Here is a 283426-nt window from a genome sequence, read left to right as displayed (position 1 = left end):
TGCCCAAATTTTGACTGGTACTGTAAGCATTCAATAATAATTTAAGTCTATAACACAACAAAATGTGAGAAAGTGAAGGAATCCTTATAAAAAGCGCTCTATATACAGCATGTTCTATGCTGATATTATCTGTGGTGGTTTCACTGATGTGGGCACATGGTTACATATTCACACATAATCACTGTGTGAATTGGAGACCACAGTGTTTTTGTCTGTTTTAAATGCGAAGTTCGTAACAAACAGCTGTAACAAACAGCATCCGAAATTGTAGCTGACTAATGGCTGTTCAGCTGGTTATGGTGAGCTCTAGACCATCAGCCAGCCGTGCCTGTGGACTGACAAATCATCAGATTGTTTTCCTAAAACCCACACAATAAGATTGGGCATTTTAAATGCATCAAAGGGCTGATAACAAGTAACATATAAATTGGGTATAAACGCATTGATAAGAGGAAGTGATTATTAAAAATGCCAATTTAAAAGAATGTTGCTTGTGAATTAACAGGGTAAAGTCAGTGGGTGGAATTATACCATGCAGCTGGTTTTAAGGTCTATGTCTAAAATACCACTTCACCTCTCAAAGTAGAAGTTTCCTTATGTAAAACAAGTATATAGTGCTCTGTTGAAGAGTAGGACCTCACACATCTACTGAAGGTCTTTGAAGACAAGACAGTAACTCAGCTCAGATCATCAGTAACCACAGCGCCACAGAAGAGATGGCCCAGATGAGAGCTCCTGTGATAGCACTGCTCATGATCCTGGCTGTGGGGCTGTTTACTAATTCAGAAGCTCAACAAGGTAAATACAATTCTGAAAGCTCTTGCATTTCTATGTTTTTATATAGGTAAATACTGTATTCAATATATTTTAGTCTAAACTGTTAATAAATAAATAACAGGTAGCAGTGTATTTAACCATGTCAAGTGTCTGAGAAACCAAGAATATCTGAAATTTTTCTCTTGCATATGTTCTATAGGCTGTTGTATGAGTTACTCCACTGGTAGGATTCCCTTTAATCGCATTCGTGGATATTCAATACAGACAGTGATGGGAAGATGCAACATCAATGCCATTATGTGAGTGCTGTACTATATATCTGACATCAGGGGAATCAGAATCACACTGAGGCTTACATTATATAAATACTGCACTAACTTAAGCCAGTGTAAGTTCAGTCACTGCATTAGACATTTGGTGTAAAATAATATTATGAAATGTTATAACTATGCATAATTTTTTACATAAATGTTCTTTCATGGAAATTATGTCCAGAAATGACATTATATACATTTATAATACATATTTTATATATTATATTATTTGATATATTAATTGATTAAGGTGTATCCTAATAATGTTTTCTTATTATGATACACCTTGATATGTGCTTAGAGAATTGACTGTTAACTAATACTTTCTCTTCCAGTTTCCACTCAGTCCAAGAAAGAAATATATGTGTGGATCCCACCGAGGGATGGGTTATGGCAAATATTCGAAAGCTGAGGTAAGAATGTGTTCATGTTTATTCAAGGTAAAATAATTAAAGTTGAAATCAAATGGAATTATATGGACACACTGAAGTACCAACATAATTAAAGATACATTTGTAGGGTTAGTTAATTAAAGATGAAGTGTAAATGATGTCAATAAAGGACTTGGGCAATATAACTTTTCTTTTTCACTGCAGAGAGAAAGCAGAAAGATTGAACAAGAAGAAGTCACAAGGATAGTAGTAAGCACAAGAGACAACTGGAGGAATTGTCTAACTACATGTTCAACACGAAATTACATGCATGCTCATCATACATGTTCCTCATACATGTTCATCATACACGTTCATCATACATTTTTATGTAACCTTTTTGGAAATGTGTGTTATGAGCAGAATTAAAGTATTTTAATGATTTGAAATCTGTTTGTTTGAAATCTAAAATAAATATTTTTTTGTGCGGCCATCTTGTCTGGTATGCGTGGTGTAAAAAAGAGGACCACCTGATAAAGCAGATGGAGAGGTTATTGTGTAGTACTATGTTGAGTGTACAAATCCGTAGGGACAGCTGTGGATACATCCCTTTTGAAGATTTTCCTTCTCAAGAGGCCTTCTTAGGTATAATGCATTGAGTTTCATCGGTCATATTGAGTGCAGTCTATAAGGAATAGGACAGAGGTTTTGTTGTTATGTCTCTGTACTCCAGAACTTTGGATTTGAAATGATAAACTGACAATGGAGTTTACGTATAGACCATCAGCTTTAACACGAGGAGATTTTCCTCTATATCGAATTAACCTATTAAAAATAACAGCTCGTTTTGTACATAGTCTCCCATTTTTGAGTACCCAAAGTATTTGGACAATTGGCTTCACTGCTGTCTTTTATTGGGAAGGTGGGTTTGTCTACATCATTAGTGACACCACAAGGACCAATCACACGCCTTTCTTCCAACACCTCAAGAACATTGTGTTCTGTACATGGAACATTATCTTTTACTGTTGTGGCGCCAACACGCCCCCATCTGCAAGCTTAGTGTCGCTCCAATGCCCCCAAATGAAGGCTGGCAGGTTTAGGTTTGGTGAACCATCTGGACCTTGTCAACAGAGGGATAAAATGGCTCCCAAAGACCTGATAGGGAGGGAAGTTGGAAGAGTTAAAGAAGCTCCAGAGAATTCCCTGGGAGAAGGTATGGAGGCTGAAGAGGCAGCAACAGAGGGTAGAGAGCTGGAGACACCAGAGGCACCCAGGGGGCATTCCAGGGTGCCGTCTCCCTCTCACAGCAGTTTGTTTTCTGTTTTTTATTACTCCTTTACCTCCTCCCCTGCAACTTTTCTTATCACTAATAAAACACCCTCCAGGGCTCTAAATACTTGCTCAGTGTCCGTTCCATTTGTTTCTACATTTCTAATATACACTGGTATAAATGTACATTGATATACATACACATTATATACATTTCTAATATATGCAATTTCTGACTATTTCACAAAAACTTGTGATACTGTGCTGGTCATCTCTCAGAACTCAATCTGACCATTTCTCCTCTGTTATCATCTTCCTAGATCTGTCTAGATCTTTCCATTTCCCATGCTTGGGGAACACTCACACCCACCAAACATTCCGTTAGCCTTCCTCCTCCCAGGCACTCAGAATCACCAAACATTCACTTAGCCTTCATCCTCCCAGATACTCAGAATCACCAAACATTCACTTAGCCTTCATCCTCCCACAGACTCACACGCACCAAAGATTCAGTTAGCCTTCATCCTCCCAGACACTCACCCACCAAACATTCACTTAGCCTTCATCCTCCCAGACACTCACACCCACCAAACATTCAGTTAGCCTTCATCCTCGCAGACACTCACACCCACCAAACATTCAGTTAGCCTTCATCCTCCCAGACACTCAGAATCACCAAACATTCACTTAGCCTTCATGCTCCCAGACACTCAGAATCACCAAACATTCACTTAGTCTTCATCCTCCCAGATACTCAGAATCACCAAACACTCACTTAGCCTTCATCCTCCCACAGACTCACATGCACCAAAGATTCAGTTAGCCTTCATCCTCCCAGACACTCACCCACCAAACATTCCCTTAGCCTTCATCCTCCCATGCCACAATTGTACTAAGATGGGAGGTGTTAATGGCTCAGCATCTAGTCCTGAGGGGATCGAGGTCCACAGTTCCTCTTCCTCTCAATATATGGGGCCGGGTAGATTTCCTCGGTGCAGACAGTTTACGTATTCTTTGGCCAGCTGAGTCAGAGTTCTTTTTGTTTGTTCTATTTTTCTATAAAGTCATAATGTTCATAATTTTTCTTAACTTTAGTATATTATTTTAAATGAATTACTTGGTATTTTTTTCTATTTCCTTTCTCTGCACAGTTATTGTTGCTATACTCATTATGGTACTCTATGACCCATATTTGTCAGTAGGCTCATGTGCAATCGCTGTCTCCCCCACTTTTCTCACAGTTGCAAAACATGATTGCCGTACACAGGTGAATTTATATAGGGGGATTAGCAAGAGTCAGATTGACAAAATATTTACTAATCTACCACAAACACATAATTCTTCTGATGACAGAATGGGATGATGTCACAATCTGGTTTACAATGTGTTGTGCTTCCATATAGATCAACTGATTAAACTGATGATATGCAGTATATTCTATGTTGATATTATCTATAGTGGTTTCACTGATGTGGGTAAATGGTTACTCAAATGCACATCAAAGTAAAGTAGTAAATGAGAATGCTTATGTTTTAACAGCCTAGAACTGTCCAAAATGGGATTTTTCCAACAATACAATCTTTTCACATTCTGTCAGATTTGATTCTAATAGACATTAAGTCTGATTTGATTCTAATAGACAAATTCATATTTAGCAATTTTATATATATATATATATATATATATATATATATATATATATTTATATGTATACAGTGCCCACCAGAATTATTAACACCCTAGGTAAATATTTGTGAGAAAAATATAATTTTGGTTTATCAGCATGGTCTTATATTAATTGAATCTAACCATTAATTGAATTAATAAAATTATAATTGTAAAACTTGTCATCATAAATAATAATTTTACTGACAAACATATGTCAAATTATAGGCACCCCTGAATTTGGTACTTTGTGCAACCTACCTTAGCCAAGATAATTGCTTATAGATAGCTAATATAACGTTTCATGAGGTTGGAGAACACATCCATCACCATCCTTTATCCTCACTTGTGGGCTCTCCTTATCAGCTCAACCCATAGGTTTTCAATGGAATTTGGGTCAGGTGACTGTGACGGCCATTGCAAAAGCTCAATACTATAGTATGGGCTATGAGCCATTTCCATGGAGATTTGGAGAAATTATTTGGATCGTTGCCCTGCTGGAAGATCCAACAACCACCCAGTTTCAGCCTCATGGCAGAGGCAGACTGGTCTCCATGTACTCAATGGAGTCCATGTTACCATGGTTTCTAACATGGTTCCCAAGGCCTTTGGAAGTGAAACAGCACCACAATATTTCAGAACCCCTACCATACTTCCGAAATGGGGATTAGGTTATTTTCTGCATGAATATGGCTCTTTTTATGGCAAATCCACATCTGGTGTTATTGCCACAAAACCTGATTCTAATTTCATCAAACCACAGAAACTGGTTCCAATCAAAGTTCAAATCATGTGAAGCAAATTCAGGCGCACCTATGTTTGTGGTTTGGTGACTACTGAGGCTTTCTCCAACCCCTTCACTTTTTTAACCATTTGTTGCATTATAGCCTCATTCTAAAAGGAATTAAATATATTTATTTCCCTCATCAGTCTACCCACAATGTGCATCCTGTTTCCATTGATTGTCCTTGAGATATTTCTACTTGATAAGAATTAAGCTACGGTTAATGAAATTAATTGGACATGATTTAGAAAGGCACACACCTGTCTACATAAGGTGTCATACTTCAATGCGTGTCACAGCAAGTCAATGTGGTCAAAGATATTGTCCGTAGAGCTCCGAGACCGGATTGTGTTGATGTACAGATTTGGAGAAAGGTGCCAAAACATTTCTGCTGAATTAAGGTTCCCAAGAACGCTGTGGCCTCCATCATTCATAAAAAGAAAAAGTTTGGAACAACCAACACCTAGAGCTGGCCACCTTGTCAAAACTGAGCAATCAGGTGAGAAGGGCCTTGGTCAGGGAGTTGACTCTAGAGTTCCTGTGTGGAGACGGGAGAACTTTTCAGAAGGACAACCATCTCTCCAGAACTCCACCAATCAGGTCTTTATGGAAGTGTCCAAACGGAAGTCACTCCTCAGTTGAAGACACATGACAGCCCACTTGGAGTTTGCCAAAAGGCACCTAAACCACTCTCAGACCATGAGAAATAAGACTCTCTCTCTGATGAAACTAAGATTGAACTATTTCACGTCTGGAGTAAACCAAGCACTGCTCATCTAGTCAGTACCATCCCTGCGGTAATATTTGAATAATGATGAGGAAAACATATATTTGATCCATTTTACCATGAGGCTGTAAAAAGGGAAGGGGTCTAAATACTTGAATGCTCTGTACATATATAAAAAAAACGTGATCATCAAACACAGTGCTTAAATAGACAAAGTGATTATTTACAAATATACGTGGATATTCTTATTCAGAGAGAGTTTCTAGTATATAATATATTACTATATGTTGAACTCTCCTGTTGAGTATTTAGTTTTTTTGCTCACTGGAATAAACAGGGAAATTCTACAATGGAACAGGTATTTAGGGGGTAGGTTGGAAAGTCTCTGAAAGCAGAAGTTTCCGTCTGTATAATGGGTATATAGTGCTCTGGTGAGGAGTAGGACCTCACACATCTACTGAAGGTCTTTGAAGACAAGACAGTAACTCAGCTCAGATCATCAGTAACCACAGCGCCACAGAAGAGATGGCCCAGATGAGAGCTCCTGAGATAGCACTGCTCATGATCCTGGCTGTGGGGCTGTTTACTAATTCAGAAGCTCAACAAGGTAAATACAATTCTGAAAGCTCTTGCATTTCTATGTTTTAATATAGGTAAATACGGTATTCAATATCTTTTAGTCAAAACTGTTAATAGGGTAATTGAGCTTGAATAAATAACAGGTAGCAGTGTATTTAACCATGTCAAGTGTGACATTTTTCTCTTGCATATGTTCTATAGGCTGTTGTATGAGTTACTCCACTGGTAGGATTCCCTTTAATCGCATTCGTGGATATTCAATACAGACAGTGACGAGACAATGCAACATCAATGCCATTATGTGAGTACTGTATATCTGACATCAGGGGAATCTGAATCACACTGAGGCTTATAATACAAATACAGAGCAAAAAATGAATTAATGAGTTCATCCTCTATATATGTATATACACACACCATGTACTTCATATATGTATTATTATTACATTATATTATATTTATATATATTTATGGGTATTATAAACCTTGCAAAAAAACATGGAGTATTTGTTATTTACGTAATAACACAATGCTTTCTCTTCCAGTTTCCACATATTCAAAGGGAGAAATATATGTGTGGATCCCATCCAGGGTTGGGTTATGCAGAATATTCGCAAGCTGAAGTAAGAAAATGTTAATTCAATTAATTATTCAAAAACATATTGGGATTATTACTGCTGTGATTATTACACTATGCTTTACCAACTGAGCTACACAGGACCTATGATATTTTTTTTCATCAAATGGAATTATTTTGACGTACAATAATGAGTCTCCCATCATAATTTAATTCACATGTTGAATATGTTGTGGTAGATGATATAACTTAACATTTCTCTTTCTGCAGAGAGAAAGCCATCCAGCTGAACATGAAAAAATTGCAAGCAAATTAGTCATCCCAAATGAGTCTGGAGAAAGATTGTTTGAGTTTCTTTCTTCAAAAACGGAGGAAAACACAAACATCCTTGAACTCTGCTGTATTTAATTTCTGTGGTATACATTCTGTTGTACCATGGATATCATTATTCAGCGCTCAAACCACCTGGTTTATAATGTCTGTTATCCAACTGCTTCTATCTCAGGCATATTTCTGTACAGAAAAGCATAATGCACGTATTCCTATTTTTGGAATTAAATATAATTTTTTTATGAGCATCAGATGTATGTTGTTTTAAAACTTTAATTTTAAAGTTCTTATGATCAGATGATAGATCACATTTGTTTAGTTTTTTTTTTACTGTTACTAGTACTTGGTTAAAAATGTGATATCTTAAATAAAGATTTTAAAATGAAACGCTGACCTTGGCTCTAATGAAAGATTGAATCCGGGTTTGGGAGTATTTTTTGGTGACCCGGTAAGGTTATTTATTTACTGACTTGTTGGCATTAGAGTTACTAATGCATTAGATTAGATCAGATTCAACTGTACTGCCACTGAACAGTACGAGTACAGTACAACAGAAATGCAGTTAGCTTCTAACCAGATGTGCAAATAGAAGAGGGCAGGAAATTTACAAATGTACAAAGTATTAAGTATATGTACAAGTGGGAAATTAATAGTTGTGCGATGAGGCAAATGCAAATACAAATGGCAATTCTGACTGTGCAATTGAGCGAGTTGGTGGTGTAAGGTAGCATGTGCAATGGAAATGCAGGGATCGCAGCAATGAGGTTCCCGAGGCAGACAGGTGCATCTAACAATAGGAAATTGCAAGTGCAATGGCAATTCTGAATGTACAGTGCATGCAAATTGAATGAGCAAGGTGCATGTGCAACTGAAATGCAGAGGTAGCAGCAGAGAGGTTCCTGAGGTAGACACGTACTTGTGACAACTGAGAACTTACTTATCAGACTTTGCAAGGTAGTGTCAGAGTCCAGTAGTACAAGAGACTAATGCAACAAGGTCTCTGAGAGGCAGTACTAAGCGGTGGGCGGGTGGGTGTGGTTAGTGATGGGTCACAGAGTTCAGCAGGGTTACAGTGGATGGCAAGTAACTGTTCCTGAGCCTGCTGGTGTGAGAACTAAGAGACCTGTACCACCTGCCTGATGGAAGGAGGGCAAACAGTTTGTGGCATGAATGTGAAGGGTCCTTGATGATGTCGCGTGGCCTGGGCACACAGTGTTTGCTGGCCCCTAGTGCATGTTGATATGGGTTAGAAATGAATACATTTTGATGTGTCATAAACTTCAACAGCTTTTCAAAGATTGTGAAACAAGGAGTCACAATTATGCAATTAATTGGAACCTGCAACGAGCAAATCAAAAAGAGATTCTTGTGAAAGTCTTAACACGTAGTTTAGCCTTCACTTGATATTTGCCCAGAATGTTTCTTAAACAAATGTGTGAAAAGTGAAGGTTCCTGTATACTTCCAGAAGGCAATGTATATTTGGCAAAATTTTTGGCAAAATTATACTGAATGTTTTTTTTACCCATTCGCCCTTTAGAATGCAACACCACAGTGTTGAATGTTCCAAATAGGACAGGAGAAATTGTCAGATTTAGATATAACTTAAATATTGAATGTTCTCTAAATGTGGCACCTTGGTCTCTTCACTGAGCCATAGTTTACTAGATGGGACCTCTTTGCTTTTCCAAAAGAAAACCATTAAAGTGCACTGTGTAAGATCTAAACAGTAACATGACTTATCTCTTCCTCATCTTTCCTTACTGAACAAACCCCAGTATTAACATATCCAGGGTGGTTTAGGGTTGGAAGGATAGTACTGTGAGTGTCTAAAGCCAGTACAATGAGATGGCCAATCTCTCTGGAACTCAGATAAATTTAACAGAAACATATTATTTAAAACAATAATTAATTAACTAAAAACTTTTTTTTTTTATTGTGTGAATTTCCATTTTTTCAATCCATTGATTGTAACCTAAAATAAACTAATGGAAAAATACAGTAGTGAATGTTCTATGACATCAGAGGGAGGAAGTCAACAATCTTTTTGAAGAAGTAGTGATACTGGCCTTTCAACAATAATAGAATGCATTATGTCATTTATAGATGCTTCCTATATTGAAACACCCCCCCCCCCCCATCCAAAGGTGTGCCATCCATGAGTGAGAAATGTACAAGCTAAATATACACTCACCTAAAGGATTATTAGGAACACCATACTAATACTGTGTTTGACCCCCTTTCGCCTTCAGAACTGTCTTCATTCTACGTGGCATTGATTCAACAAGGTGCTGAAAGCATTCTTTAGAAATGTTGGCCCATATTGATAGGATAGCATCTTGCAGTTGATAGAGATTTGTGGGATGCACATCCAGGGCATGAAGCTCCCGTTCCACCCCATCCCAAAGATGCTCTATTGGGTTGAGATCTGGTGACTGTGGGGGCCATTTCAGTACAGTGAACTCATTGTCATGTTCAAGAAACCAATTTGAAATGATTCGAGCTTTGTGCATTATCCTGCTGGAAGTAGCCATCAGAGGATGGGTACATGGTGGTCATAAAGGGATGGACATGGTCAGAAACAATGCTCAGGTAGGCGGTGGCATTTAAAAGGGGTCTAAAGTGTGCCAAGAAAACATCCCCACACCATTACACCACCACCAGCAGCCTGCACAGTGGTAACAAGGCATGATGGATCCATGTTCTCATTCTGTTTACGCCAAATTCTGACTCTACCATCTGAATGTCTCAACAGAAATCGAGACTCATCAGACCAGGCAACATTCTTCCAGTCTTCAACTGTCCAATTTTGGTGAGCTCGTGCAAATTGTAACCTCTTTTTCCTATTTGATGTGGAGATGAGTGGTACCCGGTGGGGTCTTCTGCTGTTGTAGCCCATCCGCCTCAAGGTTGTGCGTGTTGTGGCTTCACAAATGCTTTGCTGCATACCTCGGTTGTAACGAGTGGTTATTTCAGTCAAAGTTGCTCTTCTATCAGCTTGAATCAGTCGGCCCATTCTCCTCTGACCTCTAGCATCAACAAGGCATTTTCGCCCACAGGACTGCCGCATACTGGATGTTTTTCCCTTTTCACACCATTCTTTGTATACCCTAGAAATGGTTGTGCGTGAAAATCCCAGTAACTGAGCAGATTGTGAAATACTTAGACCGGCCCGTCTGGCGCCAACAACCATGCCACGCTCAAAATTGCTTAAATCACCTTTCTTTCCCATTCTGACATTCAGTTTGGAGTTCAGGAGATTGTCTTGACCAGGACCACACCCCTAAATGCATTGAAGCAACTGCCATGTGATTGGTTGATTAGATAATTGCATTAATGAGGAATTGAACAGGTGTTCCTAATAATCCTTTAGGTGAGTGTAGATCATACTGTACTCTAAAGGAAAGAGAAGAAATACTGAACTATCTGGTTGGACTCCAGTCCTGCCTTTCTACAGATAATGGAAAATCTGTGTGTGGTATTTGCCCTGTAGTTTTCCTGAAAAGGGAAAGCCTACAAAAAAACGAATATAAATAATGAATCAATACCTGCAAAGTAACTACAGTAAATACATTTACAGTTTACTACAGGGAAGTCAGCAAAAAACAAACATATCAAATCATTCTCAGAAAACATTATCTTCAGAAAACATCTAAAACCCTACCCATTCAAAAAGTACTTTCCACAGCCACCTCCATGAAGCCTGTAGAAAAATTTGCTCTGTTTGTTTTTATTGACTTCCTTCCATCACTCACACATTGCTTCTTCATTAAGTCAAATGTATTTGCTACTATTAAGTTGAGTAGTTGTGCCACCTAGTTTTGTAAAGTGTATGCTCTCAATAAAAGCTTCTGCTATATGTAAAATGTAAATGTAATGAGTTCTGGTGTTTACAACAGCAAAAATACAACTGCGGAATGCTTATAGTATACAGTACAGTAGAAAGTATATCTGGGGGAAAGAACACTACACAGGTGCAGAACGTCAAAAATGCTAGTGAAGCATAGTGAATAATATAATATATCTTTATATAGCATTTTAATTAGGAAATAAAAAAGAACCTGAAGGTGGACACTGGGGGAAAAAAGAATGTTGAGGTGGACACTGTAAATTAACAGACAGTTTAAAACATTACAAACCTGATTCCCTATACTTCCCTATACTGATTGGACCTGTTCCGGGAATAGCTGCTATACATGTTGCCAACAGTAGATGGAGGTATAGTACCACTGTCGGAAGGCTGGCAGATTGGAGGCATTGGTTTTAGCACCATCTCTCAGAATTCTTTCAAATTGACTGTATTCTGTGAATGCCCTGGTTTCCTTCTAGCAGTCCCTAATGTTAGAAAGGGTATGGATGAACATGAGAAAATATCAAATTATCTGGTAAAGGTGCAAGAAGCTGTGCATTTGCTTCAAATCACTTGTTTTATCATCAAACTTGGACACATGGGTGCATTTAGAAGGCATTTATATACCATTAATTCGGTTATCAAATTTGACAAGAATGCTCCTTATATAAATGCATCACTGCACTCTTTATTCATATTTAAATTGGCCATCCCTTTATACAACATCCAAAATCCACAGCTTATTTTCATGTTCAAAACTCTTAGAGCTCACTCCCATTCTCTAAAATACTGGACCATTCTGTTAAATGTCCCTGAAGCACACAGTCCTACGTCGCTCCTAATTTCAGTTGGCTGCAGCTAACAAGTACAACGATCTCAGAAAAGGTCCCTCAAGCTGAAAAGCGTTGTCCCTTTCCCAGCTTTCCATGTGTCCGTATTGTAGTACAGTTGTAGTGGTTTGCAAATGAACAGCTTAACTGTTGCATGTATTGTGGTCTGCAATGCTTTTGCATTGTTCCTGTGTAGTGTTCCTCTTTTGGTGTATTGTGCTTTGCTTCTGCCTACTTTGGCCCCTGTACATTGTCTAATAATGCCTGCACCATGTTGTGTTCATAGAAATATGAATGAGCAGAACAGACATCCCCATTCAAGTCAGTTATCTGCATTCAAGTCAATTATGAATAATGTCTGGATTGGCAGCAGGTGTACCCATCTAGTTCAAAATCATAAAGCACTGTGGCTGCTAGGACTCTGTCATTGGGGTTAGGAGGACTCTGTCATTGGGGTTAGGAGGACTCTGTCATTGGGGTTAGGAAGACTCTGTCATTGGGGTTTGGAGGACTCAAATCTGAAATTATTCATTTATTGTAACACGCACCATCTGGGTTTGGGGGTTTAGGAATATAATATGGTTCCCTGGCCTGGCCTCGCTCTAGCAACCCTTTGTTGGGGCTTGGGCGCCTGTGAGCTCAGTCATGTTAGAAGAATGAAGAATGTGTTGCCTCTGGTGCGGAAGGATTACAGTCTAGACTTCCTGGTTGGACGAGCAGTTTAATGAAGACCAGGACAGCAGTGGATCGGCTTTGGATGATGCAAATCTCAACATCAACTGTCCTGAGTCTGCTTCCATCAGCTGCAATGATGCAGTACATTAATCACAAATAGGATGTCACAAAATTGAGAGGAAAACCCTTTTTAAAAAAAAACTTTAACAGTCACTTAAACAAGAGACTGCTAAATGCTACTGCTTATTCCTATACCCTTGCAGCATAGCTAGCACACAGAAACCGCTAGTTGTATTCAAATTCTTGCAATCTAGTGCAATAGTTAAGATGATGTGAACATACAGTTAGGGTTAAAATACATACAAGCATCATACTCAAATTTCTACCCCAAAAAGTGTAAATGAATGATAATTTAATGGGACACAAGAGAAGATGGATAATCTTTCCCCCAGGAATCATCCCCCATACAATTCAACAACATCTCCATTGTTTGAGCCGAGTTCCATTATCCTGTCTACCACATTTATTGCCCCAGATACATTCCATGGCATGAGTCACACCAGAAAGGATCATTTGAATTAGTATTTTATACTAATACCATAGAAATCATTGCATCACAATACCAGGCAGCCATTGTGAATATACCCATGAGTTTAATAGTCTGCCAGGGTTAGAGGATCCAAGCCCATTCTAGAAATTATATTTCTATGGTTGTGTTGTGAACCCTGGTCTTCTTTCATGCAGTGAGGTGGTGTCTCTTGTCTCACGGTCTGTCTGTTGATGTATGTGTTCTGTCTGTTGGTGTATGTGTTCTGTCTGTTGATGTATGTGTTCTGTCTGTTGATGTATGTGTCCTCTATGTTGATGTATGTGTTCTGTCTGTTGGTGTATGTGTTCTGTCTGTTGATGTGTGTCCTCTATGTTGATGTATGTGTTCTGTCTGTTGGTGTATGTGTTCTGTCTGTTGATGTATGTGTTCTGTCTGTTGATGTATGTGTCCTCTATGTTGATGTAAGTGTTCTGTCTGTTGGTGTATGTGTTCTGTCTGTTGATGTGTGTCCTCTATGTTGATGTATGTGTTCTGTCTGTTGATGTATGTGTTATTTCTGTTGGTGTATGTGTTCTGTCTGTTGATGTATGTGTTATTTCTGTTGATGTATGTGTTCTGTCTGTCGATGTATGTGTTCTTTCTGTTGGTGTATGTGTTCTGTCTGTTGATGTATGTGTTTGGTCTGTTGGTGTATGTGTTCTGTCTGTTGATGTATCTCTGCCGTTGCTGCGGATATTCTGTCTGTGTTGTCTGTATTGTCTAACACTTTCATTAAATCCCTGCCTCTCGCCAGGCTGTCACTGGAAATCCCATTTTCTTTCTTAACAGACCTGCCAGGTAAAATAATAGTAAAATAATATAAAACAGAAAGAAACGTATGACCACTGAAGTTTTCAACCATCTCAAACTAGATTGCATTTCTCAGTAAATGAACGTCAGTACGGAAATGGTGACTGTCCTGACTACAGTAGACAGCACCAGTAGAGGCCGGCCGGCTCGACATTTGACGGTACTCCCGACCACGTGAAGCTGTCCCAACTGACTCTCTCCTCCCACACACAACCATTATTACATCATCATTATCACTGCCATCCATTTCTGCAAGACTGAACTGAGTGGTTCTCTATGAATAATACAGGGGACCAGAGGAAACAGGGAAGAGAGGGGGCAGAAACACTGCCAGAGTTGAGAGTGAGGAAGGACGACTGAGAAAGAGAAATACTTCTCTGCTGGGACAAAGGACAGGCACATTCCTAAGTACCCATCATGCTGGGAGAAAAAAAGAAAAAAAAAGAAGCAGTGACCACTCTCTATGGCTGAAGTGTAGTCTCCAGTTTAGCACGCTTGTGTTGGAACCGTGTGCAAGTTCATAGAACCTGTTTTTTTCACGCACATATGTCGAGTCCCGCTAGGGAACACTACATGTGCTTGAAAAGAAAGAATTCAAAGTAGACACAGATGTTTGGATCTCATTCAGTTTTATTAAGCAGTTATTATAAAATATACACACACACACACACACACACTAAACCAAATGTCAAACGTACAATTGAAGTTAGAGCTGTGTCATCATCGTGTGTCATAAGGTTAACTCTCAGCATTTTACACCTGGGTACCTGTGTTTGCGTGTAGTCAGTCAATATGGAAGTCAATATGTCTGAGAATAAATGATGAAAAGGAGAGAAAAAAGCAATAGGAGTGCACACCTCAGACAGCCTGCCTGACTGAAGACACGGTTACAGGCTGAGACGCAGGCAATAACCTCACACACAGTCAGCCAGACAGTGACACACACACACACACACACACACACACACACACACACACACACACACACCAAGGCAGACAGTCCTCCAACGCTGCCCAAACATAGATAATGAGGCAGGGACCGAGGAAGCAGACTCAAGTCAAGTCACTGAGATGGCAATGATCACATTTCTGTATTTAGAAGTGACAGGAAAACTCAATCTTGGGTTGTGAGTGAGAACGCTGAGCTCATTATAGCTGAATATTTTTGCACACACCCCTTCCCCTATCGCACAAACACACACACAAACACACACACACACACACACACAAACACACACACACAGGAAGGGATCAGAACAGAACTCCAGCTGAGGATGCGGCAGTCGGCAGGGCACTTTGGGCCCCTTAGTCCATGGAGCTAACACAGCCGACTATAATTACACACACACACACGCACACACACACACACACACACACACAAACACACACAGTCCCCTGTATAATTACAGACACAAAAAGAGAGGGATGAAACAGCTAAAGGAGGAGAGACTCCAGATGATTACACATTCAGTGAGCTTCCTTCCCCCTCGCTGCTCACACAACCTCCAATTAGAGGAGAGGGAGATGAGGAAGCAGTCAGACGAACACTATTTACATCCCTCCCTCTCCCCGAAGACACCAGGGAGAGAGAGAGCGAGAGAGAGAGGAGATCAAATAAATGAAATCAGAATGCGGGATGATACGGCTGAGATATTCTACTCCAGTCTGGTGTAGAACTGGGCCACAGTTGCACTCATTGTTCAGTGAGCTTTTTTACAGAGTCCAACCCAGCGACAGCAATGAATGTTGATTGTGACCTTTGGACGGGAAGGGTCTTTGGAGGGGCCGGACGGGACAAGATGAGGGAGAGAAAGGAACTGTGTGTTTGTCTTGAGTGCTGATTATGAAAGAACGAAATAAACCCTCCTGGCATGTACATGGCCAAACACCCTGGTGTAGCACAACCTCTTCCCTCCAACAGGTTGACTGTGTTTCATCTTTCATCTGGTCGATGGGACAAGCCGCGGGGCACAGTCAACGGTCGATGGTTTTCATGTGATCCATACCAAACTCACCGACAGCGTTGAATGTTCACCGAGACAAGCAGGAGCGCAAGCGAGTCCAGCAGACAGGTTCAAGGACTAAGCCCAGTGGAGAGGACAGGAAGGGACATGAGGAGACGGATTCTACTGGGGTTGGTAGGTCACTGAGGACGCACATCACACTTGTGTAAAATCCTGGTGATCTATATTTGATACACAAACATTATGACCAATCAAAAATGTGTGACATAAGCTAAGAGGCAGGATCTATGGCTTCTATTGATCGACCGACATCCATAGTAGCACCTGGAATAAAGAAGAGAAGCCTATAAGTATATCTGAAACTGTGTAAGGAAATACAGAGGGAAGAAACACTAGAGCCCAAAACAGTAAAGATCCACATACAGATACAGTAACAACAGGGTTAGAATGGCCCACATTCATTTCAATACAATAGAGGATGTGTGAACTCTGAACTGGTGTGTGTTGTCTCTGGGAATTAAGAAGCTAAATGAGTAATTGTCCTTCTCTACAAGTGGACAATAGCAAGTGGACAATAGCATAGCATTGTAGGATTATCCTATTCTTCTGCCTGCAACCCTGGACACCCCATGCACACTGAACACTGGATTTAAAATGGTATTGTTGGACAACTTCTCGGGCAGTCTCACTTCTAATCGACGTGCCGCACGGGGAACAATAAGACACACACACACACACTGTGCTCTCCCTGCAGTGTGTGTGAGGGTTTGTCTCCCTCTCCCCTTGCGACTCAACGCCCCCATTGTCATTGGCAGGTCATCGCTCGATGGACAAATGACCCCCGCCAGCTTCCTGGCTGGCAAGACGGGCCCAGGCTGAGGTCATGACGCTACATGCAAACTTGCTTATTCACCAGTCTCTTTCATGGACTTCTAGTTGATGTCATGGCGGCTGCGAGCCGAGCGTGTCCGCGGCTACCAGGAAATTATTTGACTAGGAGTCTAACGGACAGACTATGCTAATTAGCCAGAACTCCTGTTTCCAGAACATACAAAATGAAATAGACGGCATGCTAGCACACAACCACTCTCAGCGCTTCGTGGACTGAGACCACAACTGTCACTGGGATAATGTGGTAATAGGTTATCATTCGGCCCCTGGATCGGTCTCTTTACACTAGAACATCCTTCTCCAAGAAGCTGAGTAAGGCCGCCGCTGAAACTTCTCTGTCATTGCCTGTGACTGACCTCTGCTGTTTAAAAGACACGAAAACCAACAAGCAAAGTTCTCTCTTAGATAACAGACCTGGATCATGGCTTTTTCATTAAACGTGGTGATCCAAATTGTCTCACCTCGCAGTTCATAAAATGGCATACCATACAGATGTATTTTCTATATTTAAAAAGGTTTTAACATTTTCGATACCCCAAAAAAAGTCTCAAATCCAATTAAATTATTGATTATGATCCCAATGACAATTCACATTCCAGGTTGCTTCCGGATAATATTCCTGCATGGAATAATCTCTCAATTAAAGATATAATATACATACACAACCAAACACACACACACCCACTTTCGCCCCCCCGAAGAAACCCGAAATGAGAATCAGTAGCAGGGCGGAGGGATGAGAAGGGAAAAATGGTTTCTCCATGGCAACCTAAGTGTCAGCCAGGCATTTGTTAATCCCCTCGTTCAATGACCCTCAGAGGTGGGTGGGGGCAGTGGAGAGGACCCCTGTTCAACAGCTGAATATTTTCATTGTGTTAGGTGAGTGAGTGCGTGTGAGCGTGTGTGTGAGCGTGTGTGTGCGTGCGTGCGTGCGAGAGGGGAGATCATAACTAACCCCTCCTGAATGAGGGGCCAGGTGGCAGGCCTATGAGTCTTCGCATTTTACAGGGGGCATCAAACACACACACAAACACACCTGTAAAACCATGCTAAGATAAACTCCCGAAGTAACTACATAATTACACCATTTGGCAAACTGCATGGTTTCTGCGAATTCTCATAAATACATATATATGATAGCGTCTTACTCGGCCTGTCTAAACAGGACTCTGTCTATCAGACAAAAGAGCTTTAGAGGAGGAGCTGAAAGAGGTGTCAGCCCCTAAACAAAATAAAACGTATATAATTGTACCACACAATAAGTGTTGGCCATCTTGGAACAACTTCCCAGCTGCCAGACCATTGTCTCTCAATTTTAATTTCATGCACTGCACGATGATCTAGTGCAACGGCTAAACAAGGGGATATGCGGGTGCTATTCAAACAAAAACACGTAGAAGCAGAGGAATGTCCCAGTGTGTCATGTGACTACTAAATAACGGCAGAGCCTAGTGTGTTCTACCAGCTAACAAATGTGACAGTATGTAACTGCATGTTCAAGCCTTTATTTTCAGAGGGCTGTTTCACTCACAAGGATTGACTGTAGTCCAGGAGTAAAAAGCATTGTCAAATATAGACAAAATTGTCTCAATATAGACAAAATTGTCTATATTTAGTGGAAGGACCTGAGTTTGAGATGTTCTTCTTGAATTCTCAGATGGCCGATTCTTCTAGAAACCTAGAGAGAGTAGCAAAGAAAAAGCAATGATTATATGAGGGTTTTGGATCAAATGGGATAGAAACAACCAGTTGTATTATGTGTAATCTTCTCCAACTATGTTAAAACCATCTGAGCAGGAAGTCATAAAAAACCTTCTCGGAGAGACAGGCAATGGAAACACAACAGGAAGTGCCACTAGTCTGTCTCTAGGGCGGTCTGCCGTGGGCGAAGCTTTAATGTAACTAGCTACAGTATACTGTAACTGATACACAGTACACATCCATCCGTAATGACTTACAGACTGATTGACCAACCATTTTCCTGGAAGGGCCTGACACAGAAAATACCTTCTATACACAGAGCGTGGAAAGCCAATAACTCAGACGACAAAAACAAGAATATTCTGCCTTTTGAATTAGGTATTTAAATAAGGACTTCCACAGTAATGGTCCCTGAAATACGTCCCATTATCCAAAACGCAATACGTCCCTCGAAACACATTGGCTAACCTTTTTTGTACCCTCATAAGAGTTAGTTATAGAGTACCTTGTTGCAACTTCATTGAACATTGAACACTAGACCCTGAACAGAAGCTTACATGGCGGGGTTGATTACTGCGCTCATCACAGGAGAGGGACACTTTTCGTACCAGCTTGATGGTTGATGACCAGAAGATGGCCTGGCCTATGTAAAATGTGGTAACGTTTTTGTCTATGGCATACAACACACACACACACATACACAAGACCACAGCCTTGTTAAAGGCCAGCAAGGATAGGTCATTTTCATCATCAGAACACCAGAATTGCCTGACACAGAGTTGCACTTAGTGAATATGTGCTGCCTGTAACAGACAATGTAAAAACACAACACAGACACAAAGTCAACCCAGGAAGCATTTTGAACTGAAACACAGTAAACATGTATCTCTGGAGGCTGAGGATACTCTTACAGCGCAGCTGCTGTTATTGCTAATGGCAAGGTACTGTTTTTGGCTGTGATTCAATACACTGGTGAGAGCCACATCACGGAGGAAATAGCTGTCATGGTCTTGGTCCTGATTGCCCCAAACCGTCTGAAGGCACCATCATAACAAAAGCTCTCCGTTTCTCTTGGCAGAGGAAGAACAAGTGGGCCCTGTTGCTCCTGGTTCCACGTAGCTACAACTACTTCCAACTTGGGCTGCAACTAATGATCATTTTGGTATTTGACTAATCAGTTGATTGATTAGTTCGATTAGTCAACTATTAATTGTGTCACGCCCTACATCTCTGCTTCCTGTGGGCGGGGCTCCTGTACCGGGCTCCAGTGCATGTTTTACTTAACCTGCTCAAGTCTGCATACCTGTCAATGTCACCTAGTTGTCCAGTCTCTGCCTTAACATAAGTTCCCATAGCAAATTAAAATAATGACCCATGAAGAATATAAATATGAAACGTAAGCTTGACAGCTTAATTAAATCTATTTGTAACATTAATATGTGATCACAATAAAAATAGAATAAATAATTAAATTAGGACGCTCTCTGTCAAGACCAGCCATTTGAGGGGTGCATGAGCCTCTCTTCAGGTCAAACTCATCCACACACCTTTACTTAGTACTACTAAAACAGAAAGAACAAAACAATAAGCTGCATTAATTAAAAACAAGTTGAAGGTTATGTATAACAGCATAGCCAGTACCCTATCTGTGATAAAGTGATTAAACCATTTAACTAATTAAATGTCTTACAACTGAATTACTGATATACTCCAATCCACAAACTAACAAAATACCGTTAAGTGGAGCAGGTTTACTATTCAGAATGAACAACAGTATCAACGTAAGGAAAGAACTTGGGAAGACAAGACTGGGTAGGCTACTCCTATAATTCACTGATTTAATATTGCACTTAACGCGTTAGCTAAGAACTGAAATAGCATTCTCTTAGCCAGCACCATCCATGAGACCTTGATTTCAGACAGGTAAACTAACAAACATTGCGATACTAATATTACAGCTAGTTGACTAAAGCACGAAATGGTCCCAAAACTTCCCCATCCGGAGCAGACATCACAGCTCCAGGGTGCTTGCGTTTAAGGTGTTCATGCATCACCGTAGTGCTGCCGTGAAATGTCAACTATGCTTTACGCTGTTTGCACTGAACTTGTTTTGCTGGTATGTTTTTGCTGAAATGCTCCTGTACTAATGAAAGTTTCGGTCTTTCTCGCCGCTGCTCCATCATTCATACTTCTTCATGAGTACTAGCATTGCATTCATGGCAGACAATGGAAGCGATACTGCCTCTAGAACTTCCTGTAGTGCATTGCAGTTACAAATGAACAACCAGAAATATCCTTAAGGGGAAAAGTGCCAAGATTGCCGTCTGCCCCCTCTTAAGAACATCTCTGGAACGACGCGTCGACACTGAAACTCTGAGTTCGACTAATGTTTATAATCGACGTTGTCGATTATGTCGACGAATCGTTGCAGCCCTACTTCCATCATCTGACTAAAGCAAAAACAATGATTTTGCAGGTCATTGTGTTACTTCTTGGTACTGACACTTTGCTCTCATCCTCTCTCATCTCTCTCTCTCTCCGAGTCCATCAACATTAGACCGCATGAAGGCGGACGTATTCTCGCCCGTTTTTAATTCGCAATCACCTCTCAACATCGCCGTGACTTGAGAAAGCTATTTTAGGCTCCGTTCGTCAAATCAAAGCTGTGAAAGGCAGATTTGCTAAGTCGCTTTAAGCGAGCAGTAAAATGAAACTATCAAAGCCAAAGCCTCAATGGTTGGCAGACATCAGAGGGAACAGAAAGAGGAAACTAGTCCATGTGGCTCTCCGTAATATCAGTGAACAGCAGGGCAGTAGGCAGTGTCAGACAGAAGGAGGTCTGGTTGTTCTAGCAACCGACCAACCGTTAAGTCTTCCAACTAGTCATCTATGAAACTCACAAGAACAAAGTGAATGTCTGTCCGACCGTCCATCTGCCTCTCTGTTAGGTTAGACTGAGTATTGTTACCAGTCTCGGCCTGTTACACGTCGACAGTCAGTCTATCTTTCTATCGTCAGTCTATAGGTCTGTAATGGGCCACTAGAATGGAGACAGAGGCTCATGGCTGCGTGGGACTGGCCCTCCATCTCGTTTTAACCCGGCGGCATGTGGCGTCGCGCTGGTGCCGGCATTCTTCCCGGTGCCTCTCCAAGCGAGGAGCGCCAGTTGAATGTAAACCTCCTCTTTCCTGAGCCTCCTCTCCCTAAATCCTCTTAATTATCCTAAGCAATCAATGACTCTTCGCTACACAACGATATCAACAACTTCCATAAATTGGCCTGTTTTCCGTCGTAGGCGGTAAGCTGTTGCTAAACATGTCTTATTCACTGACAGCGTGCAGAGGTATGGGATGCTGGGACCAAGGGGTTTATCGTTACATTAAAAATGTGGGTATCAGACTCCGGTTAAATAAAATGTCCTATATAGGGAAGAGGTTTTGCATCAGTGTAGCACTGTAAAACCCAGATCTGAAAGATCTCTAAATTACCATCTTCAGACATCTGTAGTGTCTGGCTCCAGAGGGGGGGCAAACAATCCGGTGGTGGTGATGTCTGAGAAGAGACCCAGACAGACAATTACTGTGCAGGTATGATGTTTATATCCACCTAGGGCCGGCCAGAGGAAATAGAGGAGTTTATGATGTCATAAAGAATGCCAGAGGAGAGGTCTCCAGGAACAGGTTGCCTCAGGACGGCAGGTTGTCTGTGACCATAAAAGACTCCTGTGGTTTCACCTCCCCCAGGCTACTGTAACTGCCTCTGCGCCGTGTGCAGCTCCTCCAACAACAGTGGTTAAGTCGTATGTGTGTCTGGCCGCTGAGACAGGGACTAGAAGACGCCTTTTCCAGCTGAACATGTGTATTTGTTACATATGAACGGAGCTGTACAGGCCCGAGTGATGATCTACTTCAGAAGTCCTTTGTGACATTCGGGATGCTAATATGCTAAAAACACAATGTTATGCAGCATTATGCCTTTGTTGTTTCTTCGTGTGATACGAAAGTGTTGCCCACGCATTGTCATTTTCCCACCCAAAAACAGGTGCTTTAGCCCTCCTCATTTTGAACCCACTCCTTACAGTTGCAACAACAAAAAAACACTAGGCCTTTGAGGAGAGAAACCTCTGGGGCAAGAACCAGAATAGGTGAAAGCAAAACCTGTTTCATACCCAACACCAAACTCCATTAAACACTGCAAAGGCTAAATGCCACATTCTTTTTTTCTCACAAACACACACACACACACACACACGCACACATGCACACCCTCTGTCTCTTTCTACCAATGACACAAAAAACACACATAGACACACAGTCACGGGGCTTGTTAAAAGAGGAAGAAAGAAAGGGGGCTATTTGTTCTACAAGCTCTGCTAGGAGGTTTCCCATTATAAAGAGGAGTGGCTGCACGGTCCCTGCTTCCTTTCATCCTTCTCCTCATGGCGCTCCCCTTTGTCTGGAGGAGGATGGAAGCAACGGTGGGCTGCCGCGCTACGCTGGTCAAAGACCTGGGAACAACTACTACTGCCGGCACAGTGGAGACAGACAACCAGAAAAGGAGAGGAACAAGGGCGTGTGTGTTCAGGAATAGCTGGAAGAGGGAAGAGCTGGTGAAATAAAAGCTTTCATTAAATCAAGAGAAATGGTAGCAGGAAGAGGAGAAGAGCTGGTAAAATGAAGAAGAGGAGAAATGGAAGGAGGAAGAGGTGGAGGAAGGATGGCTGAGAAAAACACTATATTGGGACAAGACAATGAACGGAAGAAATTATGGAGTTTCCCATTTAGCCCTATGGCCTGTGGTATTTTAAAGGCCTGGATTTCTTCTGTAAAGATATATATTTTGAGTCATTTATGAATAGCCAAATGTAACACAAATCATGTCATGATGATTGACCAACTGATGTATTTCTTTCTCGCTACACAGTGATTGTCTCTCTCTCAGCCGCCACCCACACTCGTTTTCTGACTCTCTCAGCCACACCCACACTCGTTTTCTGTCTCTCTCAGCCACACCCACACTCACACTTGTTTTTTCTCTCAGCCGCCACCCACACTCGTTTTCTGTCTCTCTCAGCCACACCCACACTCGTTTTCTGTCTCTCTCAGCCACACCCACACTTGTTTTCTGTCTCTCTCAGCCACACCCACACTCTTTTTCTGTTTCTCTCAGCCGCCACCCACACTCATTTTCTGTCTCTCTCAGCCACACCCACACTTGTTTTCTGTCTCTCTCAGCAACACCCACACTTGTTTTCTTTCTCTCAGCCACAACCCACACTCGTTTTCTGTCTCTCTCAGCCACACCCACACTAGTTTTGTCTCTCTCAGCCACACCCACACTCGTTTTCTTTCTCTCAGCCACAACCCACACTCGTTTTCTGTCTCTCTCAGCCACACCCACACTAGTTTTGTCTCTCTCAGCCACACCCACACTCGTTTTCTGTCTCTCTCAGCCACACCCACACAAGTTTGCTCTCTCTAGTTATGAGTGTTACATTGAGGGAACTTTTTTTCTGCTTTCGTTTCTGCCCTTCTCTGCCAGCTCAGCAGTACCAAAGGGGTTTGTGAAACTAGTAGGGCTGAAACTCCTCTCTTAACCATTAACTGAATGGCTGACTGAATGTAAAGTTTCACAGGGTGTGAGCTGTCTTAGCAACATGCTGCACAGTAACATGTCATAAAGTACCAGACAGACTCAGTACGTCAAAGACAATGACAGGATGCAAACAAGGAGAAATGACAGCACATGAGACAGTTCTTCAACTGGAATGAAAGATGCACAAATTCAGGATGCGCATTATCACACTTGGTAAAAGAGCACAGGTAAAAAGTGACCATTGAATTATTGAAATAAGGGACTCAAACTTGACTGAAAGGGTTTTTGAGTTCAACTCCCAGCAGAGAATGAACGGCTCCTGTCTCCCCTGTACTCCAGCAGGAAGCAAGGACCCAAGTTTATTTTTGAAACGTCTACAAAGAATGCCTGTCATTTCCTGGCATTCCTGCTTCCATATGTTTTTTTAGAACAATGGGAGAGATTGCCACAATTCCAAAGGGAGTTTTCTGCAATATTGACAGTATTGTATGGGCTTTGATTCCATCATCACACATTGTGATAGTGAATACCTACTGAGCCTGTTTGAAACCAGACATTTGTTCTGAGATGCTTGTCTTGTAACTTTGAAGAAAGAATAAGACTAAAGTTGTATTAACATAAAAGTTTTTACTGAAATTAAAGTACAATTAAATTGTCAAGTCATACAGGACGAGTCGCAAGGAACTTAATAAAAAAGGCTGAGATTTGCCTTGAATCTCCCTGACCTACCTGATCTAAGTACCTTTAGTAAGAATAGTGGCTCCAGGTTGCCTGAATCAGCTTTAGAGAGCAGATGTTTTCAGACATGACTTAGCAGCTCAGGTTTCTCCAGGTGAGAGGGGAGAGGGGTCAGTGAGTTTAGGGTTGGCGGGGTGAGGGGGCAATTGGATTGGGCCCAGGGACCCATGATCTAACCCCCTGATCGTGGGTCTCTGGGCCCTGAGTAATAGCCATTACTCAGGATCATTTATTACATGAAAATGTGGTGCTCTCTTTCTATCTTTCTTTCTAATTCTTTCCCCCTTAAACACACACAGACATTTAAAAGGGCTGACTTATTTCTGCAGTTATCTGAGATATTCTCAAGTATACTTTCATACTGAACCTGACAGCTTTACAATGAAGAGTCAAAGTGATTTAAGGTCAAAGGTTAAATGCCACTGATCTGTCCAATCAGCTTCTGGGAACTAGAGTGATGACACCAGAGGGACACCTGGCTAGCTGTAGGGCTAAACCTAAGAATGACCTCAGCCCCACTGGCTAGACGAGAGGTCATAGGTGACACAGTCATCTATACTCATGAGAAGGCTATAGCCCTCAGGGACAGCGAAGGGTTTATCCATGACCTCAAGTCATTAATTTAACCCTTAACCCCCCTCTAAACATTCCAACTACTATTAGCCATGTTATGCCTCAGAGAGAGAGGTTCATGTTTAGACAGATAGTTAAATTGGATAAATCATACTTTCCTGACTTGATATAGTATAGTATAGTCTGACTTGAGGAATCTTATTTTTACTTTGAATATAATGTAACGTCCTGTTTACCTTTGCAGAAATGGTGTGAATACACAAAGGAAGTATATATAAATAAATCAGCTCATTGTCTCTGACTCTCTCAGTCCTGGAGATAGACTCTATAGTGTTCTCCAAGGAGCTTCCTGTTGTTTTTCTGTCTTTTCGATGACTAGGTAATGGTGCACGAAAAATGTTTTCATATCTTTAAGTCATTTTCTGTACAATGGAAACCCAAACAAGGAAGTGTGAATTTGATATCCTTCCTCTTCCTATAAACTGAAGACACACAGGGGCACATGTGGTAATGAAGGGATTGTCTTCATTCATGTGATAGTTGAGCAATTAATGTCCAACCTTATCACATGTCAACAAACTGCACTAAAATACACACAGTGATAAGGAGGTGAATCATGGTGATTCTAACCAATAAATACATGACAGTGATCCAAATGAGGATATGACTTTCCTACAATAAAAGGGTTAAAATGTATTCTGTATTACACTTGGACTGTCCCCAGTGGTTCAGTATCCCAGCCCCTCTTCATGATTAGAGAATTCCCACTGGATGTTGTCAGGCATATTAGGCTTGTACAGTATATTACAGATAAATGTCCAGTGGGATGGACTTGGATCCATCATTTGTCAAAGGTGAAAAGGAGCTAAGACAAACAGTACATCCCCTTTCCACCTTCCCCTCCTACACCTCCTCTACTCCCCCTCCTCTACTTCAACTCCTCTACTTCTACTCCCCCTCCCCTCTACTTCTACTCCCCCTCATCTACTTCTACTCCCACTCCCCTTTACTTCTACTCCTTTACTTCTACTCCTTTACTTCTACTCCTTTACTTCTACTCCTTTACTTCTACTCCTCCTTTTTCATGTCCAGCAGGAACACAGGATCAGGTAATTTCAAACAAATATCAAATCTGACCATTTATATTTCTGGTTGGAAACATTTACCCCTCAAGTAAAATGTAATTCTCCACATGCTGGCCCACGCAGATGCAGGCTCACACACACTCACACACACAAACACACACACACACACTGCTCCTCTACATCTTGAAGGATGAGGATGTCCTGCTCTGTCATTACAGGGCAGATAATCATGCAGGCTAAACTGAATGATGTGCAACAGCCCAGAGAGGAGAAAGGAATTAAGGATATCTCAGACCATCATCATCGCACCACCAATCAATATCCTTCTCAACTGTGGCCTGCTCTGCCCAAGCTCAAACGGCCACAATATACCCTGACCAGTGCACACAAGAGAACCCATGTATACAAATATATACAGCACAAAATACAGCTTTGTTTTTATTATGTGCAGCAAAATTATATAAAAAGAGACTAGTTATATTTGCATACATTTGTTCATCAAAGTTTGCGCATTATATGGAAACACACATTAACTGGCTGCCACGAAACACATAACCAGATGGCAGAAGAATGTATGCAGATCGCTTCATTACCCTTAAGGCACTTCAGTGCTTGGCACTGCATGCAGGCAAAGTTTGTACGCGATTTCAAAGACGCATCTCAAGCTTTGCAGGCAGTATGGGATAGAGCGACAGGGTTTGCTGATAGCAAAATGCATGTAGACTAGGCTACTAGCTATTCACATGTCAGAGACTTAAATGTGTTGCAAAGAAGACCGTAGTTTATTTCGGCGTTTCGAAATGAGTAGGCAATAGAACAACGGGTAGCCCAAAAACCTGTGGTATTTTAGTTAAGATCCCGAAATGAATGCATAACACGGTTCTATTTCGCTTCCGTTCTCAAAAACGTCGGGATCCTCGAGGAACGCAAGAAGCTAAACTCCTTATGTGTGCGCAATTGGCAGTATCATACCCTAAGCAATGGTCCTCATTGACTGTATCCAACTCTCAACAAATCATTTGACGAAGCCATTACTTGGTCTGCGTAGGTGCACACGCCCGCGCTACGGGCTCCGCACCCTCTTCCACCCACCATGCATAGGCGATAGAGATCATCGCGTGCGGACCTGTGGCTGTGCGGTATGGGGGGGGGGGGTCTCCAAATAGACAGAGGGAGAGGTTCTGGAGGTCATTAGTCTGGGCTTCAGGTGTCTCTTTCATCTGCTTGGCTGGGCTGCAGCTGGCCGGGTAAAGTAGCCTATATGAAACTGTACAGTGTACATACACTGAAGATGGTGAGTCAACCCTATTGTCCACAGTCCACACCATGAGGCTCTAAAGGTTCGCCTTTATTATTGCCCTGATAAACTCTTGTTAGATGTTATATCTCATGTGTATACAATGCCCATTGTTACAGACGGGTTTAAAATGTAGGTAGCCAATTGCACCTCTGCACATCTGTATTCTGTCCAATGCTTTCAGAGATCACACCCTGATTAAAATGCTGCGCTTGCCTTCCCCCGACTCGTTTGCAAACCGCAATTTGAAACGCGAAAATAAAGGCCAGTACTACCTATTAAAAAAGTACATTAATTCAGTTTATTTCTTTAATCAGAATAAACACAAAACCAAGATAAGCAAGTTTTGAAGGCATGTAGTCAATTCCAGAACTTTCAGAAAAAGTTGCGTTAGTCGATATGCGCCGATGTGTTAGTCTATTGACTAATATATAGTGAGCAATTATTCTGACATAGACTAAGCAGCATAGGTTGAATATTTATCGAAAAACAGGTTTTCTTTAGGCGGGTTAAACGGATTCACGTGCACTGATGTAATTTCGAGACGTGATCACGAGTTGTCCCGGTTCTTTACAGCCACAAATAACTGGAGCTCAAGCGTACGAATCCCAGACCGGCGGAAGGATAAGCACTCCCAAAAGTCACCGAGTTTCGGGTTAAACCGTCTAGATATTGGTTAACTGAGTTTCATTGTATAGATGGGGCCCAATAATTTTCTCTCAACGAAAATGAGAACGTGCTTAAAACGTACGCAAACCGTAAGATAACTATTCTGCTTTCAGGAAAAAACAATAGCCTATATACATTTTCTGATGAAAAAAATTACAATATATCCTAAGTCATTTGGAATGTTTTTACTTTCGTTCTTTAAAAAAAATGCACATTCATTTATTTGAAAATATACGAAAAACAGAATAGTAGGAGAAGCAAATATATTTTGCTATACTTACGAATCAATTCCATGCTGCAAAGGAGCCGGATGAAAGCTCCTTCGAAAAAATCTATATACATGTTTGATAAGGAGCATCAATGTTCAACTGTATGAATTCCTTGAAGTCTGCCACAGTGGCACTCCGAATCCCATCGAGCTGTATCTCTTCTGCGCTTCCCACGTCAAAATCGAAGTACTCCGGTCTGTGTTGAGAGACAAGAGGGAGGGCATTCAGGTCACATGGCTAACCAGTGATGTAACTATTGGATGATACACTATAGTTTGATAAAAATATATATTTCCCATTGGACGAGTGGAGGGAGGGCGAGGTGCATTTCGTACGTAAATAATTCTGGGAGAGAAATCGGGTGGGGTGATGTGGATATATTGAGAGAACCTACAATGAACATTATATGAATGTAGCAATGACCCGCAATATTCTGCTATATCTCTTTTTTATATTTCCTGCTGAATATAATTACTCTATTTACATCAACACATTCAAAAGTCGGTCGGTTGGCCTAAAAAAAAACTGAAAGATTAGCCCGAAATATTTTTTAGTAGGCCACCATCAGGGGCTCTCCAGAAAAAATATAAACATAATGAGAAATAATGCAGAAGAAAGTACGAAATGTATTTAACAGTTGATGCAGTTCTTCAGTGTATTGCACCAGGGAACCCATGTGCAGTCCAGGGAAGGACAGAGTGACCGTGTCAGTAGTTGAGTGTGTGAGTGTGCAAAGATAACATGTGTGGCAGGAGTGGAGCAACATGGTGCACGGATAAATCCAAGTTCGAATCATCCAGGACTCTTAGTGCTCAGCCCAATCAATACTCCTCAAAGCTTTCTCATGTTACCTCTTGGCGCTGTTATGATGCATCACACTGTCGGGGTCATGGGTGAAGGAGCCATGAGTGAGCGCCACACGCCGTTTTGAGGTGAGAGCGGAGGAAAAACTAGTCATTTTACTGCAAAGGTACCATTCCAAATGTACTCTCTCTCTCATACACACACACACACACTACTGGTGGGGCACATAGCCTACTGGTGAATTCTGGGAAAAGAAACAGTTTTAACAGACAGGGATAATCGTAATACTGGTAGCCATGGTGATCCAACACATGTATCCATTCTCTGTAATGGCAGTTTGTCTGTGTTCCAGCAGACCTATAGTGGGTCCCATTCATTTTATACTACGGGGTTGATTTGCGCTTGATTGACACCATAGCATTTAGATTTTCACTGTTAGCTGATAATTAACTCTGTATATGCTAGGAAATGACATTCACTGCAATAAGATTAAAGCATCCACAGTAAACTGATGAAACACCATGCAAGGTAAAATAGTCATCTGAGGAAGGCATGAACCATAGAGAACATCTATCCCCTGCCATCCTGCCTCTCTGTTGGAGTTGTTGTAGAGGAAAAGTCTTCATTAATAATGGGAAGAAAGATGCTCTCTGAGGTAAAACCTTGATTTTTACTGTCTAATTTTAGATCAAGGTTAAGTATTGAAAGAAACAGCCTTAGTTATCTTTTCTCTAAGCCTCTAATCTCTCTTTCATTTCAGTTTCAAAAACTTCAGTATTTTTTCACATAGAGATCACGTGTGTGCCTGTGTGTGTGTGTGTGTGTGTGTGTGTGTGTGGGGGGGGGGGTTAACTGACAGTAGAGGAAAGATTGATGCACCTGTACTTTCATGAAGAAACATACTGAATTTGTTAACTGTTTCTCCCATCATCCTTTGTGACTCATTTGTACACACCAGGGTGTGTACTGTGTCTGTCCGATGTGCTGACAAACATTTCCATAGCAATGTATTAAACCTCATGAATATAACCATGTTGGTGCCATACCATTACTAAGTAAGAGCGATGTCTCCTACTGCTTTGATGATGAAATGCACTCTACGTCCTTATCAGTAGGAAAACAACTTAATGAAGGCTCCACTCAGCTTAAGCTGTTAGGGTAAAAACTATTTGGCACCTGTCATTTTCTGTAAAAAAATTGAACATGATGATGATGACGATGACGACAAAGATGATGATAATAATGAGAACGCCAACTAAGTATGATGGACTGAGCTGGTAGAAGAGGAAATCCTTCTAAGAAATATGCATGTTCAATTCTAAGATGAACATTCAAATTCTAAGATGTGTCGGAAGACATTGGTTCATTTTTCTGGAGGGACAGAATACGTTGCTGAAGGCTGAAGATGGGTCACTGTGCAGAAAAGCAAATTCATTGCTGAGATGTACTGAGATGGCAAAATGCCTCTGTTCCCTACAAGATGAGCGCTTCCTGTTTCATTCTATTGTAATGCAACAAGCAAAACTTCAATTAACCACTGAGATCGTAATGGAATGCCTTCCTTCAGGAGGAAGCCCCACGCCGGGCCAAAGGGGGGAGGGGGGGGGGGGGCTGTGTTGTACTGCTAGTAATACCGCCTGATTGCCTTCATCACACACACACACACACACACATGTTAATGCACACACATACACAACACTCATGCACACACACACACACACACACCGATGTGAGATGTGGATTCACTGCAGATGTCTTCTAATTGTGGTTATTATGTTGAACTGAGGGGGGTAGGAAATAGGAATATGTAATGACTTTCCTCTCGCTTTTCAATCTTAACATCCTTGGGTTATGTGCATCTGTGGTTCAACCACATCCAGAAGGCTTATAGACACAAGAGGGATGGTTGGGGATTGGAGAAAGCTCTTAAATGTGAGCTGGAATGGCAGTGTTTAACTCCGGTCCTGGAGAGTGGTAAAGTGCAGGCTTTTGTTCAGCCCAGCACCGACCCGAATGTTTCAAAGAGCTCTGGGGTAAATTGACGATCATTAGTTAATTACTGAATAATTGTACTCCATAAAAATGGATTGGTTTCAGATGGAGCAGTACCATTTGAATTTACTTTGGGAATTCAAACCTTTAGGGATCAAGAGAGAAAATTATGCGCGCAACCTCGATATCAGGTTCCGCGCAGAATGGCTTCTGATTGCCACGCCATTCTAAATAGACGCCCATAACGAATAGAATTTACACCCAGTGAAGTCTAATGAGAATCATTGTCACACTGCCTCTTCTTCAAATACAGACCGACTTAACAAAACAGGAAATAAACAACGATTGTTAAGGACGCAGGCCGTTTGGTTCATTATCAATTTATCATCAGGCTGAAGAGTGCTGGCCCATTCCTCCGGGTCTGGAGCCTGCCTGTCACCCTGATGTAACAGTGGATCCAGATATGAGCAGAAACACGGTTCCATGCGCCATCACCAAGTGTGTGTGTGTGTGTGTGTGTCCATGCCCTATCACCAGAGGGGGTGTTATGCATTGTTGTCGGCACGGCCTACATGCTCATCCAAGCATGGCATAGTGGGGTACAGAACGCACGTCTTCCCGTCCCGTCTCTCTGAAGTCACAGCCCCAGGCCTGCAGCAGTTGTGTTCACTGCCGATTTAATGTTAGTTTGCTGTCACATTGATTCATCATCTGTAGACCTTCTTGTCTACACAAGCTTTAGCAATTCACAGAGTTATTTCTAGTTCACTTATAAACATAGAAATAAATGGTATTAATTAAATGTTTGCGCATTATTTACCAGACTTAATGGAAAAATACAATCCCAGACAGCTGATTGATGCTTGCGTTACACACAGACACTATAGTCGCACACCCATTTTTGTAGTTACTAATGTAGCTAGGATACCAGTTTATTTCCAGATTTTTTTTAATGTTGTTACTTAATTTATGGTTGTATGTGTATACTTGTTATTAATGTATTAGTTGTTGTTTTATTTATTGTTTACCATTATTTTATTACTTTTAGGGGATTAGTATCTAGTCAGAAAGTGATGCAGGTGTTTTCTACAAAGACAAAACGTAGCCCAAACATACAGCCTTTCTAACCTACCAACTCCTGCAGATTTTCACTCTCTTACCTTAAAATGCTGACAGTAAAGTCACAAGCAGACCTGAGGCATACGTAGCAAAAAAAGCCTTAATTGCACAGTTATAAGCTGTGTACCAGAACAGAAACTTAGAAATCATTAGCATATGTTTTGTATTGAAGTAATTGCTGTAATGAAATGGTTGGCATGCCATATTCACTAGCTATCTTTTTCTTTGTTAATTTATTTATCTTTGGCACTGGCCATGACTGCAATGTTTTCGTTTGTGGTATTGTTGGCATGTGTCTCTCGGTATATATGCGCATGAATACGTACCTTGTATGTCTGGGTGTGTGTGTATGATGGTGTGTGTGCATGCTTGTGTGAGTATGTATGTATGTATTGTGTGTTGACCTGTCAAGAGTGAGTGTGTTAAATTCCCTTAGCATGTGTGACGAATTGAAGAGCTGGGAAAGAGCAGGCTCCCCTGTGCCCTCTCTCTCTCTCTCTCACTGCATTTTAAAAAGGCTAAATATCGATTGCACTAGGTCTCAACATTGCTGTCTCTTTCTCATTCTTTTCCCATCTATTTTTCTCACTCCCCCTTTCTGTCTAGATAATAACCCTTTCTATCATTCTTTCTACTTCTCTCTCTTTCTCTCTATGTTCGACTGTCTGTCTTTGTATCTTTCTTTCTCTATCTTGTTTTGAAGGGGGATGATGCCCAGACTCCGGGAGCGATGGAGAAAGCATTCCCCACTCATACCTCTTTCATCCCTTTTCAAGAGATGGGCCCCCTTTTCACACATCTCCCCCAAAGCCTCTTATATATGACCCCCCCCCCTCGTCTCTCCCACGCACAGAACATACCACATTACCATAATTGACGCTCTACGACCATTAAGGCTTTAAGAATTTTATAAAGATAATCAAGACGAACATGTAACCTGTTATCATATGATGAACGACAGTGGGAATCATGTACAGGTTTAACTAAGTGGTTATTGATTATTTACTGATTTTACATAATTTTCTATGAAGTCGGGGCATGTCATTTGGGTGAGTCTGTTTGTCAGCGTGTTTGTTTGCATGTGTGTTTGTGGTCTGGTAGTTAATGTAATTATGTGGTTATAATCCTAAAACATGATGTGCTAAGCTGTGATAACGTGCCATTTCCCTAAGCTATGATGACTGGGTGTAGGCCTAAACTGTGATGACCAGGTATAGACCTAAGCTATGATGACTGGGTATAGGCCTAAACTGTGATGACCAGGTATAGACCTAAGCTATGATGACTGGGTATAGGCCTAAACTGTGATGACCAGGTATAGACCTAAGCTATGATGACTGGGTATAGGCCTAAACTGTGATGACCAGGTATAGACCTAAGCTATGATGACTGGGTATAGGCCTAAACTGTGATGACCGGGTATAGACCTAAGCTATGATGACTGGGTATAGGCCTAAACTGTGATGACCAGGTATAGACCTAAGCTATGATGACTGGGTATAGGCCTAAACTGTGATGACCAGGTATAGACCTAAGCTATGATGACTGGGTATAGGCCTAAACTGTGATGACCGGGTATAGACCTAAGTTATGATGACTGGGTATAGGCCTAAACTGTGATGACCGGGTATAGACCTAAGTTATGATGACTGGGTATAGGCCTAAACTGTGATGACCAGGTATAGACCTAAGCTATGATGACTGGGTATAGGCCTAAACTGTGATGACCGGGTATAGACCTAAGCTATGATGACTGGGTATAGGCCTAAACTGTGATGACCAGGTATAGACCTAAGCTATGATGACTGGGTATAGGCCTAAACTGTGATGACCAGGTATAGACCTAAGCTATGATGACTGGGTATAGGCCTAAACTGTGATGACCGGGTATAGACCTAAGTTATGATGACTGGGTATAGGCCTAAACTGTGATGACCGGGTATAGACCTAAGTTATGATGACTGGGTATAGGCCTAAACTGTGATGACCGGGTATAGACCTAAGTTATGATGACTGGGTATAGGCCTAAACTGTGATGACCGGGTATAGTCCTAAGTTATGATGACTGGGTATAGGCCTAAGCTATGATGACTTTGTGTTGTCCTAAGTTTTAATAGCCTGGTGAATGACCTGGTATAGGTACATATTAATACAATGTTGACATGGCTGTAGGAAACACAATGTACCAGGTGAAGAGGCATTCTTTGCATGTTTATGCAGTAGATCCACAGAATTCAGCCTCGGGAAATGGCCATCTGACTGCATGGCTGAGTAATACATATGTTAGGAAAAACTGTCACTTTGTTAAGGACTGACCCCAATAAGAAATGACGAGTTGACAACTTATATAAGACTTGAAGGCCGTGAGGAGGTTCCTGATTCTGTATTCAGACTCTAAGCGTGGCTGTGTGTGTTTGTGTCGCGTGTGTGTGTCTGAAGTCTGTGTGTCTGTGTGTATGTACTCAATAGTGTAAACATGTCTATGATTTATCTTTGGGTTAAAGTAGCATACAGTTAAAAAGTACAAAGCCCATAGAGGAACACACACTGGAGCAGGTGCTAAACACATGTGCCAAGAGAATCAACTCTCCATTGAAGTGGTCAGAGCATGGTTCAACATGTCTGCCAGAGAGCTGTTGGTAGCTCTGTCCTCTGTCCTAAGTGACCCGGTAGACCCACCCCTGGTAAATACAGGCTTGGTGGTTCTCTCAATGTTTAAAAATACCCAGCTGCTGGGTTCTTCTACGACGGGTTATTATGGCTACTGTGAGGTTGTATTCCCCTACAATATCTCTCATTTTGTTTGGTTTGGCAGTTCTCTTCATCTGGCTCCATAGAAAGTCTATTCTATATTATTCCATCAATCTTTATCTACATTTAATTTGCTGTGCAAACCTCCCTCTCTCAAAATGCTCCACAATATAATGCTCCATGTTCAACAGAATCCGTCATTCTCTTTTATAAGCCATTCGATCAACGTTAGGCATTCAGGAATAGATGTGAAAACTGGGTTCGGGTCACAGGTTTGATAAGTAACAAAGGACTGCCACCTACTGGGTGAGGTACACAACAGTCCAGTCAAAAGGATGTGCTGAATGTACCAACATTGGCCACTGGGAGGCGATGGTGTAACATGTCGATGGGAGTATTGTGGAAAAGCACTGTAAACTGCATCATCATCCCGGTAACCGCCCTGTCTTCTGGAATACGTTGAATCAAAACAGATTTGACTTGCAAAAAGCTTATTTAATAACATCAGTTGTCGGCTAACAGTGAAATGTTACAGGGTTGTTCCCCCCGCAATAAATAGAATTTAAGCAAATAGGATGAAATAAATAGAAAATGAAGATAATTTAGAAAGGCATTCAATATCAGTAATGATGGAAGTGCAGGTTGGTGTGAAAGGGTACCTTCTGTTTGGGCTATGTAGCAGAGCTGCAGATAAATAGCAACAGTAGCAGCATATGTGATGTGTGTGGACTGTATGTGCGTGCTGTGTCGGTAGATGTGTGTTTTATATGAATGCGTGTCTGTGCGTCTGTGTGTGTATGTGTGTGTGCGTGGAGTGTGAGTAATTGTGAGCTTGGGATGTCTTGAGTGTAAAGTCTAAGGCTTGGGTGGCTGTTGTCTTTGACTAGGCTTACAGTCACATTTCTGTGAGTGTGTGTATCTGTGTAGGTGTGTGTGTTTTGTGTGTAAAGGAGCCTTATTGAGAAAGCAATGTAAATTACTTTAAATTACTTGCAATTTGGGTGCAATTGAAAGAGGGGTGCCAGAGATTGGAAATACAAAGAGAAAGACAGCGAGAGAGACAGATAGAAAGAAAACAACAAAGAGAAAGAGAGATAAGCCACGTGTAAGTCTCCTCTCGAATAAGAGGCGATGTGGCGAGTGTCAGTAAGAAGGATAGGGCCGTGAATTCGTTACCCAGGATGGGAGCCATTGGCGTAGATCCACCACAGCATGTGAGGCCGTCAGGCCCGCCCCTCACTGTCTGACACGGCTCTCTTTCCTAAACACAAACCACTGATTTAGGGTTAGAACAGCTCCTATATTTATTTATCTTAAACTTCCCATGTTCACTTTGCTCCAAGTACAACCGATGTGAGCACTAGGGATCTAGGGAGATGAGACAGAACATGGGAATAAATAGGCGTTTATGCCAATGTCCATGCATGTTGGTCATGTTTCCCCATGCCACTACAGAAATACAATGCATTTGAAGGTTGATTGTCATTGGCCTCAGATTGGGGGAGATTGCCACTGATTCCTAAGTCAGATGTGTAAGTGACAAATCAGGGATCAATTTACTGCCATCAGCTTTTCTCCTTAATATCTAATCTAACTGCTTTGTGCCCTTTATCAGGACAAACTACCAGAGATCAACTTTAACTGCTGACAGGACAGTTTATTTAATTTCTTTAGAGAAAAGCTTTTAGTTTAATTGTGGCAAAGAGTTATGTCAAAGCATTTGTAAGTGTCCTGTTTAAATAGGCTTCTCCAGTTCAATACATTATGGAGTCCCTAAACATCCCTATAAGTTGTCTGATCAAGGTCCTGATCAGGTTTCATCATTTTCCACAAGCCTTCCACACATTTTTAAATGAGGCTAAAAATACATTGTAAATAATGTAAACCTTTATTTCCAAAAATAGACATTAATGAGAGGGCATTTAGCAGTGTTTATAAGGAAACAAAACGGGGGGGGGGGGGGGGGGGGGGGGCACAGATTATATCAGGAGGGGCTATGTCCCCTTTTGGCCAGCCACCCCCCGTGGCGCTGGGCCTGAGTTTCATTCGAGTTAGCAAAACTGCATTAAATGTTGGTGGCAAATTCTTGGATGTTGGTATATTTATGGGAATATTGATAGGCGTGTTCGCCTGGAATTCCAAAAAAAGCGAGAACTGATCACTGGATACTTGATACGCTGTATCCAGCAACGTCTGTGGAACGTCTGGCGAGTACGGCGCAGGCGCACTTGGACCACTCGCCATTGAGGCCAGTGCGGCAGGAAAAGCGCAGGGAGACGCTGCTGAGATTGAAGGAGACGAGAGGAAAATAGATGAACTGTTATAAAGAAGAAAAATATGAAAATATGGACGAGGACAACATTGTACGTTTGATAACACTAGTGTCTCTAGATTCATTTAGCTATTCGTGAGAATAGAAGTCGGGATATTGGGCGAAACGATTCGTAGTTGCTTACTGTATGGGCTGTGCTTGGCAACCTGAAGATAATGTCAGGGAATGGATGAAAATCCTAAGAACTACTGCAGTTGCTTTGCTGGAATTCTCGTATCCTATTGAAAATATCGACACATGTATCAACGCTTATCCCAGGAAGGCAGGAGCCGCAACATATTTGGGTGTGAGGACTAATAACGGTGCCTGGTCTTCTATTCGTGGACGTATTCAAAGTTTGAACGGAAAGAGACATTATTCTGCATTGAATTCCTTTGGACGGGATGTCATTTGCCGGCAGTAGAATTCCAGGAGCTAACTGACCATCTGTCTCTCCATAACTGAGGCCGAGCAAGGCAGTCGTGAAGATGGACGGTGATGCGGCAGACACCAAGGCATTGAGGCGAACCTTTATCGTCCCCTCAATCAAGGCTTTTGATCATTATGATTTCACAAGGGCCAAAATATCGTGTAGCTTGACATGGCTTGTGGCCAAAGCCTTCGGTTCAGGTAGGCGGCGCGTTTCCTGTTTTGAATAATAGGGTGAAAGTATACATTTCATGCAAAATGTTGACAAAATGTGTCAGATCGTACATGTTCATATAGTAACAAATATACCTGCAATATCCCGGAGGGCCCAGAGAGCATTAGTTCTTGTTCAGAATTTGCTCAAGTCCTTGATCCATACGAGTGAGAAATAACATGATAATTAATAGTTATATTAGTTATAGGGGCTCTCTAATTGTTGTGCTGTGTCTAATGAGAAGCACAAGTGATGGGCAGACAAACTGTTACGCATTGTATTTATCCGAAAGCAGTATTTTCTGTTTAGAACGTGGTAGAGAACGTTGTTATTGTTGTAGTGGTTCTTCCATCTGCATGGATATGTTTGACTTAGATTCAATTGATCAGCAACTATACCTGGTTAGGTATATTCACAGACAGGCCCATTGTCCTACAGGTTGCTGGACGTTCTTAGCCATGTTATATCATTCCATGTGATTGTAGTTTAACATCTTCTTGGTAGGCTAGAACATCTTCTTGGTAGGCTAGTTTGCTACTACTGCTAGTTGACTTAGACAAATATTATTACAAAATGTTTTATTATGACTATTTGAACTCTCAATTTAATTATAAATTATATTTTTGGAAGATAATGATTGGATAATATCATACCAACAGAAAAATATTATTTACAATTACTTCCTAATTCAATCAAACATTTTCCCCCTCAATTTTAGAAAGTTGCTGCTTATCTAAATGTCATAGACAAATCAAATTTCTTCCCATGTACATCATGAGTCAGGTCTTCCACTAGTGTTTTTCCACTGATTTGTAGCCTAAATAATCACATATTTATGTGTTGTTATGGATCGGTGTAGGCAATCTCTGTTAAAAACAAATGTACGCTTCTAACAAGGAACCCCTTGTGCCCTCTCATTAAATTGGGGCGTCCAAATTTAGGGTATGTCCCCCTAGGTTGGGAAACCCTGAATGTAATCTATTCAGAACATTCCGAGGACCATTTCCAGTTGTTTCTGGATGACAGACAGCCCTTAGCCTATATAAGTAGCTGCAGCCAGGGCAGCCTAACCAAGGCCTGAGTGTGGTGGGGAAAAAGCTTTTGCCTTGGCCAGCAGGCAGTAGCAGCTCTGTAAAGTTACTCATTCCATTTGGCTCAGTGGCTCTGTGTTTGGAGGTCGACTGACTCCAGCTCCCTAATGAAGGTTTTTAATGGGGCCACGGTAAACTCTTCCCTATGATTCGCTCAGTCTGTGTACTTTTATAACGAATAGAAAAAGGAACAAGAAACAAGGATTATGCTGTTAGTTAGCCTCGGAGCTTAGGCATGTAGCTATGATGCTAGTAGGTCCTCCGTAGTTTTCAGCAAGACATCTGAAGGTTTGTTTTTCTGAAGTGGATAAAATAGTCAAAGCTCTTACTAGAAGCTCCCCTCGCGTCACTTTTCCCTTACAGGGCTTGGGGCTATTAGCATACCAGGACTGGGTTGTTTTTTCCTGTGCCTCCTGGTGACACATACTGCTCCCTTCCAGCATCATGAGAACTGTGGCCTAATTCATCAAGCAGCCATGTTTGGCCTAGTTACTATGCATCTGAGAGAGGTAGGAGCCTCTTAAAATTAACAACATAGCTGTCCCATCCAAATTGCGTCACTGGTGTAAGTGTAATGAAGTCTAGAAGCAGGGAAGCACTCTAAGTGTGCAGTAATCTCATGTACAGACACAATCACTGGATGACTTCCTCTGTTTTGACTTGTCTGGACCAAAAGGCATCCAGGTTTTTCTAGTTTGTGAATTTATGTTTTTATCTGTTTTGTTTAGGCTCGCACGTGTGTGTTGGTGTGCGTCTGTGTGTGTGTGTGTACATGCTCCTGTGTACATGTGTGCTTTTATAGTCTTTGCAAGGAGCTGTTATAGACTGTGTTCTACACATCAACAGTCGTTTTCTGTCTCTGTTGCATCTTTGGTGGGTAGTGGAGACCCAGCCTAGTGACAGCCCTGGTCTCAGTTACACCATGACATGGGGGCCTATCGGCTGCATACCTATGTCAAGGGTCAACAGAAGATGCTTCAGCTTTAAACATCGACTCTGGGCACTAAGACTAATTTAGGGTTATTTATGAAGTCATTAACCACAGTCAATGACGCTTCAGTGACAATTGCTAGTCTTTGGTTGGACTACATTGGTGTCCGTACTGCTTTAGTGAGAAATTCCACAAAAATATAACACTTGAAAGCCGCTGCGAATATACATCTGTAGTTAAATCTCATCAAAGCAGTCCAGAGCTTTGACAGACCTTATCAGCAGCTGATGTAGGCTACATAGGTTTCAAAAAATGTAATATCTGCATTGTAACAGAAAAAACTATCTGGCTGACTTGTCTACATTCTTTGGTGTTCCCTCTGCTTTGGTCCTATTGGATGACTTCTTGTGGTCAGCACAGTGGTTATTCCAGGTCCCGTGTTTGGACTTCCTGTGACAGCTACTTCCTGTCTATTTCCTGTTTCATGGCCAACACAAAGGAGATTGGTTTTCCTTGACGCTGCAGCTTTTGATTAATTTGTGGAAAAATAAAGCCTTCTCACTTTTTAAAGGGTAATCTGCACTCCACACTGTTAAGAATACATCTGCTGTGTTGGCCTAATACAACCATTTTTGAACCCTTTGAACCAATCTATAGAACAGACCATTTATTTTAGCAGCAATTGTGCAAGACTCTTTTTAATGTTGAAGCTTTAACGCTAATGCAACGTACATACTGACGTGTTGTGGATGGTCACTACTGTTTTTGGTATTCCTGCTGTTGTGGGAGGTTGTGTGAGATCAAGGGTGCTTTTGTCCACCTTTCCAGGGTTATGAGGAGGTGCTGTAATGGGAAATGAGGACAAATGGAGGACATAAAGGTGGACACAGTTGTTGTTGTGTCAGGCTACCGAAGGGACAAGGAGTCGACTTGGACAACAACAACTGTTGTCACAACATTTTAATTTAAATAACATTAACAAAGAAGGTGAATACAATTTAGTTAGCAGTGAGAGACTTTCTCTGAGCCATAATACACAACATGTGCGCGCAGTGCTTTGGCCGGACCACTGTCCTGAAAGGTGTATAAACTCACTGGCATTTATATTTACCCGATTACTAAGATGTCGCACTCTGCAGAACTACAGCTGTTGCTGTTAATCGTAGAATTGTTTTGGTGCCAATGTGAGGTTTTTAATTGTTTCCAAATGACAAAATGTATTTTTGAAGGACATACAGAACAAGACTTCCTGCGCCACTGCTCATTCCACTCACCTACATTCAATACACGTTGAGTGAGGCATTGTTACCTCAGAAATGGAGGTAAATTGACATTTTTAACCGCTTACACAATAACAAAATGTATCTTCTACGCAGATCTGGCAACCAGTATGATTTATCTAAATACGACTGTCATAGTGTAAAAAACACTCAAGGTGTGATTGTTGGATTGGTAAACACCTGTCTGAAATAGGCCCATTCATCTCTCTAGGTGGGAAAATACTAAACATTAGGCTTGGTTCTGACCCCCCTGAAAGAATGTGTATTTGCTGAATGGTAGTAAAAGTAGGAGAGGGGGAGTTCTCCTTTAGCTAGCCTCCTCCCGCTTATCTGTGCTATTGGATTGTATACAATGGGGTTACTTGACAACATTTACCTATTCCACTTAACATTTTACTAAATCACTAAATTACATGTTGAACAATATGTAATAATAAAACATATTTTAGTAATAAAGAGAATAATAACAAATAGATAAATAATACTCTTTAAAGATCACACTCAAAAAAGAATAATGCGGTCGCAAAGTTTGGTTACACAATGGCGGCAGAAACAGCACAACTCAGCCCACAAATCATTGTGTTTTCTTTGTCATCTGTTTTAAAGTGTTTTGCCATTTGTTGTATTACATCAGCACTATTGGATGGAGGGTTAAGCAGGGCTGTACCTTTAACATGTTTCCATCCTCCCCCTTTTCTCCTGTGATTCATCACAGCCGGAGAGAGGAAATGACCCCCAACACACACCAGGAATACAGATGCGCGTGCACACACACCACAAGCTCTGTGTCCCATATGTCTCCCCGACCCCCGCCGCCCCTCTCTTTGCCTCAAACAGCCCTGGGACCCCTGAATCATCATATAAGGACAGACACCAGGGAGCACAGACCATGGTTGATGCTCTTTAGTTTTGAGTGGTCGTGTGTGTGTGTGTGTGTGTATATACAATCGCATGAAAAAGTATACACCCCACCCAACTATATTTAGAAATATGGACACTTCAACATTGATAGATACAGGTAACCTCAATTAACATATGACACTGAAAGATTATACATTGCAATTATTTATTCATCAAAAATCTACTGAAATATAAACAAATGAGTACTTTCCTAGCTTCAGTAGCTGGTGTTGCACGCTTTGTCATTCAGTGGTTTCTTATAATTGTCTATCAGTCTCTTATGGACTAGGAGGAATGTTTGCCAACTTTTCTTCACAGTACTGCTTCAAATATGTCATGTTTCAGGATTTTATTGGATGCACAACCTGGATCCCACCTACTGCATTTCAATATGTTTGAGATCTTGGCTTTCACTCGGCCATTCCATAACCCTCCATTTCATCTTTTTGTCTTAGCTTTGCTTTTGTGTTGCAGGATCCATGTTGCAGAGGTTAACAGTTGGCCTGACATTGTCCTCAATCAATCAATCAATCAAATGTATTTATAAAGCCCTTTCTAAGAATTTTCTGTTACAATATGGAATTCATGGTTGAGTCAATGACAGCAGGTTGGCCAGGCCCTGAAGCAGCAAAGCAGCCCCAAACCATAATGCCACTGCATTCATGCTTTATGGTTGGTATTCTGTTCAACAGCAGTGGTTAATTTTTGCCAAACATGATGTCTGGCATTGCGGTCAAACAACTCCAACTTTGACTCATCTCTCCAGATCACATTGTTCCTGTGGTTTTGTCTTTACCCAGATGTTCTGTTGGCTAACATCAGACCGGTCTTCATTTTCTTTTTTAGAGTGCAGAGGGTTCATTCTTCTTTGACCTCCCATGAAGGCTAAGATTGTGCAGTCTCTTCCTTACGGTTGACTTGTGCACTTCGCCATAGACTGTGGCAGGAAAGGCCTGTAGATCCCTAGATGTTACCTTATGGTTCTTAGTTGCCACCTCGAGATATGAACCTAGGTCACCCATGTGAAAGGCTGTGTCATGAACCACTACACCACAGAGCTAACTGGAATAGTCATAAGAATTGTGAAATTGCTAGCGAGTCTGCCAAACCTATTTCATTTCATGGCATAAGAACATATTTTTTTCTTTAATGGCGAAACAACATACTTTTTTCTTTCATTCTTGAATGACATTTATACAGCAACGATAACTAACTTTTTCATCAAGTGAAAAGACAAGAGAATCGTGGAATCTACCAGAAATAATTAATAAACGTTGTAGCTCTCAATAGATTCGAACTTAGGTCTTCCACATGAAAGGCACTGTTTTTAACCACTACGCCACGGCATTACACGTTTCAGCAGTCGCTAGACTCCATTGAGGATTGTGTTAAACTGACTAAAGTTTCTTATTACGTTTACCTCCACCATAGCATCTGTGAACTGTATGGAGGTGCATTTGAGCACATGGCATGGGTGACTTGCACATCTGTGAAGGCACAATTAATGCTGAACAATATATACAGGTTTTGGAGCAACATATGCTGCCATCCAGACAACAATCTTTTTCAGGAAAGGCCTTGCTCATTTCAGCAAGACAATGCCAAACCACATTCTGCATGTATTACAACAGCATGGCTCTGTAGAAATGAATCCAGGTGCTGAACTGGCCTGCCTGCAGGCCAGACCTGTCAACCTTTGAAAGATTTGGCAAATAATAAAATAAAAAATATGACAAAGGAGACCCTGAACAGTTGACCATCTGAAATCCTATATCAAGCAAGAATGGGAAACATTTCACTTTCAATACTGCAGCAATCGGTCTCCTCAGTTCCCAAATGCTTACAGAGTGTTGGTAAAAGAAGAGGTGGTGCAACACAGTGGTAAACATGCCCCTTAAATGTGTTGCTACTCAAATTCAAAATGTGCATGCATTTTTTCCAAAAACAATAGAATTTCTCAGTTTCAACATTTGATATGTTGTCTTTGTACTATTTTCAATTAAATATAGAGACACATGACTTACACATCATTGCATTCTATTTTTATTTGCATTTCATGCCAGCGTCCCAATTGCTTGGAAATGGCTTTGTAACCCCACCCAGACTCATGGGCATCAATAATCTTCCTTCTGAGGACGTCAGATAGGTCTTTTGATTTTGGCATGTTGTGTTACCACACACCCATATGGATAAGACCACACCAGACAAAGTTTCTAATCTTTATAGAAGGCTGGACCTTCTCAAGTTTCCTAATCATTTGCACCTGTGTTGGTGCACCAGATTCTAATATTACATGTTTTTATGTAATGGTAAAGGTAGGGGTTTACTAACATTGTTGTGTGAGTTGTTAAATTGGTTTGCCTTCATCAATTAATGTGGTTGGAATTTAACTCAAATATCCATGTGTCCAAAAGTGTAAAACAAAGACAACTAGCCAAGGGAGTACTTCTTTACATGGACTACATGGCTATTTGGAAGGTGAAGTAGATATTTATCAAGAGAACATTTGAAGGAATAGGACTCAAACGTGCGTTTAAAGACGCCACCATCTGGGTGTGAGTGAAGCTAGTTGTGTGCTCAGTGAACACGCGGGAGTACACAGTAGAGTGGGCCAGGCGTGGCACGTGTTGCACTGACTGTAGCGTGTCAGTTACTGTGTCAGCAAACTGACCCGTTCCCCCCTTCTCCACAGACACGCCCCCAGTTCAGTTGACCGTCTGTAAGTGACGGAGCCCGGCTGCCCTCACACTGACCCCTCCCCTGTACCTCCGCAGACACGCCCCCAGTTCAGTTGACCGTCTGTAAGTGACTGAGCCCGGCTGCCCTCACACTGACCCCTCCTCTGTACCTCCACAGACGACGTCCCGGAAGAGCTGGCGGAGCCCTTCTACAGAGACCAGTACAACCAGGAGCACCTGAAGCCCCCGGTGGCCTGCCTGCTTCTGTCTGCAGAGCTCTACTGCCGGGCCGGGAGCCTCATCCTCCGCAGTGACGCTGTCAAACCTCTGCTGGGACACAATGCGGTCATCCAGGCCCTGGCACAGAAGGGCCTGTATGTGACTGACCAGGACCGACTGGTCACAGAGAGGGACCTGACCAGTACACCCATACACATGGTGAGGGGCGAGAGCTGTCTGGACACGCACACGCGCGCGCGCACGCACCCACCCACACACATTTATAAAATCTGAGATGTGGATAAAGCAGATGGAGTCCTAACATAAGAAATATTATGCAGAACATATCGTACTCTGACTCAAATGATGACATATTGGTAAAACTGTTGTGATACAACACAATTGCTGTGATCCAAGAGCTCGCCATCCTCTATCAGGTAGAAAATTAGATTTTCTTCTAGTGTGGTATGTTAAATTGCAATAGTTTTAGATCCATGCCAGACATATGTGGGATGTGTGAACGATATTATTAAAAAGATTATATGGAAATTATGCCTTCAAAAAACAGGTGTCCAGGGTGTGATTTTATCACATATCAAAGTGAATACTCTGCAGTCATTTTTTTTTGGGACCTGAATTCCCAGAGCTTGAAGAAGGGTGGCCGGGTCTGCCTTTGCATACAGCGATAGGTACGCGAGACAGAACTTTACCCACATCATAGCAGACATAAAGTGCCAGTGAATCACAGTGACATGCACCAGAAGGGATCATTTATCAGCCATGTGTTCCAGTGTAACCACTACAGTAGGTCAAAAAGGATTTGTTAAGTAATTGACTGATATGCAGTTATATTCAAGTCCTGACCCACATTGCTTTCCATATTTCTCAAAAAATTGCCTGTTTTATCTCTCTCCAATAGCTTTCTAGTGGGAACTTACAGAACAAATGTAGCTTTTCTTGCAATTAATCTTAATATTTATAGAATTCTTGCAAACAGTTTTTTTTTGTCTATTGTTTTTTTAGCCAGCCCTAGGTCACAATATTTTCATGTAAATCTAACAGAAATATTAAAACAGTGGCTTCAACCAGTCTTTTATTTAAATTGTATTGTATATATCATTTTATTGTTGAAATGGGCCCCCAAAAATGTGCCACCATATCCTTCATTATTACACCTGCTAGAGCTGCCACATTGTCAGACACACTACACTACACAACACACACTACACAACACACTACACAACACACACTACTTCAACATGCTGCTCTATTCTTCCACTGAAAACTACCAGTGGACTAGTCATGGGATTTAAAGCATATCGATTCAAGAAACACTTTCCTTCTGCAAATAACAACTGACACTAGAGCAATTTCAGTTGCACAGCACATATGATGTCCTGGGCAAAAGGAAGTAAATCTACTGGTGAAACTTATTTATTTGACAGATGTACTGTAGGGGTCCCCTCAAACCCTACTATTGACAGTGTCGGACGACGTTACCCGTTTTTGATGATTATGACCTTTGTGTTGAGAAGAAAATGCTTCCCCCTCCCTGGCAGCTGTTTTCCCCATGTGTGCAGAAAGCGTCTGGTTCATGTCCAGTACTGGAAACTAGATCACTGGAAACTAGATCACTGGCAACTAGATCACTGGCAACTAGATCACTGGCAACTAGATCACTGGCAACTGGATCACCACAGACTAGTACATGTCCATAGGTGTGGAAATTATTGACCTCTTTGTTCCTGAATGGAGAAACTACTGTATCTTTATAGAGGTATGGGGATATTGGAAGTACACAGGAGAAATAATTACTGTTTTGTTGAGACAGTTTGTATATTTCTTACTAACCAGATGTCAAATGTTCCAGTTTCGATTAATTAAATAGGGTGGGTTAGCTTAGATATTTATCAAGTTTACATAGCCCCTAAATCTCTTCCTTGTTTGGTAATTTGGTGTATAGGGCTATCAGATCTTTATAACCCAGAATGCAACAAGTGGGTCCATCTCAATACCATGTCTCTTCTAGATTTACAATGTATTTCCAATTCTAAAAGTATGCTTTTTATCCTAAATGCAGATGACCACAGATATTATACATTCCACAATGTGATAGTAATGGCTTTCATAGTGTCCAGTGTTTTTATCGTGCTTTTTCATAAAGCTTTGGACAATTAGCCGTAAGCAGAGCATTCTCTCTTTTATTTCTCTGTCCTTAACTCTGTCCTCAAATCTGTTGTCACATTTGTTTTTCTGTCTCTTGGTACCTTGCCTCAGTCTCTTCTATAGCACTCCCTCCCTCACGTGTAGAGGATAAGACTAAGGCCCAGTTTCACTATGTTGAAGACTTTGATAAATTGACGTAGTCGTTCAGGTGTGATGGGGGGGGGGTGTTGGAGTCTCGGGTGGGGAGCGGGTGAATTCTTAGTTTGACGCAGTACTTCAAGGACAGAGCTGGGCTGGCTGTGTCTTTATAGGTGGTGATCTGATTAAGCGGACGGTTTTAGTCCATATGTTTACGGACACAAATGAAGCAAATGTGTGATGAAGGTGTAAACAGATAATTGAACGACATTAGCAACAAAGGCCACGGATTGTTAATTAACTAGCTTGTAAATCCTCCCTGACACATGCCCAACACGTTTACACACAGAGATGAAGTACATCATATATACTCTCACCCCTTTTGTCTGTTACACAGGCTGTTCAGTAGATTGACATCCCTGTGGGAGTTGAGTGTCAGGGCCTCTCTGTCGGAGTGTGTGTGTGTGCGTGTGTTTGTGTGTGTGGACTCAGCAGTCTGCGAAGTTGTGTGCAGATACCTCGTCCCAGAGAGTTGCTGTTTTGGGGTTATGGCGCATAATGGAGAAATGATGAGCTCAGGGTTTTTCAGGCAGCGCTGCTTGGCCCAGGCCTGGGTTGGAGAGAGAGAGGGATGACAGTCAGCCAAAGAGGAGGAAAGCAGGAAGAGCAGCGAAGTGGCTGTCAGAGGACAGAACAGAGAGGGGCTGCCTCTTGGACAGGGCCCAGGGAGGTAGGAGGCTCAGACTGTTTAAGGAAAGGGGGAGTGTGCAGGTCTGTGAGGATGAATAGAGAGGTGGAGAGAGCGGGGGAGTAATGGCTACTACTTGGCTAGGCTCCAGGTAGAGGAGGGAGGGAGGGAGGGAGGGAGGGAGGGAGGGAGGGAGGGAGGGAGGGAGGGAGGGAGGGAGGGAGGGAGGGAGGGAGGGAGGGAGGGAGGGAGGGAGGGAGGGAGGGAGGGAGGGGGGAAGGAGGGGAGGCCAGGCTAGTGGAAAGAGGGAGGGAGGAAAATGGGAATATGTGCTGGTGTTTTACCGCAGTACCATAGAGGGTGGGGCCTCAGCACAAGTCTAGGCACGTATGAAGCTGCCTTTATGCACACACACACACACACACCTAAACACACACACACACACATGAACACACACCCACTCTACCCTTACTGAGCTGCCAGAGGGTGAGTGGAGCTATGAATCTCTCTCCTCTGTGTCTCTCTCTCTGTCTCTCTCTCTCTCTCTCTCTCTCTCTCTGTCAGTCAGAGACACTGTGTTCTATCGACACCTCTTTGTAAGTGCTAAAAGCCTGCTATGAGACTAGGGAGGAGGACTGTATCGTGTGTAGAGGAGAGGACATGTAATTGGATTTGTTTCCGGAGGGGTGTGTTCAGTATGTGTGTGTGAAAAGCCTACTCTGAAATTACCTTGGTGTTAAATAATGAAGTCACCAAGGGCATCCGTCTATCTGACCATCATCCATCTATCTGACCATCGTCTGTCTATCTGACCATCATCCGTCTATCTGACCATCATCCGTCTGTCTGACCATCATCCGTCTATCTGAACATCATCCATCTATCTGACCATCATCCGTCTTTTTTTTGTTTGTTTACTTTGTCCTTGTGAAATTAACAGTAAAATCCTAAACCTGAGACATATTTTGGTGGAGCTTCCATTGACATTAAGGTGGGAATGAGTTTACTGAAGGTTTAAGTCACTAATGTGAAGATTCAGGGCCAGTTTTGCAGACACTGATTAAAAAAAAAGTTCAATAGACAACTCCATTGAGCTTGTTTTTTTTGTCTTAGACTAGGCTTAATCTTTGTCTGCTAAACTGGCCCTCAGTGTACAGACAGGGATATCTTTTTCTACTGGCAACCTTGTGCTGTGTTTCTGTTGCGCTGTGTGTTTGGTGTGTTGTGTGTGTATCATGTCTCACAGTGTATCTTCGCTGTGCAGATGCCACTCCTATTATCTGTTTGTTCAGCTGTAGTACCCTTTCTTCTAGGTGTTTCTGACAGAGCGACCACACACGTGCACAAAAAATAAATAAAAAAACACAAAATCACACACAGTCTTGTAGTTCATTACTAGTGTGGACCTTTTGGGAAATAGCAATGGATTTATTTTTAAAAAAATCCTGTTTTCTCTAACCATTCATCTTTGCCTAATCTTGAAATTAAACAAAAACCTATACCGAAGTTTTACCTTAACTCCAAACCCAAAATCAAACCGCTAATCTGAACTATACCCATATTTCTCAATCAAATCCTAAATCCAAATAAGACAAAAAATAACCCTGCTTAGAAGTGAGGACAGAAAATAGATCATCCCTCTAAGGTATTCTCACTTTTCTATACTTGCATGGACTTCTGATCTTCACGAATGCACTTAAAGAAAACAGACACATAGACTTAGTTGTTTTTCAAATAACACACAATAAATGCAGATAATCTTTTTTTATATCACAAAAATACTTTGACAGCCATGCTTAATTACATTACATTCTCTGAGAAATATTGAAGATGACTCAACACTACATCATTTCTAGATATTGATAACCCAACACACCACCTTCCGAGGTAGCGCGCGCCACATCTTCGATAAAGTGGAGGTTTGCAAGAGTGAAGACAATTTTGTCAAAACTGTATCAGGTTTCTGTGCAGTGCGCACACATATCGCTCAATTTCCCCTCGACTGATGCACTCCATCCTGCGTGGTACATCCTGACCATGCTGCTGTAAATTCATTAGAAATTATTATACAATGATCTAAGTCTGTATCTAGTGTTTTATTCTTAGGTCAATCAGTGTAAACCTTTATTGTCCTTTCACTAGGAGCTTGTCCTTTCATATTACCTGAGCCTGTTAAAACCACAGCCTTTTAAGGTGCTGTCACCAGTCACTGGTTTAGTGGCATTAGGGCTGAATGAAGACACATGGCACATCTCTTTATGAGGGAATAAGAGACAGTTTGGGCATGACTTTTAAATCTATGCTTTACTGTCAACAGCAGCAGGGTTTGTATTCCAGAGGGGATCATGGCTAATGCAAGCAGGCTAATCCCCTCACCTCAGCCGTTTTATATGCCATGACCATTCCTAGCAGTCATGTAAACCCTTTTAAATTAGATTTTCTTTCAGTCACATTATATTGATTTGTAACGTATTTACTCCCATAAGCCCCACAACATTCCTTATTTAGCTTATTTATTCCGCTAGAATTGTTCTAAACCTAAATGAAGTCAGTGGGTTCAGACCCAAACTAGGACGAAACCTACCAGCTGCACATCCAGTCTGTATGAGTGGTGAAGTCCTGTGTACAGTAAGACTCTTGGTCTGTCATTCTGAATAGAAGAGCTTGCTGCTGTGTAGAAATAGGTGTGCATGAAATGGCAGGCCTTTAATGGCAAACCTGAAGATACTTGGGTCATCATTTAATAAACAGTACTTTGCAAAGGTATTCAAACCTCTGACTAATTTTCAAATTTTACTGAATTACAAAGGGTACATAACAATGTTGTTCTGTTTCACATTTTAGTTTGAAACACTGACACTGAAAGTGAATTATTGAGTGAAACCATATGTTGACATATGGTTTCATTTTGGGAAATATTTTCAAGAAAACAAATACATTTATATAGTTTAGTTTACTTGAGTCAATATTTAATGAGAGCTTTGGAAGCTCTCCGTTTACACAGATAAAAGAAATTGCCCTAATGAGGACACAGTTTCTTTACCATTTACCCCACTTGTGAACTGCTAAAGATACTGTCATATCTGGATACATCCCACTGTTGAAGGATCAATGGTCAGGCTGTCAGTCTGAATGTAAAAGGAAAACCGAAGAGCATTTAACAGAAGTCAGAGATTGAGTAAAATGCGTAGATTAGGAAAATATATTTAAAAAATAATAATATCCATAATTTTGGATATACCAGTGAGCACAGTTTACTACAATCAGAAAATAGTAGCTGCATCACACCTCAACCATATCAAGAGCTCTGCATTAAACTGGCCTGTGTAGAATATTGGCTAGAAAGAAAAGCACCATCTGATAGTATAAGTGTGACCAAGCCATAATGTGGGAAAAGGTTATGAACAAGATACATCTTTTGGTACAAACTCAAAGCAATATGTGTGGCGTAAACCTATCAATGCCAATGTCTCAAGTCACACCATCCCAACAGTGACTTGTGATGGTGGCAGCATCATGCTGTGGGGATGCTTCTTGTCAGCAGGAAATAGGCTTCCTGTTAAAATTGAAGGTAGAATGGATGGATTAAAATACAGGGAAATACTGCAAGAGAACCTGCTTCAGTCCCATAAAAAACTAAGGGGGTGAACATTATTCAACAGGATATTTGCCACAAGTACAAGGCGAAAACAACATTTAGAGGCTCAAGTTGCTGATCTTATTCCCATTGAGAATATGTTTGGAAATTGCGTTCCACAAGCATTGTCCAACCAACCAGAACAACCAGGAGAAAAATGAGCCTAAATCACCAAAACACTGTCTATGAACTAGTACACAAAAAGATGTGTGTAAACCTGTTATTGCCTCAAAAGAGGGCTCTACCAATTATTAATGTGAAAGGGTATTTTTTTAAATACTAAAATTAAACCAATGTCATCTTACAGCATTTGATTTTGAGTGTCAGTGTTTTAAAATAAAATATCAGACAGAACCACATTGCAATGTACAATTTGTAATTCAGTAAAATTACAGATTTGGTCAGGAGTTTGAATATTTCTAAACAGCATTGTATTTGGTTCACTCTATAGTATTGGATTATTTTGAGAATTTATATTCTCACTGAATTTTTACCACTTTTTTCCATGTGGACTGCAGTGGCTCTGCAGTTACACTGGGTTTACACTGTAGTTCCATGGTGGTAATACTATTAAAATAGACGTTTCTGGCACTGGAGTAGAAGAACTGGTGGAAATCACAGAACGCTTGATCAGTTTGTCTCCTCTATTGAAAATACAAGGTATAAGACACTGAGTATAAACAATCAATTATACAGCGGGGAGAACAAGTATTTGATACACTGCCGATTTTGCAGGATTTCCTACTTACAAAGCATGTAGAGGTCTGTAATTTTTATCATAGGTACACTTCAACTGTGAGAGATGGAATCTAAAACAAAACTCCAGAAAATCACATTGTATGATTTTTAAATAATTAATTAGCATTTTATTGCATGACATAAGTATTTGATACATCAGAAAAGCAGAACTTATAAATTAATCAAATGTATTTTATAATGCCCTTTTTACATCAGCAGTCACAAAGAGCTTTTACAAATACTAAGCCTGAAACACCAAAAAGCAAGCAACAATAGAGTGGCTGCACAGAGGCTAGGAAAAACTCCCAAGTATGGTCGCAATGTAGGAAGAAACCTAGAGAGGAACCAGACTCTGAGGGGTGGCCAGTCCTCTTCTGGCTGTTCTGATTGAAGATAATAAGATTACATTACCTTTTTGGTCACGTCCATGTTTTTGTGGGTTGACAAGCAGGTTAATAAATTAATGTGGGCTGTGACCAGAGTTTAAAAACAATCCAAGTCAGTTGTATGTCCTGGTGGACAAGGACTGGGACAATAAGGTGGGTTGTGGGCAGTGACAGCAGGAATCACCAGGCAGCAACCTGATCAGTAACACAACCAGGAGGACTTTGGACAGGGATAGCTACGATTCATTTGGGCCCACTTTGATACAACCTCATGTATGCCCTAGTTTATTACAGACCTATTACATACATTATGACTAGGGTATAACACTAATAAATGGTGTGTTTCTAATGTAACATACTGTAATTTCAGCTCTAATCAACTGACTGGAGATCAGCTCTTACCACAAGCAGTTGCCTGAAGGATCTAAATGTGAAGTGACCTATGTCACAGGCAGAAAGTAAACACGTGCTGGGTGATGCTAGACTGGAGTGGACTCATGCAGGGGCGGAAACAGGAAGGGGAGGGAGAGCTACTGGTTGTATTGACCACCAGGGAATGGGACTGGAAAGGCCAGGAGAATGCCATGCTTTTGTCCTGTTGTAATCAGACAAATACACACTCTAACACACCTTTAAACCATTCCCCATATACAGTTTAAGGGACACCCAAGAATGTTTTGGAAAACAATTTTGTACCAAATGTCCCCAGTGTTTTTATTTGACCTATATTTGAACTGAGATGTGTATCTTTGACCCTCAGGTTAACCAGCTTTTCGGTGACTAAAATTAGGGAATGGCATCTAATGTTGTCTGTGAATACTGATAATGGGATATATGGCCAAACAAAGACATCGCGATTACATTCCCACCCAAAACGGTTATGCAGTAGCACGATAACACACAGCATTCAGTCTTATATAGCTGTTGAATCTAACATATCCACACTGATGTGGTTTTATGGGCCAGCCCTACCTCTGAGAGGATCCTCTCTGTCTTCCCCAGAGTTCCCACCTGGCTCTGATGGACACACTGATGATGGCGTACACGGTGGAGATGGTGAGTGTGGAGCGGGTGATGGCCTGCGTTCACCGCTACACCCCCTCCCACCCCGACGGCCGGATCAGAGACCTGCCCTACGACACCGAGGATGCAGTCACTACTTGGATTAACAAGGTTGGTGAGGAAACTGGGTCATACGCGGACAGTGGCTTCGGGACATACTGTATTCCCACCTTTTCTTTTACCGTCATTCATCACAAAATACCCCGTAGTGACAAAGTGAAAACACATTTTTAAAATGCAAGAGTGTCTGATTTTGACTTGATTTAGAAAGACACAAATGTCTAAGTCAATGTCTATACAAGGTCCCACACATGATGAACATGATTCTGGAGAGTCCTGGCTCCTGTTTTTTGTTGGATCCCAGCTGAGCTTATTGACATGATTCCTTGGAGAAGCTCATGTGCTCCCCGCTCCCTCTGACAGGCCAAGTCCAGGCAGACATACACACACACACACACACACATATAACGAGCCATGCATGGATAGATGCCCACTCAGGCTGACATACAGTATGTGGATGGATGAACTCAACATTAACATCAATACACACACATACAGTACACAGAAAAGACATAGATACACACATAATTCCTCACTCCTGGTTGGGACACACACAGCACTGTTCTCCATGGCAGTCTAAGAGCAGTCTGTAGGAGTTATGGTCCATGGCAGTGACAGAGCAGTCTATAGGAGTTATGTTCCATGGCAGTGAGAGAGCAGTCTGTAGGAGTTATGGTCCATGGAAGTCTCAGAGCAGTCTGTGAGAGTTATGATCCATGGCGGTCTCAGAGCAGTCTGTAGGAGTTGTGTTCCATGGCAGTGACAGAGCAGTCTGTAGGAGTTATGGTCCATGGCAGTGACAGAGCAGTCTATAGGAGTTATGTTCCATGGCAGTGAGAGAGCAGTCTGTAGGAGTTATGGTCCATGGAAGTCTCAGAGCAGTCTGTGAGAGTTATGATCCATGGCGGTCTCAGAGCAGTCTGTAGGAGTTGTGTTCCATGGCAGTGACAGAGCAGTCTGTAGGAGTTATGTTCCATGGCAGTCTCAGAGCAGTCTGTAAGAGTTATGGTCCATGGCGGTCTCAGAGCAGTCTGTAGGAGTTGTGTTCCATGGCAGTCTCAGAGCAGTCTGTAGGTTTTATGTTCCATGGCAGTCTCAGAGCAGTCTGTAGGAGTTATGGTCCATGGCAGTGACAGAGCAGTCTGTAAGAGTTATGGTCCATGGCCGTCTCAGAGCAGTCTGTAAGAGTTATGTTCCATGCCAGTGACAGAGCAGTCTGGAGGAGTTATGTTCCATGCCAGTGACAGAGCAGTCTGTAGGAGTTATGTTCCATGCCAGTGACAGAGCAGTCTGTAGGATTTATGTTCCATGCCAGTGACAGAGCAGTCCGTAGGAGTTATGTTCCATGGCAGTGACAGAGCAGTCTGTAGGAGTTATGTTCCATGCCAGTGACAGAGCAGTCTGTAGGAGTTATGTTCCATGCCAGTGACAGAGCAGTCTGTAGGAGTTATGTTCCATGCCAGTGACAGAGCAGTCCGTAGGAGTTATGTTCCATGGCAGTGACAGAGCAGTCTGTAGGAGTTATGTTCCATGCCAGTGACAGAGCAGTCTGTAGGAGTTATGTTCCATGCCAGTGACAGAGCAGTCTGTAGGAGTTATGTTCCATGCCAGTGACAGAGCAGTCTGTAGGAGTTATGTTCCATGCCAGTGACAGAGCAGTCTGTAGGAGTTATGTTCCATGCCAGTGACAGAGCAGTCTGTAGGAGTTATGGTCCTGTGTTACATCACTGAAGCCCTTAGAAAGGCAGCCACCCTAGAATAACACAACAGGGTTATTTTGAGGAAACTTGTCAATGGACTTTTTTCCTCATAAACTTTTATTACGTCTGTTATACACTTTTCTAACTTCCCAGTGTCATTTATGACCTTATGAGACGTGGCAATGTGTTGATGTCCTGAATGATAAAGCGATATTATTGCTTTATTGTTGCTACATTGAGGTAAGGGCTGTCTAGCCACACATGCAGTTTAGTCAGTCACCAGACACTATTGTCCCTGAAAGTCACTGTTTCCGTTCTTTCTTTCTCTCTCTCTCTCTCTCTCTCTCTCTCTCTCTCTCTCTCTCTCTCTCTCTCTCTGTAATTGAAACACACACAGCCTCTCCATGTTTTTCCCATCATTCCACTCACTGCTTATTGCTAACGTGACCGTCAATAATAACGCTTCACTCTCTCCCGTCCCTCTCTTCCTCCCTCCTTCTCTGTCGCCTCCCCCTTTCTGTCCCCTCCCTCTCCCCCTCTTTCACTAGGTGAATGAGCACCTCAGGCAGATTGTGGTGGACGAGCAGCGGTTCAGAGAGAGCAGTGCTACTGCATCACAGAGGGTGAGTACTGACACATACAAATATAAAGCCATATACACATATACACTCACCTAAAGGATTATTTGGAACACCATACTAATACTGTGTTTGACCCCCTTTCGCCTTCAGAACTGCCTTAATTCTACGTGGCACTGATTCAACAAGGTGCTGAAAGCATTCTTTAGAAATGTTGGCCCATATTGATAGGATAGCATCTTGCAGTTGATGGAGATTTGTGGGATGCACATCCAGGGCACGAAGCTCCCGTTCCACCACATCCCAAAGATGCTCTATTGGGTTGAGATCTGGTGACTGTGGGGGCCATTTCAGTACAGTGAACTCATTGTCATGTTCAAGAAACGAATTTGAAATGATTCGAGCTTTGTGACATGGTGCATTATCCTGCTGGAAGTAGCCATCAGAGGATGGGTACATGGTGGTCATAAAGGGATGGACATGGTCAGAAACAATGCTCAGGTAGGCCGTGGCATTTAAACGAAGCCCAATTGGCACTAAGGGGCCTAAAGTGTGCCAAGAAAACATCCCCACACCATTACACCACCACCACCAGCCTGCACAGTGGTAACAAGGCATGATGGATCCATGTTCTCATTCTGTTTACGCCAAATTCTGACTCTGCCATCTGAATGACTCAACAGAAATCGAGACTCATCAGACCAGGCAACATTCTTCCAGTCTTCAATTGTCCAATTTTGGTGAGCTTGTGCAAATTGTAGCCTCTTTTTCCTATTTGTAGTGGAGATGAGTGGTACCCGGTGATGACTTCTGCTGTTGTAACCTCAAGGTTGTGCGTGTTGTGGCTTCACAAATGCTTTGCTGCATACCTCGGTTGTAACGAGTGGTTATTTCAGTCAAAGTTGCTCATCTATCAGCTTGAATCAGTCGGCCCATTCTCCTCTGATCTCTAGCATCAACAAGGCATTTTCGCCCACAGGACTGCCGCATACTGGATGTTTTCACACCATTCTTTGTAAACCCTAGAAATGGTTGTGCCTGAAAATCCCAGTAATTGAGCAGATTGTGTAATACTCAGACCGGCCCGTCTGGCACCAACAACCATGCCACGCTCAAAATTGCTTAAATCACCTTTCTTTCCCATTCTGACATTCAGTTTGAAGTTCAGGAGATTGTCTTGACCAGGACCACACCCCTAAATGCATTGAAGCAACTGCCATGTGATTGGTTGATTAGATAATTGCATTAATGAGAAATTGAACAGGTGTTCCTAATAATCCTTTAGGTGAGTGTACAGTACATACTTGTTTGTTTGTGTTTTTCTGCCCTTGTGGGGACCTGAAACTTAACCCTAATCCAGAATTATCCAGAATCCATTTTCCCTGACCCTAACCATAGCCTAAATAACCTACATTTTATGCCTCAATTTAACTTAGCCCTACTGCCTAAACCTAACCATTAATGCCAAAACGTAAAAGTAACCCCAATTCTAGGAGACCGGCCAAAAAAACCTTTTTCTAGTTTTAGCTTAGACTCTCTCTCTCTGACACACACACACACACACACACACATACACCCAGATACTCTAATTTCTCTCCATCATTAGCCTCGGTTGACATGGTCTGATGTAACAGTCTAGACAGGGTCTCCCAGGCCCAACAGCAAGGGCCCCTCAACAAATCTTTCAAACTCCAGTCACCATACAGAAGCACACAATTGTTTTCTTTCTTTCGGTCCCTCTTTCTCTCTGGCCACATTCACTCTTTTTTCACACCCCTCACTTTTTCTCTCTCTTTTTGACACACACACACACCCACAGATCTGCTCAGTGTCATGCCAGCTCTATTAGATTTTGGAAAGAGACACTTTACTGTTAGACAGAAAAGAGAGAGAGAAACACATATACACACACACAGAGCAAATCAAAGACACCGAGACAGACAGAGAGAGACAGAGTGACAGTTCTGTACTGTTGTTAAGTTTAGTCTATCCCTCTGTTTTATTACAATGCTGTCTGAAGATCAGCGATTTACAGTAAACAAACACTATAATCAAATCAGAAGATGCCCATCCTCATAACCTGTAAACATATCTAGACTTACCTGTATAAACAAAGGGTAAACAAAGAAGACATGTGACCAGAGCAAACAAGTCATGTGACCAGAGCTCAACTCCCTTATGCAGGGAATCTATTGAATAGATGCTCTTTAAAGAGCCATACAATTACATCAGTAAATAAATTACTGGACCAACTCAAAATATTTTCTCTGTGTCTCTGGTACATTAGAGGAGAAGGATCCTTATCTGAGCTGAAGATACACAGGCATATGCCGTAGCGCATTTGTGTGCTCTTGCGCATGCATACACACACACACACACACACACAGCTCTTGCCCTTCCCACACACAGTTTTTTTCTAAGTGTGAAATAAGGAGTTCCTGCTGAGTTGAAGGGAGATCTTGACGTGCCTATTAGCCTCAGCCAGAGGCAAACTGGATGCTCCCAATTAGCTGCTCTGGCACATGGTCTGTCAGAACCTTCCCTGTCCATCGCTGCCTTCATCAGGGTCAGCGCAGACACTGCAGAGGCCGCCATCACAAAGGGCTCCTTTCATAGGGCATTACTTATGACCAGAGCCTTGTGAGTCTTATTGGCCGTGGGTCAAAAGTAGTGCACTATAGAGTGGATATGGTGCTGTTTTGGAGACAGACAAGGTAGTTGGTTTATATTCACCGCTTGAAAACAGAGGGAAACGTCAAGCTCAGACTGCCTGTTTAAAACAGTTGATTGAGTGTGATTGGGAACAGTCCTTTAACAAGACCACTGTGTGTTATGATGAGATGGGATGGTTGCTTGTGTATGAGAACTTCCTCTCTGGAGGACTCTGAGGCAGTGGGTGAGTTGGATTCACAGTGAATGTATTGGCATCCTTCGTACCTCCACAGCGGATAAAACAGTCCCCGATTGTATCAGTTGACTCAGATGATGAATTACTGTCACTCCCTAATTACTGTCCCCTTTCCCCTTGCTGTCCTGTGCAATTTTAATTCAAGGATCCAGACAAATGGTATTGGCGACTGGTACCTGTGAGTCCATATATCAGACCCCGCTCCCCAAAAGTTCCTAATCCCTCCCGCCTCATACCCTATCCCACATGCAGCCCTGTGTACCCTAGCCCCGCCCACTCCTTCCCTGGTTACCACCCATTCCTTCCCCGGTTACCGCCCACTCCTTCCCCGGTTACTGCCCACTCCTTCCCTGGTTACCTCAGTAATTTAGCAGCCACAGGTAATCAACTCACTACATCACACACCAGACAGAACACCACTGCTTTCTGCTCTGAGGGAGAATCCGGCGTTTAGAGCTGTATTACTTTTATTGGTTACATACACATTATAGCAGAGGTTGTTCCAAGTCTAGGGAAATGTTTAGATCTTGGCCTGTAAATTATTTAGTCGGTGAAATAACACAACTCATAAAGCAAAGATACTGTCCGTCAAGTACAGTACAAAAATTGTCAGCTTATCCTACCCTAAGATATACCTTAATCAAAAATATAAGAATGTACCCAAGTCAGATAAGGGGATGTCTTTGTACCTCCATCCACTCAGCTCTCCTGGACTGCAGGGGGAGATTTATATATGTAAATCGATCTGATGGTTCATGTAGGACTGTGAGACTAGTGTTAATCAATGAAAGGCTCATTCACCCACAACTATGTGTAAATGTATTACACATGGTATTGTAAACCTGGTGGACGTGCCCTGGGGGCCTGGCTGTTTTTTCTTCAACAAAGACGCTGCGTAAAAATGCAAATAAAGACAGAATGCAATGATGTGCAATTCACTTATCCACGTATTTAATTGAAAATAGTAAAAAGACAACATATCAAGTGTTGAAACTGAGAAATGTTATGCCTGCAACATGTTTAAAAAGAAGTTGGGACAGGGGCATGTGTTGCATCTCCTCTTTTTTTAACAACACTCCTTAAGTGTTTGGGAACTGAGAACTGAGGTTGCTGTAGTTTTGAAAGTGGAATGTTGACCCATTCTTGCTTGATATAGGATTGGTAGCAGCTCAACAGTTCGGGGTCTCCTTTGCTGTATTTGTCATTTCATAATGACATAATGATTTGTCATTTCATAATTTATGCTGCCTTCACAGAAGCGCAAGTCACCCAGGCCATGTGCACTAATGCACCCCCATACCATCACGTTGGCTGGCTTTTGCACAGTGCCCTGATAACAAGCCTCTTCTCTTTAGCCTAGAGGATGCGGTGTCCATGATTCCTGAAAATAATCTCACATTTTGTCAGACCACAGGACAGTTTTCCACTTCGCCTCAGTCCATCCATCCAGTCCAGCCATCCAATATTGGTTTTCGCCCTAGTCCCTTGCATACAGAGATTAATGATATGGTCTACCATAGATTATGAGATCCTCAAACTTTGCTATTTTACATTGTGATACCTTATTCTTGAATTGTGGCACTATTTGCCCGCAGTCTTTCACAGAGTAGAAAGACTCCCCATCCTCACTTCTGATAGTCACATCCTCTCTGGAATGATCTTTTAATACCCAATCATGTTACTGACCTGTTGCCAGTTGACCTGATTAACTGTGTGATATTCCAGCAGGTTTTTTATTATTACACGTCTCCAGTCTTTTGCTGTCTTTGTCCCAGCTTTTTTGAAACGAGTCACAAGTATCAAATTCAAAGAGAGCATGAATTTTCCAAGAAACAATAAATCAGTTTCAACATTTGATATGTTACCATAGTACTATTTTCTATTGAATATAGGGTTTAGATGATTTGCACATCATTGCATTCTGCTTGTCTTCCCATTTAACACCACTTTTCTGGAAACGGGCTTGTCATTTCATTTCTATACAGAACAAAGTGCTCTAGTAAAGGTATGACTGGTCCAATCCACAGTCTCCACCTGTTGTCTTTGCATGCAGCGACGTCCTACCACCGACCACCCAGACTAAAATACTGTATGATCGCGCGTGTGCGTGCGTGCGTGCATGCGTGTGTGTGCGCATGAAACACAGAAAGAGAGAGAGAGAGAGAGAGAGGGTGTGACTAGGTATCTGTGCTTGACCCAAGACTGCTTGTGTTCTTCTGTCAGAGGAGCCATTCTGCACAAGGCCATCCGTCCTCCTCCTGGCTCTGAGTCTATAGATCAGCTCACTGACCCTAGTCTCTGTCGTTGCCATGGCTGCAGGCTCGCTACAGGAGGGAGCATGCTCAGCAGAGGTCAGCTCCAGTTGCCCCCCTTGTGGACAATCTGCTGAAGGACAACACGGACGGCTGTGCCCTGGCCGCACTCATTCACTTCTACTGCCCGACGTCTGTCAGACTGGAAGGTACTGTACAACAAGGTCACCACTGACCTCCGGTTGGGCCGACTTTATAGCGAGGAGCGTTTCTTTTTGCCCACATGACTGGATTTTTATGAATGTGCTTTTTTGGTGGCCCCAGTCAGTGCCGTGTTGTGTGTGAGAAGCCCAGTAGGGTGGCCTTCCTGAAATACTGGTGCCGGTATGCCCGGGTCTCTCATCATTTGAACCGTTAGACGTGGTCACTACAGAAGAGGGAATTGTATGACCTGAAATGACACTACCAGGAACATCCCTACCATCATGACCTGACAGAGATGAGGTTAGACTAGGTCCCAAAGAGACTAACTATCTTTCCCAGTATTATGATGTGGAAGGATCTTGTCTGGAGGGAAGATTACCCTCTAGTGGTGATGTTTAATTTGGCAATTCCAGTCTGTCATGTTCTGTTGAGGACTGTTTTTCAATGCTAATCATTTCAATAGGGGGCGCTAAGGGTCGATGGTTTGATTCACGCAGGGCCATGTAAAAATATATGCATGCGTGACTGTTATTTGCTTTTGAAAAAAACATCTGCTCAATAGTATATTATTATTAATAACAGTTCATAATTAAGGTGTTGTGTTGTGCTGTGCAAGTGTGTCATTTGGAAGCGTTTTGCACATCCCAGCCACCTTGATAGAGTTGTGTCACAGCTAGGGGATCAGCCATTATTGATCATGTTGAAATAATTCGCTCATGGGCAGAGCAACTGCTGGTGTGGGGCTCTAACTGCTGGTGTGGGGCTCTAACTGCTGGTGTGGGGCTCTAACTGCTGGTGTGGGGCTGTAACTGTTGGTGTGGGGCTCTAACTGCTGGTGTGGGGCTCTAACTGCTGGTGTGGGGCTCTAACTGCTGGTGTGGGGCTGTAACTGTTGGTGTGGGGCTCAACCAACTCCTGCACCTGAGTGATATATAACATGAAAGAAAGATGGGGATAGTGAGGGAGAGAAAGAAAGAGTGGCATGTTTCCTCCTGGAGCTTGTTGATACAGCAGCCTGTGAGCCAGCCTCCGCCCACTGAATGCCACAGGCCTGGCTCAGATATGATTCGTCAGGCGTTTGACTGCAGTACAGTCCGTTAGACTAGAGAGCCGTTGGTTGTTATTTTTTCAAAGATAAACATTTCCACTCCCCTCTGTGAGTGCCCAGTTATATATAGATAAATCTAGTGTGCTAGAATGGGATAGCGTAAAGATGTGCCATAACAGAAACCGTTACGACAGTACGTGACAATCCTTCCATTCACTTCCATTTCATAGAATTTTCCATTTGGCCTAGCGCAGAAATACAGTATTTCCTGAAGAATCCGGAGGCTGATGCCGTCACTGGCCAAACCTCCTTTAGCTCCTTCTGGTGCGGGCAGCCCCTTATGACATCATTGTCAGTGTCTGTGTGGTGTCCCTGCCCTGGGTCCTGTCTTCCAACACTGCTTCTCTGACTGGGATTCTGGCCAAATACTTATACTTACTTAAATACAAATACATGAACGTCTCTAAACCAAAGCTATTTTAATGCTTTTGCTTTTTTACAATTGTGCATGAATGCTGTGAATAAACTGAATGAAATGTAGATGTAGTGAATATACTGTATATTGACAACAACACAGTGATGCACTTTTCGAATGCCTTTGAAAACAAACCCTGAAAGGAGAACGGTCACAGTAACCCCGCCCCTGGTCTGTCTTTTCTCCCCGCCCTCTAGATATCTGTCTGAAAGACACCATGTCACTGGCTGACAGTCTGTACAACCTGCAGCTGGTGACAGATTTCTGCAGGGACAACCTGAACCACTGCTGCCACTTCTCCCTGGAGGACATGCTCTATGCCCACTCCTCCATCAAGGTACGGACAGCGAGGGGGGAAGGGAGGGGTACCATCTGGGTTGAGTAAAGGGACAAGGAGGATAGATGTTCAAAAATTACTTGTTGGCAAGAATGAATCTTCAATGACTTTCCAGTGTACAGTTGTATGTGGGTGGAGGGGCTTTGTTTGTGTGTGTGTGTGTCTGTGTAATGCATTTTGACACAATGACCTTTCCACTAGGTCATAAGCTTGGAAGTTGCTGTATCGCTATAGGAATTTTAGAACAGTTAGGGCTGTGGCCAAAGTCTTCCTGTAAACAGGCAAACTGACAGACAAACATTCAGACAGACAGACAGGCTGACAAAAATTCAGACAGACCGACCGACATACAGACAAACATTCAGACAGAAGACTGACATACCTACAGACAGACAAACAAACAAACAGGCAGACATACAGACAAACATTTAGACTGACTGACATACATACAGACAGACAAACAGGCAGACATACAGACAAACATTCAGACAGACAGACAGAGACAGACAGACAGGTCATGCTATCGCCTCTGTGCCTGCCCCTTCCTTTCCCTTTTGTTCTGTTGTTTGGTGCGTTTCTGTTAGAGGAAGACACAGTGATCGTTGAGCTGCTTGTTCTTTATTTGCTTCAATAAAGACATACTGCTAATACACATACAGTACATATTTTGTCTCTGACTCAACTAAGATGTTTTCAGTGTGAGGCAGGACATAGTGGACAACCATGTTATGTGCTTCTAAACCCCCAGAATGCATTGCAAGTAGCATAGGAGTATTCAGAACCAGTTTGGTCCTGTCCCTGATAGTTGGTACACTGTTTCCTTTTCTGAGACTGCCTGTGTGTATGTATGTGTGTGCATACACCGCTTAGTGTGTATTAGTGGAAAAAGTGAATGTGAAGACCATCAAAGAACATTTGAAAAGCAGCCAAAACCCCTGGTCCCAACTGACCACCTCCATGAACCCCTAAACAGACATCCACTGTGTGTGTGTGTTTGTGTGTGTGTGTGTGTGTGTGTGAGAAAATGAACACTGTTCATACCCATTGTTTGTGGAGAAGTGTGTTCTAGACAAAAAACTGTATTCGATTTCCAAGAGATTTACCAATATAAAGACAATATCCAAGAAACAGCATGCTAGAAACTAAATCGTTGTCTCAGTTTCATGGTCTTTCCCATAGAAGGGGAGGCCCATATGTTGTTTTAAAGGCTCTCTACAAATGAATAACATTTCTATGGAGGTTTCCAGAGCTACTTTGTTTCTGATATTACATCATGAAACCATGAAGTCATATTAAGGTTTCAGTTAATGTGGTGAGTGTGGCATACTAAAGAATATTCCAGATGGTGTTTCAACCGTTCTCCCAATGTACACAAGATTTATAACAATGGAAGGCTGTTTAATGCCGACACAACATGTTTTCTGACAGTTAAAAAATAACTTTTATATCTAACCCTAAACTTAAAATTCAATACCTAACCAATAAGCCTACAAAAGCATTTAGCAATGTCAGGACTTGCACGTGTCATGTTTTCCTGGGATGTCTTGAAACAGTAGGAAGACATGCACGCACACACACATACACACACATACATAAACACACACAGTTACCTAGCAACAGAGGTAGCTTACCTGCTATCCCTGACTGGATCATTGATCCACCAGTCCATATGGGTTGCCTCCTCTGTGACTTGTCTCAATAGAGACACCTAGTGGATAATTCTGCTATTTGGTTCTTTTAGCTTGTCCTTGCTCCTGCCTATGTCAGTGTTTTTCCCTGTTGCAGAGTAACTACCTGGTGTTTATGGCAGAGCTGTTCTGGTGGTTTGAAGTGGTGAAGCCTTCGTTTGTACAGCCCAGAGTCTTTGACCCAGAAGGTGAGGATATAGGTGTTGGGAGTAAAACATTTGGAAATTGATGATTTGGAGAATAAAGATAAACGACTGCATTTATATTTCACAGAGCATTTCAGTATTCACCGCAACCCACGTCACATTGCTTTATTGGATTTATATGGTGAAAGCTGGTTGGTTTTTGGTTTTCAGCAGCCTCTGATCCAGTCCAGTCATCAAGGACTATGGCTCCGGTCTGTAGCCCAGCCAAGCAGGACTTAGTGGACAGACCAGGCAGCCCAGAACACAAGAGGTAAAATGTTATATTAAATGGAAAAATCCAATGTTCCCTAATTCAACAAGTTTGTGAAAGTCCCAGTGTAGTTAATCTCAGCAGAGATGTGCTCTTGAGCTTAATCTTAATGCTCTCCTACTCAATGTCTCACTGCCTTTTTCAGGCTTCAACCAGACGCTGTGTCAGGTAAGAACATGGGAACCATCCTCGACTGACAGTCATAAGCACGTCGTTCTGAAGACTGCTAGTTCTCTTTGCTTTAGTCTCTGTGTGGAAGTAACCTCCCTCGTGTCTGACAGGGGTGATAAAGCGCTCGGCCTCCATGTCCTATGTGGATGGCTGTGTGGGGACATGGCCTCAGGAGAGACGCTCCAGGGGCATCTCCTTTGAGATCCCTCTGGACGGGGACCCTCATGTCACTCCCTGTGCCGGTCCCTCCCTCCGGGCCATGACCCGCTCCGCCAGCACAGAGGGCCTGGGGGCATTCAAAGTTCACCACGCGAGCCAGGGGGCCATGAGGCGGCACCTCTCCTTTCAGCCAGTCAATGTCAACGGCCAGAGCAGCGACGGCGGACACATACCTGAGGAGGACTACGTCCAGAAAACACCGGGTCGTAGCCAGACTCAGCCACGCAGGAACCAGAACAGGTACGTACGATGGCTGCGATGGTAAGGACTTCCCCGTCTTGGGCTTTATAACCTGGAAGGCGATAATAAGGGATCGGTCCCGCTGTCTAGATCTTCCAACGGCGTTCTTCTGGAAAATGGCAGTGGGGGCAGTGGGCCCGTCAGCCCGTCGACACCCCCGAGCATTGAGGAGGCCCTGAAGATCATTCACGACACCGAGAGACCCCACAGCAGCCTGGGGTCTGGGGCCAACGGCTTCTTCCTCCACGATGGAGCTGAACCACCCGAACCAGGAGAGCACCCGGACGACTCCCGAGGATCGGCTAAGGCCCGGGCGGACGAGGCCGACCCCAACTCGGCCTCTACGGAGGAGGTGGACACAGGGATTCACGTGAGGACAGAAGATATCCAGGAGAGTTTGGACGAGGACAACTCTTCTCTCAGGGATTACTCTGATATGGACCCGGATTTTGAGGCTATGACTCGATCCTGTCCTCTTCCCCAGGGGAATGGAGAGAGGGGCGTGAGGAATGGAGATGGGAATGGAGAGAGGGGAGAGAGGAGCAGCCCAGGTCTTAGCTCGGTGCCCCCAGCCCCTCTGTCCCATGTTCCCAGCCCCGCCTCGTCCTCAGGGGGTTCTGGGGGCGTGGTTCGCATGACCAGCTTCGCTGAGCAGAAGTTCCGCAAACTGGAGGGCCGGAGCAGTGGAGGGACCACCCCCGAAAGCTCTGAGCTCAACGTTCCCAACACACCGCCGACACGAACTGCCACGCCCGAGGTTAGTCGAGAAATGCTCTCTAATGTCGGTTTTGGTTACTCTTCTGCCCACCCTTTAAACTTATTCTGTCTTCCTTCTCAGATCTCCTGCCCCGCACAACCAGCCCTGACCCCACCCACACCCTCTCCCAGAGACCACACCCACCTTTTGTCATCAGAGATGGTACACCTGAAGATGAAGCTGGAGGAGAAACGCAGAGCCATTGAGGCCCAAAAGAAAAAGGTATATATTTAATCTAGCCTTTTTATTTTTATTTTTGGTTTAGGTGATGTCGAAATGTGTGTTGTTGTACAAAATAAACCAATCAGAGTATCAAAAAATACTCTGAATATTTTTTGCTTGACCCACGTGTGTTCCAGTTCTGGCACAACACTGGTTTCAGGGACCAGGATCCATGTGTTTCTCGGACCAATCAGATGATTTGTTCCTTTTTGCACCCTGAGAGGCTTCAGGAAAATTCCTTGCAGAGAGGAACCTTATGTCTGTGGGCAGCTGGTCGCATTTGGCTGCAGAGAGGAGTTTGAGTAGCCAGACAAGACTTATCCAGCCTCCAAAAGCAGCTTCTTTTTGGCTTCGGCTGAACTGGCCCATTCTCTAGGGATTTCTATTCCCTATTTCCAACAGGGTCTGGTCAAAAGTAGTGTACTGTGTCGGAGCTTGAGTCAGAGACACCCTCAACATACCACCCTGAACAATAAAAAAAATACAAGTAATCAAATTCTACTAACAGGGTTTATTTTGAGAGCCAGTCAACGGATTTGAGTTACTTATCAAACCTAATCATGTTGATGGCGTTGATAAGGTCCCGGTTAATTGGTTGGAAAGATAACGGTTTCGTCACTGTCCCAGGTGGAGGCAGCATTCACACGTCACCGTCAGAAGATGGGCCGGACAGCCTTCCTCAACGTTGTGAGGCGGAAAGGAGTCACGCCGTCGCCCACCAGCCCCAGCCCCATTCCCGGGGGGCCAGACCTGGACAAACCTGCCCAGGATCTCCTACCCTCAGGCAGCCTGGGCCCGGTAGAGAGGTGCAAGCCTGACGGAGCCGCTCCCAAGTCCCCCTGTGAGGAGGGTGTAGGTGCGTCACCCCAAACGCCCCTTTGTTATCCACATGTGTTGTCTGTGTTTTTGGAGAACTAAGCCTAGATCCAAATCTGTCAGTGCTGTGTTGACATCTTTGGTTTGACAATGACCATTGGCAGACTGTTCAAAATGACCGAGCCGGGCTAGGGAGTAGCCATGCTGTGGACCGTTTGATTCAGTCCCTGGTGTGTCCGCGGTTGGTAGGTGTGATGCCAGTCTTCTAAAGTGTGTCATGCATGTGTTGCTCCAGGCGTTGGGGTCGGAGAGGTGGACCTTGGAGAGTACACTCGCTCCATCGAGAGGCTGAACACATCCCTGGGGTTTCTGCAGACAGAGATGCAGCGACTGGCCCAGCAGCAGGAGAGGATCATGGCCATGAGGGAACAGCAACAGGCCTGGGTCATACCTCCTCCAGAACCCTCACCACACAGGTAGGATCAGGCGTGTAGGGTCGAGGAGGTGTGGTATTTGTCCCAGGGATATACTGAGGGCTGGATCCAGCAACAATGTTCCAATGCAGAGTGCAGCCTTTACTCTGTTATAAAGGATTCAGGATTCAAAAGACCGGGTTTATGAATGTCTGATATATCATGGCTTTTAGCCAATCAGCATCCAAGATCCAAACTGCCCGGTTTATAATCATCAGTATCACGTAAATTATGCATAAATCTGTCAGTTTCTGAATGTAAATATTGGTAAAATATTTTGTGCATGTATCTATTATTATGTTTACTGTATTGTGATTAAAGCAGTCATATCAATGTTATTATTGCTTATTTTGTTATTTTAGTAAAGATGTTTCAACTCTCTCTACAGGCAGCTCCGGGAGCTCCGTAGCAACAGTGTAGCCGGACGAGGATCTGTGGGTTCCCTCTCCCCCATCTTGTCCTCAGCTGGAGGGTCCCCTCGCGCCCCTCACCGCTCCCCGGGAGGCATCAAGCGCCGACCGGCCTCCTTCCACTCCAGCACACCCCGCACACCGCGCCCCACGGAGCTCAAGGTGACCCCTTTCAGACGGATGCTCAACACCCCCACATCCGTGGACAGTTTGCCCAGGCTGAGACGCTTCTCCCCGAGCCAGACCCAGGTCACCTCCTTTGCCTACCTGGGACACGATGAGGGTCCAGGGGCTACGGAGGAGGGCAAGGAGAGGGGGACAGGGGGAGCAGAGGAACCCTTAAACCAAACCAAACTCCCTGAGACCGAGGTAGCAGCAGCGGGGATAAGGAGTGCAGGCACTCGTCCCTACTCGTCCACTAAAGAGTCAACCAAAGAGAGAGGACAGGTGGAGGAGAGCGGAGAGGAACGGAGGAAGGAGCAGCTGGCGGAGGTGCTGTCTCAGCCGGTCAGGGACCTGGTGGAGGTGCCTCTATCGTTGCTGAAGCCTCTGGATGGACGGGGACTGGAGACCAGTGGAGAGGGGGAGAATGGAGGAGAGCTGTATGGAGAAGACCAGAAAATGTGCTGTGGGTTCTTCTACAAGGTAAGGATAGTGTCAACTATGGAGCATACAGCATACGGTACCTCTCACTGTGAACACTGAATGTGTTCCTCAATCGAATTTATTTTATAAAGCATCAAAGTGCTTTTACAAAACACCTAGCCAGAAAGTGCTTTTATAAAACATCCAGCCTACCTTCTCCCTAGTACAGTTTAAAGTTCATACTGTTCATCTGGCACAACATGAACTATGTACACTATGACTCTTAAACCATGACTTCATCTGGGACACTAATTGTGTGTACAGTATGTAGGCCAAGGCATGACAGCTCACATAATAATGTTAGAACAGGAGACAGACTAGTTAGCAATGTCAGGAGAATATAGCCAACAGAGCTAACTATATGCTGCTACAGAATGGATAGCTTACATTTGCCCAGTGTATTTGCTGAGCGAAAAATAAAGACATGGAAAAATTGCCCCCGCTGCACAACATGTTTTTTATTAGTTATGATAGACATCCTCTGATATGGAATTCCATCTGAGATACGTTTGAGAAATCAGAACGGACACTGAGTGAGAGGATGTGACGGTTCTGTCTGACCAAATTTTTTCTCTGGAGCTACAAAGAACCATAACTTCTGCATGGCAGCCAAAGCCTAGTTCTATAAATGTGACTCCATCTGCACTCCAGGACGATGGGAAAGGAGAGGAGGACATGGCGCTGAAGAGAGCTGCTCTTCTGGAGAAGAGGTTGAGAAGAGAGAAGGAGGCACTGGAGAAGAAACAGCAGCAGGATCTTGAGCAGGAGCTGAAGAAGGAGGAAGCACGGTCAGTCTGGACCTCCAGATTCCGATAACTATCATTAGAGGTTCTGATAACTACAATTTCAGTGGTTTTCCGACCCAATCAACTTTTAGACTTGGTTATTAGCATAACTTTAGAAACTGTTCATTCCTATTTTTCTGTTTCTTCTGCCATGAACTATGCTAATTTAAAAGTCAAGAGATTTGGAGTGGAAAAGTTGTTGACCTATTTTTGCTAGGTAACTTTTACGATAACTTCCTAGAGAGTTTGTGTCTATTTGTGTTCCTGTCCAGGCTAAAAGCAGAGGAGGAGCAGCAGAAGAAAGAGGACGATAAGCAGAGGAGGGATTACATAAAGAATGAGTACATGAGGAGGAAGCACTTGAAGCAGGTTGAGGATATGGATGTCAGGCCACGCCATGGAAGTCTGAAAAAAAAGCCCCGCCCCAAATCCATCCACAGGGACGTCATGGAGTCACCCAAACCCCCCGTCCGAGCCACAGGTAACACACCCACAAACATTCACATAGAATTAAATGAATATGTATTGGTCATGTACACCACTTAGTAGATGTTATAGCAGGTAAAGCAAAATGCTTAGTTTACCAGCACCAACACTGCTGTAGAATGTCAGGAAATACAATACCCAAATAATAATAAAATAGACAACAAGAACAGTTATAGAACAAACGTAAAAGAACAATTATAAATATAAAATTACATTTTTACATTACAAGTACATTTACTGAGGCTTGCTTTAATGCTTTTGTGGGTGGGAGTTGAAGAATGACTTAACAGTTGAATTGCAGACAAGTAGAGCCAGGAGGAATTTAAACGTTCTCTACCTAGAATGTTTAAAAAATACTGTTAGATTAAATAATGGTAAATAATGCAAATTATGCTTATGTACTCAAATTCATATGAAATACACATTTAAGAATTCTAAGTTGGGATGGCCTAAACATGTGAAATAAAGTTGCTTTGGTCGGTCAAGCTTTTTGTTATGGAATGTATGGAAATATATTTTTATAGTCAATTCCAGTTTCAGCATTTTAAGTTGGAATAGCCTATACATGGGAAACAAACTTGGTTTCGACTGTGTAGCTTAAATGGTTCAACAGAAATAGATACTGTTAGTAGCACATTATAGAAATCCCATTCAAGGCAATGGACGTTTTATATGTTTAATTACAGACCTTTTTCTACATGTAAACTATGACCGGCATGTTTAGCTTAAAAGTTGTGGGAGTAGTAGCAGTCCAAATATGCAAGCCCCAGTAATTAGAATAAGCAAAGCAAGAATCCCTAAAATAATTGGTAAGTTTAGAGAGTATATACCTTTAAACAGAGGAAGAAACTGGCATGCACAACAGTAAATCAGTTAGGAAGAGCAATGTCAAGGATACCGCATATATACCTATAATGGTTAAAGAACAGTATGTAAACAGTTTTCTTTCTCCATATTTGGGGCATCAGTCCAAAGTGCAGGGCAGAGTGCCAGACACATTCAAATATGTCTTCTTGGTTTACCTCATTCAGGTACTCGACCACGTGGCTTTTCAGTCTCCAGCATGTCCCTGGCCTCCCTCAACCTGGCAGACACCGACAGCAACGCGGGAGATAAGAGGACCCCCAGGTAAGGCCAGATGTTGCCTGATTACAACGACGATACGGGATCTGCACAAACAGAGAGGCTCCCAGGCTGGCTGTGTTTTCCCAATGGACGGAGGGCTTTAGAAGCATGAATACTCCTTAACGAATACATTAACGTGTGTCTTATAACCTGTCTGTATAAAGAAACCTAAAGGTTTTTTTGTTCTTAAACTCTGCGTCCTGATCTTGTCTGTTCCTCTTTCCCTCCTCGGTCTGTTTCCCCCTGTTTGCACGGACCCCCAGAGCCAGTAAACTAGGCTCTGTGAGAGGCCATATCTCTTTCTTTTTAAGCTCTCCTACAGAGATTAAGGGAAGGTTAGTAAGGCCCGTGCCTTCCTACTAAGGCCTAGGCTTTCATCAAGCTTTCATGTTTATACTACTGCATCAAACCCCAGATTGTTCAATCAGTACAGTTTTATTTGAGGTAAATATATCTGAGAAAAATGACCCATAATGGAGATAGGCATGCATAGGCTCACATATAAGTCATGATGAAGTTTGAGCAAGCTACATACAGCGCACCAACATTAACTCTGAAAAACAACTGAGACATTAAAAACACCTGTTTTATTAGCTCCTATATGACACGCATGTTGTACCATTTAGGTGCTGGCCAATTACCTCCTTTAAAACTGCCCGACCATTCTGCTCAGTGCCGCAGTTCCTTCTGCCTCATTTCACACATCTCCAGCCTCTAATCCTCCTGGCTCCACTCTGCTTTCTGACTCACTGACTCCTGCTCTGCTTCCTCTGCTGCGGCATTGCTGCTAGGCTCAGCCTGCCCTGCCCTGGCTAACCCTCTGCTTCATGCTAGCTGCTCCATGCTAGCAGCCATAATAACGGGACTGTTTTGTAGCTTGGCTGTGCTCCGCTGCACATTCCTCTGTGTTCTCATCCCAGCCACGTCGAGATCACTTGGCTGGATGTAATAGGAGGGAATGTGGAGGTCTGCCTGGGAAGAACTGTGTCACATTGTCTGACCCTGTTTCTCTCTGTGTGTGTGTGTGTGTGTGTGTCTGTATTTGTATTATCTATGTGGTGTATCCGTCTGGTTTTGTGTGTGTATCTGTCATTCTCTTTGTGTCTGCACATGTTTTGTTGTTCCTCTGTGTGTGTGTGTGTGTGTGTGTGTGTGTGTGTGTGTGTGTGTGCGCGCGTACATCCCCAGGCCTGACTCTGCAGAGGGCAATCTGTCGTCCTGCCCGTCTCGTAATGGAGATAAGGACTGGGAGAACGAGTCCACAACCTCCTCAACTCCATCCAACCAAGAGTATACAGGTATGGACCACTCCATTATGTAAACACAGCATCCTGCTTTGTAAAGGAGACTTGTAGGTGCATCCAACCAGAACCAGAGTGTTGTCCAGTGCTTTTCAACAGTAAGCTTTGAGGAACTTTCTGCTTTGCCACAGCATTTTTCTTAGTATGTATTTTTCCTAGTAATAGTTTTGATCTTTCAAGTGATGCATAAGAAATTAAAACACCTGTTTCTTGACTAGGCTACAACTATATTGTTGTTACAAGTCCATTGCACTCTGGCTGTTGTTTCATCAGGAGTTAAGTCATTTTTGTCATTTATTTTGCTTATGAGTGATTACCACAGGCAAGTATGATGAGGCTTAAGCAAAACCACCGCCTTTACCATACAAACAAACTCTATTTCAAATAATTAAAGATGTTTATCACAGAGAGGCAATGATATGCAGCATAAATCAGAAGAAATGGAAGGTCATTTGCTGTAAATATTTGGGACCTTTTGGTACAGCAGTGTGTAACATGCCATCGGGGAGTACCTTGGTTCAGACTAGGAACCAGTGCTGTGGTCCACATGTAGAGCAGACTGTGTTATGAATATGTGTTTTGTCAGTCCATATGATTCTTATTTTGGTGTTCACTTCTTCTCTCAGGGCCAAAGCTGTACAAGGAACCTAGCGCCAAGTCCAACAAGCATATCATACAGAACGCTCTGGCCCACTGCTGCCTGGCAGGCAAAGTCAATGAAGGACAGAAGAACAAGATAATAGATGTATGAAATATGATTGAATACGGTATGTCACTTTTTCTCTTATTTGACTTTCATGTGACCTGTACTCCCCTCTGTCTTTCAGGAAATGGAGAGATCAGGGGCCAACAACTTCCTGGTGTTGTTCCGAGACGCAGGTTGCCAGTTTCGCTCTGTGTACACTTACTGCCCTGAGACAGAGGAGATCACCAAGCTGGCGGGCATTGGGCCCAAGAGCATCACAGCCAAGATGATTGAAGGCCTATATAAGTACAACTCCGACAGGAAGCAGTTCAGCCACATTCCGGCCAAGACCATGTCGGCGAGTGTAGACGCCATCACCATTGCCCCTCACCTGTGGCAGACCAAGAAACAGGGCACTCCCAAGAAACTGGGGAGTCTGAAGTAGCCACAGCAACACGCCCTTTTCATACCAAACCCAGGACATTGTTCCTAGGTGTCCATGGTTGTAGAACTGAGGGGAGGCTTTGTGGGGTACTCAACCCAGAAACTGACCCAGGTGTGGGTATGACCTAGGATATTGCAGGGTCTGGTTTGGTATGAATGGTGCTTAAGATTCCAGATTTTCTGAAATTCTTTCCCATTAATATATCTCATGAACACGTACACCCAGGTTTCACCTGGATCGGATATCTAACGTACAGTTTGATTGGATGAATTTGTGGCAGGGTTTTTTCTTCTGAACAGGACGCTGCTGATTGTCTGCACAACTGGAATGCGGGCAGAAAAGACCACCTAGACAAGCCTCAAGGGACACTTGTTATGCAAGCCTGTGTGTGGGGGACCCAGTCATTCTAATGGAGCGTGTGTGTGTGTGTTCACATGCTTGGGTGTCCATGTTCTCGAGTGCCAAAAAAAGAGGCTTACAGGACCTAACTGACCACTAAAGCACTGAATGTCATTCCTCTGATATAGACAGAGTTTGAGTTCCCTGTGTTCATCATGTGTGGCCTTATGCTTGTTTTGTGCGTCATACAGTATGAAAGTGCGGTGATTGTTATTTAAATGTCAGGTGCAATGTTTTTGTGAGTACAGGACGTTATATGAGAGCTTGTTGAGAGTTTGGCAGTGCCTGAGGCTTGCTTTCCTCTCTGGTTGAAAGATACGGCTGAGCGGTTTGGTTTGTGTAATGTCAATAGTTAAAGTGCCAAGACTGAGTGATGAGAATACCCTGAGTGTAGGTCATTACTGGATAATTACTAGATGGTAAAATTGTTCAGTATCATCTACTGTAGTTCACAGGAATGTCAGCAACTGACTTTTAATTTATTTTCGGTATTTGTCATGCTTTGAAAATCTTTTAAAGGCTTTTAGAGTTTAATTGACATATGTGCGTAATATACTTTAAGACTGTCTGTAATTTAATTTAGTTTGTATATAATAGCTATTCTATTCAAAATGAATGAGTCAAACTAGCAATTATCAGTTAATATGGACGTGTCTAAACGTAATATATGGGGCCTTTTATTGTTTAAAAAATGCAACTGTGTGATCACTTTCAATGTCACTGGCAGGACTATTTCAAGCTTTAGAATAGCAGCTAATTCCTCAGATTGTGTCATGAGCCTGTGCAATTCTGATAACTATCCTTGTTGGCATATGTGTATGGACCTCACAGATATTGAAAAACATTTTGCTCTATTGTGGAAAGTATATAACTGTTGAATTCTGATTATTACACTTAATGTAGTCCACAATAAGTATATGTACATAATCAATAGAAAGTAATCATGAATAGCATTTCATGACACTTTCCCACTGTAGATTGCAGTATTTTAGTTGAAATGACTGCATACTAACACTAAGTAAAATACAGATCATAAAAACATTTTCTTTAGGAGTTTCAAAACATCTGTTAAATTATGCTTCAGTATGTTACATTGTTAACCTATTAAATGAAACATTTTCTTATTTTGGAGCAAAGCAGTGTTTACACTGTACATCTATATTTTGTCATATAAAGTATTTTTTGTAAACCATTTTCCATTTTGAGATTTCGTATGAGCATGGTATGTCACGAGAAGAAATCTGAAAAAGGATTATATGTTTTTTTTATGAGTGAAGGGCAGGAAACCGATAGAAACTGACTGCAAACTGATTCCCTCTGCACATAGTTTATTGTCAGTGGTGGGTCATCAGAAACTGTGTGTGAGATGCCATTATGTTTATCCCCATCTAAATTTGTTTTATTTGTATTTATGTTATTTTTCTATATACAGTATATTCCTTTGAACTATATTAAAATGCAAATCATTAAAACTTGTGATTTAATTTGTTAAAGACAGGCCAGCTCAGAAAGGAGTTTTTGTTCTGTTAAATGTTCACGTGTCCTCCGCAGCACATTATCCAGTTACAAATGAACAGAACAAATGTGTCATGAATATGCAATCTGCAGGTTGTATTCGATTGGAGAAGAAACCATTCTTAGTCATTTTGTAAGTATTCTTTAATTTCTTATGGAAAATTCGAGTCACTTGACTGCAACTTTATCAATACCACTAGGTGTCACCTAATGATTGAGAAATATTCTCGTCCTCTTATGCACTCAAGGGCAACTGAAGGCAATCAAGACGAGTAATAGTCAATACCAAACATATTTACATTAAGCCTTTTCATAGGTCCATAAATCGTTTAATCCCTTTTTACCCGATCTGTTGAACTTTTTACTTTGATTCTGCAAAGGATCACACCTTGTTTGGCCTCGAAGACATTGATTCTTTATTTGCAATCCTGTCCTCTTTTGGAAGTGACACAAACTGATAATTACTATCACACTGAAAGAGGCATTCATTGACTTTGATTACATTGCGTAATTGGCGCTCATTTTGCGTCGGTGGCATGACTTGTTAGCTATGTTTTGACTTAACCTAAAAGACAAGGTTTAGGGCGCTCCAGTGAAAACCCTGGGATCTGATTGGTAGACAAAGCGGTGCGCTTGACAACCGAAGGGGCTGGGTAGCAGCAGTAGACATTGATTCGAGACCAGAAGACAACAGAGACTGGGGGAAAGCAAGACACAAACACATAATAGATGTGCTTTGACAACTACACTTTCCAACCACATAGAATAACAAAAACTAAGGAGAGTGTTTTCAGCCCATGTATTTTTAGATCAAGGTAAGCTTTAAATCGCATTTGGGAGTGTGTTCATGCGTAGTGAATCCTTCTTCGGTACCCATCCTGCTAGTTGCAAGTAGCGGATGATGCACGTCTCGCTCTGGCCTGGCTAGCCATTCTCTTGTCATGATCTGAATCTGTTATAGCGGTTTTGGGTGTGCGCATTCCTGACAGTTTTCAAGTCGTGGTATGTTGCTACCTCCAAACAAACTTGGGCTCCTATGTAGCTAGTTATATGGCTTGCTTTTCGGAGGAATATGCTCTTATTTTTTCTTAACATTCGTTAGTGGACACGAACAGGCGTTCTGGAACAGACGTACTGTAGCTACGCTAGCCAGCAGTGTACTAACTAGGCAACTACTAACGTTAGCTACTGACTCTGTAGCAGCTAGCTAGGTAGCTAATTTGCCATGTTCGAACCCCACCCATAGCTGCCGTGCCTATAGCTACGTTGCCAGTTAGCTAGTAATACACTGTACATAAATGTGGATGTATTTGAACCCTCTATTTAATTAACTAGCTTGGTCATCCTTAATTTGAGCTTAATTAACAAAACATTAGCTAATGCGTTAATGTTCCCATAACGGTTGTGTGAGTCAGTGTCACTGTACTGTGACAGCGCATCTTGCATACGGCGTGTTATTTTCTCCATTCGAATAACCTGTTTTGTTCGCTGTCAGATTTTTAGCAATGATTTGACCACACATTTCTTGAACTAATGATATCGGTATATATCATATTACTGTAAGCATAATGATGTTGTTGGTCAGCATTTACTATAACATTTTCAGCGACCACTTCACATTGTCGATAATGGGAATTGACGTACGAGAACCAGATGGCAGGATTACTGAATTGACTTAACTAGCTGAATAATTAGAGAACATTGGCTTTCCCCCATGTGTACGTGTAGTCTTTTTTTTTTTTATAGATATGTTTTTGTCATTTATTGTACAGGAATCAAGTGACAGGCAGGTCGGATTCGAACCCATACTGCTGCAGCACGTATGCATTACAGGCAGCGGCATAGAACACTAAACTACCCCATGCTACAGTGTAGCAGAATCTATCAATGAAATCTATATAGAACTTGTAGGCTTGCTGGTGAAAGTCAACGATTAGAGCTCATATTCTAATTACCATGACAATAACTTCAGTCAATGTTGTTTTTCTCTAATCTCCTGGTGAATCATTGAACAACAGTGAAGTAAAATACGATGGCTACAGTCTATGGCTATTTGCTAAACCAGGCATTGGGTTTCCAGACGTTGTCAATTTGCAATACATGAATTCCACCCTTGTAGTCCTGCATGTTGTTAATACATAATTAATAGCACAGCTATGTGGATTATTGGATTAACTCTCAACTGCAGACTCTGTACTGGTGCAGACCTGCTGCTAATCTCCTAATCACAATAGTCAGAAAGTTGGGTCTTGATTCAATTAGGTACCCTTGAGAATGTAGTCATCTTTTCCACATTAAGGTTCCTATACTGACCCTGAGCCCCCTGTGTGTGTCAGCCCGTCGTCACCATGACAGCGGAGGAGATCATCAATGTGAAGGAGGTGGAGATCATCAAGGTGATCTTGGACTTTCTCCACTCCAGGAAGTTGCACATCAGCATGCTGGCCTTGGAGAAAGAGAGCGGAGTTATCAATGGACTCTACTCCGACGACATGCTCTTCCTCAGGTACACAAAGTCCTGCCTCATTAATTAGGCACTAAACATAAAAATCAGGGAAACACTTGCTGGACTGACCCAGTGTAGTTTGCCCATTTTACTTTTCAAGCGCCATCTGTCCTGTGTTTGCCTCGAGTGAACGTTTCACATTATAATTTATAATAAGAAGGCTGTTACTGTTCAATGAAGGCTAATTATTTTAGATTCAAATAAATAGGTTAATGGTTGCAGTCGGGGGTAAAACATCAACAATGTTCAGAAGACTTGCTTATTGTGTTAATGTCATAATGGAACAGAACACTTGTGCTGGATTCGAGTGCACCTTTAAATGTAAATGGACAGTGTACTGTTGGAACTTTCTGACATGCCAGCGTTTGAAATGCCTGATTGTAAATAGACTACCTTTCACACAGAGGCCCTACTGTGACTGGGTGGCCATTCACTGCCTGTCTTTTAGCTCACTTACGAAGACCATGTGTTTCCATTGGAGATAAAATAGCAGATAAACCAATTAAAAGAACACATTTTGTTAAATGTTTAGTTTCTTATTGTACTGTTGTTTTGTTTGTGTGTTCTGAACATTTTCTGGAAGTCATCTGACTATTATGAATAGCCTGAGCCCTTAACCGGGGCTACATAAGGTGTCACAAAGACCATCCACTTGTATTTTTCTTTTTACTACTAATTAGTATTAACTTGCTAGTTTTTTTTTGCAAATTTCTAAAGGCAACTGGTGTTGGATGGGCAATGGGATGAGGTGCTTCAGTTTATTCAGCCCCTCGAGTGCATGGAGAAGTTTGACCGGAAAAGGTGAGGCATCGTTCGTACTACAATATGTGATAAAAAAACAGTCTGACTGTACTTACTATTTGGCCATGCAAAACAACACATTACCAACCTGGCACCTAGAATGTTTAGGCAGGTACGGGGTTTGGATCACTTTTCCGTAACATAGATAAAATGAGGCAGCGTGGGTCTATGTTTTATTGTTGCGTGAACTGTGTTTTGTTATTGTGTGAAAGGTTCCGTTACATCGTCCTTAAGCAGAAGTTTCTAGAAGCCCTGTGTGTAAACAATGCCATGTCAGCTGAGGACGAGCCACACCATGTGAGTCAACAAACAAACAATAGCCTCCCTCTCTGCCTCCCTCCGTCTCTGCCTCCCTACCTCCGTGCCTCCCTCCCTCTCTGCCTCTTTGCCTCCCTCCTTTTCTCCCTCTCCCCCTCACTATCTGACTTTCGCCCTCTCTATCTCCCCTTCTCTCTCTCTCTCTCTCTCTCTCTCTGTCTGTCTCTCTGTCTGTCTCTGTGTGTCATCTTCTCCTGGATGTTGTTTTGGTTGGGTGTCTCTGCTGTATTCCATCTCTGTTGTTTTCTGTTTCTGTCCTCGGTTTACTTTTAAATAAGCCCATTCTTCCCAACACGTTTTTGCTATTTCTGTCACTGTTATCGTTCTTGTAGCGCACACAAACACACATTCATTGAGCCATGTCTGTATTAGCTTAGTCACATACCGAGTAGATCTGAATCCAGTTTGCCTCCTGACTGGATTAGTCTGGCCTCCTCAAGCCAGCTGTGACTGTGTGTCAGATTGGCAGCCCAGCTCTTCTTAATTTAGTGTCTTGAGACATGGGCCTGATTGAAGAAGTTTTATGATTTATTGTTGTAGATGTACTAGATTATGGTTTATTGTAATATATGTAATATAATTAGGTTTATTGTAATATATCCATTAGATCTTTCTTTAAAAATGTATTCAAAGCAACCCTGACATTGTCTTAAGTCTGAGGTTTTTCTTTGGACATGATAGAGATTCATGCCCTTACACTCTGACATTTAGAATATAGGTGTCAGACAGAGATAACGGTACATATGCGTGCATTCTGGGATTTGATACGTTGTGGGGCTACGTAAGAACCAAGTTTTTGTTTCATTGCAAACCTTCTACTTGTTTCCCTCTCTCCCTCAGCTGGAGTTCACCATGCAGGAAGCCGTGAAGTGTCTCCATGCCCTGGAGGACTTCTGTCCCTCTAAGGAAGACTACAGCAAGCTGTGCCTGCTCCTGACGCTGCCTCGCCTAACCAACCACGCCGAGTTCAAGGCATGGTGATGTGGTTCCATTCATTAGAATAATACCATACCTGATGGATCAGACTCTGTTGTTCTAGAGCAGTGATGGACGCTAATACTCACAGCTGGGTTAACAGTTCATTGAATTCTGGTATCAAAAGGCATTGGTACTTTGCATCTGATGCATATCAAAACGTATGTCCGTGCGATGACCCTGAGAAACGGGTCCGGTCAGGTGTGGTGACGTGGGTTGGAGCTGATTTAACTCTGTTTTCCCAGCAGGACTGGAACCCCAGCACAGCGCGGGTGCAGTGTTTTGAGGAGGCCTGCACCATGGTGGCAGAGTTCATCCCTGCTGACAGGAAGCTGAGTGAGGCAGGTTTCAAGGCCTCCGGGAACCGCCTCTTCCAGCTCCTCATTAAAGGAGTTCTGTATGAGTGCTGCGTCGAGTTCTGCCAGGTAATCACTAGCCGGATTGAACTTGTATTCAGCCCACGTTTTCTCATTTAGTTGTGTTTCAAAGTTTGACTGAAATCTATTTAATTGGCTTTATTTTTAGAAGATTTATTTTTTTATCATCAATACATCTGAATGCTTATTCAATCCTCTGTACCTATTTCATTCAACTTCATATTATGGTTTTAGTTTTATATGATGTTATGGTTTTATTGCTCGGGTTGAACGAATGAATGGGTGAATGAATAATTTATCACGTGAATTTACATATTGATTGACTGCCTCTGTCTCCCAGAGCAAGGCGACCGGCGAGGAGATCACAGAGGGAGAGGTGCTCCTGGGGGTTGACATGCTGTGTGGGAACGGCTGTGATGACCTGGACCTCTCCTTACTGTCCTGGATGCAGAACCTGTCCAACAGCGTCTTCTCCTGCGCCTTTGAGCAGAAGCTGCTCCAGATACACGTGGACCGTCTGGTGAAACCTGCCAAGACCAGTTACTCCGATCTCCTCACCCCGCTCATCAGCAAGCTGTCCCCCTACCCCTCCTCGCCCCTCCGCCGCCCCCAGTCCGCTGACACCTACATGTCCCGTTCCCTCAACCCGGCCCTGGACGGACTGGCCTACGGGCTCTCTGGCCAGGAGAAGCGGGGCCCAGGGGGCGACATGGCGGGGGGGAAGGGTGTGTCCCCCATGTCTCACTCCTTTGCTAACTTTCACAGCGGGGGCCAGAGCCTGAGCAGGAGTCTGATGATGGAGAGCTCAGACTGTCACAGCATCTTTGAGGAATCCCCTGAGAGGTGAGTGTAGGGCAGGTTGGATTCGCACAGCGCTGCTTCCTTTCAGTGTAGGGCAGGTTGGATTCACACAGCGCTGCTTCCTTTCAGTGTAGGGCAGGTTGGATTCGCACAGCGCTGCTTCCTTTCAGTGTAGGGCAGGTTGGATTCACACAGCGCTGCTTCCTTTCAGTGTAGGGCAGGTTGGATTCACACAGCGCTGCTTCCTTTCAGTGTAGGGCAGGTTGGATTCACACAGCGCTGCTTCCTTTCAGTGTAGGGCAGGTTGGATTCACACGGTGTTGCTTCATTTCAGTGGAGGATGGGTTGGATTCACACAGCGCTGCTTCCTTTCAGTGTAGGGCAGGTTGGATTCACACAGCGCTGCTTCCTTTCAGTGTAGGGCAGGTTGGATTCACACGGTGTTGCTTCCTTTCAGTGTAGGGCAGGTTGGATTCACACAGCGCTGCTTCCTTTCAGTGTAGGGCAGGTTGGATTCACACGGTGTTGCTTCATTTCAGTGGAGGATGGGTTGGATTCACACAGCGCTGCTTCCTTTCAGTGTAGGGCAGGTTGGATTCACACGGTGTTGCTTCATTTCAGTGTAGGGCAGGTTGGATTCACACAGTGTCGCTTCATTTCAGTGGAGGACGGGTTGAATTCACATGGCGCTGCTTCATTTCAGTGGAGGATGGGTTGAATTCAAACGGCGCTGCTTCATTTCAGTGGAGGATGGGTTGAATTCAAACGGCGCTGCTTCATTTCAGTGGAGGATGGGTTGAATTCAAACGGCGCTGCTTCATTTCAGTGGAGGACGGGTTGAATTCACATGGCGCTGCATCATTTCAGTGGAGGATGGGTTGAATTCAAACGGCGCTGCTTCATTTCAGTGGAGGACGGGTTGAATTCACATGGCGCTGCTTCATTTCAGTGGAGGATGGGTTGAATTCAAACGGCGCTGCTTCATTTCAGTGGAGGATGGGTTGAATTCACACGGCGCTGCTTCATTTCAGTGGAGGATGGGTTGAATTCACACGGCGCTGCTTCATTTTAGTGGAGGATGGGTTGAATGTTAGATGTCTCAGAAGTTGTTTACATTGGAAATATCTGTCATTTATGTAAGGTACTCCAGTCTGCCAGGTCATGTTGCTCTCTAGAATAATCCACAAAACATTGACTAAATGGGCCAATGTTCACATGGTTGACATAGCTTAGACACTGGAATACACTGTGGATTAGCAAGAGTGTCAGAACACACAATTAAGACTCAACTCTTGAACGAGAAGCTCAGTGATTGGCTTGGAATTTCCTATTGATTGAATGCATCCTCCTAGATTATGACCACTGTGGCAATAGTCATGTAGTTCTTTATGGCAGTCCTTAATGTAGTCCATTATAGTGGTTCTTTATGTTGTTCATTATGGCAGTCCTTAATGTAGTCCATTATAGTGGTTCTTTATGTTGTTCATTATGGCAGTCCTTAATGTAGTCCATTATAGTGGTTCTTTATGTTGTTCATTACGGCAGTCTTTAATGTAGTCCATTATAGTGGTTCTTTATGTTGTTCATTATGTTAGTCTTTAATGTAGTCCATTATAGGGGTTCTTTATGTTTTTCATTATGGCAGTCTTTAATGTAGTCCATTATAGTGGTTCTTTATGTTGTTCATTATGGCAGTCTTTAATGTAGTCCATTTTAGTGGTTCTTTATGTTGTTCATTATGGCAGTCTTTAATGTAGTCCATTATAGTGGTTCTTTATGTTGTTCATTATGGCAGTCTTTAATGTAGTCCATTATAGTGGTTCTTTATGTTGTTCATTATGGCAGTCTTTAATGTAGTCCATTATAGTGGTTCTTTATGTTGTTCATTATGGCAGTCTTTAATGTAGTCCATTATAGTGGTTCTTTATGTAGTTTATTACGGCAGTCTTTAATGTTGTCCATTATAGGGGTCTTAAATGTAGTTAATTCCAGGAATCTTTAATGTAGTTATGTACAAAAGTCTTTAAAATAGTCTTTCTGGTTCTTGTTCCCAGCTCCAGGACTGACACGCCTGTGGATAAAATGATGAGTTCAGGTACCCTGCGGCCCACCTCAGCCCCTGGAGAGGAGGCCCCGTCACCAGGCTCCTCAGAGAGAAACGAGGTAAAGAATCATGAGGGATGATCAGGGATGGACACCTGCAGAGACAATTACTTTCAGAGATGGTGGCCTTCTCACTCTGTTCTAATTATAGGCCAGCCTTGAAGATGAACATGTGGTTTTATCTGGTGTGATATACTGACCAAGTCTAGTCTTTACTGGTAGTGGAGAGACGCCAGTCCTTGCTGGTAGTGGAGAGACGCCAGTCCTTGCTGGTAGTGGAGAGACGCCAGTCCTTGCTGGTAGTGGAGAGACGCCAGTCCTTGCTGGTAGTGGAGAGACGCCAGTCCTTGCTGGTAGTGGAGAGACGCCAGTCCTTGCTGGTAGTGGAGAGACGCCAGTCCTTGCTGGTAGTGGAGAGACGCCAGTCCTTGCTGGTAGTGGAGAGACGCCAGTCCTTGCTGGTAGTGGAGAGACGCCAGTCTTTACTGGTAGTGGAGAGACGCCAGTCTTTACTGGTAGTGGAGAGACGCCAGTCTTTACTGGTAGTGGAGTGACAGTAGTCCATAGTGAAGAGTAGACTGCTCTCTGTTCCTCTCTGCCACTGTTGTCAGACTGAATTTACAGCCCTGCTCTGCCATCCCTTTTATCTGGAAGACAGATAAACAGACTGGGAGCAGGATGAGAATTCAGCCTGGGTGATTTGACATTTAGGTGTGTCTGTGTGTGTGTGTGTGTCTGTGTGTGAAATCACTACCTCAACAAGGTTTTTTGTCAGGTCCCAGCTAGGAACATTTAGATTTATGGCTCAGGGGTAATGTTTACAATACAATTTCCAATTGGACCTAGGGTTAGACATTACAGGTAGGTTTAGGGCTAGTAGATGGGGAACATGGATTTCTGTTGTCTTATTTGTTGAGACTTATTATATGTTGTCTTATTTGTCTTACCTGTTTCAACAAAGATTGCAAATGTGTCAGGGGCTGTAGAAAACCAAACGTGTCTGTGTCTGGGAACCAGGTCTAACACTACTTATGGGGACCAGAAGTCCAGACATAAGTAGACATCCTTTCCCTTGCCTGTCTCTCTCATCCTGCATGCGACATTTGAGTTAATGCCTGTCACATAGAACTGCAGGAGAACCAGAGGCACTGTAGGAGACCACTCCCTTTCCTCTCCTGAAATCACAGGGAAGGGTTGTGATCTGATGGCTGTCACTGCTGAATGGGATGGTAAATGGCACCAGGAATTAGGATTATGTAACGTGTCAGACACTGCTTGGGGGTTGGAATGGTTTTAGCAGCAGTGTATTGACAACTTTATTGTGTGTGTGTGTGTGGGTCTTTAGCTTCGGGACTCGACAGAGAAGTTTGAGGAGTTCTACCGGCAGCGTCTGAGGGTCCAGCAGCACCTGGAACAGAAGCAGCATCAGAGACAGTTGTACCAGCAGATGCTCCTGGAGGGAGGAGTCCAGCACAGTGAGCAGCCAGCCGCTGGGGCAGAATCCATGCAGCACAGCCTCACGGAGAAGTTCCTCAACAGGTTAGACAATGTGATGTAGACTGATGTACAACACAGGGCTCCAGTTCCTCAACAGGTTAGACAATGTGATGTAGACTGATGTACAACACAGGGCTTCAGTTCCTCAACAAGTTCGTTATTCACCCCTCACTGCACAGTACAAAGTCTGAAACCGACATGAAAAACATAATGCTTCGTTTAAATTTTAACCCAAAACTATCTCATCGACTTCTCCAATTCATGTGTGGCCGACCCCATTCTGTCAGCTGTTGTTTTACGTAATGTACCTTTTTCCACATGTACACACACACACACGTTGTATCTAACAATTTAGTTGAAATATGGGAACAATTTAAATCCAGTTAAAATCCCAGAGGAGGAATAGGGTGTTGGCTGCTGCATTAGCGGGATATTTCTGCAATGTGAGTTTGAATCTGACCTAATGCTGTCTCACCACTTTACTGTCCAAAAAAAGCATGAAATGCAAGAAAGAAATGACCTTTTACAAAAATCACAGAAAATAAGAAATCGGGGGCCCTAAAAAAGGTGACTACATTAATGATGTCAATATAACCTGATAAATAATGCAGGAAAGAATGGTGTGGTTGTGTGTGCACGTGGGTTCTATTAATGCACGCCGTTTAGAAGGGAGGGAGAACATGGCTGACCCACAGGGTCACCTGGATTCTGGACTGTTGGGCCAGACCTCACTGCTGACTAATGGTCAGAGAAACACCATATGAGTTGAGGGGAGAGCATCTTCTTTCAGTGAGCGGGTGTGAAATGGCAGGGTTTGGTGTGTGTGTTGGGGTGGGCGGGGCAGGGTTTGGTGTGTGTGTGTTGGGGTGGGCGGGGCAAGGTTTGGTGTGTGTGTTGGGGTGGGCGGGGCAGGGTTTGGTGTGTGTGTTGGGGTGGGCGGGGCAGGGTTTGGTGTGTGTGTTGGGGTGGGCAGGGCAGGGTTTGGTGTGTGTGTTGGGGTGGGCGGGGCAGGGTTTGGTGTGTGTGTCGGGGTGGACGGGGCAGGGCAGGGTTTGGTGTGTGTGTCGGGGTGGGCGGGGCAGGGTTTGGTGTGTGTGTTGGGGTGGGCGGGGCAGGGTTTGGTGTGTGTGTTGGGGTGGGCGGGGCAGGGTTTCCTTCTACGGTGTCTATAGTGACAGGGTTTCTATTGTGCTGTGTGGAGCCCAGATGGAGCACTCCGTGTACGGGGGTTGGACTGGGCAGGGAAGATGTGGGGGTGGGGTGGGTGAAGCCCCATGGGAATGCCCCCAAACACACTTTAACACTGCCACTCCTTTGTTCTTAATGAAGGGTGTCTAACACCCTGAGCACCAGCTGTTCCTCTGGCACCTGCTCTGTTGGTCTCTCATGACTAAACCACATCCATAGTTAATTATGTGTGTGTGTGTGTGTGTGTGTGCGTGCGTCCGTCCAGGTCTATTCAGAAGCTGGAGGAGTTGAACGTGGGGATGGAGAGTCTCGGTGATGAAGTCCAGTCTCTGGCCCAGCAGTGCAACGGCACAGGCCCAACCCTGGAAAAGAGCCACGTTGACCCTGCCATGACCCCTGAGCAGGGTCATCACCAAGGAGGAGGCGTGACCAGCAGCACACCACAGCGCGGCGGGGCGGGTCGAGGGGCCCCGGCCCTTAACGAGTCCCCTGTGGTCTCTCACAGGTGATCACCTGATACACGCCGGCTGGTTTCTCTGTGTGTATGTTCAGAGTGACGTACTAATGTGTGTATGTGTGTTGTAGTCCTCAGAAAGTAGCTGGACAACCCTCTGGATTAGACGATTCGCCAGGAGCCCTGACACGGAGTAAGGAGGTTGGTTTCTGCCCCCTCTCTCTGACACAAACAGTCTCCAACTGGCCTCCCACTGAGTATCAGACCACTGTTCTGGAGAGGAGCTCCGCCTCCACTTTGATGCCATGCCCAGTAATCCTGCATTATGCCCTGTGATAAATCCAGATGAAATCCATCAGATTACAATTAGAACAGCAGTGATGAAGGCTGTCCCATGTTGGCATGGGTTGGGGGCTCTGTTTCAGAATAATGCAGAACATAGGGCTTCCCCACCAAAACCAGATTATACTGGTCATTATGGTGAAACCACTGTATCTGGGGGTGTAGTCCTGTGTTGCATCGCCAGGGTTGTGGATTTAATTATCTTGGGGGTCAGTATGAAAACATCTTTACATGTGTCTACTCACTACAATCAGTGTCTGTGGGTGAGTGTGTCTGCTAGATGATGTCAATGTATGTCTGGGCAGGTCTGTGGGTGAGTGTGTCTGCTAGATGATGTAAATGTATGTCTGGGCAGGTCTGTGGGTGAGTGTGTCTGCTAGATGATGTAAATGTATGTCTGGGTAGGTCTGTGGGTGAGTGTGTCTGCTGGATGATGTAAATGTATGTCTGGGCAGGTCTGTGGGTGAGTGTGTCTGCTAGATGATGTAAATGTATGTCTGGGCAGGTCTGTGGGTGAGTGTGTCTGCTGGATGATGTAAATGTATGTCTGGGTAGGTCTGTGGGTGAGTGTATCTGCTGGATGATGTAAATGTATGTCTGGGCAGGTCTGTGGGTGAGTGTGTCTGCTAGATGATGTAAATGTATGTCTGGGCAGGTCTGTGGGTGAGTGTGTCTGCTAGATGATGTAAATGTATGTCTGGGCAGGTCTGTGGGTGAGTGTGTCTGCTGGATGATGTCAATGTATGTCTGGGCAGGTCTGTGGGTGAGTGTGTCTGCTAGATGATGTCAATGTATGTCTGGGCAGGTCTGTGGGTGAGTGTGTCTGCTGGATGATGTAAATGTATGTCTGGGCAGGTCTGTGGGTGAGTGTGTCTGCTAGATGATGTAAATGTATGTCTGGGTAGGTCTGTGGGTGAGTGTGTCTGCTAGATGATGTAAATGTATGTCTGGGCAGGTCTGTGGGTGAGTGTGTCTGCTAGATGATGTAAATGTATGTCTGGGCAGGTCTGTGGGTGAGGGACCGACACTAATTGTAATTGTTTTGTAAGTGTTTTTGGCTAATTGCCTCTTCTACAAACTACTTGCCTGAAGCTAGAGGGCTTTTTGAATGTATGAAATGAGTTGTAATGTGTTTGTGTGTTATAGAGGGACAAAGCTAAGGCCCTGTTCGTTGCTGTGAACACCCTGGAGGACACTCAGGCAGTCCGCGCTGTTGCCTTCCACCCCACGGGGGCGCTATACGCCGTCGGCTCCAACTCCAAGACTCTACGCGTGTGTGCCTACCCAGACACACCTCTGGACACCAGGTTAACACAGCCTAATCACTCTGGAAAATGTTGATGTCTTCTGCTCCTTTGTGGATGTATTGGCACTGAGCTTTTTCTGTCTCCTGTTGGTCTCTCACCTCAGTGGGGTGTGCGGTATGACCAAGCAGCCAGAGGTTCGTTTTAAGAGGAATAAGCACCATAAGGGCTCTATCTACTGTGTGGCCTGGAGTCACTGTGGAAAGCTGCTGGCCACCGGCTCCAATGACAAGTATGTCAAGGTCCTGCCCTTCAGCGCTGAAACCTGCAACGCCACAGGTGACGACAACATTTGGGAAGCTGCTCCACTACAAATCAGTTCCTTTTGAACCCATTCAACACACAGGTTGTTGTGATCAATTCAGTTGTAATTGTTTCTAAGTCTTCTGACTGTTTAGTATGAATGTATTGTTCCCCCGTGTGTCAGGTCCAGACCTGGAGTTCAGTATGCATGATGGGACCATCAGAGACCTGGCCTTCATGGAGGGACCAGAGAGTGGAGGGGCCATTCTGATCAGCGCCGGCGCGGGGGACTGTAACATCTACACCACAGACTGTCAGAGAGGACAGGGCCTCCACGCTCTGAGTGGGCACACAGGTAGTCCCTCGGTCTGGGTCTGGGTCTGGGTCAGGGTCAGGGTCTGGGTCTGGGTCAGGGTCTGGATCAGGGTCTGGGTCTGGGTCAGGGTCAGGGTCAGGGTCTGGGTCAGGGTCTGGGTCAGGGTCAGGGTCTGGGTCAGGGTCTGGATCAGGGTCTGGGTCTGGGTCAGGGTCAGGGTCAGGGTCTGGGTCAGGGTCTGGGTCAGGGTCAGGGTCTGGGTCAGGGTCTGGGTCAGGGTCTGGGTCTGGGTCAGGGTCAGGGTCTGGGTCAGGGTCTGGGTCTGGGTCAGGGTCTGGGTCAGGGTCTGGGTCTGGGTCTGGGTCAGGGTCAGGGTCAGGGTCTGGGTCAGGGTCAGGGTCTGGGTCAGGGTCAGGGTCAGGGTCTGGGTCAGGGTCTGGGTCTGGGTCAGGGTCTGGGTCTGGGTCAGGGTCGCGGATCAACAGTATTGGTCTACCAAGAGATGATTGCTTGGAGTTTTAAAACAAGACCCTGAAAACCTTAGACGGGAATGTTAAGAGTAGAGAATAAGTAATTGCTGAAAGAGCAGTGGGCCAGAATCTAATGAATTCTTTATCCATTCACCTGGGGACAAATGTTGGATTTAAATGGTCAATTTCTGACATTATGTAGGCTCCCGGGGAAACCTGTGTCCCAACTGCAGACAGAAAAACATGTGTGTCATTTAGAGGACGTGCTGGATGTTCCTACACGGCAGACAAGCTTCCTCTGCTTGAGGGGCTGTTGCTGACGGCCCGCCTGTCTGAAGGCCCTCTATGTTTGCACTTTATTCACCCACATGCTGACCAGCTGAGGACCAGCACCCGCCACTACACACAACCACACACTGCCTCACAGACAGACCGGTAAAGTGTGTGTGTGTGTGTTTCTGGTCAGGTCATATCCTGTCTCTGTTCACATGGGGAGGGTGGATGATAGCGTCAGGCTCCCAGGACAAGACTGTGCGTTTCTGGGACCTCCGTGTGCCCAGCTGTGTCCGCGTGGTGGGAACGGCCTTCCACGGATCAGGTGAGGACTGTTCCCTCACACACACTGTGTCCTCATGGGACTTCTTTTAAATTCCGTCTCCCGTCCATCCTTCTTGACCCCCCCCCCCCCCAGGCAGTCCTGTTGCCTCGGTTGCGGTGGACCCCAGCGGTCGTCTCCTAGCGACGGGCCAGGAGGACAGTGGCTGTATGCTGTATGACATCCGAGGGGGGCGTGTCGTGCAGACATACCGGCCTCACTCCAGCGACGTACGCTCGGTCAGGTTCTCGCCGGGGGCACACTATCTGCTCACTGGTTCCTATGACACCAAGGTCATGATCAGCAACCTGCAAGGTAAAGAACATCCAACACTGAGTAGACCCCAAAGGCTGAGCTGTGCCAGTGTGTCACGGTTCCGTGTGCGCACGTGACTTATCAATGCTAAACAGGCTGCTAACATTGGCTTATGTGCAAGAACAGGTGAAAGTTGAATGTGCTGTGTTTAGGGCCTGTTCACTCAGTGTTGTGTTTGTGTCGCTAGGTGACCTGACCAAGCCCCTCCCCCTGACCCTGGTGGGGGAACACGGGGACAAGGTGATCCAGTGCAGGTGGCACACACACGACCTCTCCTTCCTGTCCTCCTCCGCTGACCGCACCGTTACACTCTGGACACACAACCCCTAACACACACACTCCGTGCAACCTCTAATACGCACAACCCTCAAAAGTACACAGCTCTGAACACACAAAACCTGTGAACACACACACACACACACACACACACACACAACCCCAAGTGGATGTTCATAAGTCAAAATACACTTGACTGACAACAAACAGGCCTGTTTATCCCTCTGGAGTGACATCTGTACTCTGGCTGTTGGGATCTTTCTGCTGTTTAGGTTCTGCTCCCATGAACATCACGGCTTCTGTGAGAAATAGGCCCGTTGGTTAGTGTTTTTCAGTAGAAGTGTCTGTGTGAAGAAGTACACCATCGGACCATTCATTCCCTGTGCTTTTTCACACCATTCCTCCACGTATGACTCATTACCCATTTCCACAAACGACAGCCCTGTCCCTACATTCACCATCTACTCCTTTACATTTAGAATAGGATGGAGAATAAGACGTTTCGCTTCAGTGCATTGTTTCATATGGTGCCTTGAGTTATTCGGTTTCCACAAGAAAGCTTTATAAATACAGGAACCCACACAGGTCCTCTCCATTTCAGATCAGAAGATGAGCCGCAACATCATTCGAGAACAAATGTACATTCCTCATTCGTTTTGCACAGTGTTTTTGTTACACTCTGGTAACTATGCTGCTATTATTTGAGAAGAAACCAAGATGGTTGTTGTGACCTAAGACGCTAACAGCATGTCAGTGTGTGTTTCAGTATATCAGGTGCTCCTTGTGGGATATCTACTGTCGACTGGGATTGATTGATCAATAATCCATCAATTGATTATCTGTTGTCAATACCATTATTAAACCAATACAGTGGGACTGTCCGATGTCTTACGTTACTGTGCAAGTCTACTGCCTTTAGGCTTTGTAAATATTTGAGACAAATGTAAATTAGCTTTTATGTTTTTAATGTCGACTCAGTGTTTGGCCCAAGGCTTTCTTCAGGCAGTTGTTAAGGTGTTAATGGCTTGCAAATATAAATCAAAGACTTGTTTTATTTTGACATGGAAGGGAATCACAGATCTTCTTTTTGGCTTGGCCAGATTTAGCATACTGTTTTAAGTTGTAAGCAGCACCACTGTAGTAAAGATTTACTTGAATCAGTAATGTGGCTGATTGCTAATGTTAATTAGATAGCCGTCTCTGATAATTTTAATAAGGGAGTATCTTATGCACCATGATATCTTAGAAAAAGCATGGCATTGTTTGTCCTATGACATTATGGACCTGTAATAAGTTTTGTTGATTTCGTTACTTTCACTTTCAGTATTTTGCACTTGGTCACTAAACAATTAACTTTGTCCTATCAAGATGCCGGCTTGAGTTTTAGACTTTGCTCTTTGTGTACAGTGTTTTTGTTTTAAAGTAAGGCCAAACTAATAGCTGTATTTATTTATCATTTATATTTTATTGTAATATATAGTCATACTTTTCTGTTGGTTTGAATTTAGTGGTTCTGGTATGTAGTTTTTCTAAAAATTGTTTTTAAAAGAGAGAGCATATGGAAGTGTAATTGCTGCTGTGATATCTAAATAAAAGCCTCTTTGACACTTCAGTATGTATTATTCTAGAAATGACATCTGCCATTATTACTGCGATTACATTTTCTCACTTGGAACAGAGAACTGTAGAATTGTAGCAACCAGGAAATGTCAGGAATTCCGCTTGTGGAGCTGGAGGAGAGATCACATCTCTTAGTGACGCTGATGGAGGAGAGATCACATCTCTTAGTGACGCTGATGGAGGAGAAATCACATCTCTTAGTGACGCTGATGGAGGAGAAATCACATCTCTTAGTGACGCTGATGGAGGAGAAATCACATCTCTTAGTGACGCTGATGGAGGAGAGTGGGTGTAGCTTCTCCATTTAACAGGAGCCAGCTTGGCCTTGGCTGAACAATAAACCTTCTGCATTTCAGTATGCACATTCCTATGCACCCAAAATAATTTCAGTTGAATAAATGTTGTGAAACACCATCAGTCTACTATCATATATCATGGAAATTTCCTTATCACAATGCAAATAGTCACTAAGCATTGCATAACTACTGATGTAAGGTAGGTGCTTCAGATTTATGCTGTGTTCATGTGCTAGTCAGAACCAGGTAACTTAAAAAACTGACTAATTCACTAAAGATAGTACATTATTACTACAAAATGTAAGGAAATCAGACTTTTGTGAATTTCTTAGTTCCAAACCAGAATTTGAACAAGGCTATAGTTTTAAAAGTTACGTATGTTTCGGCAGATATTACAAGCAAGTAGAAAAAACACATTTGCTTTCCAACAGAAACATCAGTATTATGTTGGAGATATGACTGAGAATTGGCGGTATGGCCTCGCAAGACTTAACACCTCACCAGCAAACTCAGAATTCCAGGGGCAGTCATTTGTCTCTTCCATGTGCCATCTCCATATGGGACGCTATTCTGAATATAAAGAAAGCATTGGCTTCCTTCAGATGTAATCATTGGAATTAGTACACCAAACATTTTGATGGTATGTTAAGACAACACGGCAAAGTACATGATTTCTATACCAAATCAATGAGGCTTTATTCCTCTGATTTCATTTTTTTTAAAAAGCATCAGTGCCCCTACAGGTAAATTGATAACTGTATCACAGATGGTTTAGGCTGAAAAAGCAGTTATTTTACAATTTCTCTCCTAAATGAGGAATCCCCTCCCTCCCTTCATGACCATTAACAAACACAGACAAAAAAAAACAACTCCGAAAGACAGTGCTGTACCTGACAGTCCAATCTACATCAGAAACATCTGGTGCAAATCAAACCAACCACATCAAGCCAAGAGTAGAGCTGAAAACAGCAGTATGGAAGAGCTTTGTAAAACATTGTTTTCTTTACAATAAGTACAATAAATACACATCTGCCATCATCACTTATGTATCTAAAGATACATACTTGGGTAGTAGTGAAACTGTCATATATAAAATCATACAAAAATAAGAATTATTCATAAAAATGCTGGTCTAATGTTAGTTCATGTTCATCTGTGCAGATACATGTACTATACGTCCAGTTAAGGTCTAGAAAGAGTACAAGATTAAACCTTTCCCTTTAGGAAAGATGGAGAACAGTTGTCTGGATAGTGTCTAGAACCCTCAGCGGGTTCCTTTAGAATTCTTGTATGTTTCCACTGTACAAAAATGTTCCCTATATGGTACAACATTATATGCTAATAGTGCTTTCAACTGGGACCACACCATTGTGGTCTCTGGTAAAGACTTAAAAGACCAAGTGAAATGTAGTCTATATAAACGCCCTTTCCCCAGTTTGATAATTGCCATGTCTTCATCTTTACAAGTGCACATGCTCATACACTGGTTTCCTCCAGAGATGCCCAGTGCTCGAGGTTTTCCTCCCACTGTCAGGGCCCTCTCCCTGGGCAAGGCCTAGTGGGAGTCGGGCCATGCTGCGGAGCTTGCAGTAGAGGGCAGGGTGACCCGCTGCTCGTCCATGCGTTTGGCCTGGGACCTCATGATGAGGCTGAAGAAGTCCTCGTCTGGGACAGTGGGGCCTCGGGCCGGAGGAGGGGCACAACGCTGGTCGTCGAGACGGGAACCCTGAAAGGGGTAGGGGGTGGCGATATAGGTGAGAGAACAATGGAACTGTTACTTTATCTGAGAGACCTAGCTCAATGTGTGGCCCTAGGAGAAATCTGTTTACTACACACACCTGGCACTTGACAAGCATGTCGAAGAAGTTGTCGTCAGGCTCGGCGTTGTCTACGTTCGCTATTAGGTGGCTGAGGACACCTTGGCTTCTGTGCTGGTTCAGCCGAAGGCCGGGCAAACTACCCTCTGGGCCTTCACCGTCCTCTACCCGGCGACCCTGGACACCAGAGGCAGACCCCAGGCCAGCTACTGCTGCCGACTCGGACAGTGCTGGAGGAATGAGAGCTCATGGGGATCACAAACATGTATACTGGTGTGTGTGTGTTAGGGGTGTGCAAAGCAGCCAGTATTTGTATCTGTATTTGTATTTGTTAAGGGGGGAAAAGTATTTGTATTTGTATACGAGTAAAATTCAAATTCGTTTTTTTTTTGCGTTAGGGCTGGTTCACCCGATTGCAGCATAATGAAATAATATCCCGATCAAACTCTGCTTCCTGAAAGTTATAAATTGCCTTTGTAACCCAGTTAAGGTACAAAAATCTATTTAACAAAATTGTGACACAGTTAAGTTTTTTCGCTCAGCCGAGCGCTCTCTGTTGCTGTGTGGAGAATGGAGATGTGTGGAGCAGCCTGTGTCAGTTACCGCTTTTATTATTTTCCCCTCCCCAGACTGAACGTCACTCACTCATCTGGGCATGTACTGGGTCTCATGAGAAAACGCTGCTTTTCGATATAACGGTTTTCTTGTTCCCGAATACAATTTTTTTTTAAAGTATTTGTTTGAAATAAGTATTTGTAAAAACCACGTTATTTGTGCCTTTCCCAATACCATATTGGGCTCCACCCCTAGTGTGTGTGTGTGTGTGTGTCTTTACATTTCCTCAAGGCTCTGGGTGGAGCGTCAGATGAGCTGGTGCTGACTGATCTGGTTTTCTCATGTATGGAACAGCGCTGATCATCCATCCGGTTGCTTTGGAAACGGCTCAGCAGGTCAAAGAAGCCTTCGTCACCGAGCATATCTGGACTGGCTCTCTGACAGGATGAATACTTGGTGTCAGCAGCTGTCACTCTCTCCTTCACACACAAAACACATTCAGCAGGTGCATATCCGAAGTGCTAAACATCCAGGTTCCCACAAACCTTCTGTGGTCCATGGGCCGTGGTCTGGAGGGTGTTACTGGTGTCCTGTAGGACTTTACTGGAGCTTCCTGCCTTGTGCTTCTTGCTTCGTAGACGGTTGACAAAGAAAAGCTTGGAGGAGGTCTTAGCCAGGGAGGGTTTGGACTGCTTGGTCAGGATGTCACTGCTCCACTTTTGACCCTAGAGACAAGAGGACATGTGAAGCTTTACAACGATCACTAAACACAGGTATCTCAACAAAAAAATGTAAATCTAATTGGAAACTTGTTTAAATAAACCCCCATAAGAATATGCCAATATTGAGACCAGTTATGTGTTTCTTCTACACAAATGAAGCAGTGCGCTGGCAAAGTGTGCATTTGTTTATGTTGTCACATGTATAGTTTCCTCAACATTGACCAATACAACATGGGTTGAATGGGATGTAAACGTGTCCTCTGTGTTCCTGGCACCGATATTGTCGAAAACAACCTGTCAATTATGTAGGCTTCCCAAGGCTACATGACCACGTTAAGGATGCAGTTCATCATACCTGCTTTCATTAGTAGCGTAGTAAACTAGATGCTTAGAGTCATATTGAGAGGACAACACCTAATCACTGAGTGACTCCAGGTTTAGTTCCATCTAATGCTTATTCTCTCAACATTTACCCATTAATCCATTTTGAGACCCATGTTTTCTCAAATAATTTCACAGACAAAAAAAAGATTCCACCGTGTCAAACAAACAAGCAGTTTATCGATGCTGATAATATTTAACAGAACCTTTCGGTTTCCATCACACCCAGCGACCTACATTGATCTTGTCTGGGGTGAGCTTCATGAGCTCCAGGTTCTCCATGCTGTGTCTTCGTCCCATCCTTGGCCTGGCTCCGTGGAGGTTCTGGTCCAGGTCCCTGATGGGGTTCTCGGAGAAGGTGGAGGTGTTGGTGCTGTAGCTCAGCCCCAGCACCATCTGCAGGTCCGACACGTTCATACGGGCCGTCAGCTCTCCGCTGCGGTCACCAGTCTGAAACACACACCACTGGGATTGACCGCGCTGCACAGCACTGTCCAGTCTACGCCATGTTGACCGCTGCATACTGAACAACTGCAGGGAACAGGGGATGCGGTACCTCTTTGGAGATCTCCAGGTGTTTCTCAGCGAAGTGCATGGCCTGGTCGTGGTTCCCCAGGGCCGTGTGAGCGTTCCCTAAACTCCAGCAGGCCCGGCCCTCACCAATCCGGTCATTGAGCTCCTGTGCGATGATGAGGTGTTTGAGGTGGTAGTCGATGGCCCGCTCGTAGTCCTGCAGGAGGGTGTAGGTGTTGCCCAGGCTGTAGCAGGCCTGAGCTTCCACCGCCCGGTCCTTCAGCTGTCTAGCCAGCTGCAGAGTCCTCCTGACCACCACAGCACAACCACATCAGTCTCATTTGTCATGAAACACACATTCAAATGAAAGGCTATTTTGCCCTTGAAATTAAGTAAAACAGCCCATATGCAAGATTTGTACTGTACTATAAGCACAAGCATAAATGACCAGAAGACATCTGCAGTCAATGCTTTAAGATAATCTTTCAAATATTTGTTTCTACAAAATTGCACCCCCCCCCCCCCTTCTGAGCGAGACGACTACTGTCTCGCTCAGAAAGGAAAAAGGGAGGAGACAAGTTGTCATTGTTTAACATTCCGTCTTGTAAATATTTGTGGATGAATTCTACAGAGCCCCTTTAAAAGGCACCATGCAGACATACACAGATCTAAGACACACAAACTCACTAATATACGCTGGCCCTTTTAACATTGTGTTAAAATCTGTTTGCTGGCCCTTTTAACCATAGTGGCTACAATCAGTCCCCTGAAAAGTCTATGGTCTTAACTGTGTTTACTAAAAGCCAGCTGACATTCACACTGAAGCTCAAGATGGGTCCCATCTGTTCTGAAACTCTTGATTAGCTATCTGAACACTGTGGACAGGTACTCCTAAAGTCTTCAGCTGGCAGGCCGACCCCTCAGTCCTCTATAGTTTTCGTCCCGGGGAGGAGTAGGGAGCAGTTTCAGAATCTGCATCGCTTTCTCTTCTGTGATTAAGTTGAGTATCTGTATCAGCACATCTGATCTGGACTCAACGGCACAGGGAGTACACATCACTCACTTGTAATGCTCAGCTGCCACCTCAAACTCTCCCAGGAAGATAAATGCATTCCCTAGGTTGCAGTAGGCCCTTCTCTCTGCTGAGCGGTCACCAAATTCCTTTGCAATCTGAAGGCGCTGGGAAAGGAGAGGAAATGGACGTTTTTTCACAGTGGGGTCAATTCAGGGCTCAAACACACCCATATGATGGAAAGAGTGGATTTTCCATGCCACATCAGTGTAATTCTGATTGAATAAAACCCCAAATTCAAAACTACTATTTTACAAACTCATTTCATTACCTGTTCATGTGACGCTACTGCATTCCGAAAGTTTCCTAACAGGTACTGCGTGTTGCCAAGGTTACCATATGTTCTGCCCTGGGCAGCCCTGTCTCCGAGATCCTTCACTATGGATAAGTTGGCTCTGAAGAATACATGAAGTTACATAAATATATATACATACAGTCTTAAATATATCTCTACACGATTACACTACAGAACCGTTACATGTACCATGATATGTACTCTCCAGTAACTGCTTTATAAAGGGAAACACCCGCGCGCACACAGCCTAACTTACTGGTAGTATTCTGCTGCTTTCCTAAGTGCAGTCATGACCTCGTCAGGGAACTCCCCCGGCTCTGCACCGCTCCAGCAGATGCTCTTGCCTTTGGCATGATACACATTCCCAAAGTTATAGAGCGCCCTTGCCTGCCCCACCTAACAGGGAGACAGAAACACAGCTGCAACAGGTCAACACTGAAACAGAGGGAAAAGTCCAGTGGCATAAACATGCAGCGAGTCCCGATAACCATAATCCAATCATCAATGTCACCTTGTCAAACAGGTCCATGGCAATGTCCAAGTGTCTCTGACAGCAGACCACAGCCTCATCAAACCTCCCCAACACCTTCAAAGTGTTGGCTAGGTTACCACTGGCCTTGGCCTCTCCCAGCTGGTCCCCAACGGTCCTGACAGGGGGAGAGGACATGTCATTAACAACACGCAGGGGGGGGGGGGGGGCCGGGTTCTACACCGGGACAGTTCCTCGACACTCAAGCCCCAGGCGTACTGTAGGTGTGATCCTACCTGGTCAAGGTGAGGTCGTGGTGGTGAAACTCCAGTGCCTTGGCATAGTCGTGCAGGTGGAAGTAGGCATTGCCCAGCTGGCTGTAGATGGCACTCAGAACCTGCAGGTCCTCCGTACCGACCTGGATGGCTGCCTCAAAGAAGGACACCCCCGCGTGGTAGTCACCAATCTTACAGAGCCGCTCCCCCTCAAGGGCCAGTTCCAGGCAGGATGCCTCCATCCTACAGGGGTAGAGGCCTTTTAGACGGCAGTTTGGGAACAGAGATTTCCTCTGATTGGATCCGGTTCGCCACCGGATGCAAACCTGAGAAAATATTCTGGTCCAATTGAAGCTATAGTCCCTTACCGCAAAAACAGACTCGGAACTATACATCTAAATCAGTCTAAACGTTCTAAGCGTTTGATGGAAGTGTATTCTGCCCTGCCTGTAAACCCAGGACTAGCACCTCCTCATCCTACAGCAGACTGAATGTTGAGTTTGTTTGGAAATTTCCTTCCATGGCCTAAGAACAATAGCCTTGGTTTTTCAGGGTGTTTGTTATGGTAAGGCTGACTTCCTCTTCATGCTGTCCCCCTGCATGGCGTAAGGGATCTCGGGCTGTTCTGCGGAGGACTACTCAGGGAACCTACGCCTACAGAACGTTACGAAATTCATAAAAAGTTGTATTACAGGAAATAGGCCAGATGTAGACGATTACATTTCTACAATGTGGGCTCTTAATTTGTCTCAGTTTCTCACAACAACATAATCCTGCAGCAACAGGACATCCGATAGGTATGTGGATTAAATGATGGACCGCCTTCCTCGCATTGGCTTGATCAACTGTGCATTGAGGCAAACCAAGGCTGACAGGTAGAAGCTTTAAAAACCTTGACAGTGAAAAATGCTCACACCAGCACAATGATTCTATTTAAAACACAGCATCTGTAGGTGCAAAATTATAATCACATGAAAATAGAGCAATTTCTGTGTTCAGTTGGGTGAGATGTTTCATTCCACTAAACACAGCCTACTCCTGGTCACTTCAACCTCAAACGGGGACAGAGAGGAGAATCCACTTGGACTGGGTGATTAACATGTTAGTCATATTAATGCAGCCTTGCTTCCATTTCTATATTGTCCTTGCCATCAACATGTTCAACTGAAAAATGGCCACCGCTACGCTGAAAAAGAGATGTGATCACACACGTTTTCTACTTCAAGTTCTCCCATAAATCGAGTGCCCAACCAGTGCAGGGTCCATCAAATGACACTGACGTTAGATTTTCCCTCCTAAACAAGTTATGCATTATTAAACTTTGCAGACAGAATGGATTAGAGCTGAAGGAAACAATGACTGGTACTTTTTTGGTTAACTGTACAGAAATTTGACCTTTTCAGCATTACAGAGAATGGAAAACATTTGCATTAAGACAGTGTCTGTCATACCTTGAAATTACAATAAAATGATTTAACTGTAGTGCTGAATTCTTTACCCCGGTCATTCCAACACACTCTAGCCCTACCTGGGTGTCCTCCTCCTCCTACAACAGCACATGGTACATCTGAAAGACATCTAGAGTGGCTTCCACCGGCTTTTAAAGATGATTCATGTGTTACAGTCGAAGGTTAAATACATTCCAGACATGGGCTGAGGAAACCTATTTTTAATGTCTCACTAAGCTTTTTATTTTTTTACTAAAACCATGAAAACTTCCATTCACCAGCCACCAAATTACTGAATGCCTCTAAATATGGTTTAATACTCGGCTAACCTTGAGGACAAACAGGAACATCTACAGTCAGCATTACATTAAGTAATCTACTTGTCTCTGTCCTTGTCACCTGGGATTAAAAATGCTGCTGGACAGCATTAAACAGCTTTGTCTCCCCGTCTGTGATTCAGTTGGCCCGGGATGTAGAACATTTGAATGAAAGAGTTTTTATGAAAGAGTGAGTTGCCCTTTATGGCTTGATTCAACAGTAACAATGAAGCTTTGAGAACAGACGTGAAACAGTTTTCACTTCAATGCAATGGCCCACAGTCAACGGCTGGTTGTATAGGGAAGCGCTGCCAGTCAGTGATGAATATACAGTCATGAGGCCTTCTACAAATGGCAGTCCTTCACCTATGTCAAAGTAGGTGACAATAGACTAATGTGGAAACTAGAAAAACAAAGCAAATCATCCTGAATGATTCAGAGGCTTGTTAAATATTGATTGAGTAAGAGCAGTTGTCACCGTTTCCCGGGTCCCACCTGTTGGTGCTCTTTACATTGGGCCAGGTGCTGGGTGACGCCTATCAGTCACTGACCTGCCTAGAGGCGACATGGGAACAGGAACCCTTCAGACAGACAGCGGACAGTCCCACAATCACGTCTCAACTCCACTTACATGGGAAGTCAAACTACAGCTCGAGTTCTATCCTATTCCGTCCTCAAAGATATGGAAAATGTAATCTCATCACAAGCAACAGACAGACAAAATCTAGGCCACTTAGACTACTGTGTAAAATCCCACACACAATCAGCGGCGTTCATATGTTGTGCGTACTTGGGGGTTTTCACTACTGAGGAAGGTTTAGGCGGGACATTGACAGTATAATGCACAAGTTCACGAGCAGGTTAATGCCTACCTGTAGCGGACATGATAAGACTGCTCCTCATCTCCAATGCTAACCAAAGAGCCAATGGGATCCATTGAAGATCATAACAAGTGGGACGATCCCAGTTTTAAATCCAAAAAAGTGTGAGAATGAAAAAACTAAACATGGAAAAACATCCACCGGTCCAGAAGGAATAAATCTTCAGAAGAAACTCTTCTTTCAATAAAACGTTGCTTGCCTGACTGTCCTTCGGCCACTCTAAACCCAAGACAGAGGACCATAGCCCCAAGAATGGCCAGAATATCCTGAGACACTTGTGCCTGTCAGTCCCTGAGGTGACTTGGCTTAGCGTGTCAGAGCCAGCCGGGCTCTCCTCAGCAGCCCTCTGTGAAGAGAACACAAGATGCTGTGAGTTAAGCCTCATTTTGGCCACGCAATGACGCCATGGTAACACCCACTAAACAGAGTGCTAAAGCAGGGAAGGGAGCGAGAGGGGGGTGAGAGGGGAGTGGATAAGGGATCACGGATTGGTATAGTGGCAGCTACCACACACAAGCTGCCAATCAATCATTAGTGCGCCGGAGTGCGCTAGGACGTTCTAGACCGTGAGGGTGAGGATGCAGCTAGCGTAGGCAAATGGAAGCCACGAACAGCGTTTTCACCAAGAACACCATTATATTCACCACTGCGAGGTCAATTAGGACACTTTGATTACACCTTTTATTAGTCAGTGAAAAGCGGGGAAAGTAGCTTGGGTGGCTGGCTGCATAGCCAGTGTGGAAATCCCTTTGGAAGTACAGTGATAAGCAATTGTAGTAGATAAAAGTTGCAGCTCCAAAGCAAGACCAACCACCACCTTGTTCCAGCACAAGGTCAAGACAGAAGAGCCCCTCTTTCAGTACGCACATGTTGTAGTATTAAATAAAGCTATTCCAGAAAACAAATGAAGAAGACGACCACTAGATAATGTACAGGACAGACAATAAAAAACATTCAAATGTACACTGCAGACATGTTAAATTATGAATTTCATACAGCATTTATAACGGCATTAAAGACAATAATAAATAAATAGCAACGATTATTTAAAGACTAATCCCAGAGACATTTTAGACATATTCAACTACAACTAGAGTGTGGATACAGCCTAATAAAAACAATGCATCAATTATCCTGAAATCCAACAGAAGTGGTTTAATGATGATACAGTATGTGAGGTAGGTCAAAGAGCGGCAGGGAAGTCAGACCTGAAATCCAACAGAAGTGGTTTAATGATGATACAGTACGTGAGGTAGGTCAAAGAGCGGCAGGGAAGTCAGACCTGAAATCCAACAGAAGTGGTTTAATGACGATACAGTATGTGAGGTAGGTCAAAGAGCGGCAGGGAAGTCAGACCTGAAATCCAACAGAAGTGGTTTAATGATGATACAGTACGTGAGGTAGGTCAAAGAGCGGCAGGGAAGTCAGACCTGAAATCCAACAGAAGTGGTTTAATGACGATACAGTATGTGAGGTAGGTCAGAGAGCAGCAGGGCAGTCAGACCTGAAATCCAACAGAAGTGGTTTAATGACAATACAGTATGTGAGGTAGGTCAGAGAGCAGCAGGGCAGTCCGACCTAAAATCCAACAGAAGTGGTTTAATGACGATACAGTATGTGAGGTAGGTCAGAGAGCAGCAGGGCAGTCCGACCTAAAATCCAACAGAAGTGGTTTAATGACGATACAGTATGTGAGGTAGGTCAGAGAGCAGCAGGGAAGTCAGACCTGAAATCCAACAGAAGTGGTTTAATGACGATACAGTATGTGAGGTAGGTCAAAGAGCGGCAGGGAAGTCAGACCTGAAATCCAACATCCTCGGTTGAACCCTCACCATTAAAACCCTGGCAAGACAGGCGGCAGAGCAGACATGAGGAAGACTTTCATCACACAGCCAAGAAGGATAGGAGTTTGGAGCAACAGCCTGTGATCAGATGTTTTACTTTACACTACTTCGGGAAATAACTGTATGTTAATAAGTCTTTGGCACACAAAGCCCATGTAATTAGATGGAAATATATAGCGCCAATCCTTCCCTTTCATTATGGCTTGATGATTGTACAGATACATCTTGGCATATGCAGACCTTACACATAAGAAGTCAATATAGAGTATGGGTTTGGCAACTATTCTAAAGACCACTTTGATTGCAACTTATGGGGGAACTTCGAGCCGCTATCTTTCATAGTGACAGATCCAATGAAATGTTTGCAGTAAGGCCCTAGCTAATGGCAATATTTTTACTGGATCTCCCCTCCTAATGTCATGATGTCCAATCTGCGATTACGTCCTGGCCGCAGAGATGAAACTACACTGCAATGAAGCAACTCAGACCACTTAGTGACTTCAATGTTTTCTATCATTGACTTCACCAGGGTTCAGGTTTAAGGAAGCCTGTTTTTTGACTGGACTAAAGTATTGCTTACATAAAGTACAGAGGAGGGTCCATTTCTGAGTGCTCTTTGTAGGTAACTTATATTCAGGGACCGGCTGGAAGACATCAACCCATGCCACAGAGCAGAGTTAGAACTGAAGTGCTGATTATCGAACCAGGTGAGACTAATGTCTGACTGCCATGCCGAGATGAAGGACATTTCAGCAAGCTTGTTTGGGCAAGTTTATTAATACATTTGTATTTGGGGAAGTTACATTTGTAATTGCTCATAATAAAAACTGGGGTCGGCTTTTCTCTGTTCTTCAGCTGCCAGGTGAAAGTGAAATATTAGTGTGTTAAGTTTAACCCCATTCTGCATAGGTAGTCTGTTCCGTACTCTCAAAAAAATGGCAAACTACACATGTTTATAATTAGCAATCAACGTCTGCCAGTGGGTGCACAGCCTTTTCCAGTATTGTGTGCCAAATGGGTGTGTAATGTTCACGTTCATGTGTTAGAGTGACAAAGCTACACTGTATGAAGCAGTGGATAAAAAAAATATCCATTAATTCAGTGCAGCTGTGGCAACAAAAGCAGTCCTTTGAGAGGCCAGCTTCACAGGAGGTGACCGCTGGCACCCACATCACAGCATGAACGGTCACCATGACCTAATCCTTAATGTACTCACAGGGCAACATGTTCTTTTTGTGTCTACAGCCTCTTAATAGCCAAGCAAATGTGGAAACACCAAAAGCAGCATAATGCACAAGAGCAGGGATGCAGCCTGAAAATCACCACTGAAACAAACAGGACTAATCAAGAAAGAGAAGCACTCCTTACCTGATATGATTCACAGCAGGGATTGGGAATCTGAGAAGCCTGGTAAAATAAAAAGTATATAGATGGAAATGATATAGCCTAAAAAGGCTAAATTAATATCAATATCTAGTTACATTTTCATGTTTTCTTTATCATTTCGTTAACATATACATAGTGGCCTTATTTATTGCCCAGATGAGATGAAGTCATGATTTCCCAAATAAACATTTATATTGGTATGGGTACCAGCCTCCTTAGCTAACATTCCAGTCCCAGTACTCTGTTTTGGGAGTACTACTACAGTGGCATAGTAGCTAGAGACTGGTACATACAACATTAATATCCAATGATATATTGTAGACTGAATTACTGTTTTTGTAAATTGTCATATTGCACTTTGATAGTAACTAGAAACTGTTAGTTTACATTAGTATTTGCCCTGGTATACTGGTATAACGTACTATATATTTTGTACATTACAGTAGCAAATAAAATATATTTGTAAGAACACAGCTAAAGCGTTACAGTACTATTGTATGTACAGAAGGCGTTACCAACTCCGTGTGATTCATGTATTCTTGTCATCATCTAACACTGATATTAGCCAATCAAATTAAAATTAAAAGTGGCCAGTTCTAATAACCATTGCTATAATTTTATTTATTTGGGCTTGCTAGACTATGGAATTGGCACTAGTGAACAACCTGTTACATCTAGCTAATTAGCTAGCTAGCTGGGTAACGCTAGCTGGGTAGGTTGGCTACACCAAGTCCACTTACTTTAGGCGGTCCAGTTCGAACAATGGTTTTACTTCCCTTTACGATGCTTCGACTTAAAGGTAGAATTTGTCCAGTTTTAATCTACAACTCCATATTTACTGCAATAATTGCGTATACATTTGGCACTTTCCTAATGCCAACAAACAAACTTAGAAACTTTCGGGCAACGTCCATATGTGAAGAAAAAAACGTACGGCTACTCTGTGTTGTTAGACCAGTAGCCAATAAGAGAAGCAGATTCAAAGATAGCCACGCCTAAACATATTCCTTTCTGGGCCAATGAGATTTGAATAATGAATATCAACGGAAAGGATAATCGTGAATGTCATTATCTTGTAACTACTGCTGTGCGAAGTGTCAAATGGGTCAGCAAAAATGATGCTATCATCAGCAGACTAAAACAAAGACAAATGGGAAGAGTCTTTGTTGACAGCAACGGTATTTATATATGCATCTCAGTTTGGTGGTTGGGAAACAAAATAATGTAAAAAAAATTATGCCTGAAAAAAAATTATGCAAGCCTGTCAATAGGACTGTAAACGGCACTGCACTGAATACAATTAGGTTGTAGTACTGGCTTGATTGTTAGCCAGCTGACAATACTTTTGTAGGTATCTAGTTAGCCCCTAGCAAACTAAAAATATAAAACAGTATTGTTTATATTTCAAAAGCTCTGCGCTTGTCAACAGCGGGGAGGGATATGAGTGAGTCAAGTGATGTTTCCGAGTTACCGGAGCAACCAAACTCCTCCCATCGTGCCAGTCCAGACGTTTAGCGATACAATGTGCATAATTGATGAAGTCAAAGACATCTCCCTACCCAGAGCTTTAAACAGTGTCACAGACAGTACTGTAACTGGTGAGCTATGTCAGATCTTAAAAATCACATTAAAAGCAATGCACACATTTTAAACAAATTGCCAAAGATTGGCAAAGCTGACGTTGGACTGCTAAGGGTGTCTGGTCAGGTGAGTTTCGGTAAGTAAAGGTCTATGCTGATTGCTTAGCGGTAGAGGTAGACATTATACATTATAGTATGTTTCGGTACCACTGTGTTTGACACTTGTGTGAGAGTAGTTATTATCCTAATTAATTTTTACTGCATATGCCTTAGTCTGACATGCTTTTGAACTATAGAATTGTAGCGAACGTGTAATGTTGAAGAGCTGTCACACAATTTGTATACGGACGTACACTTGTTAAGGCTGATTTGGCTTCTCACATTATAACGCACACATTCTCTCACTCATGTTCAAACATAAACCTACCATCAAACACCCAGATCACTCACACCCACACCATTACAATGCATACATTTGATATATTGTTGTCAGATCACTGCCTGTGTTGCTAAGGAATAAACACAGCCGTGGTCCATTCGATTCCCTACTCCATCTCTGTATCTGCAGGCCTGACTGGAAGACCAGACTCAAGGCATTGACCCAGATAACCAGGTCCTTTTTTTAAGGACGGGTGGTTTTTGAGAGAGCAGGTCAACATTAGGGATATTTCTGACTGAGGACACATGGAAGGGGAAACTGAGGACCAGAAAGAGGACTCAGAAGCCTTTTCTCCACATGCATTTGTGTTGTGGGAGAAGTGTATCCAGCAGAGTATCTTTGTGGACCTGAGTGAGGACGAGAGCCTTCACTTCAGTGATCTGGAGGGCTCCTTCACTGTGCAACTCTCTCAGGCAGATTCAGCTGCCTCAGAAAATAGCATCCACCTCAGTGGTAAGGCATACCCTGTAAATATGCTGTATAAAAAAATTCACTCTTGCACATTTAAAAAATATTATCTAAGCAAATCTTCTTGAAAACACTGTTATGTGCTTTCTTTTGCCACAGCTAATTGACTTTTTGTAAACACAAGTTTTGATTTAGCAGAAGCAACCACTTAATTCCAGAAGAAAGTCCAAAATGCTTGTCACATTTGTATAAAGTATGTTTAGTAACTGTCATTAATTACGCTAGTACCAACACCATTGTTGTACTTTAGTCATTTCAAATCATTAATGTTTATACTTAAACTTACTGAATAAAATATAAAATGTTTCGTCCCATTTGTATCAATTCAGGATACAGCACATATCTTAATCTGTATAGAACAGATCAGCGAGCCATGATGTCACTGTGACACATCCTTCTGTTCTGATGGAAGTTTCCTGACACCGGTTTTTACTCTGTGTCATTCGTAGGGAATGTAGAGCTGTCCCTGTCTGACCAAGGCGACTCAACAGGTAAGAGCAGCTGTGTCAGTAGCCAGAGTGAGAGAGTGGTGGAAGGGGATCTCAAGACCAGGGGCAGCGTGATGCATGTGTCTGCCCAGAGACCCAACACTGAGCAGGAGCAAACCATCTTGGATGGTGAAAACCCAGCAGACACCTCCGATGAAGACCAGGAGGATCTTCCGTATGATGGAGAACTGGGAAGCCAGTATATTAACCCCAAAACTAAAGACAGCCGCAACTCTGTGGAGCATTCACAACGCAGTCTTTATGATTGTTCAGATTTTCCGGCAATGGTTAAACAGGTTAATATCATAAAGGATCCTGTGCAGATAGCAATCAACACTATGAGCCCTGCGTGTTTGACTCCCAAGGGTGAGAGTAAAGTAGCTTTGATTGACTCTACCAAAGCAGCAGAGTCTATTTCGACACACAGAAGCACCGTCGGTCAAGCCCCATACCCAGACATCACCCAGCTGCTTCTCCGTCACTTTTCCCAGGATGAGCTGCTCTGTTCAGGCAGGCTGATCGAGGCTGAGACCCTGCCGGAGGTGTCCCTTCTGGACAGCAGTGTGGATGAGTCAGTTCGGAGCAGGGCCCCATGGTGCAGCAGGACGTGTAGCCCCAATAGAGATATTGGCGCAAGCCCACAGCACAGCAGCACAGAGGGGCCCAGCAGCAAGAGTGGGAGTCAGAACCTACAGGATAAGGATGAAGAAAGGAGTGTTTTTAGAAATCCAATGAGAAACCTGAAGGACAAAAATACAGGGAGAAAAAGTCCAACTGCTTCAGAAGAAAATGACAGAGGGTGTGCTGATGAGTCTTACAATAGTGACATCAACTATCCTGAAAATAGTGACAGATCAAACAGCAAAAGTAGCAGTGGTTCAGACCTAACCAATGAGAAAGATCAGATTGATGAAGAGGATGAGGAAGACCAACTACAAATAGTACCTCTCATCAGAACCAGGTCTTTTAGTGAATTAAAATATGGACAGGGCCAGGTCCACTTCCCTCTCCCTGATTTCTCCAAGGTGGCTCCTAGAGTGAAAGTCCCAAAGAATAACTATGGTTCGGTGAAACCTGTCAGTCAGTCTCCCGCCTTCCTCAGAGCCAAGTCATCACCAAGCATGCTGGGTAGGTCCTCTGCTTTGGAGGTGATCAACAGAGCAATGGAAGACTCTATTCAGCCAGACAGAACTTATGCCTTCAGAGACCAGGACAAACAGACTAAACCGTCCTCAGGACTCGTGCATCATCTTCAGGTGGGTCATCCTGTCCAGTAGTAGAAACCACACATCACAATACAAATTAATCATACATCCTTTAAGCACAACACAATATCTGTCTTTTAGGCTGAATATGATAAGTTGCTGACTAAATATGCCGAAGCTGAGAACCTCATTGATCAGATGAGACTGGGAACAAAAGTTAGTGTTTAAAACAAATATTTAAACACTTCTTTCTCTACGCTATTTCTCTGTTTCTGTTCTTAAGAGACTTTAGATAGCCTTCCTAAAAAATAAAAGTTAAACCAATTCTTTCAACAGACAAAAGCCCCCTCTGACTTTAAACAGGAGTTCGACATTGGTGACCAACCCGAAACTTTGTGTCCTGGTGGAAGCCATTTTGTATCTAGACTCTTCTCCAAGACTCCATCAGGCAAGATGCAGTCTCTGACATATGATATTGTGACAGGTCCTCATTCAGTTACAAATGACTTGGCCAAGAGCCCCCGGTTTCCTTAGAGATGGATAGGGTCTTATGACATATACAGTTGTATAGGTTACACTTACAACCTAACCTGTCAAAAGAGCTGGATTCAAGAAAGTATTTTAGAAAAGAATATAACACAAGCTTATTACATAACCAGCTGAAATCCAATAATGAAACATTAGTCATTCCTTATTATATTACATTTCTTTATCACATGAGATCATCATGAATTAGAAATACCTTCCAATTTACAATGGGTCTGTATTGTCTCAGCTTCCGTTATGTTTGCAGGACAATTTACTGATGAGCCAAACCAACAAAATCACTCTAAGCTGCCCGATAATTCTACCCACTCTGGCTTGCATTATCTGACTGAAGGGGAAAGGATGACCTGTGAGTTCAGGGATATTATCAGTCAGTTCATGCAGAAGGTAACTTGGAAAACATATCAAAGCTATGATGTGTTATCACCCATACATGCAAATTGTACTGAATTTCTATGCATTTTTTATACAGGTGGTTGAATTCAAAACGTGTTTTACTACCAATTTAATTACTATTGAAGAGCAACAAATGGTAAATATTTCCCTTTTTGGTCAATATCAGGCTATCATGTAATTATATTACCATATCCAACCATGGCTGCTGTCCTGCGTCCAGGTGTTTAAGAGTATAATGGGTGCCCAGGACCAGCTGGAGAGGCGGTACATAAGTAAAAAGGAAGAGCACAGAGCTCTGGAGATGCAGAACTACATGGGCCTTGCTAGGAACATGGGCCAGTTTGACCCTGAAAGGTTAGAGGTCAACTAATGTTTTTCATTGTGGGTGAGAAGTTTGAGTTATACATTTACATTCTAAATAATTTCCAGAGCAACTTACCTTGCTCAATGGCACAGGGAGAGATTTATCTCACATTTTTTTCCCGCTTGCCCAATGCTCTAACCAATAATGCTCTAACCACTAATGCTCTAACCACTAATGCTCTAACCATTAGTGCTCTAACCACTAGCCTGATGCTAATCACTCATCAGCTGCCTGATGCAGTTTATCTGTAGGACACTGACTCACTGTGGAATCCAACCTGAATCAGACCACGCTGACTCAACTAGTTTCTCTTTTCAAATAGACTTTCCAGCACGATTCAAGCAACAATGGTACAGTTTGGCCTGGCATAGTTTGGCACCAGTGTGAATTAGACAGTTTTGTGCAAAAGTAGGAACAGACAGACAGCCTGGGTGGTGTTGTGTGTGTAGAATTCAGCATCATTTGAGAGTTATGTAATGCGTATGACTATTTCTTGGTGTACCAAGGCAGGTGGAGGGGGAGATATTCAGGATAGGGATGCAGCTGGAGGACATTAAAGACCTTATCGACAGAAACGTGTGTGAGCAGAAGCTCTCCCCTCCCCACTCACCCCTCACACTCCAGCCACTGTGTGAGGAGGTCAGTCCTGGTCCACCCGGCCCCTCACCTCCACCAGCCCTGCCCCTCAAGGTAACACATCCTCAGTCGCTCAGGGTTCTTGCTTAATGACCTCTGTGACTGTGTATTTCCAAGCCTACTACACAGTTATTTCACTGTCAGCCGTGTAATGTCAAAGAACTAATGCACTGCGTGTAAGCATGTCAAATATAGCATTTTCAAGAAGCAACACGACAGAAGAAAATAAAAAAAATTCGAAATACAATCGATGATTTGCAAAACATGTTAAAATTACGTCAACAGTAGATACCAATTTATTTTGTATTTTTTATAGTGGATTCTTTCTTTAGGTGTGATCAATGGCACCGTCTGTGCTCCCATCTGACCTGCATGCATGTTGGATGTGTTGTGTGAGCAACATGAGAACCTTTCCTGTACAGCAGTAGTCCTCATTAAAACAATACCGTGTTCATTCCTAGAGCTATTGCCTTAGTCACCATAGTCTTGAGAGGCGGGGGGGGGGGGGGGGGGGGGGGGCAACTTCATACTAAGAAACGCAGCACAGGTCCTTGTTTTGGCGGAGCCATGTCCGTCACCCACATCGACTGATTCCAATTTCCAACAGGGCTCGTGTTTTTGAAGCGGACACGTTAGTTACTCAGCGCGCGTGAGCTCTCCCCTCATCAACCTCTCTGTGGTCAGGTTCTCACGTTACAGGACCCTGGCCCTTGTGTGTCCACGGGGGGTTATGAGACAGATGAGGAGGACGCCACTGAGGTCCGTGGAAATGATGGCTTAGACGTGTCCGGTGATGTCACACCTGCCGAATCCCCGCTCACCAGCACTGGGCACAGCAGTGTTAGTCTACGGTACACAGCGCTACTCAACACTTACGCTGCACTACTCAACGTTACGCCGCACAACATTGTTTAACCCCACGCTACTTTACACTACAGTATGCACCTCTATAGGCCTCATCATGTTTTACTGTTTTCATTCCTGTATATGATCCCCAGTAGATATCCTGTTTATGGAATCAATCAGTGGCAAACGGAAAGTACCAGAAATTGACATTTTCCTCCGCTGACTGTTCATGGATTTTGCAAGTGGATAGTGTGTGTGTGTGTGTGTGTGTGTGTGTGTGCTGACATCAGGCCGGCACGCTCCAGGACCTCTCTTGGCGGATAAGGTCTCAGCCAGATACAGCGGTGGTGTAAGGTTCCACTGGTACAGAGAACAGTGTTTGTGATTCTGTGTTGCCCTCTTCCTCATGAGGCTCTCACAAAGCTCCTTTGAAAGGCTGGACATTACCAACATAGATGAGGATGAAGAGGAAAATACCTCTTTCCTGTCAGAAGGGGTCGCTCAGAAAAGGGGCCAAGAGTATTTTGCTCGGCAGAACTCGCCAGACAGACTGTGGACACCTGAAAGGTTAGTGTTTTGGTGTGTGTGTGTGTGTGTGTGGCCTGTGCAGTACAAAGACTGGCACATTCGTTTTCTCCCCCCTTAGAATGTACAAGCTACCACATTTGAATAATGTGTAGGTCAAACAACTGCTACTCACTCGACACTGCAATTCTTACTGTGTCTGTTGGATTTGTTGATTTAGTTTTAGGAATGTAAGTGATACTGCCAAACAGCAGTTCAAACCATTTGTGAAAGGTATATTTTTGTGGGTCAAACCCCGACCAACAATGAGTAAACATCATATTGTTGTTATTGATGAACCCAAGCCCAGACTTGGAGTGTTTGGCTGTAGAGGTCTCGTCGTCTGATGTGAACACCCAGAGCATCAAAGACCAGACCCCCAACTCCTCCCAGGTGACCTCTGTTAGCTGTCCCATGTTGAAGTGTGTCTTTGTTAACTCTACTACTGTAGATAACACCAGAGTGACTGCCACAGATGATTGTCATGCTGTATGGAAGAGGCACAGCTACATGGATTCTTCTTTTGCAGAGTATAGTGAGCCCAGAGACAGACAGTGGGTTTGGGAGCTCTGATTTGAGTCGTCCAGCTACAGGACTGTCTCAACCAAAACGTGATACTGAACGGTAAATGAACACACAAACACACTCATACAGATGTTAACTGGTCAAGGCCAAGCCCTGTGGAGACACTAACTCACTAACTGATTAGTTTAGGTCTGTGGTCTGTGCATGTGTAACGCAACTTTAATGTGTGTAACAGTATAACAACCGGCCATTTTGACCTTGCTCTAACTGAAACAGACAACATCTTAATGTGGGACTATTATGTTTCTATTACCCAGCTTCAGGCTTCAGTCGGATGGGAACTCCAGTCCTATGAGTCTGAGTAACAGTGAAGGTTCCTGCTCCAACCTGCAGACAACCATGCATCAGCCTCAGCACACAGGACAGAGAAGACCCAGCCTGCAGATCCCTGTCCATCTGAATGGGGATATTGGAGACCAGAGACCCAGCCTGAAGACCCCTGTCCATCTGAATGGGGATATTGGAGACCAGAGACCCAGCCTGAAGACCCCTGTCCATCTGAATGGGGATATTGCAGACCAGGGACCCAGCTTGCAGACCCCTGTCCATCTGAATGGGGATATTGGAGACCAGAGACCCAGCCTGCAGTCCCCTGTCCATCTGACTGGGGATATTGGAGACCAGAGACCCAGCCTGCTGACCCCTGTCCATCAGACTGGGGATATTGGAGACCAGAGACCTGCTCAGCTGCAGTTTTCCGGCACTGCAGTGGACTACTGGTTGACCAGTACCCAGCTCATACCTGCAGAACCAACTGGTAAGTGATGAGGATTCACATAGTGCCTTTCTGCTGTTGTAGTGGCTGTCTTTCTGCTGTTTTAGTGGCTGTCTTTCTGCTGTTGTAGTGGCTGTCTTTCTGCTGCTGTAGTGACTGTCAGCTGTTGTAGTGGCTGTCATTCTGCTGTTGTAGTGGCTGGCTGTCTTTCTGCTATTGTAGTGGCTGTCTTTCTACTGTTGTAGTGGCTGTCTTTCTACTGTTGTAGTAGCTGTCTTTCTACTGTTGTAGTTGCTGCCTTTCTGCTGTTGTAGTGGCTGTCTTTCTGCTGCAGTAGTGGATGTCTGTTTTCTGTTGTAGTGACTGTCGATGTTCTTCAGCAAAGACACTGACCTCTGTGCTCTATTGTACACAGACTCCCCCAGTGAACACAGCCCTGATCGCCTGTTAAACCCCCCCCATAGCGTCAACATGGACACCATAAAGAGAGACAGGCCCTCCCATAGCGTCAACATGGACACCATACAGAGAGACAGGCCCTCCCATAGCGTCAACATGGACACCATACAGAGAGACAGGCCCTCCCATAGCGTCAACATGGACACCATACAGAGAGACAGGCCCTCCCACTCCTGTTCATGTCACAGGTTGGTCTAAAAAAGTAGGAAATCAGTAGGAAATCAGGTCAGACTGTCAGGAAATACCTCAGAGCGGTCCAAAGGTCTCAAAAGTCTCTCTGCATGTCTCTAGCGAGGCCATCCAAGCCCTGCAGTCAGAGGTGTCCCAGCTGAAGAGAGACCTGGAAGAGGGCCTGGTCCAGCTGCCACACCTCTCCCAGAGGATCGACCAGCTGACCTACAGATGCAGAAGGCCCAAGCCCCGGTCCAGGACATCCCACCTCAACATAGCAGGGAGCAGACAGAGTCTAACCCACACCAGGTCCAAGATTCTAGACCTGATTTCCTCAGACATAGACTTCAGCAGCAGCAAAGGTACATTACTGTGGTGGACTAGTGCCTTTACTGTATCAAATACCAACCGGTAACATCAACTGGGTTAAGTTCTGTGTATGCCTAATGTAATATAGCTAGCAGCTAGTATTGCCAGATGTAATATTGATTATATTATGTATATACAGTGTGTCAATCATTGTATTGTATTGTATTGTGTGTTCATTGTTTTACTTCTACATATCTGCAGTACATTCACATGCTGCCCATGCTGGTTCTCTCTAGATGCAGACAGCATGAAGTCTGACCGGTCGGGGATCCCCCTGCCATTCCACAGCACACCACAAGGTGGCAGGAGAGGGGGCAGCAAGCCATACTCGTGCTTTGATAGACCATGGAAACCCCAGGGCAAAACACACTTCAATACAGGTTGGTGTTCCTGGTAGTGACTTTCTGCTTATGGGTGTACAACACAGATACACTGGAAAAGTGTCTTTGTTATATTACGGAAGTTATATTACGTTTCAGCTTGCATAATTATCCCTAATGATGTCTTCGATTGTCCTCAATGTAGTTGTGTATTCCTCAATTTCTTCTAGCATCTGAGGAGATCTGTGTTATGGAGACCTCATACTCTAGTCCACCTGCACTCCGGCTTTCACACAAGAACAGCAGGCTCAGATTCCCTTGTAAGGACCAGTAACCAGCCCAGAACTTCTTTAAGACCCCGTTGTTACTGGCTGTTACCATGACTACTCTCCCTGTTTCAGTGTGAGGTTTTTGCAGATTGGTTGTGGTTTTGATGTTGATCCTGTTTCTGTTCTGTGTTTGGTCCGCTGCAGCAGCCACTGGTGACTGGGATAATGTCTACTCTAAGGGCCGGCATCCTCTCTCCATTCTAGACAAGCCTCTATTGCAAGTCAACTATGGGTCTTCCTGTAGTTTACCTGCTGGGTAACATATGTTTTTGTAATTGATTGATAATCTATCTGCCTTATTTAAATTCATATCCTCCACCTTTTTCTTAATCTCAGTCAGCAAATTTTAAAGCGAAGAACAGCTCGGATGCTTCCAGGGTTTAACGGTCCTATCTGCTAAAGTACTTACAGACTCTGCTATCTTCGGTTTCAACAGTTTCAAGGCTCGGGAGCAGCAGTCTGTATCCCACCATCGGAGACGGTCTACCCAGTCAGACTCAGCCCTACTGCCCAGCAATGTGTACTTTCAGCGGATCCTTCCCCTAGCTGTCAGCCCCCTCAGGGCCGGAGGCAGAGCCGGCAGGCACAGGGCCAACCAGGTGAGGCAGGCCACATTGGACACCGTTCTTTCAAATCAATGGGTGCCACTGTAAGAATTGTAATCCTACAGGAAGAAGGGGTTTCCGGTAAGTTGTTCTAATTTTACACCACCAACGCTTCCCTGATGTAAGTAAATAAAAGTTGAGTATTGGGTTTTTGACAAAGTGTTGTTGTTATTTTTTATGTTAGGATGAGGACATCAACAGGACGTTGGACAGGGCTATCGAGGCAGCCAGGTGTATGAAGAGGACCACTGATAGGATGGCCAAGAGCCTGTCAGCTGACCTGGCCAAAGCCGCGTTGTCCAGGAAGTTATGTGCCCTTCACCCATTGACTGGCTCCTAACACTCTGGCTCAGCCCTGGGATACTGCTGCTCCTTTAGGGCCAATGGATTTATATTGAAACACAATGTTCATGACCTTTCTGTAAATATCATGCGTTTGAAAAGATACTGTTTGTTTGAGTCATTTCACATTTACTCATATCTTTTGGCAACCTTTTTCTCAAACCACTATCAGCATCTTCTTGCAAAATGGCAAACGTGTTAGAATTAACACCCAGCGCTGTTTCTGTTGGTCCACTGTAAATGGAAATTTAAAAAGTTACCTGCCTCTGTAATGATTAGCTCAGTACTACTACTATAACAACCAGTGTAATTCATCCGTTTCAGCCTGTGGAAACCTTACATTGTCAACCAGCCACCTATACACCCTTCCCCAAACACAGAGGGACAAAGGCTATTTTAATAAAACATTACATTAGAGAAAAGGCTTCTTTATGACAAAAAGAGGAGACGTATTGACCTTTCCCCTCAGCTGACTTACCGGACGCACTCCCTCAGAGCCCCATTTTTCCTCTGTCAGTCTCAGCCCGCTGGTGTCTGCCGTGGTGCCGGTGTCTGCCATGGTGCCGGTGTCTGCCGAGGTGCCGGTGTCTGCCATGGTGCCGGTGTCTGCCGCGGTGCCGGTGTCTGCCATGGTGCCGGTGTCTGCCGAGGTGCCGGTGTCTGCCATGGTGCCGGTGTCTGCCGTGGTGCCGGTGTCTGCCATGGTGCCGGTGTCTGCCGAGGTGCCGGTGTCTGCCATGGTGCCGGTGTCTGCCGCGGTGCCGGTGTCTGCCGCGGTGCCGGTGTCTGCCGCGGTGCCGGTGTCTGCCATGGTGCCCATGTCTGCCGTGGTGCCGGTGTCTGCCGCGGTGCCGGTGTCTGCCGCGGTGCCGGTGTCTGCCGTGGTGCCGTGTCTGCCATGGTGCCGGTGTCTGCCATGGTGCCGGTGTCTGCCGTGGTGCCGGTGTCTGCCATGGTGCCGGTGTCTGCCGCGGTGCCGGTGTCTGCCGCGGTGCCGGTGTCTGCCGTGGTGCCGGTGTCTGCCGCGGTGCCGGTACCTTTGTGGAATCATGCGTTTACATGTTGTTTTTGCTCTGGGTGCCTGAAGGGAGGTTTTCAGAGCAATATTCTTTATATTCAGTCCTTTCCACAGTTTCCAGGAACAAGTGATGGTACGTGAAGTTGTAGACACGCCATCCCTTAGGAATCCATCACATTCCCTTAGGAATCCATCACATTCCCTTAGGAATCCATCACATTCCCTTAGGAATCCATCAGTTAGGAATGTGTTAGAGGCCTGGGGGAAAGGGTTTACAGTAGTCTGGATTTTGGGATAATGCAAACACTGAGCGTAGGAACACTAATCGTTACCATTTCATAGACATCTGCCAATGACAGCATGAATCCAACCATTTGGACTCAATTTGGACTAAAGTCCCCATGTCTTTCGAAAACACTCCATATCATTGCATATGGTGGGAGTGCCCCACAGTGTCAAACCTGATCCTTTCACAGGACAACTGCTCAAGGTGAGTGCGTCCAACTCTATTCTGCCTCTAGTCTTTCTTAGTAAGACATTTTGTTTAATTCCCATAGGGCAGAAGGAGAACTCCACCTTGATACAGCAACACCCTTCATAGCAGCTATGGCACCAATCCAGTGTTGATAGCATGGAATTGCTCAGATTGGTAAATCAGATGCACTGTAATCCAGTCTTTTTGACTGATAACCTCCCATTCTGAGGCTAAAGTCTAGTAGTCCAATTTTACCCTGGTTAATCAAGAACCTGATAATGGTATTGAAGAGGAATACAGCACCAAACCCTTAGGGAAATGGAAAACGGGTAAAAAATATATCAAATAGTACTTTATTGATATCAAACTCTTTCAAGTGTAATTCAGCCAGAACATCAGGTAAGGCCCGGTGGCAGCGGGGGTATAATGCTACGCACAGTGACCCCCATGTAAAAGGCCTGATGGGGCGTTGCTTAGACCTATTATATCCATGTCTCACGTGTAGAGGTGGTTGGTTAGGGTTATGTATTACGGGAGCCTACTTGTATTTTATACGTTGATTCGTTTCATAATGACCTAGTAAGCATGACCAAATGGACCTAATCACCTAACTAGAGCAGTCTTTGTCACCCATTCAATATTTGATCCATTGTATATACTATGATTATTTGAATAGGATAATATGATAGGATTCACTGCTTTCCTGATAGAGGACACACATGTATCTTGCCTACACGCACAGTGAGGAAGAGGGTTTGTCAGGCAATGAAAAACCTGAGGACCACAATTGGAGAGTTAGAGATCTTTAGTTTTTGTGTAAAACCTGAAGGAGGGAACAAGGTATCATTCAAATACCAATGTAAGTTAAGTCTATATTAATTATGACTTCTGTTTAGAACCATATACATGTTTAGCTGTACAGTTCTGTGTGTGTGAGGCCTCATTCCTCAGACTGGGAAAGGTGCTCCGCGGGTCTCAGACAGTGTAATTCTGTATGAAGAGGCAGTCTAAGATCAGTTCCAATGTGGTCACCAACCTCACAAAACATTCTAAAAAAAGGCTCATCTCCAATATCATCGCAAGGGGAAAGTTTATAAAGAATACTTTTGTTAATCAAAATCTCTTTCTGTGAGCTGTTGAATTAGTACAAACAAATATAATTGATGGACGATAAAGTAAATCTTAAATCTATCCTGTTTTTATTTTATAATTGTAAATTTCAAATGTCTATCATTTATTTAACCAATTGAAGGTTTCAACATCATGACATGTTTTGGTTTCTGGGTGGATGTTTTTATTCCAGAACCCATGTTCCACCTAAAACCGAACAAAGTCTACCTAGAACCCCCCAAAAAACATATCCAGGGAAATAAAAAAAAACTTTTCTACAACCTTTTTTGTTTGTATGCCATTTATTAGGCTGCATTTACTTACTGCCATTGTTAAGTAATGATAATAGTCTGTTACTGGGTCACAAGTACGCAGTGTAATGTAACGGTGCACCTGTCTCTCCATACAGCCCTTCAGGTAAGTAGACAGTCCTACCTTCTCTGATAGGCTCGCTTGCGCGCGACCGGGGGAGGGCCCACGCGCTGCGCTCTTGGTATTCGCTGAAACAATAAAAGACTTTCGTTTCATGAATTAAAAAAAATGGCCTTTGACTTTACCACGCTGTAAAAGTCTGAAATAATATTAGTATACGTCTTAGCCTCAAGGCAGCAGCTCTGCAACTCCACATTTGAAATATGGGATCAATATATTTGAAAGTGTTAACGGTTGTGCTTTCATTCAGTTTATCTGAGGTAAGAACATATATATTTTACATTAGTTAGACATATAAAGATTGTGTTAAAAAAAGAAAGACTTTATTGTACTCTGCTATGTCCTTGAAATAATCTGAAAGCATTCCCATTTTATGATTCTATAAACGCTTAGAGACCAATGGAGAGACGTTTTCATTTCAGATTGTTTTCATAATTAAGAACAACTTCGTGTAAATTTGTTTTCAAAAAATGCATGCCCAACATCGACGCAATGGACAAATTAATTCTGAGCAGAGAATAAAATCCCTGCACTCACTTACTAACCATTCCAAAGATCTGTTGAGTGCGGAACAAATGTGCTGCTCCCATCTGCTCCCATGCAGGGAGAATATGATAGCATACATGGGTGTAATCTGCCTTAGGGGAAAAACGATGAAAACCACTTAACCTTGTAATGATTTGTGTGAGGGGCGTTCCTCCCAATGGCTGCTTTTTTATCACGCTATCCAACTAAATGTACATGTTTGTTTTGTTTTTCAGATATCTGCCATGCAAAACGGTAATTATAAAACAACACTCTATAAACAGAATCGTTTCTGTAATGCACAGATTATCCCGTATTACGGTTATTAAACCATTAGTATGTAAACCGTATGAAAATACTTTGCCTAAAATGTATTTCATGATTTATGTTGTTTTCACACTTTTGCAGACATAACAATATCGGTGTTCCAAGTAACCTCAAAAAGTATGACGGTGCGATGGAGTCATTACTCCGGCGCCAGCTCTTACAAAATCTCTGCTTCACCAATTAACTCCCTTGGACCGTCCGTCTTCGCCCAATTCAGCGGAAACACCGTAATGGGCTCCGTGAACACTCTCTCCCCCAACACGGTATACAGCCTACAGGTTGAGGCCATGGATACCTTGGGAAATGTCCTGAGCAGCGCAGCGTTGGAAAAGAGCTCAGGTATGTGATGTGCACGCGTAATGGACACGTGTGCGTGTTGGGCATCTTACGTTTTATGAAATTGCTTTATAGCTACATGCTTTGCATAAGATGATAATGTGCGTAACTGGTGTAGCCTATATGGCTTGTTTCCCTCACTTGCTCTGCGAACATGGAAGTAGCTGTTCCCTTCCCTCAGCAAAACCATTTTTATTTTATGGCTAACTTTATTTTTAACTATTGTGTGTAACTCATCTGAAGTGTCTGGGAAGAAAATTAAGCAAACTGTATGTGTGTATGTGTGTGTGCGTGCGTGCGTGCTTGTGTGACCTCTGACCACCAGCCCCTCCTGTACCAACCGTAAATCAGGCCTACTCCAAGCAGAGCAACAGCATGACGGTGGAGTTCAGTGAGGTGTCAGGGGCGAGCAGCTACATCGTGCGGGCCGAGTCCCCGGTGGGAGACTTCTTCTCGGAGACCCCAGTGCCGAGTTCCCCAGGGACAGTGCTGCAACTGAGCCCATACAGTGACTACAGGCTCAGTGTCATGTCGGTCAGCAGCCCAGGACGTAGTCAGCCCTCACCAGCCGTCCTGAGCAAGACAGGTGATTGCCTCTGATTACACCTTTTCATATATGCCTGCTTACTCATCGATACGTGTCAATCCACTCCTGTTCAGAACGGGTTGGGCATAATGGGTCGCGTACGTGACCCACCTTCCTGAGTTTGTGTGTCCCGTTCAGGTGTCTCATGTACAACCTTTGTTTCCGAACCACATTTCCATTGAAGTCATTTAGAGGATGCTCTTTTACTGAGAGACTGGTAGTCGCGAGAGGTGCATATTGTTCTGTATACAAACTAAGGGATACATTTCAGTTTTTAAAAGGCTGCTACATCCTACTTGAGCTATTATGGAGTGCAGTTTTACAGCTCCATTGTGATCAGGGCCTGGAGCTGTAACTGTGCTGCACTGGTAACTGTATCTCCCTATATTAGACTTAGACATATCAGGACATGAAAAGTGAAACCCTGAGAACTGGGTTGTCTCTTCTTCCTAAAGAAATCGGAACGTAACATAAGCACATGGAGATCAACTCTATTTTACACCCACTGTAACAAAGATGACTCAGTTGGGTCATATTTTCACATATTCATTTTTTTCAATGTTCTTTTCAAGCTTTGCCCGGAACCGATTTGTTTCCTTACCTGACAGTTCCTCTCGCTGTTTTTTCCCCTTATTCTCTCTCTCTTTCTCGCCCTCGCCCTCACCCTCGCCCTCGCCCTCCACCACAGTCTCATATCGGTTTAATAATCTTCCTTTCTCTTCCGTCCCCTCCCAGTGGTGGGGTCCCCGGGGCTCAAGTCCACCTCTCCCAGTAACGACACCATCGTGTTGACCTGGTCTCCAGTTCAACACGCCGTCCTCTACAGCCTCGGCGTGGTCAGACAGGGCTCCAGCTCTGTCCTTACGCTCAACACAACCGAGCCCTTCGTGACCTTTAACAACCTGGAACCCGGGACCACATACTGCATCAAGGGAGTGGCCTGGACTCTGGATGGTCGCTACGGAGATGACCTCACCGTGTGTCAGATCACACGTAAGCATGACAAAGTGTGTGTGGGGGGGGGGGGGGGGGGGGGTCTGGCAAGGGGCTGCTGCAACATCGTATCAGTGTCTGTTGTAGTGACAGACAGAGTAATTGACCACTAGCTGTTACAGTGTGTTGGTCGGTATGTTCATCTACATTAGTCGGGGTGTGTCTGTTTCTCTGTTGCAGGTCCACCCAGTCCCGAGTCCATCCAAGTGTCCGTGACCCAGGGCCGGTCCGTGGGCTTGACGGTCTACTGGCAGACAGTGCAAGGTGCTGATGACTACTTAGTTAGAGCCTCGTCGGGTCAGAACTGCTCTGCCTCAGCGTCCTACTGTATTATTAGCCCACTGCTTTGCGGACAGAACCACAGTGTGAACGTTACTGCCCAGAACAGCGCTGGACCGAGCAACCCCTCTGATCCTGAGGAGTTCATAACATGTATGTACGCCTCTGAACCCTGACCTCTAAATGTGATACTAACCCAATCTTAGGGGCACATGAAAATTATTGTGAGTTGTGAGAACAATTGTTTTAAAGGAGTAGGTATGTAATAACAGGGTATACACATATATTTGTAATAATATACTGTAGTGAAAGAGTATGAGTATTTTCAGTGTCATCACTATAGCAGCTTTGTTAGCTGCTCTCAGGGGAGAACTCAGTGTAGTTGCCCAATCTTCATTCTTATTAAAATAATATCAGGCATAGAGAAGAATGATTTGGAAAGCAGATAGAGAAGGAAACCAATCTGTAGTGTTTGACGTCAGACAAGTCAGAGCGTTTCTTGAGGAGAGCGGGTCTGGCCACCAGGAATTCTGAATGGGATTCCTGAATCGCAGCCAGTAGTCAGGGATGAGAAGATAAGGGAAGTGAGGAATGAGAGGAGGTCTTCAGAGATGATCAGGAGAAGGGAGGAATGAGAGGAGGTCTTCAGAGATGATCTGGAGAAGGGAGGAATGAGAGGAGGTGTTCAGAGATGATCTGGAGAAGGGAGGAATGAGAGGAGGTCTTCAGAGATAATCGGGAGAAGGGAGGAATGAGAGGAGGTCTTCAGAGATGATTGGGAGAAGGGAGGAATGAGAGGAGGTCTTCAGAGATGATTGGGAGAAGGGTGGAATGAGAGGAGGTCTTCAGAGATGATTGGGAGTAGGGAGGAATGAGAGGAGGTGTTCAGAGATGATCTGGAGAAGGGAGGAATGAGAGGAGGTCTTCAGAGATGATTGGGAGAAGGGTGGAATGAGAGGAGGTCTTCAGAGATAATCGGGAGAAGGGAGGAATGAGAGGAGGTCTTCAGGGATGATCAGGAGAAGGGAGGAATGAGAGGAGGTCTTCAGAGATGATTGGGAGAAGGGAGGAATGAGAGGAGGTCTTCAGAGATGATTGGGAGAAGGGTGGAATGAGAGGAGGTCTTCAGAGATGATTGGGAGTAGGGAGGAATGAGAGGAGGTCTTCAGAGATAATCGGGAGAAGGGAGGAATGAGAGGAGGTCTTCAGGGATGATCAGGAGAAGGGAGGAATGAGAGGAGGTCTTCAGAGATGATTGGGAGAAGGGAGGAATGAGAGGAGGTCTTCAGAGATGATCTGGAGAAAGAAGGAGGGGATGGGGTCAGTGGGGCAGAGTGTGGGGCCTAATCATGTTAAGTGATGCCTGGTCGTACAGTTCATACCTACTCTCTGACCCTCAGTCCCATGTCCTCCGGACCGTACCTGGATAGAGGAGCCTGAGGCTGGGAGCTGCGTGGTGAGGTGGGCCGAGACGTCCCTGGTGGAGTTCTACACCGCCTTCATCAAGAGAGACGATGGGGTGGAGGAGTTTTGTAACACCACCGACACCTCCTGTCACTTCCAGTGCCTGTGTGGCTACGCCTACCTCAGCACCGTGTTTGCCTACAACGAGGCTGGATCCAGTCCACCAGGAGACCTGTTGAACTACACGACCAGTATGTTTTTAAGAGACCACTTTTTCTTTCCTTTCCAAAAAAGTTGAAAAGGAAAGTTTTGAGTGAGGAACAGAAGCGTTCCATTGGCAGTGGTCTCGTCATTTTAACCCTTCTGTTCCACACTCACACTTACAAGCATATCTTGGTCAAGTCACTCACCTCTTCCTTCTTCCCAGTTCCCTGTTGCCCAGAGAACGTTACCATAGATCTGATCTCCACGGAGACCCTGGAGATTACGTGGTCATCGGTGCGAGGGGTGGACTTTTACGAGACCATGGCGGTGGAGACTGATAGCGTGGTCCAATGTAAGGACACGGCTCCGGTGTGTGTTCTGTCGGACCTGCGCTGTAACAGCCAGTACCGGACCGTGGTGACGCCATGCAGCGAGATGGGAGGCTGTAATCGTACCTGCACAGCCCTCACACACGAGACAGGTGACTAACAGACACACACGAGACAGGTGACTAACAGACACACACGAGACAGGTGACTAACAGACACACATGAGACAGGTGACTAACAGACACACATGAGACAGGTGACTAACAGACACACACGAGACAGGTGACTAACAGACACACACGAGACAGGTGACTAACAGACACACATGAGACAGGTGACTAAAAGACACACATGAGACAGGTGACTAACAGACACACATGAGACAGGTGACTAACAGACACACATGAGACTGGTGACTAACAGACACACTTGAGACAGATGACTAACAGACACACATGAGACAGGTGACTAACAGACACACACGAAACAGGTGACTAACAGACACACATGAGACAGGTGACTAACAGACACACACGAGACAGGTGACTAACAGACACACATGAGACAGGTGACTAACAGACACACACGAGACAGGTGACTAACAGACACACTTGAGACAGGTGACTAACAGAAACAATGACCAGTCCACCTTTTTACAAAGGTGTAAAAAGGAAAACAATGCTTTACAGACTGTCTACAGATTATCAACATATAAAAATAACATTTGACAATTGACACTCATGCTAACCTTAAACCTCAACCTATCCCTAACCCTTTCACTAACCCTTACTCTGACAATTCTAAACTTAACCCAATACTTAAACTTAACCCTATACTTAAACTTAAGCCTTTTCTTTGCTTTTTTATATTAGCTTGTTGGTAATATCTGTTGAATATCTGTTGGGCATCTTAAACATCCAAATAAATTGTAACCGCCTCAATCAATAAACCAATAAACCAACCCAATGAACCCTTGGTCTCTCCACTAGACCCCTGTTCTCCTGAGATCCTGAGTGTGTCTCAGACCAACTCGTCCACCAGTGTCAGCGTCCTGTACACGGCCCCCAACACCCCTAACACCACCTACACCGTCACAGCCGTGGGCCTCGCCGACACACACACCTGTCAGTCAAACACCACCTCCTGCCAGCTCACGCAGCTGCCCTGTGGAGCAACCTATGATGTCACAGCCTATGCCAGTACGGCTGTGGGGCGGAGCCTGCCCAGCTATAGCGTTCCCCTCGAAACAGGTAGGGGAAACCCTGTATGTTTACGATGTGGGCCACCCAAATGACATTTTAGTTGGTAACACAATATAAGCAGTAGGGTGTCATTTGAACCTTGTATTTGGTGTACATGTGGGTGTATTAAAACAGTGCCAACGGTGTATCTGGGTCAAGGTGTTTAATTGAGCTTGTTAAGGTGTGTGTGTCATGGTGTATGAATGTGTGTTAGAGTGTCTGTGTGTCAAGGTGTGTTTGCCAAGTGTCCATGTGTCAATGTGTGTATGTGTGTGAATGTCAAGTGTGTACTTGTTAGTGTGTGTGTGTGTGTGTGTGTCAAGGTGTGTCATGCTGTATTATTACTAGTTCCCTCACCTAGATACGTAGATTTACTGTAAACTGGGTCTCCCCCATCTGCCCCCAGGTCCGTGCTGTCCTACCTACCTGACAGTCAACCAGGTGACCCAGGCCATGACCAATGTCACCTGGTCCCCTGCTACAGGGGCAGGCTCCTACATCACATCGCTGATATCATCTCGGGGACACGCCCGGTGCCACACCATGGACACGCACTGCCTGATGGGATGCATCACCTGTGAGACCAGCTATAGCGTCAGTCTGGAGGCCATCAGCCGGACCGGCCACAAGTCTGAGTGCAGCTATCATGGATTCTCATCCAGTGAGGAGACATTCCAGTTCCCACCAGATCAGTGTCAAATTCATAAATGTCTAACATGCATCAAAATGTATTCTTCTTAAAAATCCTATATTTACTAATCCCTAACCTTGACAACCATAACCTTTACCACAAAAACCTAACCTTAACCCTAAACATAACCCTAGATCTTAAGCGTAAACCTAACCCATAATTCCTGACCCTAACCTAATTCTAACCCTATCCCAATCATAACTTCTATCCTTAAACGTAACTCTTTCAAAAATGGGACTGGGAAGTACTTCCAGAATTATTTTGATTGCATTGGTGTAGTAAAAGCTGTTCACACACACACACTCAGAGTACACAGGAGAATAGTTTTCATTCAAGCCAGTGTCTTTCTACTCTTTGCATCCTCTCTATATATTTCTTACTAGGTGCCTGCTGTCCGTCAAGTGTCAAGCTGTACAGGATGGCCAACAGCTCTGTGAGGATATACTGGCGCTCCTCCGGCCCCCAGAACTACACAGTGGACTTGATCGGGACAGGCTCCAACTACACCTGTGAGCCCACCCCCCTGAGCCGCTTCTGTGACATAGCTGATGTCATGTGTGGTGACATCTACACAGTGGTGGTGGCGCCTGTCGGTCAGGACGGGACCAAAGTCAACTTCTGTCACCAGAGGGTTTACTCCGGTATGTGTGCTACTTGTTTGCTAGCTTGTCAGACGGTTAAATACCTTCTGTAATAAACGGATGACGTCTACTGTGAGTCACTGATGGCTTTGTTCTTGTTCTTGCAGTGTCCTGCTCCGGAAACAACGTAGGACTGGGTAAGTGTCCGCGGGGGAACTTCACTGGGCAACTAAGCTAACATTCTTTACTGCTATTGTAAACCGTAGCCAATACGTTTAACACCGATCCGTTTTCTAGTGACCACTATCTCAAAAGGTTTTCAAATGTTACTGCCTTTAAATTCAATCTCAGGAGAGATTGCAGAGGACAGACACAATCAATGTATTTTGTAAAGCCGTTTTGTATCTCTGTTGTCACAAAGGGATTGTAGTGACACCCAGCCTAAAACCCCAAAATTCAAACAATCATTAATATAAACTTTCTCTATTGACATTACCTTTCTATATTGATACAACATTTCTCTGTTGATACAACATTTCTCTATTGATATAACATTGCTCCAGTGGCATAACATTTCTCTAGTGACATAACCTGTCTCTAGTGACATAACCTTTCTCTAGTGATATAACCTTTCTCTAGTGACATAACCTTTCTCTATTGATATAACCTTTCTCTAATGTGACGTTGATCTCCCCGATCCAAATTGAATGTACTCACAAACATCATGGTCTTGAATCTTTTTGCAAAGTCCTACCAGATTGACGCTTGTCAATCATACAAAATTAGTCATAAGAGTTCAGACTGTATTTATTATATTCTTGTCTTCTTTTCCAGTTGTCTATCGGGGAAAGAGAAGTGTTACTTAGAGGTGAGCTAATATATATATTTTTTTTTTTATCACTGTAAATGGACATAAACTTAAACAGAGTGACTGACATAACAGACAAGAGGTTTGAAATAAAGCATTATAACCTAACACATAGCCAATAATTATTGTGATAATCATCTGTTTTCATCTCTTATCATACCCCCTGTCTTGCATTGCAGGAAACCCAGCTTCTATCAAAGTCTGCCTGTCATCGTCTGCCTGTCAGAAAATGTTTCCTCTAATGTCAATGCTGTTTGTGACCAACATGTCAAACCATCCTAAGATTAAGATCGTAAAATGTATTATTAAAAGGGGGGCTTTATTTTCAATGCAAACCTCAAAACATACAAACTCCTAGAATTATACATAATAAATCATTGCAATCAAAAATACACATTCTGATGAAATACTAATAGACTGAACAACTATTTGCATCACATTTAAACTGCTGCATTTAAACATGAATGCTCTTCTCTGAATTAAATTGAATGAGAAACAAGATGCACTTTTTCAGTATATAAAAAAGAATATGAGTCCCTAAGTAGGAAGCCTCCATAGGCTTGTTTTGAAGTATGTTGTGTTACAGTGGTTGTGTATTTGTCTGTGGGTAACTGAGAAAGTAGAGCAGAGAACACACTCCACCAATACCATTGGTCATACAGTACTATGGATGACAGGTTAGATCTGGTAGCTTTGGATAGAATGTTTCCATTGCCTTCAATGCTGTCCCCTCTCTGTGTTAAAAACTAAATACAGCTCATCCTATTGTATTCCCAAACTGCGTGGTGTCAATCATTAATGATAAGATGGAATGTTTAGAGTATAGGTTTATCATTTGTCCTGAAAGTTGAATTGCACCAATTTTCATTGACAATGATTCAAAGCTACAGTAGACAATGTTGTAAAACTCTTGATGTAACCAATCACCTTTTATAATGATTTGTGATTGAATGTTTAAATAAAGCAAAAAGATTAACAAAATAATAGGTAATGGTTGGAGATAAATGCAACACAAATGCAACACAAATGGTTACATTTATGAAGCTCTCTTAATAAGTAATTAACAGAGCTTCACTCAGGGCGTTAAACCACATTAAATAAGAGTAGGCAGTATTTCTTTGTGACTGGTGAAAGCTGTGGGATGGGACCCTGAACAGAGATATTCTGTCTGAATTCAAATATCACTGGGAACCGTATTAGTCAATTCATTTAAATAAAGAGGTACAAAATAACTAGGTTCACTGAGCATGTATACATTAAATGTAAAACTTACAGAGGAGTATGTTAATGGTATTTACCCCACACACACATGGAACCTCAATAGAGATGAACAAGAAATCCTGATCCATTGGAACAAGGAAACAACAACCACACCAACAAAATACAGAAATGGGGGTGAGAAACTGTAAAAGAAAAAAAGAACAAAAACCTTGAGTATCTGTCTCAATAGTTAGAATTCCCATTCAACTATAAGAGAGCAACTTATAGTTTTGTGCCAGCTCTAAAAGTCAAACTCCTAAAGTAGTTATTTGATCTGGATATGTAAAGACGATTTACATGGCATGGAATTATTATATTCTTTCTTACTGTAGCCTGTACATGTTCTTCTGTTCTATGCTATCATGTGTCTTGTAGCATTTGTCACAACACATTAAGTTCCAGGAAATAAATGCTATTTGAATTGAATATGATCAGCTACTGGACACCCAGGACGGAGATATAGTTCCCACTGAAGAGATGCTCGGCATAGCACATATGTACTGTCACAATGGGACCGCTGAAATTCCTCATATAAGCTTAGGACAATCACAGGTACAGTGTGAGTGGTGGGGAAAGGGGATGGACCATTGTCAGCCAGCTTCTTTGTCCTTCACAAAACCGCTATATGCAACACTCTTATCACGTTCACAAACGCAACACCCACACCAAAACAGAAGACACATCAGCAGTACCCTCATCGTGATGTGTAGCTGCTTGTATAGCTGATTCTTTTCCTTTCCTTTGTCATGGATGTAGTCTTATTCCATGTCTATGGTGCCAGTAACATTTAGTGATGGTGAAAGGTATTATCTATGTGGTATTTCTCTTTCTATAAGCATATTACTTAATGCTTATCTCAAGTGCAACAACAATACACATAATAGACACATAAATAAATATCTTCTCATTATTGACTAAACCTGATGGATTAAACCAACATTATCACCTATTAGTATTGGCCACTGTACATTCAGAATGACAACTGGGTTTCAAGTCATCATTCTGTAATTCAATACGTCCCAGTGTGAAATCAATATCCCAGTAAGAAAAGGCATTTCAATAAAACGTGTAAAGGCATTATTGGAAATATATCTTCCCACAATGCACTTTCAATATCCCTTTAATCATAATTATGGCATTCAGACTTAGTTGTTTATATTGTCCGAAAGCACTGAAAATACATCACCTGTTCAGCTAAAATCTACGATTTTAAGAGATAAACAGTTGGTACTGAGGTTAAATAAAGGGGTTTCAAAACAGTGTTTTTTGTTACATCATAACTTTAGACATAATCAAGAGGTTCATACTTTTGCAATGTTTTTACAGATGAAAACCCATCTCAATTTTAGCTCACGTAGAGCAAATGTATGTACTTTTCTATTAATTGTTATTAATCACAGTATATTGCATGCATTAACTGGATCATGGTTTCTTATTTGTTTGACAGCCCTAATAATCATAATCCTAAATAGATATAATTCATTCTTCTCTATTACACACAGACACACTCCTGTAATCAATATGATACCTGTACTCTTAAGCCCAGAGGCATATGGAGGAATCCACCTGTCCTGATTTTGAGGCTCTCTCATTGGTCCCTACTGAGATGATCTACCTTTAACTTCCCAGTAATTATCTCAGAAGAGCTTCTGTAAGCAAGCTCCCTATGGATGTAACCTTTTGAAATGCACATCATGGAAAATCATAGACCTTTATGTTTACCTTTTATATTACTATTTTTGACTCAGGTAAGCATTTTAAATTATTTTGTATTATTTTATTTATGATGATTGGAGATAGATGCTCTGATTTGTTATATATATTTTTAAACAATTATCCTTACTGCTCTTTCAGATACAGCATGCATTGGCAGGTGAGCTACCTGGGCTTTTAGTTGGAAGTAAATGTTTAGTATTTAGTTTGGGTGGTAACAAATAAATATACAGTATTTCCTCAATATATTGTGCTACAGTAGTATTTCTGACTGAACACTACTGTAATCCAGTTTGGCCACTAATTAAATAAAAAATATTTATGTTAATCAATTATTGATTATAATAAATTTAGTTGGATACAAAACACTTAACACTTTAAAACAAACCATAATATAATGTTCTACTCTTCCAGCTGTTTATTTATAAAAATATATTTTTACTATGATAGACTTAGTCAAATATTTTTTTGTATGCTTTCTGTGTAGCCTAGAGGCCCTTACCATAGCAATCAATAGTTGGCTTCTGTTGATTCTTTGTACAGTTACATCATTCTACATTGTTTCTTTTGCAGCTTGTGCTGTCAGGTCAATAACGTCTCCTTCAGCCTCTAGTCTGAACGTGAAATGGGACAGTTACTCAGGAGCTACAAATTATCTTCTGGATTTGCGGGTCGTGAACTCAACGAATATTGCACCTGTTGTGGTGACACTGCCCACGTCAAGCACACAAAGGCTAGTCCAGGGGTTGAGGGCTGGGAGCATTTACCAAGTCCAGCTGAAAGTCTTTCAGTTTTATAATGTGATTTGCACTGACACTGAAATTGCGGGAACAGGTAAAGTTATTCTCTTCCATGTATTACTACACAGTCGAGTTCTCCTCTATTTGAATTGATTCCTTTGAGTGTCAGCCATCAACATTTTCATTACGTGCCTTGTTTTCAGTCCCGGACACGTCCCAAATCACCTACTCCAAAGCGCTATCGAGTACCTCCATCAGTCTGCAATGGTCCAGTGTCAGTGGGGCCGACCGTTATATCGTGTTTGTGAATGGAGTTAGTAACGGAGCAACGTACAACAGGACTTTCACCACACTGAGCACTCAGATAGTGGGCCTCACACCAGCAACCTCCTACAACTGCTATGTGTACTCTTCCAACAATGCTGGACTGGCAGCCAGCAGCAGAGTCAAGACCATCACCACACGTAAGTCTCCCAATGGTCATCACATAACAGGAAGCTGTGAAGACGTGAAAGGAAAAACTCTCTGCCCAGCATGTTTATAACTGGGCACTTTAAGGTGATTGTGTCTTGATTAATATAGAGTACTGTGGAAAAGTCTTAGGCACCTGAAGTTCAAACTGAAGCCATATATGCATGACTGGACAAACGTTTTAGAACATTGAAGCCATTTTCCATTTTTTTTTTTTATTTAAGTAGTTCAGTCCAGTGAATTATCTGAAAGGGTACAAAGGTATGCATTAAACTGGTAAAAATAAATGTAGGTTACCAAAAATTGTTATAGAAAAGGCTTTCTTCAGCAAACTAGTAATGGGTTAACAACTTACATCTGTTCTGCAGCAATGGAAGTCAATTAAGCCTGGAAAGTTTCTAACAATTCAAACAGGTGTCCCTACTTCTGTTGATTACTTACAAACCCTGTCTGTATAAAAGCAGTTTTGGAACAGATTGTGTTACTATACTCTCATAAGCATTATTTGGACAGTATTGTAATTTAGGAAGTAGTATATTGCTATCATAATGGTGAGAAAAGGGCAATTTTCTTTCGAGACGTTGCAAAGAAAGCCAAAGTGTCACACCATCAAAAGGCACCTGGAAACTAGAAAAAACTTGTATAGGAAGATTTCTGGCAGACCCAAAGCCACAAAAGAATCAGAAAAAAGTGTAAAGTGTGAAGAAAATACTTTGCAATGCAGGTTCGACAGGTCGAGTGATAGTAAGAAAGCCATTTTCTGAGCTGAGATGGCAAAACAGAAAAAAGAGGCTTTCCTGAGCCATGTATCACCACCAGTGGACTACTGAAGACTGGAAGGTCTTATGGACCGACAAATCCAATTCTGACATTTTTGGTTCATTACGCAGGGTTATTGTATTCCGTCGAGTCAGTGAAAGTGAAACGTGATGGTCTGGGCCTCTTTTGTTGGATCCAGACTTGACAACTTGCACAGAGTGAATTGCACCCTGAACTAAAATGGCTACAACCACATTTTTCAGTGCATTCAATATCCTCAGGTGTGTGACTATTTGGTCAGTGGTTCATCCTACAGCAAGGTAATGACCCAGAACATCCCTTTAGACAATGTCAGAACTACCTGACAGAAAAGAGACGGTAGGCTTCAAATCATAGAATGGCCAGCAAAGACTCCAGACTTTCAACCCCATCAAGTTGGTTTGGGATAAACTGGGCAAAAGGGGGAACACAAAGCAACATACAGTGCAAGACATTTGTGGGAACATCTGCAGCACTGTTGGGAAAAACCTTCCAAACAATATCTGATGTCCATTGTATAAAGAATGCCACGAGTGTGTTTGGCTGGCATGTCAGCAAAAGGTGGCTACTTTGACGTGTACAATCTTTTTTAATTCCATTTTGTTAAATGAAACTATTCCATTATTTACTTTTTGTCTTGAATTGTTTATTTGTTCTATTGCTTTCATTTCAGGGTATATTAAGACTGGAAAAATGGATGTGTCATAAAGCCCTTTATTTCTCCATGTTCCTCCAACATGTTCCTTCTTTCTCTCTCGCCAGTGATTCAACCGCCAGGTGGCCTTGCCGTAGTAGCAACAGACAGTAGCACCGCCCATGTATCCTGGCAGGCGGTCAGCAAAGTTCTGTTGTATCAGTTAAGCATTACTAACAGCAACAACCCCAGCCTTCTTGTCCTGAAGAACACCACTGCCACCTTCATGGACATCAGCAACCTAAAACCCTGCTCCACCTACACGTTCGGCGTCTCCTCGGTCAACGCCTTCCTGGAGGCCGGAGAGCCTGCCAGTGTCTCTTACAACACCTCCAGTGAGTGCAGTCTGGATTCACTGACTAACACGTACGCATGCCCGCCGCGCAGATGCTGAGTGTCAAAAACACCCAGACAGATGTAAATGTGATCCCTGCTGGTTCTTGCTTTCAGCCATGGACGTGGTGGCCTTTGTCTCAACGGACTACAGCTGTTCCAGCGGGATGGCGACGGTGACCTGGGGAGAGGTGTTGGGCGCCAGTTTCTACAGGTTGTTACACTGACCTCAGAGGGTTTCCCTCCACTGGTTCGGCTAGGCTATCTGGTGGCTTGATTTCTTTAAGTAGTCATTGAACGGGCTCCTCTCCTTAAGACATCAAAGAACTGCCGAAGCGCAGTTAAGTCATCACAGTAAAGGAATACTCCAAAAAATAAATACACTTCCCTACCAATCCGAAAACAAACGTTATTTCTGATCACAAATCTGGATCTGGGACTTTCCCAGTCTGGTCCAGTTATGTCTGGAGTTTTCACAGTGGGGTCACATGGTCAGGGCCGAGTGTCTGTCCCCTCGTACTGAAAGTGTTTCTGAATAACCAATGTTTGTTACGTCCATCTGCCGTCTAGTGCCAAGGTTATTGGGGGGAATGGGACGGCCCTGTTCTGCAACTCTACTTCAGACACATGCGACATCCCCATAACGACCTGTGGAGAGACATATCTGGTCCAGGTCACCGCCGTCTCAGGAGACTGCCAGAGCACCTCCAACATCCCCACATACTTTGATACAGGTGAAGTACACAGGCATCTGTTTTTTTCTCTTTCTATCGTTCGTTCGATCAAACTGTCACTTCGTTCATTTATCTCATCTGTCTCAGCCCCTTTCACATACACACACCCCTCTCTGTGACACACACACACCTTATCCCAGGCACACTTTAACCGTCACCATCAACAACTGATCCCCCTGTGTCAGTCCTTAGGGACTCTCTCCTCCATCCTCCTGTGATATCTGATGTTTGTTTCCCATTCTAATCACCGGTACACACCCATGTAGTGTCAATGTCTTAGAACAGGAGAAGATATAATGTTCTGTGGAAGAGGTTGTATGAAAGGTCAGGCAGTGATAGTGTCTCTCAGCGGGATAATTATCTTAATGTACACACACACTCACAAAGAGATATGCAGACATACAGGCACCTACACACACTGAGACACATGCATGCGCACAAACACAGATCAGAAAACGCATTACAACACGCCCTGTGATCTTGCTGTAAGACTGAGGCATGCACTGGTACTGATGTGTAAAGGTACTGAGAACACACAAAGGATAGTGAACTAGCTTCCATCATGTCAACAACAAGAGACAAAGACACATAGACCTTGGTCCATTCTGGTTGGGGTTCCACTGTTGTCCTGGTTAAAGACAGTATACAGAAAAAAGTAAACTTTTCTGTTGCTTTAAACCTACATGACTACTGACTGTAACTCATCAGGACTGTCACCAGTTTACTGTCTTCCCCTGGGTGCGCAAAAGGCCGCAACACAGAAAAAGAGCTGCAGTCCGGCATATACCACTCTAATACACTCTTATACCACTCCTACACCACTGCTATACCACTCCTACACCACTCCTATACCACTCCTATACCACTCCTACACCACTCCTATACCACTCCTATACCACTCCTACACCACTCCTACACCACTCCTATACACTCCTACACCACTACAACACCACTCCTATACCACTTCTACACCACTCGTATACCACTCCTATACCACTCCTACACCATTCCTACACCACTCCTATACCACTCCTACACCACTCTTACACCACTCCTATACCACTCCTACACCACACCTATATCACTCCTATACCACTACTACACCACTCCTACACCACTCCTATACCACTCCTACACCACTCGTATACCACTCCTATACCACTCCTGCACCACTCCTATACCACTCCTACACCATTCCTACACCACTCCTATACCACTCCTACACCACTCCTACACCACTCCTATACCACTCCTACACCACACCTATATCACTCCTATACCACTCCTACACCACTCCTACACCACTCCTATACCACTTCTACACCACTCGTATACCAATCCTATACCACTCCTGCACCACTCCTATACCACTCCTACACCATTCCTATACCACTCCTATACCACTCCTACACCACTCCTACACCACTCCTATACCACTCCTGCACCACTCCTATACCACTCCTACACCATTCCTATACCACTCCTATACCACTCCTACACCACTCCTACACCACTCCTATACCACTCCTACACCACTCCTATATCACTCCAATTCCACTCCTATACCACTCCTACACCACTCCTACACCACTCCTATACCACATATACATGTTTTACACAGTTTGTTCTGATCAAAACAAGTCTTCATTCAATCCTCAACAATGGCCTACTTAATACAATAAAACACATTTTGCCTATTTACAAAAAGTTTCATCTGTGGTGTAATGGGACAAATCTGACCCTGTAGTAAATATGGGGTGTTTATGCAGAGAAATACATTGTGAATGTTATAAAATCATATAAGAATAGTATAATAATATTGTGCAATAATATAAAAATTATGTTTCATGCCAAGAAAGTGTATTGACTTCAACTGTAGAGAGGCACGTAGCAAATATGATCTCACGCACACACCCGCACTCTCTCTTTCACTCACACACATACACACACGCGGACACACAGACACAAATACACATACACATCTCCTGTCCCCCTGCTGTATGACAGTATATTACATTATAGGCTGGAGCTTTCTCACTCTCTCTTTGAAGTTAGCCTTTACTGAAGACACCACCGTTGTCTCATACGGTCCCAAGAGGAACAAAAAGTGATGCTGATGAATGAGTGCACTCTGCAGTAATCCTGGATTACAATAAAAACAAAGGAGGAGTTGACAACTTGTACAAGGTCACTAGCAACTACACTTGCCAACGGATGACAGCAAGGTGGACATTGGTAATGTTTTACCACATCTTGGATGTTTTGGCCTACAGTGCATTTGTGGTGTGGACTGAAATTAATCCTTTGTGGAACTCTGCAAAGCCATACAAAAGAAGGCTCTTTCTGGAGGAGCTAGGAAGATGTCTTGTGAGTCCTCAAATTGAGCAACAGCCATGTCTTCCCCGGAAACCCTGCCTCTGCCAGCAGCTTCAAGCCAAGGATGCAACCGTACCAATCCATCCAGCTGGACCTCCTGGAAACAGGAGGAAGAGATGCCAGTGCCGCTCTAATATGCCGCTCTAACATCAAGACCAGCACCATCTGCTACAAATGTCAAAAATACATTTGCAAGGCACACACCCAAACATTCACATGATGCCCATCATGCATATTAACATGAACACATACATACATAAATGTGAGCGGACGCTCACTTCTACTTTCACAATTTACTTTTCTTCTCTATAAGGAAAAACTGATTTTATTTTGGGGATTATCTTGTTCATTATCAGCCTCTCATGGTCTTATAATATATTTGTACATTGTTAATACATATTGAAAGAATATATACTGTATCTTAATAAGTTATTTAGCAGAAAAAACATTTCATTGGATAATGATTAGTGTTTTTTGTAATGAATTCAAACATGGGTCAAATTTGACCCCAAAACACTAAGGTTTTAAACCCTTTTCGAACACAATATGAGGGATACACTCACTTTCCTCAGTCCCAGTGCTCTGAGCTCCCCCTCATCTCATAATGTACCATAAGTGTACTAGCCACTCTGTCAGTCATACATCACAGATCAAAGGATTTGTGTCACTTAGAAATGTCCCTGTTTTTGAAAGAAAAGCATTTTTCTGTCCATTAACAAGTTTCCAGTCCACAGCCGTTTTACTTGTGCCTGAACTCCTGAACCCGATCCTTGTACCACCCTAAACCCTGACCCTAACCTCTGAACTTAAACCCTGACCCTAACCCCTGAACGCCTCTGTCCCTGCCACCAGTGCCCTGCGCTCCCTCCCAGACTGCAGTGTACCGCGAGTGTTCCAGCAACGTGGTGATATTCTCCTGGGCTCCCACTAACAACACCTTCTACTACGTGGCCAGTTCCCAGGACTCAGAAGGCAGAGTGACGGAATGTGTCACCACGGACACCGCATGCTACTTCACGGACACCAACTGCGGACTCTCCTACCAGTTCACGGTCTACGCCGTCAGTAACTGCAACAGTGGAACCAGCTCCTTGAAGAGCGTCAACACCTGTGAGCCATTGGGAGTGGGGGTGTACTACGATAATTAAAGTGTGTGTACAGCTTTACCCTACTCTCTCTCTTCTCTCCAGCCCCTTGTTTGCCCCAGAACATAAAGACATCAGTGGACTGTGTTTCTGACTCCTTGATCACCTCCTGGGACCTGGCGGCTGGGGCTCTGTCCTACACTGTGGAGGCTAGTGGCACCAAAGGGGGCAGCTACAACTGTAGCTCCTACAGCAACAGCTGTGCCATTCCTGGTGTTGCCTGTGGGGACAGTCTGAGCATCTGGGTCACTGCCTCAGACCATGAATGCACCACAGAGAAGACCTTGGGACAGGCGGCTGAGACCGGTGAGTAGAGCAGGATGATGGATTCTGATGGAGGTTATTTTAGATGTAAACATTAGAAAACACTGTCACATCCGTATGTACTGGACTCAACTGGGATTCATTTAGATGTTCTTAACTAAAGCCAGTTATGACTTGATACCCAAACCAGTGATCAAGGTTCTAGCTGCACTCTGTTTCCATTGTTTCCATGGAATCTCATGTTGTCCTCACCTTGTATTGTTGGGCATAAATCTTAGCTGAAATATAATGTCATAATAGTCACTTTGTTACCCTAACTTGAAACCTGCGTCCATTCAGTTCATCACCCGGTAACTCACTCATTTATTCAACCTCTTCTCTCCTCCAGCTCCCTGTCCTCCAGAACAGATCATGGCCTACAGAGACTGTGCAGCCAGTCATGCCCTGATAGTGTGGCAGAACTACCAGGGCACTGGCTCCTACATAGCCACTATCCAGGACCAGGATGGAGGTCAGCTCAGCTGCAACACCACCAGCTCCAGCAGCTGTATCATCAGCCAGCTACGCTGTGGACAGACATACACCGTCACCGTCACCTATAGTGATAGAGGGTGTCCTAGCACCTCGGCTCCTATCACCATGGACGCAGGTACATGAGTGTGTGTTGTTCAGGTGTACCTGCATCTGCACTTGTAATAAAAACCCCACAAATACTGATACTGAACACACACACTGACCCTGCCTTCTGTCTGTCTCCAGTACCGTGTGTCCCCACTAACGTCACAGCCGTACATACCTGTGGACAGACTTCCATTGATGTCACCTGGGCAACCAGCCTGGGGGCTTCGCAATACACAGCGGTCGCTATGGATAACAGGGGTCATCAGTCCCAGTGCTCCTCCAATCAGACGAGCTGTAGCATCGCCAACCTCCAATGTGGGCAGGTGTACACTGTGGGCGTCATGGTGACGGATGACAACAACTGTACCAGCCTTCTGAGCCAGACTATCTCACTGCCCTCTGGTACATATGCTGTATGATTGATTCACTTACTGACTGACTCTCTTAACTCATACTGTATGAGCAATTCACTAACTGCCTGACTCTTGGTATGCATACCATATGACTGATTCCCCTTACTGACTGACTTTTTACACATATAATATGACTGATTCACTGAATTACTTGCTGAATACATACTGTATGACTGATTCACTTACAGACTGAGTATTTGCACACATACCGTAGGACTGATTCATTGACTGATTGGTCGTGTTAATTCGATAGTTGACATAACACCATCCCTGTCTCCTCCTCAGACCCCTGCCCTCCTACCAACCTCTCCAGTCTAATGGACTGTTCCAGTGGTTCTACCTTTCTGTCCTGGTCTCCAAGCCCCAACGCAGTTTCCTACTCTGGGAAGGCTGTGGGGCCGAATGGGGAAGCATTGTCCTGTAACACCTCCACCACCGGCTGTGTGCTGGGCAGGATGGCCTGTGCCCAGGTGTACACACTCACTGTGTCTGCCTCAGACGGCACCTGTGTCACTCCCTACAGCGCCCCCTTACTGCAAGAGTCAGGTACTGTATCTGAATCAAACAAGGAAATCATATTAAGATTAATCATAATTCTTATTGCAACATACTTTACATTGAAATGAAAATCACCTCCAGGATTATACAGGGTCATTTTTGTTTGGCTGATGAATAGTTTTTTCTGATTCCTTTCTCTTTTGTGCTTCAGCTCCCTGTACTCTTGTAAATGTGGTCAATCACCTCGACTGTGAAAACAACACTCTGGTGGTCAGCTGGGATGCTGGACACAAGCCCCTTAACTACAGTGCCACCGCTAGTGCTGGGGATGGAACTGCAATCTCCTGTAATGTACAGGACACAACCTGCAGCCTGACTGGTCTTCAATGTGGCCAGCAGTATAATGTCACTGTCATGGCATCCTATGGCAGCTGTAATGGACCAAACAGCACCCCACAGCATATTAAAACAGGTCATTTTACTTTGAAATTAGATTGCATCTCCAGATATGAAAAATGAAAATAGATTTTTTGCAATTTTTTTTCTTCTCCACAATCTGGTTTCAAGGAACATAATTGAATGAAAATAATGTTTTGCTTCTATTCCCCTTAGCGGCGTGTGTTCCTCAGAATGTCAAAGGGAATATGACCTGCGGAACACACAGTCTGATGGCTTCTTGGAGCTCCGCCCCCGGCGCCAACTCCTACGTAGCCATGGTGATGGGTCCTAACGGGTACTCAGGGTCCTGTAACACAACCAGCCTGTCCTGTCCCTTCTCCAAACTGCAGTGTGCCAGCCAGTATGACATCAGCGTGACATCACAAGGCAGCAGCTGTAACAGCTCGGCTAGCCAGACCTCCATGATAACAGGTATGGTAGAACAAGAAACGGAACCGGGCAAGCCTAATTCTGCTGGCCAGCCATTAGAAGGGATGAAGGCTGTTGCCCAAGCTGGATTCGATCCACGGTTTATTATATGACAGACTGTGACTGTAACCACTACGCTATTTAAACAGTGGGTGCATGTGATACGTGTGTATATATGTGGTGTCTGTTTACTTGCATTGTGAAACCAATTAGTCAAAACATCACGGTTCCCTACATTAGTTAACATCCAAACCAACAGCAAGTACAGTGGATATAAAAAGTCTACACAGCCTGTTAAAATGCCAGGTTCTTGCGATGTAAAAGAATGAGACAAAGATGTATAGAATGTTATATAGAAGTCATTGCACACCTGCCATCATTTAAAGTGAGTCTGATTAATACCAAGAACTGGACGTCTCTCCAAAATTGATGAAAAGACGATAGGAAAACTGGTCAGGGAGGCTTCCAAGAGGCCTACAGCAACATTAAAGGAATTGTCTGGCAAGTACTGGCTGTGTGCTACATGTTTCAAAAATCTCCCGTATTCTTCATATGAATGGGCTATGGGGTAGGGTGGCAAGACAGAAGCCCTTTCTTACAAAGAAAAACATCCAAGCCCGGCTGAAGTTTGCAAAAACAAACATCAAGTCTCCCAAAAGCATGTGGGAAAATATGCTATGGGCTTATGAAACAAAGGTTGAACTTTTTGGCCATAATTCCAAAAGGTATGTTTGCCGCAAAAACACTGCACATCACCCAAAGAGCACCATACCCACAGTGAAGCATGGTGGTGGCAGCATCATGCTTTGGGGCTGGTTTTCTTCAGCTGGAACCGGGGCCTTAGTCAGGGTGGAGAGAATTATGAACAGTGAATCCGGAACAAATCCTAATGCCTAATTTGTTTGGTCCATGGTGAGGATCATACCCCAGTCACCTCAGCTTTCCCAACTACTACACAATTTAACAATGGGTAGTCAGTCAGTCAGTCATTCAGTCAGGAAGACATTCGCTCTTCTTGGTCGGCTCCTGTAACGTGAGCTGGCAAAATGTGGAATAGACCGAAGCAGCCTTGTGGAAGAAGATCACTGTAAACTGTCTAATAGTTGAACATTGCTGCATAATGCATGACATCAATAACGAAACTACTATGCTTATTAAACAGAAGAAAAAATGAACATACAAATACCATCACTAATATTCAGTAATTTCCTATAAGAACTGTTCACTATAAATGTGTCTAAGATCTAGTTTTCCATTCTTGTTACCTCCTATGGTCACTGCCCATAGTAGTTGGCAAAACAGCACAACCGGATCTGGCACCAGGCTATATTCCCCTTTGAAGGTGCAGTAGGATTCTCTGATTGACCTCTTGTCATATTTGCCCTTATTTTCCACCAGCCCCCTGTGATCCTGTCAATGTGGCCTACTCTCTGAAATGTGGTACAGACTTAGTGACCATGTCTTGGGATGCAAGCTCTGGAGCAGTGGCTTACAGCGTGTTCGCTCAGGTGGACGGGTCACTGGATGTCACTTCCTGTACAAGCAGCATTACTTCCTGTCAGCTAAACACATTGGGTTGTGGACAAGTGTACAATGTGACAGTTCTGGCTGACAATGGGATATGCAATAGCACAGGAGAGAACAGCTCCATTCTGATTACAGGTAAAGAGAGAGGGTGAGATGGAGGGATTAGAGATAGAGGGATGAGAGATGACAAAAAATTATTTTTTTTAAACAAAGACAATTTGAGAAAAAAATGAAATAACATTATAATAATAAACCGTGGCATAGTGGTAAAAAATGAAAATGTAAACATACATAAAATGTTAGGTTTTAGTGCCAGGCTAAAATGGGCTGTAAAAGACAATAACCTTCTTCCTCCCTCTCTCAGCTCCTTGCCCACCCACAATCCTGTACAGCTCTGTACACTGTGGCACAGACTCTGCCTCTCTCTCCTGGACACCAGTGCCAAATGCTATAGGCTACGTAGCTAACGCTTCATCCACTAACGGCCGGCTAGCTTGGTGCAGCTCAGTTAACGACACTAGCTGTGAGCTAACAGGGCTAGACTGCGGTGAGGTTTACTCTGTCAATGTCATCGCCATGGGAAACCAATGTGCCAGTGCACCTAGCTCCTCCGTCAACATTAATACAGGTATGAAAGCCTCTGTATGTGTCCGTGTGTATGTGAACAGGTTTTACTATATACAGAGACAAATATTCACCAAACAAAACAAGCAGATTTTGTAAACTGACAATCCATATAAACTGACAATAAAGCGCATTGTGTTGTTGACCTACCATGAATACCTGATCCTCCCAAACCCCCAGCTCCCTGCGCCCCCACCATGGTTACCTCCCAGTACAACTGCAGCTCCAACGTAGCCGTGTTGAACTGGGCCGACTCAGTGGGACGCGTCTCCTTCATGGCTCGGCTGGATGGAACGGACCACCAGGACAACTGCACTTCAACAGGCACCAGCTGCTCCTTCACAGACCTGTACTGTGGTCACTCATACAAGGTTACGGTCCAGGCCCTGGGAACAGATTGTAACAGCAGCCTCAGCACACCTGCAGAGATCGACACAGGTAGACTGCACACAGGAAACATTTCTGAATGACGGCAAAGTAGAAAGTCCACAGGTTTCTTCATTTCAAACGGTGTCTTGTACTGATGGTTGAGTTGTTCACTATTCCTCTCTTTCTAAGTCCTCTCTCCCTGTTTGTCCTACTGTCTCTCACTGTTTCTCTCGTTCTTCGCAGTCCCTTGTGCCCCTCAGAATGTGAGTGCCGGTCTGCTGTGTGCCAACCACTCAGCCCTGATTACATGGGTAAGAAACCCCAGGTCTGTGTCGTACAACGTCATTGTCCTGGGTGAAGACGGGGACTCTAAAAACTGTCACACCAACGACACTAGTTGCCAGGTTCCAGACCTGCACTGTGGCACTATCTACAACATCACAGTCACACCCTTCTCCAGGACGTGCTCTGGAGTCGCTAGTACAGCCTACACCTTCAATGCTGGTACGGTGAAAAACCTTACTGGAGTATTTCAGGAGATTATTATTATAAAGGCCATAGATGATAGCTTTCACTATCACTGACACACATATCCTCTCTTTATCTCTCTGTGTCCCTGTGACACTCTCTTTCTGTCTCTCTTCCTCACCTTTTCTTTGTTATTTTGTCACTCTCTTTTTGTCACTTTCTCTCTGTCTCTATCTGTCTTTCTTTTTCTCCCTTTTTGTCTTTCTTTCTCCCGCTGTCTCTCTTTTTCTTTCTCTCTCATTGCAGGTTCTTGTGCCCCCACTGATGTCATAGTGTCTCCACAGTGTAATAGCAATATGAGCACTGTGTCCTGGACAGCGGTTGCCGGGGCAGATATGTATGTAGCGACCGCCACAGACAATAATGGACACAGTGACACCTGCAGCTCTAACTCTACAGGATGCTCCTTCACCGCCCTGCGCTGTGCCCAGACCTACAATGTCACCGTAGTTACCATCTACAGGGGTTGTGCTAGTGACCCCAGCCCTAACATTGAACTCAGAACAGGTGGGAAGAAGAGAGTTATGTTTCTATCTACATCCAACCTGTTGTAATGATCACCTTTTATTGAAATGCAATTAATATTCAAGAGCACCTGAATGTATTTTGTAGCATATTATCTAATTTGAATTTTTTTGTCTTCTAACTTCTTGTTCACTAACATCATGTCTCCTGTCTCCTCAGCCCTGTGTCCACCCAGCAATCTGAAGGGCTCAGTGTCCTGTCAGACCAACATCCTGTCCCTGATTTGGGACGCCAGCCCAGTGTATAGCGCTAACTACACATTACACTCCCAGAAGATAGGGGCCACTAACACCACCATCTCCTACCCCACGTCTGATACCTTCCTTTCCATCTCAGGCCTGCAGTGCGGGGAACTCTATGCATTCCAAGTGGTTGCTAGTGACAACACCTGTAACAGCAGCCTTAGCCTGCCGCTGTTGATACATACAGGTAGACCAGGCCTTGATGTTGGTTCAATGGTGCCCACATTTGAATATTATTTAGGTCCTGCTTGGGCGAAATACATGGACCATATTGACTCGTTATTCTCACCACCTATTGGCTGATGTCATCACATGACATCTGTCTCTCTGCCCCTCAGTTCCATGCCAGCCAACAAACCTGGTGGTGAATGTGGAATGTGGAACCAACCATGGCATTATGTCCTGGGACAAGAGCATCGGTGCCAGCTACTACATCGCAGCGGTGATGGGTGACGATGGGCATGAGGCTTCCTGTACTTCCAACGATACTTCCTGTGTGGTGACATTGCACTGCGGACAGATGTACTCGTCAACACTGGTGGCCTCCACAGACTTCTGTAATAGCACTCTGCACACTGACATTAAATTTTTCTCTGGTAAGAAACACAAACAAACAATGCACCGAAAATGTGTTCACAAAAGCCCACATGTCACCTAATGTAGGATAATAAGATATGTTCTCCCTCTGGCCTCCACTAGCCCCCTGCCTGCCTGATAATGTGGTGGCAGAGCTGGACTGTCAGTCCAACGTGTTAACTGTCCAGTGGCAGGATAGCCCTGGAGAGGACATCTACACAGCCTTGGCCATCAGGAGTGATGGCTACCAAGCCTCCTGTAACTCCTCCTTTAACTCCTGTAGTATTACCAACCTGCCGTGTGGTCAGACCTATGATGTTGCCGTCACTTCCTCCACCATCAACTGTTCCATCATAGCTGGATCAGACTACAAGGTCCAGTCTGGTAAGTAAGCTGTTGCAAATAGGAATCGTAGATGAGCTAAGGGCAACAGCAATCTATGAGAAAGCCTTTATAACAAAAGTACCTTTAGGAGCAACGGGTTTTCAACAATGTTAGCATTTTGTCATGAATGCCAGGGGCACCAGACAAGAAGTATTTTTGGATGTACAGAATGTCACGTTTGGCAATTTTTTTTTTGTGTAATATTGTAATTTATTATCCTCTGTGCGTTTGGGGAGCGTGTTTCCTTTCTCTACGACACCTAAATCCCGACCCCTCCTCCCCTCCAGCCCCCTGTGACCCCCAAAACTCCACAGTGGAACTGGAGTGCAGCACCAACGTTGCCACGGTGACCTGGGACCTGACCAGCACAGCCCAGAACTACACGGTTACAGCCACAGATGCGTTTGGCAACAACTCCAGCTGCAGCACCAGCAAAACAAGCTGTTCCTTCTCAGATCTGAACTGTGGACAGACCTACACCTTCAGTGTCATGGGACACACCAATGTGTGTATGAGTGAAGTCAGCTCTCCCATGCAGATGCTAACAGGTATTGGTGCAATGAAACTGTTCTTACATTTGAGAAACATAAGAAATATTAGCCTTTAGACCGTCATTTGTTTATGAATTACATAAAACCTTTTCGAAAGGAGTGGTGTAGTTCAAACACAATATACTTCTAACTAATGCCACACAATATCATTTAAACCAAATCCACACTGTTAAGAAGCCATCATCAGTAGCAAAATATGTCCTACCATCAAGCTGCTCACAAAACTATAACATCATAGAATTGCTATCAGCCTAACACTTTTCTACTGATACCAGGCTGAATAAACATGTTCTGGTGTTCACTTGGTTTTGCCTCTCTTTCCCCAGCTCCTTGCATGCCCACTAATGTTTCTTCCAGTCTGGACTGTGGTACAGGCATGGCCCTCATCACTTGGAACAGTGCAGTGGGAGCTACAGCCTACACTGTACAGGCAAAGGGTAACCATGGTCACAACTCCTCCTGCAGCAACACAGGAACCCAATGTTCCCTTAGCGACCTGGCATGTGGGCAGGAGTACACCGTTGTTGTTGTATCAATGCATGCTGGGTGTCTCGGTCAGGCCAGTCAGTCTGTACATTTCACTACAGGTAAACAGCCTAAATTCTTTAAGGTGTAAATAAACACTCAAATTATTTAACCTCTGCATCTAAACTTTCTGAAAGTCATAAATTCATATTTTGGTCTGTTCTTTCTAACACCTTCAGCTCCCTGTTCCCCTCAACCTGTGGAAACCCAACTGAACTGCTTGTCTGGAATGTTGAACATTGCCTGGCAACCGAGAGCAGGGGCAACCAGTTACCATGCAACTGTACAGGAAGGAAGTAATATAATGATGTGCGACACCAATACATCTTCCTGTGTCGTCCCCAACCTGAGCTGTGGCAACACCTACAATGTTACGGTGGTAGCACAGGGCCAATCCTGCAACAGCTCTCACTCTGAAGCCAAGGAGATTTCAACAGGTATGGATATAGAATTACATTTTTAATTGATTCATTCATTAAAATGACTGATGACTAGAGCACTGCCTCCCCTGACCTTCTGCCCTCTGTCCCACCAGCCCCCTGCCCACCCACCGCAGTCTCGGCCACCGTGAACTGCTCAACCAACATTGCTGAGGTCACCTGGCAATCCCAGAATGTACTGGGGGTGGCATACAGTGCCCAGGCTGTGGCAGCCCAGGAGAGTGCAGTGTACTGTAACACGGCTGACACTAATTGTATTCTCATTGGCCTGAAGTGTGGCAGTGTGTACAATGTTACTGTCATAGCCTCAAAGGACAACTGTTCCAGTCTCCCAAGCCTGGCATATACCTTTTTAACAGGTTAGTGATATGTATACCTTTATAACAGGTTAGTGTCATGCATACCTTTGTAACAAGTCAGTGACATGTATACAGTTATAAAAGGTTAGTGACATGTACACCTGTATAACAGATTAAGGACATGTATACCTTTATAACAGGTATGTGACATGCATACCTTCATAACAGGTTAGTGACATGTAAACCTTCATCACAGGTTAGTGACATGTATAACTTCATCACAGGTTAGTGACAAGTACCCATTTATAACAGGTTAGTGACATGCATACCTTCATAACAGGAAAGTGACATGTATACTGCCATAACAGGTTAGTGACATGTATACCTTTATAACAGGTAAGTGACATGTATACCTTTATAACAGGTTAGTGACATGCATACCTTCATAACAGGATAGTGATGTGTATACCTTTATAACAGGTTAGTGACATGCATAGCTTTGTAATGGGTCAGTGAGATGTATACCTTCACAACAAGTTGGTGACATGCATATCTATATAACAGGTTAGTGACATGTATACCTTCATAACAGGTTAGTGACATGCATACCTTTATAACAGGCTAGTGACTTGTATACCTTCATAACATGTTAGTGACATGTACAAATTTATAACAGGTAAGTGGCATATATCGCTAAATAACAGGTCAGTGACATGCATACCTTCATAACAGGTTGGTGACATGTATACCTTCATAACAGGTTAGTGACATGTATACCTTCATAACAGGTTAGTGACATGTACACCTTTAAAATAGGTTAGTGACATGTATACCTTTATAACAGGTCAGTGACATGTATACCTTTATAACAGGTTAGTGACATGTATACCTTCATAACAGGTTAGTGACGTGTATACCTTCATAATATTCTATTCATATGACCTATTAACTATGGAGCAGTAGAGTTTTATACCAGTAGAGCGTCAGGCCAGAACACCCTTCTATGTTTCTGAGGAAACATGTTAAAATCTACCTCACATTTCAGTGTTGCATTATGTGTAAATGACTACAATGTTTTTAACTTACAAAGATTATTTGAAAGTTTCTGTGAGGTTGTGACAACATTCTCCCCTTCCTCAGTTCCCTGTGTGCCCCTCATCTCTGAGGTTCAGCTGCTCTGCTCCTCTGACTCGGCCTATGTCACCTGGGCAACGGCTGCAGGGGCAGAACGTTATGAGGTCACAGCAGAAGACAACCATGGGGGGACCCTACAGTGTAATGCCACTGATGTCACTTCCTGCCTGGTGTCTGGCCTGCAGTGTGGGCAGCAGTATGGTTTCAGTTTGACTGCCTCAAACCGGCTGTGTACCAGTGCTCCAAGTGCTCTGATACAGTCTATAGCAGGTACTATTGTATGTGTGTATGTTTTTTGTGTGTGTGCGTGTGCGTGTGTGTGTGTGTGTGTGTGAACGAGAGAGGGAGAACAGTTTGCTTGTGTCTTTTCAGGACCTTCTGTAGCCCCAGATCCTATCATACCTAAGTCTACAAAACTTTTGAAACTGACAACCTGAAGGCATTGTAACCTGTCTCTGTGCCCCCCTACAGCCCCATGTCCTCCCCAGAATGTCATCACCTCAGTGGGCTGTGAGAACAACACCGCCTCCATCAACTGGAGCAACAGCCAAGGGGCGCTGTCCTATACAGCTAGACTACATGGGGCTGATGGAGAGGCAGCTTGCTGTTCCTCCAACACCTCCAGTTGTGACATCCCTCTGCTTCCATGTGGAGAGATCTACAACGTGACAGTGATTGCCAAGGGACACACCTGCAACAGCTCCCAAAGCTCAGGATCCCCCATTAAGACAGGTGTGCTGCTAAGACAACCAAGGAAACCATGACCCAAACCACCTATACAAACGATACATACAATAAATCATAGCAAAATAGTCACAAACCCCAGTTACTGGTTGTATCTAAAAACTCTCTCTCACAATAAATGTATCTCTACTGTGATAAGTGTGTGTTTGTGTGTGTGCACAACATGAGAAAATGATTTTACTCTCTCTCTTCTCTCTAGCCCCTTGTTTGCCCCGGAACATAAAGACATCAGTGGACTGTGTTTCTGACTCCTTGATCACCTCCTGGGACCTGGCGGCTGGGGCTCTGTCCTACACTGTGGAGGCTAGTGGCACCAAAGGGGGCAGCTACAACTGTAGCTCCTACAGCAACAGCTGTGCCATTCCTGGTGTTGCCTGTGGGGACAGTCTGAGCATCTGGGTCACTGCCTCAGACCATGAATGCACCACAGAGAAGACCTTGGGACAGGCGGCTGAGACCGGTGAGTAGAGCAGGATGATGGATTCTGATGGAGGTTATTTTAGATGTAAACATTAGAAAACACTGTCACATCCGTATGTACTGGACTCAACTGGGATTCATTTAGATGTTCTTAACTAAAGCCAGTTATGACTTGATACCCAAACCAGTGATCAAGGTTCTAGCTGCACTCTGTTTCCATTGTTTCCATGGAATCTCATGTTGTCCTCACCTTGTATTGTTGGGCATAAATCTTAGCTGAAATATAATGTCATAATAGTCACTTTGTTACCCTAACTTGAAACCTGCGTCCATTCAGTTCATCACCCGGTAACTCACTCATTTATTCAACCTCTTCTCTCCTCCAGCTCCCTGTCCTCCAGACCAGATCATGGCCTACAGAGACTGTGCAGCCAGTCATGCCCTGATAGTGTGGCAGAACTACCAGGGCACTGGCTCCTACATAGCCACTATCCAGGACCAGGATGGAGGTCAGCTCAGCTGCAACACCACCAGCTCCAGCAGCTGTATCATCAGCCATCTACGATGTGGACAGACATACACCGTCACCGTCACCTATAGTGATAGAGGGTGTCCTAGCACCTCGGCTCCTATCACCATGGACGCAGGTATATGAGTGTGTGTTGTTCAGGTGTACCTGCATCTGAACTTGTAATAAAAAACCCACAAATACTGATACTGAACACACACACTGACCCTGCCTTCTGTCTGTCTCCAGTACCGTGTGTCCCCACTAACGTCACAGCCGTACATACCTGTGGACAGACTTCCATTGATGTCACCTGGGCAACCAGCCTCGGGGCTTCGCAATACACAGCGGTCGCTATGGATAACAGGGGTCATCAGTCCCAGTGCTCCTCCAATCAGACGAGCTGTAGCATTGCCAACCTCCAATGTGGGCAGGTGTACACTGTGGGCGTCATGGTGACGGATGACAACAACTGTACCAGCCTTCTGAGCCAGACTATCTCACTGCCCTCTGGTACATATGCTGTATGATTGATTCACTTACTGACTGACTCTCTTAACTCATACTGTATGAGCAATTCACTAACTGCCTGACTCTTGGTATGCATACCATATGACTGATTCCCCTTACTGACTGACTTTTTACACATATAATATGACTGATTCACTGAATTACTTGCTGAATACATACTGTATGACTGATTCACTTACAGACTGAGTATTTGCACACATACTGTTGGACTGATTCATTGACTGATCGTGTGGTCGTGTTAATTCGATAGTTGACATAACACCATCCCTGTCTCCTCCTCAGACCCCTGCCCTCCTACCAACCTCTCCAGTCTAATGGACTGTTCCAGTGGTTCTACCTTTCTGTCCTGGTCTCCAAGCCCCAACGCAGTTTCCTACTCTGGGAAGGCTGTGGGGCCGAATGGGGAAGCATTGTCCTGTAACACCTCCACCACCGGCTGTGTGCTGGGCAGGATGGCCTGTGCCCAGGTGTACACACTCACTGTGTCTGCCTCAGACGGCACCTGTGTCACTCCCTACAGCGCCCCCTTACTGCAAGAGTCAGGTACTGTATCTGAATCAAACAAGGAAATCATATTAAGATTAATCATAATTCTTATTGCAACATACTTTACTTTGAAATGAAAATCACCTCCAGGATTATACAGGGTCATTTTTGTTTGGCTGATGAATAGTTTTTTCTGATTCCTTTCTCTTTTGTGCTTCAGCTCCCTGTACTCTTGTAAATGTGGTCAATCACCTCGACTGTGAAAACAACACTCTGGTGGTCAGCTGGGATGCTGGACACAAGCCCCTTAACTACAGTGCCACCGCTAGTGCTGGGGATGGAACTGCAATCTCCTGTAATGTACAGGACACAACCTGCAGCCTGACTGGTCTTCAATGTGGCCAGCAGTATAATGTCACTGTCATGGCATCCTATGGCAGCTGTAGTGGACCAAACAGCACCCCACAGCATATTCAAACAGGTCATTTTACTTTGAAATTAGATTGCATCTCCAGATATGAAAAATGAAAATAGATTTTTTGCAATTTTTTTTCTTCTCCACTATCTGGTTTCAAGGAACATAATTGAATGAAAATAATGTTTTGCTTCTATTCCCCTTAGCGGCGTGTGTTCCTCAGAATGTCAAAGGGAATATGACCTGCGGAACACACAGTCTGATGGCTTCTTGGAGCTCCGCCCCCGGCGCCAACTCTTACGTAGCCATGGTGATGGGTCCTAACGGGTACTCAAGGTCCTGTAACACAACCAGCCTGTCCTGTCCCTTCTCCAAACTGCAGTGTGCCAGCCAGTATGACATCAGCGTGACATCACAAGGCAGCAGCTGTAACAGCTCAGCTAGCCAGACCTCCATGATAACAGGTATGGTAGAACAAGAATCGGAACCGGGCAAGCCTAATTCTGCTGGCCAGCCATTAGAAGGGATGAATGCTGTTGCCCAAGCTGGATTCGATCCACGGTTTATTATATGACAGACTGTGTCTTTAACCACTACTCTATTTAAACAGTGGGTGCACGTGATACGTGTGTATATATGTGGTGTCTGTTTACTTGCATTGTGAAACCAATTAGTCAAAACATCACGGTTCCCTACATTAGTTAACATCCAAACCAACAGCAAGTACAGTGGATATAAAAAGTCTACACAGCCTGTTAAAATTCCAGGTTCTTGCGATGTAAAAGAATGAGACAAAGATGTATAGAATGTTATATAGAAGTCATTGCACACCTGCCATCATTTAAAGTGAGTCTGATTAATACCAAGAACTGGACGTCTCTCCAAAATTGATGAAAAGACGATAGGAAAACTGGTCAGGGAGGCTTCCAAGAGGCCTACAGCAACATTAAAGGAATTGTCTGGCAAGTACTGGCTGTGTGCTACATGTTTCAAAAATCTCCCGTATTCTTCATATGAATGGGCTATGGGGTAGGGTGGCAAGACAGAAGCCCTTTCTTACAAAGAAAAACATCCAAGCCCGGCTGAAGTTTGCAAAAACAAACATCAAGTCTCCCAAAAGCATGTGGGAAAATGTGCTATGGGCTTATGAAACAAAGGTTGAACTTTTTGGCCATAATTCCAAAAGGTATGTTTGGCGCAAAAACACTGCACATCACCCAAAGAGCACCATACCCACAGTGAAGCATGGTGGTGGCAGCATCATGCTTTGGGGCTGGTTTTCTTCAGCTGGAACCGGTGCCTTAGTCAGGGTGGAGAGAATTATGAACAGTGAATCCGGAACAAATCCTAATGCCTAATTTGTTTGGTCCATGGTGAGGATCATACCCCAGTCACCTCAGATTTCCCAACTACTACACAATTTAACAATGGGTAGTCAGTCAGTCAGTCATTCAGTCAGGAAGACATTCGCTCTTCTTGGTCGGCTCCTGTAACGTGAGCTGGCAAAATGTGGAATAGACCGAAGCAGCCTTGTGGAAGAAGATCACTGTAAACTGTCTAATAGTTGAACATTGCTGCATAATGCATGACATCAATAACGAAACTACTATGCTTATTAAACAGAAGAAAAAATGAACATACAAATACCATCACTAATATTCAGTAATTTCCTATATGAACTGTTCACTATAAATGTGTCTAAGATCTAGTTTTCCATTCTTGTTACCTCCTATGGTCACTGCCCATAGTAGTTGGCAAAACAGCACAACCGGATCTGGCACCAGGCTATATTCCCCTTTGAAGGTGCAGTAGGATTCTCTGATTGACCTCTTGTCATATTTGCCCTTATTTTCCACCAGCCCCCTGTGATCCTGTCAATGTGGCCTACTCTCTGAAATGTGGTACAGACTTAGTGACCATGTCTTGGGATGCAAGCTCTGGAGCAGTGGCTTACAGCGTGTTCGCTCAGGTGGACGGGTCACTGGATGTCACTTCCTGTACAAGCAGCATTACTTCCTGTCAGCTAAACACATTGGGTTGTGGACAAGTGTACAATGTGACAGTTCTGGCTGACAATGGGATATGCAATAGCACAGGAGAGAACAGCTCCATTCTGATTACAGGTAAAGAGAGAGGGTGAGATGGAGGGATTAGAGATAGAGGGATGAGAGATGACAAAAAAAATTTTTTTTTAAACAAAGACAATTTGAGAAAAAAATGAAATAACATTATAATAATAAACCGTGGCATAGTGGTAAAAAATGAAAATGTAAACATACATAAAATGTTAGGTTTTAGTGCCAGGCTAAAATGGGCTGTAAAAGACAATAACCTTCTTCCTCCCTCTCTCAGCTCCTTGCCCACCCACAATCCTGTACAGCTCTGTACACTGTGGCACAGACTCTGCCTCTCTCTCCTGGACACCAGTGCCAAATGCTATAGGCTACGTAGCTAACGCTTCATCCACTAACGGCCGGCTAGCTTGGTGCAGCTCAGTTAACGACACTAGCTGTGAGCTAACAGGGCTAGACTGCGGTGAGGTTTACTCTGTCAATGTCATCGCCATGGGAAACCAATGTGCCAGTGCACCTAGCTCCTCCGTCAACATTAATACAGGTATGAAAGCCTCTGTATGTGTCCGTGTGTATGTGAACAGGTTTTACTATATACAGAGCCAAATATTCACCAAACAAAACAAGCAGATTTTGTAAACTGACAATCCATATAAACTGACAATAAAGCTCGTTGTGTTGTTGACCTACCATGAATACCTGATCCTCCCAAACCCCCAGCTCCCTGCGCCCCCACCATGGTTACCTCCCAGTACAACTGCAGCTCCAACGTAGCCGTGTTGAACTGGGCCGACTCAGTGGGACGCGTCTCCTTCATGGCTCGGCTGGATGGAACGGACCACCAGGACAACTGCACTTCAACAGGCACCAGCTGCTCCTTCACAGACCTGTACTGTGGTCACTCATACAACTTTACGGTCCAGGCCCTGGGAACGGATTGTAACAGCAGCCTCAGCACACTTGCAGAGATCGATACAGGTAGACTGCACACAGGAAACATTTCTGAATGACGGCAAAGTAGAAAGTCCACAGGTTTCTTCATTTCAAACGGTGTCTTGTACTGATGGTTGAGTTGTTCACTATTCCTCTCTTTCTAAGTCCTCTCTCCCTGTTTGTCCTACTGTCTCTCACTGTTTCTCTCGTTCTTCGCAGTCCCTTGTGCCCCTCAGAATGTGAGTGCCGGTCTGCTGTGTGCCAACCACTCAGCCCTGATTACATGGGTAAGAAACCCCAGGTCTGTGTCGTACAACGTCATTGTCCTGGGTGAAGACGGGGACTCTAAAAACTGTCACACCAACGACACTAGTTGCCAGGTTCCAGACCTGCACTGTGGCACTATCTACAACATCACAGTCACACCCTTCTCCAGGACGTGCTCTGGAGTCGCTAGTACAGCCTACACCTTCAATGCTGGTACGGTGAAAAACATTACTGGAGTATTACAGGAGATTATTATTATAAAGGCCATAGATGATAGCTTTCACTATCACTGACACTCATATCCTCTCTTTATCTCTCTGTGTCCCTGTGACACTCTCTTTCTGTCTCTCTTCCTCACCTTTTCTTTGTTATTTTGTCACTCTCTTTTTGTCACTTTCTCTCTGTCTCTATCTGTCTTTCTTTTTCTCCCTTTTTGTCTTTCTTTCTCCCGCTGTCTCTCTTTTTCTTTCTCTCTCATTGCAGGTTCTTGTGCCCCCACTGATGTCATAGTGTCTCCACAGTGTAATAGCAATATGAGCACTGTGTCCTGGACAGCGGTTGCCGGGGCAGATATGTATGTAGCGACCGCCACAGACAATAATGGACACAGTGACACCTGCAGCACTAACTCTACAGGATGCTCCTTCACCGCCCTGCGCTGTGCCCAGACCTACAATGTCACCGTAGTTACCGTCTACAGGGGTTGTGCTAGTGATCCCAGCCCTAACGTTGAACTCAGAACAGGTGGGAAGAAGAGAGTTATGTTTCTATCTACATCCAACCTGTTGTAATGATCACCTTTTATTGAAATGCAATTAATATTCAAGAGCACCTGAATGTATTTTGTAGCATATTATCTAATTTGAATTTTTTTGTCTTCTAACTTCTTGTTCACTAACATCATGTCTCCTGTCTCCTCAGCCCTGTGTCCACCCAGCAATCTGAAGGGCTCAGTGTCCTGTCAGACCAACATCCTGTCCCTGATTTGGGACGCCAGCCCAGTGTATAGCGCTAACTACACATTACACTCCCAGAAGATAGGGGCCACTAACACCACCATCTCCTACCCCACGTCTGATACCTTCCTTTCCATCTCAGGCCTGCAGTGCGGGGAACTCTATGCATTCCAAGTGGTTGCTAGTGACAACACCTGTAACAGCAGCCTTAGCCTGCCGCTGTTGATACATACAGGTAGACCAGGCCTTGATGTTGGTTCAATGGTGCCCACATTTGAATATTATTTAGGTCCTGCTTGGGTGAAAAACATGGACCATATTGACTCGTTATTCTCACCACCTATTGGCTGATGTCATCACATGACCTCTGTCTCTCTGCCCCTCAGTTCCATGCCAGCCAACCAACCTGGTGGTGAATGTGGAATGTGGAACCAACCATGGCATTATCTCCTGGGACAAGAGCCTCGGTGCCAGCTACTACATCGCAGCGGTGATGGGTGACGATGGGCATGAGGCTTCCTGTACTTCCAACGATACTTCCTGTGTGGTGACATTGCACTGCGGACAGATGTACTCGTCAACACTGGTGGCCTCCACAGACTTCTGTAATAGCACTCTGCACACTGACATTACATTTTTCTCTGGTAAGAAACACAAACAAACAATGCACTGAAAATGTGTTCACAAAAGCCCACATGTCACCTAATGTAGGATAATAAGATATGTTCTCCCTCTGGCCTCCACTAGCCCCCTGCCTGCCTGATAATGTGGTGGCAGAGCTGGACTGTCAGTCCAACGTGTTAACTGTCCAATGGCAGGATAGCCCTGGAGAGGACATCTACACAGCCTTGGCCATCAGGAGTGATGGCTACCAAGTCTCCTGTAACTCCTCCTTTAACTCCTGTAGTATTACCAACCTGCCGTGTGGTCAGACCTATGATGTTGCCGTCACTTCCTCCACCATCAACTGTTCCATCATAGCTGGATCAGACTACAAGGTCCAGTCTGGTAAGTAAGCTGTTGCAAATAGGAATCGTAGATGAGCTAAGGGCAACAGCAATCTATGAAAAAGCCTTTACAAGTATTTTTGGATGTACAGAATGTCACGTTTGGCAATTTTTTTTTTGTGTAATATTGTAATTTATTATCCTCTGTGCGTTTGGGGAGCGTGTTGCCTTTTTCTACGACACCTAAATCCCGACCCCTCCTCCCCTCCAGCCCCCTGTGACCCCCAAAACTCCACAGTGGAACTGGAGTGCAGCACCAACGTTGCCACGGTGACCTGGGACCTGACCAGCACAGCCCAGAACTACACGGTTACAGCCACAGATGCGTTTGGCACCAACTCCAGCTGCAGCACCAGCAAAACAAGCTGTTCCTTCTCAGATCTAAACTGTGGACAGACCTACACCTTCAGTGTCATGGGACACACCAATGTGTGTATGAGTGAAGTCAGCTCTCCCATGCAGATGCTAACAGGTATTGGTGCAATGAAACTGTTCTTACATTTGAGAAACATAAGAAATATTAGCCTTTAGACCGTCATTTGTTTATAAATTACATAAAACCTTTTTGAAAGGAGTGGTGTAGTTCAAACACAATATACTTCTAACTAATGCCACACAATATCATTTAAACCAAATCCACACTGTTAAGAAGCCATCATCAGTAGCAAAATATGTCCTACCATCAAGCTGCTCACAAAACTATAACATCATAGAATTGTTATCAGTCTAACACTTTTCTACTGATACCAGGCTGAATAAATATGTTCTGGTGTTCACTTGGTTTTGCCTCTCTTTCCCCAGCCCCTTGCATGCCCATTAATGTTTCTTCCAGTCTGGACTGTGGTACAGGCATGGCCCTCATCACTTGGAACAGTGCAGTGGGAGCTACAGCCTACACTGTACAGGCAAAGGGTAACCATGGTCACAACTCCTCCTGCAGCAACACAGGAACCCAATGTTCCCTTAGCGACCTGGCATGTGGGCAGGAGTACACCGTTGTTGTTGTATCAATGCATGCTGGGTGTCTCGGTCAGGCCAGTCAGGCTGTACATTTCACTACAGGTAAACGGCCTAAATTCTTTAAGGTGTAAATAAACACTCAAATTATTTAACCTCTGCATCTAAACTTTCTGAAAGTCATAAATTCATATTTTGGTCTGTTCTTTCTAACACCTTCAGCTCCCTGTTCCCCTCAACCTGTGGAAACCCAACTGAACTGCTTGTCTGGAATGTTGAACATTGCCTGGCAACCGAGAGCAGGGGCAACCAGTTACCATGCAACTGTACAGGAAGGAAGAAATATAATGATGTGCGACACCAATACATCTTCCTGTGTCGTCCCCAACCTGAGCTGTGGCAACACCTACAATGTTACGGTGGTAGCACAGGGCCAATCCTGCAACAGCTCTCACTCTGAAGCCAAGGAGATTTCAACAGGTATGGATATAGAATTACATTTTTAATTGATTCATTCATTAAAATGACTGATGACTAGAGCACTGCCTCCCCTGACCTTCTGCCCTCTGTCCCACCAGCCCCCTGCCCACCCACCGCAGTCTCGGCCACCGTGAACTGCTCAACCAACATTGCTGAGGTCACGTGGCAATCCCAGAATGTACTGGGGGTAGCATACAGTGCCCAGGCTGTGGCAGCCCAGGAGAGTGCAGTGTACTGTAACACGGCTGACACTAATTGTGTTCTCATTGGCCTGAAGTGTGGCAGTGTGTACAATGTTACTGTCATAGCCTCAAAGGACAACTGTTCCAGTCTCCCAAGCCTGGCATATACCTTTTTAACAGGTTAGTGATATGTATACATTTAAAACAGGTTAGTGTCATGCATACCTTTGTAACAAGTCAGTGACATGTATACAGTTATAAAAGGTTAGTGACATGTACACCTGTATAACAGTTTAGGGACATGTATACCTTTATAACAGGTTAGTGACATGTATACCTTCATAACAGGTTAGTGACATGTAAACCTTCATCACAGGTTAGTGACATGTATACCTTCATCACAGGTTAGTAACAAGTACCCCTGTATAACAGGTTAGTGATATGTATACCTTAATAACAGGTTAGTGACATGTATACCTTTATAACAGGTATGTGACATGTATACCTTTATAACAGGTCAGTGACATGTATACCTTCATAACAGGTTAGTGACATGTATACCTTTATAACAATTCAGTGACATGTATACAGTTATAAAAGGTTAGTGACATGTACACCTGTATAACAGGTTGGTGACAAGTACCCCTTTATAACAGGTTAGTGACATGTATACCTTAATAACAGGTCAGTGACATGTATACCTTTATAACAGGTTAGTGACATGTATACCTTCATAACAGGTTAGTGACATGCATACCTTCATAACATGTTAGTGACATGTACAAATTTATATCAAGTTAGTGGCATGTATTGCTAAATAACAGGTCAGTGACATGCATACCTTCATAACAGGTTAGTGACATGTATACCTTTATAACAGGTCAGAGACATGTATACCTTCATAACTGGTTAGTGACATGTATACCTTTATAACAGGTTAGTGACATGTATACCTTTATAACAGGTTAGTGACATGCATACCTTCATAACAGGATAGTGACATGTATACTGTCATAACAGGTAATTGACATGTATACCTTTATAACAGGTCAGTGACATGTATACCTTCATAACAGGTTTGTGACATGTATACCTTTATAACAGGTCAGTGACATGTATACCTTTATAACAGGTCAGAGGCATGTATACCTTCAAAACTGGTTAGTGACATGTATACCTTTATAACAGGTTAGTGACATGTATACCTTTATAACAGGTTAGTGACATGCATACCTTCATAACTAGATTGTGACATGTATACCATCATAACAGGTTAGTGACATGTTTACCTTTATAACAGGTAAGTGACATGTATACCTTTATAACAGGTCAGTGACATGTATACAGTCATAACAGGTTAGTGACATGTATACCTTTATAACAGGTAAGTGACATGTATACCTTTATAACAGGTCAGTGACATGTATACCTAAATAACAGGTTGGTGACATGTATACCTTCATAACAGGTTAGTGACATGTAAACCTTCATAACAGGTTAGTGACATGTACACCTTTATAATAGGTTAGTGACCTGTATACCTTTATAGCATGTCAGTGACATGTTAGTGATATTGGTTAGGTTAGTTATCTGAAAGTTTATGTGAGGTTGTGACAACATTCTCCCCTTCCTCAGTACCCTGTGTGCCCCTCATCTCTGAGGTTCAGCTGCTCTGCTCCTCTGACTCGGCCTATGTCACCTGGGCAACGGCTGCAGGGGCAGACCGTTATGAGGTCACAGCAGAAGACAACCATGGGGGGACCCGGCAGTGTAATGCCACTGATGTCACTTCCTGCCTGGTGTCTGCCCTGCAGTGTGGGCAGCAGTATGGTTTCAGTTTGACTGCCTCAAACCGGCTGTGTACCAGTGCTCCAAGTGCTCTGATACAGTCTATAGCAGGTACTACTGTATGTGTGTATGTTTTGTGTGTGTGTGTGTGTGTTCATGTGCGTGTGTGTGTGTGTGTGAGAAAGGGAGAACAGTTTGCTTGTGTCTTTTCAGGACCTTCTGTAGCCCCAGATCCTATCATAGCTAAGTCTACAAAACTTTTGAAACTGACAAACTGCAGGCATTGTAACCTGTCTCTGTGCCCCCCTACAGCCCCATGTCCTCCCCAGAATGTCAACACCTCAGTGGGCTGTGAGAACAACACCACCTCCATCAGCTGGAGCAACAGCCAGGGGGCGCTGTCCTATACAGCTAGACTACATGGGGCTGATGGAGAGGCAGCTTGCTGTTCCTCCAACACCTCCAGTTGTGACATCCCTCTGCTTCCATGTGGAGAGATCTACAACGTGACAGTGATTGCCAAGGGACACACCTGCAACAGCTCCCAAAGCTCAGGATCCCCCATTAAGACAGGTGTGTTGCTAAGACAACCAAGGAAACCATGACCCAAACCAAGATATAAAATAATCCAAATGGTCATACATCACAGCTACTGATAATATCAATATATAATAATACCCAGTCTAAATATTAACAAACACTACTGATCACATCCGTATATACTGCATTACCACTCTGGACCTCAAAGCCAGTTCCAGTCCTCATGTTCATTTTAACCCTGCAATCAGGCAGTTACTTAGATCCGGGATACCCAGGTGAGTGCAATTTAATGATGTTATCAGAAACTACTGATTGTGGTTCAAATGTTGCTGCCCCATTCCTCACCAAGTGTTTTTTTAAAGGATTAGTCAACCTCAGTAGAGACATTAAGAAACATCTCTGAATCTCAGTTCCAGCCAATCGCCTGTGATTGTGGTGTGTCCTTTCAGCTCCCTGTGTGCCCTCTCCTCCCGTGGTCAACCTGAGCTGCAGCACGAACATTGCCACCATAGCCTGGAGCCGCAGCCTGGGGGCCCACCTCTACTCTGTGGTTGCCCATAGCAGTGTAGGTTACTCAGCTGGCTGCCAATCAGCAGGCCTGAGTTGCAACCTCATGTCTTTACAGTGTGGGCAGATGTACACGGTCAGCGTGACAGCTCAGGACAGCTCTTGCAGCATTGCTAGCCAGTCAGTACTGGTCAAGACAGGTGGGTTGTTGGGCAAAGACATCTAATGTCATCTAATGACATCTAATAACAAGGATCTCAGCAGTCATATGGTCACGTTGTATTTTTAATGTGGCCATGGTTACCTTCATATTCCTCACATTCCTTTTACTGTCCTTTCCAGTACCATGCATGCCTACGGGTGTCGCGGCTGGTTTTGACTGCCAGTCCAACGCTGTGGCTGTTTCCTGGCTGGCAAGTGGCGGTTCCGAGTACTACATGGCCATTGTGACGGACAGTACCGGTGTATCCAGTGGGTGTCAGACGGCGGGGACGCAGTGTAACGTCACAGGCGTCCAGTGTGGAGAGACCTATCATGTGACTGTAGTAGGGGCAGACACACTGTGCACCAGTCCAGCGGCCACCGACACCCACACACACTCCGGTACGATTTTACAATTCACACAAAAATTACACTTTGAATCTATTTATGCAATTAAAATGCATTCAATTTCTAATGAGAATTAAACTCGTGAAAATGTCCTATAAATAAAACAGGGGGAGAAATTCATTCACGAGTGACATGGAGACATAGAGTGACCTAAAGTTTAGAAATCTTTTTGGTTTGGTCACACATGAAAAATATCTTCTCTATATGAAACTGAGTAGAATAGCAGAGCATGCAACATCTAAGGGGGAAATCATTTAGGTAAGACCTACAACTTTTCTTCTCCTCTTTGTTAAGTTGTAAAGCTTGTGTTTTTCTCTGATGCCTGCAGCTCCGTGTGTCCCTGTGGACATTGCTGTGGAGGTAGATTGTTCTAACAATTCGGCGGTAGTATCATGGAGATCCAGCCATGGGGCCAGATGGTACAGTGTCTCTGCCCACAGCAACAGGGGCAACTCTACCTGTAGTAGCTCTGACCTGAACTGTACCCTGGTCAACCTCAGCTGTGGCACAGCCTACACTGTACAGGTGGTCGCCGTAGATGACCAATGCTCCAGCAACTCCAGCCTGGCTGTGCCGTTCCAATCTGGTAAGGAGACATACATCTGTAAAACAATCCGGTACGGAGACGTAAATCTGTAAATCAATCTGGTAAGGAGATATATATTTTATATTTTAGTTGACAAAGTGGACAACGTAAACAAAGTGGTCATTTAGTAGACTTTTACAGTTACCCAGCCCGAAACCCCAAAGAGCAAGCAACAACTGGGTTGATGCACAATGGCTAGGAAAAACTCCCTAATAGGTTAGAAACCTAGAGAGGAACCAGAATCTGAGGGGTGGTCAGTCCTCTTCTGGCTGTGCCGGGTCAAGATTATAAGAGTATTATTATAATATAATAATATAAGATTATAATAATCAAAAAATGCATGTATGCTGTGTCCAGAGTCTATAAACAGAATCCAAGTCAGCTGCATGACCAGGTGGACAAGGACAGAGACAATTAGGTGGGGTGAGAGCAGTCAGTTTGATCTGCCACACAACCAGAAGTACTTTGGACAGTGACATTTACGAGTCCTTTGGGCCTGGTTGTCCCATGGTGTGGTCCAAGGGCTCATGTCCTCCTAAGTTAAACAGAACAGGACACAAGGACATTTAGAGACCCAAGTTCCCTACTCCCAGGAGGGCTTCTTAAAGAAAAACTAACAGGTCTGTGAGAGGCGGAATTCTTACTGGTTGGTAGGTGATCATAAACTTATGTCATGCAATAAAATGCAAATTAATTATTTAAAAATCATACAATGTGATTTTCTGGATTCCGTCTCTCACAGTTGAAGTGTACCTATGATAAAAATTACAGACATCTACATGCTTAGTAAGTAGGAAAACCTGCAAAATCGGCAGTGTATCAAATACTTGTTCTCTCCACTGCATCTGTAAAATAGTTTAGTACAATCCTGTAAAAAACACGCCTGTGAATGAAGTACCTTTAAAAATGTATTGTATGACAACCACTAGCAGGGATGTGATTGCACTGCATTGCTTTAACCTTGAAATGATTACAGTGAGTTCATGCATGAGCTGTGGATCATTCCGAAAATGGTTGCTATTCAACACAAATTCAGCTTTTAGTCTGAGCCTCCTCCCATCAGTCCCCTGTCGTCCAGTGCCTGCTGAGAGTACACTGGATTGTTTCAGGAACTCATATCTGACATACTGGGATGATGCAGAGATATTTAGAATATAGCTATACATAAATGCCTGTGATGTGGGTGAAGTTTGTGTATCTTACAATCTAAGAAATGTCAGACTTCTAGATACATTATTCAGATCACAAAGTATGGCAAGGACCTCTGGGAGTGGTAGTCATTAACCAAGCAGCCATGTTTTCCTCCCAGGTCCATGTGTGCCCCAGGATGTAGTAGTCAGTCTGGACTGTAGCCTGAACACGATCTATCTGAACTGGAACACAAGTGAGGGGGCAGAGTCATACACGTTGGCAGTGTATGGCACAGACAATTCCTCCATGGAGATAGTTCTCAGCAACAACGTTTTCCAACTTCCTCTGCTTTCCTGTGGCCAGAACTACAGTGTGACGGTCGCTGCTGCCTACCAGGACTGCAGCAGTGCCCCAAGTGCCCCGGCTGACATACAGATATGTAAGAAACAGTCATATAGGTTCTACTGAACTAGGTTGTATTGAATGAGATTTACCTGAGCTAAAGGGCGTTTCATTCAATAAATAGCTGTCAACAATTGAACCGAGTGAATAGACATCAACTCCCCATGTCTCTCTCAGGGCCCTGCCCATCTACTGCCATCTCTGCCTCCTTGGACTGCCCCTCCAATATCGCCAAGGTTGCCTGGGAGGAGAGTAATGGTACAGTGTTATACACTGCTACCCTCCAGAGTCCCAGCGGCCAATCACAGACCTGCATGTCCAACACTGGTGGATGCAGTGTTCCTAGGCTCGATTGCGGCCAAAACTACACTGTGTCTGTGACAGCCTCCAACCTGCAGTGTAACTCTACACCCAGCATAGGCGCCAGTCTGCAGACAGGTGAGAGAAACCTTACTGTTCAAGAAAAGGAACTTCTCTTCATGAAACTTTAACAGCAAAGTATACAACTAATCTAAGAGCTAAATCATTTGTGTGAGAGAATGTCTATAACATTTAGGTTTTGAGTTGTCATTTTCTTTATCCTTCTCGATGCCTGCAGCTCCGTGTGTCCCTGTGGACATTGCTGTGGAGGTAGATTGTTCTAACAATTCGGCGGTAGTATCATGGAGATCCAGCCATGGGGCCAGATGGTACAGTGTCTCTGCCCACAGCAACAGGGGCAACTCTACCTGTAGTAGCTCTGACCTGAACTGTACCCTGGTCAACCTCAGCTGTGGCACAGCCTACACTGTACAGGTGGTCGCCGTAGATGACCAATGCGCCAGCACCGTCAGCCTGGCTGTGCCGTTCCAATCCGGTAAGGAGACATAAATCTGTAAAACAATCTGGTAAAGAGACGTAAATCTGTAAATCAATCTGGTAAGGAGACATAAATATGTAAAACATACACCTGTGAATGGAATACCTCTAAAAATGTCTTGTATGATTAGGGATGTGATATTATTATTGCATTGCTTTACAACTTCTAATTATTAAGGTTCATGCATGATAAGTGGAACTTCTCTTGTTATTTCAAATATTGGCAATTCGGCACACGTTCAAGCGTTCATCCGTGTCTCCTTCTCTCAGTCCCCTGTCCTGCAGAGCCTGCTGAGTCTACACTGGACTGTTTCAGGAACGTAGTTCTGATGGACTGGGCTGCCTTGGAGGGGGCTGTCTCCTACACTGTAATGACCAGCTACAACGGTCAGAAACACACAGTCTGCCACACCAACAATACAAACTGTGAGGTCAGTGGAATGACCTGCGGACAGGTGTACTCTGTTTCTATGGTGTCGTCAGACGGACAGTGCGACAGCCCCCCCAGTGTGAGCTGGGACATTTCAGCGGGTGAGGATGGTTGTGATTGGTGGATGAATAATGGTTTGATTTTGAATAGCAATGGCACATTTGTTTTGTGCTATATTTGATGAGATAGTGTTCTGGTTCATAGTGTCTCTCTCTCTCTCCCAGTACCCTGCCCTCCTCAGAACATCTTGACCCAGCTCGACTGCTCAGCTAACTCAGCCAACATACAGTGGGATCTGGCCCTGGGGGCGGAGTCTTACGTGGTGCAGGCTATAGACACCAACGGTTACATGACTGGATGTGACACGTGGGGGCGCAATTGTACCATACAGGGCCTGATGTGTAGCTCCACATATAACATCAGTGTGGTGGCCATCAACCAGCACTGTAACATCTCTAAGAGCATGGTCACACAGCTTCACACAGGTAAGACATACACTCTGTCACTACTTCTCTGCCTCTCTAGCCCAAACTCTCTAGCTAGATATCTCTCCCTACCTCTCTCACCCACACTCTCTCCCTACCTCTGGCACTCATAATCTCTCTCCCCCCTTCCCATCCAGATTCCCTCCCCCTCTCTCACACACTCCCTCTTCCGAGCTCCTCTTGAGTGACACCGAATGTGTTTCAGTTAATGAAACAATGTGTTGCCTAGCATTCTAGGTGATGACTCTCTCTTCCTCCATGTCTGCGCTTTCTCAGAGCCTTGTGTGCCGTCTGCGGTGCGGGGTAATGTTAACTGTGAGACCGGTGACATGACAGTGGAGTGGGAGCCTAGCTATGGAGCCCGCACCTACACCGCCGTGGCCCAGGGCAACGGGGGTTATGGGTCCTCTTGCAACACCAGTGAAACGGTGTGTGTGTTCAGAGATCTCCTCTGTGGACACACCTACAGCGTCAGTGTCAGCGCCGCCGACGACACTTGCTCCGGCGCTGACAGCAGCCCAGTCACCGTGGAGACAGGTTTGTCTTTGGGTGACATTTTCAATATAACAAACAGAGTGTTAACCTGGACCTTACAAACCCAGGCTTCTACCCCCTTCAGTGCCCTGTGAACCCCAGAATGTCAGCGCCCGCCTGCGCTGCCATAGCAACGAGGGCGTAGTCTCCTGGGAGATGAGTGACGGGGTGACGTCGCACCGAGTCTTTACCGTGGGTCCTGATGGTGAAAGTCTCACCTGCAACAGCACCGCCGCTTCCTGCACGCTACCCCCCCCTGCACTGTGGCCAGCAATACAACCTGACTGTCACCGCCCTGGGTGGCTCCTGCAATAGCAGCCATTCACACGTCACCGTGCAGTCAGGTGAGTGCACTGCAGCCAATCCCCACTGACCAAGCAGCATCGTTATAGCAATAATGCTAATACCAAAAACATATTCATCTACAAAATTGATGGAAAACAGTGGACTTTAAATTTGTATATCTTGGATCTTTTAGAGTAATGTCTTGATTGTTGTAACTATTAACTATGTTATTGCTTTATTTTCTATTTTTGGGTTGTTTGATAATGAACTGAGACAGAATGATCCCACTGTCCATGTTCTCCCCTCCAGGCCCCTGTGCTCCTGGGAACCTGCACACTAACCTCCAGTGCATCACCAACTCTACCTCCCTGATGTGGGACAAAAGCCCAGGGGCCCTGCAGTATTTGGCCACAGGACGTTCTGCGAGCGGCCACGTGACCTCCTGTAATTCTAGTGACACCTACTGTGATCTAACGGGACTGCAGTGTGGCCAGGTCTACAACGTGTCAGTCCACTCCGCGGACACGGTCTGCAGGAGCATCCAGACGGTCCGCTCAGATTTACAAACCGGTGAGACAAACACGCCAAGACAGTCGTTCGTTCACACACACTTTGGAACTGTCGAGCTGCTTACGTTTGCAGAGGTCACCGCACAGGTCATTCGTATCACTGAGTGTTAACGTGGAGGCATTGATTGGCTCCTTCAAAATGGCCTGGACCAGGTGTTGTCTAGGCCTCCACGTCTCCCCTTGTGATTGTAGATATTTTAGTTGGGCTGAACCTTTCAGATTTCCCCAATCTGATATAGGAGTGATCACTAGAAAAGCACACTAGTGGATGTAGTGGGCAACTGAAAAAAGAACCCATTGCTCCTGTTTTACAGCTCTGTGTCCACCCCAGAATGTGGACGCCCAGGTGCTCTGTGCCTCAGGCTCAATGCTGGTGACTTGGGACCCCGACACAGACGCCCAGTTCTTCCTGCTGGATGCCGTGACGGAGGCAGGGAGCAGCCACTCCTGTAACACCACAGCCAACCAGTGCTCCATAAGCAATCTGACCTGTGGAGAGAGCTTCTCTGTCCAGGTCACTGCTGTGAGAGGAGGATGCCACAGCTTGCCCAGTCAGGCTGTCAACGTCTCATCTGGTAAGAACGGGTCACTACAATGCACTGTTGAGTGGATGTCAGCAGGATACTTCCCTATGAAATGACGTCCCTGGTTGCAAATTCTGGGAACTTTCGGTAAATTTCGTTTCCCGGTATCAGGAGGGAATAAACAGGAAATCTGTTCTACCGCAGGATGTCTGGAAAACCACAGAATGTATAGAATGTCTCTAGAATGTTGCAACCAGCTTTCTGGCGGATCTAACGGTCCTCTTCTCTCTGTCTGCCCAGCCCCATGCATGCCCACTGGGGTGAACGGGAGCCAGAACTGCGTGGCCAACTCTGCTTGGGTGTCCTGGGTCCCGGCGCTGGGGGCGGACAGCTACACGGTGACCGCTGATGGTGCGGGCGGGTACAACTCCTCCTGCTCCACATCCGGCTCCACCTGTGAGGTGCCTGATCTGGCCTGCGGCGTGCGCTACACCTTCTACGTCACTGCTAGCAATGGACACTGTGAAGGTCCGCGCAGCGTGACGTTCAGCATCGAAACAGGTACTGAATGGGAATCTGCTTGGTCAATCTCGAATCGACGTAGGGGCTACTGGGCGTGGCTATATTGCTAGCCTGTAAGGTTTTGGTAGTTCGATTGGTTGGGAAAAATATGTAAAAGGAAAGGTCATTCATATCTACCTGTTTTACTACAATTTTCTGTCATTTGTTGCCTTGTCGTAAGAGTCGTGCGATAAGTTGTCTTTAAAATTGATAGCAAAACATACTGCATTTATCACCAGCTCCCTGCAACCTGTCCAGCATCATGGCCTACACCCAGTGTCACAGCTCCTCCATCCAGGTTCTGTGGGGGCCCGGCGGGAAGCTCTCGACGAACCATGGATACATTGTCATGGCGGAGGCCAGCGACCATAGCGTGCTGACCTGCAACAGCTCTGCCACAAGCTGTGACCTGGAGGGGGCCCGCTGCGACCTGCAGTACTCCGTCATCGTAGCAGTGTCGTCAGACACCTGCTCCAGCCTGCGAAGCCCTCCTTATAGAGTCACCATGGGTGGGTTGTTATGCTTCACTTAGCCTTTTGGGCAACGTCAGGCCCAGTATTATTGCTGTTTTTATAGTTAGATCAGGCCCAGTATTATTGCTGTTTTTATAGTTAGATCAGGCCCAGTATTATTGCTGTTTTTATAGTTAGATCAGGTCCAGTATTATTGCTGTTTTTATAGTTAGATCAGGCCCAGTATTATTGCTGTATTTATAGTTAGATCAGGCCCAGTATTATTGCTGTATTTACAGTTTGATCAGGCCCAGTATTATTGCTGTATTTGTTGTTAGATCAGGCCCAGTATTATTGCTTTATTTATAGTTTGACCAGGCCCAGTATTATTGCTGTATTTATTGTTTGATCAGGCCCAGTATTATTGCTGTATTTATAGTTCGATCAGGCCCAGTATTATTGCTTTATTTATAGTTTGACCAGGCCCAGTATTATTGCTGTATTTATTGTTAGATCAGGCCCAGTATTATTGCTGTATTTATAGTTTGACCAGGCCCAGTATTATTGCTGTACTTACAGTTTGATCAGGCCCAGTATTATTGCTGTATTTATAGTTCGATCAGGCCCGATGTTCACTGAGCGTCCCAGGACAGGATTGTTGATCTAGGACTCTGTCCATTTAATGACATTCATTCTTTTTTTATTGCAAATCCTGATCCAACATAAATCCTCATACTCTGCTTTGTGAATACATGCCATGGTACTGTATGTGCTAAAACCTTTCCACAACAGGGTTTATATCTTATATATAACAGTTATTATAACAGAGCTTATTATAATCAGCCCTCTAACCCCCCCCCCCCTTTCTCTGTATTTGTCAGAACCCTGCCCCCCCCAGGATGTGGTCATTAACTCCTCCCCTCTCTCTGTATCTGTCAGAACCCTGCCCCCCCAGGATGTGGTCATTAACTCCTCCCCTCTCTCTGTATCTGTCAGAACCCTGCCCCCCCAGGATGTGGTCATTAACTCCTCCCCTCTCTCTGTATCTGTCAGAACCCTGTCCCCCCCAGGATGTGGTCATTAAGTCCTCCTGCGAGTCCCGTGGAGTCCACGTGTCCTGGATCCCCTCCCCTGTAGCGGAGGCCTACGTCATGACTGCTGTAGGTGGAAACGGAGATGTGCTCTCCTGCAACTCATCCACAAATAACTGCTCCCTGTCTGGGCTGAGGTGCAGTCAGCAGTACAACATCTCTGTGTTTGCCAGCAACCAGAACTGCTCCAGCACGGCCAGTCAGAATGTCACATTTAATACCGGTATGCATTACCACACCACGGGACACTTAGCAACATGCCCTGTGGCCAACTGTCAAAATGCATTCTGACTAGACCAAAAAGGGTGACATCATCTGACATTTGACCTTTCTCTCCCACAGTGCCCTGCAAGCCAGATGGCGTGTCTGTGTCAGTCCAGTGTGCTAACCAGTCGGCGCAGCTTTCATGGAGGGTCAGAGCTGGCGCTGAGGGTTACTGGGGCAGTGCACAGGCGGAGGATGGTAGCAGGCTGTACTGTGAGAGCACAGGGACGTCCTGTACCATTGAAGGGTTGGAGTGCGGGGCCCAGTACAACTTCACTGTTCAGGCCTCAGATGGGACCTGCAACAGCTCCTTCAGTGAACCCCTGCCGGCTGGAGCAGGTGAAGTCCTCAGTGGTGCTAATTCAGTCGTAGTCATTGGTCTTGCTCTCTGAAGTATTGCTTAGAACAGAGGGTCGTTACGAAATGTGTTCAGACACAGGTTTATATCTTTGTACACTCACCTAAAGGATTATTAGGAACACCTGTTCAATTTCTCATTAATGCAATTATCTAATCAACCAATCACATGGCAGTTGCTTCAATGCATTTAGGGGTGTGGTCCTGGTCAAGACAATCTCCTGAACTTCAAACTGAATGTCAGAATGGGAAAGAAAGGTGATTTAAGCAATTTTGAGAGTGGCATGGTTGTTGGTGCCAGACAGGCCGGTCTGAGTATTTCACAATCTGCTCAGTTACTGGGATTTTCACGCACAATCATTTCTAGGGTTTACAAAGAATGGTGTGAAAAGGGAAAAACATCCAGTATGCGGCAGTCCTGTGGGCGAAAATGCCTTGTTGATGCTAGAGGTCAGAAGAGAATGGGCCGACTGATTCAAGCTGATAGAAGAGCAACTTTGACTGAAATAACCACTCATTACAACCGAGGTATGCAGCAAAGCATTTGTGAAGCCACAACACGCACAACCTTGAGGCGGATGGGCTAAAACAGCAGAAGACCCCACCGGGTACCACTCATCTCCACTACAAAGAGGAAAAAGAGGCTACAATTTGCACGAGCTCACCAAAATTGGACAGTTGAAGACTGGAAGAATGTTGCCTGGTCTGATGAGTCTCGATTTCTGTTGAGACATTCAGATGGTAGAGTCTAGTAGAATTTGGTGTAAGATGGTAGTATTTGGCGTAAACGGAATGAGAACATGGATCCATCATGCCTTGTTACCACTGTGCAGGCTGGTGATGTGGTGTAATGGTGTGGGGGATGTTTTCTTGGCACACTTTAGGCCCCTTAGTGCCAATCGGGCATCGTTTAAATGCCACAGCCTACCTGAGCATTGTTTCTGACCATGTCCATCCCTTTATGACCACCATGTACCCATCCTCTGATGGCTACTTCCAGCAGGATAATGCACCATGTCACAAAGCTCGAATCATTTCAAATTGGTTTCTTGAACATGACAATGAGTTTACTGTACTGAAATGTCCCCCACAGTCACCAGATCTCAACCCAATAGAGCATCTTTGGGATGTGGTGGAACGGGAGCTTCGTGCCCTGGATGTGCATCCCACAAATCTCCATCAACTGCAAGATGCTATCCTATCAATATGGGCCAACATTTCTAAGGAATGCTTTCAGCACCTTGTTGAATCAATGCCACATAGAATTAAGGCAGTTGTGAAGGCGAAAGGGGGTCAAACACAGTATTAGTATGGTGTTCCTAATAATCCTTTAGGTGAGTGTATATCTTTATGTGTATACTCTTGACAATATGTGACATACAGATGACATGACATGATATACATACTGTCAGAGTATACACACATTGATACTGTCAGAGTATACACACATTGATACTGTCAGAGTATACACATATTGATACTGTCAGACCATACACACACATTGATACTGTCAGACCATACACACACATATTAATACTGTCAGAGTATACACATGTATCTATGACAGTATCCAATCCCCTTCCTCTGACAGTATCCAATCCCCTTCCTCTGCAGCTCCCTGTCCTCCAGAGAACATGAGGGTGACCACACTACCCATGCAAAACCAGGCCCAGTATTTACGTGCCTCATGGACCAACGTGACCTGTCCTAATGTCCAATACCTGCTTGAGGTGACTGGATGCATCCTGGGAGACAGCCAATCCCAGTTCGAGCTGGCTTCCTATTGGACCGACACCAGTTTCTTCGAGCTTCTCCTCCCATGTGGCTCATCCTATAACGCGACAGTGAAGAGCAGTAACTCTGCAGGCGAGAGTGCCCCCTCTGTGGCCGTCAATGGAACTACAGGTACAGTGTGAGGTTTAACATTTTCACACAAATCTCACAAAGTCATGAAATTACATAACACTCCGGTGTGGTCAGCTGGGACCTGTCCCTAACCATAACATACCACAGGTAAACCGCCACCTTAACCGTCGCTTCTCTTCAGCCCCTTGCCCTCCACAGCAAGTGACCTTCACTGGGTCCATCTCCTCGGCCACCATCTCGTGGAACGCATCCGTCTACGCCACTGACTACACAGTGTATGACATCAGCAGCGGGGTGTGGACCCAGGTCTGCAGCACAGTTCAGTTGTCCTGTTCCCTGACCAACATCAGCTACAGTAACCTAGAGGTCACCGCTAGCAACGCCGCTGGAGAGAGCGAACCCACCAGGGCCATATCAGGTAAACAGACATGCCTGAAAGTGTGTAACCAGAGCCTTCTTCTGTATGAACGCCAGTCAGTGTTTTGTGTATTTTTTTTTCTGCAGTGCATCTCTCGAGGAGGAGGAGAGATCTCAGTGGAGGAGAGATTTCTTCAGTGACTGGTGAGTAAAAAGTGCTCTGCTCTGTTTCAGATGGGCACAATAATACCGGACAGAAACAATACAATAATTACATTCACAGACAACTCACACCGCTCTCCTTCAATCAACCACATCAATGTTATAAATATTTTTTTAGATCAGCAGTTAAGGTGAACCAGGTTGCATTTACTAGGGTGCCAAACCTAGAGAGGCAGAGTCAGACTCACTGGGGAAACTGAGCTGACTAAACTGACTATGATAGAGGTCTGACTGACTCACAGCTGACCAGACCCTGCACCATATACAAATCATATTTCAGCAGGCATTTGAGTGTGGAAGTCTGCTGTAGATCTCGTCAATTACCCTAACTGAGAGCGGCCCAGATACAATTACTTGATGCCAACATCTATCTAGCTACTTTATATGCTGAAGCTACTGACCTTGCTGACTTCTGACAGGTTCTGACAGACTTCATTACATTGTCAGTACCTGTATGGGTAATGTGGATCCTTGTCTCCAGGTCTGGCCCAGCCTGAGGTGCAGGTCACTGTGAAAACCCCCAACACCCTGCTGGTCGACTGGTCCCCTGTAGAAGGGGCAACGTACTACTCCCTAGTGGTCCAGGAGCAGAGGCCTCGACCTCGCCACGCCGGCCGGCCGGCCCCAGATACTAACCGTGTACGGCCAGAGCGTCGTCGTCACTGAGCTCAACCCCTCCTCCACATATTGCCTCTCAGTGTCTGCCCAGGCGGAGGCCAGCGAGGGGCCCTACTCCGAGCCTGTGTGTGTGGAGACAGTGGCTGGTGTGGTCAGCATGTGAAAATGGAATGACGAAAAGTGGTTCCGTGGGCAGAGACATTCATCTAAATAGTGTATTACATGACATCAGGGTTACAAGGCTGCCGGAAATGTGTATTGTTGTATTTGACATAACTGAATGCTAAAGGTTACTGTATGTTTTTCTTAAATGATTGAGGTACAGCTCCGTCTGCCAATTAGACATTGTTTTATCTAACTTCGCAGTATAACTCTGACTTCCTCAGTCCCTGATGAAATTGGTAAAGATGCGCAAATGTTTTTTATTTAGATTTTTGTTTGCCTATCATTTCCTTATGTTGTCCTTCTGTTTGCCTATCCTTTTCATCATGTATAGTACTGTGCAAAAGTCTTAAGTAGCCTTGGTAGAATTTTTTTATACACATTCATGTGACAAATTCTTCCACGCCACTTGAAGGATTTGCCATAGCTCTTCTTTTTACATATTTTGGTCAATTTCCCAGCCCAAGTGATCCTAGAGACTTAATTTTGTTGAGGTCGGGGCTCTGTGGTGACCATCTAACACTATGTTCAATCTTCAGACATCTGCTCCAAGTAGGTCCTAATTGTCTTTGCAGTGTTTGGAATCATTAATAATGTTTTGGCCTATTAGTCAAAGTTGGCCATTTCTTGTAAGACAATCAAAGTGTGTATTTTGGTGCCAGATGACTGCCAACTGCTTAGCAAACACCTCACATTTCCTTCGGTCCCCACAGAAGGTGTTCTGTTCTTCAGATGCAGACTACTTTTTGGGTCTTCCAATTGTCTTTGATGTTTCTTTCAGCCATCTCACAAAAATAAATTCCCTTGTGGACAACACAGGAAGTTCTTGCTACATTTCATTTGATCAATACTGATTTTCTTAAGTGGTTTTACTAACAAACTTTACTGCACAGTACTGAATGTATATCAGAAGAGTTAGAGGGGTAAAATATCAGGCATTGTTTTCAACTATAGCATAAGAGGAAGAAAGTGGAATATGCAAATATAGGTGACAATTAATCCCACTATTTATGTAGTTTGGCAATCAAAAATGGTCATTGTAACATGGAAAGGTTTCAAAACCATAGTAGATAATGACCTTGAAATTACTTTACTATTGTTGGACTAAGATTGTATACATTTTAAAAATAAAGAAATCGCACAACTTCTCCTTTCGTAAAAGTTGTTTTATTAGAAAACAAAAATGCAACAGAGCAATTAACCAAACACAGCACAATTTCAACACGGCTCAGTGCGTGGTACAAATTTATCTTTCGGAGGCTGCTCTGTAGGATTTAAAACATTCTCAGACCCATATGTACAAAGCAATTTGGAACTTTCCAGAAAAAAAAAAAAAAAAAGATTACCATATAAAAATTAAAATGCTTTTCTTCAAATACCACTGTCTCAAGTGAAGAATAACACTGGTCTAGAAAGGGATGAGAAAGGCAGAGATAGAAAGAGAAGGTACTACATAAAGCAACATTACGTTGGCCAAAGACGACAAGTCCAGGTGTTTTCTCGTGCTAATGTTTTTTCTCTTTTTAACATAAGTGACAGACTACACAATTAAAAAAAAAAAAAAGGAAGAGGGAGGCATGGTTGTGAGGACAGACAGACGCTAGGGGGACTCAGCCCTGCTGCTGTGCGTTGTCCTCTCTCCTCTCTCTGTGCTCTGGCTCTTCCTGCACTCCCCGTGTTTCCCATGGTCCTTCCCGTGGTCCTTCCCATGGTCCTTACCGTGGTCCTTCCCATTGCTTGGCTCTCGTGGCCGCTGGCTCCGCTCTTTGCTGCGACTACGTTTGTGTGAGCGCTGTTCCCCCTCCCTCCGCTCCTGGCTGCGTTCCCCCTTCCTGCTCTTCTCCTCCCCATCGGCCCTGCCCTTACTCCCGCTCTCTTCATGGACTTCTCTCTTCTTGGACTTCTCCTTGTGCCTCCTTTCCCTGCTCCCGCTCCGGCTGGAGCGCTTGGCCTTCCTGTCGTCCCTGTGAGCCCTCCTCTCCTCCCTATCTTCCTTGTACCTCCTGTCCTCACTCTCCCCCTTGCTCCTCTTGTCCCTAGACCTGTCTATCTCCCTGTCACTGCCCCGGTCTTTGTGGTGATCCCTGTCCTTCCTCCTGCTCCGGTCATTCTCCCCCCCTCCCCCCTCCTTGTCTTTCTCCCGTTCTTTCTCCTTGTCTTTACGTTCCCCCTTGTGTTCCCTGGTGCTGCTGCGACTCCTGCGACGATCCCGGGTACGGTCGGCGCTCCGGGACCGTCTCCTCTCCCTCTCTCCTCCCCTGTCCCTGTCCCCTCCCCTGTCCCTGTCACCTCCTCTCCTGTCTCCATCCTTACCCTCCCTCTCCTTCCTCTGACGGTCACGCTCCCTCTCCAGCTCACGGTCGAAGCTCGGACCGTGGCGCTCTCGTTCGCGGTGGTAGCTCCTACTCCTTGACCGTTTCGGGGACCTCCTGGGGCTCGGGGTCCGTCTGGGGCTCCTGACCAGAGGGAAATGGGTGCATTAGCATCTAAAACCCACTTGTTGACAGACATGACCAACATAACAGAACGGTATCCAACACGGCCCGTCACCATCACCTACCTTGAGCGTCTACGCCCCTCCTCCGGCGCTGGCTCCTCCAGCTCCTCCACCTTCTCCGGAACCTTCCGGGGCCGTGCCTTCATCTGCGTGTCGATCATCTTCTGCACGGGCACCGGGATTCGCGGAAAGAGTGTTGAGAACCACTCCAGCTTGGTAAGGAAGGAGCGGACCATCTCTCCGATGGTCATAACACAGCCCCCTCCGGCCTTCACATCCAGTTCCTGAGAACACAGGGGGCGGGGGCATTCAACATTTCGTTAAAACCCTCAGACAAACAAGTACTAAAGACATTGTATTCATGATCATTTATTCAGCATATCACCCTAGTCTCTGGTTTTTAACACTTGCCTCCAGCCCTCAATTAGAAAATAAATATAATTTGTGATGACCAAGAACTGAAACTTCACCTCTGTATTCATCTAGTTTAATATGCTCACATATTAATCATTATCATGTGTTTCCATTCCAAATCTGCTTAGTGCCTGAAACTAAATATAGGAAACAATAGCATGAAAACTGACAAATTGTCTCTCTTCTAATCTGGCTGTCTGTCCTCAAAAGTCTGTACTTACACTGTGAGCGCTATTAGACAAATATTTACATAGTCTGTTATTAAATGTAGGTAAAAACAACCTGGGGAGCACCTAAATAGTCAAAAGCAGAGGTGGGCAATTATTTTGTGCTGGTGCCACATGATTTTTTAATTCAAAGGGCTGCACAGATTGTCAGTGGGGTGGTGTAAATCAATTTACAGGCCAGAAAATGCTCTGGGGTCTGAAACATTGGTGCATTGTTATAATTGTTAGATACTCTCCATACAGTTTCAGACATTCAAGGTCTTAAAATATTTTTTTCAAAAAAACAAAAGGGGCTTGTAAACCAAATACTTTTATACGGCCCTGGTCAAAGTTTCCTCATCTCCTGAGAAATATAAAACATGGGTCCGAAACAAGGAAAGTGACCGCTAAAATGGACCAGTTGAGTCAATGAAGGCTTGGCTTCCTAGTTCCCCTGAGAGTCCCGGGAGACGTCAATCACAGTGCAAGTACAGAGTAGTGGGGGTCAGTGGGGGGGGGGCACACCGACTACATAGAGACCAGGGCTGAATGGGAAGAGAACTGAACAGCTGTTTTGCACTCACACACGCAAACCCAGTGCTGAGAGATACATTATCCAATTCACCTGCTGCGCAAGGGGCATCTAAAGAAGAGAACATGGGAGTTAGCCAGTTGAGTATGTTGTCAGAGGATGTCAGGTTCAGATATTGCATCATAACAAGACAGGAGGCCTGGTTGCACAGTCTGACAAATATTGTTTCAATCTAAGTTTTAAATGGCACAGAAGACAAATCTATAACACGGTTTTCCACAGAGAAATTACTCAAATTGTGTAATGTGTGTGTGTGTGTGTGCCAGAGAAGAAAACTAAACGATTTTGTTCAAGTGTAGGCCTGTGTTAGAAACATATCTTCAAGTTATTTGACCATGTTAAATCTGTGAGGAGGTGAGGACCAGTAGGAATCATGCTATGCATTTCAGTGTAGTTGTCAAGTTTAAAGTCTAAATAACATTCTTCAAATGGAGTTTTGTGCAACAAGTCCTGTTTACATGTGGGCATGCCTTTAGTAAACAGAATAGCACTGTATGGCTGAACTTCACGTCACATATACTTACCGCGACAACAACAGGCAGCACAGCAGACTGAACGACCTAGCTACTCAACTTTGCGCAGGGGGGGTACTGGGTGGGACAATTAAGCCAAATGAAGGCAAAGGTGAAAAATCAGCGCTGAGCATCACAATGAGGAGAGAACTGAGAGACAACAGTTTGGATCATGCCAGACTAGTTACTGAAAGGTAGAGAAACATGAAAGTATTACCCGTGTGGACATACCTCCTCATCATCCAGGAAACTATCATACCAGTCGACCAGGTCCCCAGGGGGCTGAGTATATCTGGATGAGGAGACACACACACACACGACACACTATGAGTATCCAACAAACACCCTAGCCGACAACGCACGTCTTCTGCCTGCAATTTGACACGCTGGTATGTGGTGGGGAAAAAAAGAATTAAACACCAAACGGTCAAACTATCCATCCCAGGAAAAGACAATGAACTCAATAACACAACAGTACCACAGAAACCAGAACAAATAGTATGACTTCGGCTCATGCTGACCACCTCCAGAACATAATACACAAGGACAGGGGGACTGAAATGGATTTGTAATTACACAAAAATCGGTGGAGAAATTCCAATCCTTTTGTGCAAACACTTCGGTTTTACTCAACACCAAAATGAAAAGAGGAAAAGTCGTACCGTATGTACATGAAGCCAAGCGCCCTGATGTAGGGGGAGTCGTTGTGAGTGATGAGACCCATCACCTGTTTGCGGGTCAGCTTGAGGGTGAACAGTTTATACAACAGGCAGAAGGCTGTAGACACAATGCCGCCAGTCCCAACTCCACGCACCTGAGGACAAACAAGGTTAATATGGAGAAACATTTTTTTTTAACCCAGGTTTCTGAACATGCTACCGTACAGGGACCAGTCAAAATAAAGAAACAACAGCATATTGTAACAGGGAATTAGACCACCAGCGCCGAGGCACCGCGACAGTTTTGACGAATGTCTGGAATTCTCCTGGAGGGAATGTGACACCATTCTTTGACATGAAAGCCAATAATTTGGTGTTTGGTAGACCAGTCCTTCTTTCAGTCAACAATCTCGTCATCTAGCCATTAGCTAGAATGATGACCAACTGGACCTTAGCTGGAAGGGATGCGGAGTCCACACCTGTATAGAAGCACCTGCTATCTATATACATATATCCCTGGTTTACTTTTGCTAATAAAGGCTTTCCTTCATTTAAACAAAACATATTTGTTTTGAACATGGTCTTACTACAAAGTGTTAAGTGTTTTTCTTCAATGGTCATTTATCCCCTATTGTCATTTGATGCTAGTAAGTAATGCACTTATGAACACGATTTGGAGGAAAATAGCTGGTAAGGATGTAATTTAAATGGTTTCTACTGACAACGGCAGGCAACAACAAACAAGGGAGCAGCCATTACCCCTATAATCTGGGACACATTAACACGGGAAGGCAAAAGGCACGTACTTTCTAACTTACCCCTCCGCACATTCCAGTCTGTCCAGCAGTCTTCCTGCTGCCTTTCTCCCATGGCTCAATATGAGTTACCTAAAAAGAGAGTAACATGGTAACCATACAAAACAATTATTGTGTTGTTGGCAGGCTCAAAACCTTAATTTGAAGCCACACAAGTATAAACAGTCCAGTAAGCACCGTTAGTACTAAAGAACATCACAACTTCAAGGGGTGTTTACTAACAGAACCGGGTGGTGCCAACACGCGGGCTAGTTACTAACTAACGTGGTAAGTAGTTATTACAACAAGATATTTAGTTAATGTAGCCAGTTATGAAGAACTGAGATGCTCCCTCACGAATACTATTACTAGCTCCCAAAAATGTAATTATGAGAAGTGTTCGGCAGACGTTACTCACTGCCTGCAGCTACTTAATTTAGCTAGCCAAATAGTATTTTTATCCAAATCCATTTGTTTAACGAAGACGTGATTACGTCGTTTGCTGAGTTACCTAGTTAGTGTTAGCAAGCAAGCAAACTAGATTACATCCGTTCAAACTAGCTTGTAACGTAAGCTAGCCTCGTCGTAGCATGGATCTCCGTACCTTGAAATAGATTTCGTCCACCACCTCATGGTAGGTTTTCAATTCATACAGCTGAACCTTGAAATAAGGAGATGATAGTACGTTGGTAAGAACCATAGGGTTCAAGTTCATAGTCTTTTCGTTGCCCCAGAGAGGCAAGTTGTTGCCATGTTTTCCAGCATTAGGGCCAATCTTGGTGACGGCCTGTGGTTGTTGCTGATTCCCGGCGACAGTGTTGTTAGCCATAATGTGTAAGCCCACGCTGTTGATTCACAAATGCGGGAAATTAGCCTTTAGCTAACTGATAAAGCTAGCTTACACAATCGATGTGTCTAACTATAACGCCATTAAACGTGATTTATAGATGTAAATAGTAGCGGTATATAACACAATCTTTGTTACAATAACCTATTAGCAGAATATTGCCCGCCAAATGCTATTTTCTATACACGGCTAGCTAGCTGAGCTTCTTCGACAACTGTAAAACAAGATGGCACACACGTAAGTGTCTACTGCCGGGAGAAGACCGGAAAAGGCAACACTTCGTCCAATGAATGAGTCGTGATGAATGGGACCAATTCTGCCGGAGTGCAGTAAATCAAGTACATCCACAGCAATTCAAAATCTTGGAATCAGTACGTCCGTTGACTGGTGACCATGCAATGTTATTTTTTGTTTAATTGATCAAAAGTGTATTTTATGTTTTTCTCCTGTCTATGAATATGCGTTTGGTAAGACTGCGTCTTTTATTTGTTTGGACATGATCAGTCAATGGTATAGAAACCTGTTCCCGAAACACACACACACACACACTCACACAAGTTTACCTAGCTATCTACTGTATATGGGAACTCCAAAGTTGATTTCACTTATTTTTTTAACTAACCTTTACCCTAACCTCAATCCCAATAACATAACATTTATGTATAGTTAATTTAACTGTAGCCCTAATGCTTAACCCTAATTATAACCCTAACCCAAATTGTAACCTTTGCCCCTAAACCTAACACTAAAAGCCAAAACATTTTCTTTCAGATTGGGACATGAAAAAAAAGTATAGACATTTTCATGCCAAACAAATTGGATAGTGTTCAAAAATATTAAGAATGTATTGTAGAGACTCTGTAAATTAAATAGGATTGTTCAAAGTGTGTTCTTTCCCTGCCAGTGATAGTGATGACATGACAGGCAGCCATCTGCCCTGTAGTACTTTAGAAGAATTTCACCCTGTGTTGCAAAGGCAAGGCTGCCAAAGACTGGCGTTGACAAGCAGATGAGGGCTTTCTCAACCTCCACACAACCCTGCACTGAGCAGCAGTTAAATAACACCTCCCTGAACCCACATTGATTTACTATATCAGTATATAGTTTTGAAGCATTAATAATGAGACTATATTAAGAATTTAATTTGATGTAAAATGAAAAAAATGTATTATAGCAACATGCATTTAACATTGTGGTTTTGTAGCCATCAGGATGTAGACTACTGTTCAGCAGACGGAAAAGTTAAAAAGAATAAAAGCTATTGACCAGGGGAAGCATTATTTCTTAAATAAATATTTTTTATTGTATAACAACACAGCATGTGTTTTTAATCAGGAAACAGTATTAAATAACAGTCTTCCAAAATGTCACATTAGTTATGTAGCACTTAGTTTTTTCTGTCAAATGATACTGCAAAAACAACAAGGTTACATTAAAAAAAGGGATTTACTGCAAAGGTCATTTTTGGAAGTGGACAAACAAGTAAAGCTCTGAACGTTTAACATTAGGAATATCAGGACAATACTTCTCTCATTTAAGAGTAAAAATAGACAAATGCAAAAAGTCAACATACAATAAAACTGGTCTGCTGATTGAATATAAGGTTGAAAAAGTTGCATAATATTTTGTCACGAATATAACAAACTCTACAAAATATTTCAAGGCACTGAACAATATAAACATGTACAGTAAGGTCATGTTTGGCCTTGTAGACAATGTTTGACAAAACACTGACATCCATGTTTGATCACTCTACTTGACTAACACAATCTTTCTTTAAGAGATTGTCTTTGTCTAAATTTCCACTCTAAAAATGTCAAATGTCCCTAAAATGAGTTCTCACCTACTTACTACTACAGTATCAAAATAAGCTTTAGAAAATAAATAAAATATATAATTTCTAGTCTTTGTAATAAGAAATATTATACAAATATCATTTTGTATATTAAAGAAACTGTGTGAACTGAATTGTTGTCAGTTCTGAGAATAGTAAAAATAAAATGTTACTGTTTTGCTGAGGATTCGAATCCTGAACCACAGCCTACTGGACTTGGTTGAAACAAATCCCCAACATATCAGACATCTTCACCTCCACCTGATGATGACACATAAGGAGCCAGGTAGCAACAACGGTACGATCCTTTTTTATAATTTCCCAGCTTATAGAATCTTCCAACATCCCTGCATCTTGAGTCAACATGTACTGTAGTCTATAACAAATATACTGCAAGGTCCTCTTGGTTTATTTAACAAAATCAGGCACCTGTAGGTCAGTGACATCCCACAATAACATCAGTCATTTATCAAGTCAGTTTCAAGTTAACTGTGAGAAAAGAAACCAGCTCCTCACCACAGTATGTCAGTTAAAAAACCTTTGTTACACACATGTATGTGTTTGTGTAAAACACTAAACATCACAGATGTAGTGGTAAAACAAAAAGAAACTGATCATAAATTGTACAAAATTGGTAGATTGTCTTTACCCACCTCTACTACCCTGCACATTTAATACAGTGAAAATATCAAGCAGCAACAAACTGAACAATCAAACAGTAAATGGCAACATGCCTCCTAGAGTAATAACCTGGGACCATTAGGAAGGGTTTATCTTACATCAAGCCCTTTGTAATGTGGGGGCACAGCATTCTCCTAGTTTTCTAAAAATGAGAATTCACTGAACATTAAGGCCTCCAGAATTGAAGTCAATGTATCCTTCTTCTCAAAGTTATTGAAAGACAAGTTGTCATCATGGCTTTCAGGTTACCTGCATCCTTTAACACTAGGGGGAGCAATCTTACACAGTTAGTTTCCGCTGATCAGAGAAATAACTCCCGTTGTGAGAAAGGTTTGTCTTGCAGAGAGGCGAGACAACTGCTGCCCCTCTGTCCTTCCCAGTCAGACCTTCTCAAACACCCCCCTGGCTTGGGCTAGCGTCTGATCACCACCTGCTCGTAGGGCCCAGCACCAACCCTAAAACAGAACCCCAGACACCAACATGTTGTTATCTAACAATTCAAATCTGACACTAAACACGTGGGAAGGGCATTACTGAAAAACAAACACATTATATGAATCAGTTTCCCTCAACTACCAATTAAACATTTAAAATGCGTTTCGAATGTAATGTTGACTAAATGGAAATGTGTTAGGTTATCAGCGAGCCGCTGAGAGAGATTGTTTTTGCGGCTGTGTGTCTCCCATAGTAGTTGTACACCTGTCAGTCACTCCAGGTGTAGTACGTGGTGATGTCACCTACCTGGTATGTTGACTCCCCAGCGCCGTGCTTCCACCAGGACCAACAAACAGCCGGAGTCCCTCCTCTGACACACAAATAACATGATATCATTCAAAGCAAGGCCACACCGCAGGAAAATCTCATTGCTGGTTGCATAGCGATGTGAAAACAATGAATTGTTACTGACAAGAGCATTCTGCAATGTGAGAAAGCTGGGGAGTGGCATTTGTTACCTACTGGTATCAATGGAAACAATATCCTCTGAACTGGCAAGTTAGAGATCAGCTGTTCTCTACATGGGGCCTTTTCCCTATTCTTGACAGTGTGATACACCTTAACACATGGGGCTACGACCACTCTCTCTGAACTACATCCTGGGATCGTACCCTCAGTACTGGAGTCCAACAGGCCCTGACTAAAGTCCTGGCTCTGCAGGATCTTTTCCACAATGTCGTCAGCATCCACCCGTGTAGCATCCACTCTCTTCAGCTGAGATTCCACCGAGCTCTGCTTCACTGCATGCCTAAATCACACACGCACACACACACACACACACACACGCACAAGTACACACACACACACACGCCCAGACGCATGAGAAAGATAAGCAGAAAACAATGAGATGGAGCAAACAGAGAGATTTCTGATGATTACAATGTGGTACTTGGTTGAGAGATCGTTTTGGGTGAATATTACCTGCTCAGTCTCTCTGAGGAGGAAGAGCTCTTTGCGGGGGTCTGGGGATGTTCGGGCACAGGGGAACAGGCACAGGTGACAGAGACAGACCCCGGGTCGTCACTGGGTTCAGGAATACTACAGATGCCCGTGGAAACAGAGCCGGCTGAGAGGTTCCTCTTGTGTGTGAGCTCGGATAGACTGGAAGAGCGCGAGTGACCACTACTGTAGCCTGTGAAAAACAAGTTGGCACTGTTATCCCCCAACACAACGGAGAAGGATGTAGATTTCACTGTAATAACTAAAGGCAAGCTCTTGCTTGGTCGTGGATCTGGTTCAGATGAGATACATGTAGCTACTAACTACCTGAGACTTTGGACTGTTGGCTGGCGTAGCTGGATGTTCTCGAATGTCCACCTGCTCGCAGCTCATCAGGAACAGACGCACACTTCCTTGGGGGCTCTAAGCAGGAGAAAACATCACACCAACATTATGACAGCGTCAATGCAACATTGCCACTAACACTGACGGATTAGCTGTGTTTTAAGGATTTTACCTGTGTATTAGCCCAAAATAAATAAAATACCGGGAAACACCGTTCTTCCACAATTATAGCAGATATATTATGGAGTATTCTGAATGTGGCTGGGTGTGTGTGTACCTGGTACAGGGAAGAATGTCTGGGTGTGTGTGTGTACCTGGTACAGGGAAGAATGTCTGGGTGTGTGTGTGTACCTGGTACAGGGAAGAATGTCTGGGTGTGTGTGTGTACCTGGTACAGGGAAGAATGTCTGGGTGTGTGTGTGTACCTGGTACAGGGAAGAATGTCTGGGTGTGTGTGTGTACCTGGTACAGGGAAGAATGTCTGGGTGTGTGTGTGTACCTGGTACAGGGAAGAATGTCTGTGTGTGTGTGTGTACCTGGTACAGGGAAGAATGTCTGGGTGTGTGTGTGTACCTGGTACAGGGAAGAATGTCTGGGTGTGTGTGTGTACCTGGTACAGGGAAGAATGTCTGGGTGTGTGTGTACCTGGTACAGGGAAGAATGTCTGGGTGTGTGTGTGTACCTGGTACAGGGAAGAATGTCTGGGTGTGTGTGTGTACCTGGTACAGGGAAGAATGTCTGGGTGTGTGTGTACCTGGTACAGGGAAGAATGTCTGTGTGTACCTGGTACAGGGAGGAATGGCTGGGTGTGCGTTTACCTGTTACAGGGAGGGAGTGGCTGGGTGTGTGTGTACCTGGTACAGGGAAGAATGTCTGGGTGTGTGTGTGTACCTGGTACAGGGAAGAATGTCTGGGTGTGTGTGTGCCTGGTACAGGGAAGAATGTCTGGGTGTGTGTGTACCTGGTACAGGGAGGAATGGCTGGGTGTGCGTTTACCTGTTACAGGGAGGGAGTGGCTGGGTGTGTGTGTACCTGGTACAGGGAAGAATGTCTGGGTATGTGTGTGTACCTGGTACAGGGAAGAATGTCTGGGTGTGTGTGTACCTGGTACAGGGAGGAATGGCTGGGTGTGTGTGTACCTGGTACAGGGAGGGAGTGGCTGGGTGTGTGTGTACCTGGTACAGGGAGGGAGTGGCTGGGTGTGTGTGTACCTGGTACAGGGAGTGGCTGGGTGTGTGTGTACCTGGTACAGGGAGGGAGTGGCTGGGTGTGTGTGTACCTGGTACAGGGAGTGGCTGGGTGTGTGTGTACCTGGTACAGGGAGTGGCTGGCTGTGTGTGTACCTGGTACAGGGAGGGAGTGGCTGGCTGTGTGTGTACCTGGTACAGGGAGGGAGTGGCTGGGTGTGTGTGTACCTGGTACAGGGAGGGAGTGGCTGGGTGTGTGTGTACCTGGTACAGGGAGGGAGTGGCTGGGTGTGTGTGTACCTGGTACAGGGAGGGAGTGGCTGGGTGTGTGTGTACCTGGTACAGGGAGGGAGTGGCTGGGTGTGTGTCCTCCCTTCCTATCTTCATGGAGACATTCTGCCTCGGCCTGCTGGAGACCCAGTTTCATGGCTGTGGATGGTGGCCTGAAAAGAGACACAGGGACATTGTTTGTCACATCACCTGCTTTGACAGACCCTCAGACCAGCTGCTTCACAAACATAAACCACACCTGTTCCTCCCTAACATGTATTGGTTGTGGTTTGAGTCTTTTATTTGTTTGTCCATGTGGTGGTTTGGAGGTCATATGTCATGATATCCCCTTATTTGTGAACGCAAAGTTTTAATGTGGAACTGAAACACAATCAGATCCTCTCAGAAGTGCTCATTTCTCATATGGTACATAAAAATCACAAGTTTTATGACCTTTGTATTTGGTTAGCAGAGGGTGCTTTCAGGATAAACACACTTTCACATAACAGGAAACCAGCTATTACTTAAATTCTTCTTAGATGAACAGGTCAAACTGAAGATGGGAGAAGGGTTGAAACTTAAATTATAAATTCGAGACAGAATGTGAAAGGGACAGAATAACAGCAAGGGACGGAGACAAAAATAGGGGACAGAGAGAGAAAAGTAAAAACATGACGGAGAACAGGGAGAAAGATAACATGGGAAGAGGTGAATGTGAGGAGCTCTGGTTTAGTCTCAGTGGCTCCGGCTCTTACGACAAAGCCTCGGCTTTCTTCACCCAAGGCTCTGACAATACGCCCAGTGGGTGAGTCACACTGTGTGGGAGATCAGCTCAGTAAAAGACACGCACACGTGCTGTGAGGGGGACACTGGAACACTCAGAGACACTCCATCACTTCGTGCACTGCATAGAAGCTTTCTCCCAGAATCTCTCCACTGTCATCAAATGCCTTAGCCTAATGCCTCAGCCAAGTCAGTACATGGGGAATGATTCTGAGACCTTTTTTAGTGGAATCACTTCAGCGGTGTATTCTTAGACATTATCACCCCCTTCCTCCTACATGGTGAAATGATACATGGAAACCGCTGAGTACAACGTCCTGAGTCAGTCTCTCTGGTACTCCTGTTTTGTGACCTCAGCCATGCACCTCAGGTTTTATGTGCACATGCCACGCTAAAATCAATTGGGAAGAACGAAGCAAAAAAACAGAGGCCACAAAGTGTAGTTATTTCTCATACGATGTGCATATTTAACCAATGTAAGTGTGGCTTTTCATTTTCACGACTGGGGTTTGATTGTATGATTTGATTCAGTGAAAAGGATGCCAAAACGCAAACTTTCTTAAATGAACAACAATATTCTAACCATGATCCCCTCAGTGTTTCTGACAGCCGCAGAGACAGCAGCATTGTTTGGGTTTCCCCAGGCTGAGACAGGATGCCAGTTTACATCAATGTAGGTTGTTTCCTCTGTGTTGTTGTGGTCAGGCCAGACACAGACAGTCAGTTTCATACAACTGTCCTACTTACCTTTGCTGAATATCAATGCTAATCTTTCAGTTGACTTAATAACGTTTTGATCTAGCGCACATAAAGGCTGGAATGGAAATGAAAGGAGGGGTACTTACGTTTTAAAACAGGGGTCCCCAGACCTGAGCTGTGTGCTGATGATAACCTGTGACAGGGGACATTAACTCCATGTCATTATGACTCATACACATGAGATGTCATGAAAGTCCACCCTTCACACTAAGTACAGTTTGGTGGTTTTCCCCTTCTCAATGGAGTATTTGGTAAGCTGGTTCTAGATCTACCTTAACCACAGTCAATAACCATTTTAATGGCAAAGGTGCTTCTCCAGTTGTACATGCAAATCTTCATGTGTGACAGAGAAGTTGCATCATTAGCATGTCACGTCTTGACACGCACCGACATAACTACCAAGTGACATCTACATCCTAGTTACAGATTGTTTGCCCATTCACACTAGTAAATACATGGTGACTATGGGCGTGAGAGGGTGACAGTCAACAACCCATCACCTCCCAGTGTGTGCCAATACTTGGTGCGTGGTTCCCTGTTTGTCCTTCTCTTTCTCTGCTCTTTAGTAAAAGGCTACACTCTAAAATGAAAAGGTTCCTCAAGATCTTTACCATTGAAAAATCGAGTTAGAACACCTATAAGTAATGTAAAGAAGGTATAAGGTATTTTACAGAACTAATATAAAGAATATAAAGAATGTACACCCTTCAAATAGACAGATTCTTCAAACCATTAAAAAGTGGTTTCTTATAAAGAATGAATAGAGTGTAGACAGTAGGTTTATGAACTAGTTGGTCTGGTCAGATCAGTGTTTCTAGTCTAGACAAGTTTCAATGTAAAGAACCCCACAAAGCTTTTCTTTTTAGAGTGCACTCCTAGATGTCCTGGATGAAGTACACTCTAAAAAGAAAGGGTTTGTGGAGGACTGTTTAGGTGTTCTTTACATTGAAACTGTGGGAGAACACTTGCAAATACATCTGGGAACAATGTAAAAAGATATTTTAAAGAACTATTTAATAGTTTCTAAAAGACACATTTTAAGAAGCTTCCAGGATCCCTTTTAAAGTCTTCCTTGAATAACTTACAAGGGTTCCTGTGTATTGTCAATCTAAAGAACATCTAGGAAAAAATCACCCGGGAACCTTTTTTTGTGTCAGTTTTTAATAATTTACGTCCATTTGTTAACTAATAATTTTGTTATGCAGGGATAAAAACATTTGTGGAATGTGTTTGTGTCAGACAAGGCTATCTTTGAAACTACAGCAACCTGTGAACTACATCTTGCTCCTAGCTAGCTTTGCAGGCCCCTTTAGTAAGAAGGCAGTCCTTTTCTAACTAGGTAGCTATCTAAAGCTAATTATGAAACCTACAAAACTACCTAATAGCGAGACAACCTACATTTTCTCACATTAAGAGCATACTTAAAAACAAATTAGCAAAGATTTTAGACATCAATCAATCTGTCGATCAACATATATGCTTTCGGTACTCAGTTTACAGCAACTAACAGCGTTATGAGTCTACCAGTGTTATGTTAATGTGGTAAGCATCGCAGCGACAACTGAGCTGGCTTCAACTCTGAATAATGTTAGCAAGCAGCTATTAACTAATAAACAGTAACTTGCTAGCTCTGTTGGAAGGTATTCTGATTTGTATTTGCTGCAACAGTTATCCCTATCCATTTAGTTTTATATTAGGTAGCTATGACTAAGTTCCAGGCTTAGCTAACATACCAGCGAGCTTGGCACATTATGCTATAGCTTTGTTCCAGTCCATAGTCATAGCCACCTCCCATACCGTTGCTCCCTAAGGGAAGTTGTGGAATGGTGTGTATATTCTGGAGGCATGTCTAAAAGTCCCACACCGGACCCTACCTTCAGGATGGAGTTGTCCTGCCTGGTGTGTTTGGTGTCATAACCCTCCAAGAGACATCGGCGGGTGGTGCTGCCGGAGCCAGCAAACTCAGACAGGTTCAGGTCAGCAAAACCCAGCTACGCAGAGGAGAACAGAGACTCGGGTCAACAGTTCCAATGCAGAGCACTCTGCTTTTTACAACCATAAATGTAAGAAGCTATTCTTGCTGGCACACACTTAGAGAAATATTCCCTTTACTCACAAGCATTTCCCTTTAAATATGAGTCATTCGTAGTCACGTTACATTTTAGTTACAGCATTTTGTCATATCCGTATTAATAAATGACTATCAAGTGTTGAAACAGCAATCAGTAAACAAAGATAGAAATTGGCAATAAAATACTTACTATCTCTAACCTCACCTTTACAGACATTATTTCAGAGGTGGTAAATGAGTAACTGTAATATACATGATGATACATAACAAATCTGTGTTCCAAGGGCATTGCAAAATGATGGTTCCTTTCCCATAAAATTAAAAGAAAATCCATCTAGAATCCTGATTGGAAGACCAAGGAATGTAATGAACGTTCCTGGATTTTCTCTACTTAACCTGAAGCTTTCAGTCACTGACTGAAAATCTAGAAACAAAAAGTATCTTACCTTTGCAAAGGTCTTTCCACCCTTCATTTCCTAAAAAAAAAAAAAAGATGAATGAAAGTACTTATCAACTGAATCAAATCTTGTGGAATAACGAAGCAGCTATACTTTTATCAAAGATAAACTATAAAGTAGATTTTGCACAGTTACTGCTGGTATAAGCTCTGGCATACAACTTTCTATACATTAATATGTGTTGGCCTATAAGGAGACTCTTTCAGACTCTACTGAACTAAAGGACTAGTTGGTAGTAGAGTCCTTTTCTTGGAGGCGGTTGAGCCTGACATTCATAGTGCTTTGACAGCTCCGCTCTGATGAGTCATGTACCTTGCGCACAGACACCCGGCACACACAGGGATCCAGCACTCCTGTCCCAGCGTTGGCATTCATCTTACACAGGAAGGAAAATCTCTTCCCCCAGCGTACACAGTTAGCCTGAACCTGCTCCCTGGAGCAGAAACACAGCGGTAAAACGTATAGCGATACAACCCAAAGACAATGTAGACAAACATACACAGTCCTATTTGTCCATTCCTTGGTACTACACATCCTCTCCAGATCAGATTTACGGCTTGGATAAATCTCCAACAAGAAATACACAACATGTAATGAGAGGATCCTGTTTCTGTGTTTTGATGTGGGTTTGGTAGATTAGACACAAAATGCCTAGGTGTAACATGAATGTTTCTCATGGTATTTCCCTTTGTATGGATTATGCTTACAAAAGCACAAGTATCCTTGCGAATAGTATATTTTGAAATTCACTGGCAGTGTTCTGAGCTTCTGGCTCATCATATTCACCGATTTTGTCTTAAGGGATAAAGAACAATGGATCGGCAAGAGACATAGAATATATCGACTTAAGTCGGGTTACCAAGCAGTTATATGCAAGCATTATTGTAAACTGCTTAGATTAAAAGTGTCTGATAAATTGCATATAGTACATTTTATATATTTTATCATTCACTATTAAATAGTCACGTCACTTATATATAGTACTGCCTTTTACATTATTTCGGCTCAGTCACACATGCAGTGACTAAGAAGAGGCTAATAGCCTGTGAGTGTGTGTAGGTGTGTGTGTTCAGATAAGCATGAGAAGATTCATAATACACAAAGTTTTATAAACCGTTGCAATGTGAAAATATATCATGGTTTGAGTAAAACGGTTAACTACAGAATTATACGCTTATGCACTGGAAAAATGCCGGCAGTTGCCATGGCAGTCACTTAAGGAACTCTAGCCAGGTTAACCAATAGGAGCTGGCGTGTTCCAGTTGTGTTTCACTACTTTCCAGCGTCTGACTCATTTAAGAACAGTCCTGCTTGGGCGATTGAGTGGGATGACATGGCGTAGGCCTACATATCCTAAAATACCACACCGAATCATAAGACCTGCTAGATTGTTCCTCTAAGGAATGACAATAGCCTGCAAATCTGGATTAAAATCCAACAAAGTCCTATCCAGAATACTGAGGAAGGGATGTTCAGGGTGGGTCCAAACAGGAAGAAATGATGAATGGATAACAAGAAAGATGATTAACAAGCTAGGAAGAATGTAGATGCTGTTAATGTGACTGATCCAATCTTCACAGCCTTCAGCTGATTGAAGAACCAGGTTTAAGCTGTCTGACCATCTCAGTGGCACTGGATTCTTAAAACGTTGTTTTAGTGAGATAATGAGATTTTAGCAAATGTATGGGACGCCATTTTTGAAGTATCACTTGAAAGGGCTCCTGAAATCATTAATCTTAAGCTAAACTGATTTTTGCAGCAATGTGTTAAATCTGCGTTTGTTATGTTTGGACCTCACTCAGCATAAGCCTATCTTCATGTAACCTACTTGACAACAGGTCTGGTTTCAATTGGGGATTAATGATTTGCAGGTTTTTTCAACTAGTCATGATCAATAAGTTCCTAGCCAGTCTAAAGTCAAGAGTTTTTGGAAAATGTGTTATAACAAAATAATAGAGACATTAATGATAAGCAAATAAATGACCTTTTTCTTGATATTTCAGATATACATTTTGCTAACGTTATAGCTAAACGTTTCCAGGCGTTTTGTTTATTGTTTTAACGTACACACAATTTTAAAAAGCTATAACAAGCAACCCTCACATGTCCAGCCATGCCCATAGTCATGGAATGTTTAAATTAAAAACTGAATTCTGCTGTCTGTCAGAAGGCAGTCAGAAGAATTTGGTAATGTAGCTACTACAACTATAGTATTCTCTGGAGAGGGCGATAATGTTAGGATTTATGAAAATATACATATTTATGTTCCACACCCAAAATCAACATCTTGTTGTCTTCATCTTAAAGGGGAGCAATTCACAGAACTGCTACGAAATAGCAAGCAAAAGTACAGTGACTAACAATACGGCCGGGAATCGCAGTCACCTCCGAGTTGCTTAAAATAGGAAAATCTGTTACTTACCGAGAAGATTCTTCAGAGAAACCGCCGTCTAGCAGCCGTACTTTGCAGAACAACACCCCGTTAACAAAGGGCACAGAAGACAGTTCGTCCAATTCGAAATCTACCTTAAATTTGAATTTCTTTTTCTTCATCATAATGAACGACATTATGTTGTTGCTAATCTGGCAAAAAATATGAAACTTTTAAATACTGTGCTAAATCTAGCGTTCGAGCGTCACAGTACTCTCCGCTCAACACTTGCCATGTTTTAAGAGTGGCTCGCCTGGTCCGCTTTCCCTGCGTTTGTCTCGAGTTCAAATACGTCACGCCCCCCACTTACAAGTCAACCGTTAGCTAGCTATAGCTGGCTATTACTTTCCTTACCATTGAATGAATATGCTGATTGAACAAAATCCTTATTTGCATGGAGGGTGTTGATGTACTATCATTGTTATCTCTTATGTTAATAATCCTCTTGGAAACTCTGTCCATGTTTTATCTTTTGTTCCTTCTGTTGTAACATAAAAGTAACAATAACTCGCTTTAATTACCGTAATTTTACCCTTTAAGTAATGCTAAGAACAGATTCTTAGACTGATTTAAATATGCAAAGCAGTGATGTTTCACCACTTTCGCCATTTCACTTATTCAAAACATGTTTGATAGGATATGGATTATATTTCGTATTGGTTGAATTATTATTTTTTGACTTCTATAGCATTTGAACATAATTTCGGATTTCCCATTCCTAGTTTCCTATTTCCAAGAGCACGTGAGGCGCAAAACGTACACCGAGCCAAACGCAATCTGCTGTAAATGCCACATCTTATTTAATTCCAACAATGACAACTGTGTGTGCTGAATTACTGTGTTCCTTTGAAACATTTTTGCAAACGTAGCAAGAATAGTAACAACAAATGAAGCGCACTTAAACAAAATATGGCCACCGAATTAAATATCTGAATTTAATTGAAAAATGTCCTATGATTAGATGTTATTACATTAAAACAATTTACTTTACACAATATATGTAGGCCCTGTCTATCTATAGGTTATAGCGATAGGCCTATTCCATTGACCATATGTGTACGTTAATTCGTTAAATCTGGTTATCATTACAGATGCATTTTATAATACATCTCTGCCATCTTACATCTCATTTAATAAATATCTGCCACCTTCCATCCCAGCCCCCTTCCCAGTTGTCGCTGCACAATGTAAAAAGCTTTATTATGGCAGATTTAACCACCTTCGATAGGCTTGTTATGCACATGAAGTAGTAACAACACTATGACGTTTCCTATCTATAAGGTAACATATAGTACTCCTGAATTATCTGAAATCCAGTCTTCATATTTCAATAATAAAAATTACCTTACAGAAATTAGTACAGGTTTCTTACCTGATCATGACTAAAATCACAAAATACCTATCGTGAACTCTAAAAGTCACACATGGACTTTTATTCCCTAAATGGATTAACCATTTAGAAATTACAAAACATTTTGAATGGTCTCTTCATTTGAGGGACAAACTCAACTTCATAGCAGTTACTTTTAGGCAGCTGTCTTTGTTTGCATTGTTAGAGAGCACTGACAAGAGAGCTTTCAACATTCAAGGCTTTTGTAGTCTGTTGCTGTTATCCGACAACATGGTGATCAAACAAGTGTAAATGTAAGTCAGGCTGGCTATCATGAGGCAGATGAATCATAATAAATCAATCAGAGATATATTCAAAACATTAGGTGTGCCAAAATGATGTTTGGCACATTAAGAATTAGAAAGCACTAGTGAGCTGTGTAATGTTAAATAACCTAGTTGAAGAAATGAAACATCTACAGTGGATGACAACCAAGAATGTTACCATAATATATACCATAATACAAATAAAAAAATAGTGAGAAAGATTAGGAACATTCTCCAGGAGGTAGTCGTAAAAGAAAAAGAATCTGGCATACCACTTCAACTGTAAATATGTTAGAGGGGATATCATGTTTTGGGATTATGGCACTGGAATAAGATTGATGACTAACTCGTTGAATGATGCTTCGTGATTCAGCAGGACAATGCCAAATCACGAAGCATAATTGAATGAGTTCAGAATCAATCCTATTCCACACTGCCATAGCTACCAAGGGATTTTCCAGGGCCAGAAATTGGGTAGTTCTTGACTGGGCCAGATCAGAATTTAATTGAGTAGGCCTTTCACATGCTAAAGACAAGTCTGAGGGCAAAAGGCCCACAAAACTAGAAATACCTAAAGACAGCTGAAGTACAGGCCTGGCAGAGTATCAATAGGGAATATACCCATTAGTTATTTAACAATCACATTGCACGTTCCATCTCCCAAGGAGACAATGTCGCCACCTGGTGACACAATGTCTAGAGTCAGACGTGCAGCTTTTTAGCACAAGAAATTTGACACCTTCATGTTTCTAAAGAAAATGTCTCCTCTGCTACAGACCTCCAGATCAACTACCCTCACAAAAACGAGTTTGCATTTTGGACAGTTATTGTCTACGAACTATTGTATATACCTAGTTAATAGGTAACCTTAGAAGACACGTTATTAACGATGGCATGGGTATTATACTTGACTGCACCGCGATTGGGATCTCCCTGCATAAAGCAGCGTGGTCAACCCCCCTTCCATTTGCTCGGCTTCCCTCTCCTTCCTTATTATGATGCTCCTCCCTCAAACTGAATGCAGTAATTTCGACGAGTAGATGTCAGGTTATTTACTGGATATGCACGAGTATTTTAGGAGATATCGAGGACTCATTATCTAATTTCGTGTACCGGTATTTTCTTTGTTGGAAACGAAGATAATTGCGACTGACGACGAATAACTGAAGACCACGTAGTTGCTTTTCCTCAGCGGTGGTTTTCGCATTGACAGCTATGCATTCAACTTTCTGTACATTATAGATCATTGACTATATTTAGACTATTTCACAACCGTGACAATGTATCAAGTTATAAAAGGACTTATTCTAACACACTCCCGATGCTGGGATCCCGACAGTGAAAGTTCATACCAGGACCTATTTGATAAATTGGACACCAATAAGGATGGAAAGGTGGATATTGCCGAATTGAGAGCGGGCCTAACCGCAATGGGCATATCGTTCCGCAAAGGTGCAGCACAGGTAAATGTGTAGTAAATATGTTCAACATACTTACAAAAATAAGTTCGCCATTCTTATTCACCACCTATTCATTCATTTCCCTTTTTTTATCAGCTAACATTTAACACATGTGACACACTGTTCTCATCCTGCAAGAGATGTGCACGTAATAACTGTACTAACCACAAATATGGGGGCTCAGTTCATGGACTGAGAAATAATATCCTGGAGAGATAAAGCAGTGTTAAAAAATAGACAAGAAAACGAGGGCCACCACCACTGTTTCACAATTAGGCTGGAGGGATCTGTCAAATTCATAGAGCTGGGTGCAGGTTTAATGTTTACTGTCTGCCCTAACTACCTAGGGTCAGCCTGTTAGGAGGTCAAAGATCCAGTTGTGCAGGGTTGGGTCCAGCCCCAGCTCTTCCAGCTGAGGGCTCGGTAGGTGTTGAAGGCTGAGCTGTAGTCGTTTAACAACATTCTGAAGTAATTGTTGCTTTTGTCCAGGTTGGATAAAGTGTTGCTCAGTACAGTGGCATTGGTGTTGTCTATGGCCCTTTTGGGGCGGTATGCAAATTGCTATGGATCCAGGGTGATGGGCATGTTGGCGAGCATGTAGTCCTTGACCAGCCTTAGTACTTAGTGAGGACTGAAGTGTGTGCTAGCGGGGCCTGGAATGTGAGCCCAGTCCTCTTTCCATGCGTAATATTGCACAACATACACAACACAGTAAATATATAACAATGGCCTACCATTTAATACCATTGAAAAACATTGTTCCCGTCTATGCGTATCTGCTGAATTTGCTGAAACTGTGTTAAATGATTCAACTTGCAACATTGAAGCACTTATACTATGTAATGTTTGTCTCCGCAGAAGATTGTGTCATCTGGAGACAAAAACAAAGACGGAGGCCTCGACTTCAATGAGTTCTCCAAATATCTGAAAGAACACGAGAAGAAGCTGCGCTTGACGTTCAAAAGCTTGGATAAAAACAACGATGGTACAGTAGGTCACCATACCAAACCTGACACCACAAAATATGCGGATTTCATTGTGAAATACGGGTTACAAAAAGTAAAAGAGAGTATATGAACTCGGGGGAGGGTTCTCCAAGAATAACAGATTTTCATAACAACGTTATATCATTATTAACAACAGGACATGACAGAACATGCATCATACATAGGAACATTTAACTAGAGCAGTGACTCCTAATCAGAAGTACCGGGGGACTCTTCAAAATTGAGTGCATGGGCTTACTGGTAAATTGCACATGTTTGAGTAATTCTGAGGTCTTAAACAAAACCTTGATATATCTCTCCTCCAGGCTGCATTGATGCTTCTGAGATCCAGCAGTCCCTTGAAGAGCTGGGAATGGAAATAACCCAGGAAGAGGCTCAGACGATTCTACAAAGGTCTGTCCTCAAAGCGAAGAGTCTCTCCATCAGCCATGTAATTTATTACAAACTATACAAATATTATCATCAAACCATTGATAGGTTAAACTAATGGGGCTGGTTAAAAAATGTGAAGTTGACAAAAGCAGAAGCAGAACGGCAACCAGGCTAGTACTATAACTTCCTCTCTGTGACCGCATGTCCTCTGTGCAGCATGGACATTGATGGCAGCATGATGGTGGACTGGAACGAGTGGAGGCAACACTTCCTGTTCAATCCTGCCCATAACCTAAATGAAATCATACGCTACTGGAAGCACACCTCTGTGAGTTTGTCGGTGACATTGTCCAGCCTCGTATCCCATTAAAGGAACTAAATAAGTAATATTTTGGAGAAACCCCTCCATAGCTCTCAAATTCAGCAAGGGGACCTATAGTAGTGGGAAAGGCCAGTGGTTGTAATCTGTGCTTTAGGACGTTGGAATGTGAATGCATTTTTCAGACACCCAACTCTAGTTCCAGCGGTCAAATAGCGTGATTAGAGATAACCTAAAACAGCCTAAAGCATGCAGTGCTTTGACTGTGTGCAAAGTAAACTAAAGATTGGGGATTATCTCTGTTTACTGTAGAGCCATTCACCTCTCAACCTATGTGGAGTAGAATGTTATTACCACCTAGACCTTTGCTTAGACACTACATGCCAGTGATTGTGAGTGGTGGTTGCTATAACTGCTAAAGCTTTTACAATTAGCTTTATAAGCAGTGTGAGAATAGGACTGTTGGTTGGGTACTATGTGCTTATCTACAGAAATACTTATTTCTCTGTAGAATTAAATATAATTTTCAAGACAAACTCTTGGGAAGTTTGAATCGTTGGGAAAAAAGACTGTAAAAAAGATTGATTGACATTTAGTTTGCATATAAATCTGGATTTATGTTTAGCTATTAAAGTTTTCCACCATTGGTTCCAAAGTTAAAATTATTGTCAACTGTTGTGACAAGATACTTAGACTTTTCCACCTTGATTCATTACGTGTTTAAATACAATAGCATGTGGCTTGTCTAATAGACCTAACAAATAAAAAACAAGTTGTAACAGTAAAGGCTGTAATGCAGAATGTAAAACAGTAGTAAGGATCATTGATTAACTATATGTGGCCTGTTGCAGTGAGGAAATTAGAACCCAGAGAACTTTTAAACAAAATCTGACTGCAATGAACATTAAAAAGTCTTGGTGGTAGTTGATTGGTGTAATTGCAATAAACCCTATTGCTCTTTCACTCACTAGGTGCTGGACATAGGAGAGAGCATTGCCATCCCTGATGAGTTCACAGAAGAGGAAAAGACCTCGGGAGGCTGGTGGAAACAGCTAGCTGCTGGGGCAATGGCAGGGGCGGTCTCTCGCACAGGCACCGCCCCCCTGGACAGGGTGAAGGTTTTCATGCAGGTACTGTACTGGAGGGGTTGTTACTAGAGCAAACAGAAATGTAAAGCTTTATGGCTACATACTCAACCACTATCGTATATATAATAAGATACTGTCCATTTGGTCATTTTCCGTTTTATTGGACAGGAATGTGGTGAAAAATAGTCTTTTTGATGAAAGAGAAGTAGGTCAGATTCAAAGTCATGCTGCAGCAGCACGTGCACCGAAGGCAGCAGACCAGAAAGCTGCACCGCTCCAGGCCACTATTCCTAACCTCAACCCTAGTCAAAAGCACCACGGTACTGTATATAACTGCAAAACTATCCATCAGCTCTGGATGGGGTTAAATTGGGTCGGACCCAATGGCTGAGCCAGCACCTAGCATCCAAACAAGAGCTGGGCGATGCTGAGCACCAGCCATTATAGTTATGTGACTTCCACTAACAACAGTTTTTGATGAAAATCCTTCCCTTTAACTAATAATATTTGGTACTGTTCAACCCATATCATTGTTTCAGGTCCACTCGTCTAAGACCAACCGCATCACCCTGTTGGGAGGACTCAAGCAGATGATTAAGGAAGGAGGTGTGACTTCTCTATGGCGAGGAAATGGAATCAACGTGATAAAGATTGCCCCCGAAACCGCCATCAAATTCATGGCCTACGAACAGGTTGGACACTCTTTCTATGGTTCATGTCATCACCTTGGACGGAGGTGATGGTTATATAAAGGTGGTCTAAACCTATTGAGGGAGAAATATTTTCAGGGATTTAAATGCTTTATTAGATGGAGACAGTGGGGGAAAATGAAGAGAGTTTATGTTGAAAGGGGGGAAGATTTGTTAACTGATGGGCCAGATTTGAACCCATGCTATAGCTGTACATGTGCACTTGAGGCAGTGTAAGGCAACAAGAGACAGCAAAATATGTGAGGAAACTATATTTTTCAAGAAAAGTAAAGTGATGGTGGAGGAGGGGGAGCTGGAAGATTTATCTTTATGTTGTAATAGTGTCTCTACTGTACATTTTTCCCTCGCGAAGATTTCAGTTTTTCTTTCAATTGAATTGTTCACATAATAGGTCACATTAAAAGTGGAAAAAGTTCTGACATGATTTCTCTTTTTTGTCTCATTCTTTTACATCACATGAGCCTGCCATTTTAACAGGGGCGTGTAGACTTTTTATATCCACTGTATGTCTCCTTATGGTGCGTCTCACCTCTCCCCCATCAGTTTAAGAAGCTACTGACACCGGAGGGAGAGAAAGTCCAGACTTACCAGAGGTTCATGGCTGGCTCCCTGGCAGGTGCCACTGCCCAAACATCCATCTACCCAATGGAGGTGGGCGGAAAATCTGCTATGTGTTTCAGACAAAGATTGCTATTTTAATGCTACGTTTTTTTCCCCACCAGTTTTACCGCAGAAGGCTCAGTGAAGGATGGATTAGTAGAATGAAACACTTAATAAAGCTGAAATACAAGTTTGTCTGAAGTTGGGCAAACTTTATGCTCCCGTCAAATAGAAGACATAACATGTTCAAACATGGTGATAGGTTTTCTTACATTTCACATTACTGTTCCTAATTTCAAGATACCGTACCTGTATTTCTAGGAAGGTCATAGCTTTCCCTCAGCTGATCAAAGGAGGTAAATATCATCTATGTATGTAAGTCCCTTGTGGTATAAATCCCCAGCTCTCCCCAGCATTCAAGATTTTAATCCAAATATCAACGTGAGAATTTGAAATCCCTCACTAGTGGGAGATTTGGGAGATTTCTTCCAGATACACACTGTACTATGTATAATGGGGTTATGACTATAGTGACTTAATACTGACTGGAGACAATATCACAGCATCAATAGAGATCCTCACACTCCATTTTCCTGCTCTGTAATGCAGAAGGGTTATCGAGTCAAAACGTAATATATCATATTTGGGAGAGATAATCCTGTTGCAAATTTGTCTTGTCTTTCTAGGTAATGAAGACCAGACTGACTCTCGGGAAAACCGGCCAGTATAATGGAATGTTGGACTGTGGCAAGAAGATTCTGAGGACAGAAGGCATGAAAGCCTTCTATAAAGGCTACACTCCCAACATGATAGGCATCATTCCCTATGCTGGCATTGACCTGGCTGTTTACGAGGTATGCAGACTCAGGATTAATATCACAGAATCAATGATTTTTCAAGTTCAGTGTTTTATGACAAAAATATGTGGCAATTCATGATCTTCAGCTTCATCTACACAACTTTTCTTGATGTAAAGTAGTCAGTGTGAATGGGACAATCACTAATTGGGACAAGGTGCTAATTGCCCTCGCATCTGAGCGCAAACCAAGTGCCTATATGTGCCCGAGCCTACAACAACAATGTGATCTCTGTCTGAGGGACTGTAACAGCTTAGAGCTGTAATGTGGTCACTGTCTGAGTCCAATAATTTAGGGGTGTGATGTGATCACTGTCGGAGGGTGTGTAATAATTTAGGGCTATGATCACAGTGACAGCCCTAAATGATGATAGTTCCCTGACCCCCACCTCTCTATGTGAACTCTAGAGCCTGAAGAATGCCTGGTTGTCCCACTATGCCAAAGACACAGCCAACCCTGGAATCCTAGTGCTCTTAGGTTGTGGCACCATCTCCAGCACCTGTGGTCAGCTGGCCAGCTACCCTCTTGCCTTGCTTCGCACACGCATGCAGGCACAAGGTAATACACAGGTCTGGACCTGGATTAGATATTCTTTGAAGCCAAAAAACATTGTACATTCAACAACAGCAATCCAGCAGCATAGAAATGACTAATGACTAATAAAACCACCTGCTACCTAATACTGTACACACATGTGCACACAGAAACGTGTACATTTTACGGTCCTTGGGGGGACCCCAACCATTTCCTATTTTCCCAAACCCTAACCTCCCCCAAAATGTATCCTTAAGCCTAAACCTAATGCTAATCGTTGAAACCAAAAATAGCCTTTTCATAGTGAAATGTCTCTGCAAGGTCAAATGTTTTGTTTTACTTTCCTTGCTAGTCCATTTTGTTCCCCGCCATGATTGTAAAACCTGTACCCACATTAACCTTTCCCTTTCTTTGTGCATCCTTTCTTTCATTTATCTTTTCTTCAGCAACTCTGGATGCATCAGACAAGTCCACAATGACTGGCCTGGCAAAGGGAATCATGGCTAAAGAGGGCTTCTTTGGACTCTATCGAGGCATCCTACCTAACTTCATGAAAGTGATCCCTGCTGTGAGCATCAGCTATGTGGTCTATGAGTACATGAAGACTGGCCTAGGAATCTCTAAGTGATGCAAGGACAGACAGGATGGTCTTCTACGGTCACACGCCGACAACCAAATGTTGCAATCGCTCTCTATGTACTGATCATTGCAAAGAGAAGTAATGAAATTAGGTCATCAGTAGACTTTGACAATGGCGTTCTACCATCTAACTCATTTTATGGTGCAATATACCTGCGAATGGCTGCATAATGGATCCTAAACAGGGATTCAATTGTGTGGGAGCCAGCAGGAGCTGAGCTCCTGCACATATGGTCTAAAGGAGACCTAGGAGGGATGAGCTACTTCCACTTCTACCGGCCAGCAGTTAAACATTTTAAATACAACTGGAAAGTAGAAGTTAGTGCTCCCCCACTTCCCAAATCCCAGTTTTAACACCTGATCCTAAAGTATAGAGGGTGAGAGGACAAGGTGTTGATATATTCAGGTGAACACGATGACCAAATTTTCAGAGAACATTTCTGAACTGATTGAGAAAAAGAAAAGCAGTACAAAATAATGGGGTTTGGCCAATATGTCTGAATGTTCTGACAGCACCACATATCATTGCTAAGTGATAACTCCGCTTCAGGATAGTTTTCAAAACTACATGGATGTCCATTGAAAGTAGATATCCGAGTTGTGGACACCACAACATAGTAGGCTATAGAGTAGAATATGCAATGTCCTGCATGGGAATATGTACAAATATTTCAGTGAGTGTTATTTTATTGAGAATCAATGGAAGCACTACCTTATTGTTTAATCAGCTACTGTCGATATGTGTTGTAAAACATGACCAAACTCTCAAAATGCATGGCTTTGGTTTGGGTGTACCCTAACATCAGGAATACAGTGTAGGCATAGTATAGTCATTCAAAATATTACTGTGAGTAAACCATCGACTGGCCAGGACATCTGTTTCCAGACGTGTAGTTCAGTTAGTAGAGCATGGTGCTTACAAAGCTTACAGCTGTAGTATCAACGCACAAATACCTGTGAAAGTATAAAAAGCCATTATGGAGGTGGAATGACAGAGGTAAAAACGCGCTGAGGCTCCCAGGCCTCCCTCAGGACGCACAATATACAACAGAGACAGATACACTTGATTGGACAAATGTTAAGGGCAGTTGACAATATAGACCAACCGAAAGAATTATCAACAACACAGAAAACAGTGAGTAATAGAATGAAAGAAATATAAAATAAAGAAACTAATACAAAAATTAAACAAGTGACTAAAGACGGCAAGACATTGGGCTGGAGAAACAAATGAATAATGCAACTGTTTCTGTTTTTTCAAATTAGTATGAAAAATGCCATGTCCAACATTATTCATACCCCTTGAATCTGTTGAATCTGAAAAGTTGTGAAAGTTTCTATACCATTCATAACGGTCTTGTCATTTACACCATGAGAGCTTTCTAATCACCTGTAAGTTGAGAACAGCTGAACAGCAGTAGTTGTCTAGTCAGTTACTAGTCAACTGCAAGTCATGGCTAAGAACAGAAATAGTTATGTTATCCATTTGTGTCTCCAGCACAATGTCTTACCATGTTTTGTCCCTTGTTTATGTTATTTCCAGCCTATTCAAACCTATTGGTCAAATAAAAATGCACAACGGCTCAAAACTTGGCATTGAAATTAATACTTTTGGGCTTAACTGTATATACCTGAGCATGTGTGCAGTTTTCCCCACTCCATATCAAATGATTTGGCAGATGGCCTTCATAGTGCCACTTATATTGCACACATTATGTCTTACAATTACTGTGAACACCAGGTTTTATTAAGATTTAAATATCTGTGTCTGATTTCTAGATATTTATACGTTATACTTTGCCCACATAAACATTAATTGGTCTGCAATGGCCAGGTTTAAAAAAAAAAGTTGTACTCTGGAAAATATAAGTAACAAAAACAAGTTTCATACAAATCCATCAGGGCAGATTTGGTGGGTCATCGAGTCAAATCTGTTCCTTTTGTGGAGGTGGACCTGTGTACCAAATGTTACAACTTTACTTCACACAGACTGAAGAATGTGAGCTTTTGAAAAGTCAGCGTAAGACATGTTATAGCTCCACAATAACTGTTACTGTTCAGATTCTTGTTGATGTTACTTCTGAGTGAGTCTGGTTGCCATAACCTGCTTATTGGTACTGGTTTGATTCAAACAGACCAGACCATTTATCAAACTATATGCATTTGCTACTGTACAGTAAGTCGCTCTAGAAAAGAGGGCTTGCTAAATTACTAAAATGAAGACTACTGATTGATCAGCTCAAACTTATGATGATCTAATGATTCTGAGCATTTTTAAATGGTCTATTTGTGAGTTTGAGGTGGGTTTTTTGTCAACAATATAATTTACAAGTTAAGAGAATATGACACTTTAAATTTATTTTTTACTGGACATTTACTTTAACTATTGTGTTATCACACAAGAATAACTAATTTATTTTTCTGTGGGAAATATACAATTATTTAAGAGTGCCTGTATAGTTAAAAGGGCTTCCATGCAAATACAGCTAATGAGTCATGACTAAGGCTAAGAGAAAATGTGAAATAATAACGTTGGATATTACATGCATGTCTGTGCACACTCAAAAACAAAGACACAAAAACCATTTGCATGCATTCTTACACACAGTGTACCCACGCACACACACACTCAGCCCCAAATTATTACACACACCTCTTCTTATGCATGCCATCCACACAGTAAATATTTGTACTTCTTGAGGCCAATGGTTGCTGTGTTGCCTCAGTGTCTTTGTCTCATTTAAGTTTGATAATGTATTAGGCTACTGAATTTATATCACAAAAATGTGTGAACGTTTCTTCAGAGCTGACAAGGCTGAAAGGAAAAACAATGCATGTGTTGTATGTAAAAACAAATGTTTACAGACCGTTGTCCATAAATAAATGTTGACAGTGGAATATTTTGAACTTTATTGACACAAATGAAGAGTGTGCCCAATGCAAAGCCAAAACCATTTTATGGATTTTATTTAAAATTTTGAAATATAAAAATGTATTTTTCAAATCTCTTCCGATCCCATCGTGTCCAAAAAAAATTAAAAATCTAAAGACTAACAACAACTAATATCTAATAATAATAATAATAATACAGTAATACATACAAACCATTAACAGCATTGAAGTGTTGTTGCAATTTACAACCACAAGTCTATAACTGAAAAAATTACAGCTACTGCAGAACGACTAAGACTGCTAATGAATAGAAGTGCCAATAATATATACATTGCCCCATGGTAAAATGAGCAAATATACAGTTAGGTCTGGAAATATTTGGACACTGACACAATTTTCATAATTTTGCCTCTGTATACCACCACTATGGATTTTGAAATGAAACAACTGAGATGCAATTGAAGTGCAGCTTTTCAGCTTTAATTCAAGTGGTGGATCAAAAATATTGTATGAAATGTCTAGGAATTGCAACCATTTTCATACACAGTCCCCTTATTTCAGGGGTTAAAATGTTAACACAATCATAAATAAAATGTTCATTTTTAAATCCTTTGCAGGCAATGATTGCTTGAAGTCTGGAATGCATGGACATCACCAAACACTGGGCTTCCTCCTTTGTGATGCTTTGCCAGGCCTTTACTGCTGCTGTCTTCAGTTGTTTGTTCGTGGGTCTTTCTGCCTTACGTTTTGTCTTCAACAAATTAAATGCAGCTTGATGGGGTTGAGATCAGGTGATTGACTCAGCCATTGCAGAATATTCCACTTCGTTGGGTCATTGTCCACCTGTAAAGTGAAGCGCCGTCCAATCAGCTTTGTGGAATTTGGCTGAATCTGAGCAGACAATATATCCCTATACACTTCAGAATTCATCCGGATGTTTCTGTTTTCTGTCACATCCTCAATAAACACTAGTGACCCAGTGTCCACGCCATCACACTGCCTCCACTGTGTTTTACAGATGATGTGGTATGCCGTTTCAAGCCGCCTCCTTACTTTTCCCTTCCCATCATTCTGGTGCAGGTTGATCTTAGTTTTTTCTGTCCAAAGAATGCTGTTCCAGAACTGGCCTGGCATTTTTAGATCTGGCCTTTCTATTCTTGAGGCCTATGAATGGTTTGCATGCATCTGTATTTAATCCCTTGAAAGTCTTCTCTTTATGGTAGTGGTGAAGGGGTTTTTCTACAATCATCCGTGTTGCAGAGCTCACCGGTTTGCTCTTTTTTTTCTCAGAATGTAGCAAACTGTAGATTTGGGCATCCCTATTGTTTCTCCTATCTCTCTGATGGATTTTGGTTTTTGCAGCTTAAGGATGGCCTGTTTCACTTGCACAGAGCTCCTTTGACCGCATGTTGTAGGTTCACAGCAACAGCTTCCAAATGTGAATGCCAGACCTGGAATCAATTCCAGACCTTTTACCTGCTTAATTGATGAAGAAACTATGAAGGAACAGTTCACACCTTTCCATGAAACAGCTTTTGAGTCAATTGTCCAATTTCTTTTGGACCCTTGAAAAAGAGCTGTAATTCCTAAACCCTTCCTCCAATTTGGTTGTGAATACTCTCACATTAAAGCTGAAAGGCTGCACTTTAAACCCATATTCATTATTTATGTTCATTAGCTAGATCAAACAATCTAGTGTTTAGGTATAAGGTTTTTACATCTTTATTAATAAGAGTGGCGACTCAGCATATTTCCTACCCATTCTCTAAGTACGTCTGTTTTTGGGGTAACATGATATGTTTAAGTGTTTAAGCATGTACTGCAAATGAATAAAGCATGGCAAAAATTAATAAGATAAAATAAATGCACGACTCGACTGCACATAATGTTCAGGAGGCGTTTATCATTTGCACATGCTGCGGGTTTGTGAGTTGTGTCTTAACCACGTGAGCATCTCCAACTAAAGATCTTACAACACATCCACAAGTTTGTAGCAGTTTTTGCTAATTGAAGTGTCAATCAGCTTTATATGCACATCCATTTAGCTACCTACATCCAAACATCACAAACAGCCCAAGAACGGTGAACCGAACTGCTGTTGACGTAATCAGTACAACGTGAATCACTGATCGATCTGTTTGTCATAAAACAAAATAGATTTAAAAAATGCTTTTCTGTGTATTGTTTGCTGTTGATCTACAACTATGGTAAGTTTAGGTGTTTATCGTGTTAATTGAGCTTTCAATAATATAAAAAAAGATACTGTCTCGTCTCGCTATTTGTATAGGACAAACCCCTGGTGAAAGAACTTAAATGGGTTATTGAAGATTTGGAGGAGGACACAGGAAAAGATGTCTATCGCCCAAACATCAGGAGAGTTAAGAAAATCGTAAGACTTTTCAATATGAATTACCCATATCAAGGCAAAAGTTATAGATGTGTACATTTAACAGTGGAAAGTAAAAATTAAGATCAATTTTATCTAAACATTATGCACATTATATTGTCAATGGATTCATTGTATTATACAACGCCTCCATTTAGTAGATTTATTAACCAGAGGTGCCACCATAAGCGCTGGGGGGAAATGTGTATGTATGTCATGGCTACCAGCCAGGATTGTTTTCCTACCCTTTTGACGATACGTAATTGTACCTATTCAGTGAGCTTAGCGTTTTTCTTGTCCAGTCAGCGTTGTCCAAAGTGTTAGCTTTGACAAGACCCAAATGGCGTTCTCTACGTAAAGTATAATATCCTGCCACATTCTATACATTACGTAATATGCCAATTCACGCACCTGCCTGCAGATAACAGACAGCCACTCGTTTTTTTGTCAGCCAGTTACTATATCTGACAGCAGTACTATATTGTCACAAGCGTATGGTAATGACGAAACCTCAAAAATAAAAGCGCCCATGTCCAAACATTGCTATGTGTGTAATGCGTTCTATCTAGTAAATTGTAACCGGTGGCTATTGTTATGTAGTGTTATAGCAAATTCGATGGACTTCGTTGAATTGGAAAATGTGAAGGTTTAAAGTAAACGCGTTTTTTAGAACAACATTAAAACATTCAATGTACAGACTGGTGAAAAAAAGTGAAGTGGTCCAGAATGCAAGTTAATTCGTGGGGCAATTTAGAGGGTATTGCTAGCAACACAATTTGAACCACCCACTTCATAGGCTCCAATGCAATACACTGTACCCAAAAGTGGCCAATGCAAACTGCCTTATAAGAGAGAAAATAAAGCGGAACATGGCATTCAATAAATAATCACTAGGGTGTTTAGAATCCATATTTAGGACAATACAGATGGTGTAGCTTGCAGTACAATTTAACCCAATTAATGCTTCTCTGCTTTTCAGATCTCAGCTTCAACTTATATTTAATGCTAAACCAAAACACGTTTAATAAAAGTACCAAAAGGAAGTTGTAACAAATTTTCTACGCTCCTCAGTCCCTTCCCCAGTCACCCAGAAGCAAGGTAGTGATGACCCCTGTAGTCCCTATAGCTCCTGGGGAACTGGGCTCCCCTGGGATCAGTGGTGATGAGGAGGCCACAGATGGGAAGGAGAAACCATCCAGTGTCAGGAATCGGCATGAGCAAGCCAGAGCAATGGCGGATGCATTCACTGAAGAGTTCCACTCTGTCGTAGAATATCTTGGAGAGATTAAGGTCCGCATCAGAAAACCCCCGTTGTCTCCAACCCTGGTCCTTAAAACTTAAAGATAATTTCTCAACCCAGTAGTAACTCATTCGTCCTGCCTTCTATTTCTGAAGACTGTTGATTGGCTGAACCTTGTAGGTCTCCAGCACCATGGTTAGCCACCATTTAGAAACCCCTGTTGAAATCTAGTTTGTCAGCATCGTTTTGTTTATGCAGGACATAATATGTTTTGTATCAGAATCTTACATGGGTTTTGAGCTACAGAACTTGATGTGTTACTTTACCCCTTGACTATACCTAGAATCTCAGAAGGAGCTTTATCCGACGACCGTCATTATTCTACCCCACTGCCAATGAAAATGGATCCCCCCTCGTCTCTGCACCATCAGAAAAGGCCCTGAGGCAGAGCTGCTTTTCACAACGTATAAGAACAACCAATGGTGACATCATACAGACATGTTCAGCATCATCAGCCCCTCCAAACATCCCCAATTTTGTCAAAAAGAGCCGTGAGTCCAAAGCTGAGTTATCCAGAGATGACGCCAAAAAGATGTCAAAGAGTAAAGTCAAGCAAGGCTTTCACCACCTCACCAAGTGTCTGACTGGACTGCTGGTTAGTAAGCTGTGGTTAGATGTTTGTATTGCTTGTGATTTTCTGTGTTTGTTCCCGAGACCTCGAATGTGTGTGTGGGTAATGGGTATTGTTAGAAGAAATAATCAGTTTTACTGTCTACATCAGAGCCATGCTGTAAAATATGTTATTGTACATACACTACTGTGATGTATTGATTCAGTCATTATAATTATTTAAAATATCTAGTTACAAGATTTATTAAATAATGACTTAATGTCTCTTTTACATTTCATGACATTTCTGAAGAACACAAAGAATGACCATGCTGGAGATCAACCAATTGCACAAATTGTGAGACCATCTGTTTATAAAATAAAGGATAACAAAAAATGAATAATACTTTTCTGTTTGTGGATTGTAGAGCACATACTGACTGCTAAGTAACAAACCTTACCCATTAAGTTTTCTCTGTGTATGTTAACTGGTCTATATATCCAAAAATGGGCACACGATACAATTACCTACTACCCTTACAACAAATGTATGAAAACATAAAATAATTCTGCAAAGAATAGGAATTATTATTATTTATTTTTTTTTGCCAGGAACACTCTTCAACTTGACAACATTTTGGTGTCACTGTTAACTATTTTTACCTGCATTGAATGTGGTATGTGTTTATCTACTTCAAATCCAAATTTAACTTCCAAAATGTAAATGTTAAAAATAAATGTTAAAACAAAGCCTGCTGGGTAATATTCTAATAAGCAGCACCCAAAGCAAGAACACATTTCTGTCAGCACTGGTTACAAGTATTTTGTGAAATACAAAATACATTTGATTGAAGTTCAAGCCAGTGAAATACAATTTGCAATCCAATATAACATAAGACACAAAATTACATCCTAATTTATGGACACATGGTGCTTAGGCATACCTGATATTCACAAACAGTGCCCTCGGAAAGTATTCAGATCCCTTCACTTCCTCCACATTTTATTAAAACATTAAAACAAATGTAAGCCATTCTCCATAGGCAACACTCTCTTGATTTTTTCCTGCAATATAAATTATTATTTGAAGTGTACTGTAATGTTTCACAAATACTGTAAACCATTCTAAAAGTATATTATCAACAGGCTTTAATTTAAAAATGAATATATTTTCTGTATAAAAGCAAACAGGAAATGTCTGTTGTTACAGAATGTAAGCCATATTTTTTACGAGTCATTCCATTTGCTGGAGAATGCTTTTGTGTTGACATACGACCTTTGTATAATTGATGCTTTTGGTAAGACAAGGTTATTGCCTGACAAGCTTCAAATTCTCCCGGGAGTGTGATGTCACTTAACATGAGCTGTATCCGGTATGCCATGACCCTCAGGTGGGCTGGACCATAGATAATAGAAAAGTAGATAAATCAGAATGTCCCATCAATGCTTTATATCTATGGGCTTGACTCCATTAAGTAGACAGTCCCTATGCACTTGCCCTGGCTACTTTCCCTAATGGAAATCCAGAACAAAACCGAATGCAGTTTGGACATTCAGAACAAAACCGAATGCAGTTTTGATGACATAAGACGTGCCGCTAAAATGTACATCTCACTTGCAGTGTTGAATCACTCATAATTGGGGCAAGTGCATTTAAAAGTTCATTTTTGAAGATGTAAAACACAAGTCTAGGGCTGAGGGTATAGGTCATGTTTATTTTGCGATTGGAGTTAAGCGAATGCTTTTTCCTCAAAACCTACACTTTCGCTTGTGGTTATGATATATATCATATTATATATTACTATATACATACATCGTTTGTATAAACGATATTAACATGGAGACCGCATCCAAGATGGCTGTCTGTTGTCAATACGCAACCATTGGTTGATGCATTCGAAGTCTGAGCAGGGGAACGCTACAATTTCAACCCTTTCAGCTGGTCCCCTTGATTTGAGCTTTTTCCCCGAGCGAAAGTGGTTGAAGCGATGGCTAGGTCGTAAAAATATCGTGGTTGGACAACCCCCTTTTATCGTCTGGTGAGGACAGTTTTTGTTTGTGTTAGGGCTCTCGTTCCGCCTCTTCCTCCCAGCTGATAAGCATTGTGAAGAATGTTTATGTTGTTGAAGAAGACATAGCTATTGTGGTAAACAAACTTCAGTTTTGTCATTTGGTGAGTAACTGTTATTTACAGAATCGATTTAATCTAAATGTCATGGCATGATGTTATCTTAATAACACTTGTTGGCATGTCATACTCAAGTTTAGGCCAGGTGTTGCGTCAGCTAAAAATATTTCCTGCTGCGAACAGGCGGGGAGAGACTTAGCTACAGTAGATTTAACTAGCTAACCTAACGCGAGTAACGGTAACGTCATTAGCTAGCTAACGCCGGTAACTAGTCACTATAAGCAAAAACGTTAGTTAGTTTTAGCCTGAGCGGTTTGTTCAATTCTCTAATCCGATTCACAGTAGACTACTGAATATAGTCAGTGCTAAACTGCTTGAGAGAGGTGTAATTGTAACTTGTTGATTTGTCCGACTTGGACTGCCACCACCAGCTGCCGGTCTTGGGACGTAGTACTTCCATTTCTGGTAACATTAGATTTAGCTACTGTCAATTGAACACCGCAGTAACTACTGTAGCTAACTTTACGTAGCTACAACAGGACTAGCCAACAAAGTCATTATTATTTTACTAATACCACTAACCGCACACTAATAGCAGATTTGCGGACTATTCTGAGAGTAGAAATTACAAGCCTTAACAATTTGATTCAACATCCAATCCCCTTGCTTAGGCCTCTTCCACCTCAATTCAAGGGCTCAAGCCTATATCATTGATATTCTTAAATATTTTTAAGTAATCCAACAAGTCTGCAACAAACAAAAATACTCCGAGGTGATTGTGGCGACCTATATGGTTTATAAGGTTGTGATGAAGACAGTTTTCTTTCAGCTTGTCCCGGCTAGAGACTGAGTGCAGGATCATGGGTAACACAGGTGACCGGATGTCCGGTGACCGCCATGGTACCAAGGCCCATCGTTCCGATAGCCGGGGCAGTGATAAAGATCACGAGCCAAGCAAGATGGTGGACAGCACCGATGACCCTAACATCTTCAACACGCATGGACTGGAGCCCTCCAAGGTACCACTGCAGTGCAATGGAACAAAGGAATTATTTCTGGGATGGCTGTGAAGAATCCTCCAAACTTTACCCTGACCAGTGGGTTCCCAAACCTTTTCACTCAGGCCCTTCTTTCATCATCACTGGAGCCTAGTTTTATAGCTAATTTCATAATATAGCAAGGGTTGTTTTTCAACAGTCAAAATGAATCCAGATTAAACTTTTTCCAATTATACGTATTTATTTTTGACATATTCTTAATTCTGAAAATCTTTTTATTTTTTTAACTTCTTATTTATACTTCTAAATGAACAATGTTAGCGGGTTTTCCCAGATGAAAGGGCTGCAATGTCAGTATTTTAAACTATAAGCATATGACCATTTATATCCATGTGTTTTGATGGATTGGATTAAAAAGTTATATTAAAAAAGTTTGATGAAATGTTTGTTTTAGAACTACAGCTACCCATTTAGATAGGGAGAGGAGGCCAATGTATTTCTGGCCCGTGGTGTTTGTATTAATAAACCAATTGATGAAAAATTAAGTGAAAATGACTTAAACCGGATCTAAGACCATATATGCCCTGTAATTCCAACACTCTGTTTGATTCTGATTCTCAATTTAGTTTCTTTTATCTCGTCAGGTGTCCGATAAGGAGGAGCCTGACCTGGATGATCTAGTGAAGACAGGGCCTCAGTCCAGACCCACAGTTATCCGCTGGGCTGGGGGAGGGAAAGAGGTCTACATCGCTGGCTCGTTCAACAACTGGGGCCACAAGATCCCTCTCAATAAGAGGTAGATTATACTTTTATGAGTTACAACATTTGGATTTGCTTAATATTGCATTTACAGTGCATTAATATAGATTTTTCTCTCTAGCCACAATGACTTTGTAGCGATCCTGGACTTGCCAGAAGGAGAGCATCAGTACAAGTTCTTTGTGGACGGACAGTGGGTCCATGACCCATCAGAGGTAAAACTTACGTGGAGATCTGTCTTTAAGTGAAATATGACCGCGATAGCAGAATATTGTCAGTGATGTTTTTGTGTGTGATGCAACTCAGGTCTCTCTTGTAAAAACTACAGTCCTTAGTTGCTGCATTTATTTTCAGATTTATAGATTGATGATATACACCCATGACCAGAACATATGCAGTTAATGTTTTAAGTTATAATCTTTTTCTACAAAATTGTTCCAAGTCCCTGAGATATTCCCAATTTAAACATTCTCCCTGGTCCGTCTGTCAGTTTGCATTGACGTGTAATCTCCTCATACTTGCTTTAGACACTTGTAGTATTTATTTTTTAATTTCTCAAGGCCTATCCCATGCAGGTCAGTTTTGAACTGACCTGCAATTAATATATATATTTTTAAGGTAACCTGAATGTATGATTTTTAATGATATATTTAACGTTTTCAAAATTGTTATTTGCAGCTATGGTTTTGGTTCTCTAGCCATACTGGATTTGTTATTAATTCTTTATAACCTCTGATGAACTCTGTTATAACACCCCTTCCTGCAGCCAGTGGTGACCAGCCAGTTGGGTACCATCAACAACCTGATTCAGGTGAAGCAGTCAGACTTTGAGGTGTTTGATGCTCTGCAAGTGGATTCCCTGGAGTCCACCGATACCTCGGGTTAGTAGATACTGCAGTCCTCTTTTTTTAATGAGTATAGCCCTGTACTAACCATGAGCTTCCACATCATTAAAAAACATTTCCTTCCTCACAGTAATCACTGATTTTCAGCAGTGTTTCCCTCTTACATAACCAGTCTTGTCATGTCGGCCATTGCTTTTCTGAAGAAAGGAGTTCCTATTTATTCATGACCCGGTGCTTAGGATAAGTTAGGGGAGTTGGTGAACACAAAAAACTGTCTTTTCTGTTAGAGTAAAAAGTGTATTTTCTATTAGAGTAAATGAATGACAAGGTGTATGGGTTTGCCTGTGCATAGATCTGTCCAGCTCTCCTCCAGGGCCCTATGGTCAGGACCAGTACATGTTCAGACCTGAGGAGCGCTTCAAATCCCCGCCCATCCTGCCGCCCCATCTCCTCCAAGTCATCCTCAACAAGGACACCAACATCTCCGTAAGAGTCCTTTCTCAGTCTCCCTCTGTCTTCCTCCCATTGCTGTGTCGTCATTATGAAATTGGACCCTTTTGGATTGTCACTCTCTCCCTGTTCCAGTGTGACCCAGCCTTGCTGCCTGAACCCAACCATGTGATGCTCAACCATCTTTATGCTCTCTCAATAAAGGTATGGTAGCCCGTGCTAAGTAAAGGAAAGTGCCATGAGTTGACATAGATAGAAAACTATCCAATCGGACTCGAGCGATCTCCTGGTTCTCCATCAGACCTCGTTCTAATTCCTACTGCTGAATTTATGGCTTGAGTAGCAACCCCCTCTGTGTCTGTCTTTTTTTGTCGTCATCATAATGTCTCTCCTACTCCCTCACCGTCTCACTCCCCTTTTCCCTGTTCCTCAGGATGGAGTGATGGTGCTCAGTGCGACTCACAGATATAAGAAGAAATATGTCACATCTCTGCTATACAAGCCCATCTAAACCGTGTGTACTGTAGAGGGCAGCATGTTAACACTCTACTTGGTACAACCATCACATGTAGCTGACATTGCACTAAACTAACAATGTACCGATGAGCTGGGTCCCCATTGGCTTAGACCGGAGGCGCATGTCAAGTCACAACCTTTTCTGTGTAATGATCTTCAGGGCTCCAGAAGGGCTGAAAGTAGTGCGCTATGTAGAGAATAGGGCCGTGTTTGTGACTCAGGCCTGTGGCCCCTTCTCAAGGAAGAAATACTGTACGTTTACTGTGGCAATTTACCATGATAAATCCACAGGTTGATAGCAATAAGGAAAGGAAGTAGTGAGGGGCTGTGTGTGTTTATGTTTGCTCCACTTATATTGTTTGCATGTGGGTGTGTAGAAAGAACAATTGGTGCCATTGAGAGTGTTAAGCTTTGGTCAAATGTCTGCTGATGGGACTAATTACAATCATGATGATATTTATTAAATCAGCTTTTAAAGAACATGGATATGGAAGGAGGGCCCTTGAATATTACTGTCTTTACACTGCTATTACTGTAGTTAGTAATAATAGGAACTCTACTCAATGGTTCTTGAAGGGTCTTCCTTCTTGATGCACAGTAATAAAAGCATGGTATGTAATTGGATAGGCTTTCCATTTTACTGAATTGGATTTCTGTTAAACTCTTAACAATATATGGGTATTGTATAGTATATCCCAAAGCCATATGTTGTAGATGTTTTTGTCGCAAATATACAGGTACATAAATGTGGTAAAAGGTCAATGGAATCCAAACAGTTAGGGATAACTGGAACCCTTACCCTAACCCCCTTTTTTTATCTGAAAATGTACATTTTCTCCTAGCTGGCAATCCTTGACATTCCTTGTGCAATCTCCCCATTCAGTATGCAGCTGGATTTCCATTTAGGTAACATTCCCCAGGCTAATGCGCACCGCTCATATCACCATGGAGCACCAACCTAATGACATTAGCCATTACCGAGCATTTGTCATCTTTTTATTTCACTGAATCAGAATACTGCGAGGTGTGGCATAAAATATCATACAAACGCTTGTGTGTGATCATACAGACAAACGCTTGTGTGTGATCATACAGACAAACGCTTGTGTGTGATCATACAGACAAACGCTTGTGTGTGATCATACAGACAAACGCTTGTGTGTGATCATACAGACAAACGCTTGTGTGTGATCATACAGACAAACGCTTGTGTGTGATCATACAGACAAACGCTTGTGTGTGATCATACAGACAAACGCTTGTGTGTGATCATACAGACAAACGCTTGTGTGTGATCATACAGACAAACGCTTGTGTGTGATCATACAGACAAACGCTTGTGTGTGATCATACAGACAAACGCTTGTGTGTGATCATACAGACAAACGCTTGTGTGTGATCATACAGACAAACGCTTGTGTGTGATCATACAGACAAACGCTTGCTTTGCATCCACTGTAGCACAATACGGCCAGCTTTCCCACATCAACGTTAGTGTCAAGACTGGTGTTTGCGTCACAAGACGTGTGGAAAAGGTGCTGTCTGTTTGGGAGGAAGTATCTGGGAATGAGCAGAGATAGTCATTGATTGTTGGAAATAAGGTTTTTCAATGACTATATGTGGAGCTTGGAAATAGACTGAAAACAAACATTTGGCTAGGTAAGTTGCATTTTGAGGTTAAGACATTTTGTGGTTGGAATTACAGTCTGTATTTTAGGAATTTAGACGGACTATCAACTTCTGACAGACTCATTTAGTCTGGAAAAATAAAACAGACACTTACCTGTTCTTGGGAAACTAAAAAGGATTTGCATAATTCTGGTTTGGGGGAGGTTGTCAGGGTTATCGAATCAAGGTCAAATCCTTTGTTTGCCATGTGCTTATTTAGGTATGAAAGTTCATATTTGAAAATTGGAGGCTAGACTTTGTCACATTGAGTACATGGAGTGGATTGTAAGCTTTAAAGACTTTCACAGACTTTGAGTATTCATCGGTCATGTTGTCATATTCATTATATTTATCCTAAAAGGCCCTCATTGTGATTACTCAAGTTAGATTTGATATATCTTTTGCGTTTCCACGGCATCTCCATACTGGTTTTATTCAAGGAAATCCATTGACCTCTATACCACATATAATATTAAGTAGGTGAGTGCGTATGTATTGGACTGACTCAACATCACCCATGTCATGTTAATGTGGCGCTAACCTGGCTGCCATAGAATGTTATTTTCATAACAATGCTTCATAATGCAGAAAGCGCATTTGCCAAACTCTAGATACATTGCTCTGGTATGGCCTATTCAAACCCATAGGATTCACTAATATCACAATAGCTTTAAACTAATGTAAAGCTTTCCCTTTAAAAAGGAGACATTAATGACAGAATATTAATTAGGGGTTGTAGTTGTGGAATGTTTGGTCGTGGCTGCTTGTTTCTGCTTTTGCCTTTATGACACAATGCTGTAAGCACTTTGGTTATCCATCCAGTTTGGGTACTAATTTGTTTCCGTCTAATGCTTTGAGTCAAACTCTTGAATGATAAAGAAGTGATCCAGGCTAATATTGTACTGTATCCATTGGGCCTCAGTGTCCATTGTTTTTGTTGCTGTTTTCTATTTATTCAGTAGGAATCTATTTATATGATACATCTGCAGTATTCATTGCCTACACCCCAAATAATAGTTTGTCTTGAATGTTGTGCATGAATGTAATGTTTTGTATGAACAGTTATGTCCTATTGGCACCATGCATAGGGTGTTTCCCTTTCAGGTTTTGCTTCCCGGTCCCACCATTCGCTACAATACCAAAAGGCAAAAACCTCTTGATGAGGTTGCTGAGTTTTCTACAAAGGTTATTTAGTATTATAACAATGGGTAAAACTTACATTTTTCATTATGATTAAAACAAAATTTCATTTCATTTCTGTGGCCTGAGCATTAGAACATGCTGGTGTTCTGATCAGTTATATATTTTAAAGCTGTCGTTTTTTGCATTTTTGCTCAGTCCTTTAATTGTGGAATATTTGGTATGGAAATGTTGTAAAGGATTTGTCTGTTTTATTAATAATATAATCATTTTGATTTAATAAGTGTAAATATGTGGGGAAAAAACTTTACGGCCGACATTTCAAGATTTTGTTTGGAGATCTTTTGCTTGTGTTACCAATAATCAATGTGTTTTACTGTGAGTAGGTAATATACTCCAAAGATGATATAAAGATCTATAAGATTTTATTTAAAGAAACGGAGAAAAGACACTGCTTTTTGTCAGAAGTATCTTACACTGTTTATTATACTATTGGATGTTGTAGTGCTGTATAAGTTTGAAAGCAAATATTTTCAGAATGCTTTGCAGCATCATGATGTTGGTAGTGTTGAAGCTCTTTCACCCAAATAAAAAGGGAGGGCAAGGTGACCCAGAAATATCAGTTGTACCTAGTGTTTTCCCTTCTGTTTAATCACTCACTGACTGTATTAAATCTGATTTGCTATATCTAGGCTATAGGAAACAGAACAGAAAAATCATATATCCGTATAGGTTGAGATGTTTCTATATTCACAGGCACACATCATCAAAGTGAAGAAATGCTTTTTAGGATTTTCTTTTAATTGTCATTTTAACGCAAAAGCCTTTTTTGTCATAGCACTGTGGTAACACAACGCAGGCCCAGGTACACACATTGGCCATCTTCAGAAACAGAGCCCATGGAGGAGCTCGTTAGCTTCTTAAAACACAGAACCTGACAAACCAAGCTGCTTTTCGAATATATAGCGTCATATATACAAATACTGCTAGACACAGCTACATACTGCTGTTTCATTCCTTTCCAAAGAACGCATAGTAAAATGGCATGGTTAAAACTTTCTGTCAATAAACTGTTCTACTCTTATCTTATCTGACAATCCTTTCTGCTTTGATATGAAATTCAATTTCAAAGTCTTCAAATACTTATTTTCCAAAAGAACCAGACATGAGGTTTTTACTTCTTAGAGTAGAGTTTGGCAATTTACATCAAGAGATTTTCAACTGAGTGAAGTGCAAATAAGACCATGTTGGAAAATCTACTTTGATATGTTTAACTTGTCTATCTAGTATTAACACCAAGCCCTAGTAACTGTTGGAAGCAAATTGCAGTGCCCAAGCTAATTCTAAAGGTAAGCAAAGCAACATTATCCAAAGCTTAATAATAGCTGGGTGTGTCAGTAATTATATTGTTTTTGGTTTCTCTAAGAAAAGGCATATACTTATAATTGATTTTATAATTGATATGTGACTAGCTTATTACATCTGGCATAATCTAAAAACACAACCAATAAACCATACAAAGCAGAAAATAATACACTCAAAGATGCAAAATATCTTAATACAGTGATGTTTAACATCAAAATAACTAGATACTGTGTACTCTATAGCTATTGCACAGCTACCCAGATAGTCAATGTTTGCATATAGAGCAATGGTCTGAGGTGATAATCTACTTACAAAAAGTTCAACAGAATACAATGAAAAAGCACATTCACAGCATGAAAATGGCTAAATGTACAGCAATAATACAGAAAACATTCAAAAGCAGCGTAGGAAGAAACACCTTTTAACATTGGTCCCACCAGTAGCCTGCCAAAGCTTGTATTAACTAAGAGAAGAAACATGTTGCCCAAAACCCCATGGGAATGCAGTGACGGTCTGAGTGTAGACAACTCAAAGTCAAATGGAAATTTATCAGAAAAATATTCGGTTATACTGGATAATCTCTCACAGGAGTAGTTCAGGCTTTTGTGATTCACAATGCAATAGAAGCCCAGTGCGAAATATTCTCTTTTTGAAAAGTTTGGTCCATTTATGACGAGATTATTTAACGGTTACCGTCTCACTTGTTCAAATGACTCTCAAAGAGCAGCCAATGAAATGATATCGCCATCATGATGTCATAGATGATGTCATATATTGGGCTGATGGTGATCTTATAGAATCACATCATGCCTACAGTGTGCCATTCGCATGGGAAAGACAAACAAGGACGTGAAAAGTTCAAAGTTCAAACTTTGGCAAGTATTGGTGATCCCCTGTTCCAGGAGCAAAGGCTTAGATAATTTCCTTTAAAATCCTTTCATGCATCAACACTGCATAAAAATACATTAAGTTTCAGTCAGTAGTATTCCTAAGTTAGTTTAGGATAGTAACTAGTGTAATATTGCACTGACGGTCTTTTCAACTTTTAAAGAGTGGCTCAATACTTAAGTTCCAGTGTCAGGCAAAAAACAAAAAAAGCTGGCGTGCCATGTTCATTCCATAAACAACGTCATTATTGCACATGCTCATCTGAGGACTCCTAAAGAGGAGCTTGAATACGCGTGTTCGGCATCTGTTCATTTCAGGTCATAGCCCCTCCTTTAGCCTACAGCCCTTCATTGCTGGATCACTGGAGAGCTAATTAGAACCATAGCCATATAGTGTTCACCTGTCCAGACTGTTAACAGTGATGGGTTAGGTGCTGGGGGAAGAGGCTATTGATTGAAATGGAACAGGGCCTTTGTTCTGCTATCCAGAACCCTTGGCAAATGGCAGACAATCCATCCAAAGGCATCATCCTCCACAGATAAATATAGGACACAAATACTTAGAAGTGTAAGAACTATACATTCCCCCACTGAGATCTAGCTAGATGGTGGATGCCATTGTATTTTTTGCACCGTATTTGTAAAATGTCCTCACTGATGAGATGCCACAATGAGAAAGCTTGCATTTCTGTGGCAGTCGAGGATTGAATGTTGGTTTTGAAAGAAACTGATTGAGCATATGTCTGTGAATTTATATATATACATATATATTGTATGTGCGTGTACTGTACTTCTTGTGTATACATTTGTATACATTTCCTTTCTTTAGCCGTGAATTCACATGCATTGACACTTATCCTGTCCAAAAGCTGCCAGGCAGAGGAGCACAATCTACCATGCTCCGGGTTGAAGTTTCCCTTAGCCACAAAGCCAGGATCACATCCCTTGGGCACATCCTGTGGCCTTAGGCGAGTGTCTAAGGGCAGCCTCATCCCACCCCTTCTACAGCAGCCAAGGACGCACATTACTGTTACCATCAGTGGCACCTTCCAAACCACTTTCTTCACGCTCAACCAGGCAAACAGCAAACCAGACCAACATTCTCTGAAACTTAAAGACACCAACAGAAGACCAGGTTGGTGTGTTGGGAGGGGAGAAACGATGAACATTAAAGGAGGAAGAGTTCAGGTAAGGCTCAAGGTGCAGGCAGGAGTCTGGGGCACAGGTTGCCCGGCAGGAGAGAGAGAGAGAACAAAGGAGTGCTCTTAAGGTGGACGTTTGATGCTAGGTGAATGTGGTGATAGGTAAGGCTGGAGGCAGAGGAAGGGGCGTTGCTATTCTGGTGCTGAGGTCAGAGGTGATGTTGGGCTGGCTGGTATCAGGTCAGCACCTGGAGAAGGCACTGGCTGCCGCGCTTCCTGGTTCCCGGTCGCTGAACAGACATTGCTGAGGTGTCACCGGGCTTCAGGAAGCTCCAATCAGTTGGCCGTTCATTGGCGGGGCTATAGTCTTCCGCTAGGAGTGAGAAAAGGGGCAAGACAGGGATAAGAAAGAGGACAGATATTCAGTGCTACACTCGTGACACATTCTCAAGTGAAGGACATAACAATCAATAGGGTGATGAAATGTGGAGAAAAAAGCACACTGCACACAAGCAGGGTCCAAAGGTTAGTTTTTCCAAATTTCCAAAGATCTAAGAGTTAAATATGAATGAAAGATGACAGCTTGAAACACAGTATGTTTAGCTTTGTTAGAAAGAAACTACAGCAATAGCTTAAGCGCTTGCAGAGATGAAGTGAAGCTGAAAATGCTAATGGCTTAATTATAGAGTATATTTTATATTGTTATTTCTAAATATATTGAGTAACTAAGATCTGTTGTCTTAAAAAAAAACTCTAAGTAACCTGTTTTAAATGTAAATACATAAGTCTGAAAAGCATCAGCCTGCTGTGGTTTGCAGTCAAACACACACACATGGTTCTTCAGCCATAGCTAACCTCACCTAAGTTTAGTCACTGCTAACTACGGGGATGTTAAAAAAAGGACCTCTAAATCTTAGGACAAGATTTGGCTCTAAAAATGTTAGAAATGGCTAATCTCAGCTGCATTTTATGAATTGCTTTTTATTACAGAAACCCGAACCAAATATTACATTAGTCTGGATTTTAGACTACCTTCATGGTTTAGTCTGGATTTGAAACTACTTTCATGATTTAGTCTGGATTTTTGACTACCTTCATGGTTTAGTCTGGATTTGAAACTACTTTCATGATTTAGTCTGGATTTTTGACCACCTTCATGGTTTAGTCTGGATTTTTGACTACCTTCATGGTTTAGTCTGGATTTGAAACTACTTTCATGATTTAGTCTGGATTTTAGACTACTTTCATGGTTGAGAAACACTTAGAGTCGCAAGGCCACACCTCCACCCCATCTGGTGACAAGCCAGGCCTGGTTTAAAAGGCTAGGGACCACAGTCTCGAGGCCACACCTCCAATCTCGTCTGGCCTTGTTGGAGATCTGGAAACTTACATATTAAAAAAGGTTGCCGCTGGAATTCCCCAGGCCGAGCAACAAGCCAGGCCTGGTTCAAAAGCCTAGGGACCACTTAACATAACAGTAAAATAACTTTTTAAATACAATACATTAAAACAGCTGCAGGTGTTTCAGACCCTGGTTTCTATGGATTGTATTGATCTGTTTGGATGGTAAAGCAGTGATGTCACAGCATGACAGGCACAACAGGCCAAGCCACAGCGTGCCAAACCCTTTACCAGCATAAGGACAGGAAGAGGAGGAGCTTAGAGAGGAAATCCTCCGCTCGTTCTTCTGGAGGTACTCAGGGGAAAGGAGGAGAGACAAACATATAGGATGAAGTAACACTTGAAACAGACTGGAAGTGTGCTTAACAGAAACAAATGTCCTACCTGACACAGGCACAGAATAACCAAATATTGAACACAGCGCAACATTTCATATGGTTTACAAGATGGATATTCTGGGCTAAACAACATAAGGGGAAATAATAATCTCTTACCTCCAAGTTAGTCCGCGCCTTTTTCAGCACATCGCGAGTCCTTGATACTGCAATGAAAGGGCAATATGTACAATGTGAAAAAGCATCTAAGACCTTTCACTGTGATAAACAAGCTTCTAGAAACACACACAGGCAATTGTCTTTCTATCCTTGTTGGGAACTGAGACCTAACCCTGACCCAGAAATCCATGTTCCCCATTTCCTATCCCTAAACCTAACCTTAATAATTTTCATCTCTAAGCTGAACCAGTAATACCTTATCCTGGTTCTAACACTGTATGACACTCACGCTGGTTCACGATGAAGTTCTCCATACTCTCCTTAGTGCGGCTGGTACTTCTCAGTCTCTGAATGGTTCCCTGAAGAACCTCCTCCTGCTCAGAGATACGTCCCCTTAGAGACAAGATCTCTGCCTGCATACACTCCTCCTGCAAAGATCATACCAATCAATCAATGTATGTCTGAATTACACCCAATCAATTCCTGATATACCAGTAACAAATCCTGTATTTATTACCTTCTGAAGGTTGTTTGTGGAGTGGTCGGTGTTGGGCAGGGCAGCCCTCCAGAACATCTTCAGCAGGGACACAGCCTCCTCTAGAATCTGTTTCAGGGTCTTGGTGTTAGACAGCAGACTCCTAACACAGCTGTAGTCCAGGAGGACCTGACACACACACACACACACAATTCAGTGCATTTCCCGAAAATACTGTAGTGAAGGTTTACATCCAGAAGATGTCTGACAAAAAGAGCTGTATTAACAGCTCACATCCAGAAGATGTCTGACAAAAAGAGCTGTATTAACAGCTCACATCCAGAAGATGTCTGACAAAAAGAGCTGTATTAACAGCCCACATCCAGAAGATGTCTGACAAAAGAGCTGTATTAACAGCTCACATCCAGAAGATGGCCGGCCCACAAGCAGTGACGCTGGGTCGATATTGAGGTAATCCCTAACACAGCTGTTGGCACAGAGCATTACGTAGGGCTTTCACTGAGACCTCCTCTTACCTGGCCCTGGTGGCCCTCAAGCACTGATTGGCTGAGGCAGGCCTGCAGGGCGGTCTCCATTCGCTGGACCAGACTCCTCCCCTCCAGGACCTGCTGCTGCAGGGCATTGTAGTCGTCCACGTGCCCAACAGTGTGTCGCCCATTCCGGTTGGAGAATGAGCCGTCTGGGGCATCACCCTCCAGCTCCGAGTGCGGATCCAGATCTAGAGCAGAAAGAAATGGGGACGGGTTTTAGAGTCAGATTAATTGGTAAAATAGATGACCGGGGAGTTTTGTTTGTTATTCTGAGGTACTAAGAGGTAGTAAGAGAGATGAACATAGAGAGAATCATCCTCTCTGAACCACCTTGACCGTACCATCAAACATGCGGTCACATTTGCCCTTTGTCGACGCATCGCACAGAAATTAGACAGCATGCAGTTTAGTTACAGGTAAAGCCACACACCATTAGCAATGAGCGGGGTCTCCTCCAGGTCTGTGTATGGAACGTGATACGGAGACCCACAGTTAAACAGCCCAGTGTCTCTGACTGGGGGAGAGGGAGCTGGGTCTGTAGATTAATCAAATCACAATGCTTCAAATCAAACATTTAATGCTCATTTTAGTCGGGATATTAGTTAATTAATCAAAGTCAGCTCAATGGGACAGTAAAATTACACAGTTGCCTGTCCCATTGATAGGACTTCCATCATTCATAGTTCATATTAAAAGGCATTTGCATACTTCACAAAGACAACAACACAGGCATCCAGGACCAGCCTACCATGCAGTAGCTGGCGCCTGTAGAGGCTGTCCCTCTGGGGGCTGGCCGTGAGGGACCTGAGAGACGGGGTACGAGCTGGCTCCATCCCCCCCACAGACATGCCTCCGTGGACCCCCACTCCCAGTTTCTGCTCCAGGTGCTTGTGGAGCTCCAGCTGTTTGAGGGCACTGTTTTCCTGGACACTGCTTTGGAGCTGGGCTCTGAGGCTCCGCACCTCCCCCAGCAGTTCCCTGAGCTCCACGGGCAGGGTCAGGGCAGGGACTCCTCCGTACTGCTCCCCACACAGGTACCCTGGACATCATAAACACATTCAATAAAACGGAGGGCATGTCATTGGCCAGCAAAAGTCCTTCAAACAACCTAAATCAAACCAGGAGTGTGGATAAAGATTCTGTGCAAACTATGTCTAATGCAGAAGTCCCAGTTGCGTATGTGCATTCATCTTAAGTGAATTGGTCAGCATTGGTCATTAAGCATTGGTCTGCATTGCTATAAAGGCAGACTGCTTAATTCCAGTGCTCCATGAACCTCAAGCCTGATAGGGTGGGTAATCTGACCTGGGCTGCCTTTGGCATTGGCACACACTCGGTCGTAGACCTGGAGCTCACTCTGCAGAGACTGGAGCAGCTCCCTGCTGTCACAGAGCTGCTGCTGCAACAGGGACACCTCATGCTGGAGCCTGGAGAGGAGGGAGGGAGTGGGGGAGGGAGGGAGGGAGGGGGGGAGGAGGTAAATACACACATTTAAAGTTTACTATCCTTGTGGAGATTATCTTTATTTAAAATCCTACTTTCTGTAACCCTTAACCCGACCTTAACCCTAACTATAACCCTAACTAATACCCCAACTATAACCAAAATATAATTATTGAGCCTAAAATACTGTTTCTGCTCATGAGGGCAAGTAAAATGTAAAACATCTTATTTCTACCATTCCTGCAGATTTTTTTTCTTCCTACCAGCATACAACCTGTTGTACAACCTGCACACACACACACCTGTTGTTAATGTCATGGATGTTCTGTCTCTCCTGTCTGAGTGTGTGTATCTGCTGTCCCTGCTCCTGGCTGTGTGTCTGAAGCCGACGTAGCTCTTCCTTCCACTGCTCCGCCTCTAGCTCCGCCTGTTTCAGACGGGCACGCCCTGTCCCAACGGCTTCACGCAGCTGCTCCGCCTCCTCACATGTGTCTAAGGGGGAATCCCATATGACAGGAAACTACATCAGATTCCCCTTGAAACAGATCAAATGATTATAAAGCATCTAACCATCTAACCCACAGGAAAAGCATGCAGAACGGGGTAGCATGTTGACCAGAGACGCAGTACCTGAGCTGGCCTGCAGGCGCGCCTGGAGAGACAGATTCTCTTCTTTCAGGACTCTGATCTCATTGGACAGCTTGCTGACAGAGTCCAGCCCCTGGATGTAAATGTTGGTGGGAGCTCCTCCTTCGCGGTCGGTGTTTGCCAGGCGTTCCTCCAGCTGCTGCCTGAGCCTCTCGTTCGTCCTAATGGACTCCTCCAAACGCTGACGTAGACATCGCACCTCCCTCAGATGCTCCTCGATCACGTCCACGCCTAGGAGCACGGCACCGACGGAGGAGTTAAGATTCTCACACACATCAGCATCCTTGTACATGTTTTAGACAGAAGAAAACTAATGTGCGATGTTAATGCACAAAGCACGAGAAACAAAGCTGACCAATGGGACAGGCTCCTCATACCAGTAAAGCTGTGCCCTGAGTTGTATCCTGATGAACCAACTCGCACTGGCTGAACCATGTTCTCCATATTCCACAATGCACCACTCTCCACCATGCCAGCGTCGGCTTTCAGAGCTTGGCCTTGGGGTCGGCCGTCTAGCTGGTCTGGGTAAAAGGCATGATGGGTAACCTGGCCATAAGGCGGGTGGTCTGGTTGGTGGTGGGCTGCTTGTGGGAGGCTGGACAGGGTCTTGGCGCGTGGAACCATATAGCCTGTAACCACGGATATGGGAGAGGCGATGTCAGACGCAGAGCCAAACAGAAGAATGGAGTCTGTATTTACAAGCAACACTCAGGTGCTGTTAAGGAGAAAGCATTATTGTAATGGTGCATTACAGCAGAACAGGCACTGTATCATCAGTTGGAAAAGTCCATGCAGGTCGTTGGTCGTGTAGGATCGGTCAACTCTAACATTGAAAATAGCCAGACACACCCCAGCAACGTTGTCCCTGTCAGTGTCACACAAACACATGCCACAGATCTACTGCGTTCCGTTTGTACACGCCCACTTTGCTCACAGTCATTCACAGTCATTGGTCTGCCCGGGCCATCCAACTCATGTTGCATCAGTTCCATAGAGAAGGTCCTGGTCTGGGGGTCAAAGGACATTTGCTGACCCCAGGGGTCACGGTAAGGGCCAAGACCAGGGAGGGACTGAGAGGTGGGTAGGGAGCAGGACACCAGAGCTTTGTGACTGGCCAACCGCATGTTAGGACAGCTGGCAGAGGACTTAAGAAAGGGTGGAGGGAAACTGGCCTGGTCTGGAGAGACATTGGAGAAAAGAGGCGGGAGACAGGATGGAGGTCCAGGTGTGCCATGTACAGTATATCTACATCACCACGTTTAACAAAATAGAATGTGCCTCGGTACCTGTGTTTCCTGGGTTATGTCCCACACCCGGTCCCTGCTCTTCCTGAGCATATTCGCTAGCAGCATCCACATCTGAGCACAAGTCCAGGTCATCATTGGTCCGGCACTCGTCTGATACAAAGGAGGTCCTATCTGATTGGTCAGTGGTCTCTGAGAGGGCGTGGCTGCTGGATGGGGTGTCTGGACGTTGCTGTAACTTGGTGTGGAGGGACTCAATTATTTTATCCTTCTGCTGGAGTTCCTTACTCAACCTGGGTAGAAAAAGAGAGCTTCATTATCTCATGAACATTGATCTGCTCCAGATGTTTGTTCATTACCAAAAGACACACAGACCGAAGTAACCTCTAGAAGTAGGACCATTATCTTTTCCAATGCATTCCCCTTACATTTCCAGTTTCTTCTTTAGAAACTTGCCATCTCTCTCCATCTGTTTTAGTAAGAGGCCTGTCTCTCTTCCAGTGTGACTCCCATACACACTGGAAGACCACAGGGAATCCTTGTAGAGCGGACTACTCTTAGCGGACTACTCATGTCCTTCCATAGTGGAGCCATAGATATGGCAGCCAAATAGTCCCGCTGTACAAAGAAATAGTTCCTGAGGTGTATAATGTACGATCTGTCTCCTCAGATGAACAAGTCTGAACTCTTGCCCGTCTTCTATTTACAAAATGGCTTAGTTCCTTCTAGAACGGAGGGTTGGAAAGATTGAGACAGAGAGTGTGTGTCTGTGTCTCACTAAGCCTGTTAAGGAGGGCACTTCAGACACCTGTTGTTCCAGCTCCACTCTGCAGCCTGGCCTGGGGATTAGATTAGCAACCTTCTGTTTCTGCTTCTTGACAGCTCCAACATCACCAACAATCTAATTATTAACAAAATACTAGAACCAAGTTTCATCATTGCCATATCAGGCCTTGTCAGTCAAACGATTTCCATTTCTCATCAAACGCAGCATCTATGCACATTGTACATGTACTGCAGATCTACACTCACCTAAAGGAATATTAGGAACACCTGTTCAATTTCTCATTAATGCAATTATCTAATCAACCAATCACATGGCAGTTGCTTCAATGCATTTAGGGTGTGGTCCTGGTCAAGACAATCTCCTGAACTCCAAACTGAATGTTAGAATGGGAAAGAAAGGTGATTTAAGCAATTTTGAGCGTGGCATGGTTGTTGGAGCCAGTCGGGCCGGTCTGAGTATTTCACAATCTGCTCAGTTACTGGGATTTTCACGCACAACTATTTCTAGGGTTACAAAGAATGGTGTGAAAAGGGAAAAACATCCAGTATGCGGCAGTCTGGGGGCGAAAATGGCTTGTTGATGCTTGAGGTCAGAGGAGAATGGGCCGACTGATTCAAGCTGATAGAAGAGCAACTTTGACTGAAATAACCACTCGTTACAACCGAGGTATGCAGCAAAGCATTTGTGAAGCCACAACACGCACCACCTTGAGGCGGATGGGCTACAACAGCAGAAGACCCCACCAGGTACCACTCATCTCCACTACAAATAGGAAAAAGAGGCTACAATTTGCACGAGCTCACCAAAAATGAACAGTTGAAGACTGGAAGAATGTTGCCTGGTCTGATGAGTCTCGATATCTGTTGAGACATTCAGATGGTAGTCAGAATTTGGCGTAAACAGAATAAGAACATGGATCCATCATGCCTTGTTACCACTGTGCAGGCTGGTGGTGGTGGTGTAATGGTGTGGGGGATGTTTTCTTGGCACACTTTAGGCCCCTTAGTGCCAATTGGGCATCGTTTAAATGCCACCGCCTACCTGAGCATTGTTTCTGATCATATCCATCCCTTTATGACCACCATGTACCCATCCTCTGATGGCTACTTCCAGCAGGATAATGCACCATGTCACAAAGCTCGAATCATTTCAAATTGGTTTCTTGAACATGACAATGAGTTCACTATACTGAAATGTCCCCCACAGTCACCAGATCTCAACCCAATACAGCATCTTTGGGATGTGGTGGAACGGGAGCTTCGTGCCCTGGATGTGCATCCCACAAATCTCCATCAATTGCAAGATGCTATCCTATCAATATGGACCAACATTTCTAAAGAATGCTTTCAGCACCTTGTTGAATCAATGCCACGTAGAATTAAGGCAGTTCTGAAGGCAAAAGGGGGTCAAACACAGTATTAGTATGGTGTTCCTAACAATCCTTTAGGTGAGTGTATATATATTGTCTATAATGGGGGGGAAAACAGTGAAGCCTCCACATTCCCAGGAAACGGTATTCAGGTGACACATCAGTGTCTGGCAGACGTCTGTTGATCTGTACCACTGACAGCTGCACACCGGACCATGACCACAGATCAGTGTGTGGCAGACGTCTGTTGATCTGTACCACTGACAGCTGCACACCGGACCTTGACCACAGATCAGTGTCTGGCAGATGGAGCCAGGTGAGCCAGCTTTGACGTAAGACCACACAAACACACATCCTTCCAGATGGAGACACGTCATTCAAGAAACCTCACCGCAAAGCAAGCAGCTCATGGCCCGTCTTATCATCGGGAACTTCTGCACGGTCACCTGGAGGGAGGGTGGAGGGGGGAGGGGGGGTGGAGGGATGGGCAAGAGGAAAGACAAGGACAGAAAATCAGGATATGTCTGTTTGTTTTTGGGTGGCTGTTTGTGTGGTTTTTTTGTGCATGTGGTTGTTTGTGTGTGTGGGGTTGTTTGTGTGTGTGGTTGGTTGTGTGTGTGGTTGGTTGTTTGTGTGGTTGGTTGTTTGTGTGGTTGGTTGTTTGTGTGGTTGTTTGTGTGTGTGTGTTGGTTTGTGTGCCTGTCCATATGCACACTCACGTCCATTGATCTTAGTGCCCACTCTTTGTGCCAGGGCAGTGCTCTGTGCCAGCTGCTCTCTGAAGCTCTGGCCCATGTAGTAGTCGATGTCGTTGGCACGCAGAAGCTCCTCAAACGCCTGTCCGAACAAAGTCATTCAAAGTCAACAAATCTGAATGAATATTGATCACTGTAAGCAAGCAGTCAGCCGGTCATGGCGTGCTCAGAGATGGTCCTACTTTGGTGGTGTCTCCCAGGTGCTGGGTCAGAATGTGACAGACCCCTCGGCCTTCTCTCATCCTCTGGCGCAGGTGAGACAGCTCCCTGGCCTGTGCCTGGATCAGGGTGTTGTACTTCCTGTCAAGAGGAGGGGAGGGATCAGGACTAACGAGACCAAGAGCGTCATCGTGGTCATTAGCATCCTGATTTTGAACCTCCTGCTCTCAATTTCTCCACTAACCCAGGCCAGGTGGCGGACTTGCCCTCCTCCCCAACTCCTCCTTTTCCATCCAGCCCGGAGCTCTTCAGCTGGGCCTCCAGGGAAGCCACTCTGGACACCAGCTCCCGCAGCTCCCGGCTGGGCTTGGGTTCCATGCGGGGCCCCAGGCTGTCGGACATCCACCCCTCATCCTCCTCAACACCACTGGGGGCCGGGGAGGCCTCGAAGGCCCAGTTCACCTGGTGGAGGAGAGCAAAGAGGAAAGAGTTTGTGAATAGTCGGCTCAAGTCAGCCTGTAAACACAGAACAAACCCATAGATCTATTGATGAATCAATCAACCGAATAATGATCATTCAGTAAAGCTTGTGTGAATCTGAGGTACCTTGCGCGGAGTGCGTTCCAGACTAGAGGCGTAGTCGCTGGTGGTGGATAGTGAACGCACACGAATCTGCAAACCTCGAATCACCTTGTGACAGCGGGTCAGCTGGGAGCGCAGGTCCTGGACCAGTTGCTGTAGCGATCCTGCCCTTGGCTCCTCCGTATCTTCATAAGCCCCACCCACACTTCCATCGCCAGGAAACCAAACCCCGGCGCACTCGTAGTCCTTCTGGTGGCTCAGCGATGTACACATCTCCAGGTCATCAAACTCTGACATACAGGAAGTGGTTGGAAAGATGTAGATCAACAAAATGGACACACGTAAGGTAGAGTGGCAGGTGAGATGGGAGGTACATGCTAGTGTGTTAAGTCAGAGATGCGAAGTAGATACAGTATGTTGAGTTAAAAGTGTGAGGAACAGTCAATACTAAATGTTTAGTTAAGATGTGAAGTAGATACCTGTAAGTTCAGTTAGGATATGAGCTAGATACTGTATGCTGAGGTAGATAGTATATGTTGACTTCAAAATGTAAGGCAGATACTGTATATCGAGTTACGAATGTGAGACAGATACTGTTCGTTGAGTTGGGATGTGAGGTAGATTCTGTATATTGAGTTAGTAATGTGAGGTAATTACTGTATATTGGGTTAATAATGTGAGGTAAATACTGTATATTGAGTTAATAATGTGAGGTACATACTTTAAGATAAAGTTACAGATGTAATGCAGTTCAGAGACATTACAGGAGGTAGGGGTCTCAGGTGACAGGCGAGTCAGCACTGAAAGAAACCAAGGAAAATAAAGGAGAGTTACCAGGGCTGCTGGCGTCCTCTCTCTCCACCTCGTTCTCACTGCGGCCACACGTCTCGTAGCCCAGGTCCTGTAGGTCCACCTGTACCTGCTTACTGTCCTGCTCTACTGAAGTCTCCGCTGAGAGAGAGGGAGAGGCATCAATCACACCAGGGAGTCGCTTACATTCATGTTCAATTTAGTTCATGAAGTTGCACGACATTTGAAAGGTTTTTCCATTTGTGTGTTTCCTGTGCCTGTTTATGTTAACAGCACTGACGGTTGCTCACTGAGTAGTTCCCTGTATTCTTTCAGTTGTTCAGCCTGGGCGTGCACAGTGGCCTCTGACACCATCAGTCTCTCCTGTAGCTCCCTGCTCTCCTGTCTGCTCAGGGCCAAATCAGAACGCAGGCGACCCGCCTGCTCACGGAGACCCGCCTCCACATGCTGCCAGAACCCACCCACATCGCCGGTGACACCATCTGAACTGGCCTCCTACAGGGCACACGAGAGGACAGCGGGGTTACACACAGATTAAAGAAAACCCAGGTCTTCTTCCTCTCTTTTACATGACTAACCTAACGAGCCCAAACTATTATGACTCAGATCAGGCTGAAAACAGATCAGGTAGAGGTCAGACACAAATCTGTTCATTGTGGAAACACTGTCAAGTATAGAAAAAGCCTTAATATGTCCTCTGTTCTATTTCCTAAAGCAAAGGCAGCAACAAAACACCACATGATTTTCCTCTCGTCTTTTTGGCCTGAAAACCAGGAGCCACAGCTGCTCAGTCAGTGCTGTTTATACGAACTATCCCCAGGCTAGAGAAAGGGACTGAGAGATGGGTGGGGGGTTGGGCGTGGGGGGGGGGCATTTAGGGTAGAGGAGTGTTGGTGTACCTTCTCTGAGTGATCTGTCTGATGGTGAGACAGGAGAGTTCCCAGGTCTAGAGAGTGAGGTCTGGTACAGTGTCTCTTCCTCCTTCCCTCTCTCATCCTCACTGCCAGAGAGCCACGCTTGACCTGCATAGGAACCACTGCTGGTAGTGCAGCCTCCTCCTCATCTTCTTCCTCCTCCTCATCCTCCTCCATCTCCTCATCACCTTCCTGCTCTTCCTGTCTCCATCCTTGGCTCAATTCTGTTGGATCTTGGAGCCCTCCGAGACCATGGACATCCCCTTGGGTCTCTTTCAGGGCCTCATTCTCCTGTTGCAGTCTCAGCAGTGTGCTCCTGGCAGAGATGGAGCCATGGATCCAGCAATGACCAGCTATTACCAAACAATGACCCTGTTCCAGGACTGATGTTAACACTAACCCTAATTATGGAAAATACATGTTTCATGATTTATATGTGGAAGAATGACCTATTACCAATGTGAATCGCTTCTAATCATGGATGATGTTATGTTTGTTGAAACTGTCAACACTCCTGTAAGGGATTTGTCACAAACAGATGACTAGAAAGGAAATGATTGAATAATTAAGGTTAGTGTTAAAATCAGTCCTGATTTTAAATTATTCATTCTAAACAATAACATGAAAAAAGTAAGGTACTGAGGTGGGGCTGGTAGATACTGGGGTGACCAGGTACTGAAGCAGGTAATGAGGTGGGGCTGGTAGATACTGGGGTAACAAGGTACTGAGGTTGGGCTGGTAGATACTGGGGAAACTAGGTACTGAGGTAGGTACTGAGGTGGGGCTGGTAGATACTGGGGTAACTAGGTACTGAGGTAGGTACTGAGGTGGGGCTGGTAGATACTGGGGTAACTAGGTACTGAGGTAGGTACTGAGGTGGGTACTGAGGTGGGGCTGGTAGATACTGGGGTAACCAGGTACTGAGGTTGGGCTGGTAGATACTGGGGTAACCAGGTACTGAGGTAGGTACTGGGGTGGGGCTGGTAGATACTGGGGTAACTAGGTACTGAGGTGGGTACTGAGGTGGGGCTGGTAGATACTGGGGTAACTAGGTACTGACGTGGGGCTGGCAGATACGGGGGTAAGTGAGTAGGCATTTTGTAGGTACATACCTCATTTGGGCTAGAGAGGAATAGCCAGTAGACTCCAGCTGTGTTCTCATCTCCTTTAGTTCTCCTTCTAGAGCCCTTTTCTCTTCAGCCAGCTGCTGCACCTCTCCCTCGGCCCCCTGGGAAGGGACTCCACTCACATGTTCTCCAGATGGCATTTTCTGCACTCTGACCATCGCAGAGTTCTGGACAAAAACGAAAAGGGAATGTTTTTGAATTTGAAAGTGAGAAAGCGATATAAAGTGAAAACGTAATTTCAGAAAGAGTTAAGAGAGGAAAACCGTTAGAGACAGTGAAGGAGGAGATAAAGAGGGGAAACAGAATTACAGTTTCAGCAACTACATTGTCAGCCAGGGCGCTTTTCTGCGTCTCCGTAAGGCAAATGCCTTGTCATAGATTTCTCAACGCCACAATCATACACTGTTGTTCAATAAAGAGCCATTCAGTCTTGAAAGATAACAACGAGAGGCACCAAGCTGGTGTAGAAGTTCATATTGAAAAACAAATAACCACACATACTGTCGTAAAGGCCAGGCTTCTGGCACTCAGTTTATCCTCGTCTTCAATACTGTCTGAGAACTCATCAGTGCTGACCTCTTCATCGTCTCCCTCCTCCTCTTCCGCAGTGCTGAGCTCTGAAAACACAACAGGTAACCGATCAGATTAAACCGTTCCATTTCTTTTCTCTCCTCACACAGCCCATTCCCTCGCAACCTTCCCCACCAGGTTAGTCTCTATAACACCCTCTCCCTAAGTTTCTCTCTCCACTGAATCCTACCGGCAGTAGACATGAGACAGGAGGGAACTGTTATGTCATGAGTAGACAGTCAAACACACTTGTTCCACGCCAGGACAGCCTCTCTGTCCTCAGCCCAGCCCTTTGGTTTATCTGTGCGGGAGCTTTTTGGTGCCCACAAGGAGAGGAAAACGTGTGTTTGTGAGAAACTCCTGTCCATGTCATACATGTTAACATACATATACTCACGGCACAAACACACCCTCTTGTTGCGACATAGACTGTTTACTAAAGCGATTTAAAAAAGAGCTTACAGTCCACTTGTATGAGGTGAGGTCTTCTGGGTTCATAGTATTGAATGTTTATTTACAGATAGACATAGCGTGCCTGACACAGTCTCACACACAAGCACTGACACTCATATATATACACACACACACACACACACAGAATGGTGGACAGCCAGGAAACAGAGGTTCAGTCGGAATGTGACTGGCAGTATTACAGAGAGACGGGTTTTTCCCATAACAGGCCTGCAGTAAATGGTGCTGGACACACTTTCTCTCTCTATGAGTCACTAGGGTGGAAGCATCTGCTTAACATGGCTTCCCAGAGAGTAATGTCCATAGAGGTATGTAGTACAGTGAAAAGACATGTAATCTGTCAAAAAATTATGTCAGTACCCCACCATAACACCTCAGTTCAGGGTTTAAGCAGGGAGAAATCCTTCAGTTGGTTATTATAGAGCAATAACAAACATGAAGATAATTCAATTATCTATTCTATCAATCGACCTCATGGAAACAAATACCATTAGCTTTATATTTTAAATTAAGTGCTTCATACAATGGCAGAATCACTGGGACATACAGCACTTTGGGTATTTTTTGCAGGAAAATTAAATGTTCTATTTAGTGGTGTTGTATTTCTTGGTTAGTTTTATTTAAACTACTATAACTTCCTTATCACCCTAAACCATGTGTAACAGGGTAGGGGGGAGTTCCTTGTAACCCTAAACCATGTGTAACAGGGTAGGGGGGAGTTCCTTGTAACCCTAAACCATGTGTAACAGGGTAGGGGGGAGTTCCTTGTAACCCTAAACCATGTGTAACAGGGTAGGGGGGAGTTCCTTGTCACCCTAAACCATGTGTAACAGGGTAGGGGGGAGTTCCTTGTCACCCTTAACCATGTGTAACAGGGTAGGGGGGAGTTCCTTGTCACCCTAAACCATGTGTAACAGGGTAGGGGGGAGTTCCTTGTAACCCTAAACCATGTGTAACAGGGTAGGGGGGAGTTCCTTGTAACCCTAAACCATGTGTAACAGGGTAGGGGGGAGTTCCTTGTAACCCTAAACCATGTGTAACAGGGTAGGGGGGAGTTCCTTGTAACCCTAAACCATGTGTAACAGGGTAGGGGGGAGTTCCTTGTCACCCTAAACCATGTGTAACAGGGTAGGGGGGAGTTCCTTATCACCCTAAACCATGTGTAATAGGGTAGGGGGGAGTTCCTTGTCACCCTAAACCATGTGTAACAGGGTAGGGGGGAGTTCCTTGTAACCCTAAACCATGTGTAACAGGGTAGGGGGGAGTTCCTTATCACCCTAAACCATGTGTAATAGGGTGGGGGTGTTCCTTATCACCCTAAACCATGTTTAATAGGATGGGGGGGGGTTCCTTATTCCCCTAAACCATGTGTAACAGGGTAGGGGGAGTTCCTTATCACCCCAAACCATGTGTAATAGGGTAAGGGGGACTTGGCTAAGGCACACTAAAGACCAAGTCAGGAGCAAAACAAACTCCTTAACTGAAAGGCTATTTATTCAGACTTTGGCTATTTTAAACAGAGCTTGTCCTACTCTATGACAGAGCAATTTGTCTGAAAGATTCTTCAGAAGCCTGTTTTAAAGTGCTTTAACATTTCAAATAACAAATCCAAATGAACTGCTACAGGGTTGCGTAGTGACATAAGGATATACAGTCAGGTTAAAAGGGCCATATGAACTAGTTGTTTTCCTAAGTGGACTTCTCTCCAGTTCTTACCAGAGTCTCTGGAGGTGATGCCGAGAAACACAGGAAGTACATATCCAGACCGTGCAGATATCAAGTGCAAAGCTCCACAGAATGCTATCTGTATACAGGTACCTTTAAATCATATATCCTCCTTGGAAATCATGTGTGAGGTAGGAGGACCGTTTCACACAACAAAGTTAGTACTTTAATACATTCTTATTTGCCAAGAGTAAGTGACGTCTCTGTGTTGAATTTGTCAATACACATGACAGCAAACCAGCCATGCAGACAGGAAATGCATGCTGTGATGTCATGCATGTGGAACACGCCATTGATTGAGGACAGAAAGAAGGTAGTGTAACTCGCTCCAACATGACAGGTCTCTTGCTTCCGTCAGTGAATGTTAGAAAGACATTCTTAGAACGTGTGTGAGTGTGCTAGCGTTTGTGTGTGGTGGTAATGGTTCCCGAGAGAATATGGAGACAGTGTGGATACAGAGGTGACTGCTCAAACAGCGATGAGAAAAACAAATGGTCGGGACTTTCTCTTTGTTTCAACTCAGGGAGAAACAGAACAGTCAAATATCGGGTCTTCGGGAAGAAGACAGGATTTGTTGCATTGGATGTAGGGGGAAAACCGGGAGAACGAACCCCCAGTTTAAAGAAAAATCAATTTCAAAACCTCTTTCAACAAAATAAACAACAAATACTTTATTTACTTTTCATATTGAAGTACAAAAAAAAACTTGGTTTCCACACCAAATTAGAAAATTCATTCACTTATCCTTAAAGCTAATAAATGACCAACCTAATCTTGAATGTTATCATGTTTTAATCACTTCTGTATGTTATTGTTACAAAATCAGTGAGTAAATGTAATAATTATTTCTGCTATCTAACAACTGGGCTGTATTGTATCTAAGAGCGTTACTAACGCAGCACAAAGTTCTAGTTTAGCAACCAAAAACAACGATAAGGGTATTGACTTCATTTACTTGGCTAAGCATACACTGTATTGACTACTTATCTAGTTGTCCATGCATGGTCTTTGAGACTATTGATAGGTGGGTTTACGTTCCTGCAGGATGGACATCTGTACTGGAATACTAACTACTTGGCAATCCTTTTAGGATGATCTATACCTATCTTGGGCCTACATACACAAAGATGGTATAAAACAATAAGATGGATGACTCGAGGACATTTCATTGTAAGGCAGGACCAAGACAGTCTACACACCACATCACCGTGACGATAAGGCTGGAAACGTTAACTGTGACAGTACAGTACAAATGGCATTACAGAACAGTCGCACTGCAAAGCAAAACGCAGGCATTTTGCAGAAACAATATACAAAACAGCAATCCAAAACACAGTCACAGAATATATTAATACCAATAAATAATAAAGATCTTGTTGCACATTGCCACTTGATACAGTAAAACCACAGTGGTGTTGGTTAGAACAGGCGTTGGTTATTGTGTTGTGTCACTTTCATCCAAAGAAACCCAAAGTTGCCCGTGGTTACTGATTTTAGGTCAGTTTTGAGGGGTTTCCCCTCTTAAGGTTAAGATTAGGATCTGAATTAACATAACCAAGATCGGATCCTACGGGCAACTTCTGCCGTGCTGAATCATTGGTGCAGTGCCTAGACAGAGAATCCTAAAGAGTTAGTTAGAGTGCCCCCTGCTGCCCGGTCCCAGCCTATCCCCACCTCCAAAGTCAGACTGCCTGTGAGCTGCCCTCTCCAGTGCCACAGCGGTCTTCCGGGTCCTGGCGAGTACCTCCTCGAGCTGCCCTCGGAGTGCCTGAACCGAGTCCAGTTCTGTGTGCAGGGCCTGGGTCTTGTCTGAGCTGCTGAGAGCAGGGGGGAAAAAAACAACACACAAACACAAACACACTCAAACACTGTACTGTTTTTTGCGTTTTCCACAGCACCTATATTTTTTAAGGTACTCAAAGATTTGTGTTTTCTTGGGAAATCCAATGTGTTAGGCCTCAGTGACGGCCTCTGTGTCCACCTCCTACCTTTCTCCTTTGGTTTGGATCTGGCTCAGACTTTGGTACAGCTTCTTCTCTGCCCTTAGGGCATTGTTCAGCCTCTGGTACTCACTAACCAACTGATCCATTACACTCTGACAGAGAGGAAGGGAAGATACAGATGGACATTAACACACACTACACTCAAACACCAGAAACTTAACCAGTATAAAGTTGACAATAGAACATTCTGACAGAGAGCGATACCTGGTGGTCGGTGTTGGAGGGCCGTTCCCTGACTGCTATTCCTGGGGCCAGGATTTTAAATCTATCCCCCTGCTTCTGTTCCTGCTCCAAGGCCTGAGCTAGAGACGAATGCAGGGCTGAAAGCTCTAATTGAGCCTCCCGCTCCTTCTTCTTGACCAGCTGCAACTCTTCCTGGATGTCCTGCACATCTATTGCCCCCTCTGGTGTGGAGGACTCCATGCTCTCCTCCTGGCCCTGGATTAAGCTCTGTAGGGAGGAGTGTAAGAGTTAGTGTGTGTGTGTGTGTGTGTGTGTGCGGCATCCAGTGTTCTAGAACACACCTGGATAAAAGCCTCCTTCTCCTTCAGCAGGCTCTGCAATCGCTCTGTCTCTCCAACCCTCATCTCCTCTCTCATCCTCCGCAGCTCAACCATCTCTCGTTCCTGTGACGACAGCTGCCTACGCAGTTCTTGCAGCTGGGCTGTCCGTTCACTGATCACCTGTGAGAACCTATCAGAGCAGTCCTGAAAGAGGGGTGGTGGAAGGTGGGGGAAGAATCTTACTTCACGTGCTCATGTTTAGTAGCTAGTTGGAATCCCAAGACTGCTGGATTCTTCCTGATGTGTACAGCTGACATACACTCGGCATCCTAGACCAGCGCTGTGTGATACCTGTATATACTGGTCCTTGGTCCTGATGGTGCCGAGCAAATCCTGGACCTGTGCCTGGTGTTCCTGGCTCTGGTGGCTGCGGTCTGACAGCAGTTCCTGAAACAGTTTCTCCTTCAGGGTGAGACGAGCCTTCAGCTCCTCCACCACCTCAGTGGGTCCTGCCTGGACCTTGGCCAGGAGGGCTGCAGTCAGGTCCTGACACACACACACACGAGAGTAATCAGCAAGTCTGGGACCAATCCTCCCTCCCCTTCCCGAAATGTAAAAGATACAAAACAACTCTAAATTTGGGTTTTGTTGAGGCACTTGGAATAATGCTGCTTATTATCTCATGCAAGCTGTTGTTTCATAACAGATCTTCAGTACTGTTCATCTTTCCACAGTCTGTCCACGAGACAGTTGCTGTTTTTTATACAACCAAATACAGACGTGTCTTGTTGATGGTTAAGGAGGTTACAGAACTGAAAGTCACTGATCACAAAGAGTGTTTGCGTGTGTTTATGTTTGTGTGCGTTAGTGCATGTGTGTGTCCACCTGTGTCTCCTGGCTGCGTGTCTTCAGAGCAGTCTGCAGCTGATCGATGAGTGTGTCTCTCTCTCTCAGAGTGCTCTTCTCTTTCTCCTCACTCTGTTGTTGGAGCCACTGCAGGTTTCTGTGGGCCTCAGCTGCCTGCTCCACATCCAGCTCCTTAGCGCGCACCAGCGCATCCAGGCTCTGTCACACATGGGAAAGACAGGGCATGATGTACTGTGAGCAAGTGTGTCTCTTATTGTTGTTCAAGGTATATGTATTTAGTGTGTCTCTTATTGTTGTTCAAGGTATATGTATTTAGTGTGTCTCTTATTGTTGTTCAAGGTATATGTATTTAGTGTGTCTCTTATTGTTTCTCAGGATATATGACTTTAATGTGTTCACTTAATGTTGTTCATGGTTTGTGTCTCATATTGTTGTGGTGTTATTGTTTCTCAATATGTTTCTAGTGTGTGTGGTGTTATTTCTCAATGTTTCTGGTGTGTGTGGTGTTATTGTTTCTCTTTATGTATCTAGTGTGTGAGGTGTTATTGTTTCTCTATAAGTCTTTAGTGTGTGTGGTGTTATTGTTTCTCAATATGTCTCTAGTGTGTGTGGTGTTATTGTTTCTCTTTATGTATCTAGTGTGTGAGGTGTTATTGTTTCTGTATATTTCTTTAGTGTGTGTGGTGTTATTGTTTCTCTATATTTCTTTAGTGTGTGTGGTGTTATTGTTTCTCTATATGTCTTTAGTGTGTGTAGTGTTATTGTTTCTGTATATTTCTCTAGTGTGTGTAGTGTTATTGTTTCTGTATATTTCTCTAGTGTGTGTGGTGTTATTGTTTCTCTATATGTCTTTAGTATGTGTGGTGTTATTGTTTCTCAGGGTGTTTGTCTTTAGTATGTGTGGTGTTATTGTTTCTGTATATTTCTCTAGTGTGTGTGGTGTTATTGTTTCCCTATATTTCTTTAGTATGTGTGGTGTTATTGTTTCTCAGGGTATTTGTCTTTAGTGTGTGTGGTGTTATTGTTTCTATATATTTCTTTAGTGTGTGTGGTGTTATTGTTTCTGTATATTTCTTTAGTGTGTGTGGTGTTATTGTTTCTGTATATTTCTTTAGTGTGTGTGGTGTTATTGTTTCTGTATATTTCTTTAGTGTGTGTGGTGTTATTGTTTCTGTATATTTCTTTGTGTGTGTGGTGTCATTGTTTCCCTATATGTCTCTAGTGTACCGTGATGGTTTCCTCGTTGCTGTACAGTATACAGCGCAGCCTCTCCAGGTCTCGTTCCTTCTCTCTAAGGGCCAGCTGGAGTCTCCTCACCTGCTCCTCCCTCTCCTCCAGGCAACGGAACTTCTCATCAATAGACCGCTGGACAGAGAACATACTGGGTGTCATTAAACGCCCTTCTGTCTGTCTTTGGGTGTATTCTGACCGCCCATGTTTGTGTGTGTGTTCTAACCTCCAGCGCTCTGTCCCTGTCTCGGATGCGTTCTCTCAGTTTGTCCAGAAGAGCGTCTCTGGGTTTCGAGCGGTCTGCTGATTCCAGCAGCTCAGAATACTCCTACACATAGAAGGTGACAGGGTAAATGTGAGTGTGTTGTGTGTATTTCTGTTGTGTGCATGGTATGTTGTTTGAGTGTGTATGTTTGTGAGCCGCAGCAAAGTATAAATAAAACACATTTGCTGACATCATTTGTGACATACACCCAAAAAAGGCATTTTCTGTCATGTCCAGGACACGTTTTTCCTCAGGTGATGGAAGAAAGGCATGTGACAGATGGGCTCAACTTGGATTCCAGGAAGAGGGCGGAGCATGCATTGCAACTCGGAACAAACAACAGACCAGTGGTATTCAAATCTGGCCCTCAAAGCCAATTCCATTTTGTCATTGTAACTTCTTATCAGGGATATATTTAGACTTGGAACTCCAGATGGGTGCAATTAATGATGAGGTAGAAATGAAAACCAGCATGCTCCGGGCCTCAGGGAGTAAGAGTTGAATGCCCCTTCAATAAACCCTGGACCTATTTTAAATTCTACCCTAAACACTTGCTCTTACCTCAATCTTAACACTTATCCATCATTTGTTACATACATTTCTTCCTTCCGGGCATATCTGAACATGTTCTGTACATGAAAAATAGGCCTTTCATGTGCAGAGTTTCTAATAAGCAATGTGTGTATTTTTCAGGAACCTGTCTTGGCTGCACGTGTCTCACCTGTAGCTGCCTCTCCTTGTCTTTTAGGGAGTGTTTGAGCTGCGTCATTTTCATTTCGTTCTCCTGAATCTTCATGTGTTTCTCTGCCTCGCCCTCCTTCAGCTGAGCCTCTTTAGCTTGCAGCTCTGAGCGAGACTGAGCCAGGGCCCTGCGCAGGTCCTTGAGTGGGATACACCACGGGTTATGAACACTGCCTGCAGCCTGTCCAGATTGAGATAAACTTGAACACACACACACAGACAAACACAAACTGACCTGGTTGTGTTTGTCGGTAACTTCCCTGTGAAGCAGAGCCTCCTTCAGATCAGCGTGGAGTCTCTCTTTAGCTCTGCTCAGATCCTCAGCCTGTCTCTGGCTCTGATTCTGGGCTCTCTGACTGGCCTCCAGCTCCAGCCCCAGGCTGAACAGAGAGCTCTTTAACCCAACCAACTCACCCTGCAGCTGGGCTAGAACCACAGCCTCACTGCCCCCCTCTGGAGCCTGAGGAACAAACCAACAAATCAACAAACAGGCAAACAGGTCTCCGTGTCCGTCCGTCCGTCCTCCCCCCCAGCCGTGGATGTAGGTATGCTGGTCTAATGTAGGGGTGTCACCTGGGTGGGTGTGATCTGGTTGCGGTGGGCCATCTCTCTCAGTTTACACAGCGTGGCGTTCTGCCCCTCGATCAGCTGGTACAGCTCCTGGGCCTGAGGAGGGCAGAGAACACGTCCCGTAAGGTAGTCATGGTTGGAGAAGCATGGTGCTTACAACGGCAGGATAGTGCTTCTATTTCTGGAAGCGTCTGAACGTGAAATGTAAGCACGCGCCTGTTAGAGGCTTTAGACTTCTGATGAATGGCATATATTATTACTGTAATTATCCTAGTCACTGCCAGGGTGTGGTTCTGGTGTGACAGCGTAATGTCGGTGATCACCACCCACCTCGTTGTCTTTGGTGCTGACAGAGTCGGACAAGCCCTGGATGGCGCGCTCCTGGTTCTGAGCTGCCTGGCGGATGGATCGGAGCTCACTCTCCATCTCACTGAGCTTCTCCTGCAACCTCTACGGGTGGAGAGAGAGACAAAGGGACCACGTAGTTGATGTGCGTTTGACAACGTGTGTGATGTAGGTGGGGTGTGTGTGTGTGTGTGTGTGTGTGTGTGAGACGTATACTAAGGCCGTACCATGTTGTTGGCCTCGCTCTCGTGGATCTTGGTCTGCAGTGACTGGACCTGGAGCTGGGCCTTTTGCAGCTCGTGGACACACCGACCCGCCGCACACTCATACTGATGCAGCTGGCTCTGCTGCTCCTCGATCAGCGTCTGGAATACACACGGAGACACGCGCGTTAACACGCTTCCCCGGCACTCCTTCTTCTCGCAAATGAAAACGAAGGAAGAGATCAAAACAACAGTTGAGGTATCTTCATCCGAGCCTGACAACCGTGAATACTTGACAACCTGGTCCCACCCAGACGTGAGAAACAGTGACGGTTCTTGGTTTTTGGAGAACTACCACTGCACAGACCGTGGACGTGCAGGGGAGCTGTGCTGTACATGGGGAACCAAAGATTATATTCACAAATCCGATGCATCCTGAGGACTTTCTCTTGAGATCTCTGAGAGTCCTTTGTTCGTGTCTTAAGTGCTTTCTCCTCCCTATCCTAACTTATATAACCCGTGTCACCATCTCCTACAACATGTACACAAGAGAACTCACTAAACTCACATGCTACATTTAAAGGTTCCCCAACAGACATGGAGCATAGGCTTCATGTATGAAATGGTGTGGGGATGGTCATCATAAAACAACCAAACCTCGGTATTCCCCATACATAAAGTGGAGGTCAACAGAGCTATACATCTTATTTACAGGTCCAAGCCAGAAACATACGGTTTAATCTAGAGTGGCACAGATAAATACAATGCATGCCACGGGAATATAATTTTGAATTATAAAGTCCATTCCAGTATTTCTACTTCTATGGTTCATGCTAAACTATATTACCATCTAGTAGCCAACCAGCTTTGAAACAAGGGCCTGGTTTGACATTAAATGAATGTAGCATCAGGCTTCTAGCCTACAGGGATTTTTGCTGCTCTAGAAATAGGCCAATGGTGGTGTCACTCCACATCTCTCCACACTCTAACCTAGTTTAGCTAGCTGGGCTGGCTTAAGCCTGAAGTCACATTCACATGATGGGATATTCCTACAAGAAACACACAGACACCAAACTAGTCTGTCTCACCATTACTCACTACAGAGTATTGAACCTAGTGGCGGTACCAGTGACATTGGCCATCAGTCCACTCCTTACTAGGGGAGACAAGGAATTAAACATATAGCATGAAGTGGTGAGACAGCTACAGGGACAGGAGACCAGGCAAGATTTGACAGTCACAGAAAAAAAGTAATAGAGATAAATGAGGCATAAGGCTTATGTATCAATGAACTCAATTAACTTGTATGTTATTCTATAGGCCTGAGACTCTTTTTGGCATTCCAGGGCTATGCACCACCAAACTGATTAGTTGCTGATCAAAAGCAGTGTGATTTAAAAAAACACATGCTTATCTTCAGCTTTTCTTATTTTGTTATAACTCCAGTTTTTTGTTTTGTGCAATGCTAGCCAACTATGTAAAGCAATTTTGGGACCTTGATAAGAGCTATATATTCCCAGGTCTTATTATTACCAGAGATTATGTGATCTAAACCATTTGATGGGAAAATGGGAATAGAAGGCTTATTTAATATGCTACAGAAATTAATTGGATGGATTATCTACTCAGAACTTGTCTTAAGATCTCTGTAGAAGATGTACTACCAACAAGCCTTTTCTTATCTCCAATTGTGCCGTACTTTGTGGAAGGTTACATACTTCCAGGCGTAAAGGGTTAAAGCTACAATGGAGATGACAGGATCTCATTAGGGAGGGTAATGTGGCTCGGTGGCGGTTCATCCATGACAGCTCCACCCACCAAGCGCGCACACACGCACACGCGCACACACACACACACACACACACACACACACACACACACACACACAAGTGTAGATGACTGGCCAGAGAATTCTGCATGAGAATTCCTCACTGCTTTTAACACACATACACACACACACATTAATATGGATGACTGGCCAGAGCGTTCTGCTTGAGAATCCCTCACAGCTTTTAACACACACACACACACACACACACACACACACACAGATTCCATGGTTTGCATCTTAGCACACTCACTTCTACAATGACCTTACAGACATGCACAAACACACATTCACGCGCAGAAACCCTCACACACAGAATGAAGTGCTCCCATGTGGACATCCTCTGCACCCTCTCTGGATGGGGGAAGACGAGCTTTAAGAGATGGACAGCTGGATTATCCTGCTAATTAGCCAGGAGCATGAAGGGATCAGGCATGTTCTCACGGTTGAAGACACTGCTCTGTTTGCTGAATTAACAGATACACAGTGAACTGGTTGGCCTTCACTGTGAATCTCCACATCTACAGAGGAGATTTTTTTTAAAATCAGTAACATTTGTAGGTAAAATATGTTATGTGAGAGACGATGGTTTCTGGTTTTAGAGCTCTTGTACCTCGTGGGGCTGTGGGGGAGGACACTCATGGTACAGGTCCTCCCACAGCTCCTCCAGCTCAGCCAGGTCCAGACCCCTGTCCAGCCTGTTCAGAGGGTCCTCCAGGTGGGCCATACGGCCATGGACCTCTGCCTCTCCGTTCTGACCTCCATACGGCACAACCAGGGTCGGTTCATGGAAGGCCAGTCTGGAGGCTCCGTTGCTGGGGCTCTGTCTGAGAAGCACTGGCAGCCTGCTCCCCTTTGGGCTCCGGATGGGCCGGTAGACACAGCTTTGGACCAGGCAGAGGGCCAAGGTGAGGTGGGAGGTCGATCTCAGTGGGGTGGCCATGTGGTGCTCCTCAGAGAGGGAGTCAGAGAAGTGCTCTTCCATGGGGTCCCTGGGGTACTCTAGTCCCTCATCCCCATCTTGGATAACAGACAGCTGGGTAGATTCTCCGGCTAAGTCCAGGGAGTCTATTGAGGGGCTGGAGCTGGCCCGGCCAGCCAGGGTACGGTCACTGTCTGAAGCCCGGGACTGAGGCTTGGACCCAGGGACCAGCGTGAGCGATGAAGGGCTTCCCTCTGGATCTTCCTCCCCTCCCTTCACTTTTTCTGCTCCAACCACGCTTCCTCCTCCAATCACGCTGGCCGAATACCTCGTCGACGGGCCACAGGAAATACTCCGCGCCAACTTCCTGGGTACCTTACACACAGCCTCGTAGTCCGAGTCCGCCACTCGCCACGCTGTGCACCCTCTGCACTTCCTGGGTGACGGCGTGACTGTCCCGCAACGCTGTGGTCGCAGGGCCTCAGAACCAGGCCCTGGGCAGTGCGGGGGGTGTCCATGATGAACCCCCGACTCTAAGCCTTCTTCAGCCCAGGACTCGTACAGCGAATACACCAAGTCCTCCTGGAGCAGGGCACAGTACCTGGCATGGGTCAGACCAGACATGTCCACCATGCCGTCCCCCTGCACCCCTCCCCCTGCATCCTCGGGCCCGGTAGTGGCCCCTCCGGCGCCGCCTTCCTCCTCCCCGTTGGTCTTCCGGTAGAGGCCGCTGACGAGGCCCCTGAGGCGGTGTTTCTCTTGGAGCAGCCTCTGAAGCCGCTCGATGGACAGAGCCTCCACGCGGGCGATCACCGTGTCGAACCGATACATGCGCTCCAGCGTGAAGGCGCACTTGGAGCAGGCAAACTCGCCGCGGCCGTCGCGGGTCAGCTCTTGACCGAGGGCGTGGGACAGGAGCACCTGCAGGTTGAGTTTGGAGGATGGGTGGAAGATCCATCGCCGTTGGTTACCGCAGAGCTCCCGTGCACAGATACGACACACCTCCTTCATTCTGATGTCCAGCATTCCACACACGCACACACACGCATGCACACGCACGCATGCACACACACGCACGCACGCACACTCACTCACTCACTCAGACAGAGGTTTAGCCTGTTTTGGTGGAAGATTGTCCTCAAGACTGGCTGAATGGCATTCTCACATCTCCAGAGGTCTCCTTCCACTGGGTTGCGTCACCTCTGATGTTCCCTGGGAGGGTTGATGCCCTGGTTGCTAAGTGTCATATCAATAATAAATAACATTTGGTGGATGGAGGTGAATGAGATGATGAAATGCTGTTATTAGCTTCCAGGATGACAGCTCATCCATCAAAAGTCTGTGTGTAAGATCATCCAAGATGTGAATATAGGCATTTAACAGCTTATTCGATTTCTCTCTCTTCCAAAGATGTGCTAAAAAATGCAACTATGCGGTTTCAGACAAAAAAATCCCAGAAAAATTCAACAAAAACAACACAATCATCAGAGAAACAAAAATATTGGTTCTAAACAGCAGCAAGCACACGAGATTCTCAAAAAATCCAATCTTTCAAGGTTCTTTTTTATTTTGTCCAGCGTTGTTTCTTACTTCAGGATTGGGTGAATTTTAATAGATATTGCTTATTTGAACAGCAGATGGCAGCCAGCAAGTCGTCCAGAATCCGTGATCATTCTGTTGCATTCAGTAAGGGAAATTCTGATGCAATGGGTTAAAGTCCGAAATAGATAAATGGAATCACGGTTAGGTGTCTGGCTTATCTTCAAAATACACACACAATCAGACTTTACCCTTCTCGCTCTGGTTGTTTCATTTCTGGCGTTTCCCAAGACAAGATAAACATGCGTAAGTTCCGCTGCATCACTGGTTGGCTGTCATGGGAGGCTCGCGCTGTCAGGTTGATCATCTCCGGAACCGTAGCTACATCTTCACCACGGACAGTTGTCACATAGAAACAGATAATTCGTTAACCGCAACCAGGTTCAAATCCTTTGACATTCCTGAATTATAATATCAACAGTATAGATAAGAGGCGCATCGCCACCTCCGCGGTAAATGTAGATCGGATCGAAAAAGCCGTAGCAACGTATAGCGCTGGCAAGACCAGCCAGCAGCCGCGGAGCGCACCATTTCATCTAACAGGGGTGGAATAATTTAATTGTCACTACCATTGCATTACAGTTGAGCTATATTAAATGATAATGTCAGGTTTACTATAATGCAAAGAAAAGTGAATTGAAATCTATATTTCTCTTAATATAATCAAAGACGTAGAATAAAACACATGACATCCCCCGGGGATGTCCAAGTTGTTTTGGCCCAGTCTACACTAAGCTTTGTATTCGCTTCATTGAGCAGGTGAAATACCTATTACGTGCGTTAGCTACATAGTGACGTTAACGACATTTTATAACGACATTTTATACGTGTTCTGCCTACATTTGCCCAAGAGGGAAGCTGTGTATTTACAAGAAATGAAAAATAAATAATAGCATATTTTTCTATGCTTTGGTCATATTACTGCCTGTGGGTAACATAAAAAAGAACCTGTGTTTCATTTTATTAGCCACATAACTTTATATAATCATCACGGTGGAATTGATTTAATGTTTAACAAAGCAAATAAATATTTGCTTCCTCAGATAATGTGTTTGGATAATAGCCCACACACATACACATACACACACACACACACACACACACACACACACACACAGACACGAGCACACGCGCACACTCACACACATACACACTCACACAGCCTGAGGGTTGACTTGAACTACTGTGTTGCAGTAAACAGGCAAAGCAGGTTTCATGACCTGTCCTTCCTTGTGTGACTGTTTTATGTGCAAGTCAGAGTTCTTAGGGCTTTCAAACAATGGCCATTAATGCACGAAAAGCATTGCATCGATTGTCCTACTGTCAAATAGTATCAGACAAAAGACTTCCGTCAAAGCCAAAGTAGATGGTTCTGATGCATGTCACATGGCCTGAATTTTAACCTGGATTCCAGGTAGTATTTTCCAGGAGTGTGAACATGGTGCTGAACCATCTAAAATGTGAAAGTTGGATGAAAAATATTTAAATAATATTTAAAATGGAGGTCATGTGACTTGCCAAAACAAAGCACAGCCCCTAGACATGACGGTATGAGCAGAGATATAGCAGTAGTTGGTGGATAACAGTCTCAGCTACATGACCCCATCTGAACAGATGGGCTGGTCATGCTTTTCATAGCTCTCTGGTCTGCTAAGTGCTACAATATAAATGGCTTCTCTACCCACTGCCAGGGGTCTTCTTAACTGACGACATGCATTGTATGACCATCAGCTTACAAGGTCAAGACACACAAACAAATATAGAGATATAGATAGGTATACATGTATGTATGTATACATTCACAATATTGTATTATAGATTATTACACAAGGCTATCTATCACAGACAGCCATCAGCCAGCATTCTGTAAAGCAAACTAGAACCATTCTGTAATGCAGAGGAACCTTTCTGTAATGCAAACTAGAACCATTATTTAATGCAGAGGAACTATTCTGTAAAGCAAAGAACTATTCTGTAAATCACTGAGACACAATAGCACAAGGGGGCCATAAAACCGATTCCAACGACTGTGAATGCTACAGGGACAGAACAAAGAGAGAGGCACTAGTGGTTTAGTTTTCACAGGAAGGGTGGATGGGTGATCGCTATTGTAGTCTGTGCTGTACAGGAAAGGGTGAGGGGTGATTTGTTGGAATATGTTTTGATGTTTAATTAATGATTTAATTATTGGCAACACAAGGAACACTGCTGCATATATAAACCCAGTTACTGAAAAGGTCAAACTAATGGCATCTGAACATATCTTGGCTACACCATTTGTGCACAGTTTTTCAGTTATGGTTTGGCTGTGTACTCAACTACATTACCCAGAATGCCTTAAAGTGAGTGGTTTTCACAGTAAACCATGACTGTGTATCCCAAAGGTTGTGCAGACAGTCATGCACTCACACTGTGATGCCACATATCAGCTTTGGTCCTCAAAATAACATGCTGCCTCAGAACAAAATGTAACATTTGTTAAGACAGTTATTATTAGGTCCTGGTCTCTCAGGAAAATGGACAATGTTATCCCTGTGAAACAACTTGGATACATAAAGCCAACAAACCTGCATTTAACTGTGTTCATTGTAGGTGTAGTTATATATATATATATATATATATATATATATATATATATATATATATAAAAGACACCTACTTATAAATGTATAAAAAAGATACATCTGCTTTCTTTCTAGCTGCCTTTCCCTTCAACACATCATAATACATGTCGTCCATTACATTTCCCTGTCTGAGACAGCCTGGCATTTATATTGATCTCATTGGCTGTGGTGTCTGGGGAACCAATTAGAAGCTGGTTGTCACACAACTTGATATCTATGTGTCAGAGTTAACACCAGATTGTCAGAATGACCTATTGTGAACCGTTCTGAAACATGAGACCAACACACTGTCTCACATACCCTTATGCCCACAGGCAGTTGGAAGTGCACGCACAACAAGCAACCTTTCTGTCTTGTATGCAGTTATGTACACACACAATTGAGCACTTATATATATGTACACATACATACTGTACAGTATGTGGAACACAATAAACAGGCAATAAACAGGCATAACTACAGGCCAGAAATTAATAATGTTTAGGATTTTATATCATTAATAATGCAAATAAATATGAAAATTCCCATTCCCCTCATTCATTCGTTTTCACATGCAAATACATACATTTGTATTTTAGTAATTTAGCAGATTATATTATCTAGAGCGACGTACAGAAGCCTGCTTCTCCTCAGTCTTCTTAAGAAACTGACATTGTTTGGGCCAAGTGCAATAATTATATTCTCAGCCTGAGCTAAAGCTGCTGGTGGCCCTTGGCAATAAGACAGCATCAGTGTTTGAAATCTGAGCTGACATTGGCTAGGACAAGCACATTTGCATCCCACAGCCAGGTTGATTTACAAGGTAAAATGCCTCCACCAGGACCTTGGGGCTTAGGCGGCTTCTACTGAGGAACTACTACCAGAGAAACAAAATTACGTTTCAAACAGCTGCCACATGAGAAGAGCTTGGGATTCACGGTGAAAAATAGACGGGGTCAATGGTCAGGGAATTGAGAAGCACTCTGTATTAATATTAATAAGAAAAAGACTCAGAGATGACGACTGTGGATTACCAAAACTTACCAGGGAGAACGATCAACAACACAGTTGGGATCTGACCGGAGAACAGTATGGAGACAACATTCTTTTAATTATAAGCTTGAGACAGAGTAGAGGTGTCAAACTAACAAGAGCCTATTAATAGTGTCACCTTGATCCTTTCAACTGGTGTCCAGTTAAGACCCAGACCAACAGGTGAGGAGACTTCCTTACTCATTAGTGAACTTAAGTAATGAAGTAGGAGCAAAAACCTTCAGACTCTCAGCCCTCTGTCACAAGTTTTTTACACTTTAGATAATATTGGATTTGTTTTAATCTTACACCATTTCAGTTTACAAACAGTCATATGCCTGTTATATTATTATTAGTGTAATGCCTATTACCCAGATTGCCCATTGAGAATGGAGAATGTCAGTGGCCTGTTCATAAATACATCTTCACATCATTTGTTTACCAGACTAAAATAGCCCAGGTCACCTCCCTTCAGGCTCACAGTTCCCAACACAATACACATGCATTACCATTCATGGAGACATCAACCCAGACTGACATAGGAACCCTTTATTATTCAGTCCTAGAAGCTGTTAGTAACATGTGTGTCTACTTTCCAGCAATATTTACATTTAACTTTCAAATAATTCAATGAACTGCCATGAAACCATAAGGTTTGATGGTCACGACATATACTATACATTTACTGTACATATACTATACATATACTATACATATACTGTAGCTCTTGTTTTCCATTTTCCCCTACCCACTTAGACCTAGTTGTAGCAAAATTCTTGAATTTTTTGCAGAAATGCTGTTACTGTCTCAAATTTTAATTGAAATAAAATCCACAAATTTATTATTTCTCCCCCCAGAAATGACTTGTTGATATAAAACTGTTGCACTGAGCCTTTAACTACCTCTGCCTGTCCAGTCAAGGGGTGTTATGTGTTTCCTCTCCAGTAGAGGGAATGCTCCCACCAACAGAGTAGGATCTGCTTAAAGCGGGTAGTGACCCTGAACAGAAGTCTAGACCTACACCTCAGAGTACACTCTTAACAGAAGTATAGACCTACACCTCAGAGTATACTCTTAACAGAAGTCTAGACCTACAGCTCAGAGTACACTCTTAACAGAAGTCTAGACCTACACCTCAGAGTACACTCTTAACAGAAGTCTAGACCTACACCTCAGAGTACACTCTTAACAGAAGTATAGACCTACACCTCAGAGTACACTCTTAACAGAAGTATAGACCTACACCTCAGAGTACACTCTTAACAGAAGTATAGACCTACACCTCAGAGTACACTCTTAACAGAAGTATAGACCTACACCTCAGAGTACACTCTTAACAGAAGTCTAGACCTACACCTCAGAGTACACTCTTAACAGAAGTATAGACCTACACCTCAGAGTACACTCTTAACAGAAGTATAGACCTACACCTCAGAGTACACTCTTAACAGAAGTATAGACCTACACCTCAGAGTACACTCTTAACAGAAGTATAGACCTACACCTCAAGAGTACACTCTTAACAGAAGTCTAGACCTTCACCTCAGAGTACACTCTTAACAGAAGTATAGACCTACACCTCAGAGTACACTCTTACCAGAATATAGACCTACACCCCAGAGTACACTCTTAACAGAAGTCTAGACCTACACCTCAGAGTGCACTATTAACAGAAGTAGAGACCTACACCTCAGAGTACACTCTTAACAGAAGTATAGACCTTCACCTCAAGAGTACACTCTTAACAGAAGTATAGACCTACACCTCAGAGTACACTCTTAACAGAAGTATAGACCTACACCTCAGAGTACACTCTTAACAGAATATAGACCTACACCTCAGAGTGCACTCTTAACAGAAGTATAGACCTACACCTCAGAGTACACTCTTAACAGAAGTATAGACCTACACCTCAGAGTACACTCTTAACAGAAGTCTAGACCTACACCTCAGAGTGCACTATTAACAGAAGTAGAGACCTACACCTCAGAGTACACTCTTAACAGAAGTATAGACCTACACCTCAGAGTACACTCTTAACAGAAGTATAGACCTACACCTCAGAGTGCACTATTAACAGAAGTAGAGACCTACACCTCAGAGTACACTCTTAACAGAAGTATAGACCTACACCTCAGAGTGCACTATTAACAGAAGTAGAGACCTACACCTCAGAGTACACTCTTAACAGAAGTATAGGTACAGACTCACAGAAGTGTAGATAATAACATCAGTGAAGGTCAATGCTCAAAGATGGTAGTGATTGTTGTGCAACATTGAGGTTCTGTGTTCACATCAGGATGCACTCACCTGCATCTCCTGCTCAATGCGCAGTCTCTCCCTGCCCAGCTCTTCATGATAAAACTATAACACAGAGAATCAGACTTAGATAATCGACTGTGTTGTGTGTGTGTGTGTGTACTTCCTGCTACTACCACAAGAACACAACTTAACACAACACTACCTTCCTGCTACAAACCACAAGTACACAACTTACAAACTAAACAGGAGTAGCTACATGGGACATGCAGTATCCTTTAGAGCATTACATGTCAACTGATAATAAAATATGTAATTCCTCAATCTAACTCAAGTCAAATTTGGTTAGCGGAAAGGATATTGCAAAAAGAATCAATAATGTTCATACTTTTTTGTTATTTATGTTTCTGCGTTTCCATAATGGGGATAGGTACCTCTGCATCCCGTTCTTTCTGCAGCAGGGAGGAAGAGAGGTCCTGAACCTGTCCCTCCAGCTCTCCCACCCTCCGTGTCAGGACACTCTTCTCTCCGCTCAGCTCAGTGATCAGAGCCTCTTTACAGCGCAAAGCACTGGTCAGCTCCTCGATCACCCTACACAGGGAGAAAGGGTTCAGTACCATGGACACAGGGAGAAAGGGTTCAGTACCATGGACACAGGGAGAGAGGGTTCAGTACCATGGACACAGGGAGAAAGGGTTCAGTACCATGGACACAGGGAGAGAGGGTTCAGTGCCATGGACACAGGGAGAAAGGGTTCAGTATCATAGACACAGGGAGAGAGGGTTCAGTATCATAGACACAGGGAGAAAGGGTTCAGTATCATGGACACAGGGAGAAAGGGTTCAGTACCATGGACACAGGGAGAGAGGGTTCAGTACCATGGACACAGGGAGAAAGGGTTCAGTATCATAGACACAGGGAGAGAGGGTTCAGTATCATAGACACAGGGAGAAAGGGTTCAGTATCATGGACACAGGGAGAAAGGGTTCAGTACCATGGACACAGGGAGAGAGGGTTCAGTACCATGGACACAGGGAGAAAGGGTTCAGTATCATAGACACAGGGAGAGAGGGTTCAGTATCATAGACACAGGGAGAAAGGGTTCAGTATCATGGACACAGGGAGAGAGGGTTTAGTACCATGGACACAGGGAGAGAGGGTTTAGTACCATGGACACTGGGAAAGAGGGATCAGTACCATGGACACAGGGAGAGAGGGTTTAGTACCATGGACACAGGGAGAGAGGGATCAGTACCATGGACACAGGGAGAGAGGGTTCAGTACCATGGACACAGGGAGAGAGGGATCAGTACCATGGACACAGGGAGAGAGGGTTCAGTACCATGGACACAGGGAGAGAGGGATCAGTACCATGGACACAGGGATCAGTACCATGGACACAGGGAGAGAGGGTTCAGTACCATGGACACAGGGAGAGAGGGATCAGTACCATGGACACAGGGATCAGTACCATGGACACAGGGAGAGAGGGATCAGTACCATGGACACAGGGAGAGAGGGTTCAGTACCATGGACACAGGGAGAGAGGGATCAGTACCATGGACACAGGGATCAGTACCATGGACACAGGGAGAGAGGGTTCAGTACCATGGACACAGGGAGAGAGGGATCAGTACCATGGACACAGGGATCAGTACCATGGACACAGGGAGAGAGGGTTCAGTTCCATGGACACAGGGAGAGAGGGATCAGTACCATGGACACAGGGATCAGTACCATGGACACAGGGAGAGAGGGTTCAGTACCATGGACACAGGGAGAGAGGGATCAGTACCATGGACACAAGGATCAGTACCATGGACACAGGGAGAGAGGGATCAGTACCATGGACACAGGGAGAGAGGGTTTAGTACCATGGACACAGGGAGAGAGGGATCAGTACCATGGACACAGGGATCAGTACCATGGACACAGGGAGAGAGGGTTCAGTACCATGGACACAGGGAGAGAGGGATCAGTATCATAGACACAGGGCGAGAGGGGCCAGTGGGATTGGGATAAGTGGGAATGTTTAAAAGTTAACATTTAGGTCAGCTTTTCTGTATTCACCTGTCTCTGTTGGGTTGTAATGGGGCGTTGTAAGACTGGGGCCGGGGTGTCTCCTCCTCTCGGCCGTCCTCCATATTCTCCAAGAGGGGCTGGGAGCTAGACCTTACCAGGGAGGCCATCCTTTCAGCCTCACCTCGAGCTAGCTGGGCCTCCTAGGGAAAACAAATGAAAAGGTCTGTAGTTCAGTCTATGTATCTAAACCAATTAAAACAATCAATTAGCTAATGTTCTCTAAAGAGAGAACAAAAGCATTATTCAAAGAGGTTAATTATGTGCGTACCTCCTGCAGGAGTTGTATCTTGGTTTGCAGCAACTCCTGCATGTGGTCAATCTCCTGCTGTCTCTCCTCACACCGTCTCTGCAGCTCTGCCTCATTGTGACTGGACAGGCTCTCTGCTGTTGACCTATCAGAAGAGAGGATAGCGAAAAAGGGAGCATTACTATTGGTCAAGAGGAAAAAACAGGGGGCTTTGTGATTGGTCAGCCTTTCTTCTGTTCTCCTCTCACAGAAAGAAAATAAGAAGAAACATGGTGAATATCAATAATTACCAACAGTCATTGACAGTGGGCTGACCCGTAAAGTCCTGGTTTATTTTAAATTTGAAACACAGTCAGGAGATGATGTCATATGAATCATACAAGCTATAGGATACCCTACGCTTACCAGCTGCGAATAGAGACCAGGCACACCCAGGGTAGGGTGTACACTTTTATTGAGTGCACTTAGTAAAAGCACCATGAAAACATCAGATGTGTGTGCATCTTCAAGCATCTGTTTTGCTGAGTCAACTCAACTGCGCCATGAAAGAATTCCTGCTCTGGATCCCAAAATGGCAGACGCCAACCTGTCTCCTTGCATACGTTCTATTTTTCCTCTCTTCTGGTTTTAGCTCAGACAGCCTGACTATGGCAGACAGCAGCTCACATAACTAGTATTATATTATTTAACTAGGATTATTTTGAACCGGCTGTGTAATGTTGTACATGTCACTATTTTAAAGACCTACATTTTATTACCCATGTACGTTCTCTATATCTCCAGTAGACAAACCAGTTTAAAAGCCAAATGTTTCATAACAGTTAAATGATTGCATAAAAACAACACAGTTGATTTTAACAACAGACAACAGAATAATATAAAAATTTGCTTTGTGAAGGCAATTACTGTAAATGAACATGCGAGTTGAAAAAGTGATTACATTTGGTAAAAAAGTGACTATAGGATTTAGTGTGTTCTCCTTAGTCAACAAAATGTACATTTTAAAACAAATTACTTTTTCCTGATCTGTTTTGTAACAAGATTGGAGAATATATAAAACATACTTGGGAATTGGAGGTTCATAGGGTCAGATAAGTAGACAGGTCCCATGCCAGTGGTAGCTTTATAGACTAAAATGATCATTTTAAAGTCAATTCTTTGAGGGACAGGAATAAGATGTGACATATAAAATACTGTTATGTACTTTAAATGTTTAACATATTTTATTTTGGTATATGATTTTCTTTTTTAAAACGGTAATAGATTAATACATTGCTAATTATGCCAGTTCAACAGAACGGCAGGCAAAACAAAATGTACGACCACACCAGCTGTTGAGCTGACAACTGATGTACACTGGTCATCAATCTCTCTCAGGGTTTAGCTACAGGCCAGGGTTGGGGGGGGGGGGGGGCATCAATCTCAGCTATCTGATGAATACACAGAATACCTCTATCAAATGGATTATCCTCCTTGGGGTATATTAAATGAACAGCCTAGTGGCAACGGGCAAGGGCTATAGGGTGGAGGGTCGGGGGCTGACGTGCCAGGTATTGCCTTCCATATCCCTGACTGTTCGCCAAGATATCAGCTTTGCCCTTTGGAGCTGCGGAGTGTGCAATCCCACTGGGATGGACACAAGGACTGCATGTGTACGTGTATGTGCATACATGTGTGGATACAGTGTTTCATGAATGTGTGTGTATCTGTGACTGTTCCTGTGTGTGTGTCTGTGTGCCCCTTCTTCTATGTGTATAATCCATATTTATGTGTACGGATGTCCCCACAAAGTAAAATACAATTCCTGGATTAGGGGTTAGGGTTATGCTAAAACGTACAACTGGGAATAGAATAGTGTTAGACTTGGGGTTCCTTTTAGGTTTAAGGGCAGGCATTTGGACTTGGTTAGGTTAAACCGTAACATTTAGGTTCCTGAGGGTAATGTTGTGGTTAGGTTAAGGTTAGGTTAGGGTTAGGTTAGGTTTAACCGTAACATTTAGGTTTCTGAGAGTAATGTTGGGTTAGATTAGGGTTGGGTAGGCTTAGGTTAGGGTTAGTTTAGGGTTGGGTACAGGGCTAGGGAATAACAACATGGATTTTTGGTTCGGATTAAGTCTCAGTTCCCCACAATGGTACAAAAACAAATGTGTGTGTGTGTCTTTGCATGGTCCTTGTGTGTGCGTGTGTGTTTGTGCCTGTTCTTGTGTGCGTGTCCGGTCCTCTCACTGTACCAGCTGTTGGTTGAAACAGGAGCTGTGGTGTTATCTCTGAACTTTAGTTGGTACCTCTGAGGTTCTCTGTGGTCCCTAATCTATTCCTCAGACTCTCGCTACTAGAGGTCTGTCATCCAGTTAGAAGACCATCTACATTGGACGACTGTAAAATACAGGCAAATTGTATTCCTGCATGAAAGTAAAATGTGGTCATATCAGCATATCTATAGGTAAATGTTAGTGCTTCAGCAGCTTACTAGTGAGCTCATACACGTTTTACTTTTGCGCAATATAATAAAACCGCTACATTAACTATCTATAGCATGATTATTTTTCTTCAGAAAACAAACAATGCAAATGCAATGCAAATGTTGGGTCGCAACTGAGACAACCTGTTTAGTCCCTCGTTACGATCAAACCCACAACTGCAAAATGGGCTTTTCAAGCACCGTGCTTTATAAACTGAGTAACAGACACAAAATGAACTGTTAACACATCCTATGTACCTTGCAAAGACATCAAAGAGATAGTTCAGGATTTTGTCAGTGATGCCGTTTATCGCTTCCCCAGAGTCGTATGAGCTTGGGGATACGATTTGTACATTAAGTGTCTGCATTCAGACAATGCTAGCTGAAATTAGAATAGTGACCTTTGCAGACATCCTGTCACTGTGCTAATAAAGGTTACCAAGTGTATAATAAATCCAATAATGCAACCTCCTACAAACTGAAAAACGGATTACATTTAAATGTTTACATTCAAGTCATATGACAGACATTCTCAGCCAGAGCCACTTAAAATTCTGAGTGCAAATAATCCTAAAATGAGACAGTGCACAGACATGGGAACAGGCAAAGGGGCCGGTAGTTTGTAGATAAAATTGGTAATGCTCAGCTTTGTGTAAAGCACATTACTGAAAGTATAGATTTGACATTATGTGGTGGTCAAAGTCAACATTCTGCTGAAATTTCTTCTCACTTGTGGCTGTAACCCTGTGTGTGCACACGTTTGCATGGACTTCATACACTGCAAGCACCGTTATGTAATAACCAAGCTGTCGCATAGCTCCATCCCCACCCCCGCTGCTGGATGGTAAGAAGTGTCAGATATTCAGATGAGATATCAGAGGTCAATACACTCCACAGTCAACAGTCAATATTCTTTGTTCGGTACTTACAGAGCCTTGTCGAGAAGGTCTTGTTTCTCTTGTAGCTCCTGCTTCAAGCTCTCCACTTCTACCTTCAACTCGATATTCTGAAACAGATGGAAGAGAAAAACGTAATGTACAAAAGCTTGGAATTATGTAGTGTCATCATCCTCATCATCCTATTGATTGATCTCAGAAGATTAATCTCAAATAGAGACATGAACATGGTCATGAAACTCTAACGAAGTACAGGGGGTAATGGTATGCACAATTTACTGTAAGACATAGGAAATGTAGGTGGACTGTAGATGGACAAAAATGTATGGTAAATGGACTAGAGATGGACTGTAGATGGACTAAAGATGAACTTTAGATGGAATATAGAAGGACTGTACATGGACTGTAAATGGACTGTACATGGACTGTAGATGGACTGTAGATGGACTGTAGATGGACTATGGTATAAACTGTAGCTGAGTCTGTGCTGGTTCCTTAGTGCAGGTTTTGACCTTTTCTATTTTCTCTCAGCTGTCTTTGAGCAGGGATTCTCCAGATGAGAGATTAGATGGTTATAAAACGAACAATGTTGCCATGAAAAGAGCCCTGACATGCAGGGGACACGGTGTAACCTTCAAACATTCAGATGCACCGACACTTTATCTCTTACAGTGAGGCATTGAATGGGTCTTATTCGTTAACCAGATAGAATGGCTGCAGAAACTGTAATTAACATGCACATTTATATTTTCACTCTCTGTAAAAATACAATTCTTTAATAGCAGTATTTTTAATATAGATCTACATGTATTATCAGGGGGATTTAGCATGCTTTATGATCTCCAACAAGTGAGCTTTACAACACTGTTCATGAAAAATATAAGCATTTTTGACAGTTGGAAATGTTCTTTCCTTGTGCAATACACCGTAACTGTGACATTTATTATCGATAGCATGATCATTTTTCTTCAGAAAACAAACAATGCAATACCAATATTGGGTCACAACTGCGACAACCTGTTTAAATTTGTGTCTCAAAACAAACCTCTTCCAGTGTCTCCGATCCACTCTAACACATTCCCACAACTGGCCAGCCATCAAAACTCTCCCCTTACACTCCCAAATAACCACGTACACCTGACACCCCTCCCACTCCTCTCCTCTTTCCTGCACTGATTTCCCAACAGCGTATGAATCAGTGCAGGATTTCCCAACAGCGTATGGTATGGGGATGTACTGTAACATCAGAGGGAACATGGCTCTCTGCTGTTATACGGGATATATTTCGGCCAGGGGAATGCAGAGTAGCACTGGGGCTTATGGGAACAAGGCCAGAGTTAAGATAGACACCTTATTCATCTGCGGCATTAGACACACTGAAGCAGAGTACGGCTCTGAACCAGGACAGGGCTCTGGAAATGGATTGAAAAAGTGACTGGGGTTCATTTGTCTGGTTGTAACCCTGAACCGACAAAGGGCAGGTTCATTTTCCCTCTCTTGATGAACATAGATCACATGTTTGGAGCGGTAGGTAGACAAGTGGTGGGATTATCTGACCAGTAACCCAAAGGTTGCTAAATTGAACCTCTGAGTAATAATCTGTCACTCTATCCCTGAGAAAAGCAGTTAACATTAAACAGTCAATTAACCGAACTATAGAATTCAGTGCTTTGTTGCCTATTTGAGCCCTCTATCTTACCTGGAAAAGTACAAATGTCTCTCTCATATCTATCTGACAGGTCTGTGGAGTTATAGTCTATTTAACCCTATTAAACAGCTTTGTCTTCTGGCCAGAGAGTTTCCAATGCATGTCTCAGCGCAACTATGTTCTTAACACGGCCCTAAGTACCCTGAAAAGCACACAGACACACACCCAGACCTCTGTACATGTCTGCCTAGCTCGTCCACACCAAAACAGTCGCCACATAAAAAGACATTTCATTGTTGGTGCTTGTCTGCCTACACCAGTCGACACCTGACCCCGCTGGAAAATGTGGGGTTAGGTCAACAGGGCTAATCTGCAGGAATAATTAACCATAGTTAATGACCCAATAGCAATCCTCAATATCCCAGCAGTGGTTTAGCAGACATTCTTATCCAGAGCAACTTTCAGTTATTTATCAACAGCACAACACATAGTCTGTTTTAAAAGCCAATCCATTTAAAACGTTATTTTTAAAGCGTTACTCTTCACATTGTTAGCCACTGCTTGGCAGGCAGACAGTAACTGCAATGTTTTCCTGTCATTCCCACCGCTCTAAATATAGCAGCCCATCATGCACCTGCTATTCCTGCCCCCACAGTCGCTTGGCCCACAGCAACAGTTCCCCTTATAACTAGGCATGCACAGGAGTGATACATGACTGCCATGATTGGCCGAGGACTGGGGCTAAAAGCACACTAGGCATATGCAGGTACACACACACACACACACACACACACATAGGCCACATACATAGTACTGTCCACACATACCATGACATGCAGTGAATCAAACCAAAACACCCAAAACGATTCCAGATGGTGAACATGAGCTATCCGGCCATGGCATACATGGAAGGTCAAAGTTTAAAAAATATAATTAATTACTGACACACCATTGTGTTTCCTCCTTTCACCTACTAACTCACCACCTTGAAATAACTAATTTATACCATAACCTTCTGATACAATAGTTTGGTGTCCATTAAATTGGTAACCGATCTGAAGCTTTCCTAACAATAATGGGTTGGCACCAAACCAACTTGTTGAGAATTAGATAACAATGTGATGACATAAGAACATGCATTTTATTTATTACTTTTTAAATGTCAAATTCAAATCTAAAGTTCAATGTGTTGGTCAAGTGTTGTGTATAATGTCACCAGAATTAAACCCTCTGTAATTATTGGACTGGATCTTGATAGAAACCTGGTTAATAATGAAGAGACCACATCGTCATCAGACTCCCTTAATTTGCATTTGAAGATGTGAAATCAATTCTCCAATTAAAGACTCATTAATCTGATAAAGCTTTATCCTTACGGTATGAGATATGGAGCCCTATTGGGCTTAATATCCAATTAAAACATGAAAGGGAGAGTTTGTCTTCCTCCACTCAGTTAGTTGTAGCATGCAGAGATGAAAGAGGTTATGTGTTTATTGGGATCAGACCAGAGATAAAGTAGGATAAGTATGAGTACATTTGCGTTCTGTTGGTTTGGATTAGACCAGCCATATTGTTATGTGATTCTTGTGTCAGGAGATTAGGATCTAAAAAAGAATACATTAGAAAAAAGATACTCATACAGACACACACACAGACCGACACTAAGGCAGACTAATCTTTCTACCTCAATGGAGTGGAGTTGATGGAAATTCTGGAGATTTTATGTATTTTTCAATTTTCACATGTTCACAGACAACAGCTGACTTACAGTATCGCCTTACACAGATACATCTAGAACACACACACACACACACACAACCTTCCCTCACAATGCTTTGTAACATGCATCTCTGAGGTCACACAACAGGCTAGCACCCTATACCCCAGACTGTTGCCCTATCCATGGGATTAGGGGCTGTCTGTGTGCCAACCTTGTCAGAAAGTGAGGCCACACTTTTTACTGTATGTGCACCCCAACAATAACAATATCCAGTAATCCAAATGAAACAGAGATCAAACAGACTGGGGAGAGTGAAGAGACATTCTGGTATGATAGACTGGTGACAGAATACTGACCTAGGACTCAGTCAAATGACAGCCCACTGATACAGACTGTAGAATACACAACAACACACTGACACAGACAGTAGAATATACAACAACACACTGACACAGACAGTAGAATATACAACAACACACTGACACAGACTGTAGAATACACAACAACACACTGACACAGACTGTAGAATATACAACAACACACTGACACAGACTGTAGAATACACAACAACACACTGACACAGACTGTAGAATATACAACAACACACTGACACAGACTGTACAATATACAACAACACACTGACACAGAATGTAGAATATACAACAACACACTGACTGTAGAATACACAACAACACACTGACACAGACTGTAGAATACACAACAACACACTGACACAGACTGTAGAATACAAAACAACACACTGACACAGACTGTAGAATACACAACAACACACTGTCACAGACTGTAGAATACACAACAACACACTGACACAGACTGTAGAATATACAACAACACACTGACACAGACTGTAGAATACACAACAACACACTGACAAAGACTGTAGAATAAACAACAACACACTGACACAGACTGTAGAATACACAACAACACACTGACACAGACTGTAGAATACACAACAACACACTGACTGTAGAATACACAACAACACACAGACTGTAGAATACACAACAAAACACTGACAAAGACTGTAGAATATACAACAACACACTGACACAGACTGTAGAATACACAACAACACACTGACACAGACTGTAGAATACACAACAACACACTGACAAAGACTGTAGAATTTACAACAACACACTGACACAGACTGTAGAATACACAACAACACACTGACACAGACTGTAGAATATACAACAACACACTGACACAGACTGTAGAATACACAACAATACACTGACACAGACTGTAGAATACACAACCACACACTGACACAGACTGTACAATACTGACAAACACATTTGACACACAACAAAGCCAGATATATAAACACACACTACTCAATGGCTCAAAGCAGTACAAGCAATCGAGTGTAATCCGTTGTCATATGAGTGCTACATTCTACTCAGAGCCCACAGGCCCCACGTTATCTAACCTGGGTACTGGCTATTGGATAGGATTAAACGCAAACACATATATGAGTCCCTATGTTTTCAGTTTGTTTAATTACATTTGAATGCATCTAATCTCATCCAAAAGATCCAGATAGATAACAGACACCAAACAGAACAGATGAACACAACAGAGTAACTTCAGTACCCGGAGTGGTCATCTTTGTAGCAGGGAACTGGGAAGGACAATGACATCACAAGGGATGGACATGCTAGATTCTCCACAAGGGAAACAAAACCTGTTTGGTTCCAAATCTGTTCCAAATCAAGTTCTTCTGATTTCTAAGATCACCTGAACAATACTCATTATGAAAAGACCAGATATTCTTATCATTTCTGTGCCTCAACGGAAAGAAGCCCGCAGTAATTGAGGCGCTTCAGGACCTAGATTCTCTACAGATATGCTTAAGAAGTGTTCGGTTCTGTCAAGCTCTGCGCCACAACTTAGAGTTAGAATCTATTTTGAATCTATTACAATATATTTCAACAGGATACATTAGTATAAGTGTTTGTTCTAGTTCCTCACCGTGCGGTAGACATGGTCACTGCTGTCCTCATACTTTTGCTGGATCCTCTCCTCCAGGAAGTAGATGCGGAGCTTGAGGCTGAAGTTCTCCTTCTTCAGGTCATTGAGATGCTGCGACAGAGTACGGTAACTGTTAGACATGTCCATTAAAAACAATGGCAAATCTTTGTCTTATAGGTCAAAGGGTACAGGAACCATTTGACATGGCCGTACTAAAGGAAAAAAAGACACCCGTAAAAAAATACGGGAATCATTTGACATATCTGTAATACAGCCCATTGAGACTGGTAACCGTTAGACATTCTATATCCTCTTCCTGCGGGACATAGTATATATCAGTCCTCAGTCTTCGGGTGCCCACTGGGAAAAAACTATAAAAAAATGAACCAAAACAACTGTAAGCTCAAGGAAGCCACAAGGAATCCGAACCGACACGCATTCCCTCTGACCCGTAAACACACAGGAGTGTGTGGGGCCGTCTAACGGAGCAGAGGGCTACTCTGCGGCCCGAGCGGTCAGAGCTGTGGCCATGCCGACTCCATGGTGTGTTCTGGAGAAGGGGGCCGAAACGCGGGGAGCTTATTTTACTGTCACAAACACGCCCGGAATCCTGGAGGGTGACGAGGAGAGGGAGAGAGGAGAGTGACAGGGGGAGAGAGCAGCGGGGGGGAGGGGGGGGGGCAGCTATACAGGATCACACACACGCACACTCGACATGTAAGAAGATCACCTCAGAGAGAGGAAGAGAGGGGTGGGGAGAGGGGGGAGAGGGGGAGTGCACTGGGGTCATCTTCACTGGATCGCAGGCATGTTAGAAAATCACCACAGACAGCGGAAGACTGAGAGTGAAAAGGGAGAGAAAGAAATAGGGGTAAAGGAAGAAATGCTAGGGTTCTGTTGATCTAAATGCCTCCTGACATGTAACCCGACTAGCCAAAACGCTTTAATGCAACACACTCATCTTAGCTTTTTGTTAGGATCATCCAAACCGATTATTGTTCACGGGTACTTCAGGCAGATATATTGTTCAGGAAACCACCAAAACAAACAGGGAATACCTAAGTACATGGGGGTTACAAATGACCGGTATACTGAAAGCAGGTTCTTCCACACGTGGAAACTAACATCCCATCACATTAGGTTTGTTGGTCATTTTGAAGAGATTGTAGTGACTTCTTCAAAGGGAGGTTTTTGTTGGGGTACATTTGAAAGGAGCTTCAGTGATATAAGACTGATTAAATGGCCTATGAATCACGCCTATAAGATCCCAGACATATGTAGAATGTATTCCAAGACCTGCTGAATTTGTTCTGACCCAGAAGCATGTTAGACAGTAAGTTGGTGTTCATTTTGTAGCTCCTTTTTATATAAAATTTCTGACACCATAAATTTAATTCTGAACTGTAACAGTCCTATCACAGTCTTTGTGATAGGACTGCTTGATGCTGTAAAAAAGATGCTTGATGCTGTAAAATCCATAGGTTAGCTGATGGCTTAGTAAAACTCGTCAACTAAAATATACCCTGTAAACAGTTGTCTCCTGACCACATCCTCTCAGTGATATGGATTCCATCCTCTTCTCGGGTCTTAATCAATACAGGGGATTCCTGATCCTTCCGCCATCAGTCTACCCGGTTCAGATACATCCGTTCTATAGATGACATCTCTACTAACACTAAGTCACATGCTGCCTTAACGTAATGCAATTCAATGTGAGACGTGGGGTGGTAATTGGCATTGAAGGACTTCTCAGGGTGGGCCGACACAGTGTCTTGCTGGCTTTTCAATTAGTATTTTGTTGGCTATACACTGATTCCCGGACAGACAGACTGGGCAGCTGTGACATCATCATATGTTGACCTCGCCACCCCTGTAGATTCAGTAGCTGTCCATTAAGGACTACAGATGCAAATCATTTTCTTGAAATAATTTACCTCAGAGACATGGGCCAGGCGACGAGCTGACTGATCCAGCCCATAACACAAGGATGATATCATCACGTATGTTTAGCAACAACAAGACGTACTAGGTTAGTCACTGAATGTGAATAACAGAGAGTTAGGGGAATGAAGGAGGACATGAAGTGGGAAGAATGGGAGGTGAGGTAGAGGCCTGGGTTTATAGTAGCTGAGAGAGAAGCATGGGGTTGAATTTGTGTTCAGGTAGAATTGTAGGATTAAATGGGAAGTGAGGTATAAGCATGGGTTGAATAGGTAACGAACGGGATTGAGGCGTGGGGTTAAGTGGGAGGTGGAGTTGAAGTGTGGGGTTAAGTGGGAGGTGGAGTTGAAGCGTGGGGTTAAGTGGGAGGTGGAGTTGAAGCGTGGGGTTAAGTGGGAGGTGGAGTTGAAACGTGGGGTTAAGTGGGAGGTGGAGTTGAAGTGTGGGGTTAAGTGGGAGGTGGAGTTGAAGCGTGGGGTTAAGTGGGAGGTGGAGTTGAAGCGTGGGGTTAAGTGGGAGGTGGAGTTGAAACGTGGGGTTAAGTGGGAGGTGGAGTTGAAGTGTGGGGTTAAGTGGGAGGTGGAGTTGAAACGTGGGGTTAAGTGGGAGGTGGAGTTGAAGCGTGGGGTTAAGTGGGAGGTGGAGTTGAAGCGTGGGGTTAAGTGGGAGGTGGAGTTGAAGTGTGGGGTTAAGTGGGAGGTGGAGTTGAAACGTGGGGTAAAATTGGAGGTGATGTTGAACCAATTGAGTGGTGCAAAAGAAAGATGCGCATGATTGATAAATATTTCTTGTCACAATGAAAATTGGTTTTGAAAATATGTTTTAGTTTTAAGCCAGGCTGTGATGAAGAAATTGTGTTAGGTTTGTTTGGATGATCCCTCAAAAGTGCATCTGCCAGCAATTGGAGCAACAAACAAGACAAACATGATGTCCAGATGATCAGGAAAAACCACTTCCTAGGGCTCAGAGTTTTCCCTGGTGAGGTCACATGTTTAGGAAGAATGCTGGGTCTCTAAACAGACCCATCTCAGATTGCCTTGCTCAGTACATTCTGGAGCCACAAGATGGAGACAACGAGTTAACAACATGGTATTCAGGAGGCTTTAGTTAGGCCCAAAACGAGTAAGAGATCTTACCTGTTCAAACTCTCTCAGAGTGTGAGGTTGGAGAGGAGGAGAGCTGTCTGTTTCTCCACTACCTGCATCTAAAGAAAGAACGTAGGAAAAGATGCACCCCATTTTTTAACAAATTATTTTGCATTTCAGTTCCTCGTCTCAACGCAGCAACTACCCCAGGCTTGAGAGAGTCAAAGATCAAATCATGCATCCTCCGGAAGAAATCCCGCCAAGCTGTGCTGCTTTTCGCCACACCACTTGCTCAAACGGGATGTTAGCCGGGACCAGCAATCCTGGCGGATACCTTTACTCTGGCTAACAACCACAGGTCAATATCACAAGGCAACCCCGACTAACCAATTCCCTGCTTTCGTACATAGTGACAGCAGTTATATTTTTCATTACAGTGTAATCACACACAAGCCTTCCACTGGCAATCAGCAAGACCAAATAAAAGGGGCTTACCTGTCATGTGACCTGTGCTCCTGGATGAGGACTCCTCTTCTACAGCACTGTCCCTAAAACACAGGAACCATACAGGCTTAGTAGACTACACAGTAAAACCGGGATCATACACACATACTGTACAAATGCACATTGCACCCTTGCACACACACACACACACTCACATATTTCTGCCTCTGTTTGGTCAATACCGTCTCTCAGAAATTGACAGACCATGTTCGAGGATCACACACTGGTCATATTACACATTGTCAAATGGCGCAAGAGGACCTCCACCCCCTTTATTACCATCAGTGTACCCCCATTAACACCTCAACAGGAGAGTAGGGGTTCACACTGGGGGATAGATTCAGGGGGTGGAGGATGAGGGGGTGAGAGGTTGGGGGGGTGGGGTGGAAGCCACATGGGGTCAGAGTTTAATTCCACCATGACTCACAGCCCCCTGCTACATCCAGCTACTCCCCCAAAACCAACATCACACAGCTGCTGCTCTCAGAGTCATACACACACCTACCCACACACAAACATACACACCCACACACAAACGCACACAGGGCCCATAGCCTACCCACACACAAACATACCCACAAACAAACACACACAGGGCCCACAGCCCTGCTGCTGCTGGGTGAACAAAACACTCTCCCCCTCTCCCCCAAAGTCTGTTACCTATCTGAAATTAATCATAAACTCAATTGAAACAGCTGAATACATTTTGGATTTTATAAGTTTAAGATTTCTCTTTAATTAATCAGAGCCCTAATTTTAAGCCCTTTTTTAATATGATGTATGATGTAAACAATGCAAAAGTATAAAAGAAATGCCCTGCATTATCCATATGATTAATGGTCAGGCCTTGGTCTATGAATTTGATGGTCATAGTGCTGTCTATGAATTTGATGGTCATAGTGCTGTCTATGAATTTGAGAGGAGTTACATTTCTCCAGTCCAGACCAAACCCACAGCTATTTATTAGACACAGAGATGGGTTAACTATGTTTGTTATTACTGACATTAACGAGCATGAAATAAGAAAACAGCCCTCTTATATTCTCTTATGACTGAAGTGACTAAAGTGAGACGACTGTTTTGCCATAAATAACTGGACAATTAAAACACAATAACCGTTTGACTGTTTCTCCAATGTTACTTTCACATCTCCTCGAGATGAAGACAGGCCTTATTGTCATAAGTTACCATTACTCATCTTGTGCATGAAGGATGCCTGTTGTCAAGAACCCCAAATCGAAATGTATCTGAAGCTTGCCATGGTATCAATATGTCAGTTGATGCTGACAATTTTGTACCCCTCAGGTGTCACGTGACTCGTGGGACGTTACATGCCCCCCAGTGCTGGACTTGCGCCGGAACTGTCCGAAATGGTATTCTAATTTTAGGACCGGAATCGCTTTTCGCTTCCTTTTTCAGGCTAGCCTTATTGATGAACATTGTCTAATGTGCTATTTGTCAGTTCTTGCACTTATTTCATCCCAAGCCAAGCGCTGATGCCCCCTATTGATAAAGTCATGTGTACAACATTCAAATCTGTACATCAAAATATTAATTAATACTTATGCTTAAACGTATTGAAAACATTTCCAGGCGTACGTAGGTATTTAAATATATTAACAACATGACCTAATTAATGGCCTAATTTGCATAATGTATAGCGAGTACGAATAACGTGACAACGGGGTAATTATTTTCCTTCAAAATGTGTATCTAGTCATATAGATATCCCAACACAACCAACACAATATACATATTTTTAGATCTGTCCGTTGTTCCATTGAGATGATGCAAATCTACTCTTAAAACCAAATAATAAAGGCCTTGTACAAACCGCGCAGATACATTTTTGCAGGCTGAGTATTTTGGAAAACACAATTCCAGTAGATATTTTCGATTTTACATTCAACGACCATTGTAATTTTAAAACAACCAACTATCAAGCTTTTATTCCGGAAACCTGCCAACAATATTGTTAGACCACAGCCTTTTCAATAATGCCAACATTCACATTCTCAAGTCTGCATCCTGGAACCAGCCTTTACCTTTCAGACTCGCTCCAGTTCTGTTCTGGCGATGAGCTCCAATCCATATATTACGTCAATTAAAGGGTAACCTTGCGGGGTAACCCGATATTTATATCATCCTGCCATGACTCCATTTAAAGGGTTCGATATGAAAGGGACATAATATGTGTGATCGGTTCCCCAACCATTACTGCGTTTGGACAAGGCTGCGGCTCGAGATGACGCGCGCCTTGAAATGTGCCACGGATTCTGCGGGGTATTGTCATGCACATCGCCCTCGCCCTCCACCCCTCCTCCAGCTCGACATCAAAGCTGCACGATTGACTCCGATGTTTCGAATGTGTCTGTGGGGTTTGGGGGGATATTTTTTAATGTCAGACGCAGAAAAAACGTACTGAATATAGCAAACTTACAATAGCACATGTAGGCCTAAGTGATGCTGTGCTGACTTTAACTCACGTTAAACAGGGAAGTTTGGGGTCAATTGGATAAAAACCCAATATTATTTGAGGAATGTTGATTTGAAAAAATAATTGGAATGATAGGCTTGCGTGATACAGAACACTGTTCACTTAACATTATTTGTATGGAATCATGCTGAGGTAAAGAAAGCATACGGTCACTTCAACAAATTAAGAATGACAGACGCCTCTAGTGGCCAAAAGGCTGTTTCAGCATGGACACCAGTGTAGAGCATTTTAGTATTGCCAACTAAAAGCGGTCTCTAACCCTGTTCCTAGAGACCTATTGTCCTGATTGTTTTCACTCAATTCCCATATACAGGTGCTGGTCATATAATTAGAATATCATCAAAAAGTTTATTTATTTCAGTAATTCCATTCAAAAAGTGAAACGTGTATAATGTACACATTCATTCCACACAGATATATTTCAAGTGTTTATTTATTTTAATTGTGATGATTATAACTGACAACTAATGAAAACCCCAAATTCAGTATCTCAGAAAATTAGAATACTGTAAAAGGTTCAATATTGAAGACACCTGGTGCCACACTCTAATCAGCTAATTAACTCAAAATAACTGAAAAGGCCTTTAAATGGTCTCTCAGTCTAGTTCTGTAGGCTACACAATCATGGGGAAGATCAAAAGATGACCATTGACACCTTGCACAAGGTGGGCAAGACACAAAAGACTGCTGCTGAGTTATGTTCTCTGATGAAAGTACATTTTGCATTTCCTTTGGAAATCAAGGTCCCAGAGTCTGGAGGAAGAGAGGTGAGGAAGTCCAGTGTAATGTTTCCATAGTCAATGATAGTTTGGGGTGCCATGTCATCTGCTGGTGTTGGTCCACTGTGTTTTCTGAGGTCCAAGGTCAACGCAGCCGTCTACCAGGAAGTTTTAGAGCACTTCATGCTTCCTGCTGCTGACCAACTTTATGGAAATGCAAATTTCATTTCTAACAGGACTTGGCACCTGCACACAGTGCCAAAGCTACCAGTACCTGGTTTAAGGACCATGGTATCCCTGTTCTTAATTGGCCAGCAAACTCGCCTGACCTTAACCCTATAGAAAATCTATGGGGTATTGTGAAGAGGAAGATGCGATACGCCAGACCCAACAATGCAGAAGAGCTGAAGGCCACTAACAGAGCAACCTGGGCTCTCATAAAACCTGAGCAGTGCCACAGACTGATCGACTCCATGCCACACCGCATTGCTGCTTTAATTCAGGCAAAAGGAGCCCCAACTAAGTATTGCGTGCTGTACATGCTCATACTTTTCATGTTCATACTTTTCAGTTGGCCAACATTTCTAAAAATCCTTTTTTTTTTATTGGTCTTAAGTAATATTCACATTTTCTGAGATACTGAATTTGGGATTTTCATTAGTTGTCAGTTATAATCATCACAATTAAAATAAATAAACATTTGAAATATATCAGTCTGTGTGTAATGAATTAATGTAATATACAAGTTTCACTTTTTGAATGGAATTACTGACATAAATCAACTTTTTGATGATATTATAATTATATGACCAGCACCTGTATATGCAGCCTCATTCTCAGTTAGGCACTCTCTAATTACTACAATCAGGTGTGCTAAATTAGGGTTGGAGCTATTTCATTGGGTCATTCGGCTGTAGTGTTGTAAAATAAGTTATTAAGTAAAAAAAAAGCCTCAGTGTATTATTCTACATTGTGTCTATCTGTCTATCTATCTAATCTGTCTTTTCCACAATCTGTCAGGAGAGTACAGTTGTTTGTGCTCTTTGTCTCTATACTCCGAACATTTGGATTATGAATACATTTTTTTTTTGTTGCATTTGTGTGTTGGCTTCACCATTTAGGAATGACACATAATCACCTATATCACGGCACCAAAAGTATGTGGACAATCACCTTGACTGGTTAGCCAAGAAGCAAAATAATGTGTACAGTCCATTAATCACAGAGGGCACTGTATCTTTCTAAAGCAAGGTGTGAAACTTATTCCAAGGACGGTTAATATTTTCTGTTGTTTTTCTGCACCATCCAATTAATTTACAAATAACATTAGAGACACCCAGGTGAGTGGAGTTGCTACCCAATTAGGGACCTTCATTTATCAATCAAGTATAAGGTAGGAGTGACCCTCCACGGCATAATTAGTACAAGAATACTGGGCCCTCCTCCTGGCCATCCATGGCATAATTAGTACAAGGAAACTGGGCCCTCCTCCTGGCCCTCCATGGCATAATTAGTACAAGGAAACTGGGCCCTCCTCCTGGCCCTCCATGGCATAATTAGTACAAGGAAACTGGGCCCTCCTCCTGGCCCTCCATGGCATAATTAGTACAAGGAAACTGGGCCCTCCTCCTGGCCCTCCATGGCATAATTAGTACAAGGAAACTGGGCCCTCCTCCTGGCCCTCCATGGCATAATTAGTACAAGGAAACTGGGCCCTCCTCCTGGCCCTCCATGGCATTACACCTGTGATCTGGAGTCCTCAAGCTCTGAAAATTGAAGCCAGTGCCAATCCATTCATTTCATTTTAAACCTCTAAAAAACATTTATACCTGGGACACGAGATGGGTGCAATTAAAGACGGGTTCAAACAGAAAAAAAGCTGTCTCTGGACAGGATAAAAGTTGAATAACACGATTTAAGTGAGTGGTAATGAGTGGCAATGCCCCTAAGAGACACTAGATGTTGCTATATACTTTAAAATTACAGTTTTATCATCAACCATGAATTAGCTCCTGCATTGAAAAATGTGGTGTTAACAATAACATTTTAAACCAGAAGTTAAACCAAAGCCAAAAATAAAAAAATGTCAGTCTAACCGGACCAAAATCAACGGTAAATATGACTACTCTCTTAGAAATGGTACAGACTACGTGGTTAAAGTAGTATTTCTTTTTGTTTACTTTGTATCCTCTAATCAGGTGTGAAGTTATGGTTATGGTGTTTCTGTAAATGATCCTGGTGGATGTAGGTGAGTCTGTTTTCATAATTGTCCAGTCAGTCGGTTGGGGATGGTCTTCCCCCTTGAAAAAACCTTTATGTCAGAGGGCTTTGCCCTGCTGGGGGCTTGGGGTGTTTTAGGGTGAACACAGCCAAGGATAAGAGCAGCCGCCTGCGTTTACCGTCTGTTGTCTTAACACTTTGGGGGAGTTTTCTTTGTGAATTTATAATTTGATAATGATGACAGACAATAGTCTGTAATTTCTTCAGCAGCGTTTATGCACAAACATATTTTCATATAGACATTTTCCACTCTTACTAACTGCTGTTGAACAGAGAGGTGCATGTGTGAAAGAAGAGTATACTATAACGATATGTTTTGAAATATTTGTTTCGAAAGCTGAGCTGGAAGTGAACATAGTGCAGTAATATCCTTAACAACCAAAGACAGACCTAAGCTTAGCTTTTTGAATGCACCTGAAAACCCACAGTTATTTCTGTTTATCAGAAGTTGCTGGCTAACTGCTTAGTAGTATACCTTCAGATTAATGATATGTGAATGCTTCTCCTGGCTGAGTGTACCACCTGGGGAAAAACAGAAAGATGGACTTGGAATTTTTAGCCACCTGGTCCCAGTTATTTACAGGCAGTCAACAATATGATGGCACTGTCTGTCTGTCTATTTAGCATTTAACAGTATTAAGATTTATAGATCTATTTGCAGTAGAGCTGCGTTTTGTTTCAAATAGCATCACAAAACCTATGTGATAGTTATCCTCCTTTAACCTCTCTCCCATCTTAAGTGGCTGATATAATCCTCTACAGCTTTAGTTGGTGCCATTGTCCCTGACCCACCCTCGACCTGTCAGGCATTAGTGATGGACTGGGAAAAGGAGATGAGAAGTAAGTAACAACACAGTCACATCGGTCAGTTCTTTACTGAATATAACCTCCTTTGCCAACATTGAAATTATACATTTACTTGAAAGACACAGCAAAGAAAAGTTTTTTTACATAATGGTAAAACAATGCAACTAACGTGTAAACCTGAATCTGACTTGGCTGTATGTGTGTGACAGAGATCAGACAACATGCTGAAAACAATTCCTACTACTACTACTACGACTTCCTACGACTTCCTATGACATCCAACGACTTCCTACGACATCCTATGACATCCTATGTAGCATAGAAACTACATCAATTACTCAGTTGATACTTTTCTATCTGTATCAATACCTATGAAAACATGACAATACATTTTTCCAAAAAAATATTTGAGATTGAATTAGAACAACTTTTTGATATAGCAAAGTAAAAAATAAACAAAACATGTTGAGTTGTTTTTAAGTTGACTTCAAAATGTAAAAAGAAGTTAAATCAGGTGGTTAGCAAAAAACAAGTAAGTCATTGTGGCTTTGACACCCTTTATATTCAAAGTGTCAAAATAACTTTTGGAAACAATTTGTACATGTATGTTTTTCATGCAGTTCCTAGAATTTGCACAATTGCTAACTGTCGTTATTGTAATTACTGTATGTTTATGTAAATAAAATGTACTAATCTATTTTCAGAATACCAAATAGAATGCAAATAGTATCCACAAATCTGTCGGTCTCTAAACAAATAGATGTCAAAATACAAACAATTTTACTTAACTATAAATAAGTATTCCTGACAAATGTCAAAATTAACTTTAAAATTGATCAGTCACGTACATTCTATGCTAGCTAAGAAAAATAATTATGTGGAGTTACTATACTTAACTAGAGGTAAAATGAAACATTAGACTTGACATAGATGTGACATACAGGTAAAAAATGCCCTATTCCAAATGTACCTCTACTGCCTAGATCTTTATTTATTGGTTGGTATCAGCAGGTAATTTCACCAACCTGCCCTCTCCTCATCTAGAAGACATATCCTATTCTACGACACATATCGCTCAGGAAACAATTAAGAGAGCACCGCACCTTTTTCTTTTCTTTCCAAAAAAGTTGAACAGGAAGGTTTTGAGTGAGGAACAGAAGGGTTAAAATTAAGAGACCACTGCAAATTGAACTATTCCTCACACAGAACTTTCCTTTTCAACTTTTTTGGAAAGGAAAGAAAAACGTGCAGTGGTCTCTTCATTTTCTCCGGAGCTGAATAAGCACTTTCCATACTGTCGGTGTAGAGGTGATGGTATTTTTTAGTATTGCCGTGAATGGGGTCAAGTGAGGTTATAGGACTCAAGAGAAGGTGACATGGGATGGTCAAAGGTCATTTTCGGGATGGACGTCCTCCTCTCGCTTGTCAACGCAGGGACAGTGCTGCGGAGTGGGGGAGAGTTGGGGTGGTCGTTCTGTGACACATGGTAGAACCCCGGCAGCAGTCCAAACCTCTCCAGCTTCATCCCAACTTTCTTCGTCTTAATCCCCATGTTAACTCCCCGGCTCTTCCTCATCTCTTCCCTCCATACCAGCTTCAACGTCCGCATCCGTAGATTTGGGCCCAAGAACCCAATCTGAGAGTGAATGAGAGAAAGTTAGAGAGAAAGAATGGAGGCAAGGAGGGCGACAAAAGGATGAGAAAAAGAGGGAAAGAGAGAGACGACAGAGAGAAATGGGGTAAAATTTACCAGGGATTTTGTGTATTTAAGGTATACAGCAGTTTTAATTGTGGTTTATGGTATGCCACCTAAAGCATAGTACATTTTGAAAATGAATTGCCATGAATATGGATGAAGGGATGACAAAGTGACAGCCAGAGGGACAAAGATGATGGTGATTACAGCTCTGTACCCAGGACAGGTACAAAACGGAGGGAAGGTGAGAGGTAAGACTTGGATGGCGTTAATGAAGTAAACAGACACATCGCGGTGACACGCTGATCCTGTGGCCATCTGAGAAGGGAAAGACAGAGGAATCCATGAAGAATGCCCTGTAGACATACATCATAATATGTTGAAGAACAAGGACAGATGCAACACGGAGCACAGTGGAGGAGACCAGAGCGGAGGAGACCACAGTGGAGGAGACCACAGTGGAGGAGACCAGAGCGGAGGAGACCAGAGCGGAGGAGACCACAGTGGAGGAGATCACAGTGGAGGAGACCACAGTGGAGGAGACCACAGTGGAGGAGACCAGAGCGGAGGAGACCAGAGCGGAGGAGACCACAGTGGAGGAGATCACAGCGGAGGAGACCACAGTGGAGGAGACCACAGTGGAGGAGACCACAGCGGAGGAGACCACAGTGGAGGAGACCACAGCAGAGGAGACCACAACAGAGGACGCAGGAAAGGGTGAACTGTTCAAATCATTACAGGTACCCCCCCATCCGGTATGTTACCTGCCAGATCATGCAGCAGGTCGTCGATCAGGTGCCCTACTACTGCATAGGTGGCCACTAATACCAACGCCACTCCTACCAGTATGTAAACAACATGGCTAGGCAGCTCGATGGCGTCGCGAGAAGGCGGAACGAAGTCCACAAAATACGCTTTCTCGTCCTCTGCCTGTTCAGTCATGGAGACCTGCAGAAGCTGGCGGGGTTCAAAGTTCAGGTTCCTGGCCTCACCTGCCAGGTCAGATTTCAAGGAGGAACTGTACTTGGTGTCTTTATGTTTGATGAAGCACAGAATGCGGATGTTTTACCAGGTGCATAAAACCTTTGGTACCAATAACTTCAGGACAAAGTTGACTACAAAAACCAAGTGGCCAAAACCTTGTTATTTTGTCCAATATTATCCAAAGCATAATAAGCTGCCTCAATATTTACAGCCATAAGTGGACATATCTCTCTAGAACAGGGGTTCTGAAATGTTTTTGTGAACCCCCCGATTAAGTTTCCTTTTTTAATTGGATCTAACATCCTGTCGATATTTTTCTTGACCGCTTGTTAAATGACATACAGTTAGGTCAGAAAATAAATGGACACCAACACGTTTTGTTATTTAGGCTGTTTACGAAAATATATTCAAGTTACAGTTAAATAAGAACATGGGCTTAAAGTTTCTCTCAGCTTTAATTTGAAGGTATTCACATCCCATTTGAAAGAAGGGTTTAGGAATTACAACTCTTTAATATGTAACCCCCTCTTTTTCAAGGGACCAAAAGTAATTGGACAATTGACTCAGAAGTTGTTTCGTGGACAGGTGTGGTCTATTCCTTTGTTATTCATCAATTAAGCAGGTAAAAGGTCGGGATTTGATTCCAGGTGTGGCATTTGCATTTGTTGTTGATGTGGTTGAAGGAGCTCTCAATGCAAGTGAAACAGGCCATCCTTAGGCTGCAAAGACAAAATCCATCAGAGAGAAAGGAGGAACATTACGAGTGGCCAAATCATCAGTTTGGTTCATTCTGAGAAAAAAAGAACACACTGGTGAGCACTGCAACACAAAAAGGCCTGGATGTCCACGGAAGACAACAGGGGTGGATGATTGTAGGATCCTTTCCATGGTAAAGAAAAAAGTGAAGAACACTCTCCAGGAGGTGGGCATATCATTATCCAAGTCTAGCATAAAGACTTCACAAGAGCAAATACAGAGAGTTCACAACAAGGCCTCAAGAATAGAAGGGCCAGATTTGCCAAAAAACATCTAAAAAAGCAGGCCAAGTTCTGGAACAGCATTCTTTGGACAGATAAAACTAAGCTCAAACTGTACCAGAATGATGGGAAGGAAAAAGTAAGGAGAAGGCATGGAATGGCTACCACATGTATACCACATCAACTGTTAAACACAGTGGAGGCAGTGTGATGGCCATGGGCATGCATGGCTTCAAATGGCACTGGGTCACGAGTGTTTATTGAAGATGTGACAGAAGACAGAAGCAGTCGGATGAATTCTGAAGTGTATAGTGATAAATGTCTGCTCAGATTCAGCCAAATTCAGCGAAGTTGATTGGACGGTGCTTCACTTTACAGGTGGACAATGACCCAAAACATACTGCGAAAGCAACCCAGCTTCCCAGACTTCAAGCAACCATTGCCTGTAATGGATTCCTGACAAAGTGTTAAAAATTAACATTTTGTTTATAATTGTGTTAATTTTTCCAATTACTTTTGAGTCCATGAAATAAGGCGACTATGTATGAAAATGATTTAAATTCCAAAACGTTTCATACGAACGTCTTGGATTAAAGCCGAAAGTCTTTACTTCAATTGTATCTTGATTGTTTCATTTCAAATCCATTGTGGTGGGGTAGACTTTATGGATATATCTGAAACCCATGCTAAAGTGCATCTATACTGGATTATTGGATGTTTATTAACCTCTGTGTGGTGTTATTTTTTTTAAAACTATATTTTTCACAAAATAATAAAGTTCTATTTCCAAAAAGGCATACAACATTGGAGTTATAAAGTTCTATCTGTGAACCAATCAAAAGCCTTAATGAATGCGGGAGGATCAATCACAATTAATCCTTTAGCCATGTATAATTAGCTGTGCTAGTTTGTTTGTTAGCTATTTGACTTGGGATAGTTCGCAAATTTAACAATACCATTAGAAACTAAACATTGAATTACTTTATTGATATTTTGTTAAAAAGAGATAGCAGTAGTGAAGCGTAAGTTGAAGCATATTAGCTATATTGTGGTTTTTTAATAGTATGCAAAGTTGATAGATAAATTAGATTGCTAACCCACTAGTTTGCAAGCTATCCTCCGTTAGCTACCTGGTCCTAACTAACTTGCAAACCTGCACAGTCCGGTTAGCTACAGTGAATACACAGCTCTGGAAAAAATTAAGAGACCACTGCACCTTTTACTTAACTTGCCAAAAAAGTTGGAAAGGAAGTTTTGAGTAAGGAACAGAAGGGTTAAAAGACCACTGCAAATTGAATGCTTCTGTTCCTCACTCAAAACTTTCATTTACATTTTTTTCCAGAGCTGTAATTAGCCAACTAGCTGCACATCAAGTTGCAAAGTGGCAAGTTAATGTTAGCTAGCTAAGTAAACTTTGAATCGCCTTAGCTATCCACCTAGCAACTAGATGTGCAGCTAGCTGGCTTCATAGTAACTAACGAATTAGTAGACTTGCTATAGTAGCCAATAGTTTTTCTAGAAATTGTGACTATAGAATGGATAATAGAGAAGGCTCAGATTATGATCATGAAGCATGGACACATACAGCAGTAAAGATAACAACGAGACTAGTAAAGAGAAAGAGAGTAAAAGAGACACAAATAGCAGAGACCAGTGTAAGCAGAGACACAGAGAGAAAGCAGCTGGTATTGTCAGGTAGTACCTTATGAATAATAATAAATAATATAATAGTAATAATAAAAAAGAATATACAATATCACAATAACAGAATACTAACAATACAAAATATTGTTAAATAAATAATATTGTGATTCTCAGCTGTGTTGTTGTACTGTTTTGTATCGCTAACAGTAGAGGCAGGATAAACTGAAGTTTTTTCTGTAATTCAATTGAAAAGTGACCTCAGGTCAAAGTTTATGTACACGCCTGCTAAAATTAAAAGTAATAATTGTTATTGTAGTTTATGTAGAGTAAAAAAATAAAGACATGCTTAATGTATAAAGTGTTTCAAACTTGATGGTATTGCCTAACTGCATATGACATGTTGAATATGAATGTTTTAATGATTCAAATATAAATATGTGTTATTTCTAAATCTTATATAAAAAAATAAAAATCACATGTAGTGCATGTGTTAGAACAATGTTTTGGTGTTAAGATATTCAATTTGCAATATGGTCATATTTATTCCTTGAAACTAATGGTTTTATATTGTGATGGTGACCTTATAATTCCGAACAGGATCAGAGCTCTCAGAATTATAAGGTTCCATCTGCATTTGAACCATTCCAAAAAAGGACATTTCCAGTTGTCCCAGGATTTTAATATGACTAAGTACAACTATGGTGATGGCCTTGTTAAGCTATAAAAAATAAATATACTATGTAAAACCTTTGCTAACAGGGATATTAAATCTTTGATGCTCAATATCTCTGAATCATATTGAATGCAGATGGAACCTTAGAATTCTAAGCTCGCAATATTTAAATAACTTAGTTTCAACAAAAATATCAAAGGGAACCTTATAATTCTAAGGTTTAATGGTTTAATCAGGTTTAATGGTCTTTTGTAGATGATTCTTGGTTTTGTTTTCATGTGAAGTCTCTAGCGTTGTAAACCCGCCCAGTGAATATAGGGCAGGTAGGGTGTTAACAGAGTGGAAAAGGAAACTGTCATCATTTCCAGAGATATCATTTCTCCATCTGTCTGGATTACTGGAGATGGAGGGTAGTACCGCACACTAAAGAGGCTTATGTTCTCTACTGAGACACATCCTATGAATCCCAGATATTACCTCCATGGAGTATCCTTAGAATGTCTGCTAAACCGGAAACTTTTGTAATGTTTTATATCACAAATTTAAAACAGAAATGTATGTGAGGTAATGCAGAGCAGAAAAAAGCACAGTCCAGGACAGAGTTTTAATAACGGTTTATCTGAGTATGACATTCTCTGTTTGGTCTGGAATTGATTACTGACTATTCTCGTGCTCTGGTGAGACCACACATTTGGGTCTTCTCATACCTCCTTGAAGGTCAGGAAACTTTTGGATTCATTTCTCAATTCAGTATTTTGAAAACCAATATGCAAAGGGCTAAGCTAAGGGCAGTCTACTTCCTGTTTGGCCTGCAGCCCACGAGTGACTGAATTCAGTTGAATTATGAATCGGGGGATGTCTAAGTTTCTTACCTTGCAAACTTAACGTGTTTAGCTTTTCCTCAGTGTTGTCAACGGGCTCCTAAAATGGTCTCTGTTAGAGAAGCAAGTCTTTAATCCTGGAAGAATCCACAGAAAACTTTTGGAGCCATTGCAAACAAACTGTTCAGATTCCTCTGTCGGCATCTACTCGGTTGCAAACAGAATGGTTTCGTAGAGCTTTTGAATTCCACGTCTTACACAAAAGACAGTCAGGTATAGGTTTAGAGATTATTTTCCGTGGTCAGAATTCAGGGTATTCTTCTTCCGGTTGTCTCATGACTCTGGACAGGATCCACGTCCACCAGATGATAATGATGAGCATCTGTAAGCTGAACTGAACGACTATCAGAGGGTGGATCATGTCCATGGAGATGGAGGGAGGGTGGGAAGAATTCCCAGGAAATAGGTGAGGAAAAGAGAGATGAAAAACGTGTAATCTTGGAAGAGAGGGATGGAGTCAAAAATGATGGCAATAAGATGGTACCAACCAAAGCACTAAACGGTTTGGAATGAATTAAAAGCTCATCCTTGCTGTTGAATTCCAATTACATTTGTCAGGGTAGAGAAATCATATTTTGGACAATAACAAACGGCATCCAGGCCCAGTACCAAGAGGATGAGGAGGTGAATGCCATTAAAAGGCTGAATTTAACATGGCCCTGGAGAAAGAAGAAATACAAATGAAATGACGGTGACTTGAGCAGGAGGAAAAGAGGGCTTTGAAGAAAGAATGTGAATAGATGGATGGATAAAATGGTCCAAGATATTTTGTCTAGTTGACTCTCACAGCACTCCCCTTCAGCTTACCCAGCTCATCCCTCTGTAATCCTTCACAGGATTTGTTGACTAATTCGACCAATAAACACAATACACACCTGGAAAATCTTTCTTTTGGTAAAATTAAAATGCATAAAAAACACAGAGAGGGCAGGAGAGATAGTATACAATCAGACAAGATGTGCTAGAGAAAAGGGAGAAACAGAGTGAACAAGACATTAATCCTTCATAGAAATTAACGATGCTTACCTTATGCAAATATATGGAATCCTGGAAGCAACATTGAAGACAGAAAGAGTATTAGCTACGTTCATTTTTCTACTTGGAGGAGTAAGGTCAGGAAAGGGCAGGGGTGTGTTCTTTTTCATTCCGGAGAGACTTCTTCATCTTCAGTCCTCAGAAGTCTAGACAGGAGAAAAATCCACTCTGCTAAGGTCAACATGTAGTTGAAGCAGACAATGAAAATCAGGAGTGGATGCATGGTTATACTGTGCCAGGAAAGTCTGGTGGGCCAACAGTCAAGGCAAAATGATGAGCTGGAAATGGTAAAATACAAAAAGGTAGATAAAATAAGGAATAAGATGGAAGATGGAGGATGGAAGATAAGATAAGGTAGAAATTGGACAAAGATATAATGAAAAAATGATTGTCCTAGATCTTAGTCAAGACTAACAGGTCGTTTCAGTTCCGACAGGTGTCTACTTTCTTTCACCCCTGGGCTATAACCCTTTCATGTAATCTTACAGGATTTGATGATGCATATTGTAACTAGGTCAGTTAACACAGTCCACAGGTAACAGACACCAGGCTGTTATAAGCTTATGAAAGTGATCTACATAATCACCTGTCTAGGACAGGTGTAACTGCTAGATGCTTATATGATAAAGGATAATCTGCTGCTAATGCTGATCAGAACAACAGATCTCACAACCCCTGTGCGACCCTTTGGTTTATATTTCTGACCCATGTGCCAGTGATGTAAACTTACGAGACAAATGAGAAATAAATGATGAAAAACAGAGGAACTCTGGTTAGTCAACCTGGAATGACAGATGAGCATATTAGAGATAAAACATAACGTACCTGTTCTGTCTCCAAGAA

At 43.4% G+C, this 283426-nt stretch overlaps 16 protein-coding genes and 1 long non-coding RNA gene across 33 annotated transcripts; 12 read left to right on the top strand and 5 right to left on the bottom strand.

The window, feature by feature from the left end:
• Nucleotides 1-639: 639 nt before the first annotated feature.
• ccl20a.3 (chemokine (C-C motif) ligand 20) lies at nucleotides 640-7780 on the top strand. 2 transcript variants are annotated; one of them, NM_001303676.1, is given in 4 exon segments: nucleotides 640-798; nucleotides 6691-6790; nucleotides 7035-7112; nucleotides 7337-7780. In NM_001303676.1, coding segments are annotated over 4 exon segments (306 nt in total). In that variant the 5' UTR covers nucleotides 640-716; the 3' UTR covers nucleotides 7383-7780.
• A 6980-nt stretch (nucleotides 7781-14760) lies between these two features.
• Nucleotides 14761-29077, bottom strand: LOC105020938. The gene is made up of 3 exons (XR_828782.3): nucleotides 28943-29077; nucleotides 18535-18681; nucleotides 14761-16436 (listed from the first exon to the last, which is right to left on the bottom strand). It is a non-coding gene; the product is annotated as an uncharacterized LOC105020938 (long non-coding RNA).
• An 8769-nt stretch (nucleotides 29078-37846) lies between these two features.
• On the top strand, nucleotides 37847-76635 carry camsap2b (calmodulin regulated spectrin-associated protein family, member 2b). Of its 3 annotated transcripts, none has more exons than XM_020045532.2 (22): nucleotides 37847-38537; nucleotides 45609-45868; nucleotides 54405-54575; nucleotides 56773-56847; nucleotides 62030-62171; nucleotides 63887-64026; nucleotides 65812-65902; nucleotides 66074-66170; nucleotides 66316-66338; nucleotides 66452-66800; nucleotides 66891-67557; nucleotides 67639-67779; nucleotides 68407-68635; nucleotides 68891-69071; nucleotides 69457-70123; nucleotides 70775-70911; nucleotides 71181-71389; nucleotides 72426-72522; nucleotides 72783-72854; nucleotides 73708-73817; nucleotides 74447-74565; nucleotides 74648-76635. In XM_020045532.2, the coding sequence occupies exons 1-22, from the start codon at nucleotides 38396-38398 to the stop codon at nucleotides 74948-74950; spliced, it is 4422 nt and encodes a 1473-aa protein (XP_019901091.2). In that variant the 5' UTR covers nucleotides 37847-38395; the 3' UTR covers nucleotides 74951-76635. The 3 variants fall into 3 exon arrangements, with proteins under 3 accessions (XP_019901091.2, XP_019901090.2, XP_012988685.2); XM_020045531.2 differs by having other exon boundaries at nucleotides 66071-66170; XM_013133231.3 differs by lacking the exon at nucleotides 72783-72854 and having other exon boundaries at nucleotides 66071-66170.
• Nucleotides 76636-77467: 832 nt separating this feature from the next.
• wdr47a (WD repeat domain 47a) lies at nucleotides 77468-93357 on the top strand. 2 transcript variants are annotated; one of them, XM_034290101.1, is made up of 17 exons: nucleotides 77468-77679; nucleotides 79201-79370; nucleotides 80088-80171; nucleotides 80384-80468; nucleotides 81330-81461; nucleotides 81713-81889; nucleotides 82182-82684; nucleotides 84697-84805; nucleotides 86091-86284; nucleotides 87696-87935; nucleotides 88016-88085; nucleotides 89373-89533; nucleotides 89637-89809; nucleotides 89958-90128; nucleotides 91026-91157; nucleotides 91251-91469; nucleotides 91657-93357. In XM_034290101.1, exons 2-17 carry the CDS (start codon nucleotides 79213-79215, stop codon nucleotides 91797-91799), a joined length of 2751 nt encoding a protein of 916 aa, XP_034145992.1. In that variant the 5' UTR covers nucleotides 77468-77679; nucleotides 79201-79212; the 3' UTR covers nucleotides 91800-93357. The 2 variants fall into 2 exon arrangements, with proteins under 2 accessions (XP_034145992.1, XP_034145994.1); XM_034290103.1 differs by having other exon boundaries at nucleotides 79164-79370.
• A 988-nt stretch (nucleotides 93358-94345) lies between these two features.
• gpsm2 (G protein signaling modulator 2) lies at nucleotides 94346-106576 on the bottom strand. 4 transcript variants are annotated; one of them, XM_010888258.3, is made up of 14 exons: nucleotides 106377-106576; nucleotides 105619-105657; nucleotides 102398-102752; nucleotides 99782-100003; nucleotides 99528-99663; nucleotides 99273-99412; nucleotides 98993-99116; nucleotides 98713-98828; nucleotides 97693-97957; nucleotides 97374-97586; nucleotides 96579-96758; nucleotides 96314-96512; nucleotides 95500-95708; nucleotides 94346-95387 (listed from the first exon to the last, which is right to left on the bottom strand). In XM_010888258.3, the coding sequence occupies exons 3-14, from the start codon at nucleotides 102460-102462 to the stop codon at nucleotides 95217-95219; spliced, it is 2040 nt and encodes a 679-aa protein (XP_010886560.1). In that variant the 5' UTR covers nucleotides 102463-102752; nucleotides 105619-105657; nucleotides 106377-106576; the 3' UTR covers nucleotides 94346-95216. The 4 variants fall into 4 exon arrangements, with proteins under 4 accessions (XP_010886560.1, XP_010886579.1, XP_010886588.1 ...); XM_010888277.3 differs by having other exon boundaries at nucleotides 96314-96470; XM_010888286.3 differs by lacking the exon at nucleotides 102398-102752.
• Nucleotides 106577-106726: 150 nt separating this feature from the next.
• On the top strand, nucleotides 106727-117427 carry LOC105021206. Of its 2 annotated transcripts, none has more exons than XM_020042928.3 (21): nucleotides 106727-106814; nucleotides 107785-108108; nucleotides 108573-109867; nucleotides 109958-110032; nucleotides 110153-110264; nucleotides 110610-110749; nucleotides 110835-110894; nucleotides 110979-111112; nucleotides 111629-111812; nucleotides 112443-112609; nucleotides 113016-113171; nucleotides 113474-113561; nucleotides 113698-113792; nucleotides 114011-114510; nucleotides 114884-115115; nucleotides 115219-115460; nucleotides 115704-115847; nucleotides 116018-116107; nucleotides 116261-116372; nucleotides 116553-116715; nucleotides 116906-117427. In XM_020042928.3, the coding sequence occupies exons 2-21, from the start codon at nucleotides 107901-107903 to the stop codon at nucleotides 117059-117061; spliced, it is 4353 nt and encodes a 1450-aa protein (XP_019898487.3). In that variant the 5' UTR covers nucleotides 106727-106814; nucleotides 107785-107900; the 3' UTR covers nucleotides 117062-117427. The 2 variants fall into 2 exon arrangements, with proteins under 2 accessions (XP_019898487.3, XP_028972492.2); XM_029116659.2 differs by lacking the exon at nucleotides 106727-106814 and adding an exon at nucleotides 106923-107353.
• Nucleotides 117428-120275: 2848 nt separating this feature from the next.
• Nucleotides 120276-129256, top strand: LOC105021197 (fibronectin type III domain-containing protein 7). Its single transcript, XM_013140085.3, has 14 exons — nucleotides 120276-120358; nucleotides 120860-120878; nucleotides 121032-121289; nucleotides 121612-121872; nucleotides 122608-122865; nucleotides 123046-123297; nucleotides 124545-124799; nucleotides 124976-125233; nucleotides 126071-126331; nucleotides 126729-126983; nucleotides 127397-127654; nucleotides 127762-127791; nucleotides 128429-128462; nucleotides 128642-129256. Exons 1-13 carry the CDS (start codon nucleotides 120302-120304, stop codon nucleotides 128458-128460), a joined length of 2454 nt encoding a protein of 817 aa, XP_012995539.3. The 5' UTR covers nucleotides 120276-120301; the 3' UTR covers nucleotides 128461-128462; nucleotides 128642-129256.
• Nucleotides 129257-138566: 9310 nt separating this feature from the next.
• LOC114830345 (fibronectin-like) lies at nucleotides 138567-150325 on the top strand. The gene is made up of 22 exons (XM_034291337.1): nucleotides 138567-138642; nucleotides 138772-139032; nucleotides 139379-139639; nucleotides 139750-140013; nucleotides 140310-140570; nucleotides 140734-140994; nucleotides 141135-141392; nucleotides 142788-143051; nucleotides 143281-143544; nucleotides 143721-143978; nucleotides 144153-144413; nucleotides 144684-144944; nucleotides 145122-145391; nucleotides 145543-145800; nucleotides 145904-146164; nucleotides 146452-146712; nucleotides 147042-147152; nucleotides 147420-147677; nucleotides 147776-147913; nucleotides 149120-149383; nucleotides 149585-149845; nucleotides 150057-150325. Exons 1-22 carry the CDS (start codon nucleotides 138567-138569, stop codon nucleotides 150323-150325), a joined length of 5301 nt encoding a protein of 1766 aa, XP_034147228.1.
• An 816-nt stretch (nucleotides 150326-151141) lies between these two features.
• LOC117594238 (fibronectin type III domain-containing protein 7-like) lies at nucleotides 151142-152065 on the top strand. Its single transcript, XM_034291336.1, has 3 exons — nucleotides 151142-151298; nucleotides 151599-151854; nucleotides 152023-152065. Exons 1-3 carry the CDS (start codon nucleotides 151142-151144, stop codon nucleotides 152063-152065), a joined length of 456 nt encoding a protein of 151 aa, XP_034147227.1.
• Nucleotides 152066-152611: 546 nt separating this feature from the next.
• On the top strand, nucleotides 152612-167624 carry LOC117592778 (fibronectin-like). The gene is made up of 26 exons (XM_034291448.1): nucleotides 152612-152681; nucleotides 154077-154340; nucleotides 154570-154833; nucleotides 155010-155267; nucleotides 155442-155702; nucleotides 155973-156233; nucleotides 156411-156680; nucleotides 156832-157089; nucleotides 157193-157453; nucleotides 157664-157924; nucleotides 158254-158514; nucleotides 158632-158889; nucleotides 158988-159251; nucleotides 160707-160970; nucleotides 161172-161432; nucleotides 161849-162106; nucleotides 162249-162509; nucleotides 162844-163101; nucleotides 164411-164671; nucleotides 164812-165072; nucleotides 165233-165490; nucleotides 165763-166023; nucleotides 166147-166407; nucleotides 166684-166944; nucleotides 167027-167285; nucleotides 167536-167624. The coding sequence occupies exons 1-25, from the start codon at nucleotides 152672-152674 to the stop codon at nucleotides 167254-167256; spliced, it is 6246 nt and encodes a 2081-aa protein (XP_034147339.1). The 5' UTR covers nucleotides 152612-152671; the 3' UTR covers nucleotides 167257-167285; nucleotides 167536-167624.
• Nucleotides 167505-174155, top strand: LOC105021173 (fibronectin type III domain-containing protein 7). Its single transcript, XM_034291335.1, has 9 exons — nucleotides 167505-167796; nucleotides 168110-168370; nucleotides 168620-168880; nucleotides 169120-169389; nucleotides 170386-170646; nucleotides 170766-171026; nucleotides 172659-172949; nucleotides 173092-173328; nucleotides 173971-174155. The coding sequence occupies exons 1-9, from the start codon at nucleotides 167505-167507 to the stop codon at nucleotides 174153-174155; spliced, it is 2319 nt and encodes a 772-aa protein (XP_034147226.1).
• Nucleotides 174156-175417: 1262 nt separating this feature from the next.
• Nucleotides 175418-181038, bottom strand: prpf38b (pre-mRNA processing factor 38B). The gene is made up of 6 exons (XM_010888241.3): nucleotides 180548-181038; nucleotides 179968-180036; nucleotides 179153-179304; nucleotides 178722-178782; nucleotides 176830-177050; nucleotides 175418-176725 (listed from the first exon to the last, which is right to left on the bottom strand). Exons 1-6 carry the CDS (start codon nucleotides 180770-180772, stop codon nucleotides 175870-175872), a joined length of 1584 nt encoding a protein of 527 aa, XP_010886543.1. The 5' UTR covers nucleotides 180773-181038; the 3' UTR covers nucleotides 175418-175869.
• A 1081-nt stretch (nucleotides 181039-182119) lies between these two features.
• On the bottom strand, nucleotides 182120-193400 carry LOC105020883 (protein FAM102B). The gene is made up of 11 exons (XM_034289118.1): nucleotides 193035-193400; nucleotides 190925-191045; nucleotides 190601-190630; nucleotides 189958-190074; nucleotides 188170-188216; nucleotides 186608-186714; nucleotides 185067-185162; nucleotides 184722-184932; nucleotides 184412-184548; nucleotides 184047-184110; nucleotides 182120-183760 (listed from the first exon to the last, which is right to left on the bottom strand). Exons 1-11 carry the CDS (start codon nucleotides 193178-193180, stop codon nucleotides 183718-183720), a joined length of 1119 nt encoding a protein of 372 aa, XP_034145009.1. The 5' UTR covers nucleotides 193181-193400; the 3' UTR covers nucleotides 182120-183717.
• Nucleotides 193401-195675: 2275 nt separating this feature from the next.
• LOC105020872 (calcium-binding mitochondrial carrier protein SCaMC-1) lies at nucleotides 195676-205183 on the top strand. 2 transcript variants are annotated; one of them, XM_010888212.4, is made up of 10 exons: nucleotides 195676-196162; nucleotides 197018-197144; nucleotides 197472-197559; nucleotides 197755-197866; nucleotides 198829-198987; nucleotides 199485-199637; nucleotides 200199-200306; nucleotides 200942-201109; nucleotides 201520-201670; nucleotides 202093-205183. In XM_010888212.4, exons 1-10 carry the CDS (start codon nucleotides 195980-195982, stop codon nucleotides 202272-202274), a joined length of 1431 nt encoding a protein of 476 aa, XP_010886514.1. In that variant the 5' UTR covers nucleotides 195676-195979; the 3' UTR covers nucleotides 202275-205183. The 2 variants fall into 2 exon arrangements, with proteins under 2 accessions (XP_010886514.1, XP_019896636.1); XM_020041077.3 differs by lacking the exon at nucleotides 195676-196162 and having other exon boundaries at nucleotides 197066-197149.
• Nucleotides 205184-207306: 2123 nt separating this feature from the next.
• On the top strand, nucleotides 207307-209812 carry LOC105020865. The gene is made up of 5 exons (XM_020042935.1): nucleotides 207307-207384; nucleotides 207465-207566; nucleotides 208635-208853; nucleotides 209147-209458; nucleotides 209726-209812. Exons 1-5 carry the CDS (start codon nucleotides 207382-207384, stop codon nucleotides 209810-209812), a joined length of 723 nt encoding a protein of 240 aa, XP_019898494.1. The 5' UTR covers nucleotides 207307-207381.
• Nucleotides 209813-211241: 1429 nt separating this feature from the next.
• On the top strand, nucleotides 211242-219000 carry prkab2 (protein kinase, AMP-activated, beta 2 non-catalytic subunit). 3 transcript variants are annotated; one of them, XM_034291410.1, is made up of 8 exons: nucleotides 211242-211451; nucleotides 212370-212559; nucleotides 213183-213334; nucleotides 213419-213512; nucleotides 214064-214178; nucleotides 214495-214628; nucleotides 214728-214796; nucleotides 215026-219000. In XM_034291410.1, exons 1-8 carry the CDS (start codon nucleotides 211303-211305, stop codon nucleotides 215101-215103), a joined length of 981 nt encoding a protein of 326 aa, XP_034147301.1. In that variant the 5' UTR covers nucleotides 211242-211302; the 3' UTR covers nucleotides 215104-219000. The 3 variants fall into 3 exon arrangements, with proteins under 3 accessions (XP_034147301.1, XP_010886499.1, XP_019897116.1); XM_010888197.5 differs by having other exon boundaries at nucleotides 211244-211585; XM_020041557.3 differs by lacking the exon at nucleotides 211242-211451 and adding an exon at nucleotides 211766-212005.
• Nucleotides 218697-270654, bottom strand: LOC105021153 (myomegalin). 6 transcript variants are annotated; one of them, XM_029118814.2, is made up of 46 exons: nucleotides 270436-270654; nucleotides 268382-268434; nucleotides 267938-268005; nucleotides 264861-264971; nucleotides 259525-259601; nucleotides 256156-256279; nucleotides 255876-256027; nucleotides 254240-254396; nucleotides 253857-253910; nucleotides 243587-243724; nucleotides 243345-243464; nucleotides 243018-243110; nucleotides 242680-242904; nucleotides 242425-242583; nucleotides 241665-241766; nucleotides 241436-241573; nucleotides 240227-240406; nucleotides 239693-239887; nucleotides 239363-239545; nucleotides 239043-239288; nucleotides 238824-238930; nucleotides 238510-238652; nucleotides 234571-234686; nucleotides 234055-234236; nucleotides 232928-233258; nucleotides 232319-232523; nucleotides 232053-232169; nucleotides 231243-231508; nucleotides 230881-231098; nucleotides 230660-230777; nucleotides 230442-230559; nucleotides 230114-230168; nucleotides 227609-227859; nucleotides 227257-227499; nucleotides 226700-226951; nucleotides 226305-226553; nucleotides 225977-226166; nucleotides 225537-225658; nucleotides 224980-225270; nucleotides 224662-224766; nucleotides 224217-224419; nucleotides 223723-223869; nucleotides 223495-223633; nucleotides 223206-223252; nucleotides 222943-222997; nucleotides 218697-221683 (listed from the first exon to the last, which is right to left on the bottom strand). In XM_029118814.2, exons 1-46 carry the CDS (start codon nucleotides 270480-270482, stop codon nucleotides 221547-221549), a joined length of 7029 nt encoding a protein of 2342 aa, XP_028974647.2. In that variant the 5' UTR covers nucleotides 270483-270654; the 3' UTR covers nucleotides 218697-221546. The 6 variants fall into 6 exon arrangements, with proteins under 6 accessions (XP_028974647.2, XP_028974642.2, XP_028974643.2 ...); XM_029118809.2 differs by lacking the exons at nucleotides 253857-253910; nucleotides 254240-254396; nucleotides 255876-256027; ... (4 more) ...; nucleotides 268382-268434; nucleotides 270436-270654 and adding an exon at nucleotides 246004-248422; XM_029118810.2 differs by lacking the exons at nucleotides 253857-253910; nucleotides 254240-254396; nucleotides 255876-256027; ... (4 more) ...; nucleotides 268382-268434; nucleotides 270436-270654 and adding an exon at nucleotides 246004-248422 and having other exon boundaries at nucleotides 238510-238649.
• Between the last annotated feature and the right edge of the window lie 12772 nt (nucleotides 270655-283426).

This window comes from Esox lucius, chromosome 3 (assembly GCF_011004845.1).
Source record: "Esox lucius isolate fEsoLuc1 chromosome 3, fEsoLuc1.pri, whole genome shotgun sequence".
NCBI classification, from domain to species: domain Eukaryota; kingdom Metazoa; phylum Chordata; class Actinopteri; order Esociformes; family Esocidae; genus Esox; species Esox lucius.
This window is presented reverse-complemented; position numbering and strand designations above follow the sequence as displayed.

Coding starts and splice junctions, on each gene's coding strand:
- ccl20a.3 (XM_034288394.1), top strand. CDS start 6,436: ATGGCCCAGATGAGAGCTCCTGAGATAGCACTGCTCATGATCCTGGCT. Junction 6,791..7,034: donor TGCAACATCAATGCCATTAT/GTGAGTACTGTA, acceptor TTTCTCTTCCAG/TTTCCACATATTCAAAGGGA. Junction 7,113..7,336: donor CAGAATATTCGCAAGCTGAA/GTAAGAAAATGT, acceptor CTCTTTCTGCAG/AGAGAAAGCCATCCAGCTGA.
- camsap2b (XM_020045531.2), top strand. CDS start 38,396: ATGGACGGTGATGCGGCAGACACCAAGGCATTGAGGCGAACCTTTATC. Junction 64,027..65,811: donor ATGCCCACTCCTCCATCAAG/GTACGGACAGCG, acceptor TCCCTGTTGCAG/AGTAACTACCTGGTGTTTAT. Junction 70,124..70,774: donor GCTGTGGGTTCTTCTACAAG/GTAAGGATAGTG, acceptor TCTGCACTCCAG/GACGATGGGAAAGGAGAGGA.
- wdr47a (XM_034290101.1), top strand. CDS start 79,213: ATGACAGCGGAGGAGATCATCAATGTGAAGGAGGTGGAGATCATCAAG. Junction 79,371..80,087: donor GACGACATGCTCTTCCTCAG/GTACACAAAGTC, acceptor AAATTTCTAAAG/GCAACTGGTGTTGGATGGGC. Junction 84,806..86,090: donor GCTCCTCAGAGAGAAACGAG/GTAAAGAATCAT, acceptor GTGGGTCTTTAG/CTTCGGGACTCGACAGAGAA.
- gpsm2 (XM_010888258.3), bottom strand. CDS start 102,462: ATGGATCCCATTGGCTCTTTGGTTAGCATTGGAGATGAGGAGCAGTCT. Junction 99,664..99,781: donor CACGACCTCACCTTGACCAG/GTAGGATCACAC, acceptor TCCCCCTGTCAG/GACCGTTGGGGACCAGCTGG. Junction 98,829..98,992: donor CAGTAGCGTCACATGAACAG/GTAATGAAATGA, acceptor CTCCTTTCCCAG/CGCCTTCAGATTGCAAAGGA.
- LOC105021206 (XM_020042928.3), top strand. CDS start 107,901: ATGGAAGGGGAAACTGAGGACCAGAAAGAGGACTCAGAAGCCTTTTCT. Junction 110,265..110,609: donor CTTCTCCAAGACTCCATCAG/GCAAGATGCAGT, acceptor TTATGTTTGCAG/GACAATTTACTGATGAGCCA. Junction 113,172..113,473: donor AGACTGTGGACACCTGAAAG/GTTAGTGTTTTG, acceptor GATGAACCCAAG/CCCAGACTTGGAGTGTTTGG.
- LOC105021197 (XM_013140085.3), top strand. CDS start 120,302: ATGGGATCAATATATTTGAAAGTGTTAACGGTTGTGCTTTCATTCAGT. Junction 122,866..123,045: donor CACCGTGTGTCAGATCACAC/GTAAGCATGACA, acceptor TCTCTGTTGCAG/GTCCACCCAGTCCCGAGTCC. Junction 126,984..127,396: donor CTATCATGGATTCTCATCCA/GTGAGGAGACAT, acceptor ATTTCTTACTAG/GTGCCTGCTGTCCGTCAAGT.
- LOC114830345 (XM_034291337.1), top strand. CDS start 138,567: ATGTGTCACCACGGACACCGCATGCTACTTCACGGACACCAACTGCGG. Junction 144,945..145,121: donor TAACATTGAACTCAGAACAG/GTGGGAAGAAGA, acceptor CTGTCTCCTCAG/CCCTGTGTCCACCCAGCAAT. Junction 147,914..149,119: donor CCAGGAGAGTGCAGTGTACT/GTAACACGGCTG, acceptor CCCCTTCCTCAG/TTCCCTGTGTGCCCCTCATC.
- LOC117594238 (XM_034291336.1), top strand. CDS start 151,142: ATGGATAACAGGGGTCATCAGTCCCAGTGCTCCTCCAATCAGACGAGC. Junction 151,299..151,598: donor GACTATCTCACTGCCCTCTG/GTACATATGCTG, acceptor TCTCCTCCTCAG/ACCCCTGCCCTCCTACCAAC. Junction 151,855..152,022: donor AGCGCCCCCTTACTGCAAGA/GTCAGGTACTGT, acceptor TTTGTGCTTCAG/CTCCCTGTACTCTTGTAAAT.
- LOC117592778 (XM_034291448.1), top strand. Junction 154,341..154,569: donor CAGCTCCATTCTGATTACAG/GTAAAGAGAGAG, acceptor TCCCTCTCTCAG/CTCCTTGCCCACCCACAATC. Junction 161,433..161,848: donor AGGATCCCCCATTAAGACAG/GTGTGTTGCTAA, acceptor GTGTCCTTTCAG/CTCCCTGTGTGCCCTCTCCT.
- LOC105021173 (XM_034291335.1), top strand. CDS start 167,505: ATGATCCCACTGTCCATGTTCTCCCCTCCAGGCCCCTGTGCTCCTGGG. Junction 168,371..168,619: donor GGCTGTCAACGTCTCATCTG/GTAAGAACGGGT, acceptor CTGTCTGCCCAG/CCCCATGCATGCCCACTGGG. Junction 170,647..170,765: donor GAATGTCACATTTAATACCG/GTATGCATTACC, acceptor TCTCTCCCACAG/TGCCCTGCAAGCCAGATGGC.
- prpf38b (XM_010888241.3), bottom strand. CDS start 180,772: ATGGCTAACAACACTGTCGCCGGGAATCAGCAACAACCACAGGCCGTC. Junction 178,783..179,152: donor CTTGGCTTCATGTACATACG/GTACGACTTTTC, acceptor CTCCTCATCCAG/ATATACTCAGCCCCCTGGGG. Junction 176,726..176,829: donor GAGGGGCGTAGACGCTCAAG/GTAGGTGATGGT, acceptor CCCTCTGGTCAG/GAGCCCCAGACGGACCCCGA.
- LOC105020883 (XM_034289118.1), bottom strand. CDS start 193,180: ATGTCGTTCATTATGATGAAGAAAAAGAAATTCAAATTTAAGGTAGAT. Junction 184,111..184,411: donor GTTGGACTCCAGTACTGAGG/GTACGATCCCAG, acceptor TTTGTGTGTCAG/AGGAGGGACTCCGGCTGTTT. Junction 183,761..184,046: donor CTGGGGAGTCAACATACCAG/GTAGGTGACATC, acceptor GTTCTGTTTTAG/GGTTGGTGCTGGGCCCTACG.
- LOC105020872 (XM_010888212.4), top strand. CDS start 195,980: ATGTATCAAGTTATAAAAGGACTTATTCTAACACACTCCCGATGCTGG. Junction 197,560..197,754: donor GCTCAGACGATTCTACAAAG/GTCTGTCCTCAA, acceptor TCCTCTGTGCAG/CATGGACATTGATGGCAGCA. Junction 200,307..200,941: donor CATCCATCTACCCAATGGAG/GTGGGCGGAAAA, acceptor TTGTCTTTCTAG/GTAATGAAGACCAGACTGAC.
- LOC105020865 (XM_020042935.1), top strand. Junction 208,854..209,146: donor AATATCTTGGAGAGATTAAG/GTCCGCATCAGA, acceptor GACTATACCTAG/AATCTCAGAAGGAGCTTTAT. Junction 209,459..209,725: donor AGTGTCTGACTGGACTGCTG/GTTAGTAAGCTG, acceptor ACATTTCTGAAG/AACACAAAGAATGACCATGC.
- prkab2 (XM_034291410.1), top strand. CDS start 211,303: ATGCATTCGAAGTCTGAGCAGGGGAACGCTACAATTTCAACCCTTTCA. Junction 212,560..213,182: donor ATGGACTGGAGCCCTCCAAG/GTACCACTGCAG, acceptor TTATCTCGTCAG/GTGTCCGATAAGGAGGAGCC. Junction 214,629..214,727: donor ACAAGGACACCAACATCTCC/GTAAGAGTCCTT, acceptor TCCCTGTTCCAG/TGTGACCCAGCCTTGCTGCC.
- LOC105021153 (XM_029118809.2), bottom strand. CDS start 247,338: ATGCTGGACATCAGAATGAAGGAGGTGTGTCGTATCTGTGCACGGGAG. Junction 232,524..232,927: donor AGACAGATCACTCAGAGAAG/GTACACCAACAC, acceptor TGTGCCCTGTAG/GAGGCCAGTTCAGATGGTGT. Junction 230,778..230,880: donor AAGTCCGCCACCTGGCCTGG/GTTAGTGGAGAA, acceptor TCCTCTTGACAG/GAAGTACAACACCCTGATCC.